This window comes from Gopherus evgoodei, chromosome 17 (assembly GCF_007399415.2).
Source record: "Gopherus evgoodei ecotype Sinaloan lineage chromosome 17, rGopEvg1_v1.p, whole genome shotgun sequence".
NCBI classification, from domain to species: Eukaryota; Metazoa; Chordata; order Testudines; family Testudinidae; genus Gopherus; species Gopherus evgoodei.
The window spans coordinates 23,141,785-23,427,474 of NC_044338.1; the positions used below are offsets into that span (position 1 = coordinate 23,141,785).

A 285,690-nucleotide genomic window follows, 5' to 3' on the forward strand; every position below is an offset into this window, starting at 1 on the left:
AAGGTACGACTAATAATGACTGAGATTGGCATTGTCCCCAGCACAGACTGCAAATATGCCTTTCATTCAAGCCAGCATGTTAATTTTAATGGGAATAGGACCAGAATGTGCTAGAGCATTACTGGCTTAAAACAGACACCACTATTGGACCTGCTCCTGCTGAGAGGTGCTTCAACTCCCCCCTGCTGCACTTTGCAGGATTAGACCCCCCTGTCTGGCTTTCAAAAACATTTGATCTCTAAGAAACATTGCCAGTGTAAATGGAACTGTTAGTTGCTCAATGATTGCTACTGTAGAGCAAGCATCTGCATGATGCTGAACTAGACCGTGGTAACACTACATTAGTGCTGACCTCCTGGGACCCTTCTAAGGAGGAATTGTGTCTTGAGGCTATCCCAGGGTATGTCTACACTGCAGTTAAAATTCTAGGGGTGGCCTGTGCCAGCTGACTCAGGCTCACACTAAGGGACTCTTTAGTTACATTTGAGCTTAGGCTACAGCATGGGCTCTAGGATCTGTGGTGGGAAGCGCCTGGACCTGAAGGTCTACGCCGCAATCAAACAGCCCCTTGGCCCAAGCCCGAGTCAGCTGCGGGTATCTAATTGCAGTGTAGATGTACCCTCCATGAGTGCAACAATGATAAAAAAAGCCATCCGTAGGTGGGTTTCTTCTGCATAGACACATTGCAGTTCTTGCCCGAGGATGGCTTTCCTGCTAGTGCTCTCCTCATTCAGAGGGGACAAAATTAAGATAACCAACTAGTTAGTAAAATTCCCTGTTCCTGAGAGGAAGAGACTCCTGTGTCCTGGATAAATTCCAGCTCCCTAGTTACAGTCTGTATCCCTTAATTCCTCCAGCATTTTCAGTAGGATACGGACATTTTCACTTGCAGTCTAAACCATTGTCTAACACTGCAGTGTGCGTTTAAACGTATTCTGTGGGAACTGCAGAAAGAACTAAGGGAGGCACAATGCGATTTGTGAGTTGGAGTTTAGCTGTGTTTTGCTCAGAGGGAGGCACAGCAATTCTAGTGTGTTATCTTTGTGTGCAAGGGGTCAGATGACGTTCACAGTGATCCCTGACTTTATAATCTGTTATATGTATATGAAGTGCTCTGAGATGGATGCTATGGGAATACAAAGAACTCACTACCAGCACTCCTGAGAAGATTTCTGATACTAGAGGGCTCTCTCGTCTAGCAAAGTCATAACAAGATCCAGTGGCTGGAATTTGAAGCTAGACAAATTCACACTGGCAATCAGGTGCAAATTTGTAATAAGAAGGGTAATTGACACTTAGAACAGTTTACCCTGGGATATGGTGGATCCTCAAAGACTCCATGAGTCTTGAAATTGACGCCAGCCCAACCAGAAGTAAAAGGCTTGATGCATGAATTGCTGGGTGATATTCTCTCACTTGTGTTATGCAGCCGGTCAGACTAGATTATGAAAACAGTCCCTTCTGGCCTTAACAACTGTGACTCTACCCTAGAGGAGCACTGCTGACTCCCAGGTCTTTGAAGGAAGGGCACTGGATTGCCCCTTGTTCACTCAGTGACTCACTAGTGACAGGCACAGCAAGTGCAGCACTGAACGTAGTTCTTTCTGTTCTGCCCAACACACTGGGTATCAGGCTAAGGGAGGATCCAGGCACTGATCTGGTTAAGTGGGAGCCAGTGGACCCAGCCCTGCCTGGGGGAGGTGGGGAGAGATAAAGCTAACGGGACTTGCTTCCAGGCAGAAGTGTAGCAAGTATGCTGGTCAGGAGCAGGTGAACTCTCCATACTATAACTGGGGCGGAAGGAAATCGCCACACCTGGCCATTAAGGGGACACACAGGACAGAGCTCCTGGGGGCAGAATGACAGGGGCTTAATGGGTTTGACAGAAGAGAGGGAGCGTGGCTGTGTGATGCAAGAGCATGGCTTTACTTTGACTTTTTGCCCTAGCACAGCTGGCTGCAAAGATTTTTATCTAAAATGAAAAAAACAACAGAATCCAAACTAAAGAACGGGCCAAACACAGCGGCACTAATATAGAGATTTTATTTCAAATGTATTGAGTCTTACAGCACATTGTTCGTCACAGCGCTACTGAACTGATTTGGAGGTTCTGGCCAGCACATTGTGACACTGACACCCACAAGAGCTGAAAGCAGTTTAGATTAACCATGTCTGAATCCACATGTCCAGGAATACGGGCCCTGACTCTCTGCTGCCTTATGGCTTGCAGTCACTTCCACCCGCAGAAGGTGAGGCCAAATGGGAATTGTGCTCACACCAGGGGCTCAGTGTCTTATGCCCACTCTCCTCTAGGGGTGGAAATAATGCAAGGTACAAGGCAGGGGAGAATCAGAAGTATGACATCTCTCTCTCTCTCTCCCCCCACCCTTGTTGTTTGCTCCCAGTATGGAACAGCAAACCAGTCTGAGCAGATACAGTCTCTTCAGATGATGCTACCTTTACTTTCATTATTGGAAACCAGGGAGGCGGAAATGTAAAAGTGCGGGAAATTAATTGGTTTTGGTACTCCTTCAACTGAAATCTGAAAACCACTGGGTTCTGCAAATAGAACTGGGAAGTCAGAACATGGTTTGAATAGCCTAGTGTTTGGTTATTTACGAGATAGGGAGGACTCATATCCCCCACCCTCCCAATGTGGAGTCTTAAGTAGGGTATCTGTGGTCTCTTAATTTGGAGAAAACCAATTTACCCAGCTATAAAAAATGCCCATGGTTCCACGCTCTTTCCATTGCACCGACCAGCATCTCTCCAGATTTCTCAGGAACCAAGGATCAAACATGGCTCACAAGGATCCAAGGAAAAAGCAGAAGCTTAATCTTGTACCTCATGTCTTCCTAAACTTGTACCCCAGTGAGCTTGCCTTAAAATGAGCTGGGATGCTTGGTGTGTAGCATATGGAAGCAACAGAGAGGCAATAACTACAGATTTCAAAAGGGTGACTCTAAAAGTTATGGCTTCTGTACAGCAGACAGGAAAGGAAGTCTAGTCCAGGAGAAACTTTTAAGTGGTGTTGGAATGACCCAGAGACTGTTTCTGTCACGTAGTGACATATGCTGCATGTGATGCCCATCACTGTATCCTTTTGGTTAAGTGCCACATTACAGTGGAAAAAAAAACCAGACTGTAGAGGCTCTGTTGGCCGGCTTTCTCCCTACCCCCAATTTGGTATCTCTGCTTCATTCTCCCTTTTTCGGGTTACATTAAGTGCACAGAAATATATAGCAGCATTTGGACTGAAACCCTCACGCACACCAAATAGCACATTCCAGGAGGTAAAATGACACACTATGGCCTACCCTCAAGATGTCAAGTTTTCAGGATAAAGAGCAACAGGAAAAGGAGGAGATGGAGGCAGCAAAGGGGAGAAGGAGCAACACAGGAACACAAGTTATGTTTCCATCCCAGGACAGAATCACGGTCATTCCTGTGTTAGCACCAGGATGTGACACTGCGAGAGACTAGAAGTAGACAGGCAGAGCAAGAAGAGAACAAACCATTCTCCCCTCTCCCCACACAGTACTGCAGGGGGACAGTCTAGTCTAGTGCATTCACCACTCTCTGCAGGACCCGGACATTGACAGAGATCTGCTTGGCCTTGCAGAGAGGCCCCATTTTGTCTTCAGAGAGAAGGAATTCCTTTTCCGCATCCAAGAGAAGGTTAACCCAGGGATTGCTAATGAGTTCAGACCCCTCATCCACAAAGCCAGCCTGCAAATCAAACTCCATGGAAAGAGAAGCAGTGGAACCTCAAGGCTGAGCCTTTCTGAAGGGACACAGAGGTACCATTCGGAATCCACCCTCTTCATTCTTGTACAATGCAAACTGCCTTTTGTAGGGTGGAAAGAAGAGTGATTCTAAACATACCTTTCTATTGCTTTGGGGTACTTGTACAGGCAGTATCTGTGAAAGCATCACTTTCCAATCCATAGGAGAAAGAGCTTGTGGTCTCCTATTTAGCCCTAGGTCTTCAGCTATAAGTACACTGGTACCAAGATGGGCCCATCTCAATTCCTCTGCTTCAGACGGATATGGGATCAAGGAGGATTGCTGAAGACAATGCATTTGAGTTTGGTATTCAAATGCTGCACCAAAGACCTTCACAATTCCACTGGAGGCAGAGCCGTCCCTCAAATCTGTGAGCAAAAAGGCTTGGCATGGACAGCGTCCTTGTCTGGCATTCAACTGGATGCTGTGGCGATGGGTTTCTTCAGGTGTTGGCTCATGAGCTCCCTAGCACGAGACACCTGGATGTGATCGTAACAGGAGTTGCAGACAAGGACTGGGTCGTAGAGCTGCTGATCAGGAATGGGCAGCTTCAGATGGCAGCAGCCAGCACAGAACACGTTCCCACAATTCCTGTTTAGAGGTAATAAAAGCAGAGAGCAGTGACACAGTGACAACTCCATAAAGAATAAGGCCATGTCTAAACTGGGGGAGTCTAGGGCCAAACACAATCAGCATGTTCTTGAAGGCGTTCAGTCCAGTCTGCACTAACGTTCAACTATGTGAGAGCTGAGATGTTAGCTGACATGTTTTTAAACACCATCTACATTTCTAGTGTATACACGGCCAGAGGGAGGGTCAGCGACCCCAGGACAACTGATAAAAAAGACAGAGGGTCAGGGACTTCAAGGGGAGGGTGCGAAAGGGTAGGTGGATAGAGAAAGAGAGGATCAGTGATCCTGTGCTGGGGGGGCCTGAGGAGACAGAAAAGGAAGAACAGAGTCTTGGTCATTTGGGGGTTGGGGAGGAGACAGAAAAGAACAATGGAGATATGCAAGAAGTGGCTGAGTTTTACCTGCAGTGATGCCTTCGCTTAGCTATCCAAAATTCACAATCACAGTTAAAGCAGTGTGAGGCCATATGGTCTGGAACCCAACGTGTGACCTGGGGAAAATAACGGCCTTCATTAGCACCTCACTCCAGAAGCCTGTAATAGGCTTGCGAAACAATATCATTGAGGAGGAGACTGAAGCATGGGTTACAGTGTGACACTGGGCCATAAAACACACTGAACCATGTGGGTTGGTCTGCAAAGCAAGGCATGGAGGCACAGCCTGGTGAACCCACACCTCGCCTAGCACCAAATGACATGGAACTGCTCCCAGGAAAGCCTGCAGCCCATCCTGCTACAGCCTACCTCGCAAGGAAAGCAGAGAGCCAATCCTACCATGCGTCGCCACCTTGCAAAACAGGAAAGGCTGCTCTGAGCCTAGATCCCATCCTGCTTTGTAGACAAAGCCAACCCTGCGACACATGTAGCTGCATATGGATGTACCTCAGTCTCCTTCTTATCGACAGGCTCCCAGCTTGCTTCAGACAGGCAGTCCTCACTGTGATCAGAGTAGAAGTCCTCGGTGTCACTGCTGTCCGATTCCTTTAGACAGGTCTGCAGAGAGAAAGCCAAAGTCACAAAAGCCATCAGCCCCTTCCAGCACAGACCCAAAGGGTAGTATCCCTTCTACCCCACTCAGAATGTCTCCTGAAGGAGCAAGTGGCACTGTCACTCCCCAGCTCAGGAAGCAAAGGGCAGGAGAATCTGGACTGGCGTCATCCCCCATGTCTTCGGAAATAAAGGAAGATTGGATGAAGGAATCTTTGGGTACTAGGAGAGTGAAGGGCAGGAGGAGATGGTGTCCAGATGAGAGAAGAAACTCTGTTCCCTCCTGGGAAGCACAGGCTGGGAGAACGTAGAACCCCTGGACTGGGAGGACGAGGGGAGGAGTGAATCATTATCCTAATGAACGTCAACCCTGCACACCAACAGGAAGTGAGGGGTAAGAGAACATGTGAGCCTGGCATCACATGCTCCCCCTGGAGTCAGGGGAGAGCAGGGACATGAAGGGCAGGATATCATGGTTCATGGCTGGGTCAGACACTGTGGGAGATGGCACTCTGTAGGCCATTACTTACGAAGTCGTCTTCATAGTCCATCTGTGGCTCAGCCGGGGGGGCACAGCAGTGACGTATATCCAGCCTAAGCTGGAGCTCTCGCACCTGCCTGCGCAGCTGCTCCACTTCCTGCTTGTAGCTGGCTTCGATCTGTCGCAGCCTGTGCTGAATCACATCTGTAGGGAAGGGGAGCCCGTCATCATCCAGGTAGAGAGGAGGCACAGGGGAAGGGCAGCTTGGTGGCACATGTTTGGAGCCAGACACCTGCTTCAGGTGGCAGGGTAGCCATGGCCGGCTAGGCTTCCCTTCAGGGCCTGCACAATGTGCACTGCAGACTGGTGGTTTCACACCTTCTCTTGGAGGCCACTGGCTACTGAGATAGAACCCTGGCGCCCGCAACTGTTTGCTGCTCAACCTCTTGTTACAGCACCCATAGGAAATCAACCGCCTGGTTACTGTCTCCCCACCAGGGAGTGAGGTCACCATCCTCTGGAAACTGTCCCAGTTGGAACCCAGGAGAGAGAACTCGCTGGTCTGGCTCTGGGAAATGGGCCTTTGCCATAGCTCCAGTGGCACCATCCCCACCCGGCCCATTTCCTCCCAGTGCCCACTTCTGCTGCTCCCACTTTTGCCAGTGTCTTTATATTGATGGGGGATGCCTGGTATGGGGCTTGGGTTGTTCTGAGGAGAGACACTTGGTGCAGGGGTGTCCTGGCTGGGAATGCCCACTGCAGGATTTAGGGTGTCTTGGTGGGGGGGTTTCACAAGATTCCAGCTTCCATCAGATTCCAGGCCAGTTGCTTTTGAAGGATTATGGGGGCATGTTTCAAGCTGCTCCACAACTCTGACACAAGTCCTGCAGACGTTCTCCTGTCCAGAATGGTTTGGAGCTGGGCTGATGCCATCTACATCCTCCACATTCACCCTCCATCCCATTTCTGTCTCTGGAAAGATATTGCTTGCTGGTGGAGGCACCCAGTCACTAAGCGGCTTGCAATGCGCTTGATGATCAGTGTGGCTGTTGAAGCTGTTGCTGGTTTGCAGGGGGTGAGTTTTCCCCTGCTCCACTGGCACCTGGTGTGTTTCTCCAACAGCCACCACGGTGCCTTCCTCAGGGTGCAGCTCGGGGCCCTCTGTGCTGGCATGTCTAGGCTCCAGGCCCATCCTGACCTCCTGGCAGTGATTGTTCAGGTTGGGATCACTAGAAGTACGGGTCAGCGGGCTGCTGGAGTCACCGGCTGAAAGCAGGTCATCCATAGATCTTGTCTTTGGTAACCTGGGACCAAGAAACAAAGCCTGAATCTCCGGAGAAGGAACTTCTACTACAAAAATCCCAGTACCTGCTGCTCTGTGCCACAGGGGCCCTAGCAGCGGGGGAAGGGAACTGCCCAGCACACAGGGCTGGGTCTCTGAATAGTGCTAGGATGCTCGGAGGTGTGACAAGAGAACAGTTAATAGGGTTGCATCATTGCATCACCTTCGAATTTAGACTTTACAGTCAACATGTTAAAAGTAGGCACTGATTCTGGGTTCCTCGCCAGCTATTTCTTGGTTTAATCACTTCACAGCTGGGACATCACCTCAGAGGCCTAACCAGCCAACAAGAACCTCTGCTAATCTCTAGTTTCCTCATCATCCTGGGGCAGGGGGAGGGGAGGGGTCTATGTAGCACCAGGCAGCCCCTGGAGCACAGGGATACAGCTGGAGGAGCTCCCCTTTAGATCCCCAAAGCCAGTCCCCTCAGGTGTTGCTCTCCATTGATCAGGAGGAGAAGGAAGTGCCCAGAGCACTGTGGTGAACTGCCTGTGTGTGAAGGTGAAGGCAGCATCAGCATTAGGCTGAGACTGCACAAGCCAGCTAGTTGGGAGAGGCATGGACAAGTGTCTCACAAACTTCATTTTTCACAAACAGTTTCCTAGAGAGAGAAACAGACACTCCTAGTGCAGCCAGCATCATCATATCCGGGCACCAGGCTCCCTTCCCCAGGCCTCACTTCTATTGCTCCCTAGGACATGCTGGTGTTTGCACCACTACCAGGTGGCCTCAGAGCAGCTACATGAAATCTCCCCTTATGGTGCTCCTAGTATGGCGGGGAGCTGTGTCCTCTCTCTTCCAGGTGTTCCCTGAGGCTACCCTGGAAAGAGGGGTGACAGGACACTCCAGGCCCTGTCTTTTCAGGACAATGGTGTTGGGTGCTTCTCATGGCAAATGTGTGTGTGTAATGTCAGCCAGAGGAAAGAGCAAGTGAGCAGGAAAGAAACCCAGGAGCACGATAGAAAGGGAACCCAGAGTGGTGCTCCTTTCTCCCTACCTGTCCAGAGATCTGCCGCAGAACTCCTGGCTTTGGGATCCTGGGGGCAGGTAGCGGTCCATTCCCTCCTCCCCTAGCGGACAGGGGGATGATGCTGGAAGGTACACTGCTGTCCACAGATGTAGTGCTCGCACATGGCACACTGGGTGCAGCACCTGCAGGAGAAATTATACTGAGGGACAGGACAAAAGGGAAACCCCTCCCCATCCAAGGCAAACCAGCCTCCCTTCCCTCCAGCCCAATTACCCTTCCCAGACAATTCTGGCTCTAGCTACAAGCCCATACAGCTGGGTTGTGGGCTGCTACTCACCTGCTCGGTGCCAGGCATGTAGAGGAGATTGTGGAAGTTCTTGTTGCCAGCTCTCAGGAGGGACCACACTGAGCAGGTGCGTTTGTAAATGTTGTGCATCTCTCGCTCACATGGGTTGTTGCCCAGGAAGGTCCCATACAGGCAGGAGTATGTGTGCTGCACCAGCTTCACCTGCACCACCAACAGAAAAGGGCAATTGACAGGGCCCTTAGAAAGCAATTCTCCCTCACACCCACGTAACACAACTCCCACCCCACCTAAAACAGCTCACCCCCAAAGCACACCACTCCAGCCCCCTGCCACAGCTCTCCTTCCATCCTGTGGGAGAATGTTACCCAAGGATCCCTTGATGTCAACTGGCAGAGGCTACAGGGGATGCATAGGGTTTTACAGGAATCCCTTGGGTTGGATATTTGCATAATAATTCACCAAAGAGTGGTATATGAGATCTCTACTGACAGCCAGCAACCTCCTGGTTCTCATAACCATTGCAAAATGTATGTGTGGATAATATTCAAAGGAGTTATGTACTATATTAAAAATTGTGTTTTTAAGGTCCTGGAGTTAAGGTTCTATACCTCGGAAACGTTCCTTTCAGGCAGGAGAAAACTGACCCTTATCTCACTGTCTGGCCATTTGTGCATTGCATGCCTATTTGCATACTGAGCCAGGTGCAGACTGAGAGATTGCAAAATCTACAAGTGAGGAAATCTTCAGGAATAAACAAACAGCTGGGGGTGTCCTGTTCATTAATAAAAATAAAGAATTAGTGTGGGATATCTTGGACAGCTAAGAAACACACTGAAGTCTTCACCAAAGAGGCAAACTGACAGCGTGCATATCTCATGAAAGGAGGGTCACAGCCAGCCTGGCTGTAAAGCTGCGGAGATTTTGGTTGAGCAACATTCGGCAAGACACCACAGTGTCTTCTTAATTAAGTCTAGGTTCTAGAATGTATGTTATGATTTTATTTTCTATGAAACCATTTGTTTCCAATACTTCTACTTGCTACTACTTGAATCTCTAGGCTTCACCACCCTCCTAGTGAAAAAGTTTTTCCTAATATCCAACCTAAACTTCCCCCATTGCAACTTGAGACCATTATTCCGTGTTCTGTCATCTGCTACCACTGAGAACAGTCTAGATCCATCCTCTTTGGAACCCCATTTCAGGTAGTTGAAAGCAGCTATCAAATCCCCCCCTTGTTCTTCTCTTCTGCAGACTAAATAATCCCAGTTCCCTCAGCCTCTCCTCAGAAGTCATGTGCTCCAGCCCCCTAATCATTTTTGTTGCCCTCCGCTGGACTCTTTCCAATTTTTCCACATCCTTCTTGTAGTGTGGGGCCCAAAACTGGATACAGCACTCCAGATGAGGCCTCACCAGTGTCAAATAGAGGAGAATGATCACATCCCTCAATCTACTGGCAATGCCCCTACTTATAAAGCCCAAAATGCCATTAGCTGCCTTGGCAACAAAGGCACACTGTTGACTCATATCCAGCTTCTTATCCACTGTAATCCTTAGGTCCTTTTCTGCGGAACTGCTGCATAGCCATTTGGTCCCTAGTCGGTAACAGTGCATGGGATTCGTCCATCCTAAACGTAGGATTCTGCACGTGTCCTTGTTGAACCTCATGAGATTTCTTTTGGCCCAATCCTCTAATTTGTCTAGGTCCCTCTGTATCCTATCCCTACCCTTTGAGTATCTACCACTCCTCCCAGTTAAGTGTCATCTGCAAACTTGCTGAGAGTGCAATCCACGCCATCCTCCAGATCATTAACGAAGATATTGAACAAAACCAGCCCCAGGACCGACCCTTGGGGCACTCCACTTGATACCGGCTGCCAACTAGACATGGAGCCGTTGATCACTACCCATTGAGCCCAATGATCTAGCCAGCTTTCTATCCACCTTATAGTCCATTCATCCAATCCATACTTGAACTTGCCAGCAAGAATACTGTGGGAGACTGTATCAAAAGCTTTGCTAAAGTCAAGGAATAACATGTCCACTGTTTTCCCCTCATCCACAGAGCCAGTTATCCCATCATAGAAGGCAATTAGGTTAGTCAGGCATGACTTGCCTTTGGTGAATCTATGCTGACTGTTCCTGATTACTTTCCTCTCTCTCTGAGTGCTTCAGAATTGATTCCATGATTTTTCCAGGGACTGAGGTGAGGCTGACTGGCCTGTAGTTCCCTGGATCCTCCTCCTTCCCTTTTCTAAAGATGGGCACTACAGTAGCCTTTTTCCAGTCATCCTCCCCCTATCGCCATGAGTTTTCAAAGATAATGGCCAATGGCTCTGCAATCACATCTGCCAACTCCTTTAGCACCCTTGGATGCAGCGCATCGGGCCCCATGGATCTGTGCTCGTCCAGCTTTTCTAAATAGTCCTGAACCACTGCTTTCTCCACAGAGGGCTGCTCACCTCCTCCCCATGCTGTGCTGCCCAGTGCAGCAGTCTGGGAGCTGACCTTGTTTGTGAAGACAGAGGCAAAAAAATCATTGAGTACATTAGCTTTTTCCATGTCCTCTGTCACTAGGTTCCCTCCCTCATTCAGTAAGGGGCCCACACTTTCCGTGACCTTCTTCTTGTTGCTAACATACCTGAAGAAACCCTTCTTGTTACTCTTGACATCTCTTGCTAGCTGCAACTCCAAGTGTGATTTGGCCTTCCTGATTTCACTCCTGCATGCCTGAGCAATATTTTTTTATACTCCTCCCTGGTCATTTGTCCAATCTTCCACTTCTTGTAAGCTCTTTTTTGTGTTTAAGATCAGCAAGGATTTCACTGTTAAGCCAAGCTGGTCACCTGCCATATTTACTATTCTTTCTACACATCGGGATGTTTTGTTCCTGCAACCTCAATAAGGTTGAAGTCACTTTCAGCACAAAATACAAAAAAAATTAAAAAGCAAATGACATTCATTAATTCATAGCTAGAGGACAAAATTTCAAGAAAGAACTTTGTTGGGTCTTTTCTTAAATTTGCAGTTATTCTTCAACACGACGTGGGACATTGGAAATCAATGAACAAAACATTAATTTTAAAACTGACATTGGGAATTAAGTGCAACTTATTCACAGAAAATATATATAGAGTGACCCTCCATTAAAATAAAAAAATGAAGCTCTTTTCATATAGCAGGCAGAAAACGAGCCCACATAAAACTCAACTATTCTTGTCTATTATGTCTATAACACAGGTACCACCCAAAGTTTGAAATATGAAGGAGTGTGTGTGTTTGGGTTGAAGAGCAGTCTGCAAATACAGATGATCAAACGTGTAACAGGATGGAAAAGATTATTTAAAAATATGATGAGGTGTTTAATAGTCTGGAATGCATTATAGGTTTAAAATTCCAAGTGATAGAGATCTACATGTGTGAGCAGGGACACAGGCACCATGTAAAGTTCCTTTAGCACTGGGAAATAAGTAAAAACTGAACTACATTGGACAATGCGAGTAAGCAAATAGGGACATCAACTGACAGCATTAACAATGGAATCACCATAATCAAACTAAATAGGGAAGGATTTGTACTGGCCTAATAGGAGTGTTCCCCACTCCAGCCTCATTGGCTGAATTCTATGCATTTTCACTCCCCTTCCCCCTCAGCCACATCATTAGAAAACCCAATCCATAATAAAACATCTTTCACTTTTACCTAAGCCCACTTTGCTTTTCCTCAGTACAACACCTCTGAGAGGCTCAGCTGTCCTTCTGCCCCAGCTCATAATCAGCAAGAAATAAAGACAAATTTGCTTGCACAGCTCTTACCAGGAAAGCTTCGTTAAATTCAAACAGGCAGGGGAACTGCTTGAGCAGCTGATGAACAGAATCTAGCCACTGAAGAAACACCGGACACTGCTCATTCTGATCTTCCACATTCTCGTGGTGCCCACAGCGATCACCAAATTTGTGACCAAAATCCAGCCAGTCTGATTCAATTAGCACCTGAAAACCCTGTTAACAAAGAAGAATGTTAACTGCAGCGCCAGGTACCCAGCAGAGCAAGGAAGCTCCCGTGAGTTTCTTGGAGGGCTAGAGAGAAGCTTGCACTTGTGCTAGGGTTAGAAGCAAAGCATAATGAAAGCTGGTGGTTACTCTGGCTTTATGTAAGGACAAGGCCTTTTCAGTAGCACTGAACTGACACTTTCAGAACCTATAATCCAAATATGAAGGAGTGGCTACTAAATCCACATAACAAATCCCTTTGAATGCCATGCAGAAAATATAGTGCGGAAGCTGCTACGCTCTGAACACAAGTGATCACTTCCCGAGTCAGAGGCTCTTGAGAGCCTGATGGATCACAATACACTGGCTACAAATCATTGAAGAATAGGTGGAAAACCCCTCACCGGCACAGCAGCTCTTGGAAATGTTGTGTGACAGACATGGCAATTTCCTACAATATCACTGGGAGGCCTTCCAGAATTAAGTTAAAATATCTTTGGGATCCATTGCCTTAAATGAATGGTCTATGTATTATTATGGACCAGGATTGTATGCAACTTCTCAGGAGGAGGAGGAAGGTAGGGAGATATGACAGATGTGAGACGTGAGGGGGTTCAAAGGGCTTTATTAAGCAATGTGCCAGACAAGAATGGACTTTTGGAACAAAAAGTGGTGAGTGGTTTTCCTGGGAAATATCTAAGGGGGAGTGAATGCAAATTCCCCACGTCTGATTATGCAAAAACCCAGCCTTTTGAAGCTATGCCCTGAGAAGTGAGCCATTGTCTGCTGAGCAATTCTGATAAGAGGCCAAGAACAAAGGACCACGCTATATAGAGGAAAGACTGAACTATTCATGGTGAGTCTGAATCTGAGACAGATGCAAACTGGTAACCACGATGAAAATCCAGTTGTGAGTTTGAAGGACTGACACCTACCAAAGCCCAGGTTGGAGTTAGGATGACTTCTGATAAGTTTTTTGGCATGCATGTAGTTTTTCTTATTGTTTTTAATATATTTTCTCTGTAATGCTTTTGCTTTAAGAATAAATATGCTTATAAAGAGCTGCACAGTAACTTATAACTGCAGCCCATGACATTGGGCATAGACTCTAGAAAAAAAGCGAAGTGCAGATGCTGTTCTTTTAGAAGGCGTGGCTTTCTAGAGATATCACAGTGTATGCAGGGAACTGAGCAGCCTGGACACCCCCGTCAGGAGGGAGACAGATGTGAGTCTCTGCCCAAGAGAGGTGACTGCTGAGGAGCCAGGTCCTAGCACAGGTTTCCTTGAAGGATCACAGAGGGGGAATATAGGTGCAGTTACCCTGCATTGTGACATTTTGCAAAGCAGCTTTACTATGAAATGAAATTCCACTCCATATCCTTTTCTCTGCTTCTGCTTGAGGCTCATCGCAGGCACAAGCAACTTCTTAACAGAAGCTGAACTAACAGAATGGCACTACTGTATGGTACCTCCATGGTCCTATAATAGGGGTCCAGAAGAATCTTTGCCAGTGCTACAATTTGCGGGGTTCTGTCCCAGCCATCTGAGCAGTGAACCAACACTGGACGCCCGTCTCGGTCAACTGCATTTGAGACCAGAACTGCTGTCTTCAACATGACGGAGAGGTGCTGCAGCCACTTGGTGCTCTCCAGGGCTGAAAGCCAGCTAGAGTGCACGTAAAAAAGAAAGAAAATGACTTGTTAGCTCTCTACTAGAGGACACGTCTATCCCAAGACTCTTTGGAGCCCTCAGCAAATACTGTACTGCTGCCTTTCCACACCAGCTCCCACAGATAGGAACCAGCTAACTCAGGAAGAACAGCACAGAATCCAGACCCCAAATCCTACTTTTTCTGGACACAAAAGCCATGAGGTCTCTACTGAAGCCCACAGAAGAGTGGAGTGTTTACAGTATCCCCAATAGTAAATACTGATCACAGGAAACAATGCTTAAGCTCTGTAAACACACCCAAGAGAAAACCTCTCTGATTCCTGAGCCAGCAACCTGGCTTGGGCAATTGGCCCGGAATGAGGAGATGAGAATTTCCAGATGGTGAGGAAGACAAAAAGGCAGGAAGTGGTAGTAGAGCACGCTGGCACTTACTTGCTCGGATCTGGCATCTGGCTGCAGACAGCGCGCAGGTACTGGAAGCTGTTCCTGATGGAGTGGATATTGGCCATGCCCATGAACACCACCTCGCAGTTTGGGTAATACTCTAAACATAGACAGACAGAAGAGGTCGGACGGGATCTGCTGCAGTCAAAGTGTCTCACTGCAGGTGCTCTGATCACAGCCCACAGAACAGGAGCTGCTGCCCTTCACTTCCACACGGCATTCCTGATCCCTGGGAGCTCTGTGTGCAGCCAGTGGGCAGCCTGTCCTAGCAGAGTGCATGGTAGGCAGGCAGGCAGCCTCGCAGTAATCTAGCAAGAGGAGGAAGGGGCAGCACGAATCTTGCCACTCCTCCCCAGGGAGATGTGTGTATTGGACACACTACACAAAGAGCCCCAGTCCAAATTGGGCATCCAAGGGGTCCAACAAGAAAGAGTCCAAGCACCGAGATGCCATGAGACAAGCTATTAAGCAGCCTGAGTGTAGTTTTATACCTTCACATTCACAGCCCCCTCCCTTTGCCCTGTTGGCAACAGCTGCGGTGTAGGATCTGGCATCCAGGATCAGCAGCTTCTGAGGAGCTCCTGCATTCTCCACACCCGAACAAGCCGTCAGCGAGGAATCTGCAGACACAGGACAGGCTGAACTTCCCCACAAACCAGACAACTCCTCCCATCTGGGCCTTGGCCTTTCACAGGTGGTGCTAGGCCAGCGCAGCCAGACGCTGACGAAACACATGTTTAAAGCCTTCCCCAGCATAGTGCAGTCAGGGCCTGAAAGGGCCTAAATAGTTAATCTGGGTGTTATTTTTAAATCCCACCCCACAACATCAACTCCCCCAGCCATCAGGAAACAGCTGCCCATCATTTGCATGCATCCCTGGGGTGGGACCAGGCTCTGGAGAGCCTTACCCAGCCCAGTTTGGGAAGCAAGCAGAAGGGAGTGAGCGTCTTACCAAAGTCTGTGTCGCTGGCCTCAGTGCCTTCGCTGGGGCCATTGTGGAGAGTTCCACTGGCTGTCTTTGCTCCAGGGTTCAAGGCACAGGCCTTAGCGATGGAGGTCACAAGATACTCGTCATCAGCGTTGCGCCAGCCCCACCAGCTGATTTCCGGCTGGCTGCAGCGTGCGATTGCAGCTCCATTGGGCTGGTGTCTGAGGAAGAGGAGAGTTTCACTTGGCATCTCATTGCCGACACACTAGGCAGCGTGCCAGCAAAAAATGCGGTTCTCGCCCTCAGAGGCAAGCGTCCTGCTCTGAGGACCCAACATTGTTCAAAGCAGATTCATTGTGCGGGGCCAATGTCTCAACTCACACATTAAGTGCACCGAGATCATGCCTACAAAAGGCAGTATGATGGCCCTGACTTCTTGAACTCCGGCCTCTGATGGCAAAGAGAAGCACAGCTCCTAAGAAGCATACAGGAGGTGAAAGACAGGAAATAGCTCATAGGTATAATGGGGTGAGAACCTGGCTGCCAAATGGCCTAAGGCCCTGGAGTTCACTCAAAGGCCTTGTCTACATTACCAAGTTTTGTCACCAAAACTGCCATTTGTTGACCCAAACGGTGAGCGTGTGCACACTGCAAGGCCACTTCCATTGGAGAGAATGCCCGGTTTTGGCAGCAAAATACATCCACCCTCATGAGAGATTTACGTCTTTTTTCCACTACATTTTTGTCAACAAAGTGCAAGTGTAGACACCACGCTTAAATTCATCACTTTAATTGGCCTCCAGGAGTTGTCCCACGATACCCGTCCTGACCGCTCTGGTCAGCAGTTTGAACTCCCCTGCCTTGCAGTCAGGTGAACAACCATCTGCCCTTCCCCCTTAGAAGCCCTGGGAAATTTTGAAATTCCATTCCCTGTTTGCTCGGTGTGGAGAGATCTCATTGCATCTTCCCAGGTGACCATGGCGGGTTATCGCAGCAAACACTCTCCCGCTTGGACCACTGCAGAGCTGTTGGATCTGCTCTGCATACGGGGAGAGGAGGCTGTGCAGTCCCAGCTGTGCTTGAGCTCGAGGCTTGTGCGAAAAGGGCTATGATTGGGACGTGCTGCAGTGCAAAGCAAAGAAAGGAGCTGAGGCAGGCGTATCATAAGGTGAGGGAGGCAAATGGTCGCTCCAGTGCTGCACCTAAGACCTGCTGGCTCTGTAAGGAGTAGACGCTATCCTCAGTGGTGACTCATCGGCAAGAACCCCATGGATACTTCGGAGGGAAGGGGGCAGCGGAAAGAGGACCTAACTCAATGGTGGAGTTAGATGCGGATGTGCAGCTCCCGGTGAGGTTGCCTGGTGGGGCAGGCAGCCAGGGATTGTTCTCCACTCCAGAGGTGTCTAGTCAGTCTCAGCAGTTGCTCTCCAGCGAGCAAGAAGCAGGAGATGAGAGTCCTGGTAAGTGGCTGTAGCTTGTGTAGTGCAGAGGTGGGTTCAGGGCACAGAAACTGGGGAGGCTGGCTGTGTTTCTGTGAGCTGGACGTTTTCCAGCGTAGCTAAGCAGTATGGTGGAACAGGGTGTTGATGCACGCTGAGATCTCACAGGAATCCTCCAGAGAGATCTCCAGGAAAGTTTCCTGGAGGTACTTGGTAATCTTCTGCTAAAGATTCCGTGGAAGAGCAGCTTTGTTCCTTCCCTCATTGTAGGAAAAACTTTCCTGCACCATTCGGCAATCACTTGTGCAGGGACCAGAGTGGCACACAGGTGAGCAGCATAGGTAGCAGGGTGGAAGCCACAAGCATGGAGTAGATGTACCCTTGTTTCCCAGCTTACCCTTAGCAGTGAGATAGTCTGCTAGAATTACGCCCACCTGTGGAAAAGTGTAGGAGAATTTTAGAATTTGTTCCTAGTATGCTGCACCACGACCCGTGCAAACAGCGTGTGCTCTTTTCCCCATGTGAAGCACTCCCTATCCTCCTGCCAACACTAACCATGCTTTGGCTGTTCACGGAAATGTGTGCCTGGCTAGGGTCAGTAAGAAAGTGATGGCAATGTTGCAAAAGGTGTGTTTAACAGAAATGTTTCAATGCCATGCGTGAATTTAACAATCCTGCTTCTGTGCATTGTCCCCTGTGCTTCACCACATATGGCCTTCAGTAACACCTCACATACCCCAGCCGAGTGTCTCCACCAGATAAGAAAGCGTCCAAGACACAGCAAAGAAGACATGTTCTGGGAGGTCCTGCAGTGCTCCAAAGCAGAAAAAAGGGAATGAAAGGAGTGCCAGGACAGAAAAGAGAATCAGGAGTTTGTTAAGGACGCTACTGAACAGATGCTTAAAGTAATGGAGGAGCAAACGCAGATGCTATAGACTGAGCAGATCAGTGCTCAACTTGCTCTGCAGCACATTCAGAACTCTTTTCCATGCCTCCCCAAACTCCACCCATACATTCCTTTCCACCTTTTGGGACTTCTCAGTTTCCCCTTCATTCTACCCCCTCAGACAACTTTCACAATGACAGCTGGACCTACACACAGCTGTAAGAGTCTGCCCTTCCCTGGTTCCTGCTTTCCTGCCAAGCATCTGTGTGTTTGTGTGTGCTGTTTCTTGTGCAATAAAAGCAAACTTTTATACTGGTAAATCATTTTTTTCTACAAGGTGAGATTGCGGGCACTGCCAATACATGCACAGGCATTTTAATCACTTTATTCCAGGAATTTAAGGCCCCAAATGTCACCATTGGCCCCTAGGAAAACTACCTGTAATGCAACATTGAAGCAGCTCAGACAGAGATATATGTAACTGGTGGTCATTGTCAAAGTGCTGCCTCAAAGTCTCCTGATTCGAATAGCCCCCCTGTGGGCTCCTCCGACAACCCTGGTATCTGGCTGCTCAAAATCAGCAGCCAAGCAGTCTGCCTCAGCACTCTGCCCCTGAGCAAACCTTTCACCCTTAGCTTCAGAGATTATGCAACTTATAGCACACGGCTATGACCACAGGAATATTATCCTCAGTGAGGTCCAACCTGCCATAAAGGCACCACCAGGGTGCCTGTAATTTGCCAAAGGCACATTCAAATGTCATCTGGTACCTACTGAGCCTGTTGTTGAATTACTCCTTACTGCTGTCCAGGTGTCTCATGTAGGGTTTCATGAGCCACGGCTATAAAGGGGTACGCAGAGTCCCCCAGGATCACTAGGGGCATTTCAACAGCCCCCACTGTAACCTTCAGGTTAGGAAAGAAAGTCCCCGCTTGCAGGTTTCTGTACAGGCTGGTGTTCCTGAAGATGCCTGCATCATAAACCTTCCCAGACCACCCCACGATGATGTCAGTGAAATGCCCACGATGATCCACAAGTACCTGCAACAGCATGGAGAAGTACCCCCTTCCTACTGATGTACTCCATTGCAAGGTGGTCTGGTGTCAAAATTGGAATGTGTGTGCCATCTATCACCCCTCCACAGTTAGGGTAACCCATTTCTGCAAAGCCGTCCACCATTTCATGCACATTTCCCAAAGTCATGGTCCTTCGTAGCAGGATGCAATTTATTGCCCTGCACACTTGCAGTCGACTTCCTCACTCCAAATTGATTCATGACTGACTGGTAGCAGTCTAGAGTTCGCAGCTTCCACATAGTGATCGCCACACGCTTCTCTACCGACAGGGCAGCTTTCATTGTGATGTCCTTGTGCCGCAGGTCTGGGGCAAGCTCCGCGTTCCAGGAAGGTGGCTTTCTGCATCCAAAAGTTCTGTAGCCACTGTTCATCATCCCACACCTGCATGACAATACAATCCCACCATTCGGTGCTTGTTTCCTGATCCCAAAAGCAACGGTCTACCCTATGCACCTGCTCTGTGAATGCCAAAAGCAATCTTATGTTGCTCCTATCCATATCATGCAGAGTGTCGGGCGCCTGTGAGTCTTCTTCAGTTAGGAACTTTACGATTAAGTGCACTGCCAGCCGTGATGTCCTCATGACAGTTAACAGAGCATAGGAGAGCAGCGCAGGATCCACCCCTTCTCACAAAGATGCTGGCGTGCACAGCCAACAATGGCTGTTGAAAAAATGCCAGAAGCCCATGGAGTGCTGGGACAGAAACAATTAGCACTGTCCCAAGATGCGCCGTGATCCACTCCGTCGTCCCACAACACCTAGCAACAGAAGGATGGTGGGATAGGTACCACAGTGCATTGCTCACATTGTTGATGATGATGCCCCCACTGTGGACACGATCTGCTGACAGAGGGAGCAAGTGTGAACACAAAATTGCGATTTTTATTTTGTCGACTTTTGGGTGTCAACATCACTTTTGTCGACACAAATTGTAATGTAGACATGGCCAAATGTTTGGTCAGTAAGATCACCACAAGGAATGACACTTTCATAACCAGGTCTCTGTGCAGGAAGCTACAGGAAAAAAGCATAGGAGTCAGTCAACTTTTATACAGTGTAAACCCTGGTCAGGCGATCCTCAGCTAGACACAATAAGGAAACATTAAGGGCTGGGAAAATACATAACAAACATCTCATTTTCAAACCTTGATACAAGCCTGCAGAGTCACAACTATGGGCTGTAAATTACCAAGTACTAAGGAGAGGCACAGAACTCTACACAAAAACTGTTAGAACAATGGCAAGGCTGCATAGCTGAACACTCAGTGAAAAAAGGCAGAAGTTCAGGTCATATCCCCACCTTAACTCTGTCCTCTGGTGCGCGTGTATGGTTATAACAGTCTCCTGGTCACATACCATTTTTCAAACAACAGATGCACCAACGTAGCATGGCTGTGCTCAGCTGCATGGTGCTGCCTTTCTTCAATGCAGGAAGCTCTGCGGGGTGCCAGGGCTCCAGGCTTTGGCTGCTGGGTGAGAGGACCCTTGGGCACAGGCGTAGTTTGACTTCTATTTGGGGGGGAGCAGGACCCATGCCAGGTCCACACTTCCAAGAAGGGAGCATCACATTGACCCTCTGTATAGTATCCGTAAGTATAGAGTGTAGCTGCACACCCCAGAACGGCAGTACTTCTGCGTAAAAGACTTATAACAGCTATACGAGTCAATAGCACTGGTGCTTCACCTGTGTAGGCTTCCATAGGGATCCCAAATTGCCTTCAAGCTCTAAACAGCACCAATGAGGAGCAAGGTGGCACACACAGCCTGATCTATAAGTGCTTCAGTAATACCAAGTTAAACCAGGCACGTGCAGAGTTCAGCTTGCTGTCCTCCCCAGGGAGTTGCCATGATGGCTCACTGGAACGTGGACATCCCACCCACCCTCTCTAATTCCTCAGCCAGAACCATGATATTGTGTACAATGGACTATGAGCGACAGGGCAGCTACTGTAGATTCTTTTTTACCTGTACACAACTACAGGAATCCTTTTCCAAGACCTGAAGGAAGCCACATTCTCCAGCTCCTTGTCAGTGATCCAGACAGGAACTAGCAGCTTCTGAGGATAACTGGTACAGAGTCTAGAAATAAAGTGACACGGTGTCAATCAGAGCCAAGCAATGAGAATATTTATGCAGAAAGAGCAGGGGAGACCTTCAGGTTTGTCTGAATTCGACTAACGAGAACACAGGCTATGGGTGATTCTTCCCATCCAGAATTAGGGGTGCCTGGGAGAAACAGCCAAAGGTGGCCCTGAAAACTGGGCTGTGTACAGGGTCTAAACCATGGAATACGGGACCCCCATACAAGAGATTGTTATCTAATTTACTATGAAAAAGAAGTATATTTGAATAGGCAAAAGCATATTTTACTCTACATAACATTATAATATCTGAATGTTGCAAATTCAGAGAGAATGTAGATGGCTAATCAATCCAATGACTCATGTAAACATGCTAAGAGAACTAACTAAATCTTGCGATTTTGGTACATCTGAATCAGACATGACTAGCAGAAGGGTGTGTGTGATGGTATAGACCCCCAGAGCTAAAAGCATGAGCTGCTACAGCTTGAGCGAGAGCCCCGTCCCTGGGGCTGTTACAGACTCTCTCCCTCTGTAGCCCAGACACACAGCGGGACCTGGAACTAACTAGTGGCTTACATGTGCACAAAACATTGCATGAAAGATTCTTTCAACACGAGGGTATAATCCTAAAAAAGGCAGTTCCAACAGCACTACTATCAGTACAGACAGAACTTAGCCCTGCAGCTGTGGCACTCTCACCTTACAGCTCACAGACATTTCAGTCAGAAAGATGATGCTTCAGCAGAGGCACAAAATATGGATTTTGCCACTGTAAATGGTAAGTGTCTGCAATCGTCGGGGACTGTCCGCACACATGCAAGGCAAATGCTACCGTCAGCTTTGTAAGGGAGTGGGGCCCTGGGCTAGAGTTTGCTGAAAGCCACAAATGCAAAATCCGGACACACAAATTCTGAAGTAAAGCAGCCTCAGAAGGGAGCAGGAGCATGTAAGCTGTCTGAGATTGTATGCCTGACTCAGAGGCAGAAGAGATGAATTTATAAACTCAGAACCAAGGAAAAGTGAGACTGTAAATGGACCCAAGTTGGTAATGAGAATTGACACACAGAATGAAAAAAACCAATTACTATAACTGTGGTTCTTTGAGATGCAATGCAGACGTGTATTCCACTTTGCCCAGTGCATCGGAGTTGGAGAATTTTGCCCAGCAGTACCCACAGAGGGGCAGCACTCATGCCTTGTAGCCATAGCCCCTCCCCTGGCTACATGAGGTGGCAGCGCCCTGGCCCCCCTCAGTTCCTTTGCACCAACCCCCAGACTATTCTCTGATGCAGAGGGGATGGAGGGTGGGTCATGGAATACAGATTTGCATCACGTCTCAGAACCAAAGTTACAGTAAGTAACTTTTTCTTCTTCAAGCAGATGAAGTCATGCATTCCACCTAACCAAACACTCCAGACCCACCCTGCTGAGACGTGCATCTGCCCTGGAAGATGCAGTTATGACATAATGATTCGTAAATGGATGGACGGATGACCACATACCAGCCTTGCAAATGCCCACTATTGAGACATCACTGAGGAATGCTTGACACTGCTTGCGCTCTTGTAGGATGAGCTCACAACCGCGGATGGAGTATACCCGAAGCTATTTTGTATGTGCTTTTGATACAGGATGTTACCGTTTACAGAGAGTCTGTGAGACCACTGGCCCCTTCACACAATCTGCATACGATACAAACAGGCAAGGCGAAGCAGGGAACTGTTTGGTCCTGCCCAGATAGAAAACTAGACATCATCTGACATAGACTCACAGAGTATCAGGGTTGAAAGGGAACAACCCCAACTAAATCATCCCAGCCAGGGCTTTGTCAAGCCTGACCTAAAAAACTCTAAGGAAGGAGATTCCACCACCTCCCTAGGGAACCCATTCCAGTGCTTCACCACCCTCCTAGTGAAATAGTGTTTCCTAATATCCAACCTAGACCTCCCCCACTGCAACTTGAGACCATTGCGCCTTGTTCTGTCATATGCCACCACTGAGAACAGTCGAGCTCCATCCTCTTTGGAATCCCCCTTCAGGTAGTTAAAGGCTATCAAATCCTGCCTCTTCTCCTTCTGCAGACTAAACAAGCCCAGTTCCCTCAGCCTCTCCTCGTAAGTCATCGTAAGCCCCCTGATAATTTTCGCTGCCCTTTGCTGGACTCTCTCCAATTTGTCCACATCCTTTTTCTGTAGTGGGGGGCCCAAAACTGGACGCAGTACTTCAGATTTGGCATCACTAGGGCCGAATGGGGGGAATAATCACTTCCCTCGATCTTCTGGCAATGCTCCTACAAATACAGCCCAATATGCCGTTAGCCTTCTTGGCAAAAAGGGAACACTGCTGACTCATATACAGCTTCTTGTCCACTGTAATCCCCAGGTCCTTTTCTGCAGAACTGCTCCTTACCCAGTTGGTCCCCAGCCTGTAGCACTACATGAGATTCTTCCGTCCTAAGTCCAGGACTCTGTACTTGTCCTTGATGAACCTTATCAGATCTATTTTGGCCCAATCTGCTAATTTGTCCAGGTCACTCTGGACCCTCTCTCTACTCTCCAGCATATCTACCTCTCCTCCCAGTTTAGTGTCATCCATGAACTTGCTGAGGGTGCAATCCATCCCAACATCCAGATCATTAATGAAGATGTTGAACAAAACTGGCCCCTGGATCAACCCCTGCGGCACTCCACTTGATACTAGCTGCCAACTAGACATGGAGCTGTTGATCACTATCCATTGAGCCCAACAATCTAGCCAGCTTTCTATCCACCTTGTAGTCCATTCATCCAATCCACACTTTTTTAACTTGCTGGCAAGAATACTGTGGGAGACCGTATCAAAAGCTTTGCTAAAGTCAAGAGATAGCATGTCCACCGCTTTCCTGATATCCACAGAGCCAGTTATCTCATCATAGAAGGCAATCAGGTTGGTCAGGCATGATTTGCCCTTGGTGAATCCCTGGTGACTGTTCCTGATCATCTTCCTCTCCGCCAAGTGCTTCAAAATGGATTCCTGAGGACCTGCTCCATGATTTTGATGGGGACTGAAGTGAGGCTGACCGGTCTATAGCTCCCAGATTCTCCTTCCTCCCTTTTTTATAGATGGGCAATATATTTGCCTTTTTCCAGTCATCCGAGACCTCCTCGATCACCATGAGTTTTCAAAGATAATGACCAATGGCTCTGCAATCACATCTGCAACTCCCTCAGCACCCCCAGATGCATTGCATCTGGCCTCATGGACTTGTGCATGTCCAGCTTTTTCTGAATAGTCCTTAACCTGTTTTTAGCATTGAGGGCTGTTCACCTTCTCCCCATACTGTGCTGCCCAGTACAGCAGTCTGGGAGCTGACCTTGTCTGTTAAGACCGAGGCAAAAAAAGCACTGAGTACTTCAGCTTTTTCCACATCATCGTTCATTAGGTTGCCTCCCCATTCAGTAAGGGTCCATACTTTCCCCGACCTCCTCCTTCTTGTTAACATACCTGTAGAAACCCTTCTTGTTACTCTTCACTTTGCTAGCTGCAGCGCCAGTCGTGCCCCAGCCATCCCGATTACATCCCTGCATGCTCGAGCAATACTTTTATACTCTGCCCTAATCAGCTGTCCAAGTTTCTACTTCTTGTAAGCTTCCTTTTTAAGTTTAAGCTCACCAAAGATTTCTCTGTTAAGCCAAGCTAGTCACCTGTCATATTTCCTATTCTTTCTGCACATCGGGATGGTTTGTTCCTGCCCCCTTAATAAGGCTTCTTTAAAATACAGCCAGCTCTCCTGGACTTCTTGCCCCCTCATATTAGCCTCCCAGGGGATCCTGCCCATCATAGACTCATAGACTCCAGGACTGGAAGGGACCTCGAGAGGTCATCGAATCCAGTCCCCTGCCCTCATGGCAGGACCAAATATTGTCTAGACCATCCCTAATAGACATTTATCTAACCTACTCTTAAATATCTCCAGAGATGGAGATTCCACAACTTCCCTAGGCAATTTATTCCAGTGTTTAACTACCCTGACAGTTAGGAACTTTTTCCTAATGTCCAACCTAAATCTCCCTTGCTGCAGTTTAAGCCCATTGCTTCTTGTTCTATCATTGGAGGCTAAGGTGAACAAGTTTTCTCCCTCCTCCTGATGACACCCTTTTAGATACCTGAAAACTGCTATTATGTCCCCTCTCAGTTTCTCTTTTCCAAACTAAACAAACCCAATTCCTTCAGCTTTCCTTCATAGGTCATTGTCTCAAGACCTTTAATCATTCTCATTGCTCTTCTCTGGACCCTCTCCAATTTCTCCACATCTTTCTTGAAATGAGATGCCCAGAATTGGACACAATACTCCAGCTGAGGCCTGACCAGTGCAGAGTAAAGCGGAAGAATGACTTCTCGTGTCTTGTTTACAACACACCTGTTAATGCATCCCAGAATCACGTTTGCTTTTTTTGCAACAGTATCACACTGTTGACTCATATTAAGCTTGTGGTCTACTATGACCCCTAGATCTCTTTCTGCCATATTCCTTCCTAGAGAGTCTCTTCCCATTCTGTATGAGTGAAACTGATTGTTCCTTCCTAAGTGGAGCACTTTGCATTTATCTTTATTGAACTTCATCCTGTTTACCTCAGACCATTTCTCCAATTTGTCCAGATAATTTTGAATTTTGACCCTGTCCTCCAAAGCAGTTGCAATCCCTCCCAGTTTGGTATCGTCCGCAAACTTAATAAGCGTACTTTCTATGCCAACATCTAAATCGTTGATGAAGATATTGAACAGAACCGGTCCCAAAACAGACCCGTGCGGAACCCCACTTGTTATACCTTTCCAGCAGGATTGGGAGCCATTAACCACTACTCTCTGAGTACGGTTATCCAGCCAATTATGCACCCACCTTATAGTAGCCCCATCTAAATTGTACTTTCCTAGTTTATCTATAAGAATATCATGCAAGACCGTATCAAATGCCTTACTAAAGTCTAGGTATATCACATCCACCGCTTCTCCCTTATCCACAAGGCTCGTTATCCTATCAAAGAATGCTATCAGATTAGTTTGACACGATTTGTTCTTTACAAATCCATGCTGGCTATTCCCTATCACCTTATCACCTTCCAAGTGTTTGCAGATGATTTCTTTAATTACCTGCTCCATTATCTTCCCTGGCACAGAAGTTAAACTAACTGGTCTGTAGTTTCCTGGGTTGTTTTTATTTCCCTTTTTATAGATGGGCACTATATTTGCCCCCTTCCAGTCTTCTGGAATCTCCCCCGTCTCCCATGATTTCCCAAAGATAATAGCTAGAGGCTCAGATACCTCTTCTATTAACTCCTTGAGTATTCTAGGATGGATTTCATCAGGCCCTGGTGACTTGCAGGCATCTAACTTTTCTAAGTGATTTTTTACTTGCTCTTTTTTTATTTTATCTTATAAACCTACCCTATTCCCGTAAGCATTCACTATACTAGATATTCCTTCAGACTTCTCAGTGAAGACCGAAACAAAGAAGTCATTAAGCATCTCTGCCATTTCCAAGTCTCCCGTTACTGTTTCCCCCTCCTCACTGAACAGTGGGCCTACCCTGTCCTTGGCCTTCCTCTTGCTTCTAATGTATTGATAAAAAGTCTTCTTGTTTCCCTTTATTCCCATAGCTAGTTTGAGCTCATTTTGTGCCTTTGCCTTTCTAATCTTGCCTCTGCATTCCTGTGTTATTTGCCTATATTCATCCTTTGTAATCTGACCTAGTTTCCATTTTTTATATGATGCCTTTTTATTTTGTAGGCCACGCAAGATCTCATGGTTAAGCCAAGGTGGTCTTTTGCCACATTTTCTATCTTTCCTAACCATCGGAATAGCTTACTTTTGGGCCCTTAATAGCGTCCCTTTGAAAAACTGCCAACTCTCCTCAGTTGTTTTTCCCCTCAGTCTTGATTCCCATGGGACCTTGCCTATCAGCTCTCTGAGCTTACCAAAATCTGCCTTCCTGAAATCCATTGTCTCTATTCTGCTGTACTCCCTTCTACCCTTCCGTAGAATTGCAAACTCTATGATTTCATGATCACTTTCACCCAAGCTTCCTTCTACTTTCAAATTCTCAACGAGTTCCTCCTTATTTGTTAAAATCAAGTCTAGAACAGCTTCGCCCCAGTAGCTTTTTCAACTTTTTGAAATAAAAAGTCTGCAATGCAGTTCAGGAACTTATTGGATAGTCTGTGCCCCGCAGTGTTATTTTCCCAACATATATCTGGATAGTTGAAGTCCCCCATCACCACCAAATTTTGGGCTTTGGATGATTTTGTTAGTTGTTTGAAAAAAGCCTCATCCACCTCTTCCACCTGATTAGGTGGCCTGTAGTAGACTCCCAGCATGACATCACCCGTGTTTTTTACCCCTTTCAGCCGAACCCAGAGACTCAACACTTCCATCTCCTATGTCCATCGCCACCTCAGTCCAAGTGTGTACATTATTAATATATAAGGCAACACCTCCTCCCTTTTTCCCCTGTCTATCCTTCCTGAGCAAACTATACCCATCCACACCAACATTCCAGTCGTGTGTATTATCCCACCAAGTTTCAGTAATGCCAACAATGTCATAGTTGTATTTATTTATTAGCACTTCCAGTTCTTCCTGCTTATTACCCATACTTCCTGCATTTGTATATAGGCATCTAAGATACTGGTTTGATCTTGCCTCCCAGCTTTGCCCTGACCCTCCTTCCTCACTGCCATTATAGCCCGTGCTCCCTCCTGTTTCCAACCCATCTCCCAGGTCTTGTCCCCCACTTACCTGTGGGGTTTGCTCACCTGTCCCCGTCGAACCTAGTTTAAAGCCCTCCTTACTAGGTTAGCCAGTCTGTGCGCAAATAAGGCCTTTCCCCTCTTCGAAAGGTGAACGCCATCTGTGCCTAGCAGTCCTTCCTCGAATAGCATCCCGTGGTCGAGGAAGCCAAAGCCCTCCTGGCGACACCATCTTCGCAGCCAGGCATTCACCTCCACGATGCATCTGTCTCTGCCCGGGCCCCTACCTTCAACTCCCTCAGTTCCCTAAGGGAGTTAAAGTCTGCTTTTCTGAAGTCCAGGGTCCGTATTCTGCTGCTCTCCTTTCTTCCTTCTGTCAGGATCCTGAACTCGACCATCTCAGGTCACTGCTGTCTAGGTTCCCACCCATTTCTACTTCCCCTGCCAATTCTTCCCTGTTTGTGAACAGCAGATTAAGAGGACCATGGCCCCTAGTTGGTTCCTCCAGTACTTGCACCAGGAATTTGTCCCCAACTCTCTCCAAAAACTTCCTGGATTATCTGTGCATTGCTGTATTGCTCTCCCAACAGATGTCAAGGTGATTGAAGTCCTCCATGAGAATCAGGGCCTGTGGTCTGGAAACTTGTTAGTTGTCTGAAGAAACCCTCGTCTACCTCATCCTCAGGGTCCAGTGGTCTATAGCAGACGCCCACCACGACATCACCCTTGTTGCTCTCACATCTAAACGTAATCCAAAGACTCTCAACAGGGTTTTCTCCAGTTTCATACTGGAGCTCTGAGCAATCATACTGCTCTCTTACATACAGTGCAACTTCTTCACCTTTCCTCCTTCCACCTGTCCTTCCTAACAGTTTATACCCATCCATAACAGTACTCCAGTCATGTGAGTTACCCCATCAAGTCTGTTATTCCAATCACCTTACAGTTCCTTGACTGTGCCAATTTTTCCTGCTTGTTTCCTAGGTTTCTTGAGTTTGTGTATAGGCACCTAAGATAACTAGCCGATTGCCCTACTTTCTCAGTGTAAATCAGGAGGCCTCCCCTGCTGCACCCTGCTCCTTGTGTTTCCTCCTGGTATCTCACTTCCCCACTTACCTCTTGGCTTAGATCTCTATCCCCCAACAAACCTAGTTTAAAGCCTTCCTCACTAGGTTAGCAAGCCTGCCTGCAAAGATGCTCTTCCCTCTCTTCGTCAGGTAGATCCCATCTCTTCCTAGCAATCCTTCTTCCTGGAACATCCCATGGTTGAAGAATCCAAAGCACTCTTTCCGAGTGCAACCACAGATTTACCTCCATCATTTGATAGTCCCTGTCTGCGCCTTTTCCTTCAACAGGGAGGATGGACGAGAACACAACTTGCACCTCAAACTCCTTTATTCTTCTTCCCAGAGCCACATAGTCTCCAGGGACCTGCTCAAGGTCATTCTTGACAGTATCGTTGGTGCCCACATGGAGAAGTAGGAAGGGGTAGCAGTCTGAGGGCTTGATCAGTCTCAGCAGACACTCTGCCACATCCTAAATTTTAGCTCCTGGCAAGCAACACACTTCTCGAGTCTCCCAATCTGGTCGGCAGATGGAGAACTCCATCTCCTTTAGGAGGGAGTCCCCTACTACCATCACCCGTCTCCTCCTCTTGGGAGTGGTGGTCCTGGAACCCCCATCCCTAGAACAGTGCATCCCATGCTTCCCTCGATGGGGGTCTCCTGATCCCTTCCCTCAGATGACTCTTCCAAACCATTCTCTGCCATAGTACCTGTGCACAGAGCTTGAAAACAGTTTCTTACCTCTATCTGCTTCGGGGGTACATGGCTTCTCCTCTTTCTTCTTCTGGAGGTCACATGCTGTCAATTTTATTTCCCGTTCTGCATTGTCCTTTCTGATTCTTCAGCATGCTCTGCCTGCAGTACCAAATGCTGACTTCTATCCAGACAGTCTTCATTTTCTCTGAAAATCTAACATCCAGCATATGGAGATGCTGCTCCTGCGGATATGAATATGGCTTTGGAAAGAACACAGTTAAGTAGTCAGCCTAGTTCAAATTAATACAGACATCACTTTAGATACAAATGTGGGGTATGGTCATAAAGTCACTTTGTCCTTGGACAACTGCATATAAGGAGGCTCTGCCATCAGAGCCTGCAACGCACAGACTCCTTGCAGATGTTGTTGATACCAGGGACTCAAAAGTGGAAAGGGATAAGATGCCAGGAGTTTGAACGGCGGTCCCATTAAAGCTACTAGGACTGTGTTAAGGTCCCACAGAGGAACTAGCTCTTGGACCGGAGATGGAGATTAATAATTTGCCATCATGTGATTGGAGAAGTCGGATATTCCTGGAATAGGGGGACGAAATGCTGATATCACCACCAAATGCACTTTCAATAAGCTAAGTGAAAGCCTGATGACTGAAGGTGCAGCAGGTACTCCAAGATGTCCTGGATAGAAGCCGCTGTTGGTTGAATTCCACAGGCCAATGACCACACTGAAAACCGCTTCCTTTTAGCTGAATAGGCCATTCCAGTAGTGTGCTTCCTACTGCTGAGTAGGACTTACTGAAAAACCACCACACACCACTTTTCCTCCTCATTTAGACACCAAGTAGCCACACCGTGAGATGTAGGGAGCTGAGTGTGGTACATAAAGTGTGACTGTGGTTCCGTGTGAGTAGGTCGGGATGGAGATTGGAAGTAGGTCGGAAGTGGTACAGGAGGTTGAACTGACAGTGCGAGAAGGTTGGAAAACCAGCACTGCCTTAGCCACACCAGGGCAATGAGAATGAGCTTGGCCCAATCCATCTTCAGCTTGAGGATGACCTGTGGGATGATTAGGGGGAAAGCATACAGGAGAACCAACTACCAGCTGAGATGGAAAGCACTGGACAGGCAGCCTGGACAGAGTAGAACAGATGACATTTCTTGTTGTCCCTTGGAGAAAACAGGTCAATCGTTGGAATGCCCCAAGCTGCAGAGATTACCCATACATTTGTCTTCAGAGACCACTCATGGTTCGGGGGGAAAATACGTGCTGAGACAATCTGTGAGCTGATTCTTGACCCTGGGCAAGTGGTCAGCTATTGGAGTGCTCCTCTTCTCGATGCAAACCTGCCACAACCTGATTGACTCTTGGCAGAGCATCCTGGAGCATGCTCCCCCTTGCCAGTTCACATAATGCATTGCAGTGGTATTGTCAGTAAGTATGTGAACCAATGAGCCCCTGATACGGTGCAGAACAGTGTGACATACATTGTAAATGACCTGAAGATCCAACACTTTGATATGCAGTGAGGACTGCTATTCCAACCACTGACCTTGAACTTTCAGCAACCCCAGATGTGCTCCCCAGTCCATTGGTGACAACAGACCTAGTTGCTAAGGGCCAGATGAAGGGAACGCCCTGACAGACACTCTCCAGAACTGTCCACCACTGCAAGGAGTCCAGAAGCAGTGGAGGGAGACGGACCAATCTGTCCAAGGAGTGAAGAGTTGGACAGCAAAGTGTGCTGAGCCACATTTGAAGGGAGTGAAAATGCAATCTTGCAAACTGGACCACACGCGTGCGAGCAGATGTGTGGCCAAAGAGCCTCAGGCACATCAGAACTGTCATGGAGGGCTGAGGCTGCAGACTGAGACAGAGGTGGTGAATTGCCTGAAAACAGTTGGTTGGCAAAAACGCTCTTAAACTCGTAGAGCCTGTTAGGGCCCTAATGAACTTGATTTTCCGAGTGGGAACAAAAACGTTCAGTGTTTAGGATGAGACCCAGATGGTCAAGCAAGCATAGCGTAGTGTCCATGTGGGAAAGGACTTTGTCTCTGGACCTGCCCATAGTAATCAGTCATCTAGGTATGGGAAGATGTTGATCCGTTTCTTCCTGAGGTATGCCATCAGCACAAGCATGCATTTGTTAAAAACCAAAGGAACAGAAGAGAGGCCATTGGGAAGCACTGTATACTGGAAATGGTGCTCTGTTGCAACAAATCAAAGGAATTCTCTGTGGCTCAGGAAAACTGCCACATGAAAGTGGGCATCCTGATCGTCCAGGGCAGCAAACCAGTTGTTCTGAGGGAAAGTGGAGAGGATAGTTGATAGAATGACCATTTGGAACCTCATGTACCTGATAATATTTGTTGAGGCTGCGAAGGTTGAGAATAGGTCTTAGTCTTCCCCTCCTCACCCTGATTTGAGCACCAGAAAGTACCGGGAATTGAAACCCTGATGCTGGTGTTCTGGTGGATCCTCCTCCACTGCTTCCAGCACCATCAGAGAGCGCACCTGCTTGAGGAGCAATATCTTGTGGGAGCGGTCCCTGAAGCTGACACACCCTGTGGCCCATATTCACCACAGTGATATGATTATGATATGATCATGATACATCTTGTATGAAATAGGTCATGTGAGGTGTCAGTGGACAAGTTATGGTTTGCTGAATAGGATCTCCTATTGGTATGTATGTATCATTTTTGTATCTGGAGTTTTGAATATTGACTATGGATCTCTATTTCAAATGTGCTTACTCCTGGGTAACTCCCTGTCACGGAGTCCCCGGGCGATGCTCTGGAACTGCTCCCCACAAAGCCAGTCTGGACTTTAGGGAGCCTCCTCTCCCTTGGAGCATTCAGCATATGCCCCTCCATGCGCTTCCCACAGCTAGCCTGCCCCGGCAGGGTCCTGGGAAAGCCAGAGGGTCCTGCACCCCCACTTCACAGTCAGACGTGACTCTTAGCCAGCCAGTAAAACAGAGGTTTATTTAGATGACAGGAACACAGTCCAAAACAGGTCTTGCCGGTACAGACAACAGGACCTCCCTTTAGTTAGGTCCATCTGGGGCCCCCAGGGAGGCCTCAGCCCCACTGGGAAGCCCAAGCCCCATCGAGGCACCCCTCTCCATTTCCCAGTCAGCTCCAAACTGAAAACTCCCCCCAGCCTTTCACTCAGCCTCCCCTGGCTCCTCCCCCAGCCGTTGTGTCCTTTGTCCAGTGTCCCGGGCAGAGGTGTCACCTGGACTCCAACCCCCCTCCTGGGTTCTCATGTTACATGCTCAGGTATGCTCCCTTCCCCAAGGCAGGCCATCCCAACTCCCCTACAACCTTCCCAGGTCAATATTCCCCACTCAGCAGTCACATAACACAGCCAGAACATTCCCACAAGTCAGTTTACATCCAGTCTAGCCAGCACATTGTGAAGGGACAACACAAGGTAATAGCCCAGCAACGAAAACAATGGGCTATGGGAAAAGCCCATCCTCACCGAATGGTCTTTCCTGTGACTGTTCTAGTCATAATATGGGTAATGGTCCGTGCCATGATTCATCAAAGCATGCAAGGGCATGTGACTAAATCATGTGATATTGGACTTCATCTTGTGCCCGTAGTTTTCCACAAACTGTACGAGGGACTATGCTGGGAACAATAAAGTTCCCTCCATGAAGAAACTATAAGAGAGGAAGTGACATCATCACTTGGCCTCATTCCCCCTACAACACAACACCTGGAAACACCTTGGGAAGAAAAAGCACTGAACTGGGGAAGGAGGGGTCCCAGGCAGGAAAGAAGGAAACCCTGCCAGTGTATGGAAGATTGGTGAACTGTTTGTACCCATCAGGGTGAAACACCGCTTAATTCAAACCCTGTCTAGTGTATAGAACTTAGATTGCGATTTTGTTTATTTCTTAGGTAACCAACTTTGATCTGTACGCTATGACTTATAATCACTTAAAATCTATCTTTCTGTAGTTAATAAATTTATTTTATATTTCTTACCTAAAACAATATGCTGCTTGAAGTGCATAGGAAATCTACTCAGTTAACAAAAATTGGTGCATGTCCTTTCCACATTGAGGGAGGGGCGGACTAGGTACTCATCTTATATTGGTCAGGCTTTTGTACCAGGGCAGGACAGTACAGTTCAGGGGTGCAAGTTTGGGGAGCTGTGGGGAATTGGCTGGAGCCAATTGTTAGTTCATGAATGGCTAAGAAGCATTCCTGTAACTGCAGCTGGGTGTGTCCCTGCCTGTGTAAATGTTTGTGTGACTGCAGGACCAGGAGAGGTTTGCAGCTTATCTCAGCCCCACAGTGTGAGAGGGGGCCAAGATTGCTATACCAGAGGGTTCAGCACTACCCCAGTTCCAGGTTGCACCCCGGGAATGCCCATCACAGACTGCAACAGTGTCTTAGCCACCAAGCAGCCTTTGGTGATAAATGACTGAAATTCCTCCCTTGAGGCTCTGGGCAGCTGATCCACAAACTCCAACACAACCATCCAATTCACAAAGTTGTATTTGGACAGCAATCCCTGCTGGTTAGCAATGTGCATCTGCAAGGCAGAGCAGGTGTAAATCTTCCTGCCCATCAAGTCCAGCAATTTAGAGTCCTCATCCTTCGGAGCGGACTTAAATCTGCCCTGCCAGGCTCTATTGTTCACTGTGGCTATGACTAGTTAGTTTGGAACCGGATGTGAGTAAAAATCTCAAATCCCTGCAACAGAACAATGTGGTGTCTCTCCATGTGCTTTCTCCAAAGTCGACGTGCTACAGAGAACCGTAGCAGGCCCTAGAAGCACATCGTTAATAGTGAGGGCAACTCTCCTGGGGAAGGCAGCTGCAGGATAGCCAACAACTTATGGGTATTCTCCTGCAGGAATTCCGCTTGAAGCAGCCACGCACTGCAAAAGGTTCTGGTACGCCTTGAAACCTTCCAGTACCGAAGGAGAGGAAGAGCCAGGCACCGCAGAATCATCCAGGGATGAAGACGAAGCAGTTAACTATGCCAGAGCTAGTATTTCTCCAGGACTGATGGATCTGGGTGGGACAACTCTGGAGACTCTGCGAGTGGAATATTCATTGTTGCCTGGGCCTGCGGGGGATCGACGGTCACAGCCACAGGCCTGCTCAGTGGTCTCGCCTTACAGCGAGATGAGGAGTGGGACCTCTGCAACTAAGGAGCAACTCACAGATCCCCTGGAGGCCACGGGTATAGAGAGGGCTCTGGTGGCCAGTAGGATCCAGGCCAGGAACCCCTGTCCTGACTGCAAGATAAGCGCCAATCCTGGTACCCATAGTGCTCCATGAATGCCCCCCCGAATGTGGATCGGGTGATAGAGAATGAGGGAGAAGATCTTGACCTGGACACTGAGAAGTCCCAGGCTTTAGGGGATAAAGGTGGAGCCAGTCCAGAGGGTGCAAGCAACCAATCTGACTCATCCATAGCTCAGAATGAAGAGGGAAATGACACCAATAGGGGGAACGATACTGCCAGCGCCAAGTACACCTCCGATGTTTCCAGTGCCGGAACTGATGTCGACCTCAAAGTCAGCCTCAGTACCAAGATGACTAATGGCTTTGAAGTGGAGGGCAATGAATGCCACCATGGTTACACTGGCGGTACTGACAGCAGGGGTGCTGAAGAAGCTCCTGGCGGCAAGGACATCTCTTGTGCCAAGCCCGACTCCACAGATTGTGAAAGGGAAGCATTAGGGTATGGTGCTGACAGACCCATAGGTTTGGGGCCTGTCCACCCAACAGGGATATAAACAGTGCAGCCCTGGCAAAGTCCTGGACCAAGAGAGAGATCGGGAAAGGGCAGAGGAGGATATGCTGCCAACACAGAAACAGTTAGTGCCAGCAATGCCCTCATTGGTACTGGAGTCAACAGACACCCCAGAGCCTGAACCAGAGTTGACGGTATAGGGTCTCTGACCTCTCTGCACGGTACCTGGGAGCACTTGATGGGACCTGCTCCATCCTACACGCCAGCATTCACACTGTGCTGGTCTGTGCTTCTTCTGGAGTAGGTAGACAAGTCCCCCAGGACCTGGAGCTATCTCGCTTGGTTTTATGCCTCAGTACACTTGACGGAGAGCAACTCCTCTGCTCTTCAGAGGCGCCAGCTCCAGGACACAAAGCAGCTGCACACTCAGAATCCAGCACAGGCCTCAGTTCAAAAGCAGGCCGACTGGCTTGTTCAAGCAGGTGCTGCTTCAGACAAAGACCTCTTGTCACTTGAGTCCGTTTCGTGAAAGATTTGCAAATAGAACACACTCCTTGCCGTGGGCTTTGCCTGAGCCCAGCAAGCACCATGTGTGGAGATCGTCGTGTGCGGGGATCGCTCCCCTACACAATGGACAACGCTTAAACCCTGGTGAGGGTATCACCAGGGAAATACTTAAACGAAATCTAACTCTAAATCTAACACACACTATACTTGGGGTATTAGTTAACCATATACAACTGGAAAAGTCACCAAGAAAGAGAGAGACTGAGGTTAAAAACCACACAGAGCTCCACCTACAGCCACAGGCAGTAAGAAAGAACGAAGTGGGGTCAGCACGTCATTGCCTCATATAGCCAGAAGAGGAGCTATGGCTGCAAGGCACGAGTGTCACTCTTCTACAGGTACTGCTAGGCAAAATGCTCTGGCTCCATGCACTGGGCACACACATACCTAAGTGGGATGCACGGCTGCATCTACTCAAAGAAGAAACTTTATTCGTTTTGTCTTGTTAAAGATGATATTTTTATATAAAAACACCAGAGTTATCAGTGAGAAGTAAATTTTGCCTATATTCAGACAACACCAATTCAGTGTGTGGGATAATTCAGAGCACAGATTATCTAGAAAACCTATAGTGAGTGGGATGATATATGCAGGTGATTGAAGGGTGTGATAGACATGGAGCTTCTATACAATAATTTTATGAATACTTTGTGACCTACTTAATGAGATAGACTGTTACAACTATATTAAGTTAGTGGAATGTTTATTATACCCCTCTATGGCTTCAAATGAATAGGGGCTCCCAGACAAGAGCAATAGCTGCCAGATAAGAACATCCCAGTACACTCTTGAAGAGGGGTGGGCAAACTTTTTGGCTTGAGAGCCACATCTGGGAACAGAAATTGTATGGTGGGCCATGAATGCTCACAAAATTGGGGTTGGGGTGCAGGTGCTGGTTGGGGGTGCGGACTCCAGGGTAGGGCCAGAAATGAGTTCAGGGTGCAGAAGTGGGCTCCGGGCTTGGGCGAGGAGTTGGATGCCAGAGTGAGGGCTCCAGCTGGGGGTGCAGGTTCTAGGGTGGGGCTGAGATGATGAGTTTGGGGTGTAGAAGGGTACTCCAGGTTGGGGTTCAGAGGACAAGAGGGGGATCAGGGCTGGGGCAGGGGGCTGAGGCATAGGGAGAGGCTCGGGGTGCGGGCTCCAGGTAGCGCTTACCTCAAGCGGCTCCCGGAAGCAGCGGCATGTCCCTTCTCCAGCTCCTATGTGGAGGTGCGGCCAGGCGGCCCTGCGCACTGCCCCATTCACTGGCGCTGCCCCTACACCTCCCACTGGCTGCGGTTCCTAGCCAATGGGAGCTTCAGGGGCAGCACTTGGGATGGGGGCAACATGCAGAGCAGAGGTCCCTGGCTGCCCCTACGCATAGGAGCCAGAGGGGGGCCATGCCACTGCTTCTGGGAGCCGGGTGGCATGGCCCTCAACCCTGCTCCCCAGCTGGAGCGCTGGAAAGGGGCCACATGGAGTGGCTCCTGACCCTGCTCCCCAGCTGGACGGCCAGAGTGGGGCCATGCAACTGCTACTGGGAGCCACGTGAAGCAGCCCCAACACTGCTCACCAGCTGGAGCACCGGAGCGGGGCAAGCCCCAGCCCCCTCTCCCCAGTGGGAGCTCGAGGGCAAGATCTGCCCGTGGGCCATAGTTTATCCACCCCTGCTCTTGAAAGACAAAGGGCAAAGTTATTAGCTTCAAGGAACCTACATCCTGTCTCCAACAATTTGCAAGCCTAGTTCTGCCAGTGCTGGGAGCTAACAGATCAAAGGCTATAAACAGTTTAGAAGTAACTTGATTCCTATAAAAGCAGTGATCAAAAGACTGAGCAGCATTTAAAGACACTCCCTGAAAGAGCAAGAGGGAACTAGTTTGTGAGTTAGCAGAACAGATTATGCCACCGAGAGCCTAGAAGGTCTTAGATAGAGCTGGGAGGGAAACAGTTTTCCCGTCCCATGAAACTTCCTGAGATTTCAAGATTTCTCCCTTTCGAAGGAGGGAGAAAGAGCCCAGAATAGCCAGTATCCTAGCAGTCAGGGCACTCACCTGGAATGCAGGAGACTCCAACCCAGGGGAGTGTCCTGACAACCAGGCCACTTGCTATTCTGGGCACTCACTCTCCCTCCCTTCCCATTCCCATAAAAGAGTTTGTTTTGATTGACTGACATTTCCCCTTTTTAACATTGTATTTATTAACAAATCCATTCTTTTATAACAAATCACATTAAACTTGCTTTACACCAGGGCTGGCACGTGAGCTAATTTTCAGTGGCACTGGCCACTGGTCGGAAGGGCTCTGCATTTTAATGTAATTTTAAATGAAGCTTCTTAAACATTTTAAAAACCTTAGTTACTTTACACACAACAATAGTTTAGCAATATATTATAGACTTCTAGAAAGGGACCTTCTAAAAATGTTAAAACGTATTACTGGCATTCAAAACCTTAAATTAGAGTGAATAAATGAAGACTTGGCACACCACTTCTGAAAGGTTGCCGGCCCCTGCTTTACACCTTAAAACAGCAATAAGCCCAGTATAAACACAAACACAGAGTTATAAACTGTCCTATGGGAAAGTCCCCACAGCTGTACTGATGAGACCTACTACCAGTCACTTTCTCCTCCTTTATGGTATTGATCACATATTGTGACTGCTGCTTTTCTATTCTGTGTCTTCCTCTTCTGCCTTGTCAGTTGACCATGTTGGTTAAAGTCTTTCATTATCTCATGTTTAGATCCAAACGTCTGTTTTTCTTACATTTAGATGCGTAACCTGTTTGTTAGTTGTCCTATCAAAACCTTTACAGAATATTTAACTTTGTTCCTATTTCCTCCTATCTGTTTTCCTTATTTTAATATCTTAATTCTAAGTTTAATTGTGACTGTTGCTGAAGGGGTTTCTCCCTCTCTCAGTATTCAAACAGGAGTTCTCAAACTCCCAGTTTGATGGCCAATGATGACCCTCTTCCAGCAAACTCCAAAAACTTCCACCATCCTTCTTAGTCCTTATCTTTTTGTCTTCTCCCCTGCAGAACTGACTTAACCAGTCAGCTTTTCTAGTACCTGAATTTCCCACACCTTTTTTATACCAGCCAATAGTTTTAAGAGAATCACGCCTCTTCTATCACCTTGCTATAGTAATTCCAGCAGCAACTACAAAAGAATGATCAGTTCTTTATGGCTTTTAGAAGACAGAGTTTTCAGGACAATTGAATACAAATACTAAGGGGGTTATATGAGAGCTGACATCCTGTTATCCCCCTTATGGAGTCTCCATTGGCTTTCCAAAAGGTCTTAATTTTGGAGCACATCCACCATACATAGAGAAATCCTCCCGTTTCATATGTTCTCCCGTTCCTCAATTTTTGTGCGTATGTCTACTTCAACTCTCCTTCTTCTCATGAAATGTAGTTACACCTCTACCCCGATATAATGCTGTCTTTGGGAGCCAAAAAATCTTACCGTATTATATCAAACTTTTTTTTGATCCACCAGAGTGTGCAGCCCCACCCCTAACATAGTGCTGCTTTACCGCATTATATCCACATTTGTGTTATATTGGGTCACGTTATATCGGGGTAGAGGTGTATTTCCTCCACGTAAGTTAGAAATAGTTTTGCAGTGGAAAGTAAGCATTTATGTTTCATGGATGTAGGGAGTACTTTTTCAAATTCTGTCAATTTTCTGCATAGGTTTTCTTTTTTGTGGGGATGGACTGAAAAATCTCTCAGTGGTAGTTACTGATATACTGCAATTTTGGGGTCTTTTGAGAGTTGCTTTATTTCTTCAAGTGATCTATTGTCTCTGAACAGTTGGCTGAATTTTGATATACCTGTAAGTTCCCAAATGTCAAAACTTTCCAGGCTGTTATCAGGGTTAAATTCTGTATTATCTACTATGGACACTGGATGTGATGGATACGAGTTCTGCTTTCTAAATAAATTATCCCAAGTTTCTACTGTTGCTGTCATAAAAAAAGAGTTGTTGTATATTGATTTTGACCTACAGGTTTTCTTTATCCAGGGGATCACGTGGAGTTTGACTGTACAACAAGAAACTTCTTGTATCTCTACCCAGTGCTTATTAGGGTTTGGTGTTATCCAGTGCCTCAAGTTTCTGATCTGACTAGCTTGGAAATTGTGCTTGATGTTTGGTAAAGCCAAGCCTCCATTTTGCCATGACCTTTGTAAAGTAGGTTGCTTAACTCTAGATTTCTTATTTTCCCAAATGAATTTATTTATCATAAATTGCCATTGACCTATAAGGCTTCCTGGAACTCAAATGGGAAGTGTTTGGAAAAGGAAGTTAATTCAGTGCAAGACATTCATTTAGCTGTTACAATTTTGACTAACATGAAATTTCATATTTTGACCAATTTCCAGATGTTTTGATTTTCTTAACGAAAGGACTTTAATTAGTATTACATAAATCTTAACGTCTTTCAGAAATGTGTATTCCCAGGCATCTTATAGAAGTCGTACCCATTTATATTTAGCTTTTCTTTCTGTAGATCTGAGCTCACACCTATATCCAGGAGTTCTGATGTGTGGTGTTTATTTTAAATTCTGACTCTTCACCAAGTTTTAAGATTTCTTTTTGCAATTCTAGCAGTGTGAGAGCTGGACTCGTAGCAAATGCGACAACGTTGTCCACATATAAGCCTAATTTGGTTCCCTTTTTTCCTACTGTAATTCCACTTATATTAGGATGATTTCTGACTGACTGAACAAATGACCCCCATTATTATGTCCAAAAGAAGCGGTGATAGTTGGCTTCCCTGGCAAATGCCTCTGGAAGGAAGCTTTTTTCCGATAGATACCTATTTGCATTTATAGTAGCATATAGGTTGGAATATAAAATAAAAATCCAACTTTGATATTTAGGGCCTAAAGAATTGACATTTTCCAACAAAAACATTTTATAGTAAAATTCCCAACCAGGTCTAGTGTTGGGGTGTCTATAAGAAGCTTAGACCTATCAAGATCCCATGGGGAAGATGGATAGACACCTGGTAAACTAGACATGCACACAGTCTGCTTATCGTTTTAAGACCTCTTTTCTTTTTAATGCTTTGGATCTAAACAAACAATACTTGGCTTTAAGGAGGCCATCTGGTCAGTGTGTACCCTGTCATTGCTCCTGGAGGGAACAGAACTGCAGATACTGAACCAGAGTCAGGCCTGTGAGGTGATCAGAGCTAGTGACAGGGCACTGCAGCCCCCAGGCCTGGTCTGAGAGCAGGAGACTTGCGATTCCACCCTAGAAGGTGATGGCCTCAGACCTGAGGGGTGTGCTCACAGAGACCAGGGTGGGCCAGAGAGTCTTTTAGAACAGTAATTGTGAAAGAAGGGAGCACCAAAGCTCTGCAAAGCAGTTCTGATTTACACAGGCACCAGTGAGGGGATGGGTGAAACAAATAGCAAATTCTAGAGAATGACACCATAGAAATTGTATTCCTGTACTAATCTAATTGAAAGGTCTTGGGAAAAGTCACAGATATTCTCACAAGGTGACAGCAGATGACAAAGTCACACCAGTAGTCCAAAAACTATGGCCCGGTCCATACCCAGGACACAAGTTGTGCACCAGGGACTGGCTAAGATGCTGGCTGACAAAATTACTGAGAAGTAAATGTGTGAGTAGAGTGCCTCACCCTGTAACTAGAGTGGATTAATAGTCTCAAAAGTTTTTGACAAACTCAATGCTAAGAAAGACTTTTGGCATTATCCTCTGAATTCAGAAAGCTGCACTGTGGTGGTTGCACATATTGTAGAGTTCCTCTGGGACTTCCAGGGGCTCCAGGCTTACCAAAAGGCCATGGATTCAGTATTGGGTCATTTACCTCAAACTGTCTGTCAGTAAAGATAGCCTCATCATCCATATACCAATGAGAAACAGCTGGAGAAAAGACGTAGGGAAGTGTGTGTTTGGTTTCAAGAAAGGGGACTTTGGCTCACTAGAAATACACGTTGTTTTCGGTGTAATGAAATACAGCTATCAGTTGCAGCAGATGGCAGTAAGCCTGGCACAAAGAAAGCAGAAGTTCTTAAAGCTCCAAGACTATTATTATTGTTGTTTATTATTTGTATTAGCAGAGCGCTCCAGAGCCCTAGCCATGAACCAGATCCTATTCTGCTACAAATACAGAACAAAAAGACAACCTTTTACATCCTGACCAGGGGTGCTGGAGCAGTGTGTACAGTGAGGGTGCTGAGAGTCATTGAATCAAACTGTAAACCCTGTATATAATGGAAACCACTTCAAGCCAGGGGGTGTGGTAGCACCCCCCACACTCCTAGTTCCAGCACCTCTGACCCTGATACCCCAATATTCACCACTGTCATATAACTAGGATTTGTCTTATAGAAAGTATGACTTGTTAGGTGTCATTCTGAGTCTTGATCTGCTAGGCAGTAACATCTTGCTGGATTGTATGTGCTAACATCATATGTGAAGTTATGAATTTTGCCTACGTATGTGTTACTGAAACATGTCCCGAAGCTGAAAACACCTACAAGCAGCCTTTCAAGGACAACAGTAAAAAGGCCAAACAATGTTAATGGCTTATTGAGGAAGTGCACACAAGCACAAGGATTACCCCAGGAACTGTGTACAACAGAAACCTCTCAGAGACAGCCCCACACAACGGGAACGGTCTGACCCAGGTCACAGCAAAAGAGCTTTCCAGCAAGTGGGGAGAAGATATAAAAGGGGGGAAATGACATTATGGGGAACCTCACTCTGTCTACAACAACATACCTGGGAACACCTGCGGGGCAAGGACTGAACTATGGGAAGTGGTGGTTCCAGTCTAGAAAGATCTTTAGTCTGCGTATGAAAACCTGGGAAAGCCCAGGCAACTTGTGCCTTAAGAGTCTGCCAGACTGTTTATCACTCAGGTGAGAATCTGCTGATTTATACCTTACCTACCCAGTGTGTTACGCGCAGTTTGCGGTTTTTGTTTATTGACTAAGTAACCTGCTTTGATCTGTTCACTATCACTTACAGTCACGTAAAATCTAGCTCGTGTACTTAATAAACTTGTTTTTGTTTTAAATCCAGCTTGTGGAATTCATAACGCAGCGGGGAGGGGATTTGCAGATCTCCCTCCACATTGAGGGAGGGGGCGAATTTCAATACGCTTACGCTGTAGAGGTCTCTGTGCAGCGCAAGATGAGACAATTTTGGGTTTGCACCCCAGAGGGGGAGTGCACTTGAGTGCTAGGCAACTCTGTAGCTGAAGCCTTCCCAGGCACACCTGATTTCAGTGTCTGTCTGCACTGGGTGTGTCCCTACCTGGGTGTGTGATGGAGGAGGCTTGGGGGCCTGGCTCAGCATAACAGGGTAAGAGAGCCCAGGCTGGAGGAACATGCGGGCTCAGTGGTACCCCAGAACATCAGGTGGCACCCCAGAAGGGGGAGCAACCCATCACACAATCCCTGCCCCCAAAAGAGGACAATCAGTATGGATGGGGAATTCTCAAACAGAAACAGCTTTGCAATATTCCAAAAGGCTTTAATAAAGAAGCAAACCTACCACCTTTTAAACTGGATACATCAGCATTTGTTGCAACTTATGCTAACTCTAAAAAAACGAGGAGTACTTGTTGCACCTTAGAGACTAACAAGGACTCCTCGTTCTTTTTGCTGATACAGACTAACACAGCTACCACACTGAAACCTATTACACTCTTGAGCTTGAAAAAGAGGAGACTAAGGGGGGATAAGATAGAGGTATATAAAATCATGAGTGACCTGGAGAAAGTGGATAAGGAAAAGTTATTTACTTATTCCCATAATACAAGAACTAGGAGTCATCAAATGAAATTAACAGGCAGCAGGTTTAAAACAAATAAAAGGAAGTTCTTCTTCACGTAGCGCACAGTCAACTTGTGGAACTCCTTGCCTGAGGATGTTGTGAAGGCTAGGACTATAACAGCATTTAAAAGGGAACTGGATAAATTCATAGACTCATAGACTTTAAAGTCAGAAGAGACCATTATGATCATCTAGTCTGACCTCCTACACAATGCAGGCCACAAAATCTCACCCACCCACTCCTGTAACAAACCCCTAACATATATCTGAGTTACTGAAGTCCTCAAATTGTGATTTGAAGACCTCAAGCTGTAGAGAATTCTCCAGCAAGTGACCCGTGCCCCATGCTGCAGAGGAAGGCGAAAAACCTTCAGGGCCTCTGCCAATCTGTCCTGGAGGAAAAATCCTTCCCGACCCCAAATATGGCAATCACTTAAACTCTGAGCATGTGGGCAAGACTCACCAGCCAGCACCCAGGAAAGAATTCTCTATAGTAACTCATATCCCATCCCATCTAATATCCCATCACAGACCACTGGGCATACTTACCTGCTGATAATCAAAGATCAATTGCCAAATTAATTGCTAAAATTAGGCTATCCCATCATAGCATCCCCTCCATAAACTTATCAAGCTTAGTCTTAAAGCCAGATATGTCTTTTGCCCCCACTACTCCCCTTGGAAGGCTTTTCCAGAACTTCACTCCTCTAATGGTTAGAAACCTTCGTCTAATTTCAAGTCTAAACTTCCTAGTGTCCAGTTTATATTCATTTGTTCTTGTGTCCACATTGGTACTAAGCTTAAATAATTCCTCTCCCTCCCTGATACTAATCCCTCTGATGTATTTATAAAGAGCAATCATATCCCCTCTCAACCTTCTTTTGGTTAGGCTAAACAAGCCAAGTTCTTTGAGTCTCCTTTCCTAAGACAGGTTTTCCATTCCTCGGATCATCCTAGTAGCCCTTCTCTATACCTGTTCCAGTTTGAATTCATCCTTCTTAAACATGGGAGACCAGAACTGCACACAGTATTCCAGATGAGGTCTCACCACTCATGGTGATTAAGTCCACAAATGGTTATTAGCCAGGATGGCTAAGGAATGGTGTCCCTAGCCTCTGTTTGTCAGAAGATGGAGATGGATAGCAGGAGAGAGATCACTTGATCATTGCCTGTTAGGTTCACTCCCTCTGGGGCACCTGGCATTGGCCACTGTTGGTAGACAGGATATTGGGCTAGATGGACCTTTGGTCTGACCCAGTACGGCTGTTCTTATGTACCCATTAGCTTAGGTGCAATGCTGCTCCAATTCCATAACCCAGGGTGAAGAGTGACATATGGCTGGTACGCTGTGGGTTATTAGCCAGGGTGAAGAAAGGGGTAGGGAGATGCCTGGCTGGTACACTGTCCTGCCAGGAAGTTATATGGAATGAGGGGTGGGGTCTGGCTGGTATGTTACTCACTTGTAATTGTTGTTGATGTCAGAAACTCTCCAGACATTCTGCAAGTCAAAGTCCATCCTCACAACTTCCATCTCAAATCGGTATTTCACGTGGTCTCCTGGAACAGCACAGGCACAGCACAGTTACTGGCAGCCGGACACAGCCAAGGGAAACCTAAACCTGGCAGCTGCAACATTACAGGACTGGATGAGCAAGAGGCCAGATGGTGTCTGAACACTGCGGGATGGCTGCTTTTCCAAATGTCACACTCACTTGCTCAGGTTAAGAGGTGACTTGATTATAGTCTATAAGTACCTACACATGGGGAACAAAGATCTGATAACGAGCTCCTCAGTCTAGCAGACAGAGGTATAACATGATCCAATGGCTGGAAGCTGAAAGTAGACAAATTCAGACTGGAAATAAGGGGTACATGTTTAGCGATGAGATAATTAACCATTGGAACAATTTATCACAAAATATCAATGTTGGGAGGGACCTCAGGAGGTCATCTAGTCCAACCCCCTGCTCAAAGCAAGACAAACCCCAACTAAATCATCCCAGCCAGGGCTTTGTCAAGCCTGACCTTAAAAACCTCTAAGGAAGGAGACTTCACCGCCTCCCTAGTAACCCATTGCAGCGCTTCACCACCCTCCTAGTGAAAAAGTTTTTCCTAATATCCAACCTAAATCTCCCCCACTGCAACCTGAGACCATTACTCCTTGTTCTGTTGTTTACCAAGGCTCATGGTGGATTCTCCATCACTGACCATTTCTCAACCAAGACTGGATGTTTTTCTAGAAGATGTGCTTAGGGAAATATTATGGGGAAGTTCTCTGGCCTGCATTATACAGGAGGTGAGACTACATCACAATGATCCCTTCTGGTTTGGAATCTATGAAAACCTGGTAAACAAAAAAGTGAGGGACTGGATGCTAATGAACCAAACTTGGCAAATCAGAAGTTAGGCCTAAATGGCAAACACAATAATGAGAGGATGGATTATTCCAACCAACAGCCCACTTTGGGGGCTAGGACATGCGGCCTGATGGAGGGATTTCTGGAGGAGGGGGAATGCCGGTCAGGACTCCACTCCACTTGTGAGACTCTGTCCTTCATCCATGGACCCCAAAAGTCTAATGATCATCATGCAGCTCAGACCTCAGAACATCAGCAGGGACACCCAGTCAACAGTGCCGCACCAGCAAAGACAGCAGCCGGAGACATGTGAGATCATGCTGTCTCCTTTTCCCTCGTGTGTTCCTTTCTGCCCAGCTATTTTTCCTCCTCTCTTGGCTTTTCATCTGATCCTGAGGTCAATTGTACCGTGCAAGATCAGCACAATGTGACAAGACAGACCATCCAGCTTCGCCCTGGCTGAGAGAGACTGTTAGAGGAGAGGGACCAGCCACACGTCAGATGGCAAGATAAGCCAGAGCTCGGTGCAATTACTGGAGTGGCTGATTAAACAACCCACAGCATCTGTCTCTGACTGACCTGACACCCGAAGTTCCGAAAACATGAACAAAAGCCGTTTTTCCCCCACCATTAGTATATTCTCTCTTCTCCCCTTTGTGTCTGTTTGTTAAAAGAAGGAAAAGTGACCAGCTCTAAGATATGAAGGATGAGCAACAAAACTCTTTCCTTGCTACCAAGAAAAGTTGTCCCACAAAATAAGAGCGCACCTGATACATAAATTTTAAAGGGATTTTGATAGGTTTTGGTTACGTTTTTATCATATAATTCAACTGCTGTTTTAAAGTGCTATACAAATTGTTTGACCTCTTTTTCTCTCATGTATTCTAACTAATAAATCTCTAAACTTCAGCATGAATTTCCTAGCACATTTGCCATGATATGAAGCAGGCTGAGGTCTCTGTATAGCAACCCCCAAATCTTATTTAATACTGTTTAATGTTGGAAGTAATAGCCCTGGTCTACATTACGAGTTCAGGTCGAATTTAGCAGCGTTAGATCGATTTAACCCTGCACCCGGTGAAGCCATTTTGTTGACTTAAAGGGCTCTTAAAATCGATTTCTGTACTCCTCCCTGACAAGGGGATTAGCGCTGAAATCGACCCTGAAGGGTGGAATTTGGGGTACTGTGGACGCAATTCGACAGTATTGGCCTCTGGAAGCTATCCCAGGATGCTCCATTGTGACTGCTCTGGACAGCATTCTCAATTCAAATACACTGGCCAGGTAAACAGGAAAAGCCCTGCGAACTTTTGAATTTCATTTCCTGGTTGGCCAGTGTGGCGAGCTGATCAGCACAGGTGACCATGCAGAGCTCATTAGCACAGATGACCGTGGAGTCCCAGAATCGCAGAAGAGCTAATGGCAGGTACTAGATCTGATTGCTGTACGGGAAGACGAATCTGTGCTATCAGAACTCCATTCCAAAAGACGAAATGCCAGAATATTTGAAAAAATCTCCAAGGGCATGAAGGACAGAGGTTAAAATAGGGACCCGCAGCAGTGCCACGTGAAGCCTACCAAAGAACCAGAGAGGCAAACCACTGCTCTGCGTCGGAGCCCCAGACATGCTGCTTCTATGATGAGCTGCATGCCATTCTAGGAGGTGCCCCTACAACTACCCCACCCCTATGCTTCTCTCCTCCCCCACCCCTCCCAGGCTACCTTGGCAGTTATCCCCCCATTTGTGTGACGAATTAATAAAGAATAGATTAATTTGAAACAATGACTATTGCCTCTGCAAGCGAGATCAAAGGGGGGAAGGGGAAGGTGGTTGGCTCACAGGGAAGTAGAGTGAACCAAGGGGGCAGGTTTTCATCAAGGAGAAACAAACAGAATTTTCACACGGTAGCCTGGCCAGTCACAAAACTGGTTTTCAAAGCTTCTCTGATGCACAGCGCACCCTGCTGTGCTCTTCTAACTGCTCTGGTGTCTGGCTGCATGTAATCAGCGGCCAGGCGATTTGCCTCAACCTCCCACCCTGCCATAAATGTCTCCCCCTTACTCTCACAGATACTGTGGAGCACACAGCAAGCAGTAATAATGATGGGAATATTGGTTTCACTGGGGTCTAACTGAGTCAGTAAACTGCGCCAGCGAGCTTTTAAATGTCCAAAGGCAAATTCTACCAGCATTATGCACTCTCTCAGCCTATAGTTGAACTGCTCCTTACTACTGTCCAGGCTCCATGAGCCATGGGAGCAAGGAGTAGGCTGGGGTAAGTGCGACTGTGCGGTGCTGCTGACTGGGAGAGCAGCCTGAGGCAGAAGCCTCCAGCTGCCATGATATTCCAGGCAGGACTGAATCTCCATTAGACAAAACTTAAAGAAGAGAATGACCTGGAGTCATTCCCATTTTTTTTCCAGGAGCCAGCCAGGAACACCCATGTCTGCCCAAGCATCCCCGACTAACCTAACCGAGGTCGGTCAGGAGGACCCACGGGACAACGATGATGGCTGGCAGCCATATTGTACCACCTGCCATCCACAAGGCAAGGCAAGGGGATGCTGCTGTGTAGCACTGTAGTACCACGTCTGCCAGCAGCACTCAGGAGACATACGGTGACAGTGAGCTGAGCAGGCTCCATGCTTGCCGTGGTATGTCGTCTGCATGGGTAACTCAGGAAAAAAGGCAAGAAACGATTTTTTGCCATTGCTTTCACGGAGGGAGGAAGGGGGGCCTGACAACATGTACCCAAAACCACCCGTGACACTGTTTTTGCCCCATCAGGCATTGGGAACTCAACCCAGAATTCAAATGGGCAGCAGAGACTGCAGGAACTGTGGGATAGTTACCCACGGTGCAACGGTGAAAACTGACACTAGCCTTGGTACCGTGGACGCAAACCTTTGACTTAACGCGCTTAGTTGGCACACACAATCGACTGTGTTAAATCGATTTCTTAAAAATTGACTTCTATTAAATCAACCTAATTTCGTAGTGTAGACATACCCTTAGGGTCATGGTAAAACCTTTCACTCTCTGGGCCCATTTGTTCCATCTAAATTAATACTGCAATTCCTCCAAGCCCCAAACTCCTCTAATTAGCCCCCTGAGGCCAGATCAAATGGAGAGGCATATTCTACAATCGAGGGCCTGGGACTGTCAGCTCAGGTGCCTCCAACAACCTAAACTCCTGGAACAGAAGGAGGCACAAGCCAGAAAGAGGGCTTTATCCCCTGCTGTTGGGTGCTGCAGGTGTCTGTCTGTGAGAGGGTAGGAATTTAGGTTTAGTCACCATGCTGTACTTGTTGCTCAGTGGCCTGAGCACTTTTGGGAGAGGAGATGCAAACAGAATTATGAATGACATACACTTTCAAGAAAGCCATGAACATGTAACAGTCCAGAGACAAGATCTACTCATCCTCCGTCAGAACCCAAGGTTGAAGTTGGGATGACCTCTGGTGAGATTTTTAGCGTGTGTGTAGGTTCTTCTATGGCTTAAATATTTTCTCTGCAATGCTTTTGTTTTAAGAATAAATGTGCTTGCTTATAAAGAGCTGGGTGGTAACTTATAACTGTGGGCAATACACAGGTCACAGCCCTACGAGAGAAAGCAAAGCACAGAGACAGTCTGGTTCACTGGGGAGGGAGGAGGGTGGGAGGGTGACTGTGTAGCCTTAAAAATCCCCCAGTCAGTAAGGAATGAGACGGGGTCTCAGCCCAAAAGAAGTGATGGCTGGGAGCCGGGAACCTGAAGTGTGTGCCCTTAATGTTTGCTGAGTGACATGCTGCTACGCAGGCGGTGAGCCCGCTCTGCATCAACTAAATCTTCCAGGGGATGGCCAGGTGCAGCACGTGGATCTCCAGGTTAAGTCTAGACACAGCAATCCATCAGAAGACAATGCCACCTCCTAGCCAGAGGAAAACAGACAAAGCACATCTGGCTATAGCTACTCTTTGTGTAGCAAAGGACTTAACAGGACCCTCCTGGGAGGTGGCTGCAGCAGAACACAAAAACACAGCATAATATGGGTGTATGGTTTCCCTCCACCTGGACACACCATGAGGGCTGCACTGAGAAAGGGGCTGGTTGGGAGCTCACCTGGGTGGCACAGATGTGCGTGCTGATCCTCCTCATCAGCACAGACCCCCAAGCACCAAGCATGGTAGGCGAATGCAAACAGGTCTTCAGGCTTTGCAGGGCGGACAATGGCTCGGCTCAGCCTCTTCAGCCATTCCTGGCACTGTTTAAAGGTGGAGAAATGGCACCTGCAGGACACACAGACTCAGTAGGGCCAGTCAGGATGGACAGACAGGGCATTCCACGGCCTGCAGTTCAACCAGGGGAGGGGAGGAGAGGAGAGGAGAAGGAGATCCAACCTCCTTGGGAGGACCAAGAGGCTCTGAGCTTCCCAGCAGAAGGCTGGGACGGGCGGATGGACTGACATACCCACCCACACACACCCACACCTGAGAGCACCCTCCAGGATAGCAGGGCTTGACTCAGCAGCACAGACTAGGGCAGGAATTCCCCAAGGCTGCTGGCCACACCTGTGGCTGGAGAAACCTTACACTGTGGCAATAGCAGGGAACTATGCAGCTACCTGACCACTTTGGAGTCCTTGCAGATGATGTGAAGTTGGAACATGTCCCGACTCTCCACACTTTCCATCATCCTCAAAGGCACCTGAAACATAAAAACGCAGAGAGTCACTTGACAGCATGGGATGTCCCACACCAGCAGGGACCCCAGCCTGACACTCATTATGCATCCCAGTCACGGCTCTCTGAGCCTCCGAGCAGCAAAGAGAATCCCACATATACATAGTTTCATGATCCACAATTTAGAGTCTCCCCCTCAATCCTCACCCTGTCCTCCTCTCTCATTGTCACGGAGGAACAGACTAGGGAGGCAGAACGACAGGGGTGCCTGGAACCACTGGATACGGCCTAGTGAGCAAAAGGGGATCACAGATGCAGAAGAGACAAGGGCAGCAGGAAAACAGGGGACTGAAGAAACTTGAGAGTAAGGTACTATGGGACGAGGCCTCACACTCCAGCAGTGTGGACCATAAGTCCTGGCACCACACCCCTGGCCTCAATAGAAGAGTAATAGCTCAGTGGTTTGAGCATTGACCTGCTAAACCCAAAATTGTGAGTTCAATCCTAGAGGAGGCCATTTAGGGAACTAGGGAAAAAATCTGTTTGGGGATTGGTCCTGCTTTGAGCAGGCGGTTGGGCTAGATACCTCCTGAGGTCCCTTCCAACCCTAATATTCTATGATTTTATGTCTAGCCTGGTCTGCGAGAACCGGTCTTAAACCCAACTGCTGGGGGGATTAGAGCCTGCAAGAAAGGAGAAAAGCAAGAGAGAAATCTGACCATCACGCACACACCAACACAAAGGTCTTCATCCCATAAAGGAGAGGGACAGCATTTCTCTGACTTGCTAATGGCACTGCAGTATGTCAGGCTGCGTGCCTCTTTAGAGATGCAGCTTCTGCATCACAGAGCATATGGCCACCTACTGGAATGACTCCAAGCCCTAATTTCATGGAGGAGGATGAGACCTGAAAGTGGTTTCTGCAGCCACAGAATACTGCAGCAGCCTAAGAATGCCAAAGGCCTCGGTTGTGAGTAACAAACCAGTGAAAGACAGAGCTGCACTTACATTGATCACAGAGTCTTTCAATTTGATATGAAGCCGGTAGTTGGAGATGGCGATCACTGCATCATTAGCATGGCCCAAATACTCCACACCTTCACCCTGCAGCACACTGAATGGGACCTGCAAGGGAGGAGAGACAATCAGAGCAGCTGTCAGATAAACACATCCAGAACTCCTTGTGCAATGGGGAGTGAGAAGAGCCAGCTCTGCTAGTGCCTTCTCCATGCTATTTACACATGAAATCAGTAGGACACAGTGATCTCAGTGGGATCTGAGTGCAGGCAGCAGGGCACAGGGAACTGCCCCCCATGAATTCACCTCCAAAAGTTCTTTGGTGTGAAACGTGGGGACTGCAGTGGAACTAGATACCTCCTGAGGTCCCTTCCAACCCTAATATTCTATGATTTATGTCTAGCCTCGCTAGACATAAACAGACATAAACAGCATCGCTACAGAACTGGGAGAGAACTGGAGGTGTGTTCACAGGCAGGTTTGCTAGACTGACCTGCAATTTGACTCAGCAATGCTTGGGCCCTTAAATTCATCTTTCCAGGTGCATCTGGTTTGTGTTCATAGAGCTTCAGGGGGAGCTATTTGTACCACCAACACTGGTGCTCCTGCCCTGTGCAGACTGGCAGCAAGGTCAGTGGGTGGGCAAGGATTGAGATTTAAAGTCACTGGCTTTCTCGCAGTAAACACACCACCAGCATAAGCAGCAGGTGGAAGGGAAGAAATCACTTGTTTGGAGGCACTTTGCATGTGTCCCAGAACAGGGAGCAAGGTGTCTGTGTAGCCCAAATTGAATCACCTCCCCAGACAGCATCGAGCCATGTAATGGTCCTGCAGTGTCATGTATATGTAACTGAAACAATTAGATGCAGCATTAGACCCGCTGGCCATGGCCCAAGCAACTGGAGGAGCCAGACAGAATCTGGCCACAATCTCTTCAGACAGGACTGTACATGAACCACACAATCACTTCTGTAGCCGCCGATAGAAATGAAAGTGCAAGACTAATGGATAGGCCATAAACTAGGACTCTCTCTCTCTTTCTTCCTCAGTCAGGAAGTGACCCAGCTATTTTAAAACCTGGAGGCCATGTACGCAGCCAGATATAATGTTCATCTTGTGCAAAAGAGGGGAGGGAAAGATCCAGAATAACCTAAAATTGGCCACGGCCGTGCTCTCACGTCTCCCTTCCTCCTTAGCGATTCAAAGCCCAAAGCTCTGTTAAGGCTAGGACATCCGATCATGGAACAGAGGCCATAACGTGATTTAGGTGAGCAAATCTCACAAAAATACCAAGTAGCCATAGTGTTCAAATCACAGCCTGTAATGTGTCCACACAAGGATTTGATTAAATTATGCCTTACAAATACTGTACCCAGCTCCAATTCCCGAGTTTTAAAACAGATATTCTGTACTGTTTCATTTCATATACTTTTGTGGCCTATATGAGTGCTGCCTAAACACCGAATTTCTGGCTCTCCAAATTTTTTTAAGTCATTAAGGATTTCTCCCCTCTCGAGTTACTTTTTAATCGCAGTTAACTCACATAATTAACGCCAAAGAATTAATCGCAATTAAAAAAATTAATCCTGATTAATCACATTGTTAAACAATAAATAATAAATAAATACTTTGCCTCAGTCTTTAATAAGGCTAATGAGGAGCTTAGGGATAATGGCAGGATGACAAATGGGAATGAGGATATGGAGGTAGATATTACCACAGCCGAGGTAGAAGCCAAATTCGAACAGCTTAATGGGCAAAATCGGAGGGCCCAGATAATCTTCATCCAAGAATATTAAAGGAACTGGCACATGAAATTGCAAATGCATTAGCAAGAATTTTTAATGAATCAGTAAACTCGGGTTGTACCGTACAACTGGAGAACTGCTAACATAGTTCCTATTTTTAAGAAAGGGAAAAAAGTGATCTGAGTAACTATAGGCCTGTTAGTTTGACATCTGTAGTATGTAAGGTCTTGGAAAAAATTTTGAAGGAGAAAGTAGTTAAGGACATTGAGTTCAATGGTAATTGGGACAAAATACAACATGGTTTTACAAAAAGTAGATCATGCCAAACCAACCTGATCTCCTTCTTTGAGAAGGTAACAGATTTTTTAGACAAAGGAAACACAGGGGATCTAATTTACCTTGATTTCAGTAAGGCATTTGACATGGTTCCATGTGGGGAATTATTAGTTACATTGGAAAAGATGGGGATCAATATGAAAATTGAAAGGTGGAAAAGGAATTGGTTAAAGGGGACACTACAACAGGTCGTACTGAAAGGTGAACTGTCAGGCTGGAAGGAGGTTACTAGTGGAGTTCCTCAGGGATCAGTTTTGGGACCAATCTTATTTAACCTTTTTATTACTGACCTTGGCACAAAAAGTGAGAATTTGCTAATAAAGTCTGCGGATGACACAAAGCTGGAAGGTATTGCTAACACAGAGAAGGACCAGGATATCATATAGGAAGATCTGGATGACCTGGTAAACTGGAGTAATGGTAACAGGATGAAATTTAATAGTGAAAAGTGCAAGGTCATGCATTTAGGGATTAATAACTAGAATTTTAGTTATAAATTGGGGACGCATCAATTGGAAGTAACAGAGGAGGAGAAGGACCTCAGAGTATTGGTTGATCACAGGATGACCATGAGCCGCCAATGTGATATGGCCGTTCAAAAAGCTAATGCAGTTTTAGGATGCAACTGGCGAGGTATTTCCAGCAAAGATAAGGAGGTGTTAGTACCGTTATATAAGGCACTGGTGAGACCTCATCTGGAATACTGTGTGCAGTTCTGGTCTCCCATGTTTAAGAAGGATGAACTCAAACTGGAACAGGTTCAGAGATGGACTACTAGGATGATCCGAGGAATGGAAAACCTGTCATATGAAAGGAGACTCAGAGATTTTGGGTTGTTTAGCCTAACCAAAAGAAGGTTGAGGGGGGATATGATTGCTCTTTATAAATATATCAGAGGGATTAATATCAGGGAGGGAGAAGAATTATGTAAGCTTAGTACCAATGTGGACACAAGAACAAATGGATACAAACTGGACACTAGGAAATTTAGACTTAAATTAGATGAAGGTTTCTAACCATTAGAGGAGTGAAGTTCTGCAACAGCCTTCCAAGGGGAGTAGTGGGGGCAAAAGACATATCTGGCTTTAAGACTAAGCTTGATAAGTTTATGGAGGGGATGCTATGATGGGATAGCCTAATTATGGCAATTAATTTAGCAATTGATCTTTGATTATCAGCAGGTAAGTATGCCCAGTGGTCTGTGATGGTATGTTAGATGGGATGGGATCTGAGTTACTATAGAGAATTCTTTCCTGGGTGCTGGCTGGTGAGTCTTGCCCACATGCTCAAGGTTTAACTGATCGCCATATTTGGGGTCGGGAAGGAATTTTCCTCCAGGACAGATTGGCAGAGGCCTTGGAGGTTTTTCGCCTTCCTCTGCAGCATGGGGCACGGGTCACTTGCTGGAGGATTCTCTGCAGCTTGAGGTCTTCAAACCACAATTTGAGGACTTCAGTAACTCAGATATAGATTAGGGGTTTGTTATAGAAGTGGATGGGTGAGATTCTGTGGCCTGCATTGTGCAGGAGGTGAGACTAGATGATCATAATGGTCCCTTCTGACCTTAAAGTCTATGTGTCTATGAGAATACCAATTAATATTTATTAAATATTTTTGGATATTTTTCTACATTTTCAAATATATTGATTTCAATTATAACAAAAATAAAGTGTACAGTGCTCACTTGATATTTTTTATTACAAATATTTGCATTGTAAAAATGGTAAACAAAAACAGTATTTTTCAATTTACCTTATATAAGTATTGTAGTGCAATTTCTTTATCGTGAAAGTGCAACTTATAAAGACAGATTTGATTTTGTTACATAACTGCGCTCAAAAACAAAACAAAGCAAAACTTTAGAGGCTACAAGTCCACTCAATCCTACTTCTTGTTCAGCCAATCACTAAGACAAACAAGTTTGTTTACATTTACGGAAGATAATGCTGACCACTTCTTATTTACATCATCACCAGAAAGTGAGAACAGACATTCGCATGGACTTTTGTAGCCAGCATTACAAGGCATTTATGTGCCAGATATGCTAAACATTCATATGCCCCTTCATGCTTTGGACACCATTCCAGAGGACATGCTTCCATGCTAATGGCACCTATTAAAAAATAATGCATCAATTAAATATGTGACTGAACTCCTTGGGAGAGAACTGTATGCCTCTGGCTCTATTTTACCCGCATTCTGCCATATATTTCATGTTATAGTTGTCTTGGATGATGGTCATTGCAGATTTGACAAAACGCAAAGAAAGAACCAATGTGAGATTTCTAAAGATAGCTGCAGCACTCAACCCAAGGCTTAAGAATCTGAAGTGTCTTCCAAAATCTAAGAAGGACAAGGTGTGGACTTTCAGAAGTCTTAAAAGAGCAACACTCGAATGCAGAAACTACAGAACCCAAACCACCAAAAAGAAAATCAACTTTCTGCTGGTTGCAGATGACTCAGATGATGAAAATGAACATGGGTCGGTCTGCACTGCTTTGGATTGTTATCAAGCAGAAACCGTCATCAGCATGGATGCATGCTACAGCAGTGCCATGAGAACACCTGTTCTCACTTTCAGGTGATATTGTGAACAAAAGCGGGCAGCATTATCTCCTGCAAATGTAAATAAACTTGTTTGTCTGAGCAACTGGCTCAACAAGAAATAGCACTGAGTGGACTTGTATGCTCTGAAGTTTTACATTGTTTTACTTTTGAATGCAGTTATTTTTTGTACATAATTCTACATTTGTAAGTTCAACTTTTATGATAGATTGCATGACAGTACTTGTCTTAGGTGAATTGAAAAATACTATTTCTTTTGTTTTTTACAGTGCAAATATTTGTAATAAAAATAAAGTGAGCACTGTACATTTTGTATTCTGTTATAATTGAAATCAAAATATTTGAAAATGTAGAAAACATCCAAAAATATTTAAATAAATGGTATTCTATTATTGCATAACAGTTTGATTAATCATGATTTATTTTTTTAATCACACGTTTAATCATGATTAATTTTTTAATTGACTGACAGCCTTAGTTATTTATAAATATTAATAAACTGAAAGGGCACCATCAACTTAAAAACCACTTTCTGCCTGAAATCTGCATACTTAAGAGTTTTATGCAATACCAATGATTTTACCTGATAGAGATTGGGGAAAACTATTCTCTTTTTGCAGTTTACCATCTGCTTTCGGCAGCACTTTCTGTCTAGTCGGTTGCTGCTTCCCATGTTCGTGTGGCTCTTTCACATGGCAAGTGAGCAGCAAGAAACTTTTTAATAATAGGTTTGTAAAGTTATAACAATTGGAAGAGGGTAATCTGGGAACAAACTGACTGTCACAATTTCTAACTCATCGTTTGAACCAACTTGATCTCAAGTTGATGGTGTCCCTTTGAATCCTACTTTAACTTAAGAGAATAGTACAAATTTGTGCATGCAAATTACTCCTTTGATGCTGAACTGTAAGGTCCGTCAGCAGAAAGCTATCGTTGCAGTGCATCCAGCTATGTGCAGTTCTGTTCAGGATTTGGTTTAGAGGACGTGCCTCTCACAGAATGGTGAAATGACAGACCAGTCGTCCCACCCATATTCTTCTGTGAACTTCCTCACGATCTGACCCCATGCCATCCCTCTCACACAGGGTGAACAGATGAGAATTTGAAAATATCGGGACAGCCGCAGGGGGAGCACCTTTTCAACTGTTACACTCAGTCGCCCGAGTCTTCGGCGGCACTTTGGCAGAGGGTACTTCAGTCGCTGACGGTCTTCGGAGGCATTTCAGCGGAGGGTAATAAACCTTGCCACCAAAGAAGGAAGTACACGCCGCCAAAATGCCGCCGAAGACTGTCAGCGACCGAGGGACCCACTGCCGAAGTGCCGCCGGGTGAGTGTAACAATTGAAAAGGCACTCCCTCTGCTGTTCACCGCGACCTAAGCAACAAGGAAAGAAAAATAAATAAAAAAAGGCGCCTGAAACAAAATATCGGGACAAATGGCGTCCCGACCGTACTTCGGTCAGGACACAGGACAAACTGCTCGATATTGGGACGTCTGGTCAACCTACTCTCACAAACCAGTATCTTCTGTTTCAACTTTCAACCCCTTATTCATTCCTCAGCTTAGGGCCTGTGAATGTAGTTCAGCACAGCACTGCCATCTGGCCAATGAATTTGGGAACAGTAGAACAGCAAATGTGAGTGTGTAGCCAGAGCCTGGCTCCCAGCACAGGAGGACGACAGCAGACATGTAAGGGAGTGGACTGCGCTGAAAGCAGCAGGAGAATCGAGCAGCTTTAGTCAGAGCATCAATCTGTGACACTGTCCTTGCTCGCATAGGTGCCTCCATGGCAGCATCTATATGTCATCCCAAAGCCTCTTCAGCAGCGTCTCTCCTTCAGCCTGTGACGTTGCACTCTATATGATTTTTATGACAATATGCTAATAAGTGTGAATATAATCTAACTTGAATATGCTTCATACAAAAGGTCTCGTGTAAGGTATCATTATGAAGCTTATAATCTACTGAATGTGGTCATCCTATTTGTATGAATGTATCACTCTTGTATCAAACTAGGAATATAAAATATAACTCTGAGGTCCGATTGTAGTTATGCAAAGTGTGAGCCATTAATGGTGGTTCAGAATCTTGATGGCTACCATCAACTAGGACAATTGACTGAAGATGGCTCTATTTACTTGCAGGCCTTCCTGAGAGTCAGGCTGGGAGGAATGAAGGCTTGGGGGGTCTCACAGGACATGTGACCACGACACTTGGAACTGGAATCCATCTTAACCCTGGTGCTTTTCCATTTAGGAGGAGGAGTGGGGACCCAGAGAGACAAAAGATTCCTGCCTTGTGCCAAAGCTATATAAGGGGGTGGAACAGAACAAAGGGGGCTGCAGTCACGAGACATCCCCGAGCTACCACCTGAGCTGGAACAAGGGCTGTACCAGGGGAAAGGACTGGGCCCAGACTAGAAAGGAATCTAGCCTTTGAAAGAACTTTATTGGACCATCTCTGAGGGTGAGATTTACTTGCATTTAGTTTCCTAATATATTAGGCTTAGACTTGCATGTTTTATTTTATTTTGCTTGGTAATTTACTTTGTTCTTTCTGTTATAACTTAAAACCACTTAAATCCTACTTTTTATATTTAATAAAATCATTTTTTGCTTATTACTGAACCCAGAGTAAGTGATTAATACCCGGAGGAGCAAACAGCTGTGCACATCGCTCTATCAGTGTTATAGAGGGTGAACAATTTATGAGTCTATCCTGTATAAGCTTTATACAGAGTAAAACGGATTTTGGCAGGGTTGGACCCCATTGGAAACTGGGTATCTGGGTGCTAGAGACAAGAGCACTTTCTAAGCCCTTTTCTGTTAAGTCTGTAGCTTTTGAGGGACATGGTTCAGACCCGGGTCTGTGTGTGCAGCAGACTGGCGTGTCTGGCTCAACAGGGCAGGGTTCTGGAGTCCCAGGCTGCCAGGGAAAATGGGCTCAGAGGTAGTCTCAGCACATCAGGTGGCAGTCCCACAGGGATCTCTGTGACCCAACCCATCACACAGCCGTTCTGATCTTCACCTCCACAGTATGACAAAGCCACAACATCACACACTGGACCAGATCTGTTGCTGGATGCTTAGTGTCACACTATGAGACAATCTGGCCCTACAACCAGCCTAAGTGGCCCAAGAGGGTCTTCCATCGGCAGAGAGTCAGCATAGATGCTGTTGCAACACTCACTCCCCTCTCGCTGACAGCACAGCAGGAGAAGGGAGCATGCCCAGGACAACTCTGCACTACATCATTCCTCAGTTACATTCCCATCCTCTTGTGGCTACGGCAGCACGGTGTAAATCAGAACATCTTGGTGTGCAGGAAGATGAGGGTCGGGCGGAGCATGCAGCAGCCACGAGTCAGCAGCCTGCAAGCTCAGGGAAGAAGCCTGTTCTCTGAAGCTAACCTCTACCACTCATGAGCCTGTGGCCTGGGATTTACACAGTGTTCTTCAGTGGATGGTTTCCTGGGTTCTTACATCCTTACCTGTAAATACTCTTCCTCCTTAACCAGTTCTTTTGGGGGGAACAAGTCCTTGGCCTGGATGTACTCCAAACTGGGAGGGCCTTCTTCACCCTGCATTCCAAACAGAACACACACTCAGGCAAGAAACGTCTGGGAGCAGTTTGAGGTGAATTGGACAAGGTGCTCCAGGGTTACGGATTTGGAAAAAACAGAGTGGTTTTTTTTCCACTTTTGAAAAGTAACTTTTTTAACCTAAAGTATCTCTCAGACATCATGGACTAATTCCCACTTTGTTATAGACATTACTGCTCAAGGAGAATACAGCACTAGATCATTTTTATTAAGTCGAGTGGAAACCTACGGAATTAGATGATAAAAGATTGATACTTTGGAAGCTCCATGAAAGCCTCTGAACATTTAACCTCCGTGAGTGGTCTTGTGGCGCTTACAAACATGAAGTCCCATGAAACAAATACCAAGGATAAGACCGTGAGAATTTCCATTATGAGCCTAGAACAAGATTTTCAGAAGTGACTAGAGATTTTCAGGACCTCCATTTCTGGTGCCCACTTGAGACTCTGTAAAGAGATCTGATTTGCAGAGGCCCTGTTAGGATACCTCAAACTGGGAACCCAAAATCACTAGCAAGTATGGAAATCTAACCCTAATTTTCACTCACTTCTAAATTGTGCAACATTGCAATTTTTTTCCTCTCTCATTTAAGGACTTGTTTGCTTTCTTAGAAGATTTTTTTAAAGTGGATATTAACTGGACAAGGTAAGACTTTGGGAGAAATGCAGTTTAGACTAACTTTCATTGAAAGATCTCTTTTAAACTAATTTTCTTCTAAAGTCTCTCAAACTGGTTTTATTCATCGGTCATGAGTGAGGTGTAGGTTTGGAGAAAACACACACACTTCACAATTATCAAAAAAACAAAAGCTTGTGACTTTAAAATAAAATATCTTTGTACTGTGCCTGAGCCGTTTGGGGAAGAAACTTGAAATCTGGCACAAGGCTAGTCTCCGTGACAGACCACGGTAGCCTAGTTATGCGGCCAAGTTATAAGGGTTTAAATATACACATCACACAGTAATTTCATACCAGACTTTTAAAATGAAGATAGCAGCATTCTCTAGTGTTGAATATAAAACTCAGAGGCAAAGTGCACATGGATTCATCCTCGTTACTCCTGGGGGAATTCTGTGCTACTACACAATGCAGAATTTTGCAGAAATTGATGTTTTTGGCACAGAATTTCCTTTCTCCCACAGAAATTGGCTGCAGTGCTGCTGGCCATGGGACCCAGCAAAGCCCAGCTCACACATAGAAGACACTGTCGGGGGAGTGGGAGAGAGCTCAAGAGTTCCTGGCAGCTTCCGTTCCCAGCATGCCCTGAGGGAAGGAGATGGTGGTGCGTGGGAAATGCCACACAAGCTTGGGACCAAGCATAAGGCAGCTTCAACTACTGGATCCCTGGGCTCTGGGAGGTCAGGCAGCAGGTGTCTGGGCTGGGGAGGGAGGGCTGCAGCTGGACTCTGGGGAGAGTGTGGGTATTTGGCTGTGGGGGACCAGCAGCTGGACTCTGGGGGGGAGGGGCTGTGGGTGTCTGGTCCCGCAGCTGAGCTCGGGGAGGGGGGATAGGGAGAAACAGGGACTGGGCTCCAGAGAAACAGGAACTGGGCTGTCATAGGGGTTTCTTTAATTCTCTACTCCTGGGGGAATATGTGTGTGTGTGTGTGTGTGTGTGTGTGTGTGTGTGTGTGTGTGTGTGTGTGTGTGTGTGTGTGTGTGTGTGTGTGTGTGTGTGTGTGTGTGTGTGTGTGTGTGTTGTTACAGACATACTTGCTGACAGGTATTTTGAAATAAATCATCAAAATAATTGAAACTGGTGTGATTATGTAGTGTTACTTTGACAAATAAAATGTGCAGATTTTTAATGTTTTGGTGCAGAATTCCCCCAGGAGTATCTCATAGAGCACAGAGTGCAGGCCCAGCACCTCACACACACACACACCATGGACGCACAGCGTGGGCCTAATACTTCTCTCATTCCCCGCAACTAGAGCGTGCCCTCCCACACACTCCACAATGCACAGAACATCGCGCTAACACTTCACACACCTCCGCCCACGGGGCACAGTGCACCAGCTAGCACCTCACACATTCATGTGTACTAGGGTGACCAGATGTCCTGATTTTATAGGAACAGTCCCGACACTTGGGGCTTTGTCTCATACAGGTGCCTATTATCCCCCACCAGATTTTTCACACTTGCTCTCTGGTCACCCTCTTATACGCACAAAGCACACACTCCCCTGCCCTCCTGCTCCGCCTGGTGCCAGAGCAGTGTGCTATCAGCTCACACACAGGCCCTGGGGTTCTCCCGAGGGCAGCCTACAGACACACCACCTGGCGTGAAGCGAACAATACTTCTAGCAATACGTGTTCTAGTTTATGTCTAGGGCCGTAGGGTCGTCAGACCTCCACCGTGGCATTCACTAAGTCCCAGAACTGCTAGCCATAAAGGTAGCAAGGAGCTCCACTAGCATCTGGGTAGCATAACAGGGAAGTGAAGCAAGCTGCAGCCCACTGCACAAGGGGCTCTACTAAGGAGCTGGCTCAGTATAGGTATGAAACCAGTTCTCAGAGCCACCTTCTTCCCGTCACTTACAGGAGATGCTTTAATCTAGCTTCAAGAAGTTGTGCAGCCTGTTTGCACAGGGATTGGGTTGAGCAGTTGTGGTGGCCCCTTCTGGCCTTGCAATGTATGGATCTGTGGGTCCCCCTGCTCATCCCCTTCCTTCTTGGGCCTTGGGGCGAATATATTGAGGGCAATGCAGGCAATCCCACTCATAGCACTGCAGCTCTGCATTAAGATAATGACTAATCCAGTGTCATGCTTCAAAGTTTCAGCCAGCCGGTTGCCTGTAGGGATCAGGAAGGCATTGTTTTCCCAATGCACAACTGGCTACACGTATCTGGGATTTTTTTTGCCTTCCTCTGAAGCATCAGTGATTCTCCACAACTGGAGATGGGACACCAGGCAGGCTGGACCAGTGCTCTGAGGTGATAGAGGGAATCCTTTCTAGCTGCCAGGCTAGTGTGTCTTGGTCACATGCTCAGAGCCCAACTGATCGCCAGACCTGGGGTTGGAAAGGAATTCCCCCTCACCTCCCATGCCAGATTAGCAGGGATCTTGGGGATTTTTTCACCTTCCTCTGCAGCACAGGGTCTGGCTCACCTTCTGGGACCAGCTGGGCACATCTCACCTAATCAGCTCCCTGTCATTGCAGGGGTTGTGGCTATCAGTAGCAACTCCGTCTCTCCTGTTCTCCGCCTGTATGCACAGTTTAATCTCTTGGGGACTGAAATGCTTTGGTCTATTTTAAGACTTTGGGCTCTATATAGAGGTCACTGCATGAAACTTCATGGCCTACTAGATGATCCACTTGCCCCCTCTGGTCTTAAAGTCTATGAAACTTCCCTTTCAGTCATTGTAGAAACACGGCATCACTCCAGGCCGGAAGCCAACTCACTGAAATTCCCTAGTGACCAGCCACATTGCAGGTGCCTGCATGTAGATAACATGGAGACTTGCACAGGCTTCTGCCCCTACTGGTCACCAGTAATGAAGAGGAGCAGCCTCCCTGGAGAGTCTCCAGGGGAACAGCAATGGCTTGGAGCAAGAGCCCTGCAAGCCAGCAGTCAGCTCCCACCCAGCTTCACTCGCTGCTAGCCAAGCAGTGAAGAAGCAGGAAAGCACAAAGGCAAAGCAGTAGCGATGTCACTCCAGGGGACAGACAGTGAGCAAGGCCTATGGCCAGGTGGCTGCAGTGTGCCATCCCCCAGAAGGGGTACCTGGACTGCCACAGCAGACATCACTATGCAGGCCACTAAGTAATGCCAGGCGAGGGATGGGAGCTGCCCCTGGAACAGAACTAAACAGAGCTTCAGCCAGCTGTGTCTCCTCATTTCCTTCCCAGCCAGCATTATGCATTGGGGCCAGGGGAGCTCAGGGCCTCTTTGCAGGGCATGTCAAAAGGGTGGGAGCTCTGGGATCCCCTCCCAATTTATCCCCTTCCCAGGCAGCATCAGGCAGCGTGGGTACTCAGGGATTCCCCCCAGGTGCCTGCTGCTGTCATACTGTAATTTTCCAGCTGCAGACAGGGGCTGGCTAGGAGTCTGCGCAGCACAGCACACTCAGTCTGGCCTCCCTGGCCAACTCACAGCTATGGGCTAGTTAGAACTGCGGCCTTGGGAAACTGCAGGCAATCGCTGCAGGACTATTAGGAGGGTCCAGGGCTTCTCCCAGGAGCACGTGGAATCAGTGGGATGGAAATCAGAGGAGGGAAGATCCTTTCCCCCAAGAAAAAGCAGCTGGGGCAGAGCGAGAGCAGCATGTCGAGCCCAGGCAGGTCCAAAGCAGGGAGGGGAGTGAGGATCTGCAGGACGCTCAACTCAAGGACAGGCTGCGCCTGGGACGGCTACCCCTTCCCTGCCTCATGACAGGCGCTGGAGAGGAAACCTGGCCTGCAACCCTGCATGCAGACACTTAGACAACAGGGAGGAGAAGAGAAGGCACTTACAAAGCAGTTGAGCATGGAGCAGGAACTGCGGCCTGGCAGACTCATGTTCATTTCCAGAGGTGATGGCTGGGCTGGGCGCACACAAGCAGCATCGCCCTTTTCTGGTCCTTTGCTGCTGCCGGCAGCGACTCTCACACAATCACACCCGATTAGTACAGCCTGCCCATCCCTTGAAAGAGGGCAGGAGCATCCCTGCTGCAAGCGACTACAGCAGGTGTGCCTGCTGGGGCTGCTGCTGCCGCCGCTGACAATGGAGGTGGGGGAGGGAGTGAGGATGGAGAGACTCCACCTACCTCCTAAGCAAGCAGAGCAGACTCTGCCATCTGAGTGCCTCCTTGACAGACTGCATGGAAAATGGAGACACCAGCAAACCGGCCAGAAGGATTCACCCCCTCCCCACGCAGGGCTGGGATTCTGCTGACACATCCCCCCTTCAAACTAAGCTGCAAGCTGAGTGAGAGGAGCCTGCTGGGAAATGCAGTCCTGGCCTGCAGCACGCCCCCAGAGGCACCTGCCACACAGCCCGCTACCCAGACAGCGTGTGCAGGAATGTGCAGGAACAATAGCAAGCAGCTTGCTTTATGCGCTCACCCTGAGCCCCTCCTCCCCTAGAAGGGACCGCAGGGCCTGGCTCCAGCTCCAAGCCTGCTGCTTTGGGATACTCAGTTCCACAGAACCACAGCAACTGGGTCCCAAACCTCCCTGAACTGCAACTCACCAGCGCTCACAGCCTTCACCACCCAGCAGATAAACTCTGCCTGGTCAGGCAGAGGGGACAAAGGGGCTGTCCTCTCTCACCCTACAGCCTACAGCTTCCTCTTGCTAGGGAGCTCACACACCCTCTATGGCCACTGCCCTGCCGAGGCACAGCACAGAGCACTTGGGGGGCACTGCCCCCTGGGCCTTATCTACACTAGGGTCAAAATGTAGCTAGCCTGGGGGCCACTGCCCTGGCGTTAGCACAGCTGGAAGTCCGAGTGCAGACAAGGCTCCTGTGGCTGCCAGCACTTTTCACACTGTATCAATCAGCCCCTATGAACAGTGTTAAACTGACTGTTTAAAATGGCTGTTGGAGCCTTGCCTACGCCAGGGCTCCTAATGCTGCCAACCCAATGCAGCTGCCCTGGGTAAGCAATAGCAACAGTGGGAAATGTTCAGAAAATATCTCCAGTGCAGACAAGCCTGCGGAACAGAAGCCTCTTCGCTCTCACAGGCCAGTGTTGTGCCCCGAGCATTGCCTCTACCATCCCCTCAAGAGCTAGGGAAAGGCAGGAATCTTCCCAAAGTCCAAATTAAAGATCCAGAGTTAGTACCTGCCAAAAGCCACACTCACAACGTTCTAAAGATAAAGTCTCAACTGGGTTTCCATCACCAGCTGCTCTCCACTGCCCACTGCTCAGACAACAGCCTGACCCTCCCAGCACCTTGTTCTGTTCAAGCATCAACAGCCCCATGCTAGAGAACATCCAGGGCTTTGGACCAGCAGGAAGTAACAGGCTGGGCCTTCAGGCCTTCTCTGTTCAAGGCAAGCATGCTTTTGGCTGCACCTTGAGCTAATGGTCAGGGACCACTCCTCTGAGGTAACTGGCATATGACGAGATGAATGACAGGGTAAAGAAACCCAGAAACAACTGAAGAAGGAATCCTCTCTGTTTAGAGAGAAAAAGTAGAAACCTAGACAACCAAGAGGTGGCGTTTGAGGGATACTGCGCGAGCCCAGGCCAGTCACAACATACTATGTCAGGCAAACTTCCAGCACAGAAGAGCCCTTTCACTGTCAGGATTAGACACTTGGGCCTAGCTGTGCTACAAACATGTCCACAGCAGTGCATCTGCTCACACTTCACAGCTGTCCATCCCCAAGGCTACGACAAGACACCTCCAGCTGGTAACACAGAGAGACTCGATGGTTTTCTGTAGCCAGACTAAAGTCTTGGATGTGTCTCCATGGGGGTGGTTTAAGGGCCATGCTACACTAGACTATAACCGGACCAAGGGACAGTTGTGTTGGGACCAGATTTGCAGACTGTTCTAACTGTAGTGCTACAGGCCCTACCCTACGGTTACTAAATGAGCCACCTGTCAAGAATTTTTAAAAAGACTGTGTCCAAAAGCTTGCACATCATTCAGTAGGTTTACATGCAGATGGTAGAGGACTAAAACTTTTAGAGAGCGAGGCAGGCATACGACTCTCTCTGAGGAAGGGTGCTTTCAGTACTTAGTGTCTAAATGAGTTTACCATGAAAGACTGAACACATCCCCAAGATTTACTCTGAGCAGCAGCACAGCTTTGGTAGTGACTGTACTCATACTAGTCAGCACCATGAACACTTGGTGCCACTGGACTTTTTTCTGTAATTTATGTCACTCAATGGGCAGTGATCAATGGCTCTGTGTCTAGTTGGCAGCCCTTATCAAGTGGAGTGCAGCAAGGGTTGTTCCTGGGGTTGGTTTTATTCAATATCTTCATTAATGATCTGGAGGATGGCGTGGACTGCACCCTTAGCAAGTTTGCAGATGACACTAAACTGGGAGCAGTGGTAGATACACTGGAGGGTAGAGATAGGATACAGAGGGACCTAGATAAATTAGAGAATTGGGCCAAAAGAAACCTGATGAGGTTCAACAAGGACAAGTGCAGAGTCCTGCATTTAGGACAGAAGAATCTCATGCACTGTTACAGACTAGGGACCGAATTGCTAGGCAGCAGTTCAGCAGAAAAGGACCTAGGGGTTACAGTGGATGAGAAGCTGGATATGAGTTGACAGTGTGCCCTTGTTGCCAAGAAGGCTAACGGAATTTTGGGCTGTATAAGTAGGGGCATTGCCAGCAGATCAAGGGACGTGATCATTCCCCTCTATTTGACATTGGTGAGGCCTCATCTGGAGTACTATGTCCAGTTTTGAACCCCACACTACAAGAAGGATGTGGAAAAATTGGAAAAAGAGTCCAGCAGAGGGTAACAAAAATTATTAGGGGGCTGAAGCACATGATTTCTGAGGAGAGGCTGAGGGAACTGGGATTGTTTAGTCTGCAGATGAGAAGAGCGAGTGGGGATTTGATAGCTGGTTCCAACTACCTGAAAGGCGGTTCCCAAAGAGGATGAATCTAGACTGTTCTCAGTGGTAGCAGATGACAGAACAAGGAGCAGTGGGGGAGGTCTAGGTTGGAGATTAGGAAAAACTTTTTCACTAGGAGGGTGGTGAAGCACTGGAATGGGTTCCCTAGGGAGGTGGTGGGATCTCCTTCCTTAGAGGTTTTTAAAGTCAGGCTTGACAGAGCCCTGGCTGGGATGATTTAGTTGGGGTTGGTCCTCCTTGAGCAAGGGGCTGGACTAGACCTCCTGAGGTCCTTTCCAACCCTGATATTCTATTATTCTAATTCTACCACTTTCTGTAGTTAGAAAAAACACAAATATTTTGACTGATGAAAGGAAAGAACAGGCCATGTCTGGTGTCCCAAAAAAGTTCTCAGGACACCAGGACATCATACGAAACCAAGACTATCCTATTAAAAGCAGGATGTATGGTCTCCAGTCCTGGGGGCACTGCATCTCTCTGGGTGTTCCCCACAACTGGCCAAAAAGGCCCACGCGTGGCAGGCTCTGGGCCACACCACCAGCCTTTAGGCTCCGTCAGGCTTTTCAATCAATACATGACATTTGCTTACTGGATGCTTTGGGTCAGGGAAGTTTTATGAAAAGCAGGTTTTTCAGGAGTTACCAAAACCAAAACAAGTCGCTCAGACAATGTCCCAGGCCTCTGCATGTTCTCTGTGGCATCTCCACAGCATGTAGGATGCCATCCAGAGTGGTGCCCCTCCTAATAATGATGTATAATAATAATAATCCTGTATGAGCATCAGAGAAAGGAACCAAGATTCTCTCCACACCCCTGCCCAAACAGTGACTATGCTGAGCATTGCCTCAGGACATGGAGAACATTCACTCATGCCATGCACTCCAGCAGGAAAAGCTTCTCTTCACGCAGAATCAATTAGTAACTTTGAGAAAATGGTGCATATTTATTCAAGCTGATTTTTTTGCCTCAATCTCATCTCTGCCCTAGTTTACAAAGCATGTTGGGTCCTTAGAGTTTGCAGCCTTGAAACCAGGCTGTTTCCCAGTAAGGGGTACAGAAAAGTATAAAATATTTATGAGTTTCTAACAAAGGTGTATTTTTACTTCTCTAGCTCCAAAATGGCTGGATTCATTTTCTTCAAGCTTGGCAAGAAATTCTCCTCTGGCCTCACAAAGTGCACCGGTTTTCACACCAGGGGAGGATGCTTGTAATGTTACAGCAGAGCACAATATAGGGTTTCTAATAGGACAATGGTTACACGCATGACTAATAGAGCCACTAGCTAATGCAGCTCCATAATCAGAGAGATTAGAGGCAGAAGACTTCTTAGATTGTTCTGTCTCTCAGGGCCAATGCAGGAGCATGCTCTTTGTATGCTCTCCAAGCACTTGATCCTGCAAGGCACTGAAATAACTGCCAATTTTGCGAAAGTACAGGCTGCAGGATTGAGCCACTATTAAACCCTGAAATGGAAGTGATAATAGACCAACCAGGGAGGCTTCCTCCAATTCCCTTGGGAGATTCTGCCATTTCTTTGATCTCATGGGTAGAAAAGTTTTCGTGACATTCTACCTAAACTGTCTCTTTCTTAATTTCATCCCATTACTCCTTGTGTTGGACTAAATAATTCTCTCTCCCTTTTCACAGACTTTAGATATTTGTAAACTTGTGTCCTACTTCCTAATGGTTGCTTGGTTAAAATAGACATAGTTAGCACTTTCAAATTCAAAGAGATTAAAACTCTCCAGCCCTTTGATCATTTCTGCTGCCCCTCTGAGCTCCCCTCACCATGTTGATACCCTTCTAGTAAAAATGAGCACAAAACTGAATATAATTGAATATAATGCTTCTGCTCCAGTCTCATTAGAACCATGCAAAGAGGGATTTGCCGTCTACCTGCTCTGAGACACGATCACTCTGCAGGTACTGTTACATTCAAACTCCTATCTGATTTACTATCCCCAATACCTCTTCAGCTGGTTTCTTTCAGCATTACTGCTTTCTAGCTTACTTCCCTCCCATTGATTTTGTATGGTTTGGATTATTTTCCCTCAGAAAGGTTTTTTCAAATCTCATTTTGTTACTTTGTGGTCACATTCCTACTTCCTCCACATCCGTTTGTATTTTTCTATCCTCATTGCTGTTTGAAATTCCTCCCAATTTAGTCTCATCTGAGGATTCATGAGCATGTTGTTTATACTAGCTCTAGATTGTTAAGGGAAGACGCTTTCATTCTTGCTATTCCGATGCGGACCTCAAAATCCAATCTGCCATCTCCTGTAATGATGCTTACCTATACTAGTATAATTTGTGTTGCTGCCAGCACTACACGGGTCCAGGCATTTTCATTATAACCCATTTTCACCTGCTCATAATCTTCTTTTCCACTGAAACTCACCATGTACAGGCACAGGACAAGTGGCGAGTTTTAAAGTTACAGATAAATCTGTTCAGCTATTTTTCAATGATGAGAGTACACACAAAAAATTTAGAGCACGAAAAGTGTGAGGACCAGTGTTTTCACTTTAACAGGTCACAGTTCTTCGGTGGGGCCCGAACCTTCAACAGGAAAAGTCACCAGGCAGACCCAAAAACAGATTTAACCTTCCACAGTTATAAGGGATGAAAATTCGATGCCTAGCCCTAGGAGATATGTAGCTGGCCATTTGAAGCGCATAACCCTCTGGGCCCACACCAATATGGCTGCCACAGCCTGGCGGGGCTGTGACAGTATCACGTTAGGCTGTGTGGGCTGGACATTGACCTGTGGAGCTCAGCACAGCCTCCTCGTGCCACAGGATTTATCTGTGAGCAGATAAGAAAATTCACTGCAGAAACCTGAGTTGATGCTACATTAAGGCTGCAAATTAAAATATGTAGAAATCAAAACATGATAAAGTTATCACAATTAAAATGCTCCTTAAACCTTAAGTGTTTTACATTGCAATGCAAAACTCTTAGCCAGGCTTCAGTTTCATGGAGACAACGTCAGACCCTTTGGGTCTTGAACCCAGGACTGTGGGGTTTCTGGGAGCCACTACACTACAATTCTCCACCTGGCAGCTCACAGGGTCCATGAAACCCAGCTGGGACACAAGCACTGACCCATACACCCTGATTGGGCCCCAGCTCCTATTTAAGCCAGTGGAGGAAAACGGAAGTTGTCCATACAACGAGGCCTCACCCTGCCTCGGACCACTGGTCTGGTGTTTACTTACTCCTGACTTCTGAGCCTCACCTCCTGGTATCGTGACTCAGCCTGACTCTTGGTGACTGATTCTTGATCCCTGTCCTCCGATTTGTCTCTCACTTCTGATCTCATGAAGTTCCAACCCAGTCTGATTCCCAGTCGTTTGTTCTTGGCCTCAGCCCACAGCCAGTGCTAATCCCTTGGCCAGGCAGCCCACACTCCGGATACAACAACTAGTTACAGAGGACCTGTGTGGCGAAGAGGACAGTGGGACTGGCACCAGGACTTTGGCAAAGACTCCATGCCCCCATTCCCATGCTGCTGGTCAAGAGTCCATAGGCCAGGTGGAGCAAGCAGTAGAGAGCCAGGGAGAGGGGAACAGGCATTGAGCCTGCTGCACAAATGAGGTATGGGACTGCAGCCGGCAGCTCAGGGCACTGGGAAGATACAGAACCTCTTTCAGTACTCAAGGGGAAGGACCAAGCCCTGGAAAGTTCTTCAGCTGTCCCATGCTCCCACCCATCAGACTAGCCTCCCCCAGGTGACCAGGCCAACAGGAAGCCCATGCTCCTGCATTTGTGCCAGTCAGAGGGCCAATGGCAAGTCATTTTTTACCCTCCTCTGAAAGCTTTTGGGGGCCCTGCTGGTTGCACTAATGGAGGAGGAAGTTTCTTTATCAGCAAGTTGCATGGGTGGAGGCTACCCTTCTGGTAAACTGCAACATTCACAAAGATTTACCATTGACGCCTGAGTTCAGACTGGGGAAGAGATTATGAAAATTGTTTTCTAAATTAGCTAAGGTTAAAGGAAAAAACTGAATTGCCTTCAGTCCTGCATGAAGGTCAAGGATGCCATGAGGCTTCAGCAGAAAACTTGGAGATTTTATTTTGGGATATGATCAGCAGCCCCCTCCCCTGTCCCCCCCCCCAAAAAAAAAAGAAAAGAAAAACCCACCATTACAGAAAGTGAAAAACCTTTTAAGAAGCCTCCCCTCTCAAACATATTGTTTAGAGTCAAATTTTCCAAAAAAAAAATCTGCCCTGGCCTAAGATGACTTGTGAAAATTGAAGTGGCTTGGTTTAATTTTGCTGATATTCAGGACAATACAGGTGAAAGTGTAAAAATCATACTTCTAATAGAAAGCTAGTGTCAATCTTATCAATGGAGAAACTAGGTTCCCCCCAAGACTGTAAAATACATTTAACAGCCACATTAGGGACCCAAATTATTGCGTAAGTGCAATGCAGCAGAGTTAGCGTTGTCCCAAAAGAGAGCTTTACATTTTTAATTTCCTGACTTTAAATTTACAGCTCCTTTTTTTTCATCCTTTCATCTGTGAGACAAGGTAGGAATTGTAACCTATGATGTAGATGGTTTGCAATGTTTCCTGTCTTCTTTCACCTTCAGGATAAGGAAATAACAGGAGTAGTAACCCTTGAATCTGAACTCCGCCAGCACACCTCCACTGCTCCTAAGTGAAGGAGCCACCGCACCACCTACTCGGGTAAGCCCTTGTGAAAGGGGTGGAGTGTCAGGGAATGAAGGTGGGTAGGTGGGGTAGCAAGAAACTGGAGGGTATAGCCCTGGGAGATGGTGCTGAGGACCCACCAGTCCGAGGTCAGCAGTGACCACTCTGGGAGAAAAGTACGTAGGCGGTTGGAGAAGGGAAGGTTGGGTGGATCCCTAGTACAAACTGGTAAGTCATCCCCAGGCATCCCATCAAAACTAGCACTTACCTGCCTGCCAGCCCTTAGAGGGCCCTGGCTGGGGCGCAGGCCAGGATTGCCTTTGTAGGTACTTTTTATAGTCCCCTGATTTTTTATAAGGGGGCTCATATCTGGAGTGGGTGGCCTCACTGGGAGCCTGCTGCGGCTTGAATTTGGTCCTGACCAGGGCCAGGACACAGAGACCAAGGGTCTTTAATGTCATGTGTGAGTCCTTAAGACCATGTAACTTCACGTCTGTTTGTTCCGCGACCAGGGCCTTGCCATCAAACGGAAGGTCCTGTAAGGAGTTCTGTGCCTCCCTGGACAACTCAGACAGCAGGAGCCACAACGCTCTCCCCATGGACACTGCAGAGGCCATAGACCGTGCAGCCACATCCAGAGTGTCCAAGGCTGCCTGAAGAGCCGCCCGGGTGGCAGCTGTGCCCTCCTCAATCAGGGCCTTGAACTCTTTCTTATCATGCTACTGGAAGGAGTCCACAGATTTGGCCATCGAGCCCCACAAATTGAAGTCATACCCACCCAGCAGGGCTTGGTGGTTTGCCACCCTCAGTTGGAAGCTCAAGGATGAATAAACCTTTATACAGAATAAATCTAGTCTCCTCGAGTCCCTATTCTTAAGAGTAGGAGCTGGTTGACCCTGATGCTTCCTATGGGTGACCGCCTTGACCACTAGAGAGTTGGGGGCGATGTGGGTATACAAATACTCGTGCCCCTTGGCGGGCACAAAATACTTTTATTCTGCCCTCTTAGAGATGGGGCGCAAGGAAGCCGGGGGTTGCCACAAGGTGTTTGAGATCTTTGCCACCCCTTCATGGAGTGGGAGAGCCACCCTGGCCGGTGCTGTAGCCGAGAGGACATTGAAGAGGGAGTCCAAGGGTTCCTCTACCTCCTCAGCTTGTAGGTTGAGGCTCGATGCCAGCCTTTACAACAGTTCCTCATGGGCTTTCGTGTCTTCCTGTGGGATGGGAGGAGGAGGAGCTGTGATTGCCTCATTTGGGGAGGATGAGGATGAGGATGGGTGTGCAGTGCTCTGCGTCCCCACCAGTGCCGCAGGTCCCACCACCTGGTCCCCTTCTAATTTATTTATTTTATTTAATTAATAAACTAGGTTCCTCCCAAGACTGTACAATACATTTAACAGCCACATTAGGAACCCAAACTATTGCGTAAGTGCAATGCAGCAGAGTTAGCATTGCTCTAAGAGAGTACGGGATTGGGGATGAACGCTCCACTGACACTTTTCTGGAAGGTTAAGAGAGGGAGGCCAATGGTCCTTCCGAGGCTCTGGCCACCGAGCAAGCCACTACTGAGGCCCATTTGTACCACAGTGCTGGCCAGGGACCCTGGTGCCACTGCCTCTGCTGTGGCACCGAAGTGGACTGCCCCGTCTGACTTGCCTGGCCCACCGACTGTCGACTTGGAAGGGAGGCCAGGCTGGCATACGATCTACTACCATCCCGGGACGGAGATGAGTGACGGTGACGTGAGCAGTGCCGAACCCGAGACTGATTCTGGCATAGAGGAGCAGGAATACCGTCTGTAGCAGCTGCTCTGCGAATGTCTCCGATGGGTGGATCTGCAATGGCAGGGTGCCTGCTATCAATGCCTGGGGCTGCGGGAGGGGTGCTGTGGTGGGGACCTTGAATGTGACGAAGAGCAGGAGCAGGCGTCGACATCCATATCGCGAGGGGCTATGATAGCTTCTCTGAGATAACAACCTCCGGTACTGTCTCTCCTGGTCTTGGAGGGGCACGCTCTCATAGTGAGGTCTACATTCCCTCAAGGTGGAGCGGTGCCTGGAACCCCTGCTGCCCGGCACCCAGCTAGGCAACCTGGTGGGGGTCGACAGTGACAGGTGCGGCCTGTGCATGGGATGGTCACTGTGCAGAAAACGGCGTCAGGAAACTTCCCTCAACTGTGAGTGGTACTGTCCAGGCAGTGACTGCAGGGGTCCAAGCAGTGGCTTGCCTCTGGATCAGGGAGCTGCTGATGTTGGTGTGACTAGTACTGGTAGAGACATAACATCTTGAGCTGTCTGCAGGGCCTCTGGCGTGGAGGACACCTGAATGTGGCCATTGGCGTCCAGGGAGGTCAGCTCAGAGTGGGCTGGGCTATTCCGCTCAGCTTGAGTCGGAGGCCGCAAGGCCGATGGGGATTGAGAGCTGCCCAACGTGGGTCTAGTCTCTCCCTCAGCCTTGCTCCAATGCGTTGGTGGAGAAGACCTGATTTCTTGCAATTGTGGAATCTTCGCCCTGCAATTTTTGCAGATTTTTCTAAAAAGATTTTTAAAGAAGGAGTAGAACTATCTGGTGTTATTCAGAACTCACTGCCACAGGTTTTGCTAACAAAGTTCATAAGCTAGTAGGTCTGCAGTTACTTGGGTTTTACTTCTAACAAAGTCTACCTGTAAAGCTCAATCACGTTGCTAGAAAGGCTATTCAGCTTCCGATTAACAAACTCTGCTGGATTCGTCACCAGAGTCAATCAGTTGTAGTGCCCTGGAGCCTTACGGCTTGTGGCGTTTACCAGCACAACTTGTCAACTGCATTTTAAACAGCAACTCGCTACTGCATTAATTAGCTATGGATGCACACATATCCATGGTTCCAGGAACATCTTACATGTTACTGACAACATTCCCTATGATGTGGGCAAAAAAACATAGGTTCAAATGTTAACTCAGATTTTAAAAAAGTTTTTTGAAATATCAAAAAGTTCAGTAATTTTGTAACTCCTCAAAATAATGGTGTCCAATTTTCTTATGCAGGAAAAGTATCTGATACTTTGAAAATGACTGAGGGGATTTGGTGCAAACCTTCTTAAAATAAACCAAAGCAAAATAAATTAGACAATCTGGTTTTTGATAGAGACCAAACATTTCAGCATAAAAGCTACAGGTCTTGGAAAACAAAAGGTCCGTCTAGCCCAGTATCCCGTCTTCCAACAGTGGCCAATGCCAGGTGCTTCAGAAAGAATGAACAGAACAGGCACTCAACGAGTGATCCATCCCATCGTCCATTCCCAGCTTCTGGTAAACAGAGGCTAGATACACCCAGAGCACAGAGATGAATCCCTGATCATCTTAGTTAATAGTCATTGATGGACTTATCCTCCAGGAACTTATCTAATTCTATTATTACTTTTGGTCTTCACAACATCCCCAGCAATGAATTCCACAGGTTGACTGTGAGTTGTGTGAAGAAATACTTCCTTTTGTTTGCTTTAAACCTGCTGCCTATTAGTTTCATTGGCTGACCTCTGGTTCTTATGTGAAGGGGTAGATAACACTTCCGTATTCACTTTCTCCACACCACTCACGATTTTATAGACCTCTATCATATCCCCATTCAGTGATATCTTTTCCAAGCTTCCAAGTCCCAATTTCATTAATTTCACCATGTATGGAAACTGTTCCATACTCCTAATCATTTTTGTTGAACTTTTGTGTAACTTTTCCAATATCTTTTTTCAGATAGGGTGACCAAAACTGCACACAGTATTCAAGGTATGGGCATATTATGGATTTAGACCAGTGTTTCTCAAACTTTTGTACTGGTGACCCCTTTCACACAGCAAACCTATGAGCATGACCTCCCCCCTTATAAATTAAAAACACTTTTTTGTATTTAACACCATTATAAATGCTGGAGGCAAAGCGGGGTTTGGGGTGGAGGCTGACAGCTCATGACCCCCCCCCCCCCACGTAATAACCCTTGTGACCCTGAGAGATCCCAACCCTCAATTTGAGAACCCCTGATCTAGAGTAATATTTTCAAAAGCAACATTGGAGTCTCATTGAAAGTCAATGGGACTTAGACTCCTTAGCGTCAAAGTCACTTTTGAAAACATTATCCCTACTAAACAATTCCTTACCTAGATAAGGGCCAGACTGACCAGCCTTATTCATATTTTTGAGCAGTTACTCAGACAAGCAAACCCATTAACTTCAGTGGGGCAACTCATGCCCTAAACGGCTGGAATTAAAACTACATATTTCTTTTCATGAAGATTTTAACTAGACTGGACACCAACCGCCATGGTACCCAGAGGACACTTCCTCCAGCTCCATGCATTGCTACTCGATGCATCGTTTACTTCCATGAGTCAGTTTTCAACACAGGTGATGATGCAAATTTCCAAGCAAATGAACCAGTGAGGTTTCCAAGAGGTGCTGTACCATATACTCTCCTAAAATCAATCTTACCATCTGCCTTTGAATAATTATTTTTGTTATTGACCAAAAATGGATCCAGTTAATCTGGAATGATATTTTCCTTTAAAATCAATATGCTGTCTCTCACACAGAGGATGGCTGCTTAGTCCATGGCAAGAAACCTCCCAGACCATGCTGACAGACTTAGGCTAGCAGGGCTCACGTTAGCTCTCTAAAAGTAGCTGTACAGACAGTGCTTTGTGCTGCAGCTTGGGCTCAGAAAGCCACCTCTCTCCCTAGCTACAAAGCCCAAGCTCCAGCCGAGCCACGACTTCAATAACATGAGGGGGAAAGGAGTCCAGGAGAGCTGGTGTATTTTAAAGAAGCCCTATTGAGGCTGCAGGAACAAACCATCCCGATGTATAGGAAGAATAGTAAATAGGGCAGGCGACCAGCTTGGCTTAACAGTGAAATCCTTGATGATCTTAAACACAAAAAAGAAGCTTACAAGAAGTGGAAGACTGGACAAATGACCTGGGAGGAGTATCAAAATATTGCTCAGGCATGCAGAAGCGAAATCAGGAAGGCCAAATCACACTTGGAGTTGCAGCTAGCAAGAGATGTTAAGAGTAACAAGAAGGGCTTCTTCAGGTATGTTAGTAACAAGAAGAAAGTCAATGAAAGTGTGGACCCTTTACTGAATGAGGGAGGCAACCTAGTTACAGAGGATGTGGAAAAAGCTAATGTGCTCAATGATTTTTTCACCCATGTCATCACAAACAAGATCAGCTCCCAGACTGCTGCACTGGGCAGCACGGTATGGAGAGGTGACGACCTGCCCTCTGTGGAGAAAGAAGTGGTTCAGGACTATTTAGAAAAGCTGGCCGAGCACAAGTCCATGGGGCCGGATGCGCTGCCTCTGAGGGTGCTAAAGGAGTTGGCGAATGTGATTGCAGAGCCATTGGCCTTTGAAAACTCATGGCGAATGGGGTTGGTCACGGATGACTGGAAAAAGGCTAATGTAGTGCCCATATTTAAAAAAGGGAAGGAGGAGGATCCAGGGAACTACAGGCCAGTCAGCCTCATCTCATTCCCTGGAAAAATCATGGAGCAGGTCCTCAAGGAATCAATTCTGAAGCACTTTGAGGAGAGGAAAGTGATCAGGAACAGTCAACACGGATTCACCAAGGGCAAGTCATGCCTGACTAACCTAATTGCCTTCTATGAGGAGAAAACTGGCTCTGTGGATGAGGGGAAAGCAGTGGACATGTTATTCCTTGACTTTAGCAAAGCTTTTGATATGGTCTCCCACAGTATTCTTGCTGGCAAGTTAAAGAAGTATGGGCTGGATGAATGGACTATAAGGTGGACAGAAAGCTGTCTAGATCGTCTGGCTCAACGGGTAGTGATCAACGGCTCCATGTCTAGTTGGCAGATGGTATCAAGTGGAGTGCCCCAAGGGTCGGTCCTGGGGCCGGTTTTGTTCAATATCTTCATTAATGATCTGGAGGGTGGCGTGGACTGCATCCTCAGCAAGTTTGCAGATGACACTAAACTGGGAGGAGTGGTAGATATGCTGGAGGGTAGGGATAGGATACAGAGGGACCTAAAAAAATTAGAGGACTGGGCCAAAAGAAACCTGATGAGGTTCAACAAGGACAAGTGCAGACTCCTGCACTGAGGACGGAAGAATCCCATTCACTGTTACAGACTAGGGACCGAATGGTTAGGAAGCAGTTCTGCAGAAAAGGACCTAGGGGTTACAGTGGACGAGAAGCTGGATATGAGTCAACAGTGTGCCCTTGTTGCCAAGAAGGCTAACGGCATTTTGGGGCTGTATAAGTAGGAGCACTGCCAGTAGATCGAGGGATGTGATTATTCCCCTCTATTCGACATTGGTGAGGCCTCATCTGGAGTACTGTGTCCAGTTTTGGGCCCCACACTACAAGAAGGATGTGGAAAAATTGGAAAGAGTTCAGCGGAGGGCAACAAAAATGATTAGGTGGCTGGAGCACATGACTTATGAGGAGAGCTGAGGGAACTGAGATTGTTTAGTCTGCAGAAGAGAAGAAATGAGGGGGGATTTGATAGCTGCTTTCAACTACCTGAAAGAGGGTTCCAAAGAGGATGGATCTAGACTGTTCTCAGTGGTACCTGATGACAGAACAAGGAGTAATGGTCTCAAGTTGCAGTGGGGGAGGTTTACGTTGGATATTAGGAAAAACTTTTTCACTCAGAGTGGTGAAACACTGGAATGAGTTACCTAGGGAAGTGGTGGAATCTCCTTCCTTAGAGGTTTTTAAGGTCAGGCTTGACAAAGCCCTGGCTGGGATGATTAAGTCGAGGATTGATCCTGCTTTGAACAGGGGGTTGGACTAGATGACCTCCTGAAGTCCCTTACAACCCCAATATTCTATGATTCAAAGCACCGTCTACACATCTAATTTTAGGGTACTAGTGTAAGTCCCTTATCCCAAGTCTTTCAACCGAGGCTAGGAGGCTCGCTGTTGCCGGCTGTGTAGACATACCCACAGAGCTCTCAGACACAGACTCCCTACAGACACTTCTGCTCTGATACATGTCCAGCCTCTCTCACAGATGGAGGTGCACACACATACACATCCCTCTTTTTGCACATAAGGCCCGGTCTACACTACGCGTTTATATCGATTTTAGCAACATTAAACCGATTTAACGCTGCACCTGTCCACACAACGAGGCCCTTTATATCGATATAAAGGGCTCTTTAAACAGGTTTCTGTACTCCTCCCCGACGAGAGGAGTAGTGCTGAAATCGGTATTACCATATCGGATTAGGGTTAGTGTGGCCGCAAATCGACGGTATTGGCCTCCGGGCAGAATCCCACAGTGCAGCACTGTGACCGCTCTGGACAGCAATCTGAACTCGGATGCAGTGGCCAGGTAGACAGGAAAAGCCCCGCGAACTTTTGAATTTCATTTCCTGTTTGGCCAGCGTGGAGCGCTCACCAGCACAGGTAGCAATGCAGTCTCCTGAGAATTGAAAAAGAGCTCCAGCATGGACCGCACGGGAGGTACTGGATCTGATCGCTATATGGGGAGAGGATTCTGTGCTAACAGAACTCTGTTCCAAAAGACGAAATGAAAAAAACATTTGAAAAAATTTCCAAGGCTATGATGGAGAAAGGCCACACCAGGGACTCAGTGCTGTGCAGAGTGAAAGTTAAGGAGCTCAGACAAACCTACCAGAAAACCAAAGAAGCAAACGGAAGGTCCGGGGCAGGGCCAAAAACATGCCGCTTCTATGCTGAGCTGCATGCAATTCTAGGGGGGTCCGCCACCACTACCCCACCTCTGTCCGTAGATTCTGAGGTGGGGGTGGTAATCTTAGCCATGGCTGAGGATTCTGTGGATGGGGAAGATGAGAAGGCGGAAGAAGAGGACGAGCTTGCAGAAAGCACACAACGCTCCGTTCTCCCCAACAGCCAGGAGCTTTTTCTCACCCAGACAGGATTACCCTCCCAAGCCAGTAGCCCAGACAATGAAGCCATGGAAGTGACCTCTGGTGAGTGTACCTTTGTAAATATAAAACATGGTTTAAAAGCATGCGTTTTTTAATGACTGATTTGCCCTGAGGACTTGGGATGCATTCGCGGCCAGTACAGTTATTGGAAAAAAGTTTGTTAACATGTCTGGGGATGGAGCGGAAATCCTCCAGGGACATCTCCATGAAGCTCTCCTGGAGGTACTCCAAAAGCCTTTGCAGAAGGTTTCTGGGCAAGGCAGCCTTATTCCGTCCACCATGGTAGAACACTTGACCACGCCATGCATGTAGAAAGTAATCTGGTATCATTGCATGACAAAGTCTAGCTGCGAATGGTCCCGGTGATTGCTGGCATTCAAGCAACATCCGTTCTTTATCTCACTGTGTTATCCTCAGGAGAATGATATCGTTCATGGTAACCTGGTTGAAATTCAGGAATTTAATTAAGGGGACAGAGATGGCCATTCCTACTGGCCTGTCTGCCTGTTGCTTAAAAGAAATCCTTCCTTGCAGGTAGCCAAGCGGGGGGGGGGGAGGAGGGTCATGGCGCTGAGCTTTTTCGTGTTTGGCTAGCAGGGATCTTCCCTGCTACCAGCCACACGGGGGGGGGGGGGGGGGAGGTAGGGGGGTGATTAGCAGTGATCTTCCATGATACCAGCCATGCGGTGGGGGGAGGGGTAAAGCGATCATCCCAGAGAATTGGATGGGGGGGTGGTTTCTGCTGCTGCATGTTAACAGGAAAGAAGCAGCACTGAACAGGCTTTGCTTGGTATTTGGGAAAGGAGGGCACCATGTATATGGAGGCTGCAGAAGCTGAAAGACAATGGCTTACCATGGCCGCATGCAAGCTGAATTCTGCTGTCTGGACCTGCATCTGTGAGATCGCTAACACCAGAGCCGCAGGCACTCAATATTAAGATGCAAAATGCGACCTTGTAGTGAAATCACATGTGCTATGTAAGGTGAATAGTGTTGTTCACTGTGAAAGAGTATAACCATTGTTCTGTAAAATCTATCTTTTTAAATATTTCTCTCCCTTTTTTCCCCTCCCTCATGCAGCTGCAAATTTTTCAAGCCTCCCTACTCCATCCCAAAGGCTATCTCAGATAAGGCGGAGGAAAAAAAAGACGCGAGATGAAATGTTCTCGGAAATCATGGAAGTGACCCGCAATGAAAGAGCTCATCTGAATGAGTGGAAGGACGTGGTATCAAATTACAGGAAAGATGCCAGTGAACATGAGGACAGGAGGGACCAAAATGAGGAGAGGAGAGACAGGAGATGAGAGGTGGCGGCAGGAAGATCAGAGGTGTAGCCAGGAAGATCAGCGGTGGCGGGATGCAACGCTGGGGCTGCTGCGTGATCAAACTGACATCCTCCGATGTCTGATGGAGCTTCAGGAACAGCAGAAGGGTCACAGAGTGCCGCTGCAGCCCCTGTGTAACCACCCTCACCATGTTCCATATCTTCCTCACCCAGACGTGTAAGAACGCGTGGGGGAACGCTTTGTGCACCCGCCCACTCCACCACCGTAGACAGCCCAACCAAAAGGCTGTCATTACTTTGAAATATTTTTAGTGGCCTTTTCCTTCTCTCCTATCCTCCTCCCAAACCACACTCGGGATATCTTGTCAGTTCTCTCCCTCTTCTTATAATGACTTTTTAATAAAGAATACATGATTTTTAAATGATAGTGACTTTATTTCCTTAAGCAAGCTGTCATCGAAGGGGGAGGGTGAGTTGCTTACAGGGAATGAGTCAATCAAGGGGGGGCATTCATCAAGGGGAAACAACCAACAGTCACACTGTACCCTGGCCCGTGATGAAACTCGTTTTCAAAGCTTCTTTGATGCGCACCTCTTCGTGGTGTGCTCTTCTAATCGCCCTGGTGTCTGGCTGCGCGTAATCAGCGGCCAGGTGAGTTGCCTCAGCCTCCCACCCCGCCATAAAGGTCTCCCCCTTACTCTCACAGAGATTGTGAAGCACACAGCAAGCAGCAATAACAATGGAGACATTGGTTTGGCTGAGGTCTGAGCGAGTCAGTAATGTGCGCCAGCGCGCCTTTAAACGGCCAAATGTACATTCTACCACCATTCTGCACTTGCTCAGCCTGTAGTTGAACAGCTTCTGACTACTGTCCAGGCTGCCTGTGTATAGCTTCGTGAGCCATGGCATCAAGGGGTAGGCTGGGTCACTCAGGATAACTACAGGCATTTCAACATCCCCAACTGTTATTTTCTGGTCTGGGAAGTAATTCCCTTGCTGCAGCCGTTTAAACAGAGTAGTGTTCCCGAAGACGCAAGTGTCATGAACCTTCCCAGCCATCCCACGTGGATGTTGGTGAAACGTCCCTTATGTTCCACCAGTGCTTGCAGCACCATTGAAAAGTACCCCTTGCGGTTTACATACTGGGTGCCCTGGTGCTCCAGTGCCAAGATAGGGATATGGGTTCTATCTATCGCCCTCCCACAGTTAGGGAATCCCATTGCAGCAAAGCCATCCACTATGACCTGCACATTTCCCAGAGTCACAACCTTTCGTAGCAGCAGCTTAATGATTGCTTTGGCTACTTGCATCACAGCAGCTCCCACAGTAGATTTTCCCACTCCAAACTGATTCCCAACTGACCGGTAGCTGTCTGGCGTTGCAAGCTTCCAGACGGCTATTGCCACTCGCTTCTCAACTGTGAAGGCTGCTCTCATCTTGGTATTATGGCATTTCAGGGCAAGGAAAGCAAGTCACAAAGCTCCATGAAAATGCCCTTACGCATGCGAAAGTTTCGCAGCCACTGCGAATCGTTCCAAACCTGCAAAACTATGCGGTTCCACCAGTCTGTGCTTGTTTCCCGGGCCCAAAATCGGCGTTCGATGGCTAGAACCTGCCCCACTACCAGCAGGATCTCCAAAGTGCAGGGGCCCGTGGTTTGAGAGAATTCTGTATCCATGTTCTCATCACTCTCGTGGCCACTCTGCTGTAGCCGCCTCCTCCTCACCTGGCTTTGCAGGTCCCGGTTCAGCATAGACTGCAGGAGAATGCGCGAGGTGTTTACAACGTCCACGATTGCGGTCTTGATCTGAGCAGGGTCCATGCTTGCTGTGCTATGGCGTTTGCACAGTTCACCCAGGAAAAAAGCTGCGAAACGGTTGTCTGCTGCTTTCACAGAGGGAGGGCTGAGGCTGTACCCAGAACCACCCGCGACAATGTTTTTTGCCCCATCAGGCACTGGGATCTCAACCCAGAATTCCAAGGGGCGGAGGAAACTGTGGGAACTATGGGATAGCTACGGAATAGCTACCCACAATGCAACGCTCTGGAAATTGAGGCTTGCCTCGGTACATGGACGCACATCGCCGAATTAATATGCTTAGTGTGGCCGTGTGCACTCGACTTTATACAATCTGCTTTACAAAACTGGTTTATGTAAAATCGGAATAATCCCGTAGTGTAGACATACCCAAAGCTTCCCTATAGTCTGGGTTTAGAGTTTAGATGTTCATTTTTCATTTTTTTTTTCTTTTTGAACTGAAAAATATAATCAACTCCCCTTTTATTTGTTAGGGCTAACATCCTTTTTCTACCTGGAATCATATGGCCAGGGAAGTCCTCCCACCATGATATCATCTCAGATGAGGAGGAAACCAACTTTTACCTTTTCTGCAGTCACATCATCACTCCTCAAAGCAACATAGTAACCTAAGCATCCACTCCCAGGTCTGTAATAAGAGCCAAGGGGCCTCTTGCATAATTCTTGGATCTCAGGGCCCTCCAGTGTTGAAGGTTGGAAAATTCTAGTGCCCAGAGGCCTGGGCTAGCACACAACTGCTGCCAGACAACACTATCTTCTCACTTAGGTGCCATCAAGCAATGGCACACACTTGTTCTGATCCCTTTCTTCTACTTAATTCATTCTCCATTCCCCAGCAGTTTGGTTCCTACTTCAGACGCTATTGCCACAGCTTGGAACATCTCAGATGCAGCCACATTGGCTGTGTCTAAGATGCAGAAGGTAGGTGCGTGGACTCTGAGTTTCCAATTACTACAGGGAGAGAGGGTAAAGTTCTGAAGAAAGTAGAGAGAGATGAACAAAAGACAGAGAGACGAGCGAAAGTACTCACCATCATTACAAGGCTTGGGTCCAGATCTCACAATTCAAATCCAGACGGTTTTCTCCCTCTCTCTATCTTCCTCCAGACTCACCTATAGCAAAAAGAAAAGAAACCAGTATAGAGGCTGTAGGCAGACGGTAACGGTACTGCAGGGTGCACACAATGCATGCCCAGAAAAGGATTAGCATATGTAAGGTTACCAAGAGCACACAACCTATACACCTGTCACCATTAACCTCGCTATTTGGCTTCATCTTCATCTCCGCAGGGCCACCACTAACTGAAGTGCCTTCTGTCAGGGCAACCAGTCTCTCACCGTGACACCCATCTCAAGGGCGAACTGCTTCTCCTGGGAACGAATGTTCTCTCCCCAATACACTGGGCAGAAGATCTCTGTCCATGCCCCCATGGAGAGATGGGCAGGGAAGGTCCCTACCTAATCCCTTTCTCTTCACTGAGGCCTGGTCCACACTATGCAGTTAAATCGATTTAAACAGCGTTAAATCGATTTAACGCTGTACCGTCCACACTACAATGCACTTTAAATCGATTTTAAGGGCTCTTAAAATCGATTTCTGTACTCCTCCCCAACGAGAGGAGTAACGCTAAAATCAATATTACTATATCGATTTAAAGTTAGTGTGGACGCAAATCGACATTATTGGCCTCATTCTTTTACAGTAGCTACCCACAGTGCACCGCTCCAGAAATCGACGCTAGCCTAGGACCATGGATGCACACCGCCGAATTAATGTGCCCTAGTGTGGACGCATAAAATCGACTTTATAATATCAGTATTATAAAACTGGTTTTAGTTAATTCGAAATTATGCTGTAGTGTAGACGTACCCTGAGGGCTGCTCCAACTTCTGGGCAGCCAGCAGGAAAGAGCAGCAGCCTTGGTTAGACAGGTTTATGAGCAGAAAATAACCAAAATAACACTGAAATGTCCCGGCACAAACATCTTAAACACCCAGGCCATGATTTTCAAGAGCAATATGTGATTTTAGGGGTGCCAAACTTGAGACACCATAGAAGGGGTCTGAACTGTGGAAAGTGCCAAGCACCTGCATCTGAACACCAGGCCTCCCGGAGGTGTCTCGTTAGGCAAGCAAAGTCCCCAGTCACTCAAAAGACTTGGCCTCTGTAACTCCATGAACAGCAACAACACTGAGGCCAGTGCCCAGTGACTGAGGCATTATCACTGAGACGCTTCGGCTCTGGCTTTCCAAAACCTTGAAGGGAGAGACAACATTATCCAGATAAATGGAAAGTCACTGGATCTGGAAAGGATGTTTTACTCTTTGAAGACTGGTTCAAGATCAGAAACCTGAACTGAGCATGCAAGGTGACATGAGCATGCACGAGCTAGTACTCAAGGGATATGTCATCTCTGGTTGCCCGAGATGCCCAGAGGGAAGGCTCCAGACTTGACAGAGCCTTTGCAGTGCAAGAGAAGTCATGAGAACAGTCCCAGCATAAAAACAGAGGGTCAAGCCTGCCTAGTCAGCCAGGAGACTCAGAGTGAAGAAGTGGAAGCTACTCCCAGCTGGCAGGTAGAACATAGTAAACAGTCCGTCAGGTATCACGTGGAGAAATAAAAGCAAGCCAGAAGGAGGGGGCATCCTAGAGGGAAAATGAAATGATGATGGGGGTGGGAGGAGAACAGGACGACTCCAGTAGTCTTCCTGGTCCTCCCTAGGGAATGTGATTTCTTGGCCAGCACATGAGAACGAGGACTAGCTGGGCAAGGAGATTGGGAGCGGCAGAGGAGGAGAGACAGATCTGATAAGGAGACAGAGCATGCAGGGAGAACTGGGAATGGCTGGACAAAGAGACTGGGAAAAGGGGCAGGGCAGGAAAAAGACTGGGAGGAAAGGGAACATGGGCAGGGGGATGACAGATCAGACAAAGAGCGGGTAGGGAGGAGGGGAGAATCCAGAGGGGAAAAATAGGGCGTGATCGAGTAGTTGAAAGGCTGTATTATACAAAGGAGTCAATTCAAGTCACACAGGCAGCCTTTATTAACTTGTGAGCCTTGACTTCACAACTTTAAAATGCTCTTTTAACAGAGTTTTCTCGTGTGTAATATGGAATGAAAAGAGCATACGACATCATTTGAAGTTAGAAGACTTTTAGGAAAAGGCAACTGGATCTGGTAAGACAATAGGACTAACACTCATGGAGAAGTGACAGAGCAGTTGTCACAATTTTCGGGTAACTGACCAACACCTCCTGCTGTCTAACCACCACTAACCCACTCCACACAAACAGGAGTCCCCTCAATACTACATTAAGCTAAACAGTTTGAGTTTAAGGGTAGGGGAAGGCCCTGGCTCCCACTCTCAAAGTCCTTCTTAGCATATTCCCAGATGCACCAAGCCTCTCCTGCTGTTGGTATATCATAGCATGCTGTCCCCTTGTATGCATGGGGAATCAGTGAGTGGCCCTTTGGAAGGCTAGTTCTCTGTAGCTCTCCTGGGGTTCCTCTTGGGAGCTGTAGCGCTAGCCTGTTTGCCAGAAGCTGGGAATGGGCAATGGGATGGATCACTTGCTGATTACATGTTCTGTTCATTCCCTCTAGGGCACCTGGCACTGTCCGAAGAATAATGGGCTAGATGGATCTGTGGTCTGACCCAGTACGGCCATTCTTAGGTCTGCTCTCCCGCAGGGCTGCCCACCAACTACCTGGAATTTCCTGCTTTTCAACCCTTATTCCACCCCAAGATGACTCGCAGGGCTGAAGGGGCAGGGGCAGCCCTGCCCACAGCAGCTTTAGGTCACCAGAGCAGGTTTATATACCTGTCACCCCTGCTCCAGTCCTGAGGGAGAGGGTGTGAATCAGAGTAACCCATCATGGGGGAAAAAACTGGCACTATGCTAAGCTTTTCCAGCTCAGTGGTTGAGCTGGAACTTATAGGGTGGCAGTGACACATGCCAATGCATTATTCGAGGGTTGGTCTTCCTCAGTGCCTTCAACTAGAGCGCTACGTGGTAAGTAGTGAACTAAAAGGCATTTCCCAATGGGCAGTAATGTTAGGAATCCACGGCCTGTCTCACAATCAAGATGAGCTGGTACAATTGGACTTTCCACCCAGTCTGGATGCCTTGATTGACCTTGCATAAAGGCTGACAAATGCCTAATGGAATGCTGCCAGGAAAGGTTGGTTTCCCAACTCCCCCTAGTCCTGCCATCTCTGGCCCACCAACCCTCAGTGTCTTCCCCACAGCCTGACCCCCTGCAGCTTGACCTCTCTGATGCAAAGAGAAAGCTGCATTGGGGCTATGCCTATTACTGTGGAAGACCAGGACATTCCAGGCTGGGCTGCTCGCTAAGGTCCAATCTACACTGTCATCAGGGAATGGCAAACATCAGCCCCTGATGGGGGGTCCGGGCTGGGGTGGTGCTCTCCACCTCTACTCGGTACCCAGCATCAGCACCTGTCTGCTGGCAACAACCGAGCAGGTCCCGACATCTCCATCTCCCTTTGCAAGTCCAACAGTCCTCCATCTCAGAGCCCTCCATCTGGAGGTACTGGTGGATTCAGGTACCTCAGACAATTTCATGAATCAGGACTTTGCACAAGTACATCAGATCCCCATCCAATGCAAGGACTCTCTGGTCTTGGTGGAGTCTATTGACAGTTTGCACCTTTCAGCAAGACTAGTTATCCACCAGATCGCACCAATGCTTAATTTGTAATGCAAGAGGTGCTGGGGCTCAAACAGTTTTTTTTTACATTCATAACTGATGCAGCAAGCCTAGAATTGCTAGGCAAATTAAGCACTGGATTGCAGGATCACCAAGAGACTCTCCAGTATAGATTTATCTGAGCACCACACTTTCCAGTAGTTCTCAGCATGCTCTGGACTCACTACCTCTGCATTTGTTCCTACTGGGAACCAGGAAGTGGGGGGCAGAGCCTGCCCACTGCTAAATGACTCTCCCCTGAGCCTAAGGGGAGGATCCACAGGGCCTGGAAACCAAATAATTCCTGGGACAACTAATGAGATAACAGGGATGGGACTGAGGTCAAAGGGTAAAACAAAGGGAACCTGACGGGGACACCGAGCAGAGAACCCTGGACAGTGCCTACTGCTCCTCGAAGGCGTCAAGGGAGCCAGCGGATGCCGCCCAGAGGAACTCTGCCCAGATGCGGGAATGGACAGAGGATCGGAAAGCCCCAGTCACAGGAGACCTCATCGGCTAATCTCCTCTCCCTGGTTTTACAGATGGCCATTTTAGACAGGCCCAGGAGGAGATGGACCAGGAGGTCCCATGATTTTGTGGGGCCATAGATGGAGAGTGCATAAATAAAAAGGTGAGGGCAAAAGTACAACCAAAATCTTAACAAAATATTTGTGAGGAGACGGTATAGGGGCTGCAGTCTGGCAAACTCCAACTAAATGTGCACCAGGGTTTCCCTCATGCAGCAAAAGGGGCAGGTGTCCGGGACAGGGGTAAACCGCGCCAAGTACACGCAAGCTGATTTTCAGTGGCACTCACATTGCCTGAGTCCTGTCCACTGGTCCAGGGGGCTCTGCATTTTAATTTAATTTTAAATGAAGCTTCTTAAACATTTTAAAAACTTTATTTACTTTCCATACAACAATAGTTCAGTTATATATTATAAACTTATATAAAGAGACCTTCTAACAACATTAAAATGTATTACTGGCAATCAAAACCTTAAATTAGAGTGAATAAATGAAGACTCAGCACACCACTTCTGAAAGGTTGCCGGCCCCTGGTATACTTAGCTTGAGAAAGAGAAGGTTATGGGGTGATTTGATCAGTCTATAAATACCTACATGGGGAACAAATATTTGATTCTGGGCTCTTCAGTCTAGCAGCGACAGGTCTAATACACTCCAATAATGGAAACTGAAGCTAGACAAATTCAGACTGGAGATAAGATGTAAATTTTTAACAGTGAGGAGAATTAACCATTGGAACTACACTGGAACCTGGTGGAGTCTCCATCACTGGCAATTTTTAAATCAAGATTGGATTTTTATTTTTTATTTTTTTTAAAGAAATGTTCTAGCCCAAAGGGAAGGGTTGAGGACATTTTCTGGCCTGTGTTATGCAGGGGTCAGACTAGATGATTACAATGGTTCTTTTTGGCCTTGGAATTTATAAATCTATTAATCCAGTGATCCCCAACCTTTTCGTCTGGTGGGCGCCAGACGAAGGACCATGGTGGCGGTGCGGCATTTCGGCGGCGACGCCTCTTGATGATGTTGCTTGTCAGCGTCGCCGCCGAAATGCCGCAGAAATTCGGTTGCTTGTCGGCGGATGCTCCACCACCGGCCAGGACGCGGGCGCATTTAGATGCCCCTGCGGGCACCATGGCAGCCGCGGGCACTGCATTGGGGACCCCTGTATTAATCTAATTCCCAGGGTAAGCCAGACACATGACTGTTGCACACCGGGTGGCATCAAGGATGGACTCCTTGTTCAGCTTTGCTTTTTTAGAATCATAGAAGATTAGGGTTGGAAGAGACCTTCGGAGGTCTTTTTGACTAACTCCTACTGTTCTAGTCATTATAAGCTGCCTTGGGAATAGAGTCTGCTGCTTATTGCATGCTCTGTAACAGTGCCAAGCTTGCTGTCCGTGCAGTACAAATTACAGCACAGTCATAGCTTGGCAGTAACTGTGTCCTCTCAATCACAAGTAAGTCAAAGAGCTAAGGTTCTTGCACAGACTTGAAGGAGACTCCTGCTCACTTCTACAGAGCAAGAAGGAAGCTCCAGCCACAGGCCACTCACGCAGTCAGACAGTACACACTGCCATATGCTGCTATAGATTCTGAATATGCAATACAACCCCTTGGTGCCATTGCTCTTTGCTCTCCCATCACCACTAGGCCCTCAACTAGGGAATTACCCCATTTAACTCACTACCCGATCAGAAGCCGTGGAAACGCCAGAGGATAACAGGAGGTCAAAACAGAGAACAGATTTAGTGTTACCAGCTTTGCAGGATTCTAACCTTTCTGGTTAAGATTTGAATTGAGCTGGAATAGTCAAGAGCAGGGGTGGGCAAACTTTTTGGCCCAAGGGCCACATCTGGGTGGGAAAATTGCATGCAGGGCCATGAATATAGGGCTGAGGCAGGGGGTTGGGGTGCGGGAGGGAGTGCAGGGTGTGTGAAGGGGTGCAGTGTGCAGGAAGGGGCTCAGGGCAGGGGGTTGGGATACAGGAGGGGTGCGGCAGGGGGCTCAGGGCAGGGGATTGGAGTGCGGCAGGCTTAGGGGGCTCAGGGCAGGGGGTTGGGAGCGCAGGCTCTGGCTTACCTCAAGCGGCTCTGGAGTGGCAGTGGTGTACAGCGGAGCTAAGGCATGCAGGCTTCTGGGGTATGGGGTGGGGCAGGCAGCTCCACCATGTGCTGCCCTCGCCTGTGGGTACCAAACCCATAGCTCCCATTGGCCGGGAATGGGGAACAGCGGCCAATGGGAGCTGCAGAGGGCAGTGCCTGCAGGAGAGGGCAGCGCCTGCAGGAGAGGGCAGCACACGGAGCCCTCTGCGCTTCCCCCAAGGGGCCGCAGGGACGGATTGCCGGTCACTTCTGGGAGTGGTGCAGCGCCAGGGCAGGCAAGGAGTCTGCCTTAGCCCTGCTGTGCCACAGGGCTGGCAATCCCGCTGGCCAGATTCAAAGCCCTGATGGGCTGAATCCAGTCCGTGGGCCGTAGTTTGCCCTCCCCTGGTCCAGAGCCACAGAAACCAAGGACAGAGGCTGGATATGAGAGAAGCAGGGAAAAGGCCCTCACATCAGGCCCACCCAACAGCCAAAACTTTCATCCTCTGGTGAAAAAAGAGGCCTAACCATTCAGACTGCCAGCTCCCTGAATGAGGAACTGCATAGATCTGGTACAGCACTAAGCTATCATCATCATCTGCACCTCAACAAGGAGACATGAAAGTGCCCAGGACATTAAAAAGAGGTATCATGGATTTAGGTCTACTTGGTTTCTGGAATCAAGTATCAGAGGGGTAGCTGTGTTAGTCTGGATCTGTAAAAGCAGCAAAGAATCCTGTGGCACCTTATCTACTAACAGACGTATTGGAGCATGAGCTTTCGTGGGTGAATACTCACTTTGTCAGATGCATGTGATTTCTGGAGGAAGAACAATACCCCTCACAAAGAACTTGCTTTCTCAACCAGGCCCTCCTGATACTGAATGTCTAGACAATCCCAGGTCTCCAGAGAGAACTCTACCCATGAAACATTTCTAACGCTGCACTAACTGGCACCAATATCAACTTTTCAGCCTTACAGAAACTAAGCGGCAAATCCTCTTGCACTGTAATGATTTACTTACACAATAGCTTTGAGTGTAAACGCTCATGATTTATTATGAGTCTTGCAATATTTGGTGTTTTAATACAAACCCTGGCTCTTGACTTCCTGTGATGATGTGAGAATCTCAGGTTTCATTAAGTAGTTTTGGTCCTTGTGGTTGCAGTAAAAAAAAAAGGAAGCCTAAAAATGTGACCTGAGTGCACCCTAAAGGATCAGAAACCAGAAGGCAAAGAAAAAACAACTAAAAAAATAGTTTTTAAAAATGTTATGATTTTTAGGGCCTGACTCATGAATTTTGGCTGGCAATACTGTGTAAAGCAGCCATACTGGATTCTTGGAAAAAATGTCTGTAAAACAAAAAGGGTGGTGCAGTATCAGACCAGATTTTACACGATTCTGTTAAGACAATGTTGCATGGAAAGTTAATCCAACTTGTCTGAAAGAAAACACACAAACACAAAAACTGGAAAGAAAAATAACGTCTCTACAATTGGTTCTGTGCTATAGCGTTCCTAAAACATTACAGGTTTGGCTAACCTCAGAGAAGCACAGACTGAAAGCTGTTTGGGGCAGGGACCATCTTTTTGTTGTGTTTGTCGCAGGGGTGCTGGAACACTTTGTATAGTAGGGGTGCTGGGAGCCACTGAACCTAATCCTGCATTTGATGGAAACCACTTCAAGCCAGGGGAGGTGGTAGCACACCCAGTACCCTAGTCTCAGCGCCTATGTTTCTAGAGTGCCTAGCACAACAGGGCCCTAATCAATGACTGGAGCTCTGGTGCTACCACAATTACAAAGGAATCTGAAATGAACAAACAAATTTGCTCAAAAATTTTTAAGAGCAATTTTTCTCTTGCAGCAATGAAGTGAGCAGATTGTTAGTTAATTGTGTAAACATGCATAAAATGTGCAATTAATGCATGGCAGAAAAGTACCCAAAGACCCTCCAGAAGAGTTTTTACATATGATGGGTGGATGTGTATGTATTTTATATATACAAATAGTTTTTTAAAAGGAGGTTTTAACTTCTTAACTTTGTGTTAGTCTGACATGCCAAGTCCTGAAAAATATAACAGCTTTTGTGGCCAAAGTTAATATACCCAGATGTACTGATGAGGAAAGAGGTTCTGGAGTCACCTATTCCATTCTCTGAAATGCTGACACTGAAATCAAACAACCACCATTAATCCAGAGAGTAAGTCACAAATTTTTATAAAATCTTTGTGCCCTGGCTTCCCTTATTACTATGGCAGTTCTAAGGAGGAGACTACATTGCTTTTGGGGGGCTTATTCCTTCACCGTCTCACTTCCCTGGTCCTTTTTGCATGAGCAGAGAGCAACAATACCCGAAGTCGCAAACAATTTGATGTTTGTTGGGGTGAACTTTTAGCAAGCATGATTCCAGTTTTCTTTCTTAGGGTGCCCCTTCCCAGCGCTGACACCACAGAGCCTTCCCTGTGTCCCTGTTCCCATTCCCCCCCCTTAGCAAAACATGATCCCAATTCCCCCACTCCCATTCCCCCCTTACTTCCTGATTGACTGCAGACTATATAGTAAAACTTGAGTTTTGCTTAGCTTTATTTTAACCAACCATTTTACTGAAATTTAACTAACCAATTTTAACATACTGTAACATGGTTATTTAACCAATTATATCCCACCACCTTAATTGGTTTACACGTAACAAAATTACATTATACAGCAGACAGAAACAATTACAAAACCAGACAGATTATACAGACAAAAAAAATAAGGAAGTGGAGACTACAGCGATAGAACAATACAGAAATGAGGATTTTACATTTCAGTTATTGATGAATAAGTTTTTGCCAGACACGATGCTGTTAAACTACGTTTTCTTTTACATCTTCTAGGCTCTTTCCTTTCTCTGGAGGTGATAGGAATATAATCCTGTCCTGATATTTCTAACAGCCCAATAGCACCTTATTTCAATGTGACTAGTTTGAAATGTAAGGATGTGACCATACACTTCCCAGTTTATGGCTGGCCTCTGCTGCTTAGCCAAAGGCCTCACCCTAAGAACCAGGCCTCAAACTGTCACAGTAAGAGAAGGCCACTACACAGACAAACAGTAATTTTCTCTTTCTTTTATATCCCTATAACTAACTAAGTAATAAAAATACACCTAAATTCTTAAAGTATAGGCCTTTGCAAACAGGCCTAAATATCTACATCCTAACAATTGCTCCGTGACACTACAGCGGTACAGTCACACCAGGGTTAGCCAAGTTGACACAGCTGACAGATCCAATGGCCACGCCTGGCAGGCATATGGAAATTGGTTTTGGGATCAACCTCTCTGGATAGGAACAGGCACAATGTGGTAAATCACAAGCCTTGGTACTGTTCTCTTTCTCTGTGACTTCACAAAAGGCACATTTTTCAGGGTGTCACACTGTTGCCATTGCTGTCTATGCTAGCCACTGACCCAGACTTGTACTGGACAACAGCCACATTAGAGTCTGAATTTATCCTAGTGTTCTTGTCTAACCCTAATCAATTCTTGAAGAAAGCTCTGGGTATAAGGGGAATCTGTCAAGACTTTCAGGTCACCCTCATTTCTGTATCTGAACCCTCCAAGCCAGTTTTGACTACCATCTGTTTGGAACGATTTCCATTGCTGTCTCCATACACAGGTTTGATTTCATTGATAAACTCACTAATAATTTTATCTGAGCAAGGAAGGGGATTCAGATGAGCTTAAATTTGTTACCTAAATGTTTTGAACGTTGCAGATTTTCTTTGCCAGATCTAAAAGTGTACTATCATGCTGCCCCTTAAAAAACAGGATATTGCTAAGGCAATGTTACATTAGAGGTCAATACAAACTGTTTCTGAAAGAACACACACTCAGACAGAAAAAGTAAAAAGAAAAAATAAGGTCTCTACAAGTGACTCATGTGCCCTATAGTGATCCCAAAACATGACTAGGTTTGGCTAACCTATGAAGGGCACAGGTTGTAAGCTAAAGACAGCAGGGACCATTTTTGTGTTCTGTGTTTTACAGGGCCTTAGAAATCAGCCTGTTGTGGAGTGGAAACAGAATGAATTTGGTAGGTGCAGATCAGCAATCATAAGTCTGTATCAAGTGCCTGCTCCCTATCCACACCAGTGGTGCGACATGGGTTTCACCAGGATGGATGTGTGCCAAAGTTAATGCTATAGGTAATCCATCCTCTTCATACTCATCTGGTCCAATTCACATGTTGTCCTTTTTAACTTGGGTGATGGGAAACAGAGGTGGAGTTTAAAAATATTATACACATTTTTTTAATATTTTTGGCTGTTGTTGTAATAAAGATAAAATCCACATCTCTCCTAGAGCTAACACACCAATGGAACATGCCAGATCTTCCTTTGTTGTCAGATGAGGAGCTTCCTTACTCTGCCTGAAGTTGAAGTTGCAAGTTTGAGAGAGTTCTTTCTTTCTGAGCAAACCCTCTTTAAGAAACGAACCACAGAATAGTGCAATTTCTCCATCTTCTTTGTTTGATAAAGAAAACTTTATGATTATACGGGGAAAGGAACTGTCACACCTTCTCCAGTCAGATGCAATGATCTCCAGTGCTGAAATCCCAGCACTTCTATAGTTAATGGACGTTTTATCAACTTCAACAGGACAAGGATTTCTCCTTAAGTTTTTTATACAGTTTGTTTCATTTTAACACATTCCTTAAGGCTTAACATAAAAGACAATGACACCAGGTACTAGTACTAGTGAAAATAAGTAAGATGCAAGTTACGTCTCTGACAAATTTTAGAGTCACTTCATTCAATAGGACACCCTGTTTCACAAACTTTTACGTCAGCACTGATCACTTGTTCTGTGTTACACTGGGGGGAAAAGATAATTGTCTTTTTAGTACTAAGTACTTTGGTGTCTTGTATGTTGGGGTATTGGAACTCTGAGGAACGTAACAGATAATCAGATGCTAATTCAGATTTTGGGCCAGTTGCTCAATCAATTCTTTGTAAGAGAGGGTAAAAATCTCCACTCTCCTTTGTTGTCCGAATGGATTCAACAGGCCTGGAACCTCGCATCTCTGTACAAGACTAGACAGACACACTCTGGAAAGGGATACAAACACAGCATGCACTGTGCTTCTGCAGAGTCCTTTAGCAAAAAGGTGAAGACAATGACATTTAATCCTCTATTCTCCCTTCTGCTTATTTTATTTCCATTTTTCTTCACTTCCTCCTGTCTCTCTCATTATGTCTCTTCCTCTTCTCTAAATTCTGTTAGATTTAACAAATATAAAATTCTGATCTAATTTAACAGACAAAAATCTTCTGCTGTATTTCACATCTGACTTAGCAATGCAGGCCAGAACCCTGTGTAGTGTATTTGTAATGGGACTGACTTTGGAATCTATGGATTGAATCATTTTATAATATTAAAAAAATATATTTTAAAAATTAACCACCCTCCAAACAGCTCCTAACATTCACCCTCCTTGCCCAGGAAACAGCCATGCACAGGATCACGCTCCAATGCTTTGCTCCTTCTGTATTCAGGGGCCCCTATGATTACAGGCTAGAGCAGTGGTTATCATACTGGGATATACAAGCTCCTCAGGGGTACGCGAGAAAAATCTAGTAATGGCAGACAACACATTTCATTTAGTAAGACTTGGCAATCTAACCATAGGTATATTATGACCCTATTTCAGATGGGGGTACACAGTAGACTACATTATTTGGAAAGGGGTACGTAGCCTAAAGAGTTTGAAAACCATTGGGTTAGAGCAAGAAGAGGATCATGCTGGGTAGCATTTCGGGGGCAGGCAGGTGGGGAGGAAGCTTCCAATCCTTAAGCAGGGAGCAAAGTTGGCATCCCTATAACATATACCTTCTATTTTTAAAGGAAGATGAGGAACTGGAGAAAGAGGATGAAGGGGGCGGGAGAAACAGGAAACAGCGGGTGAGCAAATTGCTCACACTCTCAGTTCCCTGTTTTACTGGTGCCAACAGTCGGCCCAGAGGAGAGGGAAAGAGTGATGGAAGCAGCAGCCTGAGGACACCAGCAAGGCAACCAGACCCCTAATGGCAAAAGGTAGGGGACAGAGGTCATTTGCATGCTGGCACATGTCTGTCTTTGGAAGCTAGTGCCTCTGGGTCCCTGTGTTCGGGTTGTGCTGCATTCTGGATAACATGGTGGTCCCCTCAGCGTCCGCCTGCCAATTTCTCTTCACATTCCTCCAGTCGCCCTTGTAACATGCACAGTCCCCTGTACGGTGGGAGCCTCTGTCTCTCTGGGCAGTGAGACTGCCCGCTATTGTCAATGAGACAACAATTCTCCCAAGGGACGACTGGGACAAGTACCAGCTCTTCAGACAAAGGAGCAGCTGTAAATTCATCTCAGCGCACAACCCCTCAGCATTTATTCATTCATCCCAAATGACTGCAGGAAAACTCGGAGTGCTTGCTCCCATTCCAAACACCAGATCCCTGCACTCACAAACACACTCTGCACTCTCTCCCCTCAGCCACACAATCAGCACTCCTCCCTCCCGTAACACAACCCTACAACCTGCTGACCAGCCTTCCTCTCTCTTTACAGCAGAGAGTCAGCAACACCACTCCTTCTCAGGAGCTCACCCCCAACATCCAGCTGGTCACAAGGTTACCCGCATCGTCCATCAAGATATATGGAATACATCAACCAATCCAGCTTGAATTCCCACCTGCGTCCCCCCAATGTACATCATCTGCCTCCAGGCACGCTCACCCCAAAGCTGGACACTGCAAACATCAGTTCAAATTAGTCACCAAGGCCCAGGTGCTCACCAAGAATGAAGGTGCCACAAATGGCTGGTCCAACTTCACCTGTAGGGCTGGAGCTTGCTGGAGTGAAGCTGTCACAGTGAGCAACTGCTGCTTCAGGAACTCTGCTTCCGCCTTGCCCTAAGGAATCGCCAGGGCTCACAATGGACAGAGGCTCTCTTGGGACATGCAGCTTGGGCACTGCCAGGACACAGGAAAACACCGGGGCTTTCCACTAGACCCAATCCAGAATTTCAGCCTCCAACTCCTACGCATCTCCTATCAGAGCAAAGCAGTCAGAACTGCTGCATTATCACTTCCCTTGTCAGAGGGATCCCATCCAGAAGAAAACACCTCCAATGGCCTGAGGGGAAGTTTCTCTCTGGCCAGACTCTTAAATGACACCCATTGCAGCGATGGTGCATAACAAGGTGCAAAACCCCCAATAAACAGGGACTTCACAGCTTACCAGACACTTCTGCTTTCAGGGCCAAGGGACTTTCCCTTCCCATGGGCGCAACGAGCTACTTTAGAGCTTGTCTACACTCACCATGTTGCAGGTCCACCTGAGTTATTTTGCATTACAGTGCCTGGCTTCCACACAGTGTTTTTGTTGGGAACCATCTGGTGTTTTAACCCCACTTTGGAAGCAGGTTCACTGAGCTGTGAGATGAGTTTACCCGCAGCAGAGTAGATGTGGGCGCATCTTCATCCTGAACCCACTGACGCACATTTGCCAAGTCCTCTTACTGCTATGCCTTGCTGCTTGGCTGGCTACTGGAGTTATCCTGTCTGTTTGCCTCTGTGCCCTGTACTGCTCCGGAGCTATCCTGATCAAATGTGACCTCCCTATCCCACTGAAATGCTGGCAGGCAGACTGGTTCTGACTTGAGAGTCCAGCTTTTGTGGAGTTCACGCACTTCTGTCATCCTTTTGACTACTGAGCAGCAGCCTTGTTCTTCACCCTGGCACCATACTGAGACCCAGGACTTAACTGATCTCTAGGAAGAGAGGCGTGGTCAGGCACATCCAAATGGCAGTCACTTAGCTCGGGGTACAAGCAGCTATCATGACAAATGCAGGCTAGGCGGCATGTCCAGGACAGCCTCTAGTACCACAGTAAGGCAAAGGCACTCTGACTGGAGTACAGACCTGGTAACTACTATAGGAAATCTGGGAGAGCCAGAACATCCTGCTCGTACTATGAGGAGCTGGACTGTGTGTTTGAATGATGTGATTGTCAGCTACCAGAGCATGTTGTGGCTCCCTGATTGACCCTCCAAACTAGGATCTTGTCAACTCTGTTTCTGCTGCCCCAGGGATCACAATCAAAGAGATCCAGAACCCTCCAATCACAGCCAGAGAATCGACCCAAACCACGTGCAGAGACCTGAACTGCGGCAGGGACCAAGTCCAGTAAATATGAAATGACATGTTACATCAGAACTGAATGGGGCAAGGGGTAAGCAACTTAGTTCTTGGCACCATGAGGGCACTACCATATTGGTCTACTTTCTCTCTGCCCCCTGGGCTTTTAACACTGCCTCACACCCCTACTACCCAAACTGACAGCCACGTCAGACACTGCAAATTCTATTCCTTTACTTCTATAAATATGCAAACATAAAAACACCACTTACGCTTGCTGTATACTGCCGAACTCTCCCTTACTGAGGCACTTGCTAGTCTTCACCCACCCAACTGAGCCCACCATGCCCACGCAAAATGGCAGCACTGCATGGACTACGCTGAAGAAAGGCACTTTTATTGCAGCAGAAAATACAGAGAAATATAAAAATCATGTTTCTGACTCCCAGTTTCACTACTGCCCTCAGCTCGGCGCAATCATGAGTTGTGTGTTAAACCACTCAAATCATGCTACAGGCATTTCCCAAAAGAAAACTATTTTAAAGCACCGAAAGGAATTCATCCCTCTGCGTTACTGCAGAATTCTGTTCATTTGGCAGTGCACTTTCTGCTGATCTGCGAGTGTTAAAAAGGAGAATTTACTGCACAAACAGTGCTCTAATTCAGCAGAGAGATGGGCAGTGGTGAGCACAGTGGTTCCCTTACGCTCCTGCATCAGCTCTGGGGGAACCATCCTGACAAAGAGCAGCAGGACACAACTTCCCCATTGGACCAATGCCTTCTTGAACAGAAGGGACACACCTAGGGTGACCAGATGCCCCGATTTTATAGGGACAGTCCCGATTTTGGGGTCCTTTTCTTATGTAGGCTCCTATTACCCCCTACCCCCATCATGATTTTTCACACTTGCTGTCTGGTCACCCTAGACACACCTCAAGCTAATATCTTCCAAAGCAATGGCAGCTTGCAGAGGTGCACATGCAATTACGAGCTTGCAATTGCTGCACCCTCTTTAGGTAGCCACCAGCCATGCTGACAAATGCCAAAAAACACACTCACTCTTACAAGTGACTCCCAGATCTGCGGTCTGAGCAAAATGCATCCCCCACTCTGTGCCCCTGAGCAGCTGCATCGTTTTGTAATGGTCTCCAACTGTCCCAATCCATTAGCAAGGTCCTACCCCTTGCTCTCAAAAAGGTTGTGCAAAACACAGCACAGGGTGGATAAAAGTCAATTGGGGGGAGGAGACAGATTTTTATTTAATTATTTAAAATTGGATTTTTTTTATTCTGCTCTTTAAGTTATAATAGCTTATCTTTAGAAAGAAAAATGTATTTAAAAAAACAAACAATTTAAACAAAATAAAGTCTAATTTAAATAAAAAAATCCTTTGTTTAAGAAATCATGTAGCTATAAATGTGAAACATTTTGAGAACAGAAGTTTACATTTACAGGTGTTTTAATAAAAAAATACTTTTACATGCTGTTGTGTGTTTAATTAAATGCTAGTTGCCATCTTAATGCAGCTCGACACAAGTCGAGAGCAAAACATTAATTATCTAGTAAATAAGTAATATTATTCACCACTTATTAATCGTACATTTTTAGTATGTTAAAAAGGATCTGAAAATATTAAGCTACATAATTGCTTAAACGTAAAATTTTTATAGTGTTCCCCCCAAGACACCAAAAGATGTACCAAAACTAGCGTAAAGGCCTTATTTAGTTGTAAATCAATATGTTTTAATGGTTACATCATGAACCAATGAGAACGTACCTCCAAATGAAAAAACTGATTAAAATTGGTGACTTACTGATTTCAAATCAACCCAGCCTGACACAGCAAGCTTCTATCGTAAGAGAAAGATGCTCCTCATCAGCCTCAGTCCCAGGATCCTTCATCTACCTTTCAATCTTCCCAATGCATATTCCACATTCATTCTACATCTATTCAGGAAATGGTTAAACAGTTCCTTTCTTCCCTCCAAGTGTCCAGTAAAAGGCTTCATAAGCCAGGGTAGCAGAGGGTAACCTGAATGACTGGTGGGTGGTGATACCAACAATGTCCATCAATACCATTGGTGCAAAAGTTCCATTTGTGATTGTAAAAAAACAGTCTAGGCTTTATAAAGATCCTAGCATCATAAACCTTTCCCAGACTACCCCTCATAAATACGGTGTGATGGGCTGGATCACAGAAACTCCCTTGGGGCTTCCACCTGATGTGCCAAGACTACTTCTGCCCCTGCTTTCCCTGCCAGCTTGGGACTTCAGCACCCTGTCCTGCTGAGCCAGACACACCTAGGGCCTGAATTACTTGCCCCATAGCTGCAGTCTTAACCTGAAAGCTGCTTACAGAAGTGTTCTTATTTTTAACACTCAGATGCCCAACTCCCAGTGGGGTCTAAACCCAAATAAATCCGTTTTACCCTGTGTAAAGCTTACACAGGGTAAACTCAAATTGTTCGCCCTCTGTAACACTGAGAGATATGCACAGCTGTTTACCTCCTCCCTCCCCCCCAGGTATTAATACATACGCCGGGTTAATTAATAAGTAAAAAGCGATTTTATTAAATACAGAACGTAGAATTTAAGTAATTCCAAGTACTAACAGACAGAACAAAGTGAATTACCAAGTAAAATAAAACACACAAATTGAGTCTAATACAGTAATACGACTGAGTACAGATAAAAACTTCACCAGCAAGCTTCCTTTTACAGACTAGTCTTCTAGTCTGGGTCCAGCAATCACTCACACCACCTGTGGTTACTGTTCTTTGTTCCAGTTTCTTTTAGATATCCTTGGGGTGCAGAGGCTCTCTTTAGTCAGCTGAAGACCCTATGGAGGGGTCTCCCATGGGCTTAAATAGACTCTCTCTTGTGGGTGGAGACCCCCTCCTCTCTCCTATGCAAAGTCCAGCTCCAAGATGGAGTTCTGGAGTCACCTGGGCAAGTCACACATCCATGCATAACTCACAGTTTTTACAGGCAGAAGCTATTGCCCCCATGGTATCTTGAATGTCTCTAGGAAGACTTCTTAAATGGATTGGAGCATTCCAAGATGCATTGTTCCTTAAATGCTTCTTAACTGGACACTTAACTTTGCAAATTCCTCACATGACCCCACACTAACCAGAGCCGGCTCCAGGCACCAGCCAAGCAAGCTCATTCTAAGGGGCGGCTTCTGGCCAACCCTAGGGCAGCACAGCCCCCCCCCTTTTTTTTTTATTTGCTGCTCTGGCCGCCCTGTAGGGGGCAGTGATGCGGAGGAGGGGAGCACCTTGCTGGGAGCCGGCTGCACGCTCCGTCTGCCCCAGCCAGTGCCAGGTCTGCAGCAAGCCCGGCAGCCTGCGTCCTTCCCTCCCCGCCGACCGGAGCGGTGCAGAGCCCTCCCAGCAGGTAGCGCAGCAGGAGGGGCTGAGTGGTGAGCGCCCTGGCTGAAGAAAGCCCTGGCCGCTCCCCTTCTCTCTCTCGCCCCACTCCCTCCTCTCTCCCACCTGTTAGCCAGGGTGCGCACTCCACTGCCCAGGGCATGTCTGCAGCGCAGGGAGTCCCACTAGCCAAAAGCTTGCACCCTGGCTCTGGCTGCTCCGCAGGTTGTTGGGTTTTTGGTTTTGGGGGGTTTCTTTGGCTTGGGATGGCAAAAAAGCCAGAGCTGGCCCTGATACTAACACCACGTTCTTGTAAAACCTGGTATAAGGCAGGTCAGTGTCTTGGGCCTGAAGCTCATGCTGTGAGGTAAAAATCATTGGCATCAGGTCAGTGACCTTCCATATAAGAAATGTAACTTTCCGAAACCAAACCATTCAGATGGAAAGTACACATTTCACTCCTTGGTTTTGGTATCAAACATTAGTATTATACCGTCCAGCTGAGACCAAGAAGTAGTACTAGAAAGGCTATAACAAGTAATCTAAGTAGCCTCAGACAGACATCAAAATGTATTACTATTTATAAGCCAATCATCTGATCCTCCTAACAGAAATCCTATCCCTTTAGACTCTCCTGCAGAGGACTTGGGAGGGGAGGAAGGGGGATGTGTCTCTAGATATATGTTCTTTATTAACTCAGTAGAAGCCAAATGCAATCTTGCAAAAGATAACGTACTTCAGCCACCAATGGACACTCACAATAGCTCTCCCGCATATGGGGGAAAACTGAGTATTAGTTTAGTAGCTGGGGACGTTAAGTTGGAAAGCATAGGAAATAGGAAAGTCTGTCAACATACCAAAGGCTAGATTGTGCATTTGCTCCTAGCTCCGAATATGAAGCAGTGCATTGCAGTGCTGTTTCAAGAGCAGCCCTGAGAAAGAACTGTAAAGGAATAGGTGATATCAGAGGGGAACAAATGAAAAACTTGTGTAGATTTGTTTCTTGTTTGGTAATAGGGTGGGCTTCTTTCTGAAGGGGTAATGAGCATCTTTATTTATTAGGTTAATATATTAGTGGAAAAGTAATAATACATAAAACAAATATTAAGCACTACCTTTTGAGACTTCGATTCTTCTGTCGTTGTAGACGTCTCTAAGCTTATTCTATGAAGGCTGACATTTTCCTGCAAACAGAAGTAAAAATCTCAGTGAAAAACTATGCATTGAAACCTAGAGAAGCATTTTCAACAAATGCAATACCCATCCCTTTGACTTAGCTTCTTCCCTCAATAACTACGAGCAGGGAAGGGAGAGAAGATTTTTGAAGACTTTTTTGTAATTATTTGTTACTTTTTAATTACCTGAGAGGCACTCAGATACTACCAAGATGAGCATCACATATGACTAGATAGAATAAAGATTTCATTTCCACTTGGTACTGTAATTTTTTCTAGTTAAAAGTAATTGTGTGTTAACTTTCAATTCTTTATTTTCATGAAAGGAAATGTCCATGAATTTCTAATGAAGACAAACTGTACACTCCCCTGAGAAACGGTGCCTCTGAGCTCTGGCATCTTTTTTCTGTATCTTCAGCCCAGTACTTGCAAATGCTTTGGAAGATAGGATTAAAATTCAAAATGATCTGGACAAACTGGAGAAATGGTCTGAAGTAAACAGGATGAAATTCAATAAGGACAAATGCAAAGTACTTCACTGAGGAAGGAATAATCAGTTGCACACATACAAAATGGGAAATGACTGCCTAGGAAGGAGTACTGTGGAAAGGGATCTGGGGGTCATAGTGGATTACAAGCTAAATATGAGTCAACAGTGTAACGCTGTTGCAAAAAAAGCAAACATCATTCTGGGATGTATTAGCAGAAGTATTGTAAGCAAGGCACTAGAAGTAATTTTTCCACTCTACTCTGCACTGATTAGGCCTCAACTGGAATATTGTGCCCAGTTCTGGCCACCAAATTTCAGGAAAGATGTCGACAAATTGGAGAAAGTCCAGAGAAGAGTGGGTGCATAACTGGCTGGATAACTGTACTCAGAGAGTAGTTATTAATGGTTCCCAATCTGGCTGGACAGGTATAAAAGACGGTTACTCACCTTTGTAACTGTTGTTCTTCGAGATGTGTTGCTCACATCCATTCCAGTTAGGTGTGCGCGCCGCGCGTGCACGTTCGTCGGAAACTTTTTTACCCTAGCAACTCCAGTGGGCCGGCAGGTCGCCCCCTAGAGTGGCGCCACCATGGCGCTCCATATATACCCCCGCCGGCCCGCCCGCTCCTCAGTTCCTTCTTGCCGGTTACTCCGACAGTGGGGAAGGAGGGCGGGTGTGGAATGGATGTGAGCAACACATCTCGAAGAACAACAGTTACAAAGGTGAGTAACCGTCTTTTCTTCTTCGAGTGATTGCTCACATCCATTCCAGTTAGGTGACTCCCAAGCCATACCTAGGCGGTGGGGTCGGAGTGAGAAGTCGCGGCCCGGAGCACTGCAGTTCCGAAGGCCGCATCCTCCCTCGACTGCTGGACCAGGGCGTAGTGGGAAGCAAAGGTGTGGACCGATGACCAGGTCGCTGCCCGACAGATTTCCTGGATGGGCACACGGGCTAGGAAAGCCAGCGACGACGCCTGCGCCCTGGTAGAATGCGCAGTCACACGGCCCGCAGGGACATGGGCCAAGTCATAACAAGTCCTGATACAGGACGTAACCCAAGAGGATATCCTCTGGGAGGAGATAGGAAGACCTTTCATACGATCTGCTACCGCCACGAAAAGTTGGGGGGATTTTCGGAAGGGCTTAGTCCTCTCTATGTAGAACGCGAGAGCCCTACGGACATCCAGCGAGTGGAGCTGCTGCTCCCTGCCTGAGGAGTGAGGTTTTGGGAAAAAAACCGGAAGGAAAATCTCTTGGTTGATATGAAAGGCTGAGACCACCTTGGGCAGAAAAGCAGGGTGTGGCCTCAGCTGCACCTTATCCTTGTGGAAGACCGTATATGGAGGGTCTACCACCAGAGCTCGGAGCTCCGACACCCGTCTAGCTGAGGTGATAGCCACTAGAAAGGCAGTTTTCCAAGAGAGGTAGAGCAGGGAGCAAGTAGCTAACGGCTCAAAGGGGGGTCCCATGAGCCGGGACAACACCAGGTTAAGATCCCAGGTTGGGGCAGGGGGACGGACGTTAGGGAATAAACGTTCCAGCCCTTTAAGGAATCTCGACACCGTCGGGTGAGAAAAAACGGAGCGACCGTCCACACCCGGGTGAAAGGTGGAGATAGCTGCTAGGTGGACTCGCAATGACGATAAAGCCAGACCTTGCCCTTTGAGGGACAAAACGTAGTCTAATATTTCGGAAACCGAAACTTCCATAGGGCGGAGATTTCTCTCTACGCACCAACAGGAGAAGCGCTTCCATTTCGCTGAATATGTGGCTCTTGTGGACGGTTTCCTGCTGCTCAAGAGCACCTCTCTCACGGGCGTAGAGCAGCGCAGCTCTGAGCCAGTCAGCCACGCAGGAGCCAGGCCGCTAGGTGCAGCGACTGCAGGTCTGGGTGACAGAGGGTCCCGTGGTCCTGGGTAATCAGGTCCGGATGAAGGGGCAGGGGAACTGGGTCGGCTATGGCCAAGTCCAGCAGCATGGTGTACCAGTGCTGCCTGGGCCACGCCGGGGCCACCATGATCACGAGCGCCCTGTCCCTGCGCACCTTCAGGAGGACCTTGTGGACCAGAGGGAACGGGGGAAATGCATAGTACAGGTGGGTCGACCACTGGATGAGGAAGGCATCCGCTATCGACCCTGGCTCCCTGCCCTGAAAGGAGCAGAACGCTGGGCACTTCCTGTTCCCCTTGGACGCGAAGAGGTCCACCCGGGGATAACCCCACCTCCGGAAAATGGAGAGAGCGACATCCGGGCGAAGGGACCACTCGTGTGACAGGAAGGATCTGCTCAATCAATCTGCCAGAGTGTTCCGTACTCCAGGGAGGAAGGAAGCCCTGAGGTGAATGGAGTGGGCTACGCAAAAGTCCCAGAGACGTATCGCCTCGTGGCACAGGGAGGAGGACCTGGTGCCGCCCTGCTTGTTGATATAGTACATCGTCGTCGTGTTGTCCGTAAACACGGCGACACAACGACCCTGAAGCTGATGACAAAACGCTTGACAAGCAAGGCGGACCGCTCTCAACTCCCGTATGTTGATGTGGAGCCCCACCTCCTCCTGGGACCACAGGCCCTGTGTCCGCAGGGTCCCTAGGTGGGCCCCCCAGCCCAGATCTGAGGCATCCGTTGTCAGGGATACCGATGGCTGAGAGGGGTGAAAGGGAAGACCCGCACATAATACGGACTGGTCCAACCACCAGCCGAGAGAATCTAAGACCTTCTGGGGAATTGTGACTAACATGTCTAAAGGTTGCCTTTGCGGCCTGTAACGGCTGATAAGCCACAGCTGGAGAGGCCTCATGTGGAGCCGAGCGTAGCCGGTCACAAAAGTGCACGCCGCCATGTGGCCTAACAGGGTTAGACATGTCCTCACTGACGTCAACGGGGCTGACCGCAAACGTTGAACGATCGCCGCCATGGTCTGGAACCGTTGCAGAGGTAGCGAGGCCCTGCCCACAGTGGCATCCAAGACCGCCCCGATAAATTCCACCTTCTGCGTGGGCCTCAGAGTGGACTTGTCTGTGTTTATCAAGAGGCCCAGACTTGCAAATATGGCGGTGATCAGGCGGACATGGCTGCTGACCTGTTGTTCCGACGTGCCCCGAATCAACCAGTCGTCCAGATAAGGGAACACGTGGATACGGTTGCGCCGAAGATGCGCCACGACAACTGCCATGCATTTTGTAAACACCCTCGGGGCCGTGGACAGGCCGAATGGGAGGACTGCAAACTGATAATGAAGAGCCCCCACAACGAAGCGGAGAAAGCGTCTGTGGCGCGGCCAAATGGCAATGTGGAAATACGCGTCCTGCATGTCGAGGGCGGCGTACCAGTCTCCCGGATCCAGGGATGGAATAATGGTCCCCAGGGATACCATGCGGAACTTCAACTTCACGAGGTATTTGTTGAGTTCTCGCAGGTCGAGGATAGGCCTGAGGCCCCCCTTGGCCTTGGGGATCAGAAAGTAGCGGGAATAAAACCCCTTGCCTTTCTCGTTCTCCGGAACCGCCTCTATAGCTCCTTTGCTGAGGAGCGTCTGCACCTCCTGTCGAAGGAATTGCTCGTGAGAGGGGTCCCTGAAGAGGGACGAGGAAGGAGGGCGGGAAGGAGGAAACGAAACAAACTGCAGGCGGTATCCCGTCTGCACCAGGCTTAAGACCCAGCGGTCCGATGTTATTTGGGACCACGCCGGGAGGAAAAACGAAAGGCAGCTTGAAAACGGGGGGAAAGGATCCATAAGGGAAACTGTTACCGCGCCCTCGGGCGCACCTTCAAAATGAAGGCTTAGGACCAGGCGGGGGTTTCGAGGAGCCTTGGTTTTGCCCCCCTTGGTTCCCAGACTGCCTGCGCCTGCCGTTCCTGCCGCGGCGCCTGTAAAGGTCCTGCCGCTGGCGGAACTGGGAAAACGGCCTACGGTGCTGCTGTTGTTGCGGCCTAAAGGGTCTACGCTGTGTCACGGGGGTGTGCATCCCGAGGGACCGCGCAATGACCCGGTTGTCCTTTAGACTCTTAAGTCTGGGGTCTGTCTTATCGGAAAACAGGCCCTGGCCTTCGAAAGGAAGGTCCTGTATCGTGTGCTGGAGCTCCGGCGGAAGGCCGGAAACCTGCAGCCAGGAGATGCGACGCATCGTAACTCCTGACGCGAGGGTACGGGCAGCCGAGTCCGCAGCGTCCAAGGAGGCTTGTAAGGCCGTGCGCGCGACCTTCTTGCCTTCGTCCAGGATGGCCGTAAACTCTTGGCGAGCATCCTGTGGCAGCAGCTCCTTAAATTTGTCCACTGCCACCCAGGAGTTAAAGGCGTATCTGCTCAGCAGGGCCTGCTGGTTAGAGACCCTGAGCTGCAGCGCCCCAGCCGAATACACCTTACGGCCAAGGAGGTCCATCCGCCTGGCTTCTCTGGATTTGGGGGCCGGAGCCTCCTGGCCGTGACGCTCCCTATCGTTCACCGATTGCACTACCAGTGAACCGGGAGTCGGGTGAACATGTAAATATTCGTACCCCTTAGAAGGGGCCATGTACTTCCTCTCGACTCCTTTCGCTGTCGGAGGGATGGAGGCCGGGGACTGCCAGATAGTATTGGCATTGGCCTGGATGGTCCGTATGAACGGCAGGGCGACCCTGGTGGGAGCATCGGAAGAGAGGATGGTGACAATTGGGTCCTCTATCTCCGAGACCTCCTCTGCCTGCAGACTCAGGTTTTGAGCCAAACGCCTGAGGAGGTCCTGGTGCGCCCTGAGATCCAGCGGGGGGGGACTGTTGGAGGAGGTACCCGCCACCGCCTCATCCGGGGAGGAGGATGAGGAGACCCCAGGCACGATAGTGTCCAACTGAGGGTCATCCTCAGCCCTCGCCTCTGCCTCCGGAGCCACAGCGGAGTCCTGCTGTTTGGACCCTTCCTCCCCTTCCGGGGAGGGAGGGGGGCGAGACAAGGAGGCTTCAGGGGCCCTACGCTCCGCAGTCGCCGGTCTGGCAGGGAGCTGCTGGGGGCCCTGGGCCTGATGGTATGCCCAGGGTGTCCAGAATCCCCACTGTTGTGGGCCTTGGTCTTGCAGCGGCGGATCCCCGAACAGCGCCGCCTGCCGGTCGGTGCCGAGCGCATACCCACTGTCCGTCTGAGAAGATACGGACGGCTGTCTCGAGGGCCACGGCGGGGCCGACCCCGGATGGTATGGGTCCGCGCGGGCCGGCACGGAGGATCGTCTCGGTGCCGGGGACCGGTGCCGGGAGTCATATCGGTGCCGGGACCGGGACCGGGATCTATCACGGTGCCGGGATCCTGATCGGTACCGGGTGCCGCTTCGGTAGCGGGACCTGCCCCCAGCTCGGTGCCGGGAGGTCGACCGGGACCTGCCCCCAGCTCGGTGCCGGGAGGTCGACCGGGACCTACCACCAGCTCGGCGCCGGGAGGTCGACCGAGACCGGGACCTGCCACCAGCTCGGTGCCGGGAGGTCGACCGGTGCGGCGAGTAGCGTCGGGACCTGCTCCTGGAGTCGCGGTGCCGGTGACGCCGACTGGAGCCTGACCGCGACCGTCTCGATGCCGACCGTTGCCGCGAGTGCGACCGGTATCGCTGAGGGGAGCGGTGCCGGGACTGCGAGCGGCGTCGGGATCTGGAGCGCCCAAGACGTCGGGACCTGGATGGCGAACGACTGTCTCTGGGCGGCGCCGACAGCATGGGCTTGCCTCTGGACACAACCCGCACCGGAGGTACCGGGGGTGGCAGCCGAGTGGGCTCAGTCAGGGCAATAAGGTCCCGAGCCGAGGCGAAGGTCTCCGGAGTGGATGGGACCACTATCTCAACCCCAGATCTCATGGGGGAGCTCGGCGGCACCGGACTCAACGGACCCGCCGGGCCCGGAGTCAACGGTGCTGACGGTGCCGGCGGCGCCGCGGCCGATGTCGAGGCCGGGCGCTCAAGCCGGGTCTGCCTGGCCGGAGTATCAGACTTCGACGGCCTAGGCTCTGATTCCGGTGCCGGAGAAGGTCGGTGCCGGGGAGTCTTCTCGGTGCCGGAGCGATCCGGTGCCGGTGCCGAAACCACGGTCTGCGAAGTCGACGGGTCAAGTGCCGCCTCCATTAGGAGAGTTCGGAGCCTCTGATCCCTCTCCTTTTTTGTCCTCGGCTTAAAAGCCTTACAGATGCGGCACTTGTCAGATCTGTGCGATTCCCCGAGGCACTTCAGGCACGCTTCGTGGGGATCGCTGGTAGGCATGGGCTTCTTGCAGGCCGCACACTGCTTGAAGCCTGGCGAAACAGGCATGAGCCTGGCGCCGGGTGCCGGGAAGGGCTAAGCCCCCGGCAAAGAACTACTTAACAACTATTTACTAAACTATCTACTTAACAATACTAATTAACAACTATATGGAACTAGAGATAAGCGATAGACAAGCGATAGAAACTAGGAGAGCTAGGGACGTGGAGGACAGCTATGCCGCGCTCCACAGTTCCAACGACCGACACGGCGGTAAGAAGGAACTGAGGAGCGGGCGGGCCGGCGGGGGTATATATGGAGCGCCATGGTGGCGCCACTCTAGGGGGCGACCTGCCGGCCCACTGGAGTTGCTAGGGTAAAAAAGTTTCCGATGAACGTGCACGCGCGGCGCGCACACCTAACTGGAATGGATGTGAGCAATCACTCGAAGAAGAACAAGTGGGATTCCGCAGGGGTCTGTTTTGGGACCGGCTCTGTTCAATATCTTCATCAACAATTGGCATACAAAGTACGCTTATTAAGTTTGCAGATGATACCAAACTGAAAGGGATTGCAACTGCTTTGGGGGATAGGGTCAGAATTCAAAATTATGTGGAAAAATTGGAGAAAAGGTCTGAGGTAAACAGGATGAAGTTTAATAAAGACAAATGCAAAGTGCTCCACTTAGAAAGGAACAATCAGTTTCACACAATCAGAATGGGAAGAGACTGTCTAGGAAGGAGTACGGCAGAAAGAGATCTAGGGGTTATAGTGGACCACAAGCTAAGTATGAGTCAACAGTGTGATGCTGTTGCAAAAAAAGCAAACGTGATTCTGGGATGTATTAACAGGTTTGTTGTGAGCAAGTCATGAGAAGTCATTCTTCCACTCTACTCTGCTCTGGTTAGGCCTCAACTGGAATATTGTCCCCAGTTCTGGGCACTACATTTCAGGAAAGATGTGGAGAAATTGGAGAGGGTCCAGAGAAGAGCAATAAGAATGATTAAAGGTCTAGAGAACATGACCTATGAAGGAAGGCTGAAAGAATTGGGTTTGTTTAGCTTGGAAAAGAGAAGACTGAGAGGGGACATGATAGCAGTTTTCAGATATCTAAAAGGATGTCGTAAGGAGGAGGGAGAAAACTTGTTCATCTTCGCCTCCAAGCATAGAACATAGAAGCAATGGTCTTAAACTGCAGCAAGGGAGATTTAGGTTGGACATTAGGAAAAAGTTCCTAACTGTCAGGGTGGTTAAACACTGGAATAAACTGCCTAGGGAGGTTGTGGAATCTCTATCTCTGGAGATATTTAAGAGTAGGTTAGATAAATGTCTATCTGGGATGGTCCAGACAGTATTTGGTCCTGCCATGAGGACAGGGGACTGGACTCGATGACCTCTTGAGGTCCCTTCCAGTCCTAGAGAGTCTAAACGAAAATGATTAAAAGGTCTAGAAAACATGACCTATGAGGGAAGATTGAAAAAACTGGGTTTGTTTAGTCTGGAGAAGAGAACAGTGAGGGGGGATTTGATAGCAGCATTCAACTACTTGAAGGGGGGATCCAAAGAGGATGGAGCTCGGCTGTTCTCAGCCGTGGCAGATGACACAACAAGGAGCAATGGTCTCCAGTTGCAGTGGAAGAGGTCTAGGTTGGATATTAGGAAACACTATTTCACTAGGAGGGTGGTTAAGCACTGGAACAAATTGCCTAGGGAGGTTGTGAAATCTCCATCACTGGGGATTTTTAAAAGCAGGTTGGACAAACACCTGTCAGGTATGGTCTAGATAACACTTAGTCCTGCTCTGAGTGCAGGGGACTGGTCTAGGTGACCTCTCGAGGTCCCTTCCAGTTCTATGATTCTACTCAGACCAGGTCACTCCCATGTAGGGCATTGGAATATAAAGTTGAGGTCAGGATGGTTTTGCCTTAAGGGGGAGAGACCAGAGGCACTCTCAGGAAGAAGCTATCCCAAAAGAACACTCATTGTGCTCATAATAATGGAGACAGAGTTATAACCTACATGATCACACAGTGCATGGAATACACACATAATGGTTCTGGATGCAAGCCCAGTGAATCACAAAACATTTTGTTTGGAGTCCCTGAACACAGCCATACCAATCCACCCTCCACAAAAGCCAAGGATAAGGAGCCATTTCTGAAGAGCCACACATGTAGTAACCTTCCCCCTGGCACTACCAGCTGCTACAGCAGTGATGCAGCACCACAGAATGCTGTCTTGGGGAGCGAGACAGACAATAAGAGGGCAGCTTGAGCTGGGGAGCGGGCTCAGGATCTACCCAAAGGGGCAGTTGGGAAAAAAAGCTGTTAGAAAAGGAGAAGAATCTCAATGGTGAGCTAGCAGATGAACAGGAGGACCCTGGGTAGGAGGTGAGGTGATAAGAGAAGAACAGGACAATAAAAGTAGGAGACTGGAAAGTAAGAAAGAGGAAAGAAAGAAAATGGGAATGGTTTCAGGTCAGGAGAAACAGGTACTACTGGAGAAGGGAAGTAGAGGGAAATAAAATCTACAGCAGGGGTTGGCAACCTTTCAGAAGGGTGTGCCAAGTCTTCATTTATTCACTCTAATTAAAGGTTTTGCATGCCAGTAATACATTTTAACATTTTTAGAAGGTCTCCTTCTATAAGTCTGTAATATATAACTAAACTATTGCTGTATGTAAAGTAAATAAAGTTTTTAAAATGTTTAAGAAGCTTCATTTAAAATTAAATTAAAATGCAGAGCCCCCCAGACTGGTGGCCAGGACCCGGGCCGTGTGAGTGCAACTGAAAATCAGCTGGTGTGCCACAGGTTGCCTACCCCTGATCTACTGACTTACTAGAGACAGAGCATCAGGGGGAAAAACTGAAAGAAAATATCATTGGTGAAAAAGGGAATTGATCAAAAAGCTGCATCAGATGAAAACAGACCCTGAAAACAGTAAATGAAAAGCCCACCCAGAAAGGACCTAAAGTGAGTGAGCAGAGAGAGAATGACTGTTTAAACATCTGCCGAAGGAACACAGTTCAAAGGTGCCTAACGGACAAGTGAGGGCCCACAAAGCAAAGAAACCCCGCTTGTGGATAAACTCGGTAGAAAGAGGTACAGCCACAGGCACATCAAATCCAAGGAGCACTTCAAGCCAAAGAGAGGCAAAGAATAGGACAGCAAGAGTGGAGCTGGACTTAGAGTGAAAGCGAGGAAGAGTTTCTTCTCTGAAGTGACAGTCTATGGCAAACAACAATGTGTTGGTACTAACTGTACAGCAAGTCCAAGCACTCAAAAGGTTAACAAGTTGGTAACCTCTCGTTGACTATCGTAAGTAGGAAGTCTTTGCTAATGTTCTATATTATCTATGCTCCTGGTACAAGTTTGGGGTTTTCCCTTAGAAAGTTATAAACATTTCAAATTATCCCTTTTGTTGTGGTTTGCCTCTCCGCATAGTTAACATAGCCTAGCCGAGCCGGGTCACCACACAAACACTTATCAGTTCTACAAAATCCACCGGGGGGGGGGGGGGGGAGAGACAAAACAGGCAGAGTGTTTTGGGGGACAAAGGCAACAATGTAAGTTGGTGTCCCTTTGACCTCTGAGGTCTGAACACCATCCTGACAGACTCCTCTAAGGTGCTGGGTGGAGCTGCTGCTCCTAACATATTGCTCAAATTCCTGCCTCCGAGATGGGCCAGAAACTTCGGTTTGCTGGAGGGCTTCGCTACACATGCTGACAAAAAGACCTCCTCCCAGCTAAGGTACGAAGCTGCAGCAAAACATGAGATTTGGAAGATGTGGCTAAATAACTCCAGCAGTGGGGTGACAACACTCTGGAAACTTACTTACTCATCCTGCCCTCCTCAGAACATTACATACATGTTCACTTTTATCAGTGAAAGCTACAGTGCCCATTGCTGCAAACGAACACTGATTTACAAACCCTTTCAATCAGAGGTGTCAGACTAGTGCCTGTACAAGTTAGTTCTTGGAAAGCTCCCCATCTTTACACTAGCCTCCTTACTCTCTCCCAGGAACGCCCCGAAAGCTATGTCAACAATGAGAAGACTAGTAATTAAGCAGATTTCAAATCAGAATGACAAAAAAGCACCCTTACCACTTAGGACTTCACATGCCTCCATATAAACCAAGCAAATACATCATAAGGTAGTAAATCAGGAAGCCACAGCAACTCAAAACACCCAACAGCCATTCATAAACACCTGAAGTACAGCACCTCTTCACTTAACATTGTAGTTATGTTCCTGAAAAATGAAACTAAGTGAAACAATGCTGAGTGAATCCAATTTCCCCCTAAGAATTAATGTAAATGGTTCCAGGGAATTTTTTTTTTTGCCAGACAAAAGGCATTAGATACTTTTTAAACAATTTCAAACAAGTCATTTAATACCACACTGTGGGGGAGTAGAGTGTACGTGCTGTGTGTTTACACACATACTGTACGTACAATACTGTACTATAGTTGGGAGGTGCCCCTGCCTTACCCTACACAGGCCCAGCCCACTGGCACTGGAGATGAGGCAGGCAAGGAGGCTGAAGGTGCTGTAGGCTGGGAGAAGCACATTGCGCAGCAGCGGCAGCTTCCTCTACTCTGCAAGCATCAGGCGAGAGGGGGAGGGAGTTCAACCCTCAGCCTGCCCACTTTCCCCCTTCCCCGAACCATCCTTGACCTGCCTCTTCTCCCCCCCACCTCTTCCCCCTTTACTTCCCACGCTGTATCCTCGCTCCTCCCCAGTATCCCCCACCTCTAAAGGCCGCAAGCCAACTGATTGCCCAGGGCAGGAGGCAGGGGGAGCCTGCACGACTGAGTCCTTGCTCCTCCCCGCTTCCTCCTGCCTGGGGCAATCAGCTGGCTTGTGGTGTTTAGGGGGCAGGAGGGAGGAGTGAGGACTTGGAGCACAGGCTCCCCTTCCCTCCCCCCCTAGCCTCCTGCCCAGGGCAATCAGCTGTTCGGGAGGCAAGGGACGGAGGGGGAGCCTTTGCACCGAGTCCTCACTCCCCCCCCCAAACGCCGCAAGCCAGCTGATTGCCACGGGCAAGGGGTGGGAGTGGAGGGGGAAGGCACTGATCCACGGGGTCTGCCAGCGGACAGGAGAGGCTGGGGCAGGGGGGCATAGGTAGGCTGCCAGCTGTGGAGAAAGCAAGCAGCCAAACAATGTAAGAGTAGAGCATTGCACAACTTTAAATGAGCATGTTCCCTAATTGATCAGCAACGTAACAACAAAACAATGTTAACTGGGACGACTGAAAGTGAGGAGTTACGGTATCAGATAAACCGGCAAACAAGTTGTCTCCAAACCAAATCCCCAGCCTCAGAGGTTAGCCCCAAGCTGCTCCAAACCATCCCTCCACATTGGGGAGTTTGTGGCCAGGTGTCCCCAGCAGCCACATACTTCTAGTCAAGAGGGACAATGACCTGTTTTCTCAGATACTTTGTCAATTAGACAGATGGACTCGGGCCATTGACAGCATAGGGAATCCACTAACACCTCGACAAACCTATGAGGTCAACGGATGTCACGGCCAGAATCATCTACTGAATGCGTGCAGTAATGAGTGCAGCAAGCGCACATCATGGACCTCCCCAGAGAGGCAGTAGCAAGTGGCTTCCAAGAGGGGCTTGCACACAAGAGACAGTAACCAGCCAGTACACTGAAAGCAACTTCCCAAGAGAGGTAGGAAGAGGAGGGATGTTTTAACCATTGTTATTACTTTAGGAAGGAAGGGAAGGAAGAAAAGACCAATGTCCCTACGATCATAGAATCATAGATTATTAGGGTTGGAAGGGACCTCAGGAGATCATCTAGTCCAACCCCCTGCTCAAAGCAGGGCAAATCCCCAAATGGCCCCCTCAAGGATTGAACTCACAACCCTGGGTTTAGCAAGCCAATGCTCAAACTACTGAGCTATCCCGATAAGATTCTTCAAACACCACAGGAGTATGTAAAGAGAGAGCCACAGTGTCAATGTCAACCAGGCCTTTACAACAACTGTACAATGGCCAACATGCTGCTTCCCTTAAACTGGGCTGACTACTTCAGATTGATCAAACCTGTCAATGTCAAAGAACAGGATCCCAAGGGGTCTGAAAGGCTGTCAATCAATATCAGTCACAGTCCAGGTCTTAATTTCACTTTAGAGATCCTACCCAACTGAAATGGAGAAGTTATCTTATTAGCATGACAAACTCTACAGATGGTGGTGCCCAAATACTACATATAACAGTGGCCAAAATTACTGAACCCCCGAGCTTAACACTATGATCTTTGAGAGCTGCAAGACATACACAACCTGCCCTGAGGAGCATACCTGCTGGGGTATGGAGCTTCTGCCTTTATGCCCCCCCCCTTTCCTGCAGGGCAGAGGCCCCAAGCTCCCCCCTGCCCAGTCCTGTAGGCAGAGAATGGGTGGGGTGCTTTGGGGGCTCCAAGAGCTGCACTTTTAAACTGTAAAAGAGTCGCATGTGGCTCACAAGCCACACCTGATATATAAGAATGACGCCCAGACTGGGTCAGATCAAAGGTCCATCTAGCCCAGTGTCCTGTCTTCTGATAGGGGCCAATGCCAGGCGCTCCAGAGGGAATGAACAGAACAGGGAATCATCCAGTGATCCATCCCCAGTCGCCCACTCCCAGCTTCTGGCAAAGAGAGGGCAGGAACACCACCCTTGCCCATTGTGGCAAATAGCCATTGATGGACCGTGAACTTATCTAGTTCTTTTTTGAACCTTGTTATAGTCTTGGCCTTCACAACATCCTCTGGCAAAGAGTTCCACAGGTTGACTGTGTGTTGTGTGAAGAAATACTTCCTTTTGTTTGTTTTATATCTGCTGCCTATTAATTTCATGTTGTGACCCCTAGTTCTTGTGTTATAAATAAATAACACTTCCCTATTCACTTTCTCCACATCAGTTATGATTTTATAGACCTTTATCATAACCCCCTTAGTCATCTCTTTTCCAAGCTGAAAAGTCCCAGTCTTATTAATCTCTCCTCATATGGAAGCTGTTCCATACCCCCAACCATTTGTTGCCCTTTCATGTACCTTTTCCAATTCCAATATATCTTTTTTGAGCTGGGGCGACCAGTATTCATGCAGTATTCAAGATGTGGGCATACCATGGATTTATATAAAGGCAATATGATATTTTCTGTCTTATTATCTATCCCTTTCATAACTACTTCCGACATTCTGTTAGCATTTTTAACTGCCGCTGCACACTGAGTGGATGTTTTTAGAGAACTATCCACAGTGACTCCAAGATCTCTTTCTTGAGTGGTAACAGATAAATTAGACCCCACAATTTTATATGTATACTTGGGATTACGTTTTCCAATGTACATTACTTTGCATTTATCAACATTGAATGTCATCTGCCATTTTGTTGCTCAGTCACTCAGTTTTGTGAGATCCTTTTGTGGCTCTTGGCAGTCTCATTTGGACTTAATTATCTTGAGTAGTTTTGTATCATCTGAAAATTTTGCCGCCTCACTGTTTACCCGTTTTTCCACATCATTTATGAACATGTTGAACAGCACTGGTCCCACTACAGACCCCTAGGGGACACTTCTATTTCCCTCTCTCTGTTCTAAAAACTGACCATTTATTCCTACCCTTTGTTTCCTATCTTTTAACCAGTTACTGATCCATGAGAGGACCTTCCCTCTTATCCCATGACTGCTTACTTTGCTTAAGAGCCTTTGGTGAAGGACCTTGTCAAAGGCTTTCTGAAAGTCTAAAGTACACTCTATCCACTGGATCTCCCTTCTCCACATGCCTGTTGATCCCCTCAAAGAATTCTAGTAGATTGGTGAGTCGTGATTTCCTTTTACAAAAACCATGTTGACTCTTCCCCAACAAATTGTGCTCATCTAAGGCCATGTCTACATCTAAAATTTTGCAGCGCTGGTTGTTACAGCTGTATTAGTACAGCTGTATAGGGCCAGCGCTGCAGAGTGGCCACACTTACAGCAACCAGCGCTGCAAGTGGTGTTAGATGTGGCCACACTGCAGCGCTGTTGGGCGGCTTCAAGGGGGGTTCCGGGAACGCGAGAGCAAACCGGGAAAGGAGACCAGCTTCGCCGCGGTTTGCTCTCGCGTTCCCGGAGCCACCCAGCAAACCGCAGGGAAGGAGACCTGCTTGCTCGGGGTTCCGGGAACGAGAGAGCAAACCGGGAAAGGAGACCAGCTTCGCCGCAGTTTGCTCTCGCGTTCCCGGAGCCACCCAGCAAACCGCAGGGAAGGAGACCTGCTTGCTCGGGGTTCCGGCAACGAGAGAGCAAACCGGGAAAGGAGACCAGCTTCGCCGCGCTTTGCTCTCGCGTTCCCGGAGCCACCCAGCAAACCGCAGGGAAGGAGACCTGCTTGCTCGGGGTTCCGGGAACGAGAGAGCAAACCGGGAAAGGAGACCAGCTTCGCCGCGGTTTGCTCTCGCGTTCCCGGAGTCACCCAGCAAACCGCAGGGAAGGAGACCTGCTTGCTCGGGGTTCCGGCAACGAGAGAGCAAACCGGGAAAGGAGACAAGCTTCGCCGCGGTTTGCTCTCGCGTTCCCGGAGCCACCCAGCAAACCGCAGGGAAGGAGACCTGCTTGCTCGGGGTTCTGGGAACGAGAGAGCAAACCGGGAAAGGAGACCAGCTTGATTACCAGAGGCTTCCTCCTTCCACGGAGGTCAAGAAAAGCGCTGGTAAGTGTCTACATTGGATTACCAGCGCTGGATCCTCTACACCCGAGACAAAACGGGAGTACGGCCAGCGCTGCAAACAGGGAGTTGCAGAGCTGGTGGTGCCCTGCAGATGTGTACACCTCCTAAGTTGCAGCGCTGTAACTCCCTCACCAGCGCTGCAACTTTCTGATGTAGACAAGCCCTAAGTGTCTGACAATTCTGTTCTTTGGTATTGAAATTAGGTTTACTGGCCTGTAATTGCCGGAATCGTCTCTGGAGCCTTTTAAAAATTGGCATCACATTAGCTATCCTCCAGTCATCTGGTACTGAAGCTGATTTAAATGACTGGTTACAGACTACAGTTAGTAGTTCTGCAATTTCACATCTGAGTTCCTTCAGAACTCTTGGGTGCATCCCACCTGGTCCTGGTGATTTATTACTGTTTAGTTTATCAATTTGTTTCAAAACCTCCTCTAATGGCCTCAATCTGGGACTGTTCCTCAGATTTGTCACCTAAAAAGAATGGCTCAGATTGGGGAATCTCCTTCACATTGTCAGCCATGAAGACCGATGCAAAGAATTCATTTAGGTTCTCACAATGGCCTTATTGTCCTTGAGTGCTCCATTAGCATCTCAATCATCCAGTGGCCCCACTGGCTGTTTAGCGGACTTACTGCTTCTGATGTACTTTTTTTAAAAAATTGCTATTACTCTTTGAGTCTTTGGCTAGCTGTTCTTCAAATGCTTTTTTGGCCTTCCTAATTATATATATTTACACTTCACTTGCCAGAGTTTATGCTCTTTTCTACTTTCCTCACTATGATTTAACTTCCACTTTTTGCAGGATGCCTTTTTGCCTCTAACTGCTTCTTTTATTTAGTTGTTTAGCCACAGTGGCACTTTTTCGGTCATCTATGTTTTTTAATTTGGGGTACACATTTAATTTGAGCCTCTATCATGGTGTCTTTTAAAAGTTTCCATGCAGTTTGCAGGGATTTCACTTTTGGCGCTGTACCTTTTATTTTCTCTTTAACTACGTTCCTCATTTTGTGTAGTTCCCTTTCTAAACTTAAATGCTACCATGCTGGACTGTTTTGGTGTTTTCCCCACCAGAGGGATGTTAAATTTTATTATGTTATGGTCACTATTACCAAGCAGTTCAGCTATATTCATCTCTTGGACCAGATCCTGTGCTCCATTCAAGATGTCAAGAAACTTTGTCTCTGCATCCTGTCCTGAGGTGACATGTACCCAGTCAATATGGGGATAGCTGAAATCCCCCACTATTATGGAGTTTGTTTTATTTTTATAGCCTTTCTGAGCATTCCACATTCACTATCGCCATCCCGGTCAGGTGGTCAGTAGTATATCCCTACTGCTGTATTCTTATTATTCAAGCATCAAATTACTATCCATATAGATTCTGTGGTACAGTTTGGTTCATTTAAGATTTTTATTTCATTTTGACTCTATGCTTTCTTTCACATGGAGTGCCACTCCCCCACCAGCACGACCTCTTCTGCCCTTCAGATATATTTTGTACCCTGGTATTATTGTGTCCCATTGATTATTCTCATTCCACCAAGTTTCTGTGATGCCTATTTTAACAATATCCTCATTTAATACAAGGCACTCTAGTTTACCCATATTATTTAGACTTCTAGCATTTGTATATAAGCACTTAAAAACTATCACTTTTTAGCTGCCTGCCATTATGTGGAAGGAAGGGATACAGCCCCTCAATACACTTTCCAATCTATCACTTTTTGGCCCTGGACTACAGCAATCAATGGAAGCATTGCAGGATATGGCAATCAGGAAACAAGCTGTTACTTTTCAAACATCACATGCTTTCTGAGCTAATGGCACAAAAATATCAGGGCAGAGCAGTGAATAGGCACTGGGATACAGAAAATTAGAAACACACTAAACTAGTCAGGAGGCCCAGGTATGTCTAATGTGTCAGGGAGTTCTGGACTGGCAGGAAAAGCCCTAGAAGTCCTGCAGACCTATTCCACCAAAATAGACCACTGAATAGTTCAAAACCAACAGTCCACAGACAGAAATGTCAGTTTCAGGGGCAACTGTACCTTTGAACTTTCCTCCCCCCAATGTTCCTTGAGGGCATCCACTTAAGGTTTTAGGGTTCAAGCCACCACCTCTCTTGGGGTGAAGACCTGCATCTCTCCCTCTTCAAATCAGGGGGTTAGACTACAATCCCTGTCCAACTCACTGTGATTTCCCAGCAGGTCTGACCTGGGTAAAGCATCTGTGGTTAACTCTTTCTTCAGGGGCTACAACAGTGTATGCTAATTTCCAACCAGCCTTCACAAAGCAAACTGTATTTCTTCTTAGGAGAAAAGCATTACAGACAAAAAAAAAAAAAAAAAAGCCATAAAACACAAGTTCCTACATACATAACAGCTTACCAGAGTCACCCATCAGTCTTACTGGGCCCCAGCAGGCCAAAATCTTTCCAGCCCTTCCACCAGGGTTGAGGCCCCCCTTAGACAGAGGGTCTGTCTGTTTGCTGGATCAGAAAGACGCCTATGAGTCAGTTTAAAAACAGCCTTTTTATATCAAAAGCCCTTTCTTTGGCTGTTAGTCTTTGGCAAACCCAGTGTATGCAACTGTCCCCAGGTGAAGCAAGGGGATAACCACTCAGTATTTCTTCTTAATCACCCCACACTGTTCTCAGATCCTGGCAGAGTGGTCGCAACTCTCCACCACTACAGTTCCATATAAGCCCTGGCCCACAGTGCTACATAAACCATTCATATAAGAGATATTGCATGTGGTTGCAGTATCCATCACAAATAATGCTCCTGAAATGGAAATGTCACTGTGTGGGTTGGAAGTGCATGACTTTAACTGTTGTGACAACTGGGACTATAAATTGTGAGCTCAACTGTAAAAAGGAGTGAAAGTCATGAAGTGTCACTATAACTTACAATAACAAATGTTGATAGGAAAAGTTGCAAAAGGGAGACACATTGAACTGGTCCAAACAAAAAGACCGTCTGATATAATTCAAGGACTGTGTTAAGCTCATGCTGGGTAAACAAGAGGAGCTTTTCCACCCATCGTTCCCTTTCGGGGTCCTCAAAGAAGGGAACTTTAGAAGAAAAACTGGCTATTGTAGCAAGCTTTACCATTACGGCTGCCACCCTCAGCATCTCCTGAGACCCCAGGCCTTTGTCATCTTGATCCTGAGAGATGTCCTGACCAAACTGGGCCAGAGAGAAGGATTCAGATGATATTGTCACTTTCTACCAACTCCAGCTGACTCCCAACCACCTGGAATATGAAACTTTGTCACAACCCCCCCCTTGCCTTGGTGTCTTCTTTACCTTCACCACCTGATTTCTCCTCTTTCCTTGTCTCTCCTTTTCCCTTCTGTCTAATAAGAGTCTGGCTTAGCCAGCCAAGCCTGCTGTAAACCTGTGACTAGAAAGAAGCAGCTAAAAGCAATGCCCTAAAACAAGGGTTCTCAAAGTGGGGGTCAGGACCCCACAGGGGGCTGTGAGGTTATAATATTGGGGGGTCACGAGCTGTCAGCATCCACATCAAACCCTGCTTTGCCTCCACAATTTATAATGGTGTTAAATATATTTTTTAAAAGTGTTTTTAATTTATTGGGGGGTGGGGGTCGCACTCAGAGGCTTGCTATGTGAAAGTAGTCACTGGTACAAAAGTTTGAGAACCACTGCCCTAAAAAGCTCGATGCTGCTATGAGTCTGTCAGGTCTTGGGCTGGCTGATAAGACTGTGCGCTATGCCTGTGTTTTTCCAGCAGTGAGGGTACAAGTGGAACTCAGAGACAGAAACTGTATTTTTTGTCCGCGCTGTTCATTTCTCTCCCCATTTTGTGTGTCTGTCATGTTCTTTCTTCTTAGGAAATGGGATTGAACAACAACAGTAACGACAACTGCTCCAGCCATCTTCGAATCCATCTAAGGGTACATCTACACAGAAATGTAAGCCTAGGGATAGTGGGACTCAAGTTAGCTGATCCATGTCAGGGAACTCTGGGTTTGAGCATCTACACTGTATTTTGACCCCAGGTTAAGGATTTTCTGACCCACACTCAAGCGTAGGGCTCTGGCATCCACACTGCAGTGCACAGACACAAATGAAAGTAACCTTATCCCATAGTGGCTAGCACCCCCCCCACACATACACTGCATGTTGAAACACTAACCCTATGAATGTGTTACACTGTGGGAAAACTCTGCTGCCCACTCCTAACTCTGAGAGTGCTATTGACGGGACTCAGGAGCAGGTAACTGCATAAACAGCTCATTTGGTGGCTGTCTCAGTAGAATGACTGCAATTTTAGAAAGCTTCATGCTGAACTACCATCTAACCTGATAACAGGGCGCTCCACCTTTAGGCTGAGTCAGATTGGCAGGAAAATGCCTATGTGCACATGTCTGAGGATAATTAGGACATCAAAGGGCTGTCAAACTATTAAAATGAAAATTTGCAATTCTTAATTTTTAAAATGGGACATTCAGTGATGGTGTTGTTGTTTGGTTGTTTTTTATTTATTTTTGTCTGTTTGTTTTAAAGTTTGACATAAAATATAGGTTTCAGAGGAAAAAAAAAACACACACACACACACACACACAGCCTGCGGAGAGGTGAAGGGCATCCCCAGGGCTTGGACCCCTGGGAGGCTGTGGGTAAGTTTTGGCGCTGGCTCCCACTTACCGCCCTCACACTGCCTGGGCACCCCTACACATGTAGCCAGAGGGGGCTGCGGGAAAGCACCTTGGAGCAAGACACAGAGAGCAGAGCAGGGACCAAGCAGCTGACTTCCACCAAAATCTGGTTGTGCTCTTGTGACCAAGAAGTAGCTCTTTTTGCAAAAAGCATCTTCTGATTGGTCTCCACTGAAAACCCCACAGACTCTCCGATTGCGTGCATGCAGACTGGTGTCCAACAGACAACGGGTTAATGCTGATCATCTGAGCTGCTACGGTTTGCAAAGGGAGGTGTGGCTTCTGTTTGCAAGAGTGTAATAGACTGCACCACAGATTTTTGGCATAGAGAGGACTAAGGAAGTTGCCCCAAGGAACAATGGGATACATTTAAAGGACTTCTGGGATTGAGACAAGAGAGGGCTAAGACTCATGCAGAGGAAAGCAATAAGATTTGGATTCCAGGTCCCAGCTTAACATGGGCTCATACCCTTCAGGGTCCTGGGACCTTTGGGTCAAGCCCTAGATTAACACAATTGGTATGTGGACGCAAGGGCGGTTAGGCTTGTCACCTAGGCCATGCTTACATTGTTGTGTAGACATACCCTAAGCGATTAAAAGAGCTAGGTTATAAAAACTGGGAGAAACACAGACACTCCACTTCCTACTGGCTGAGCCTCGGGACAGGAAGGCAGGACATGGGCCCCGGGGAGCAGATGACTAAGCTGAAATCTCTTTATGAAAGCCACAGCTGTACAAACATTCTTTGTCACCTTCTGGCTGAGGTAATTTCCTATCATTTTTAATACACTGACCACTCTTATTTCAAGTGGCCCAAGTGATGGAGTTGTAAACCACACACCTCCTAGGTGTGGTGTTCTGTGCCAATCTAGTGGCACCAAGACCACTTAGAGAGAGATTAATGAGTCTGCTATACAGCTTTTGCTAAGAGCTTTATGGCTTTTAGCTCATGCGTTTAGCTCCAGAGGTCCGAGGTTCAATCCCACCCACCGACCACCGGGATCCGTCAGCGTTACAGAGGTACCACCATTTTCCGAGAGAGACTAGTACCACACAAGCGATACATTTCCTGGACACTACTGTGCTAATAAGCAATGGACACATAAATACCACCCTATACCTGAAACCTACTGACCGCTATACTTACCTATATGCCTCCAGCTTCCATCCAGGACACACCACACGATCCATTGTCTACAGCCAAGCTCTAAGATACAACCGCATTTGCTCCAATCCCTTGGACAGAGACAAGCACCTACAAGATCTCTATCAAGCAGTCTTAAAACTACAATACCCACCTACTGAAGTGAAAAAACAGATTGACAGAGCCAGACGAGTACCCAGAAGTCACCTCCTATGAGACAGGCCCAACAAAAAAAAATAAATAACAGACCACCACTAGCTGTCACCTTCAGCCCCCAACTAAAACCTCTCCAGCACATCAAAGATCTACAACCTATCCTGAAAGATGATCCTTCACTCTCACGGATCTTGGGGGACAGACTTGTCCTCGCTTACAGACAACCCCCCAACCTGAAGCAAATACTCACCAACAACCACACATCACTGAACAAAAACACTAACCCAGGAACCTACCTTTGCAACAAAGCCCGATGCCAACTCTGTCCACATATCTATTCAAGTGACATCATCATAAGACCTAATCACATCAGCCATACCATCAGGGGCTCATTCACCTGCACATCTACCAATGTGATATATGCCATCGTGTGCCAGCAATGCCCCTCTGCCATGTACATTGGCCAAACCGGACAGTCTCTATGCAAAAGAATTAATGGACACAAGTCTGACATCAGGAATCATAACACTCAAAAACCAGTAGGAGAACACTTTAACCTGTCTGGTCATTCAATGACAGACCTGCGGGTGGCAATTTTGCAACAGAAAAGCTTCAAAAACAGACTCCAACAAGAAACTGCTGAGCTCGAATTGATATGCAAACTAGATACAATCACCTTAGGTTTAAACAGGGACTGGGAATGGCTGAGCCATTACAAACATTGACTCTATCTCCTCTTGTAAGTATTCTCACACTTCTTATCAAACTGTCTGTACTGGGCTATCTTGATTAACACTTCAAAAGTTTTTTTTTATTTTTTTCCTTACTTAATTGGCCTCTTAAAAGTTGGGAGGGCAACTCCTACCTTTTCATGCTCTCTGTATGTGTATATATATTGCCTCAATATATGTTCCATTCCATGCATCTGAAGAAGTGGGCTCTAGCCCACGAAAGCTTATGCTCAAATAAATTTGAAGTCTCTAAGGTGCCACAAGTACTCCTGTTCTTTTTGCGGATAGACTAAACAGCTGCTACTCTGAAATCTAGTACCACACAGTGGCAGATTTTCCCTGGCTTAGTTTTGTCCTGGTACTCCTAGTTAGAAACCCATCTATCATCCTAAATTCCTCTCCAGCCTTGCTTGTCACCCACTTGAAACAGTAGTAGGTTTATGGCCCCTCTGTTCAAGCTATATATAAAAAGCAGGTTGCATTAATACTTTTCCTCTACTTTTCCCACCCATTGCAAGCTTAAATGAACTCAAACTTACCATAGCTGCTCATGCATATATGTTCCATCTAAATAAATCTCACACCTGCAGTTCTGCAAATAAGTGCAACATGATCAGAGGAACTCCAGCAATTATGGCTGCTCGGCAATCAACATATAGAAAACAGTACTTAACTTTTGATGACACTTCAACTAAACCAGAAACCTCTCCCCTTCCCAGAAAGTCTGAGAGAGGAACAGAAACTAAAACCAAATAAAAACATCATCCACTGCTACATGAGATTGTTCCCAAGTCTCAGCAACATAAACCTCTTGGCCAACAGAGCAAACAATCAATCTCACCTAGAAACAATGCTGTAAGCCAGGGGTAGGCAACCTATGACACGAGTGCCAAAGGTGGCAAACAAGCTGATTTTCAGTGGCTCTCACACTGCCCAGGTCCTGGCCACCGGTTTGGGGGGCTCTGCATTTTAATTTAAATTTTAAATGAAGCTTCTTAAACATTTTTAAAATCTTATTTACTTTACATACAGCAACAGTTTAGTTATATATTACAGACTTATAGAAAGAGAACTTCTAAAAACGTTAGAATGTATTACTGGCATGCGAAACCTTAACTTAGGCTACGTCTACACCAGCATAAAATCGAAATAACTAAAACCGGTTTTATAAAACCGATATTATAAAATCGATTTTATGCGTCCACACTAGGGCACATTAATTTGGTGGTGTGCGTCCATGGTCCGAGGCTAGCATCGATTTCTGGAGCAGTGCACTGTGGGTAGCTACTGTAAAATGATGAGACCAATAACTTCGCTTTCCGTCCACACTAACCCTAAATCGATATAGTAATATCGATTTTAGCGTTACTCCTCTCGTTGGGGAGGAGTACAGACATCGATTTTAAAAGCCCTTAAAATCGATTTAAAGTGTGTTGTAGTGTGGACGGGTACAGCGTTAAATCGATTTAACTGTGTAGTGTGGACCAGGCCTGAGGCGAATAAAGGAAGACTCGGCACAGCACCGCTGAAAGGTTGCCGACCCCTGCTGTAAGCACTAGACAGAAGTCTAGAAGAACAGATCCAAAACAGGTTAGACTTGCAAGACCTACACAGAATGGCCGATATTTTACCACAGTGATACGTGGCCAGACTCTTTGCCGAGACAGAAGTAGCAAGCACGTTAAACTGGAACTGGAAGCTGGGAGATAATGCTAGAAAGATCAAGCATGCGGCCGAGGTGACTGGGCAGAAGCTGAAGCTGGGGGAGGAGAGCCCTTCTCACTTCAATCTCTGAAAGATGAGAAACAGCAAGACAGACGGAAGCTGACATTATGAGAAGGGGCAGAAGCCTTCCCTTGGCAGGGGACTCCAAACCCCACCTGTGAGCGGCCTTGGCAAGACAAGGAGAAAGCACTGGCCCCTCCGCCACGGGCTCCGAGCCGCCAAGGCCCCGAGCATCCCCCGCCCTCCTGCGGACCAGGCCCCAGTAACTCCTCTCAAAGGCAGTAAAACAGCCCGCGGGGGGCGAGCCCAGCGCGGGGGGGGGGCGGCCAGGGGCAGCGGGATGGCCCGGGGGGCGCTCGCTTCACGCAAGGGCGGGCGGGGCGGGCGGCCCGTGGGGCGAAGGGTGAAGCCCGGGGGGGGGGTATCGGGGACGCGCCCCGGGGCACGCGCACGGCTCCGTCCAACGGGCCTACAGGCGGAGCGCGCCCCGGGGCACGTGCCCAGGCTCGCCCCCGGAGAGGCTGTGGGCGGAGGCGCGCGAGGTCCCGGGCGGCGGGACCCGGCCGGGGGGCCTGCACCCAGCGCGGGGGTCTCACCTCGGTCCGTCTCCGCCACTCCCGCCCTGCCGCGTACACCTCCACGCAAAGACCCTGCCGCTGCAACCAATCAGCGCCCGCCCCGCCGCGGGCCAATCAGCGAACGGAATCCCCTCCCGCCCCGCGGCACCGCCCAGCCTGGGCCCCCGGAGCTCGAACACACCCCCGCCCTGCCAGCCTATCGGGGGCGCGCGAGGGGCGGGACCACGCCGGGAACGTCCAGTGACAAATCACAGCGCGTCGCCGGCGAGCCAATGGGCAGAGTGGGCAGGACCACCGGCTCCTCCCCGGCACCCCAGGGGGCGAACCCGCGATTATTGGTGGCTCAGAGAGGCGGGTCCCCACGTCACAGGAATTGGACAGGGGCATTGCCGGGGTTCCGGGGCCTGGCGAGCTGAGAGGGCGGGGAGGGTCCCCGTGTCACTCAGAGCCCTGGCCCCGCCCCTTGCGGGAGGGGCTGTGCCGGCTGGCGCAGGGCGGGGGAAGGGGATTGTCCAATAGCAGACGGGGAGCGGAGTGCGGGAGCCAATGACTAGCCCCGGCCTCTCCCGGCAGGGGGCGCTGTGGGGCAAGAGTGTTGGCTGGACGTAGCGCTTCTGGGGAGCAGGGGGCGGGAGCGCTGGGAGAGGGGGTGGGAGCGCTGGCCGGGGGGCGGGACCAGGGGCAGGAGCGCTGGCCGGGGGGCGGGAGCACTGGGAGAGGGGAAGGAGCGCTGGCCGGGGGGCGGGAGCACTGGGAGAGGGGTGGGAGCGCTGGCCGGGGGGCGGGACCAGGGGCAGGAGCGCTGGGAGAGGGGGTGGGAGCGCTGGCCAGGAGGTGGGAGCTCTGGGAGAGGGGAGTGGGAGCGCTGGCCGGGGGGCGGGACCAGGGGCAGGAGCGCTAGCCGGGGGGCGGGAGCACTGGGAGAGGGGGTGGGAGCACTGGACGGGGGGCAGGACCGGGGGCGGGAGCGCTGGGAGAGGAGGTGGGAGCGCTGGGAGAGGGGGTGGGAGCGCTGGCCAGGAGGTGGGAGCTCTGGGAGAGGGGAGTGGGAGCGCTGGCCGGGGGGCGGGACCAGGGGCAGGAGCGCTAGCCGGGGGGCGGGAGCACTGGGAGAGGGGGTGGGAGCACTGGACGGGGGGCAGGACCGGGGGCGGGAGCGCTGGGAGAGGGGGTGGGAGTGCTGGCCAGGGGGCGGGAGCGCTGGCCGGGGGGCGGCACTGGGGGCGGGAGCACTGGGAGAGGGGGTGGGAGCACTGGACGGGGGGCAGGACCGGGGGCGGGAGCACTGGGAGAGGGGGTGGGAGTGCTGGCCAGGGGGCGGGAGCGCTGGCCTGGAGGCGGTGCGGCTGGGAGCAGTGCCTGGGGAACTCCCTGCAGGGTTACTCTCAGGAACGCTTTGCTCCAGGGGTTTGGGCTGGGGGTGGAGCACAGTCCACGCCCTTGTCCCAGCTCTCTCAAGCAGGCGGTGAAGGGGGCCTACTGAGCAGGCCATGCAGGGCCCAGAGGACATGCAGAGAGACGCCTACAGGCTGACCTGCTGCTTTGATTTGTTTGCGGCTTGGGCGAGGTGAGGCTAAAAGGACTTGCCCGGAAGGCGGAGCTGTAGCCTGCGGAAAGCGGCCTGGTGTATGTGCAGAGGACAGGCTGGATAGGACGAGTAGCCCTTTCCAATGGGACAAGGCAGTGCACGCCCCCACTGCAGCGGTTCTGCTGAGAAAAGAAGCTTGAGTAATGGGTTCCCAGAGGTAATAGAGCAGGACAGCTTCCCAAATCAGGTGCTGTGGCCATGGGACGTGGCCTCACCAAGGTCTGATTCAGCTGGCAGTGCACCCCTGTATGGCAAACTCAGAGGAACAAGCTGGGTGAGCTAATCGCTCTTATTGAACTAACTTCTGTTTGTGAGAGAGACAAGCTATTGAGCCACACAGAGCTCTTCCTCAGGCTTCGGAAAAGTCCTCCCAGTGTCACAGCTTAATGCAAAGTGGAACAGATAGTTTAGCCTAAGTGGTTAGCACATATTGTAAGAAACCACTCAAGGTGAAGTGGCCCATTCACATCTCTCCAGTCGTAGGACAAAAAGAGGGAGTTAGTGGTTTACAGATTATAATAATAAACCATAAATCCAGTGTCTCTGTTCGGTCCATGATTTTCAGTGTCTAGCAGAGTGATGAATTTAAGCTCCCTCACTCATCTTTGGAAAGTGTTGTGCAGGTTTCTTTTGAGGATGAGGACTGATGGGTCAGACGTAGAGTGATCACTTTGTGAAAAGTGTTTACCCACAGGTGACAGGGTGTTTTTGTCTTTTATCATTTTCCTGAGAGTTCATTTGAGAGCGCAGTGATTGTCTGGTTTCACTCACAAAGCTGTTATTGGGGCATTGAGTGCACTGGATGAAGTACACCACATGTTGTGATAGTGTTGTGTAGGAACGTGGATCTTGAAAGGTGTGGTGTGAGGGGTACTGATTATTGTGAAAGTGGAGCTATGTCTGCACTTTTCACATCTGTTGTTCTGGGGCAGCTTTGAGTTGGAGTGTCCTGGTCTGTGGGGAATTTGCTTCTGATGATGAGAGTGAGGGATTGTGGAAGGCCAGAAGTGGGGGTTCAGGAAAGATTTCTTTCAAAATGGGGTCCTCACTAAGTATGGACTGTAGCTGTTTGATGATACCACCCCATACTGGAACCCATGCAGGGTAAGTGACAACTATGGTTGTGCGGTCAGAAGTTGAGTTTTCCTCCCCTGTATTGAAGCAGGTTCTCTCAGGGTATTTGGGTGCCCTGTTCTATGATGTGGCCTACTTCTCTGGTGGAGTGTCCTTGTTTGGTGAAGTCGCTTTTAAGTGTGTTAAGGTATATATCCTGGACTTGATCCTCGAAGCATATTCCGTGGTATCGGAGTGCCTGGCTGTAGATAACAGATTTCTCGGTGTGTTTGGGGTGGTTACTGGATCTGTGAAGGTAGGTATGGCGATCTGTGGGTCTTTTGTATATGGTCTAGCAAGCTGCCAACAGGCTAATTCACTCGCATGCTAGAAATCAAAGGAGTGTCAAAAGGCCAATTCACTTGTGTGGGGGCATAATTCAAAGGAAATGCGATAGTAAATTGTCTTCACTTATCTCTAAGTTTATTCACTATTATTAAGGCTACAATCCTATCATGTAGGTCACAGATTCCTTGACTTCCTGGGGCCCCTGTGACTTCTGGGGCAGGGTTGGAGCAGCTGCCAGCGCCGGGGCCACCAGAACAGTTGACCGACACCAGCCTCGGGGTCGCCAGAACATCTGACCAGCAGCCAGGCCCAAGGCCTGCTGGAGCAGCAGCTGGGCTTGGGTTAGCCCCCCCTGAGGCTGGAGAAGCAGCTGGGCTTGGGGCAGCCCCCCCCCCAAGGCTGGAGCAGCAGCGGCCAGTCCCTCCCGCAGGAGCAATGGCATGGTGGGAGCAGGGATGGTGAGTTGTATGGGCCTGTGGTGCTCATGCTCCAGGAATACTCAGAAAATGGGGGCCCGGCTCCACCAATGTTCAGGGCTGGGTCTCTTCCCCTGGCCCTGCCTGCTGCCCCCAGCGCACCTCCCAAGAGCGTTTCCTAGCCCTATTTGCCACCCTTGGGTGATTTAAAAGAGCCCGGGGGGCCCTGCCACCACCACCGGCAGTGCAGCTGGCTAAAGTGCCTTCCTGCCCACCCTCACACTCTCACTCTGCATGGCGCGCCACTCCCAGAAGCAGCAGTTCCTGCGGCCCTGGGGAGGATGTGTCTCCACGTGCTGGCCCCGCCCTGAGTGCTGACTCTGGCATTGGAACTGCGGCCAATGGGAGCTGCATGGGCAGCGCCTGCAGGCAGCAGCATGTGGAGATCCCCCCACCCCCCTACCTAGGAACCACTGCCAGAGGGGTGTGTGGGTCACTTTCAGTAGGTGCCCAAGGTAAGCATTGCACCCAGAACCCCCCAACAAGCCCCTGTGCATGCAGATCTGCCCCCCACACCCAGATCCCCCACTGAGCTGCCTGCACCCAAATTGCCCTACACAGAAACCTCTTAACCCACATGTGGATCCCCCCACACTGAGCCCCTCCACACTTGGATCCTGCCTTGCTGAGCCTGCCTGCCAACACCTGGTGCACCTGACACAGAGGGGCGGGACCCTGAGGTGTTTCTGGGGCAAGTTGGGTCCTTGCGCCCTGTCAGGGTTGGGTGCAGCCTCACCACTGAGTCTGTGTCGGGGAGCGGGTTGGAGCAGCACAGTGATCTCCTACCTCTGTGCAGCCAGGGGCTTGTGCTCCCCAAGGCCACGCTGGAGCTTCCACGTTGATTTGACAAATAAAGTCTGCACAATTGTGCAGAATTTGTATATTTTTTTGAGTAGACGTGTTAATTTTTTGGTGCAAAATTCCCTCAGGAGTAATTGGTGTCTGTCCTTTGTAGCTCTAGTGCCAAACGTTATGTCAGAGAGATCAGGTGGCCACAATCAATACTTTAGAGCAGATTCTCTGCTCTGTTCCCCTCCCTTCTCACTTCTGATGTGGAGCAAAGGGAAGGAAGCCACCCCCAACCCCTGCTGGGAATGCCACTGGTGTGGGAGAAGCCCCCAGCACTGGGGTATAGCTTTATAGCCAGCTCTCCTACCGCTGGTGGAAAGGGTTGCCCTCAGGTGAGAAGGACGTGGCTGCACTCTGGCTGTCCCCAGTTGGTGTATGGTCCCTTGGGGACTGTTGCCAGGTGGCATAAGTTAGAGCAGCATCTCCCAGACTGTTCTGTACCAGGACTGGGGCAGAGACTGCAAGAGCTGGAACTTGTTCTTGGTTCTTGACTTTCCCTCACCTGGACTGTCCCTGTAGGAGAGCGGAGCCATCCTTCACCAGGCACTGCTCTAGCCTCAGGCAGAGTCAGCTGAGTTCCTCCCCTGCCACTAGCAGTGGGTTATTGTTAGATATCACAATGTTTCTCCCACCACAGCCCAGCAGGGAAGCCGGTGATGGAGCACGCAGCGCTCCCTTCTCCCTTTCCTCTGTGGTGCAGACAAGAGACAGCAGCTTCTCAGAGCTTGGCCAGCTCACACATGAGCTGCACTGGGGGCTGCAGTGGAAGTGGTGGGAGGCTGCTGGGGAAGACAGCAATGCAGTTGATTCAGGCTATGTCTACACTACTGCCTATGTCGGCAAAACTTATGTCACTCGGGTGTGAACAGTCCACCCCGTGAGTAAGCAAGCACTAGTGTGCACAGCGCTAGGTCGGTGGGAGAGCTTCTGCCACTGACACTGCATCTGCTGCTCAGGTGGTATTTTACGCCAATGGGAGAGCTTTCTTCTGTTGGCACAGAGCGTCTTCACCAGACATGCTGCATGTATAGACATGCACTTAGACGCTTTGTAGTGAGGCTAAGTGGCCTCCCTCCGACCACGAGGGGGAGGGAGCATTAGATGCCCCTTGGAGGGTGGATCCTAGACCACCCCGCCCCCTTGCCAGAAGTACAGGGGCGGGGCCGGAAGTATAAAAGGCCGGCCCGGCAGCTCAGTTGAGGGAGAGTCTGCAACGGAGGAGGACGCTCGGCCTGTTCTCCAGAGGCCCCGAGAGGAACCTGCGCCTGGCTGTTCCCGATTCCCCGGTGTGGACGAGGACTGGCCCAGAGTACCAGCTGCCGTTTCCCCCAAAGAGCCGGAAGAGGCCTGGAGGCCGCAGGAAGTAGCCCAGGGGCAGCCCCAGAGCAGCCGGCTGCGGAGCCCAGCATGGCTCAGTCGGCGTGTTGCAGCTGGATCCCCGCCGACACAGGGGCAGCCAATCCTGCCCCTGCCAGTGCCCTGGGCTGGGACGCGATGCAGTAGGGTGGGCCTGCATCCCCCTGCCACCGCACTCCTGGTGCAAGGAGGCTCTAGCCCGGAATAGGAGCTCCTTCACCACTCACCTTAGAGACTGTGTGTTTGCTGGCTGCCTGAGCTCCAATGCGGCTAAAGCCAGCCCCTGAAAGACTATTTGCTTGGTAGCAGCCTGAGCTCTGCCCAGGCCCAGCCAGCTCTGACAGACTGTAGGTGAGGCCTGACTATTTGAGGTGACCCAGTCCAGGTTAAAGCCCGATATTAACTATTAGCCTGACTTACAGACTCTGGTCCTGACCCCATAGGACTAGCCTAAGCAGCCTCCCTCTGACAGGGAGGGGAGGGAGCATTACATGCTTCCATTTAAAAATTAAGGGTGTGGCTCAGCTCGTAATCAAATACATAATATCTACTTTGCACCCTCCAGGGCCTCAGGTTGGACATTTTTGGCCTACAGCAAAGATGACAGCAGAGAGATGTAATGGGCCAAGTGTTTTCTTCTTGTAACTCCTTTGACACCATCCCCCATTGGCTTAGTGGCCTGATCATGGTCTGGAAATCCCCAGGCTCCCTGGAACTGCAGGTTCGATCTCTGCAGGATCACCTCACGTCTTCACACTTCTGCGGTAGAGATTCAGTCCGAGCAATTGACTGTGTATTGGCTAGTCAGCTGCCCCCATAGTCCCTACACCTGGATCCCTTAGCGCTTTCCATAAGGGTTTGTCTAGTGCACTTAGCCAGCGTTTGCCCTTCTGCGGTGTTGTATGACAATGTCTGCCTTTCAGTGGTGTGCAGACAGATGTCCAGCACTTGGGAATGGAGACTCTAGAGAACTGTAGCATTTGTGAAGATCAGGTAGGTTAGGGATGGACCAAGCCTATTGGTCATGATGTGTCTCAGCTCTTGGGCTTGTAGCGTATCCCCAGCACCTTAAATCACTCAGCCAGTGGGGATTTAGCAGCATCATTCCATAGCTAATACAGCTCACTGTGGAGGAGGGACTTTCTCCCTCATGTTCCGTGTCAATCACCTTTTGTTTAATTGTTCTAATTTGAAATGCAAAGTGTCATAATAAGAAACAAATCATGTTATTGGGGAAATCATTTATCAAAAGGGTGTCCAGGTTTTGCCAGAATGGTGAAACATCTTGTGAGGAAAGAAAGATGAAAATGGAAAAAGTTGATCACCTTAAGTACATACAGGCTTAGCATAAAAGCATTGATTTCATGGCTTTAGAAACAATGATAAATGGGCTAAATGCTGGCTGTAAGCACACTTTAAAAAATTGGTACTAGGAAAACAGAACCCTATTTCAGAACCAACCTCCTTTTCTCTAGCCAGGGAAGATGAAAATGCTTTTCCAGGGTTTAACAGCAGAATATTTAGTGACTGTCAGCAACTTCTGCTCAGGGAGGAGGAGCAAACTGAGGCAGGAAATCCTATAGTAATAAAATCAGAGCAGAGCACTAATAGCTTTTTCGTCCTGTCTATGTGGCTTTTGGAATGTCTGGAAGAATATGAACTCCAGCATGATTAAAGAAAGCATGTTCCTTTTCCTTCAAGACAAGTTGCAAGGAAATGCAAATGGAGCCAAGGTGACAAGCACCCAGCTGTGGGATGCAACCAGCCTGCTTGATGGCTTTAAAACACGGGAGAAGGCATTCACATTCTGCAGAACTGACTGCCACTGAAATGCAAAAGTGAGTCTCTAGCCTTTCTGTGCCTGCTAAAATCTTCCAAATGTGAACTAAGTGTAAGTGAAGTAGCAGGAGCTTCTCAAGTCTGGGACCCTGGTTCTGAGAGAGATGACCTTCCCTGCCCCTATTCCCTGCCACTGCATGGACACTCTTTAAAAGCACCATAATAGAGGCTCAAACTAAATGTACCCCCACCCTCCAAAAATGCCACCATAGCTTAACAGCAGAATAAAATAAGTGGTTAGAGGCATCCTTCAAAAACTGGAAGTCAAATCCTACTGAAAAATAAATAGAAAGGAGCATAAGTTCTGGCAAGTCAGGGGAAAAGTATGCTAAGGCAGGCCAAGAAAGAAATCAAAGAGCAACTAGCTAAAGACACAAACACTAACAGCAACATTTCTTTTAAGTATACCCACCAACCAGTCAGTGGGGCCACTGGATCATCGAGGTACTAAACGAGCACTGGAGGAAGACAAGGCTATTGCAGAGAAGCTAAATAAATTCTTTGCATTAGTTTTCACTGTAGAGGACATGGGGAGATCCCCACACACGAGACATTCTTTTTAGGTAACACATCTGAGGAACTGTCCCAGCTTGAGATGTCAATAAAAGAGGCTCTGTCACAAGTTGATAAACAGTAATAAGTCACCAGGACCAGGAGGTATCACCAAAGTGTTCTGAAGGAACTCAGATATAAAATTGCAGAACTACTAATGGTGGTATTTAACCTATTGCTTAAATCAGCCTCTCTATCAGATGACTGGAATGTAGCTAATGCAACACTGATTTTTTAAAAAAGGCTCCAGAGGCAGTCCTGGCAATCAGAGGCCAGTAAGCCTAATTTCCGTACCAGGCAAATTGGTTGACAGTACAGTAAAGAAGAGAATTCTCTGACACCTAGATAAACACGGTATGTTGGGGAAGAGTTAAAACGGCTTTTGTAAAGGGAAATCATGCCTCACCAATCTATTAGAATTCTTTGAGGTCAACAAACATGGACAAGGATGATCCAGTGGATAGAATGTACTTGGACTTTCAGAAAGCCTTTGACAAGGTCACTCACCAAAAGCTCTTCAACAAACTAATCAGTCATGGGATAAGAAGGATCAGTAACTGGTTAAACAACAGGAGACAAAGAGTAGGAATAAATGGTTAGTTTTCACAATGGAAAGAGGTAAATAACAGGTGCACCCATGATTTGTACTTGGATATGCTTCTCAACATATTCATAAATGATCCAGAAAAGGCAGTGAGGTGGCAAAATGTGCAGACAATACTAAATTACTCAGGATAAGTAAGTCCAAAGTAAATTGGGTGATTGGGCAACAAAATGGCAGATGAAATTCAGTGTTGATAAATGCAAAGTAATGCACACTGGAAAAAATAATCCCAACTATACATACAATATGATGGGGTCTAAATGAGCTGTTACCACTCAAGAAATAGATCTTGGAGTCACTGTGGATAGTTCTCTGAAAACATCTGCTCAATATGCAGTGGCAGTCAAAAAAGCTAACTAAATTAACCATTAGGAGAGGGATAGATAAAGAGAAAATATCCGAATGCTACTATGTAAATCCATGGTATGCCCACACCTGGAATACTGGGTGCAGTTTTGGTCATCCTATCTCAAAAAAGATATAATTGGAAAAGGTGCAGCAAAGAGCAACAAAAATGAGTAGAGGGTAGGGAACAGCTTCCATAGAACAGGAGATTAAAAAGACTGGGACTGTTAATTTTAGAAAAGAGATATCTAAGGGGGTTATAATAGAAGTCTATAAAATCATGAATGTATGGAGAATGTGAATAGGGAAGTGTTATTTAGCCCTTGACATAACACAAGGAGTAGGGGTCACCCAATGAAATTAATAGGCAGCACATTAAAGACATACAAAAGGAAGTATTTCTTCATACAATGCACAGTCAACCTGTGGAACTCTTTCCCATCGGATGTTGTGAAGACCAAAAGCATCCCTGGATTCAAAAAATAATTAGGTAAGTTCCTAGAGGATAAACGATGAATGGCTATTAACCAAGATGATCAGGGACGCAACCTCATGTACTGGCTATCCTTAAACCAACAGCTTCCAGAAGCTGGGATTGTTCGAGGGGGTAGGAGAAGCAGGAGTTGCTCCAGGGAAGGAAATGTAGAGCGGAGAAAGGTTAAAGATAATGGTGGTCCTGAGAGTAAGCCTGTTTCCTAGTGAGTGTTGCTGAATGTGACAGGGTTCTGAATCAACCCTTATTAATAAATGGGATTGATTATGCTGTGGATCAAGCAGTATGGAGTCCTAAACTTAGCCCATGGGCCATCATGACACTGGAATTGTTCCTTTCCACAGAATGAGCCTGACCCACTGAAATACAGCAATTGGTGCAGACAAAGGGGGAGAGGTTTGTGGGAATCATTCCTGGTATTGTCCAGTGCCAAGCATTCAAAAGTCCTGCATCAGGCATGCCAAATTCCTGAGACTGGCTGCAATATCCTGGGGTTCTCTTCACTGGTCTCCTGGGGTCTGAGCTTTTGGGGGGTCACATTGAGATTTCTTCTGTACCCAGGAGAGCTAGAAACTTCCATCTTGTTTTCAAATGGAGCCTGAGATCCTAGGGTTGGGGGTTTGAGAAGCAGCTCAGTGATCGCGAGACTAACAGCATCTGAAGGGAGGGTCAGAGGATGCAGACGCAAAGCATAAGGAGTAAAAGGCACTTCCCCTTCTGCTCGCAAAGGCAAAGGCAAAGGCAGCGCATGAATGTTAGGCCCTTTGGCAGAACGTTGTGAAAGACCCATTTTCAATGTACAAAGGAATTCTGTGGGCAAGACGCCTGCAGACACTATTATACCTCGGTCCTCAGATTCAGACACAGTCGCTGCCTTCCCCATCTCTTCCCTTTTTTTCTGCTACCTTAGTCCTACACTTAGCAGGCACTGAGTTGAGTCTGATTAGTAAATATGGAGTGTTCCTTGCGGCCCCTCGATGGCAGGAAAGAGGGATGGTGATGACCTTTAGGTGTTGCTGCAGAAGTGGGTTCAGACAGCTGGGGATTTCGCTGCTTCTAAAGCCATAGCACCAAGCGGGGGCTGCGATGGAGCCTGCGTGGCAGAGGCTGATGTCCTTGCACCACTTCATGGTCCCTGAGGGGCTGGTGTTTCCAGGAGAAATACTCCGCATGGAGCCCCAGGTGCTCCTAGCTCTGCTTTGGGAATACAATCAGAGCAGTCTTGGAGGTACCAAGGCCTTGATTTCTAGGAGGGCTGAGCACCCACAGCTGGACTTGGAACAATTTACCAAGAGTCCTGGTGGATTGTTCATCACTGGCAATTTTTCAGCCAAGAAGGGATGTTTTTCTCAAAGCTCTGCTCTAGGAATTATGTTCAGGCAGGTCTCTGGCCTGTGCTCTACAGGAGGTCACACTAGAAGGTCACAGTGGTCCCTTTTTTTCTGGAATGTATGAAATTGAACTGGAGCTAACAGGAACTACTGGTTCTCGGCGTCTCTGGAAATGAGGGCACAAAGAGGTGCTCACAAGCACAGAAAAGTATTTTTATACTGGCCCTGAGATGGGTTCTGATGTCTCTAAAACCCCCCAAACCACCGCTCCCGTCCCTACACTCAGGGTCGGCTCCAGGCACCAGCATTCCAAGCAGGTGCTTGGGGCAGCAATCTGCAAGGGGTGGCAGTCCGTGTATTTTTGCCCCCAAGGAGCATGCCGAATTGCCGCCGCGGACAGCGGGGGCAGTCCGTGTGCCCTTAGGGCGGCACGCGCATTTCCGCCACAGCAGCGGCAATTTGGCGGCAGCTTCTATGTTCAGCTTTCCACGGCAGCAAAGCGTCTGTCTTCCAGTTGAAGACAGAAGCTGCCGCGGAAACGCACGTGCTGCCCTAACGGCACATAGACTGCCCCTGCCATCCATGGTGGCAATTCAGCACGCTGCTTGGGGCAGCAAAAACAGTAGAGCCGGCCCTGCCTACACATCACTTTTCAAGAACATGGTGAACCAGCTATAAAAGTAACCACAGGGAAACCAGAGAGAGTGTGCCCAGAAATCAGCGCAATCACAGAGAGGGGCAAGGACACCTCTGGTCCCAGGAGTCACTTACTCTCTCGCCCAGCCATAGGAGTAGCCCTGAAAGCAACTAAGCGAAATTCTCCTTTCATCACTTCACCCCATTGCTCCTGGTTCTACCCCCCATGGATCATGCCAAAGAACTCTGCTCCCTTCCTGATGGTCTTGCCTTGCAGCGGTGTGGACGGGTGTCTCTCGCTCATCACTAAGGACGGACAGCGCTGCTCTAGAGGGGAAAGGGATCAGCTCTCAGCACTGGGGCCAAGGACAGAAGTAATGGGCTTAGGTTTTAATAGAGAAATGTGGGTTAAGCACTAACCCAAATTTCATGGGCCACTTGCAGCCTCGGCACGCGAAGTCTGGAGCTGACACCGGGCAGAATGTGGCCCTGTACTTATCGAGACTGAGAACAAGGTCGCGAATGGCTCAGTGAGGTTGGGAAATCCCCACGCAGCTATTCAAGGCTCAGCCTGGCTGCCATCTAGTGGGGATGACTTGGAGTGAGCTCAGTTAATCCCAGCCTCACTCACTGTCAGGGGAACAGACACAGGCTCCTTCCATTCCAGGGGGTCTGAATCGCTGATAGCAGGAAGAGGCGGCTGCTGCCACACTCCATGTTCCCCTCAGAGTTCAGCAGATGAGCTTTCCCAGAGTTAGCCTGGGTGATCAGCACCCAGGTGAGAGCACTGGGTTAGTCTAACCTGGCCGTGAGCAGCCACGTTGCAAAGCCCCACCCGAGTTACTGCGTCCGCACTGGTGCTGCACTCCCCTTCAAGTCGCTAGCGCGTTTGGGGCAAAGCCCGTGGTTCTTTGCGCTGCTGTAAGGTGAGATGCTGCATGACTCTTTCTCAGCGTGTTTGTGGGACACGCCTGTCCTGGGCACCTGGGAGGGACTGTGGGAAGGCAGAGGTGCACAGTCAGCACTCGAGTGATTTAGCTGCATCCTCACGGCAAAGTGGGCAGGCTCCCAGCCCATGAAAGCAGCGCCACGCTCAAACCCACCCTCAGCTGGGGCAGCTAGCCCGGGTGGAAAGCCCAGATGAGAGGGTTTTGTATGCGGAGAGGAGGGGACAGGAGCCTTGGCTAACTACAGTGAAGACGCCCCTGCTGTTGATATCTCTAAAGGGAGACTCCAGCTATTTACCAAGAAGGATGTGGCTGAGACTCACTTGTCTGACTGTCCTGGGGACTCAAAGTCCGGCTACCGGAGGGAATGATCAGAGTGTGAACTGGATCTCAGGGATAGGGTCCTCTGGGATGTCAGTGCTGTAGGAGCTAGATAGCTGGGGAGTTCTGCTGTCCCCCACTAGGAAGAGTCATTTTATAGAGATGTGGCAGCAGGACCTTCAGGCTGATGCTACCGTTGTCCTGTCACAAAGTGGAGGCACTTCCACAGGGGAAGGGGCTGGTGAGAAGTTGAAGGCACTTCTGGCAGTTCAGAGGAAAGCTACGGGTGGAACGTGTGCAGGCAGCAGGAGGAGAGACCTTGAGCCTTGTGCCAATGTTGAATGTGCAGACGCTGTCCTTCAGGAAGGTGCTGACGCTGACTGCGGCAGGGCCCCCATGGGACATGCTCTGTCTTATCTGGAGAGGAGAGAGAAGAGCGACTGTTCACCAGTGCAGCTTGGCAGCACAGGCCACACAGTGGCTCTTCCTCCCCAGGAGGGACGTTGCATTCGCTAAGGATGCCATGTGTGGGGGAGTCTCGTTCCTGAGCCTGAGCTCCTTTGGGTGAGCCTGGGGAACTCCCTTAACTCTTAGGGGTATTATACCCTTGAAGGCAGCAGTAGCAGAGTAGAGCACAAGGCTGGTCCCTGCTGAGTGTAAATGCAGCTCTCTGAACATCCTGTTACTTCCTTCCTCAGCAAAGATGGTCCCTGCAAGAGACACACTGGCTCTTCCACCAGCGATTCTGCATCCCAGTGGTTCTCATCAATATCCCTTCCCCTGCCTCCCAGTCTGATCCAGTAAATGGGCCATTGCCTCTGGTCTCCAGGGTCAGGAGTTTGTGGGGAGGGGTGGGAAGAGGCTGAATTTGGGGAGCTTAGGAGGTTTTTGTGCACATCTGTCTGCTTTGCACATTGCACGGGTTTTACAACCAGTTTACACATGTGCCCGGAACTCTGGGTGCCCTTCATCGCAGTGATCTGCCTTTTGCGACTCCCTCCAATGAGTCAGTGCCTTGCTGGTGATGCTGTGCCCAGAACAGAGTGTGCAAAGAGTCAACTTGTGCTTGCTCTGTCACTTGCTGTCCCTGTATTTAATGCAAATCGCTGGCTTATTGTACTACAACTCCAGGCTACCAAAGCCCCAATCTCCCACTCAACAGCACTGCTTCCTGGCTGGGGGGTTGGTCTGGGTGGTTTTTCACCAAAGGAATTTTCTGTAATTCTCCTAATGAATCTCATTTTGTTATTTCCTGCCCACGTTTCTACACCCGGGGATTGGCCATGTGCCTGTTAATGATCTCAATTTACTCCCCTCTCTTCCGTCACAATGGCACATATTTGATGGAAGCAGATCTAACACTTCTTCCCACGTGATACATTGCTGCTGATTGTTTCCTTTCTTTCCTGAGCCTCCTGCTGGTTTTCCACCACAAGGAGTGTCTCACAGAATATCTGTTGGAAGGGACCTCAGGAGGTATCTAATCCAACCCCCTGCTCAAAGCAGGGCCAATCCCCACATTTTTGCCCCAGATCCTTCAGTAGCCCCCTCAAGGATTGAACTCACAACCCTGGATTTATAAGGCTAATGCTCAAACCCCTGAGCTATCCCTCCCCTCTCATCCAGCCCAGTTGGAGAGCATTTCAGCTAAGAGTATAATAAACTCCCACTTTACTATCCAGCTATTGTAGCTGCTGCACTCCCATTCGCCACTTCCTGTATGGGTCAGTCTCAGAGAAGCTATTGTTTGTCTGAGATGGTTTGCCCCTCTGCCCCATGCTGCTTCCTGCTCAGAGTTCCATTGCCCTGGAGAGGATTACAGCGTTGTCTATTTATTACATTGCTTCACTAGGGATTGAAATGACACTCCTCAGATGCCGAGGTTCCCTCTCCTCTTTCTTCTTTCCTCTTCCTTCCTGGAGAGGTGTAACTGTTCAGGGCAGAACTGTGCTTGGCTACTGTCTTGTGGCTTCCCCTGTGTCTCCCTAGAATTAAAAGTCCCTTTCTGTGCTACGGGTCACTCATTTCTTCAAGCACAAACCTGCTCTAAGAAGAGAAGATTAGCCACAGAAAGTTTTGGCTACTAGAACTTGTCTATCCAGGCCCTTCAAACAGCCAGCATCTATGGAGAGAAGATTTTAGTTCGGTTCAGAGGATGGGGAGATCTAACTTGCCTGAACTCTAACGTAAGGGGAGAAGCTGCCTTTGAAGTGGAATCTCAATCTGCCAGACCCTGGGCAATCTGGAATCGAGAATGGAAGGTGAATTTACAAGCTACATCTGGAACAAGAGCCCTGTCCCTTAAAAACATGTGCAGTTACTGGTCATAGTAGAAATGTTTGTTGAGAGACTCCAGAACAGGATACTTACTGTGGGTTGGTTCTAATGACCTGGGAACAGGTAGAACTTTTTTATCATGGTAGTTCGTTCCTTGGTGGGCATCTGATCAGGAAAATCTTGAAAGGAGAACTGGACCTGAGATGGGGAGGAGAGGTGAGATCAGTCACAATTCCAGGGGACCGGCAGCACTTTTAACACAAAACAATCTGCTACTAGAAAGCCCGGAGCTTGAATAACATGGGGGAGAATAGGCAGAATCAAGAGCAGACGTTCCCCTGGGAATCGGCATGATGATAACGACAGCCAGGCTGCACTTCTACCTGCGTGTTTGAGCTACCTCTGATACAAACACCTCACATGCTATGCATGTCGCAGTACATGCTGCTGTCAGGCAGGCAGGCATTCCCAGGCTGCTCCTGTTGGGCCCAAGCACAAGGAACGCTGCTGTGGTCACCAAAACCATTTCTGAACGAACTCTCCAGGGCAGTGGCTCTGAGAGTTGGATGGCAGGTGGAGCTGGAAGGTTTCATGGCAGCTGGTGAGCGAGAGGAAGGAAAAGGGGCTGGAGGGGGGAAGGGCAAGCTCAGGAGGGGGGAGGGAACAGTGTGGAGGAACCAGGGTACCAGGTGGGAGAAGAAATGGACAAAAATCTGCATCCACCAGCTGGCTTGGAGAGAAGATGGGGAGAGGGTCAGGGCTTGATGCAGGAATTATTGGGTGAAGTTCCCTGGCCTGCGTTATGCAGGAGGTCAGACTAGATCATTGCAATGGTCCCTTCTGGCCTAAAACACTGTGATTTGTGTGAGTGAGACTGATGCAGAGAATGTCCCTGCGGTCACTTCCTAGCAGAGCTGCCAGGGTCTGTACTCACCAGCCGTGCAGCGGGAGTAAGTAAATTGTTCATTTTGAAAATGTACATTACTGGGCCATCTCTGGAACAACGGCTTGAGTGGGGATGGATGGAGGGAAGTTTCACAGCAGAACACCACTCCCGGGGCTGGACCCAGGCCCACAAAGGGATTTAGGCACCTGCAGCCCAATTTTTAGGCACCATTGTGGCCCACAAAACACCTGCTCAGCAGTAAGGGCATAAACTCACTTGGCACCTACATGTCTACTGGAAAAGTCTCCTAGACGCCTATATTCCTGCCGCTGGCCGTGTTCCGAACACCCATCTCCCACCCAACTCTCAGCACAATCCTCAAGCCAGGTAGAGATAGACGTTCCCCGACCTAGCTTGCCTGTGGGGGACAATCTAGTAGGTGTGCTCTGAGCACACCTAACGCCATACAAAACAGCTGGGGGAGGGGGAGAGGAGAGGAAAATGTGTCCTTTCACCCCCTGGTTAAGGCATTTAGCTGGGATGTGGGAGACCCCCGTTTGATTCCCTGCTCTGCCTGATGAGGAGATGGGATTAGAAGAGGGTGAGCACTCTGACCACTGGACCATAGGGTCACTCACACCCTCTCCTCAGCCCAGTTAATTATTTAGCCATGGTGGAATGGCTGCAACAGGAGCAACGAGGGAGCACCACAACAGACTATCCAAGAGCCCAGTGGTTAGTGCCCTCTCCTGAGATGGGAGACCCCTTCTCCTATCAAGCTTGAGACTTGAAGCAGGGTCTCTCTCATCCCAGAGGAGACCTGACCACTGGACTAAGGTTGTGAGGGAGGATACGATTTCAGCACGAATTCTGTGACTTTAACAAACTTCTTTGGTTTCAGTTCCAGCCACTGCCATAGGGGCTTGAATCCCCCCCTGCCCTACTGGGTTGTCAGTGTCCCCCCCACAGGGCTTGAGCTTCACTTCCCTAGGTGGTCAGACCCCACTGTTATTTTTAATAAAAGTCAGGGACAGGTCATGGGCTTCTGTGAATTTTTGTTCATTGCCCATGACCTGTCTGTGACTTTTACTAAAAATACCCGTGACATAATCTTAGCCTTAGTTATGAGGAAGGACGCCCCCACCTGTGGCTATTTGGGGTGGAGCTGGGGCGCACCACCATTCTTCCTACAATAAACAGCTCATACAGGGGTTCCTAGCTGTGGTTCAAGGAGAGACAGGCACCTCCCTGCAGCCTGGGCTTAGCTGCCTAACGCTCTGCGAGGGGTGGGGCTTAGTACACCTCCCTCTCATTGGCATCTCTCAATGGCCAGCTTAGGTGGCTCCCCACCTATCAGGCTGGCTTTTGGGGATCCCATCCTTCGGCACCTGTCTCTCCCCATGCACTGCACAGGGGGGCTGGGGCCTAGCTCACAGTGTGTGGAAGCCACTAGGTGGTAGGTTGCTTCCAATTTGGCATTGCAAGGCCTGTCCCTTTGTGGGTCCAGCCAGGTCATTGCCTCTCCTCTCAGATTGCCCTGAAGATGTGCGCTGTGATCTCTGCTAAGATTCCCCCGGTCAAACAGACACGGAGCATGATTTTAATATACTGTGCACTGTGGATGCCTGTAGGGGAATGATTTGCATGAGCAGCCAGAGCTCCTCATGGGGCTGAGGACAGTTTCCTGCTGCGGTGCTGCTGATCGTTAGCAGTGGGGCCATTCCCAGTCACCCAGCAGGAAGGACAGATACCTGTCGGAAGATTTCCTCCAAGGGCAAGCGGCAGGCATTAGTTCGGAGCTGCTTTATCAGACGAGTGATGAAGACGGAGCCAGTTTCTGGAGATCTCCAGGACAAAGTGTCTGTGGAGACAAAAGGCTGTTATACACCGTGGAGCAGGGCTGCTTCTCCCTTTAGACTACAACAGACACTGGAGACGGGGGGGCTGGGGCTGGGGCTGGCAAAGGGATTTCACCCTTCACAGAGCAGCTGGGAGTTCTCAGTGAGCCTGAAGTTAAGGGAAGAGAAGAGGAATGACTAGGAGGGCAAAGCTGAGCGGTTCTGGCCCAGTCGCTGCGGGGTGGGGAGAGGAACAGGCGGGTCAGGCTGGTAAGACTGTTCATTGGCAATGGAGGGCTGTGAGGGATTGCCACAGACACAGCGCTGTGCCAAGCAGACCCCTTCTTAGCTCAGGCCAGAAGGGGCCTGTACCAGGGTGGCTTGCCCATGGCCAAGCCAGCCCTGATGACAAGGATGAGCCACGCCTGGGGGGAATCCCAGGGTAAAAGGCAGCCAGAAGCTGCAGGTTAAGTGAGTGAGCCTGCAGGGAGCCGGGCAGGGAGGGACGGACAGATCCCCAGGGAGGAGGGGGATGTGCCCAGCTACAGCCAGGGAGAAGGGGGCCTCAGGCGGTGGTTTGTTTGGAAAGCCTTTGTGTTAGATTCTGGGAGGGGGAGTCTTAACTGCAGCCGGGAGCCAGTGTGCACCAGAGGCTCAAAAACAGGATCCTTTGGGTTTGAATTACTCTGTGAACTGTGACTTCTCCACTGGCTGCAGAAGAGATGGGACAGCCACAGAGGCAGGAGACTGGAGAGCAGCCTGGGGCCAAGAGAAGGCGCTTGGGAGGCAGTAGGTGGCACAGCTACAGGGCCATTATGATGATCTGAGCCAGCGGTTTCCAAACCTTGTCCCCCCAAAGGCTCCTTTGGCAGTTCACTAAGTGTCCTGGACTGCTTTCACTCCCAGCCCAGCAGGATGCCCTGCCAGTGCGACCTCCCACGTTTTGATTTCAAAATGGCCTCCTCCATGCAGCGCAAGTGCCGGAACATTGTTCCAGTATATTCGGGCCCTGGCTCAAGAGACGGACTCCCATGTAACCCACGGTGGACCCCACCTGGGGAACCGCTGATCTCCTGTACAACACAGGCCAGAGAACAAATAGAAAGGGCAAAAGCAGAGCAGATCTGGGTCTCCCGTTATCCCCGAGAGGGACCAGCACCTGCAGGGCTTTCTGGAAAGCTTGCCGACCGGAGGGCTTCCCATTCCAGGTCTCTGGGTCACAGCTCTCCTGCAGGAAATCCAGGTCTGTGGGCCCTGACACCACTGCAGTACAACACCCTGCTACCCCCACTCTGTCGAGCCAGGCTCTGCTCAGTCCCCTCTGCAGAGCTAGATACGCAGCACTGGCCGGGGGGCCAAGAGGCTACTGGAGACTGAGTGCAGCTCCTGGCTCTAGGTGCTGTCAAGAATGAGCCTCTGGACTTCCTGGCACACGGGCTGGCCTGGGCTGACTCCAGGCAGTCAGGTGAGCGGCTTGTGCTCCAGCACCTAAACTTGGCTTTTAAACGAGACCTCCAGCCAGTGTCCCTCCAATTCTTTACATCCATGTGCAGAATGAACTTTGTTCTGTGAATCAATGTGGAGGTGATGTGTGGCGGGGGTGGGGCCGAGGGGTTTGGACTGTGGGAGGGGGCTCAGGGTTGGGTTGTGGGGGGGGGTAAGGGCTCTGGCTGGGGGTGTGGGCTCTGGGGTGGTGCTGGGGATGAGGGGTTTGGGGAGCAGGCTGCCCCGGGCTGCTGCAGGGAGAGAGGACTCTCCCCAGCCCTCTCTCCCGTGGCAGGGCTGGGGCTGGGAGAAAGCGTCTCTCCCCACCGCAGCAGATCCGGGGCTGGGGGAGAGCGTCTCTCCCCACCACAGCAGGGCTGGGGCTGGGGCCAGGAGAGAGGTGCCTCTCCTCGCTGCAGCCCTGAGCGCCTGTGCAGCCCTTGATAGGTGCTGTGCAACGTGCAGCTTAGAGAGAACTTATACCCCCGAAGGGAGATGCTGCCAGGCCACGCATGGAGAGAGCTGTGTGAACCGTCAGCTTGCAGACAAGAGCTGCGGCCAGTGAGATTGGCCAGGGAGTGAAGGGAGACGAGCCAAGGGCAGAGTCCCCGGGAACCCCCCCCCCCGAGAGTGGCAGGGGGCAGCCCCACCCAAAGGGCTCGTGTTCAGAGGGGTATGAGAGGACAGTGTCTCAGCACCCAGTGACTGGCTGGGAGGTCGAGGCTAGGGTAGGGGCCCTAAGGATTGGCCAGGAGGAGGCCATTGGAGGCCATGGTGGGAGCAGATCAGCAGAGCAGGGAGAGCGGATCAGAGTTGGGAGGGTCCCCAGGCAGAGCTGGATACATGGGCTCAGCCCATTTAGAGCCAATGCTCTCTGTGCATGTCCCAGCACAGCCCCCCCGCCCCAGCCCCGGGCCTGCGGCTGGCAGCCAGTTACTTGGCGTTGTAGCATGCAAACAGATGAAATCGCTCTCCACGTGGATTCGGCGACTTGCATCATCTTCTAATCCTTCAGGGGGCCGCGGAGCGAGGCTGGAGCAGTCTCCAGGGAGCTCTGCAGAGTCACTCACCCACACCTGTCCGCGGTTCTCTGGGAAACATGGGCACCAGTTACGGCCAAGAGCAGGCCATGTTTTCCCTTTCCCACACCCCCATGCCAGTGGGTGCCCTTCCCCTGGTGGCAGGCCACCCGCCCTGTCCCAGAGCAGACTCACCCCCACGGCAGGCCTGAATGATGATCACTTTGGGTTTTCCCAGCAGTGCCTGGCAGTTCTGGTTGTTGAAGGTGCTGTAGATGGTGTCAATAGGAAGGATGTCTGTGGACTCATCTTGGTAGTTTGTCCCGCACAGGCCAGCCCTCACGCCATGAGACATGAGCACGAGGAAGGTGCTATCCGAGGTCTGGTGCTCGTTCCGAGCGGCAAACTGCTTCAGGGTCTCTGCCATGGCCTGAAAGCAACGTGGGGACTGCAGTGTCAGTGAACAGCAGCCAGAAGAATGACAGCTACTCCTGAGGGCACCGTGGGGGCTGGGGGAAGACCTCCAGCGGCAGCAGCCAGTGCCCTCTTGGATGGAGGATTCCCATGGAGAGAGTGTTCCCATCCCGGAGAGGGCTTGAGGAGGGATCCGACGTCCCCCTACTGGCAGCTCCTAGGAGGAACCAGCCCCAAGACCCCTGCCAAGGGGGGCCTGAGCCAGGAATGAACCAAGCAAAGGTCACAGCATCTTCCCAGGGGCCTGGGACAGTCACTGGCCGCTTGGGGAGGTTCTGTACCTGGGTGTTTAAGTTGCAGTGGGTTTCCACTTTGTATCCCAGCCCTTCTAGAAGCTTCTTCATCCCTTTCACATCCACGTCAGCCCCATCCCTCCTACGGAGACGCTCAAACTCAACATTACAGATGATGAGGGCCAGGCGGGTTCGCGTCGCCTTGTCCCGGATGGAATAGATCTGTAAGAAAGGAAAACTCATGCTGGGCTGGCCACGATGCAGCCCTCACTTCAGGGGCCTAGTGCACGTGGCAGAATGGCGCCAAGACCCATAGGGAGGATACCACTCCTCAAATTACCAAGGAGCCCCTTCTGCTCCATGCCCCTCAGCATCCCTACAAGGAGACTGTCACGTGGTTCCTGGGCAGTAGGGTCTCTGTGGAGGAAGAGGCTCCCCCCAAGTACTCTCTCATGGAGGCTGTTGTTGTGGGGGAAAGGGTCTATGTCATCCTAGTGGATCAGGGCCACCCGGGGGAGGGGGCAAGTGGGGCAATAGGCCCCGGGCCCCACAGGGGCCCCCACGAGGGTTTTTCGGGGCCCCTGGAGTGGGGTCCTTCACTTGCTCCGGGGGCCCCGGAAAACTCTCATGGGGCCTGGGCCCCTGGAGCTTCTTCCACTCTGGGTCTTCGGTGGCGGGGGGTCCTTCCACCCTGGGACCTGCTCCGAAGTTCCAGGTCTTCGGCAGGAATTCGACAGCAAGGGGCCCAGGCCCCCTGAATCCTCTGGGCAGCCCTGTGGTGGATGCAGCCAGACTTAGCTCCAGTCCCTGTATGATACTGTTCACACAGCCAGAAACATAGGTGGGGCCACTACAGCCAAACAGCCAGGCACAGCTGGGCCAGAGGCTGAGTGGGGAGAGCTAGGATCCAGCCCAATCCCCATGTCTGCACAGCCAGGCAGTGGAGAATGGGGTGGTCTCTGACTCGAGCTCGTGTCAGCTGGTGAAGCGTTACTGCAGTGCTAGTGTGTGCGATGGTTTCTAACGGGGTCTGCTCGTGAAAACAAGTCCGTGAGGCTGCGCAGAACCCCAGGAAAGCACTACCTCGGGCCAGAGCTCCTGCCTTCAGAGCGTTTTTAAGGGGCCGTTGAAGCATGAGGATGATCTCGGTCTTGGGTGTATAAAGTAAACCTGCCTGTGATTAGTCATGTGGGGCTGGCTGGGCATTGTCCTCCACAGAGGAGCCTACCGCGCCCTCATGACCGGCACGGAGAAGCTTAGCTTCCTCTTGGAGACTGTTCCCCAACTGCTCGGGTGACCTAGGGAGAGCTCAGAAAGATCTTGCTGCTTCCAAGCCTTCCCTCACCCTCCCTGACACCACACAGCTGATCCGGCACTGGGGGCTGCGACCAAGGGATTGGATCAGCTGCCCCGAGCCATCATGCTGCTGTCAGTGCTTCAAAGGTATCTGGCAGGAAAGGGCAACTTGCAGTCTCCATGCAGCTAAAATCAAACCCTGTCAAACCACCGAGACCAGCCACTTCTCCTCTGGCTCCACACTGTACAGACAAAGGTGTAGGGCTTGGGGGGGGCAAAATTGTCAGGATGGTGGCGTCCACCTGTCCTGCACCCCGGTCCCTGGGGCCCCGTTGCAGCGATGCTGGAGGTAGAATCTGGCTGTAGCCAGCAGGCTGTGTCTGAGCTCTGGGGTCTCTGCCGCATACACCCAATGGGAGAAGCCCAAAGGGAGCAGCACAGAGCACCTCCTTTGCTTCCTCCTTCTGGATCCGCTGGATGAATTCTCGGGGGCAGGGCTGGATCCATTCCTGAGATGGTGCTTGCTGGGTTTCTGCAGCAGACCCTGGGATCATAAACCCCGCGTTAGCTGAGAGGAGGCAGTTAGTCGCTGGGAGCCACACGTGCTGTCCTGAAATTCCCCCCCAGGGAAAGACAGAGGGAGAAACGCAGAACAGAGAGCAGTAAAGCAAGGTGGCTACCCCTCCACACTGGCTAGTGCGATGGGGTGGGTTGGTGAGGGTACAACCACAGCCTGCTGGGGGGCTCTAGTCTCCCCCGTTCAGTGGAGACAGCCTGAGTTGTCCCTCTCCATCGCCCCTCAACTGCCACTGTGCACCTGGGAGTGACAGGTCATGGAATGTGGTGGCTGGACTCAGGGCACCCCCCCCCCATTGTGTCACGGGTACCCTGCTCTGGCAGCATCTCTGCACTCTGGGCAGCATGTGGGGCCAAGCTCAGCTGCTGCCCAGCCCTCGCCCCAAGGGGAGATCCCAGCATGAGGAACCCCATCCCCAGCAGGACACTCATGGGGCTGTGCTAGCACCTCTGCTGCTCCGGGCAGGAAGCTGCTCAGTCCTTTACTGATGCCCAGCAGGGAGGTGTGGGTCAGCATGGCTCTCTAGCTGCCCTGTTGGGAATCAGGTCTGGGGAATCCCAGTGCAAACAAAGCCTGCGTTTGGAAAGAGCAGGCACATCCGTGGCATTGGCTCTGCCATTGCTGTGGCTAGTGGGAAACACGGGCCTGGGCAGCAGCACCCAGGGCTTTGCAGCTAGTTTAATAGCCAGCATGTGCATGTCACACACCCTGGAAGGGGAGAGAGCCCTGCACGGAGTGGGGCTCCCAAAGGCCAGTGCCCATGGGAGAACCCCTGCACAGCCCAGCCGGGTGTCCCGTGCGTGCAGCCCCCCAGAGATTGGAGAACCAGCCCATGTGGCACCACTCACCCGACGGGGCGCTGAACCCCAGCTCTGTGGCCAGGTGGACATCTCTGACACAGAGGCGCTCGATGAATATTTCGCTGGCTTTGGCACCCTTTTTCCTCACTCCATCAATCAGACACCTGGCTTGGTCACTCTTCTTACTGCAGCTCTCCTTCACCTCCTCCACTTCCTCGTCGTTCAGCACCCGTCTCTCCAGCAGGTCGTCCAGGAGGGTGCTGATCACGGCCTTGTTCACGCTCTCCACAAACCTGATCCGCACGTCGCTTAACTTCCGATCTGTAAGAGCAGCCACGTGAGCCCCTGGGGCCTCCCCTCAGGCCCTGCCAGCCCTTGGAGTATTTGTACCTGGCCATGGTGGCGCTAGGCCCCATGTGCATGTACCGGGGTGCACCAGGCAGCTCCTTCCCAGGGAGGTTGCACTAGTGGAGCTCCCACAGAGACCAGCTGATACAGCTATGGCCCACCCCACAGCCCTCCATGTGCACCCCACACATTCCTTCACACAGAACCCCCCATCTCGCCACTCACTGCACCAGACTCCAGCACCTGCCCAAGCACACACCCACACTGGGCTGGCTCGCTAACCTGGGACATTTTTATGAGGCTGCCATTTCGTTTTCCAGACTCGCAGCCTTCATTAAGGTGAGTCCCTCGCTGTTCCCGGCGTGACAAGCCCCTGCAGTGAGCCCGGACTGCGGCTGCACTGCTCAGCCAGGGGAGACCTGTCCCAGGCACTCGGTGCGGGGTTAGCTCACACCTCCAATGGCAACGTCCTTAACTGTTTCACGTGACAGTAAAAGGTCCGGTTGAACCTCACTGACACTGCTGGTGGTCGTGACAGCCGCTTTCAGTCAGGGTAAAGAAGCAATTAAGCTCCCTTGTGGAACCAGAGAGCTGACACAAAGGGAGCGTCTGCCCATGGCAGCCCATCAGGAAGCCAGCTACAGTGGTGGAGAGATTTCACTAACTGCGGGTTGGGATGGGTGCGTGTCTGACGCACCAGGAGCAGCAAGGAAGCACCAGACAGAGCCACGTTCCTGCGGGTCGTGCGACCCGGAGAAAAGCGAAGAGCTCCAGGAGCTGCAAGGCCGGAGCCTGGTGACCCAGAATGCCCAGCTGCCCGGCTCCGCACGGAGTGGGCAGGAAGTGGCAGAGCTAGAAGGGCTGATGAGTAACCTTAGCTCCGCCCCTCCCCAGAGAGACACTCTCTGGCTTCTCTTTCGCAATGTGGACATTGCTCCCTTTGCCTTACAGCCTGCCCGCTGGGGGGAGGGGAACATCACAGGGAACTTCGGGCTGGCCTACACCAAAAACTCACATCGGGCCGAGTTACGTCTCCCAGGCGCAGAATAATCCACCCCGAGAGCGAGAGCCGCAGGGCAGGTCTACACTGAAAAGGCTGCATCCCCGTAGCGCTTAAGTGAAGACGCTCCTACACCGGTGAGAAAGCTTCTCCCATTGGCTTGATTAATCCACCTCCGCACTGGACAAGCTCTCACTGACACAGCGCTAGGTCGGTGTAACTACGGCGCTCAGGGGCGTGGATTTTTCACACCCCCAAGCGATGCAGTTATACCAGTCTAAGTCTGTAGTGTAGCTCTGCGGTATGCCTGCATCTAGACAACCCACCCCCCTGGTGTAGGCAGCGCTAGGGCAGTGGAAGAATTCGGCCATCGACTTAGCTGCCTCCTCTTGGGGAGGTGGATAAACAACAGTGATGGGAGAACCCCCCTCCTCGCTGCAGGGCGTGGCCCCTCAGCTGCGTTTGAAGTGCAGACATCCCCAAAGGCCTGGACTACACTAAGAAATTCGGTCAGTTGAACTACTTTGCTCAGGAGTGAGAAAAATCCACTCCCCTGAGCAACGCAGTTAAAGCGACCTAACCCCTGGTGTACACAGGGCCAGCATCTCTTGGGAGGTGGCTGCACGTGCCAATGGGCGAACCTCTCCTAGCAGGGTAGGTGGGACTTCACTGAACAGCTACAGCAGCAACCCTTCGGCGTTCCAGCCACAAACAAGCCTCAAGTGTGTAAACTAGTGCTGAAAGCTCGTCTCCCTGGTTGTCCACGGTCCAGGGCTTGCCCTTGGGGTCTAGGGGAAGCAGGGAGGGCACCAGAGCAGCTCTTGGCTGGAGCAGCGTTGCCAAGGCCAACGCTGATGGGACTAGGCCTAACTCCCACCCAGACCAGCAGGAGAGCCAGCTCCAACTAGACCCCCTACACCCAGATCGAAGCACCCAAGTGCGAATGGCCCGGAGGGGCTCAGACTGCAACAGTCAGGCCATTTCGGGGCCTAAATACCCAAGGGAACACGTTGGCCTTAACCTGTGCCCACGTTCCCCCTTCTGTCAATGGGGCTGGTGAATAGCCTATCACGGGGAGGGCGGCGGGTGGAGGAAGCGCTAACAGTCCCCAGATGGCATGTTGAGCCCCTAGCAGCCAGGGCGCTCGTGGCCCCCGACACCCAGCTTCTTTGGACAAGTGCTCTTTGCCCAACCTTTCCATTGCAGGCAGCCGGGCCTGGCCCCAGCTCACACAAGTGGGCTCTGCACCTGGGGCAGGGGGCTCCCTGCGCGTGCAGGTCCAGCTACATCCGAAAGGATCCTTGGCCTGGCCGTCCCGGATCCCCTGCCATTGACTGCCCGGGTGGGGCAGCTCTGTGTGGGGCACGGGGAGTGGGGAATGCTCTGGCTGCCCAGGCTGCTGGCCAGCTCTCCCCAGCCCAGGAAGGATTCAATGCCTTGGGGCCTCCCTCAGGGTGTGGTTTATTCCTTCAAACAAATCCCTCCCAAAGTAACACAAAACAGCCCTGCCTGCCCCCTCCAGGGCCATTCCCAACCCCTGCCTCTCCCCCACCCCCCACCCACAGCTCCGCTCCAGCTGAGCTCCCTCCGCCCTCCACAGAACCCCTCTGGCCCCTTCCCGGCTGGGGCTGAGAACTGAACAGGGCTGGGAGCTGGCCCCATGCCCTTAAAGGGGCAAAACGGGCAGGGATTGGGAGGTGGGAGGGGTGCTGGCCCCATCAAGGGGGAGCGAGCAGGTATTGGGGGTGGTGGGAGGGGGTTTGGCCCCATCCAGGGGGAGCAGGCAGGGATTGGAGGGTGGGAGGGGGGCTGGTCCCATCCAGGGGAAGCGGGCAGGGATTGGGAGTGGTGGGAGGGAGGCTGGCCCCATCCAGGGAGAGCGGGCAGGGATTGGGGGGTGGGAGGGGGCTGGCCCCATCCACGGGGAGTTGGCAGGGATTGGGGGTGGGAGAGGGGCTGGTCCCATCCAAGGGGAGCGGGAAGGGATTGGGGGGTCAGAGGGGGGCTGGCCCCATCCAAGGGGAGTGGGCAGGGATTGGGGGGTCAGAGGGGGGCTGGCCCCATCCAGGGGGAGCAGGCAGGGATTGGGGAGTTAGAGGGGGGCTGGCCCCATCCAGGGGGAGCGGGAAGGGATTGGGGAGTTAGAGGGGGGCTGGCCCCATCCAGGGGGAGCGGGCAGGGATTGGGGGGTCAGAGGGGGGCTGGCCCCATCCAAGGGGAGTGGGCAGGGATTGGGGGGTCGGAGGGGGGCTGGCCCCATCCAGGGGGGAAGGAAGGAGTGGAAGAGCACAGCACCAGCCACACCCCGGAGGAGCAGGCAGGAGTCTTAACTGAAGCCCTGAGGCCTGGCCTCGTGTCTGGCAGGAGCGGAGGCTGCCCATGCCTGCAGCTGCCCGGCCCCAGGCAGAGTGTGCACTAGAGCCCGAGGAGGGGGACAGAACAGAGCCCAGCCTCCCTCCTGCCTCTGCCTGGGGCTGCCCAGACCCCTTCACTCACCAGCCATCGCCCCAGGCCGAGGCACCACTCACAGGAGCTCTGAGTAGCAGAAAGTGAAAGCGATGCCTGGTCCCCTCCTCTTCCTGCCGCTCCCAAAGCTCAGGCTGGTGCAAGGAGAGCGGGCCCCGCACACAGGCAGAGTGGGGATGGCCAGGAGTCAGGGCTCCAGACAGAGCCCAGGGCCCAGCCCCACTCTGAGCCCAGTGTAGGCAGCTGGTTGAGGGGGGCATTGCTCCTCCAAGGGTGCAGGGTTCTCCCCAGCCCTGGCCCAAGTGACAGTGTACCCTGGGGGAGCCCCCCCCCCCCCGCCTGGCTCCCTGCCCATGGGCTCAGAGGGTACAAGGGGGGCCACGGACCATGCAGCACCACGGCCGACCCTCTCTGTGGAGCAAAGTTGCTTTTAAAGAGACGGGAGAGGGAAGGATTCCAGGCTCACCCCTCCCCAACTCCTAACCCCCATGCACTCCCTGGCTCCCACCTCCTCTTCCCAGCTGTCTGCTTTCATGGGGTGCAGCCCTCGCCCTAGGGAGGCTGGTGAGCTGGGCTAGCTGGAGAACAGTGTGGCAGCTGAGGCCTGGCACCCACGGGGGATTTCTGAACCAGGCCCCTGATCAGCATTCAGCTTCCAGACCCAGGGCAGGGAGCTGGGCTGTGCAGTGCGTGCAGCAAAGGCACAATTCTCCGCGATAATCCCCGCTTCCTTTCACAGCAATGAGCACCGGGAACAGAGGGCCCAGGGACTAAATGACACCTGCCAACCCCTGTGCTTTCATTGCAAGTCTCATAATATTTGGTGTTTTCCTTAAGTCCCAACTTCTGGAGTCCCCTCAATGCATCAACATCCTGGCTGCCCGCTGCACCAAACTGCATTTCTAGCCCTGCTGGCTGCAGAGAAACGCTGGACGATGGGCCCTTGGAGCACCCAGGCGGCCAGAGAATGGAACTCACGCTGGCTGATGTGAGTCCTGTGAGGTCTAGGCCAGTCTGAGAGGCCTGGGGTCCGACCCCCAGCTGGTGACAGCAACAGTGAAATGAATATTGCTGCAGATGCAAGACCCTGGCTCTGCCTAGGCACCAGGAAACCCAGCGTCATTACCAGGCGGCTACTGCCACCTGCTGGTTGGCCGGGGGAGGTCAGGCCAAAGAAGAAAACAAAGCTTGGGGCTCCTTCAGGGGCAGTCTTGCCACACAGCCGGTGGCAGGTTTGCTGTCATTCTCATAGCCTCACTGACTGGGCCCTGGTTACGTGTCTGCTTTGCCATCTCCTCCCTGCCCCAGGCTGGAGCACGGCCCACGCTTGCACTGGAGAACAAACAAGTCAGCCACATCCAAGGGAAATTCCTCCCTAACTCCCTCTTGGGGCACTGAAAGGGAGGTCCTATAGCCCTGGAAAACCATCCCCCCTTCAGTCCCTGTAGGCCCTGCCTCCACTGAAGGACTTTGCTGGCACAGTTGCAGTGCCATTGCCATGCTGCTCTAGTCCCCATGGCGTAGACGTGGCCCTAGTCTCACCCTTTCAGCAGGTTTTCCAGACTTCAGATCATTCCTATGGCTCTTCTATGACCCATCCTAATTCGTCAGCACCTTTTCTGAAGTGTGGACACCACAGCTGGTCTCACCAATGCCTCATACTTCGCAGCTCCAACTCGGGATGCCCCTTGTACCTCCAAGGATTGCATTAGCCCTCTTAGCCACAGTATCACTCTGGGAGCGCAGGTTCCTTAAGGGACACTTCTCCTTTCCTGCTGCTCAGAGACCCCCTTTCTACTTAGCTCAGGGGGCTGCATAAAGCCCCTGTGACTGGACAGCCTGACACTGCTGCTCCCTGGAAACTGAAGCTTTCACTCCCATAAGCATGGGGCAATAACTAGCAGCAGAGAAGGAAAAGGCAACTGGACCTCCAGGATACCAGCAAGCACTGCTGCACTGTCCCTCAGCACTCACTGACACCAAGGGCTGTTTCTATCTTCCACTGCTCAGGGAGAAACTTGCCCTCCTACTGTGCCTGCCTACAGCTGGGGGGCTGAGATCTGAGTCTGGAGCAGTTTGGATTGGGACAGGGACCCCCGGGGAGCTGGGCATTCCCTAGGGGACCTTCCAAGCCAGGCAGGAAAGGAACAGTCAGACTGTGCTTCTGCCCTGGAGGATGCACACTGGACTGTTAACATTGATCTTCAATAACCCCCGGAGAAGTTCCAGGAGATGGGAAGAAAGACTAATATTCAAAAAGGGTGAACAGAATGACCCGGGTAATTATAGACCCATCAGCCCGACATCAATCCCGGGCAAGAAAATGGAATGGCTGCTGTGGGACTCGACAAATGAAGAATTAAAGGAGGGTAATGTAATCAATGCTAATCAACAGGGGCCTATGGAAAACAGATCCTGCCAAGTTAACTGGGTATCTGTTTTGGTAAGATTACAAATTTGGTTGATCAAGGTGACAAGTGTTGCTGCAATAGACTTCTATAAGGCGTTTGACGTGGTATCACCTAACAATTTGATTAATAAACTAGAACAATATAAAATTAATATGACACACATTAAATGGATTAAAAGCTGGCTACCTGATGGGTTTAAAATGTACAAGAAGAATCATCATTAAGCAAGTGTTTCTAGTGGGGTCCTGTAGGAATCAGTTCTTGGCCCTATGCAATTTAACATTTTTGTCGGTGATCTAGATGAAAACATAAAAACCTCACGATAAACTTTACAGATGACACAAAGACTGGGGAGTGGTAAATAACTAGAGCCCTGCGTGGATACAAAATTTGTATCCGCATCTGATATTCAATCTGCAAAGATGATTCGCAGATGCAGATATCTGGACATAGAGCAAATATCTGCAGATTTAGAGAGTTCTATAAATAACGAAGAGGACAAGTCACGGACACAGCGCGATCTGGATTGCTTAGTAAATTATGCAACGCAGAACAAAGAATTCAATAGAAGTTGGGATCCTTTGTGGATCTGGGCCAAATAACCTAGCAGACAAAGGTATAATAGGATTCAATGGCTGGAGGCTGAAGGTAGAGAAATTCAGATTGGAGATGAGCTACACATTTCTAACAGTGAGGATAATTAACCATTGGAACAATTTACCAAAGTAATTTAAAAATCAATATTGGCTGTTTTTTTCTAAAAGATCTGCAGTATTCAACCAGGAATTATTCCAGGGAAGCTCTCTGGCCAGTGGTATGCAGGTCAGACTAAATGTTAAAATAGTTCCTTCTGGTTTAGAATCTATAATCTATCCTAATGAGGCATTTGCCGCTCCTGCCGTGAGCAAGCTCTACTCCAGCAACTTGGAACCAAAGAATCAATAGTTCTGGAACCTGGGAAACAGCAAGGTCAGTGCACCCCTCGTTCCAGGCTGCGCTCACCCCAGTCCAACCCAGGAGACTGCGTCCAGGAGCACAAGGAATAGGAACACAGGAATTGCCAGACTGTCCACTTAGTCCGTACCCTCTGTTGGACAGTGGCCATCATCAGAGGCTTCAAGGGCAGGTGCAGGAACCCCGCAGAATCCCTCTGGGATAATCTGTCCACGTAAAGATCTTATCCTAATCCCTAATGATCAGAGACCAATCAAACCTTGAAGCAGGAGGGTTTAATCTCCCTTCCAAAACTCTTCTTTTAACATTAATTGTTGAGTCTGGAAGTTCTTGTTATCCAGATAAATGCCCAGTCTCTATTTGAGTCTTGATAAAGTCAGGGCCTTAATGATGTCCAGTGGCAGTGAGTTCCACAGTTGTATGTGTTGGATGAAATGGTATTTGCTTTGATCTGAGCTGTTTCCTGACTTTTAATGTCATTGATGTCCCCTGGTTCTTGTGTTGTGAGATTAGGAGATTCTCTGGACTCTCATTCTGCTAAGGCTCAGAGAAGAACATGTTGCTGCCCCACTCCCCTTGTCTTGCCTCTGAGAGAAGGCCTGTAGGTTTTGATGCCTCCCTGCTGATTTGGCTTTATTTTAATACTGTACAGAGTCCCAGGAAGTTATACAGAAAGGCAGTGCAAGAGTAGGCAGCGCTCTGGTTCCAGCCTCTGATGGAGGATGGGAACCTCCAGCAAGGTTGGAGTTGCACGCTGGAATCTGGACAGATTGGACTCTGATCCCCCACCCTAGAGCTCAGCGTCTCTGAGAAATGGCCCAGTCAAGGGTCTGTGTGTGCTGGGGAAGGGGGCTGGGAATGGGAACAACCTTAAGACCCCAAAGAAAGGATTCAAATAAGAGGGAAGAACAGGACCAGGAAGCACATGGGCCACTGCCCCAACATGCTGGGGATACACATGGAAGGGCATGATGGCCTGAGGGGAGCCTCAACTCCAGATCTGCCCTGGCCCGCTAGAATGAGCACTGAGGCCAAATCATTTCCAGCTGCCTGGGGTGGAGAGAGATCCTGGCCCTGGCAGTGCAGCCCCGCCTCTCTCTCTGCTCCAGCCTGTCACACAGACGCATGGGTCAGGTGCTGAGCCTTCCGTCCCAGAGGCCCTGCTTGTGGACAGGGGCCACACCTCAGCAGTGATCTGTCCCCAAGAGGATCCCCATGTCCTTCATGTGGTGATCCCAGAGTAGGCATCCCTGGGAATCGTGCTCTGTCGGTCTGCACAGGAAGGAGCTCTATGGCAGCAGCAGGAAGTTGCAGATGGCCGTGATGAACTCTTGGGACTTATCTGCATGGACCCAGTGGCCAGCACCGGGGATATACTGGATCTCTGCCTCGGGAAAGAGCCGCTCGATCTCTGGGTAGTCCTCAGAGCTGCAGGGGGAAAGAACGTGCCGGAGAACTGGCGCATGCGGCTTACGCTGGGATCCCCAACATGGTCGGCGCGGTGCTCATGCTGGGATCCCCCCCAACACAATCAGCCCAGGGCTCATGCTGGGATCCCCCCTCCAACACAATCAGCCCAGGGCTCATGCTGGGATCCATCCCCAAACACGATCAGCCAGTGGCTCATGCTGGGATCCCACTGCCTCAGCACAGTCAGCCCAGGGCTGACGCTGGGATCCCCCCCAACACGATCAGCCCAGGGCTCACACTGGGATCCACCCCCCACAACACAATCAGACCACGGCTCATGCTGGGATCCTACCCCCACCCAGCAAAGTCAGCCCAGGGCTCACGCTGGGATCCATCCCCAAACAGGATCAGCCCGTGGCTCACGCTGGGATCCCACCCCCTCAGCACAGTCAGCCCAGAGCTCACGCTGGGATCCCCCCCACCCCCCAACACAATCAGCCCAGGGCTCACGCTGGGACCACCCCCAACACAATCAGCCCAAGGCTCATACTGAGACCCCCTCCCCCAACACAATCAGCCCAGGGCTCACGCTAGGATCCATCCCCAAACACGATCAGCCAGTGGCTCATGCTGGATCCCACCCTCTCAGCACAGTCAGCCCAGGGCTCAGGCTGGGATCCCCTCACACACACACCCCTCCAGCTCAGGGAGCCCAGGGCTCACTCCACCCCTCAGTACCTGCGGCAGCAGAGTGAGAGGGTACAAGCTGTGGGTCTCAGAGCCACAAGAATCCCAGAACTCACCTGACATAGGGGGAGTCAGATCCTGCTAGGAAGAGCGTGGGTCCTGGGTAAGGGGTGTGGAACACAGGGAAGCCCATGATATTGGCAATGTGGTGGGAAATGGCCTCCAGGTTCACCCGCCACATGTAACGGCCCTCGGCCTCCACAAGGTTGGTGAGCAGGAACTGCCTTACTGCTGACACCTGTGGTGAAGGTAAAGTATGTCCATCTGTCACAGCGCACACACACATGCCAGCCAGGGATGCCCCAGGACACTCCATCACACACCCACAGTAGCAGACCTGGCACGCCACGTGGCATGTGTCTGCTCCAGCACCCCCACCACCACGACAGATGCGCTGGCCACAGTGCCAAGCCCCAGTGCGGGCCCTGCTGAGGATCAGACGGGCATCAGGGCCAGGACTAAGGGCATGGGGATGGAAGAGCACCTGCTGGGGCTGGTGGCTCTGGGGCAGTGTGCTCCCACTCTGGGAGAGGGGAGGGCTCCCCGTGGGCTACCTTACCTGGATGGCTGGACGCAACTGATCCTCTGCCAGCCGGCGTGCTGTGGAGCGGGGGATTCCATTTGGGATGCTGACTCTCCTCATGGCAGAGATGTAGGCCAGGAAATCTGTCACAGCCACGCTCTCTGTGGGACTAATGTCTACAGACACCAAGCGCTCCACGAGATCTGGCTGGGGACACAAGCAAGTGTAGGGATCTCACCCTGCTCAGGGCCACAAGGACACGGAGGAATGGTCAGTGGGCCCCACAAACAGATGCATCCCCAAGAAAGGCTAGCTCTGAGGAGGAGCTTCTACCCAAAGGCCTTCCACCCTCGACCTGCCTGCTACTCCCCAGCGAAGATCCCAGAGCACACAATAGACAGGGTGTTCGTATCCAGTTTTTGTTTCCGTGGCAGGGAGCTGTCAGCTAGCCCTGAAATGCAGCCACCTCTAGGATGCAACATGACAGAATAACTCTGACTGTGAGAATGCAAATTAATTCCCCAGATGAAATGGCAGGGAGTCACAGGAGACAGAATCCAGCAACCTGACTTATGACTGTGGGTGTTGGAAAATGTGAGGGAATCTTTTAAGCCCACAGGCAATGAAGTCCTCATTGGAGAGAGAGCAGCTGTAGGTGCACTGCAGACCTAGCACTATGCTGGGAGGTTGCTTCTATGAAGATGCAGAGAGAAGAGCTCCTGGTACCGAACTGCCATTCCATTTCCTGCAGCACCGTGTGCTACCTGGGGTCTGCCATGAGAAGTAGTCAGATGGCTCCCACTCAGTTTAGGTGTGAGAAGATCCCAGCTCCCCCTGAATGGATCCCTCCTTAAGGCAGGATCCATTAGCTCCATGCAAGCAGCACTCTGAGGCAGTCATACAGAGGGAGCCTGCCCCATTGCGCTGTGCTGACTGTGAGCTGAGTGTACAGGCCAGCCAGTGCCAGAGGCCCAGCGAAAGGAACAAACTCCACTTGCCTTCGCTCAGCCCTGCCAGGACAGCACAGGCTGGGCTCTTATTCTTCACAGAACAGCAACTATGACACCCCCGGTGTGCCCTCCTGCACCCCAGGCAAGGGTGTTTGTGCTCCTTGCCATGCCCTATGGCAGAGGAATCCATGTGGTGTGGGATGGGCAAACAGCAGCAATTGCCCCAAACTCTGCATCCTGCTGGCTGTTTCCTGGCAGCCGCACATGCACGTACCCGCTGCAGCGCCAGTGTCATAGCGGTTTTGCCGCCCATGCTGTGGCCAACCAAGACACACTTGGGGATGTGCAGCTGGCGTAGGAGGCGCTGCACGTCCAGGCTCATGGCCTCGTAGCTCATGGTGGGGCTGTGCGGGCTCTCGCCATGGTTCCGCGCGTCCACTGTCAGCACCTGGCGAGGAAGAGAAGCTGCTGCAAGCTGGGCAGGGCGGGCCCAGCACTCAGGCTCTTGGCTGCTCCCCGGCCCTGCCCCTGGTGCTCACCTTGCGGCCACTCCGCTGCACCAGGGCCCGGGCGATGGCGCGGAAGTTGCCCTTGCTGCCCAGCAGGCCGTGCAGGAAGACGAGTGGGGGCTGCGGCGCAGGCCCGTCGAACACTACGTAGGAGAGGGGCAGTGACCTGCAAAACATGGGCACTGAACTGGGCTGGGGGCAGGACACTGCTGGGCTGGAGGCAGAACATAGGCCGGGAGCAGGATCCGGGCTGGGGGCAGAAGGCGAGCTGGGCAGGCTGCACCAGGGACACAGGATTGCCATACATCCGGGTTTCCCCAGACATGACCTCTCTTTTTTGGTAGTCTGCCCCGAGCCTGGGCAGATTTCTCAGAGAAGAAGTATCTGGGGCTTTTCCTCGCGGACCCGTTGTTGCAGCTCAGAGTCGTCTCCATGCCCCGAGCGGTCCCTCTCCTGCACCGCAGCTGCCGGATCCTGCCTGCCCCGGCCCGCCAGGTAACCGGAGCCACCACGTGCCTCTCCGCTGGGCAGCCCGGCCACAGGGGACAGAGCCAGGCCCCGGCTGCCCCCCAGCAGAGGGAGGTGCTGGTGCCGCATCCCCGGCCTGCGCAGCAGCCCCGCCCCCGTGACAGGGCCCCACGCTGCCCGCACCTGGGGAGTGAGGCCCCGGGCCCCCCCCGCCTGGGGACTCGACACGTGGGACGCTGCGGGGCGGGCACGTGGCGGGCGGCGCGGACCACTTACGTCACCGGAGTGCGCCCGGCCGCGGCGCGGTTCGGCACCCGGGGCCCTGCCGGCGGCTGCGGGGCCCGGAGGAGGCAGAGCCGGGGGCGGCCGAACCAGCGGAGCATCCTGGGGCCAGGCGGCGCGCGGCGGTCACCAAGGTGACCGGCCGCGCGACGCCGCCTCACGTAGGGGTGGAGCCAGCGGGACTCCCTGGGGGCGGGGCTGCCCCGGGCACCGCCCCTCACGCTGAGGCCGGAGCGTCCCCCTGCCCGGCCCCGCCCACTGCTCCCTGCGGGAGGGGTCATGACCCTGGCTGCCGCGCGCCGGCCCCCGGGGGGCGGGGCCAGAGCGGCCCCTAGGGGAGCGCTGCGAGCGCGCGCTCCCGGCCGGTATCGGTCACGTGCGGCGGGTTTCGCTGGGCCAGGGCGCGGCCGCACAAGGCTCCTTTTGTTCTGCTGAGTGCGCAGCGCCGCGGGGCAGGGCAGCCCCCCCCCGTGGGGCCCGGGACCGGGGGGGTCAGGGCAGCCCCCCCCCGTGGGGCCCGGGACCGGGGGGTCAGGGCAGCCCCCCCCCGTGGGGTCCGGGACAGGGTTAGGGCGGCCCCCCTTCCCCCCGTGGAGTCCGGAACTAGGGGGGGGGTTAGGGCAGCCCCCTTCCCCCCGTGGGACCTGGGATCGTGGGAGGTTTGGGCAGCCCCCCCTTTGCCCCCCATGGGAACCAGGACAGGATTAGGACAGCCCCCTTCCCCCCCGTGGGGACTGGGACGGGGGGGGGGGTTAGGGCAGCACCCCCCTGTGGGGCCCTGGACTGGGGGGTTAGGGCAGCCCCCCTCCCCCCTGTGGGGCCCAGGATCGGGGGGGGGTTGGGCAGCCCCCCCTTTGCCGCCCTGTGGGGACCGGGACAGGCTTAGGGCAGCCCCCCTTCCCCCCTGTGGGGTCTGGAACGGGGTGGGGGTTAGGTCAGTGCCCCCCTGTGGAGCCTAGGTCCGGGGGGCGGTTAGGGTAACCCCCCCCATGGTGATCTGGACTGGATTACGGCAGACCCTCCTTCCCCCTTCGGGCCCTGGACCAGGGGAGGTTAGGGCAGCCCCTTTTGCCCCCCCATGGGACCCGGGACCAGGGGGGGTTAGGGCAGCCCCCCTTTGCTCCCCCATGGGGCCTGGGACTGTGGGGGGGGTTATGGCAATCTCCACCCCCCCCGGGGAACAGGATTAGGGCACCCCCCCGTGGGGCCTGGAATGGGGGGGTTTAGGGCAGCCCCCCTCCCCTCGTGGGGCCTGGGGGTGGGGGTTAGGGCAGGCATCCCTGCCCCATCCCTGCAGGGGCCCACATTCTCATGTTTCTCTGGGTATGGCTACACTTGCACTTCAAAGTGCTGCTGCGGCAACGCTTTGAAGTTTCGAGTGTGGTCACAGCGCTCTCTCCCAGCGCTGCACGTACTCCACATCCTCTACGGGTGTAGCTTGCAGCGCTGGTAGCCGCGCTCCCTGCGCTGCGGCACTGATTACATTGAGGCTTTACAGCGCTGTATCTTGCAGTGCTCAGGGGGTGTTTTTTTCACACCCCTGAGCGCGAAAGTTGTAGCACTGTAAAGCGCCAGTGTAGCCATGGCCTCTGTGAATTATTGGGCAGCATTCCTCAAGCTAGCCTGCCTCTGCCCTGCTCCTCTCCATGTGTAGGGGAAACAGCCGCCCCGCACCAGCCCCCATCTGCTGGCTTGCCCTGTCCTCCTCTCCCTCCCTGCCCTGCACAGATCAGGAGTCTCCTTCTCCAGCCCTGCGGTGGCAGGTGCCTGCCCCAGCTAGGGATTCTCCCCCCCTTCTCCTGCATTGTCCTGTGGAGTTGGCAGCTTGTGGATGGCATGGAGCTTTGGATTTGTGTGCAATAGTTCCTGGTATTGCAAATTAGATACCATTAGCTCTGGCTTGACTAGAGACTGGGAATGGCTGAGTCATTACACTACTTGAATCCTTTTCCATATAACTATCCTTACACCTCTTGTCAACTGTCTGTAATTGACCATTATTGATTATCACTATAAAAGGTTTTTTCCTGCTGATAACAGGTCATCTTAATTAATTAGCCTCTTAAAGCTTGTATGGCATCTTCTCTGTATGTGTGTGTATATATAAATATATATACTCTTCTTATATGTTCCATTCTATGCTCCGATAAAGTGGGCTCTAGCCCACGAGAGCTTATGCTACAATAAATGTGTTAGTCTCTAAGGTGCAACAAGTACTCCTGTTCTTTTTGCGGATACAGACTAACGTGGCTGCTACTCTGAAAATAGTTCCTGCTGGTGCTCATTGAGCGGGTCTTGGGTGCTGTGCCACCTCTTCTGCCCACCATCTCACCTGGTGTGGGCCTGGCCCTCTGAGGGGACTGGAGCCTGTGTTAATCATCTCCTAGGGTTTGATGATCAGAGCAGAGAGTGAGAAACCAGGTAAACAGGTAGAGCCTGGCAGGGTTTATGGGGCTATCAAGCCATAAAACCAGCTGGGACAAGGCCTCAGATCCTTCTGATAAGCCAGGGAACAGGGCTGGGCCGGCTGTGCGCATATGACCACTTGGGTGCTCAGTGCCACTCTAGACTAGCTCTGTGACCTTTGCCCAGGTACCCAGCGCATAGCTGGGGCTCTTGGCTCAGGGGATCTCCAGGATGGGCAATGGAGGAACAAATCGTCTAATTTCAAGGAGGAATTTGATCTGTGGATTTCTAGTGTTGCCCGGCATTGGGCTTAGGCAGGCCTCTCCTCTGGTATTGAACTGGGCTGTCCTGTCCAGCCTTTGTGGGGTTTGTTTCCCATCCAGTATGAGACAGAGCCAGATGTGGGTTTGTCCTGTATTGGGCAAACGCCCTTTTGAAGAGCGTGCTGTTCTGCCCCTGCTAGGTGCATGCAAGGTCATGGTGGGGAGGGGGCGAGGTCATGCCAGCAGGGGTATCTCCACGCCATACCCAGAAGTAGTCATGTCCGGAATCCAGGAATGCATGAGAGGCCACCCTATCTGGAACGGGGGCAGGCTGCCAGTAACACAGTAGATGCTGCTGCTGGGCTCACAAGTATGTGAGGCCTCTGTATGGCAGCTGCCCATGGGAAGGCCAGATGAGCCATTTCAGTCTAAGTCTGTCTGCCCCTCCCCAAATTCAAATGTCCTTCTGGGCTAAGTTGTCTCCTGCCCAGACTGGCTCCATGAGGTTGTTCTGAGTAGTTACAGCAACAATAGCTGAGCACTGGGGGTAGGGGAGTTGTTGCTGTTGGCTGGAGGAGATTCCGGCCTTTTTGGTTGTCAGAAGTCTGTTTGTGCTCAGCTGGCCTGACATGGGATTGTGTGAGAGTGCAGGGGACGGGGAGGAAGGAACTGGGTCTGCAAAGAAAATGATGAATGGCTGGAGGTGACCAGGATGCAGCCCAGTGGTGGGGTCACGGCTCTCAGCATCCAGGCCTGAGACGAGATGCACCAACTGCATCAAAAGCACGTGTGCCTGTGCCTGCATGTCTGGGTGTGTGCGGTGAGCTGCTGTACACAGCAGTGGAAGGGGTGTCGGGTTTGTGTGCACATGCTCACGTCTGAGGAAGGACACAGACTAATGGCTTGTCTGCACATTTTTGTGTAGACAAATCAGTGCAGCGCAGCCCCTTTTTGTGGCCACACTTCTCCTGGTATTAAGTTGCTTAGACTGGGAGAACTTATCCAACCCAAGCAATGATGCTGTAACTGCAGACACCTAGGAGGTAATAACAATTTATCTACATTGATTTTTCTACCATTGTACTTGTCTGTGCAAAGCTGTGCTTTGACCAGCCCTGAGAGCGATCTCTGTCCCTCCACAGCACCAGGGCTTTGCTCTGTGATACACGCTGAGGCCTGCTTTCTGTCGAGCCGTCCTCCTCTCAGTGCTGATCACTGATGCCTCATCTTGTGCGGGAGCTGTGCTGGTCTCTCAGGGCTCGGCTCTGCTTAGGCAAAACGACTGCAAGCAGAATGTGCTCAGCACTACACAGCAGTGTACGTAGTGTCCAGACAGCTTTCTGTCTAGCTGGGGGCCAGCGTTCGATTCCTTGTTTGCTTCCTGTGAATTTTTTCGGGGTTACCTGAGGTGTCCGGGGTGAATCACTACCACTTGCTCACAGGTGGGGGGAGTCCTGTCTGTGCCCACCATGGGAAACTCTTCCAATCCACCGGCTGCTAGCACCACAGGCAGTTACATGAGCCCCCCTCTTTTCTGTAGGAACATAAGAACGGCCATACTGGGTGAGACTAAGGGTCCATCTAGCCCAGGATCCTGTCATCCAACAGTGGTGATCCATCCTCTGTTGTCCAGTGTCTGGCTTAGTGTCACCCAGAGCATGGGGTTGCATCCATGACCATCTTGACTAATAGCCATTGATTCACTGTCCGCATGAACTTACCTAAATATTCTTTGAAACCAGTTATACTTTTGGCCTTCATAACATGCTCTGGCAGTGAATTCCACAGATTGACTGTGTCTTGTGTGAAGAACTCCCTTTTGTTTGTTTCAAACCTGCTGCCTATTAATTTCGTCGGGTGACCCCTGGTTCCTGTGTTCTGTGATGGGGTAAATAACACTTCCTTATTCACTTTCTCTGCTCTGTTGATGATTTTATAGACCTCTATAGTATCACTTCTCAGTTATCTCTTTTCCAAGCTGAACGGTCCCAGGCTTACTAATCTCTTCTTGCATGGAAGCTGTTCCAAACCCCTAATTTTGGTTGCCCTTCTCTGTACCTTTTTCCCATTCTAATGTATCTTTTTTGAGATGGGTGACCACAACTGTATACAATATTCAAAGTATGAGCATGCCATGGATTTATATAGTGCCATTATGATATTTTCTGTCATATTATCTAAAACTTTCCTAATGGTTTCTAACATTGTTAGCTTTTTTTGACAGCTACTGCATACTGAGTGGATGTTTTCAGGCAACTATCCCCAGTGACTCCAAGATTCTTTTTCTTGGGCGATAACAAGTAGTTTAGATCTCATCATTTTTTATATAGTGATTATGTTTTCCAATGTGCATTACTTTGCATTTATCAACATTTGAATTTCATTTGCCATTTTCTTGCCCACTCACCCAGTTTAGTGATACCCCTTTGCAGTCCGCTGTAGACTTTATAATCTTGAGTAATTTAACATCCTCTGCACATTTTCCACCTCACTGTTCACTCCCTTTTCCAGAATCATTTACGAACACGTTGAACAGCACTGATTCCAGTACAGACCCCTGGGTGACCCCACTATTTACTTCCCTCCACTGTGAAAACTGACTTTATTTCCACCCTTTGTTTCCTATCTTTGAACCAGTTACTGATCCATTGCAGGACCCTCTTATCCCAGGACAGCTTACTTTGCTTAAGAACCTTTGGTCAAGGACCCTGTCAAAGGCTTTCTGAAAGTCCAAGCACGCTATAATCACTGGATCACCCCGTCCACATGATTGTTGACACCTTCAAAAAATTCTGATAGGTTGGTGGCGCATGATTTCCCTTTACAAAAGCTATGTTGAATCTCCGTCAACGTGATGTGTTATTCTATGTTTCTGATCATTCCAATGGTACCAATTTGCCTAGTACTGAAGTTAGGCTTACCGGCCTGTAATTGCCAGGATCACATCTGGAGCCTTTTTAAACAATTGGCGTTACATTAGCTATCCTCCAGTCATCTGGTACTGAGGCTGATTTAAGCAATAGGTTACATACCACAGTTAGTAGCTCTGCAATTTCATATTCAGTTTCTTCAGAACTCTTGGGTGATACCGTCTGGTCCTGATGACTTCTTATTGCGTAATTTTTCAGTTTGTTCTAAAACTTCCTCTAATGACACCTCAAGCTGGGACACTTCCTCACATTTGTCACGTAAGAAGAATGGCTCTCATGTGGGAATCTCCCTCACATCCTCTGCAGTGAAGACCAATTCAAGGAATTAATTTAGTTTCTCTCCAACAGCCTAGCCTTCCTCAAGTGCTCCTTTAGCATTTTGGTCATCCAGTGGCCCCACTGACTGTTTGGCAGGCTTCTGATGTACTTACAAATGTTTTTGCTGTTACTTTTTAAGTCTTTTGCTAGTTTTTCTTCAAATTCTTTTGGGCCTGCCTAATTATACTTTTACACTTGACTTGCCAGAATTTATGCTCCTTTCTATTTTCCTCACTAGGATTTGACTTCCAGTGTTTATAGGATGCCTTTTTGTCCCTAATCCCCTCACTTACTTCATTGTTTAGCCATGGTGGCAGGAGTTTTTTTTCTCATCCTCTTACTGATTTTTTAAATTTGGGGGTACACATATAGTTTGAGCCTCTATTATGGTGTTTTTAAAAGTTTCCATGCAACTTGCAGTCATTTCACCCTTGTGACTGTTCCTTTTAATTTCCATTGAACTAGCCGCCTCAGTTTTGTGTATTCTCTTACACGCAAGCAGTTTACGCACCTCACTTTGTGCTATTCGAGTGTTCAGTCCCTTGTGTTTTGGGCACCCTTAATATGCACCCATCTGCTGCCTCTGTGGAAGCAGTGCACCCAGTTCACTGATTTCACCTCAGTTCAGCACTGTCCTTAGCACATGACACTTGTACAGCTCTATAATAAAACCAAATTGAAGTTTAATTAACAGAACTTCAAATAGAGGTTCAAAATCAAGGGTTTGGAAACCTAAGGTTCCAATTAAAATACAACACTATCTACATCCTATGCTTATTAACAAGTGACTTTCCTGTCTAACAAGGTATTTCTCACCCAATGGTCAGTCCTTGCAGTGGTTGTCCAGTTCAGAGAACTGGGATCCAACTTTCATGAGGCACCTTTGCTAACTTTCTCCTTGGCATAACAACTTGTGCTATTTCCTTTGCTCTTCTGCGGTTACAGGCTATTTGTGCTGTCTCCACAGATATTCACCATTCCCAGTGGTGATCGAGCTAGCCCTGAGACCCTGCCTTGCCCCAAGTGCCAAGTCTCACTTCAACAGTTGTGCAGCCTAACTGTAGAATATCAGGGTTGGAAGGGACCTCAGGAGGTCATCTAGTCCAACCCCCTGCTCAAAGCACGTCCATCCCCAACTAAATCCCCCCGCAACTGAACTCTCAACCCTGGGTTTAGCAGGCCAATGCTCAAACCACTGAGCTATCCCTCGCCCCTACATTTGGCATCTGCTAAACTATTTTCCATACTACTATTGTGCAATAACCATGGCAACCAGCTAGTTCTTAGCTTTTGGCAGAGACCCTGCATGACCCCCTTTGATGACCGGTTGAGAAGTTGGTCGGACACAGGGGTAATAGATCTGCCTGGCATGTCTGAGTAACACCTCCGTTTTGGGGTCTGTGAGGTTTACTCAGGGTTTGTGATGTGCATGGAGGAGCATGCACACATTATAGTATGTTGAACAGGAGATGCTCCTGGGCCCTCCCTTTGCAGAACAGACACCAAGTGGAGTCCATCTTCTTCCCCAAGTCCACCTCGGGTGGAACAGGATTCTGGTGCCCAGTGCTGCACCTTGGGTCTCTGCACCTCCCCTCATTGGGCCTAGCTCTCTTGCCCTGGAGAGAGGCACTCATGTCTGTGTCCCTAGCCCTCTGTGAGGGTCACCCCCCCACCAGAATCTCTGCCCCCAAATGGGGCATTAGGTGCCTATGTTCTTTTGTGGATCTGGGCCTGGACCCCTAGCCTGGGGCTGAGGGTTCCACTGGGCAGCAGGCTGCCATGTTGCAGTGCTGAGCCAAGCAGTGCCTGTGCTCCTTTGAGGATCTGGGCCTCAGAAATTTAGGTGCCACTGAGTTCCTCAAACCCTAGCCCTGGAGGCACCTGAAATCCCTCAATGGCTAAATTTTCACTGTAAAAATCCCCTGGTTCTGTTTCTGCTGCTGGGCACGTGCATGCCTCCCGCTAGGCCTCCGGACACCTAGCTCATGCTTAAGCCCTAGCAGAATCCTCAAAGCAGGTGAAGATAGGTGTTCATTCACCTGTCTATCTCGCCTGCCCGCGTGGGGCCTTTATAACCGTTAGCCCAGTGGGCTGTGGGAGACCCAAGTGTAATTCTCCCCTTGCCTGATGCGGAGAAAGGAGACCCCTGGGGCTCCCACCTCCCAGGAGGGGGCACCAATCACTGGACTTTGGGCTAGTCCAATGTAGGGTTCTCGGAATCTCTCCTGCTGAAGCTGTTCTACTTTGGATAAACGCTTAACTAGCCATTGGGCCAGAGAGCAGTAGTGTGTCTACAGTGCATTCAGAGATGTGATTGCAACATGTGTAGACGTACCCTAGCTGGCCTTGGGCAAAGCTAGCTCCAGGAAGCCATGGTGCCTAGAAAATCACAGTGATCCACAAAGCCTGGGTTTGGCCCATAGGCCCAGACAGTGCATGGGGAGAAAGAGGCACCTGAGAATGGGATCCACAGAAGCCAGCACATTAGGAAAGGAGCTGCCTAAGCTGTCCAATAGCAGATGCTGATGAGATGGATGTGTCCTAAACCCTGCTCTGCTTAGGGAGTTGGGAGGCCCTAGCTCTGCTGGCAGTGCACAGCGATGAACCCCTTTCCTGGAGCTGGTGCCTCAGCTGATTTTCACAAGAGGGATAGGAGGGGCTGCTGCCCCCTCCCTTGTAGCTTGTGACCCCATGGCTAGAGCACTCCCCCGGGATGTGGGAGACTCAAGTTCTCAAGTCCCCTCTCTGCCTGATGGGGAGAAGCAAAACGAATAGAGATTTCCCACCTCTCAGCAGCATGCTTTAACCCGGGGTAGGCAACCTATGGCATGCGAACTGATTTTCAGTGGCACTTAAACTGCCTGGGTCCAGGGGGCTCTGCATTTTAATTTAATTTTAAATGAAGCTTCTTAAACATTTTAAAAACCTATTTACTTTACATACAACAATAGTTTAGTTATATATTACAGACTTATAGAAAGAGACCTTCTAAAAACGTTAACATTTATTACTGGCAGGCAAAACCTTAAATTAGAGTGAAAAAATGAAGACTTGGCACACCACTTCTGAAAGGTTGCCGACCCCTGCTCTAACCACAGGGCTCTGGGGCAGTCTGACATGGGCCTGCCTCAGTCTCTGCTGGTGAAGCTGTTCCACTGTGGATAAATTACTGACTAGTCATTGGGCCAGTGAGCGAGAGAAGAACTCTGTAGCCTGGTGGTTTGGGCAGCTTCCTAGGAGGCAGGAGACCCAGGCTCCCCCCGCTGCTCCAGTGATTATTTATCCAAAGTGGAAAAACTCCAACAGGAGAGAGTGCTGGAACCCCGCATCCCAGTATGCCAGCCTGGGGGTTAGCGCACTCTCCTGAGGGGTAGAAGACCCAGGTTCCCCATCAGGCAGGCAGAGAATTGATACCCTAGAGTGCTCTAAGCCAGGAGTGGCCAACCTGTGGTTCTGGAGCCACATGCGGCTCTTCAGAAGTTAATATGCGGCTCCTTGTATAGGCACCAACTTCGTGGCTGGAGCTACAGGCGCCAACTTTCCAATGTGCCAGGGGCAGAGCCGGATTAACCTTTTGTGGGCCCGGCGCCAAACATATTTGTGGGCCCCCATGGAGTCAATGGAGCATGGTGAGGGGAGGTCAGTCCCCAGAGCGAGGGGCCAGCCAGAGGCAATGGGGCGTGGTGGGGGAGGTCAATCCCCGGAGTGAGGGGCCAGCCAGGGGCAATGGGGCGTGGTGCAGGGAGGTCAGTCCCCAGAGTAAGGGGCCAGCCAGGGGCAATGGGGCGTGGTGCAGGGAGGTCAGTCCCCAGAGCGAGGGGCCAGCCAGGGGCAATGGAGCGTGGTGGGGGGAGGTCAATCCCCAGAGCGAGGGGCCAGCCTGGGGCAATGGAGCGTGGTGGGGGGAGGTCAGTCCCCAGAGCGAGGGGCCAGCCAGGGGCAATGGGACGTGGTGGGGGGAGGTCAGTCCCCGGAGCGAGGGGCCAGCCAGGGGCAATGGAGCGTGGTGTGGGGAGGTCAGTCCCCAGAGCGAGGGGCCAGCCAGGGGCAATGGAGTGCAGGGCGGGGCGGTCAGTCCCTGCAGCGAGGGGCCAGCTGGGGGCAATGGGGCGCGGGCGGGGAGGTCAGTCCCCAGAGCGAGGGGCCAGCCAGGGGCAATGGAGCATGGTGGGGGGAGGTCAGTCCCCAGAGCGAGGGGCCAGCCAGAGGCAATGGGGTGTGGTGTGGGGAGGTCAGTCCCCAGAGCGAGGGGCCAGCCAGGGGCAATGGAGCGTGGTGGGGGGAGGTCAGTCCCCAGAGCGAGGGGCCAGCCAGGGGCAATGGAGCATGGTGTGGGGAGTCAGTCCCCAGAGCGAGGGGCCAGCCAGGGGCAATGGAGCGTGGTGGGGGGAGGTCAGTCCCCAGAGCGAGGGGCCAGCCAGAGGCAATGGGGCATGGTGGGGGGAGGTCAGTCCCCAGAGCGAGGGGCCAGCCTGGGGCAATGGGGCGTGGTGGGGGGAGGTCAGTCCCCAGAGCGAGGGGCCAGCCAGAGGCAATGGGGCGTGGTGGGGGGAGATCAGTCCCCAGAGCGAGGGGCCAGCCAGGGGCAATGGGGCGTGGTGGGGGGAGGTCAGTCCCCAGAGCGAGGGGCCAGCCTGGGGCAATGGGGCGTGGTGGGGGGAGATCAGTCCCCAGAGCGAGGGGCCAGCCAGGGGCAATGGGGCGTGGTGGGGGGAGGTCAATCCCCAGAGCGAGGGGCCAGCCTGGGGCAATGGGGCGTGGTGCGGGGAGGTCAGTCCCCAGAGCGAGGGGCCAGCCTGGGGCAATGGGGCATGGTGGGGGGAGGTCAGTCCCCAGAGCGAGGGGCGAGCCAGAGGCAATGGGGCATGACAGGGGCGGCCATGCTCCGCCCAATGCGAGGACACTATTTACAAACCAGCAGTTGCCAGACACACAGTGGCTGCCCGGCCCTGTGCTGCCAGTCTGCCTCTTCCCTTCGGGGGTGGGCCTGTGCTGCGCCACAGAGCTCCCCCCCCCCAACACCCCCTGACTCCATGTGGCCAGAACCCCGCTGGACCCGCTATGCCCTGGCTGAGACCGACTATGCCCTGGCTGGGACTGGCCAGGTTTTTGCACCAGTCCCAGGTGGCTCGGCTCAGCTCTGGGGAGACAGGTGGGGCCCCTCAGGTGGCGGGAAGCAGAGTCTGCCCAGAGTCGAGGTGCACTGGGGTCCAGCCAGGGGGCTGAGAGGAGCAGGGGCGGAGGGAGGGGTTAGGGGGCAGAGAGGAGCAGGGGCGGAGGGGTTAGGGGGCAGAGAGGAGCCCTTGGCCAGGCGGGGGGCAGGCCGAGAGGAGCTAGTGGTGGGTGGGGGGAGCCAGTGGGGTCTTGGGGCACAGTGCAAGAGGAGCAGACCGGGGCCCCTTCTGAGCATGGGCCCAGCTCCATGGAGCCACTGGAGCCACTGTAAACCCGGCACTGGCCAGGGAGTGCTCACTGCTCAACCCCTGGCTCTGCCACAGGCCCTGCCCCCACTCCACTCCTTCCCGCCCCCTCCCCTGAGCCTGCCGTGCCCTGGACCTTGCCCCCTCACCTCAAGCCTCCCACATGCCACAAAACAGCTGATCGGGAGGTGCAGGGAGGGAGGGGGAGGCTCTGATCGGCAGGAGGTGCTGGGAGGCAGGATGGGGAGCTGATGGGGTGGGGGGCTGCTGATGTATTACTGTGGCTCTTTGGCAATGTACATTGGTAAATTCTGGCTCCTTCTCAGGCTCAGGTTGGCCACCCCTGCTCTAAGCACTGGGCTAAACATACTGGGGAAGGCAGCTCCTGTTCCTCCAGCTGGATTTTGAATCGGTCCTGACCAGAGCCGTGCTTGCTGGATTAAAGCTAGTTCATTTCTGCCTCTGATTGCAGTGTAGCATACCTACCAGATCAGGCCTTGCAGGCAAGATGGGCATCAGTGCTCCTGCCTGTCTTCTCTGGTGAGGGTCCTGATGCCTAGAGGGAGGCAGCAGTGTGCATACCCAGAGGCAGAAATACAGGCATTGAGGCAGCTTTCCTCTGAAAATGGAGGTGCCGCATGACTTTAGGTGCCTACGGACGGTTAGGGGCAGCCGAGTGGAGGTTTGTGGTTCGCAGTAGTGCCTAAAAATAGGATCTATATCTGGGGTTTAGGTGCCTAAGTCATCTAGCTAGCATGACTGAAAACAGCAGTGATGATCCGGTGGTGCAGGCCTCAGGGCTGAACAAACCCACCTGGAACTCTAGTTACGTGCTCCTGTTCCTAGAAGGCACCAGTTGCTGGGCTGCCATGTCTACATTGCTATCTGTAGCCAGGCAAGCTAGATGAAAGCTAGCATAGACATGCCTACCGGGTGCACTCACACAGCTGATTGCAATGTGGACATACCCTAAGGGTGTAAAGAGATTTAATTTGCAACAATTTCACCAGGAAGTCTGGGAATACCCAGGTAAATTCCATCCCTAACCCCACCTGTCTTTCACCTTTGCTGACATGCCTCTTAATGGTGCAAGGCCTCTTGACTCTTTGGTGCACATGGTTTACAATAATCTGCACTTTTGCTGTACTCATGTACTCTCCCTTCCAGCCTGTGTCAAGCCCTGGGGGCCTCTGTCTCCTCTTGCAAGGATGTATGTGGTGCTGAGTCTCCATGGTGTGTTTGGCTGGATGGGTCTCTGGTGTTAGCTCTCTCATACTGCAAGGGTGTGTGTGGTCAGGAGGGACACCAGCCCCCAGTGAGGTGGGGTCTGAGGGCAGGGTCTTGTATGCCCCATATGGGAGTTAATATTTATGGTGTCCAGGGCCCAGGCTGAGCCATGAGATCAGGAGATGAGCAAGTGGGGTCCATGCTTTAGACACAAGTGTCCTGAGTTTTCTCTGGGAGAGGACAAGCCCTGTGGCCCTCAGTGGAAAGTTAAAAAGGGCAGTGGCAGAGTTGTGGCTGGAGAGCTAGTGGGTCTGGGTCTGCCCCTGCCACGCCACCTGAATTGTCTCTTTTGTGTTCACTGCAAGGGCCAGGGCGGTGCTGGGCCCACAATTGCAGCCGCCAGGGTATGGAATGGCCCTGAGGGGTCAGGCGAAGAACACCGCCTCTCCTAGGCCCAGGACCCAGCTGGTTACTAACCCCACCTGGTCAGTGTGCAGCTCAAGCCAGCAAGTCACGTACCAGGTCAGTTTGTCCTAAACAACGAGCATTTTTGTTGCTGATTATCTAGGAGAACGAGCCCGTCAGGCGGGCAGACTTACCAGGTACTGTGGAGAGCAGAGTCAGGTGGGTGCCAGATCTGTTAGAGTGTGGTGGGCAGCAGGGCTAGTCTCTGTCCGATCCCCAGAGAGTGCACGGCTCTGGACTGCTCCCCTGCCCCGCGAAGGACTCCCTCATGGCCTTGCAAAGGAGGGTCACTTCCTGGGTGGGACATCTACTTGGTAACACAGAGTGAAGGACATAGCCAGTCAGGGCCTGATCTCCGCACCTGGCGAAATAGTCTCTGCGGCTCCTGAGGTGTGAGGAGGTGGCAGGTGTGGGATGGAGGCGAGTCTCCATGAGCAGCTCCATTCGGAAAGCTGCATTGCAGTAGGGCCACTTCCCCAGCTACAAGAGCTCTGGTAGATTACAGAGCGGGACAAGCTGGATGTCCTCATGGAGGAAAGGGGGTGGGGAGCAGGAACCCCTAATCCTAGCCACTGTACTGGGCACTGCCACCCCTTGCGACATAGGAGCCAAGGCTGGGCCTTTGCAGAGCTCCATGCTCCCCTCACAGGCCAGGGGAGCTCACCCTTGGCGTTTGTGTGTTTGCCTGTCTAGTGAAGTGTGGAGGGCAGGAGGGTGTGGCCTGTCCATCTCACGCACACTGTTCTGCTGGCAACAGGCTAATGCAAATAACAGCTTGCTCAATCCTGCCCTTCCCCCATACAGGGAAGAGACCTGTCCCCACCTAGGCAAGCCAAGAAATACACTTTGAACTATACTTGGCAGGGAAAGTAAACAGAGCAGAACCTGAGCTGCTGCTCCAATGTCTGTTAACCCATCAGCTCATGGCAGCAAGAGTGTCTGGGCATCTCCTCAAGGCATGGGGACATGGGGAAAGAACCCCCTCATTGCAATGGGATCCCACTCTGTCACTCATTGGGATGGTGGGACCTGGGGAAAGGTAAACCCCTGGGCCTGCTGTTCAGCCCCAGCCTGGGGAGGTAGTGGAGGGAGCTTGCAGCATGAACCCATGGGAGAGGAAAGGGCTTACTGAAAAGTGACCTGACAAGTCTCTTTCACCTGAGCTCTCCGCTTCACCCTTGCCCTTCCAGACAGAAGCTCGAGCCAGGGCTGCAGCCTGCAGCCAGAGGAGGGAAAGCTGATTTCTAGCACATTGCTTCATACGCCGGAGAAGGACATGCCACTCAGCTGTTACTGGAACTGGACAATTTTATTGAAAAATGTAACTCGATACAAAGCAGTGGAAGCATGACTGTCTAAGCATGTAACAGGGCACAGCCTGTCCAGCGCGGGCAGGTGGGTGCTCAGAGAGACGATCACCCTGCACATCCCCGCCCCAGTGTCTGCTGGCCTGCTTTCCCACCATGGCAAGGGAGGGCTGTTCATTCCCTGCATTCCCACAGAAGCCACCTCAGGGCCCCCAGAAGCATCAACTGTTCCATGAGGCCAAGAGATCAGCTACTGTTCCATGGCCTAGGATAAGTCCCAGCAGCTCAGGCGGGTGTTAGGAGGCAGCATGTCCCAGCAATAGCTTCCTTCACAAATCAAATCATGGTGAAAAATCTCTCCTAGATACAATAAAACCACTTGTATTTACACAGCCATCAAACCCGCAGATGGGCGCACCCAGCTCAGTATTGACCCAGAGCGCTTCACTGGCAGAAGGGTCTCCCCATCCCCCAGCCCCACTCCCTGCCCAGGACCCTCCCCACACCTCTGCCAGATTTCAGCCCACATTGCCATGCACCACCCCCATTCTCCAGCCTTGGCTTAGACTACAAAGATACGGCTTGTTTAGCCCTCTCCTTGGTGAGTAGGTGAGCGCCTGGCACCTGCCCTGCATGTTCCCCACCTCTCCCACAGGCCAGCGCAGAGCAGTGGGGCGTAAGTCAGAGATGACTCGCAAGAGAGCTCAGAGCCCTTTGGGGGCAGGGCATGGAGCCCACTGCCCTCCTCTGCTCTCTCTGCCCTCTCCCAACTCTGCTCTGAACGATGTGTCTCCCCTCTGCTCTATCCCTCGCAGAAAGGACAGCCGTGCCTCAGAGAAAACTCCTGGGAGGTAGGGAAAAGGAGGGGGTCCTAACACCCAGGACATAGCCAGTGCCAGCTGGGAGAGGCTGCTGGCACATTCAGCACAAATACCTCTTCACCCTAAGTTACCCTTCTGCTCCTCCCTGCCCTGGGGCCTGACTCTCAGGCAGAGTGTTTGCCAGGGTGCCAGCTGGAGGAATCTGTTGGGTTGAAGGAGGAACGGAGCCCAGTGGGGTTTCTCCAGCCAGTGGGGATGAGGGTGTCTCAGAGCTGGGGTGTAATAGATCAAAGACAAAGTATCTACAAATAGAAATGAGAGTCTTATCAGGGTCTTGCTTCCCCTCGCCAGCAGCCCTGAAGGAGATGGAGCAGTTCCTCCTCCACCCAGCCCTTGGAATGACAATCAGTCTGGTGAGCAGCCAGCCAACCATTGTCCTTGGGGCAGCAAGGAGTGGCCATGTTCCCCAGGGGTCCTAAGGGCTACAAAGAGCAGCGGGGGAGGCAGTGAAGTCAGGAGCAGTCTGATGAATGGATCAGGGCAGGCAGGAGGGGTGCTGCGATGCCTTCCTCACACGTAGTTCCTCTTGTCGTAGCTGGGCCCGGTGGATCGGGGAGCAGAGTAAGCCACCTTGCCTACAATGTATTTCTCATCCTTGGGGGGGCAAGAGCAGCAGAGCAGAGCCCCCCCAAACAGCTGCAGTGCTGCAGCTGCCCAGCCTATGTAGAGGGAGGCTCCCAGTTCCCGCTTCTGTGACTCTAACACCACAGGATTGTAGAAGTCGCGGATGATGGTGTTGGCTGACCAGCACACAGGGATGAGGGTCATGATCCCAGACAGCAAGAAGATCACCCCAGACACAATGGTGATCTTGGCCTTGGTGGTCTCATCTTCCACGCACCTGGTGCACTGCGCTCCGATGAGGGCAACCATGAGCCCCAGGATGGCCAGCACAATGGCGATCACCACCAGGGCGCGAGCAGCCTGCAGGTCCTGGGGCAGTGCCAGCATGGAGTCGTAGACCTTGCACTGCATCTGGCCCGTGCTCTGCACCACACAGTTCATCCACAGCCCCTCCCAGATGATCTGGGCTGTCACGATGTTGTTCCCGATGAAGGCCGTCACCCTCCACATGGGCAGTGCACAGCACAGGATGGCGCCCACCCAGCCCACCACCGACAGGGCCACCCCACCGATCTCCAGCCCCATCGACATGTTGCCACGCCCTAGGTACTTTCAAGGCAATGGCAGAAAGAGAGCGGGACTCCTTAGCTGGCAGCACCTGCGGGCACCTGTCGCTGTCTGTGTAAGCTCCAGAGGATCCGCTCACTCCTGAGTGCACCTGTGTCGGTGGCTGCCTTATATGAGTGAGTGGAGCCAGGGCTGGGCTGCATTACCTCAGTGCTGCTCACTCACGCAGGGGTGGGGTTTCACCATCGGACTCTTTCCCTTTCGCTGACTCCTCTGCCACCACCTCAGCCCCACTCCCCCTTTGTTTATGGAGATGGCATTGATGAGAGAGGAGAATGGGGGAGGAGGCAGGAGGTGGAGCCAGAACCCTTCCCCGCTGGGCCCTGAGTTCCAGCCTGCTGTTTTCATGGCCATCCCTGGTGACAGATGCTCGCTGGGCTGGTGCCAGGCAGACACAGTGCTAGGGATTAGGAGAAAGACTGGAGTGGATTCCTGTGCTCCCTGGAAAGGGCCACCTGGGGGTGTCACCTCAGACTCCAGGGAGGACGCAGCAGACCCTGTAAAGGGCAGGAATAGGACACTCTGGTTTTAGTAGCTGCTCCTGTTCCAGGGTCAGAGTGGAGGCCATGAACTCAATGCTGTGTCCAGACTGGTGAGGCCCACGGACGCATGCCCGAGCGTCCACTCCTCAGGCTCCAGGTGGCGACATGCAGCGGGAAAGCCACCGGCACCAAACCATCAGCCTGCACACCTGCCAGCGCCGACTGTCACAGACACACGCAATCAGTATCCAGGCAGCAAAGCCCTGCCTCAAGGAGCCAGCCCTGGTGCAGTGGCCTCCTCCTGCTCTGTTGGTGTGGGCAGTGGTCCCAAAGGCCTGGGAGAACACACCAGCCCCATCCCACCGGGCTGAGCAAAGTCATGGATCTCCTTGCCTCTGGACAAGGGAGGAATTCTCTATTCTCTACCCCATCCACTTTCCCCTTCTCCTCCGGACTGGAAAATGTGAAAGGAAAAAAAAGCGAGATTGGGAGGGCGGGCTGGGGTGAGCGGATTTTAGGTGGGAAAGACCTGCTGGGCTGGAGACAGATGGAGATTATTTCCCTGTTCTTCCCCTTTGGAAATCTCTCCATCCTCCCTCAGGCACAGCTAGGGGAGCTGCTCTCCACAAAGGGGACCAGTCTTCTATCCTACAGCCCAGGCTGAGTCCTTAATGTGCCTGTTTCTCCAAACATACCAACCAATTAACACCCCTGCCCCCCCCCCGCACTAATACCTGCTGCCTCCCTGCTGCCCCAGCCAATGTGTATAACCGACCACGAGCTCCTCTCTCGAGGGCGTGGGGGGGCACTGGCGAGGATTCTGGCCATGAGCCCTGTCCTTCACTTGCGTGGGGGCTAGCATTCAGATGTGCCAGTTCAAAGCTTCTTTCTCCACAGGACAATGGATCTCAAACCAGGATCACTCTGCAGCACAGGGCAGGACTGCCTGTTAACCAGGAGCATGAGAGAGAGCGGGGTGAACTGCACAAGAGCTGGAAACACAAAAGACAACCTGGCTGCATGTTAGCATGTAAACGGGAAGGCTACGTGGGCGGGATGCCCCCACAGCAGGTAAAAGCACAGGATGACTCAGAGTCGGCCAGGCTCATGGGTTAGCAGTAGGAGGATGGGGCAAATGCCTGTCAATTGGTTCAGGGTGGGGATCTAGCAGCAGCTCTTTTGCTATGAGTAACCTCATCCCACCACGGCAACCTCACTTCTGAAGTGCTAACACATCACTGGATTCTCAGCAGAGCTGGAGCCAGGCACTTTAATGTGGACTAACTCAAGTTGACCTGCAACAAATGTCAAGTGGATGCCAGTCCTCAGCATTTACAGCATTGAGACAGGCCCTTATGACTGCTCCTGTCTAAGCCACCCATGTTTCAAAGCCCTTGTCATAATGGACACAGCTGTCAGCTCTGGATCATAGAATCATAGAATCTCAGGGTTGGAAGGAACCTCAGGAGATTATCGAGTTCCACCCCCTGCTCAAAGCAGGACCAACCCCAACTAAATCATCCCAGCCAGGGCTTTGTCAAACCTGACCTTAAAAACCTCTAAGGAAGGAGATTCCACCACCTCTTTAGGGAACCCATTCCAGTGTTCACCACCCTCCTAGTGAAATAGTGTTTCCTAATATCCAACCTAAACTTCCCCACTGCAACTTGAGACCATTACTCCTTGTTCTGTCATCTGCTACCACTGAGAACAGTCTAGATTCATCCTCTTTGGAACCCCCTTTCAGGTAGTTGAAAGCAGCTATCAAATCCCCCCTCATTCTTCTCTTCTGCAGACTAAACAATCCCAGTTCCCTCAGCCCCTCCTCATAAGTCATGTGCTCCAGCCCCCTAATCATTTTTGTTGCCCTCTGCTGGACTCTCTCCAATTTTTCCACATCCTTCTTGTAGTGTGGGGCCCAAAACTGGACACAGTACTCCAGATGAGGCCTCACCAATGTCGAACAGAGGGGAACGAACACGTCCCCCGATCTGCTGGCAATGCCCCTACTTATACAGCCCAAAATGCTGTTAGCCTTCTTGGCAACAAGGGCATGCTGTTGACTCATATCCAGAGTCTCATCCACTGTAACCCCTAGGTCCTTTTCTGCAGAACTGCTGCATAGCCACTCAAGGAATAACACATCCACTGCTTTCCGTTCATCCACAGAACCAGTTATCTCATCACAGAAGGCAATTAGGTTAGTCAGGCATGACTTGGCCTTGGTGAATCCACAAAGAGTGCTAAGCATTGCCACGCTGAATTGTAGGTGCCTTGAAAATCCCTGGAACACACTGCCATCCACTCAGCCTGCATCCCCCGCCCAGGCTTCCTGTATAACACATGGAGAGAGAGGGACAAAAGCCACAAAAGCATGCTAGGTGGGGATAGCCAATGGGGGAGGTGTATCCTAAGCCACAGCCCTTTCTCAGAGGTGGTGCCTAAGTCCAGGCTACAGTGACCAAATGTCCTGATTTTATAGGGACAGTCCTGATTTTAGGGACTTTTTCTTATATAGGCACCTATTAACCCCCATCCCGTGTCCTGATTTTTTTACACTTGCTATCTGGTCACTCTAGTCTGGGCTGCAGGGAGGTTACTGGTCCCTGAACAGGGATGTGCAGCCCAAGGGGTTCCTTATGAGAATGAGACAGGAACCTGCCTCACTCCCCACAAAACAGCCAGAGGAGGAGGTGGTGCCACTGCCACCTTACAGCTTTTGGCCCAGGGGTCAGTGCACTGGCCTGTGATGTGGGTGACTCAGGTTCAATACCCCCTCTGCTAGAAGGGGGAAAGGGATTTGAACAGGAGTCTCAGGGGATGGGGATTGGAAGAACTGAAAAACACATGAACAAACACCTTAGGTTTGAATGAAATAAGATGGCTCAATTAAGTGTACTCACATTTAAAAAAAAAAAAGTTCAGAAATGCTGCAGAAACTGGAAAAGGTTTAAACAAGAATTTGATTAATTTTTGAGGACACTGGGAACTGCTCATTAGGAAGATGAACAAAAGATTGTCATCTTTTGGAGTATTGCAGGTACTGAAGCAATTTCGTTACATAATTCATTTCAGCTTAACGTTAGGGAACAAGCTAGCCATGAGTTTTTCTTTAAAAAAATGCTGTTTACCAGAAAGAAATGAAACATTTGAAAGATTTCAGTTCCACTAGAGAAATCAAATGGAGGAAGAGACTTCTGAATAATTTTAACAGATGTAAAGATAAGAAGTCGGACATGTAATTTCCAGGGTCAATCTGAGTCAATGATAGGAAATCAAATTGTGATGCCCATCAAAATATCAGTGTTAAAAAAAAGACTGTTAGAAGAGCCAGATCTAAATCTGGAAAAAGCAGTGAGAATTTGCCAAACTGATAAACTTAATCAACACTGATTGCACCTTTTAGAAAGAAAACAGACTGATGTGAATATAGACTTAATAAGGAAAAGGAAAGAACAAGACTATGGAGAAAAACTGAGTGAAAGTCTTAAAGGTAAAACATCTGAACATATGAAAAAATGTTCTAGATGTGGAAGGAAGCACCAATGTAAACAATGTCCAGCATATGGTCAAACCTGTCATATATGCAAGAAACAGAATCATTCTTCAAACGTTTGTAAATGGAGAAGTCTGGAAAAACTCAGAAGAAATACATTTCATTCAAAATTCCCAAATAAGGAATACAGAGCTGATATTACATATGCAGAAAGTTTGTTTCTGGTTATTTTGAAACAGAGTCACTCTGTAACTACAAGGAAGATTGGACAGTTACTCTGTCTATTGATGGAATATTTATTTCATATGTAATAGATAGAGGTGCACAAGCTAATGTAATGTCAGAAGAAGTTATAAAATATCTAAAAGTAAAACTTGTAGTTAGAAATACATATTAATTTACAATCTTATAGTACTAAAAAATTCCTGCTATGGGTATTTGTGAATTACAGGTCATAGTTAAAGATAATTTAGAAAACATAAGATTTGTAGTAGTTAAGTTTCTACTTCAGGTTTAGAAACATATCTAGCACTAAATCTATTTGGTAAAATTCAGACTGTTCAGGGTTCTGAAACACTGGAACTAGAACATCAATTTACAGAGTTATTCCCTGGCATTGGTGACTTGGATACAATGTATAAAATAGAGTTAAATGAAACAAAGAAACCAGTTATACAGGCAACTAGAAAAATATTATTCACTTGAAGAGACAGGGTACAAAAGGAAGAGGAAATGATAGTTAATTTAGATATAATTAAAACAGTGGGAGAGCCCACTGAATGGGTGAATCCATTAGTAACAGAAAAAAAATGGATTCTTACCTTTATGCTTAGACCCAAAAGCCTTAAATGAGTATGTTAAAAGGAAACATTTAAAATACTTACCAGAGAAGAAATATTTGGACAAATGTCAGGAGCTGTCACAGAGTGCAGGGGAGTCCAGTCCTGCACCCCTCTTCCTGGTACTCACAGTGACTCTCAGCCAGCCAGTAAAACAGAAGGTTTATTGGACAACAGGATTGCAGGTTACAGCAGAGCCTGGAGGCCCAGCCAGGACCCCCCAGTCGAGTCCTTCTCGGGGTTCACGGCGCTTGGATCCCAGCATAGGATTCCCTGAATTCCCATCACCCAGCCCAAAACTGAAACTGAACTGCCCCTCCTCCAGCCAGCCAATTCCTTTGTCCAGCTTCCTGGGCTCAGGTGCTAACCCCCTCCCCGCTACCTGGCTCAGGTTACAGGCTTAAAAATCCTGTCCCTCACCTGAAGACATCCCCAGCTCTCCCATCCCCCATGCAGACAGTCCCTACTCCATCACATCTCTCCCCCCTTCGAGACTGAACTGAGCGGGGTCACTCTGCCCAGTGACCTGGGGAAGTTCAGGGCCCACTCTCCAGGACAATGCGTCCGCTATCAGGTTGGCACTTCCCTTCGCATGGACCACGTCCATGTCATAGTCCTGCAGGAGCAGGCTCCACCTCAGGAGCTTGGCATTGGCTCCTTTCATCTGGTGCAGCCAGGTCAGGGGAGAGTGGTCGGTGTACATGGTTGTTGCCGGCAGATAACTGCCTGAGGCCAAGCAACAGCGGGGGGGGGTCCGTCGCCTGGTGTGCCGCGCCAATAAACACACCAGGGTGGAGAAGCAAACCAAGTTTATTTGAGATCTCAAAGCGGTGCAGGGAGATTGACTCAAATCAAGCACACCTAAAACAAGCAGTCTGTTCCTTTATATCCATGAGAACTTTTCTCACTGACTAGCAATCCCCCGTTTCCCCTCCCTCCTCCTCCTTCCTCCCCCTGTAGCAATTCCGTAAGCGCAGGTGCATTAAGTAATCTTGGCCGCAGCAGCTCATTAGTAAGTTTTCCTTCTGCAAGTTATCTTGTCCTTCTGCTAAAGGTGCACAAGCTTCATTATTTCTGCTTTAGACCAGTTAGAACTGTTGCAACTGATAACGGCTGTTACACCTGGCCTTTTAGGTCGATTAAAGTTCAGACATGGAGGGACTCTTGTCTGCTGAGGCCTAAAACCAGGAAGGCTCCATACTCTTGTGGCCTTCCACCCTCCCGAGTTATGTAGGGTTATGCTTAGTGACACCAACATGGTGAAGTGTCAGCCAAAGAGATATGGCTCCAGTTTCTTAAGGGCCCACACCATGGCCAGGCATTCCTTCTCGATGGCCGTGTAGTTCTGCTCCCGGGGTAGCAACTCAGGTACACGATGGGGTGTCTCTCCCCCTTTTCATCCTCCTGCATTAACACTGCCCTCAGTCCCGTGTCTGAGGCATCAGTGAACACCATAAAGGGCTTATCACAGTCTGGGTTTTCCAGAACTGGGCCACTAACCAGAGCCTCCTTCAGTGCCCGGAGAGCCTGCTGGCACTGCTCGGTCCAGACCACCTTGTCTGGCTTCCCCTTCTTGCACATCTCAGTGAGGGGGCTGGCCATGGCGCTAAAGTGGGGCACGAACCTTCGATAGTACCCCGCCATCCCAATAAAGGCCTGGACCTGCTTTCTGGTTTGGGGACCGGGCCAGTCTCTGATCACCTCCACCTTGGCTGGTTCCAGCTTTAGGCAGCCGCTCCCCACCCGATGGCCCAGGTAAGATACTTCAGCCATCCTCACCTTGCACTTCTCAGCCTTTCCGGTTAACCCAGCCTTTCGGAGTCAGTTCAGCACTTGTTTAACCTGGAACACGTGGTTCTCCCAGGTCTGGCTAAAGACACAGATGTTGTCAATATACACAATGGCAAAACTCTACATCCCCATCAGTAGCTGGTCCACCAGGTGCTGGAAGGTGGCCGGTGCTCCCTTGAGGCTGAAAGGCAGGGTGAGAAACTCGTAGAGCCCCAGAGGGGTGATAAAGGCTGATTTCAGCCTGGCATCTGCGTCCAGTGGCACCTGCCAGTAGCCCTTTGTAAGATCCATAGTGGTGAGGTACCGAGCACCTCCAGCTTGTCTAGGAGCTCGTCAGGCCTGGGCATAGGGTAGGCATCAGATACGGTGATGGCATTGAGCTTTCGATAGTCCACAGAGAACCGGATCGACCCATCCCTTCTGGGGACCAGCACCACAGGCGAGGCCCAAGGGCTGGAAGACGGCTGGATCACCCCCAAAGCCAGCATGTCCCTGACCTCTCTTTCTAGGTCCTGGGCAGTTTTCCCGGTGACCCGAAAAGGGGAGCATCTTATAGGGGGATGTGATCCGGTCTCCACCTGGTGGACAGTCAAATTAGTGCGTTCAGGCTGGTTGGAAAACAACTATCGGTACAGATGCAGCACCCCTCTGATCTCAGCGTGCTGGGCCAAGGTCAGCTGATCAGAGAGGGGAATCGCCTCCAGGGGGGAACCAGCTTTTGTCCCAGAGAATAGATCCACTAAAGGGTCATTTCTCTGATCCTCCCAATGTCTACACAGGCCAACACCACATTCCCCCTGTCATAGTATGGCTTCATCATATTCACATGGTACACCCGGCGGTGATGAGCTCGGTTTGACAGCTCCACCACATAGTTTACCTCATTTAGTTGCTTGACAACCTTGAAAGGCCTTTCCCAGGCAGCCTGGAGTTTGTTTTTCCTCATGGGGATGAGAACCATCACCTGATCCCCGGTGGCGAAGGCACAGGCCCGCGCCGTGCGGTCATACCAGACCTTCTGCTTCCTCTGGGCTTGGGCTAGATTCTCCCTGGCCAGGCCCATGAGCTTGGCAAGTCTTTCCCGGAAGGTCAGGACATACTCCACCACCAACTCTCCATCGGGAGTCGCCTTCCCCTCCCGTTCGTCTCTCATCAGATCCAGGGGCCCCCTTACCCGCCTTCCATATAACAATTCGAAAGGCAAAAACCCAGTAGACTCCTGGGGTACCTCCCTGTACACGAACAGCAGGTGAGGTAAGTAGTTGTCCCAGTCCTGCGGGTGCTGGTTCATAAATGTTTTTAGCATCATCTTTAGCATCCCATTGAATCTTTCCACTAGCCCGTTGAACTGGGGATGATACGCTGAGACCCAGTTGTGCTGGACCCCACATTTCTCCCACAAGCACCGGAGCAGGGTCGACATGAAGTTGGACTCCTGGTCCATTAAGACTTCCTTGGGGAACCCCACCCGGCTGAAAATAGTCAGCAGCGCATCTGCCATGGTGTCTGCTTCGATAGAGGACAAGGCCACCACCTCGGGGTAGCGAGTGGCAAAATCTACCACCACCAGGATGTATTTCTTCCCCGACCGGGTCGCCCTGCTGAGAGGTCCCACTATGTCCATGGCCACCTTCTGGAAAGGTTCTTCTATGATGGGTAAAGTCCTCAAAGCCACTTTCCGCTTGTCCCGGGTCTTCCCCACCCTCTGGCAGGGGTCACAGGATTGGGAGTACTGTTGGACCTGGGTTATGACCCCAGGCCAGTAAAAGTTCTGTAGCAGCCTCTGCCTGGTGCGCCGGATTCCCTGGTGCCCTGCGAGAGGGATGTCATGGGCCAGGTACAGTAGCTTGTGGTGAAACTTGTGGGGAACCACCAGCTGTCTCCTGATCCCCCATGACTCTACTTCCCCTGGGGGAGCCCATTCTCGGTACAGGAACCCCTTCTCCCACAGGAACCTCTCCTTGCAACCTCTCCTCATGGACTGTACCGCACTGAGGTCGGCCAGGTCCCTTGGCCTCCACAAGGAGGGATCTTTCTGCAACTCGGCCTGGAACTCAGCAGCTGGGACAGGGACGGGGACCTGCTCTCTCTCATCGGCTGGGTCTGAGGCCGCAGCCTCTCTGAGCCGTGTCCCTGGGCGTTCCCTCCCCACCAGGTTAGGGTCCGGCGCCTTTGGCAGAGTACTTTCCCCGTTGTCAGGGAGCAGTGCCCTGTGCTGACTCTGACTACGGGTCATGACCAGAGCACCTTGGGCGTTACTTGGCCAGACCTCCAGGTCCCCCCCCCATTAACACTTCTGTGGGCAAATATGGGTGTACCCCCACGTCCTTGGGGCCCTCCTTGGCCCCCCACTTCAGGTGTACGCTCACCACGGGCACCTTGAATGGGGTCCCGCCCACGCCCATCAGGGTAAGGTAGGTGTTGGGCACCATCCGATCTGAGGCCACCACCTCGGGCTGGGCCAGCGTCACCTCTGTGCCCGTGTCCCAGTACCCAGTGACCTTCCTCCCATCTACCTCCAGGGAAACCAGGCACTCTCTCTGGAGGGGCAGCCCCACGCTCACCCTATAAACCAAAAACTCGGATCCTGGAGCATCCAGCCCCCCAGAGGAGCTGACCTGGGGCCCTCCTCCCTCCTTTGCAGGTGGTACGCGGCCAGCCCCCCTTTCCTGCGAACGCTGCCCCTCATCCGGCTGGGTCTCTACCAAGTTAACACGGTGTGGGGTCAGTCTGCTCAGTCTGTCCTTGAGTCTGGGGCACTGGGACCATATGTGGCCCCTCTGGCCACACTGATAGCAGCTCATGTCCCGTTGGTCCCCTTGAACCGATCGGTTGTCCCTGACGCTGGGCGTTCCCCTTGGGAGGGGGTTCTCCCTATTCCCCCTTTGGGAGGTCCCAGGATGACTCTCTCTCTGCGTCGCGGTGGGCCTGTTCCTTTGAGACTCCCCCCTGCCACTCCCCGACCGGCTCTTCACAAACTCATCAGCCAGCTGCCCTGCATGTCGCGGGTTCTCTGGCTTTTGGTCCCTCAACCACAGCCTCAGGTCGGATGGGCACTGCTCATACAGTTGCTCCAGTACCAGTAGTTTAACCAGGTCCCCCTTCATCTGGGCCCCATCTGCCCACTTGCTGGCGTATCCCTCCATGCGGACGACTAGCTGCAGATATGAGAACTCAGGGGGTTTGTCCTGACTCCAGAACCTTTCCCGGTACATCTCAGGAGTCAGCCCAAATTTGCGCAGCAGGGCCTGCTTGAATAGTTCGTAGTTTCCTTTCTCCTCCTCTCCCAGCTGGCGGTACAATGCCACGGCCTTGGGGTCCAGTAAGGGGGTGAGAACCCGGAGCCTGTCTGCTGGAGCTACCTGGTGCAGCTCGCAGGCCATCTCAAAGGCCTCCAGGAAGTCATCCATGTCCTCCCCCTCCTTACGCTGGGCCAGGATGCACTTATCAAAGCTCCGCACAGTCCTGGGACCCCCCTCACCCATCGCAGCTGGGGGCCCGCTGCCCCTCAGCCTCACCAGCTCCAGCTCATGATGACACTGTTGCGCTTTCTCCTCCAGTTCATGCTGTCTTTGTCTCTCCTCATGTTCCCTCTGTCTCGCTTCACGTTCCCTCTGTCTCTCTTTCTCCTCCTGGTCATGTTCTCTCTGTCTCTCATGATCCTCCAGCTCTCTCAGTTTAGCTCTCTCTCCCATACCAACCACTTGCGCTCCACGGATGCTGAGCGCCGCCGGGACGATCCCCTGCTGGGGGGGGGTGAGCTTCGCCGGGAGGATCCCCTGCTGGCCGGGGGGGTCACGGTGCCCTCGGTAGCCACTGGGCTCCTCCCCGCCCTTCCCCTAGGCCTAGGAAGGGGGGGTCTCAGGAAGCCCTCGTCCGCCGGCTGACCACTCCCAGCTGGGACAGACACTGGTGCCTGCGCTGCATCTGCCAGGCTGCTTCCCTCAGAGACAGGGATCAGTTCATTCAAGTGATCTCCCTCCTCCAGCTGGGCAATCAGCTGGTCTTTGGTGAGCCTCCCTCTGCGCAGCCCCCTCTGCTTGCACAGCTCCACCAGGTCGCACTTGCGCCGCTGTGCATACATCTTCCTGCTGACCACTCACAGGCCTGGGTGCTCGCCGCTCCCCACGGTTTCCAGGGAGATCCCCTAGTGCACCAGCCCTTCTCGAGATCACCACCTCTCTGCCAGAGTCAAGCTGCAGACTCCTCCGCCCCTGGGACCACTCGCTGCAATCCCCCGGGGGACCCTGTTACTGCAAAGTCCTTCTCACTGGGCACATGCTCCCAGGGGTTAATCACCCCTGAAGTCGTCCCTTCGTTTTACTGCTCCCCAGTCACTTACTGCAGGAAGCGCTGTCCACGGGGTGCGGTATATCCCACCGCTCCCACCAGTTTTCACGGAGTGTGGGGGAGTCCGGTCCTGCACCCCTCTTCCTGGGACTCACAGTGACTCTCAGCCAGCCAGTAAAACAGAAGGTTTATTGGACAACAGGAATGCAGGTTACAGCAGGACCCCCCAATCGAGTCCTTTTCGGGGTTCAGGGTGCTTGGATCCCAGCATAGGATCCCCTGAATTCTCATCACCCAGCCTAAAACCGAAACTGAACTGCCCCTCCTCCAGCCGGCTGATTCCTTTTTCCAGCTTCCCGGGCCAAGGTGCTAACCTCCTCCCCCCTACCTGGCTCAGGTTACAGGCTTAAAAATCCTGTCTCTCACCTAAAAAAAAATCCTGTCCCTCACCTAAAGACATCCCCAGCTCTCCCATCCCCCACACAGACAGACCCTACTCCATCACAGGAGCAAAATACTTTTCTTCCTTCAATGCTTTGAATGGATTTTGGCAAATAGCGTTAGAGCAGGAAAGTCAATTGCTATGTACATTTAACACAGCTACTGGTTTAAAAGATTACCTTTTGGATTATGCTCAGTTCCAGGGGCATTTCACAGAGCAATACAAAAGAGTTTTGAAGCTATAGAGGGCAGCACATGTACACAGATGCTCTAATAATATGGGGAAGAACTTTTAACAGCATGATACAAGATTAACTCAAGCAATATCTGGAGCAAAAGAAGCAGGACTGAAACTTCAATGTAAATGTAGAGTGCAAGAATGAATGTTTCTAGGAAAAAAGCTGCCCAGTCAGGGATTACAGACTAATCCACGCTAAATACAAGCCACTGATAATATTGCTTACCCAGAAGAGAAGGAGTTGGTCATTACGGGATTTTGGGGGTATGGCTAATTTGGTAGGAAAACACATACCTAACCTAGCAGAAAAAACATCAAATACAAGGGCTTTACTTTGTAAAACTAATCAGTGGAAATGGGACACACAACATCAACAGTAATTTAGGCAGTTTAAGCAACTTAATAAAAACAGCTCCAGTATTCAAATGATTTGATAGTAGCAGACTTACAAAATTGCCTTCAGATGCATCCAAACAAGGCCTAGGAGCAGTTCTGTTGCAGAAGTGTGGTGATCTATGGAAACTAGTTGCTTATGCATCCAGCGCAATGTCAAACCGGAATGTCAGTTAGAGAAAGAGGCTCAGACAGAGGAGGAGGTTTGGCATTGGTTTTTGCATACCAAAAATGTCACATATGGTAGATCAGTACGGGCAGAAACAGATCATAAACCATCAGTTCATATTTTAAAAAGGAACATGACAGACAGATCTCCTCAGATACAAAGATTATATTTTCAATTGTATTTATATTATTTAAAATTAGAAAGTCAGCCAGGCAAATTATTAATTCTTGCTGATACTCTTTCTAAAGCTTATGATGTAACCAACGTAATGGAAGAAAGAGATGTGGTACATATAGTTGTACTTAAAATATTTCCTATGTCAGAAAGTGTATGAGAAGAAATTGAACAAGCAACTACACTGGATGACTATAAAGGTTTATTACATCTATTGAAAAAGGATACAATAAAAAGATACCAGAGCCATATTATCAAATTATTCACAATTTATCAGTAATTGAAGACATTTTGTTTAAGAGTAATAGAGAGTAATTTCCTTAGGGCTAACAACAGAGATATTGAAACACATACATGAGGGACATTTAGGCACAGAAAAACGTAAACACTGCACAAGAGAGGTTTTGTATTGGCCACAAATGAACCCAAACATAAAGGATTACATAAAAGAATGTGACGTGTCCAAATGTAGAAATGCTCAGTCTAAACCACCTATGGCATTTCTTCAGGAAAACTTAAGACCTTGATCATAGGTTTAGATCTATTTTAATATAAAGGACGTGCATGTGGGATAATTCTTGATTGTTTTTCACATTTTCCTGAAATATCTATATTAGAAAACACATGAGCCAAACGGTCATGAATAAAACTAAATCAATTTTTGCAAGGCATGGCATTGCCGATATGATAATGACTGATAATGGACCTCAGTTTCACAGTCAAGAATTTACAAGTTTTGTCATAGCATATTATCACATTTCAAACATATTACATAGAATCATAGAAGATTAGGGTTGGAAGAGACCTCAGGAGGTCATCTAGTGCAACTCCCTGCTCAAAGCGGGACCAACCCCAACTAAATCATCCCAGCCAGGGCTTTGTCAAGCCAGGCCTTAAAAACCTCTAAGGAAGGAGATTTCACCACCTCCCCAGGAAACCCATTCCAGTGCTTCACCACTCTCTTAGTGAAATAGTTTTTCCTAATATCCAATCTGAACCTCCCCACTGCAACTTGAGACCATTGCTCCTTGTTCTGTCATCTGCCACCACTGATAACAGTCTAGCTCCATCATCTTTGGAATCCCCTTTCAGGTAGTTGAAAGCAGCCATCAAATCCCACCTCACTCTTCTCTTTTGCAGACTAAATAAGCCCAGTTCCCTCAGCCTCTTCTCGTACGTCATGTGCTCCAACCCCCTAATCATTTCCGTTGCCCTTTGCTGGACTCTCTCCAGTTTGTCCACATCCCTTCCATAGTGTGGGGACCAAAACTGGACACAATACTCCAGGTATGGCCTCACAAGTGCCAAATAGAGGGGAATAATCACTTCCCTCGATCTGCTGGCAATGCCTCTACTAATACAGCCCAATATGCCGTTGGCCTTCTTGGCAACAAGGGCACACTGCTGACTCATATTCAGCTTCTCATCCACTGTAACCCCTAGGTCCTTTTCTGCAGAACTGCTGCTTAGCCAGTTGGTCCCCAGCCTGTAGCAGTGAATGGGATTCTTCTTTCCTAAGTGCAGGACTTTGCACTTGTCCTTGTTGAACGTCATCAGATTTGTTTTGGCCCAATCCTCTAATTTGTCAATCCTCCAGCATAAGTACCTCTCCATCCAGTTTAGTGTCATCTGTGAACTTGCTGAGGGTGCAATTCACACCATCATCCAAATAATTAATAAAGACATTGAACAGAACCAGCCCTAGGACCGACCGCTGGAGCAGAGCGCTTGATATCGGCTGCCAACTAGACATCAAGCCAGTGACCACTACTTGTTGAGTCCGACAATCTATCCAGCTTTCTATCCATCTTATAGTCCATTCATCCAATCCATATTTCTTTAACTTGTTGGCAAGAATAATGTGGGAGACTGTATCAAAATCTTTGCTAAAGTCAAGATATACCATGTCCACTGTTTTCCCCATATCCACAGAGCCAGTTATCTCATCATAGAAGGCAAACAAGTTGGTCAGGCATGACTTGTCCTTGGTGAATCCATGTTGACTGTTCCTGATCATCTTCCTCTCCTCCAAGTTCTTCAAAATGGATTCCTTGCAATCCTTGGATGCACAAATAAGGGACCAATAGTCCTTCTAGCCCAGTATCCTGTCTCCTGACAGTGGCCAATGCCAGATGCTTCAATGGGAATTAACAGAATAGAACTGTTATCAAATGATCTATCCTGTCATCCAGTTCTAGCATCTAGCAGTCAGTGGTTTAGGGCCACCCAGAATAGGGGGTGGTGTCCCTGATCATCTTGGCTAATAGCAGTTGATGGACCTGTCCTCCAGGAACTTATGTAATTATTTTGTGAACCTCGTTATACTTTTCATTTTCATAACATCGCCAGGCAATGACTTGCACAGGTTAACTGTGCGTTGTGTGAAGAAATACTTCTTATTGTTTGTTTTAAAGCAGCTGCCTATTAATTTCACTGGGACCCCGGGTTTTCTCCACATCATGATTTTATAGACTTCTATCATATCCTAAGTTCCCTCTAAGCTGCACAGCCGGCTGGCTGCCAAGCAGGCTATCAAGTGCTGTGCACTTCAGGTGTTCCTCCCTGCCACTGCTGCGCTGCTCCTGCCTTCTGCCTTGGAGCCCTGGCCAGCTTCTCCCGGGAGCCTCTTGCTTGCCGTTCAGATCCAGGGAGATGTTGTTTTAGTTTTTTGACTGGTCGATGCATTTCATAATTTTTATTTCTCTCTTACGCTTACATTTAATACTTTGAGTAGTGAATTCTAAAATGCCTAACCTGTCCTGCTGGAGTAATTATCACCTATGGTAACTTTTAAAAAAAATATATCTAGGTTTTTTTGTTTCTACTGGTGGTGCAGATTCACACATTACCTTGATATGGTACACATAACAAAATTCATTCCACACATGGATGGAAAAAATTAGAGGGTACACTGATCATATCCCCAGTTTGCCGTCTCTTTTCCAAGCTGAACAGTTCCAGTCTTTTAAATGTCTCCTCATACAGAAGCTGTTCCATACCCTTAACCATTTGTGTTGCTCTTCTCTCTACCTTCCCATTTCTAATATAGCTTTTTTTGAGATGAGGGCAGCCAGAACCGCATGTGGTATTTAAGGGTATCTCAAGTAGGAGCAGAGAGGTGAATTTACCTCTGTATTTGAAACTGGTGCCAAAACTGCTGGAATCCTTGCGGTGTTTAGATGCTGCTTGTGATTATTAGAACTGGGAGCACTGGCTGCTAGGAGTCTGAAAGTACGGGAAACAGGAAGGAGGGGGGAGGAGTTGAGGAGGCTGAGTGAGAGTTACAGAGGGTGCAGCTGGAGCTTGGTACAGAGGTTTCCACTGTAAAAATAAAGTCTTAGTGAAGTTTGTTAGTACCTTGCCTGCTTGATACAATATTCTGGCAACAAGGATGGGATCTTCTGCCTCTGAACCCACCTGCACCCTTTCTGCAAAGCCCAGCAAGCCTTCAATTGCTTTTACTGTCTGGATCCATCTGTTTGAGACTTACCTGTTTGCAATCAGTGCTACAGCGATTTCTGAAGTAAGAAAGCATGCTCTGCTAATCCACTGCCTTGGAGCAGAAGGGCAGCGTATATTTTACACTTTTCCCCTTGCAAATGATAAATATGAGACTGCACTCACTGCATTAAAGAACTCTTGTGCCAAAAGTGAATGTAGTAGCTAATCACTACAGATTTCACCAGTGTGAGCAGAAACCAGGGCAGACTATAATGCAGTATGAAGAACATGAGTACTTGTGGCACCTTAGAGACTAACAAATTTATTTCAGCATAAGTTAAACCGATTTGCTGCACCCGTCCACACAACGAGGCCCTTTATATTGATATAAAGGGCTCTTTAAACCAGTTTCTGTACTCCTCCCCAACGAGGAGCTAAAATCGGTATTACCATATCGGATTAGGGTTACTGTGGCTGCAAATCGACGGTATTGGCCTCCGGGCAGTATCCCACAGTGCACCACTGTGACTGCTCTGGACAGCAATCTGAACTCGGAGGCAGTGGCCAGGTAGACAGGAAAAGCCCCACGAACTTTTGAATTGCATTTCCTGTTTGCCCAGCGTGGAGCTCTGATCAGCACGGGTGGTGATGCAGTCCCAAATCCAAAAAGACCTCCAGCATGGACAGTATGGGAGATACTGGATCTGATCGCTGTATGGGGAGACAAATCTGTTCTATCAGAGCTCCGTTACAGACGACGAAATGCCAAAGCATTTGAAAAAAATCTCCAGGCTATGATACAGTGTCCACAGCACAGTGCTGTGTGACAAGCGTAACGGAAAGCCAAAGAATCAAATGGACGCTCACGGAGGAAGGGAGGAGGGACTGAGGACTCCAGCTATCCCACAGTCCCCGCAGTCTCCGAAAAGCATTTGCATTCTTGGCTGAGCTCCCAATGCCTGTAGGGTCAAACACATTGTCCAGGGTGGTTCAGGGTATATCTCATCAATTTACTCCCCTCCCTCCTGTGAAAGAAAAGGGAAAAAAATCGTTTATTGACTTTTTTCAATGTCACTGTATGTCTACTGCATGCTGCTGGTAGATGTGGTGCTGGGGCACTGAACAGCAGCATCCTCTGCCCTCCCTTCCCCAGTGGCAGACGGTACAGTGCAGTAGGACTGGTAGCCGTCCTTGTCATCATCCCTTGAATGCTCCTGGCTGGCTTCAGGTGAGGTCAGCCAGGGGCGCCTGGGTAAAAATAGGAATGACTCCCGGTTATTCCCGGCAGATGGTACAGAACAGCTGGTAACTGTCCTCATCATAGCAACTGGGGGCTGAACTCCATCAGCCCCCCCTCCCGTTTCATGTCTAAAGAAAAGATTCTGTACTGCTTGGACTATCATAGCAGCGGGATGCTGGCCTCCTCTCCCCCCCACCGTTTAATGTCCTGCCTGGACTATCATAGCAGCTGGAGGCTGCCTCCCCCTCATTTTATCTCACTAAAAAGTCAGTGTTTCTTATTCCTGCATTCTTTATTTCTTCATCACACAAATGGGGGGACACTGCAATGGTAGCCCAGGAGGGTTAGGGGAGCAGGGAAGCAACGGGTGGGGTTATTGCAGGGGCACCTCGTAGAATGGCATGCAGCTCATCATTTCTGTGGGATCTGACACGGAGCAGCTGTGCTCTCTGGTACACTGGTTTTCTAGTACACTTGCCCCATGATCTAGGCAGGACTGACTCTATTTTTAGATACAACATAAAGGAGGGAATGACCTGGGGAGTCATTCCCATTTTTGTCTTTGCGCTCCCGGCCGACCTCAGCTACAGCCAGCCAGGAGCACCCATGACAGCAGCAGACAGTACAGAACAACTGATAACCGTCATCTCATTGCCAATTTACAATGGCACAGCAGACAGTTCAGAACAACAGGTAGCTGTCTCTGCTATCTTGCAAAGGCAAATGAATGCTGCTGTGTAGCGCTGCAGTACCGCCCCTGTCAGCGGCATCCAGTACACATACGGTGACAGTGACAAAAGGCAAACGGGCTCCATGGTTGCCATGCTATGGCTTCTGCCAGGGCAATCCAGGGAAAAAGAGCGTGAAATGATTATCTGCCGTTGCTTTCACGGAGAAAGGAATGAGTGACGACATTTACCCAGAATCACCCACGACACTGTTTTTGCACCATCATGCATTGGGATCTCAACCCAGAATTCCAATGGGCGGGGGAGACTGCGGGAACTATGGGATAGCTACCCACAGTGCAACGCTCCGGAAATTGATGCTAGCTTCGGTACATGGATGCACACCGCCAAATTATTGTGCTTTGTGTGGCTGCATGCACTCAACTTTATACAATCTGTTTTACAAAACCGGTTTATGTAAAATTGGAATAATCCTGTAGTGTAGACGTACCCACAGACAGGAGATATTTATACACACAGAGAACATGAAAAGGTGGAAGTACGCAAACCAACAGGAAGAGTCCAATCAACTGAGATGAGCTATCGTCAGCAGGAGAAAAAAAAAACCTTTGAAGTGATAATTGAGATGACCCATAGAAGGTGTGAGGAGAACTTAACATAGGGAAATAGATTCAATTAGTGTGATGACCCAACCATTCCCAGTCTCTGTTTAAACCTAAGTTAATTGTATCTAATTTGCATATTAATTCGAGTTCAGCAGTCTCTCTTTGGAGTCTGTTTTTGAAGTTTTATTGTTGCAAAACTGCCACCTTCAAGTCTGTCACTGAGTGGTTAGAGAGGTTGAAGTGTTCTCCCACTGGTTTTGGAATGTTATGATTCCTGATGTCAGATTTGTGTCCATTTATTCTTTTGCGTAAAGACTGTCCGGTTTGGCCAATGTACATGGCAGAGGGGCACTGCTGGTACATGATGGCATATATCACGTCGGTAGATGTGCAGTATATTGCTTCCCTGAGGAGTCTGACTGTAACTAGTGACTTTGGGTATATGGCAGAAGAGATGATTAGAGACCAGCTCACTGAGAAAACAACCATGCTTCATGTAAGAGAATGCTTACTTCTAGAACCACAACTTACACTAGAAAAAGCAATAACCATTGCTACTCAGACTGAGTCACCTACAGCTGAAGGCGAAGCCAAAATAATAAGCAAAGATACAGGAGGCACATCCAGGCTGTGACTCCTTTGCAGCAAAGTTCACTATTGCTGCAGACAAACAATTGCAAGAGGAAAACTAATAAAAAGCCACTAAATCAGCAAATGCAAAATACAGTAAAAGCATGCTTTCGCTGGGGATCCCCACAGCACCTTGCAAGCTACACAGGATGTCCAGCAAAAGTAGCTCAGTGCAATCATTGCAAAAAGATTGTGCACTTTGCTAAAGTATGTCGCAGTAGCCATTTCAATCAACAGGTGCATGCAGTTACGATACCAGATGTTACTGTGCTGAGTGTGGACAAAATCACTACTGCAGATCTTCTGGAACAGATGAAGGGCACTGTAAACGTTTCCGCCATACCCTCAGGCAAATCACATTCTATTCAGCTAATGATGGACACTGGCTCAGCAGTATCTATACTACCTGATTCCTTCTATTTGCTTTACTTTAAAGATGTGCCTCTTACTGAACCCAAACTTCAGCTGGTGTGCTAGATGAAAAACCATATTCCAGTACATGGCTGCCTGCCAGCAGTAGTAACTTTTGGTGATTGCTGTGTAACTGCAGAGTGCTACATTGTCCACAAGGCACTCCTATCCTTGGCAGAGATTTATTGGTTGCTTTAAATCTCAGGGTAGTTAATGGACGAATTGATCTTCCTCAGCAAAGCACTCTTGCGGTACACACACCAGTTTCAGCTGGGACCCAACACCTGGTTGAGGAGAAACTCGGTTGTGCTTATGGGTTTCTGCGGAAAGTTAAAATGCAGAATAATGTGATGCCTGTACGATAGAAATTACGGTGCTCACCATTTTCCGTCAGGGAAGCTGTTTCAGAGGAACTTAGAAAACTTGTTCTTGGAATGCGTTTCACCTATAGTAGTGACGCAGAAGAAGGGTGGAGGCATTCACCTTTGTGTGGACTTAAGGGAGCCAAATAAAGCTATTGTGATTGACAGTCATCCTCTTCCTCACATAGGAGAAGTATTTGCAGAACTCTGTGGAGCAAAGATGTTTTCTACTCTTGATTTGCAGAGCGAATACCACCAGGTTATGTTGCATGAAGACAGCAGAGACCTCACAGCATTTATTACACATGAGGGACTATTTTGTTTTAAACATGTTCCATACGGTCTCGCATTAGCCCCAAGTGCCTTCCAAAAATGATGTCATTGATTCTGAAGAATCAAGATAGAGTTCAGTGCTATTTGGATGATATTATCATGTTTGGAAATACTACTAAGGAGCATGACAATAACCTGCAGTCTGTACTAAACTGCATCAGCAAAGCAGGCCTCAAGCTCAATAAGGTCCAAATGCAAAATTAGACAAACTGAACTCTTCTTTCTGGGACATACAATTTCACAGGCTGGACTAAAACCTGATCCAGATCATATCCTGGCAATTTCAAATGCTCCTCCTCCAACAGATTTGCAAACCTTACGTTCCTTCCTGGGTCTTACCTCCTGGTACGCAAAATTCATTCCCAATTATGCTTCTGTCATTGAACCATTATGAGAATTACTACGGAGAAGTTCAACCTTAGTATGGACAATGGATGCACAAGCTAGTTTCGAAACGGTGAAAGACTTGATTGTATATAGTCCAGTACTTGCACTATTCAGTCCCACATTCTCCACAATTGTAACTATTGATGCTTTTGATTGTGGACTTGGGGCTGTTCTCATACAACTTCATGAGGACAACCCAGAGAGAACTGTTGCATTTGCTTCAAGGACACTGAGTAATGCTGAGAGAAAATATTCTACAGTCGAAAAAGAAGCACTTGCTTGTGTCTGAGCTACTGAAAAAGGGAGAACTTACTTGTGGGGCTGCACGTTCAAGCTGCACACAGACCACAGCCCTTTGATGATGTTGCTCACCACGAAAGGACTGGGAAGAGCAGGATATCATATTGCTAGATGGTCTGCAAGACTACTCTCTTTCAATTATGAACTGGAATATAAGCCTGGAAACAAAATGTGGTAGCTGATTGCCTTTCTCATAAGAACATAAGAATGGCCGTACCGGGTCAGACCAAAGGTCCATCTAGCCCAGTATCTGTCTACCGATAGTGGCCACCTGCCTTTGCCTTCACCAGATGGTCCACCGGAGGATGAGGATGTAATAGTTGCGCTTATTACAAGCACTCTTACTGCAGTTACAAGAGAACAATTTCAAGCCGCTTGTTCAGCATGTCCAATTTAACAAAAACTATGGGAATTTCTGACAAAGAGAGGGCCCAGTAACCCTAAAAACCTTGACCCAGTTTTGCTGCCTTATTTTAGAGTTTGGGATGAACTTTCTTTGCTCGATGGCTGTGTGCTACGAGGTACACACCAGCTACTTGTGCCAGAAGAATTACAGTCAAAACTCATATATCTGGCACACGATACCCATCAAGGAATTGTCAGAACCAAACAATGACTATGGGATCTGTATTGGTGGCCAGGGATGGACTCTCAAACTGAAGCACTCATAAAATCCTGTGTCACTTGCCAAATGCATGATAAGACAGCAGTGACACGTATCCCTCTATTACAGCCTGTTCCTCTTCCTGAATCTGCATGGGAAAAAGTGGCGATTGACATTGTAGGACCCTTTGATACTGCTCCAATTGACTGTCGCTATGCCATCACTTTAATAGATTATTTCAGTAAATGGCCTGAGGTAATGTTTACATTGCAAATCTCTTCTGCTACAGTAATTAAGTTCCTCTCTTCAGTTTTTAGCCGGGAAGGTAACCCCAAAGAACTGGTTTCTGATAATGGTAGTCAATTTACTTCCCTGGAGTTTGAAACCTTTCTAGCAGAGAGGAACATTTTACACAGTAGGTCATCCCTATATTACCCTCAAGCCAATGGGGAAATTGAACGGTTTAACAGAAGTTTGAAAGAGAATTTGCAAACAACTAAATTGGAAGGTTGATTGTGGATACCTTTCACTACTGATTTCTTGCAAGCATACCGGGCTACATGACATGCCACAACGCAAAGATCACCCGCAGAGTTATTGCATGGGAAACAGATGAATATTAAACTGAACATTGCTGGATTGTTAAAGGCACGACCGGATGCCCCAAATGAGGATGATGTAAGAAAAACAATTGAACAGAACCAAGCAAAGTCTAAGGCTTTCACAGACAAACGTTGGGGTGCTAAGGAACCAAAGTTTGATTGTGATTCCTTCATTAGAATACGAAAACCTGGAATCTTATGCAAAGGGGACCATAAATTCACAGCTCCTCTTAAAATCATAGAGAAGAAGAGATCTTACATCTATTGACTTCTTGATGGGTGGGTATGGAATGCTTCTTATCTTGCACCTGCCTATGCACCAAGAAGAGATTATGCCAACGCCCAGTCTGCATTGGGTGATTTCACCGTAGAACCAACACAACAAGACATTGCACTGGAACCTGGGCTTGAGAGATGGCCTGTCAGATCCAGACGACTACCTGCCTGGACTAGAGACTGTGTTATGTAGTATCTACAGTGTTTTCAGTGTAATATTTCTGCCAACAGTGTAGTGTCTTGTTTCCTATTTGTCCCTGTGGTCAGAACAATGTTTATCTCAATTGGGAAAGTTTCTTAAGAGAGGAGGGAATGTGGTGTTTAGGTGCTGCTTGTGATGATTAGAACTGGGAGCACTGGCTGTAGGGAGTCAGAAAGGACAGGAAACAGGAAGGTGGAGGGAGGAGTTGAGGCGAAGTGAGAGTTACAGAGGGTGCAGCAGCAGCTTGGTAAAGAGGTTTCCACTGTAAAAATAAAGTCCGGTTGAAGCTTCTTAGTACCTTGCCTGCTTGATACAACAATCCTGTGTCCAGTGCTGGTGCCCACATATAGTGATACACTCAAGGAGCTCAGTCTATTTAAAGAAGAGAAGATTAGGGGCTGACTTGATTATAGTCTATAAATGATCTACACGGGGAAATATTGAATAATGGGCTCTAGCAGAGAAAGGTTTAACACGATCCAATGGCTGGCAGTTTAAGCTAGATAAATCCAGGTTTGCAGGATGCATCAAGCCCACTGGCAGAGGGTCCAGCAGGCGGGGAAAATCTTGGAGCAGAAAATCTTGGACAGAAGCAAGGAAGAGGCTGACAGAGTCAACACCCATACTCCATCCAGATCAAATATATCACTGCAATGAGGATGAGGGCCAGATCTACAGGTAGATCAAGAGAGGATACAGCTGGAGAGAGACAGACTGTATCTGGAAACCCAGTGCCAGCAGCAGCACAAGAGAGCAGAGAAGAAACAGCGGCAGCATGAGGAGAGAGAGGACAGGGAACCTCAATATCAGCTCAAGATGGAGAGACTGTGTCAGCAAAACCATAATCCAGGGAGAAGTGACAGATATGGCAAGTTCATGCAATATCCTTGAAGACATTATTGTTTGTGTATTACTGTGGGACAGGAGTGTAGGTAACCTCTTTAGGGTTACAGCTGTGACAGATGTGAGACCTGGGAATTCTAACAATTATATTGAAAAAGTGCCAGACGAGTGTGGTCTTTCAGGACAGTAAGTGTGAAATGGATTTCCTGGGGAATCGTTAGGGACAGGTTACTGCAACTCCAGTTATGAAAAAACCCAGCCCTCTGACGCTATGCCCTGGGGAAAGGCTCAAGCCAGAGCTGTTAGGGCTTACAGTTTCTCAGCAGACCACCAAGTGGGCAGCCAGAGCTCTGGGCAGCCGTGTCAACTTTGTTTTGATAAGTCAAAATGGAATGTCATTTTGATTTTTCGAAATGGAAGTTTCAGTCCCCCTCCCTACCCAAGTTCCACCGGGAAATTCTGAAGCTGGGAGTTTTCTTTCCTATGCAGAATATATATTTTTTTAATTTAAGAATTTCATGCAGAACAGGAATTCCAGCCCAAACTCCAGCCTCTGCTTCTCCCAGCTGGAAGCTCTGTAGGACAGGCAGCCTGGGGAGCCCACAGCTATTTTAGTTCCCGTCTGTACTCACAGGAGGTGCTGTGGGGAGGGGGCAGGAGCACTGGCTGTGGGGGGAGCTCCCAGCTACTCCAGTCCCAGCCTCTCCCAGCAGGAGGCGCTGTACTGAATGGTGTAGAAGCACTGTTTTTTGCACAGAAGTGGAGTTTATTTAATATCTGGAGTTCTTTATCACATCTTACATTTAACATGCCGTCCAAAACTAAGGCCATTTATTTAAGATTACAGCCCTATCACCTTACATACACACAGATTGTTTCTTATCTGCCACCAGCCCAGTGTGCAGCTGACTCCCTTTGCATCGCTGTGCAAAGTGCAGGCATGCTTCAAGGGGGCATGCTCCTCCCAGAAAGCACTGGGACAAAGAAGAGGGGCAAAGAGCCTTCCATGACTGAGATCAACAACCTGTCCTGAATGACAACTAGCCCCACTACTCTCTCTGTGCCTGCAGGCTCCTTCCTGGCAGCCCTGCAGTGAGTCAGTGCATGCTTGCTGTGCAGACCGCAGGGCAATGGGATTTATAGCTGCTCTTCTCCAGGAGAGAAATAGGTTTCCATTCTGGTCCCCTTGTTTTTATTTTGACCTTGAGTTTAACAGATGCAGATAATCTGCGTAATCTCAGCCAGAGGCACTGTCCGGAGAGCCCCACAGCTGTAACTTTGTGGCAGGAATACAAATGTCTGAAAGGCCAAAACTATGGCTATGTCTACACTACACAGCTTTTGGCAACACGGCTGTGTTGACACAGACGTGCTGCTAAAAGTTGCGCAGTAGAGCCGCTGTTTGTCAGCTCTCTTGCCGACAAAAAATTTCTACATCCAATGAGCAGCATTTGCGTTGTCAGCAGGAGAGCACTCCTGCCGACAATGCACTGTTCACATTGGCACTTGTCACGGCAAAATTTTTGTCTTTCGGGGGGGGGTAGGGGTTAACACCTCTGAAAGCCAAAAGTTTTGTCGTTCAATTGCCAGTGTGGACATAGCCTATAACAGGGTTCAAAAAAGAACTAGATACATTCATGGAGGATCGGTCCATCAATGGCTATTAGCCAGGATGGTCAGGGATGGTGCTCCAGCCTCTGTTTGTCCAGTTCTGGGGGTTGGCCAATCTCAAACCCGGGGGTGGGTCACTGTTGGTTGTCCAGTTCTAGGTGCCACATTTCAGGAAAGATGTGGAGAAATTGGAGAAAGTCCAGAAAAGAACAATAAAAATGATTAAAGGTCTAGAAAACATGACCTATGAGGGAAGATTAAAAAAATTGGGTTTGTCAGTCTGGAGAAGAGACGACTGAGGGGGGACATGTTTTCAAGTACGTAAAAGGTTGTTACAAGGAGGAAGGAGAAAATATGTTCTCATTGTTCTCTTGTTCAGTTGTTCTCTGAGGACAGGACAAGAAGCAATGGGCTTAAATTGCAGCAACGGTGATTTAGGTTAGACACTAGGAAAAACTTTCTGTCAGGCTGGTTAAGCACTGGAATAAATTACCTAGGGAGGTTGTGCAATCTCCATCATTGGAGGTTTTTAAGAGCAGGTTGGACAAACACCTGTCAGGGATGGTCTAGATAATACTTAGTCCTGCCATGAGTGCAGGGAACTGGACTAGATGACCTCTCAGAGTCCCTTCCAGTCCTATGATTCTATGTTTGTAATGGCAGAGTCATTTATCTGTCAATATAGCTCGTAAAAGGAGAAGCAAGGCGGATGATTTTATGGTTTCACAGTAGTGAAGGTACGGGAGTCCCGCATGAGCAGCCAGGGAGTGATGTGTTTTGTGGGAATTAAAGATTGTCTTTTCAACCTGCAATTCTCATACACGCACACTGGCAGAGGACTGCAGGGCAGTTAAGGAGTCGAAAAACAGACTGAAAAGAATGATTTTTGAGGTCTTGAGGCTGACAGCCATGTGCCCATGTATCCCACAGGGGCTGTAGAGGAAAGGTGGCTCAGGCCACTGGAATCAAATTCTGTCTGATATAGAACCCCAGAAAGTTCCCATCTGACGAAGTGGGTATTCACCCATGAAAGCTCATGCTCCAAAACGTCTGTTAGTCTATAAGGTGCCACAGGATTCTTTGCTGCAACCCCAGAAAGGTGGGGCTGGAAGGGACCCGGGACATTCCTGGCAGCTGCTTGGCCTGTTTTTAAAAACCTCCAATGAGGGCAATCCCAGGACCCTGCCTGGAAGCCTGTTCCAGAGCTTGACTCCCTTATGGGGCGGGGGGGGGGGGGCAGTGTGGCCAATTTTGATTGGGTGTATTCCTGGGGGTTCATTACATGACATAAACTTCAATGAAAGATTAATCTTAATTCCTGGAGACGCCAGGCCAATCAGCAGGGGGGCACTGGGAGCCCAGCGCGGGGGAATGGCTGGAGCCTGCGCCTCTTGTCGGTCGAGCTCTTCAGGGCTCTGCGGGGAGGCTTGAGGCTCGTGGCCCAGCCCAGCTCTCGGAGGGACTTCCCGGCAGGGCCACAGAAACTGCTGGGAAGGAAGCGGCTGTCCGGCTGCGGGTGATTCACCAGCCCTGGGAGTCCCGGTATCGGGACCTGTGTCCCTGTGAGTCAGGGCCACGCACGGGAGCAGGTATCGGCTCCGCAACCCAGAGCCCGGCCCACATCACGCACACCACCCCCCCCCAACAGCTCCTCTGCCCCCACTCACTGCCCGGCCCGCACCCCCCAGCTCCCCCACGAGCTCTCCCCCCGCACTGCCAGGCTCGCTCCTCCGCACCCCGCAACAGGTCCTCCGCCCCCCCCCCCAGGGCGCACTGCCCGGCCCGCTCCTCTGCCCCCCCTCGCTCTGCCTGGCCCGCTCCTCCTCACCCCCATCAGGTCCTCCACCCCCCCAAAAGCTCCTTCGGCCCCCCCCCCCCCCAGCTCCCGCCCGCACTGCCCGGCCCGCACCCCCTAGCTCCCCCACGAGCTCTCCCCCCGCACTGCCCGACCCCATAACAGCCCCTCCTCCCAACAGCCCCTCTGCCCCCCCCTCACTGCCTAGCTCCCCCACGAGCTCTACCCCCGCACTGCCCGCCCCTCTGCCCCCGCCTAGCTCCTCCGCCCTGCCTGCCTCCCCGGCGCCGCAACCCCCCCGTCTGGCCAGTTCCCGCAGCCCCGCTCACGGGGGCCGGTCGGGGTCGCTCTGCTCGGCGGCCCCTCCCCGCCTCTCCTGGGCGCCCAATCCCGGCCGCGGAGGCCGCTCCCCCCGCTCCCCTCCCAGCCGCACCTGTGGCCGGGAGCCGCTAGCCCGCAGCCGCCGCCCGGAGCGCTCCGCGGACCCGGGTCCCGGTGAGTGACCGGAGCCCGGCCAGCTGGGGTGCCCGCCTGGGGCCTCGGTGCCCTATGGGGGGATATGGAGGGGCTGGCTGTCCCATCTGGGACCTTGGTGCCCCATGTGGGGATGGGGATAGGGAGCGGCTGGCTGTCCCATCTGGGACCTTGGTGCCCCATGTGGGGATGGGGATAGGGAGCGGCTGGCTGTCCCATCTGGGACCTTGGTGCCCCATGTGGGGATGGGGATATGGAGGGGCTGGCTGTCCCATCTGGGACCTTGGTGCCCCATGTGGGGATAGGGAGGGGCTGGCTGTCCCATCTGGGACCTTGGTGCCCCATATGGGGATAGGGAGGGGCTGGCTGTCCTGCCTGGGACCTCGGTGCCCCATGGGGGGATGGGGAGTAGTTGTCTGTCCCATCTGGGACCTCGTTGCCCCATAGGGGGGATATGGAGTGGCTGGCTGTCCCACCTGGGACCTCGGTGCCCCATAGGGAGGCTAGGGAGTGGCTGGCTGTCCCACCTGGGACCTCAGTGCCCCATGTGGGGATGGGGATAGGGAGGGGCTGGCTGTCCCTCCTGGGACCTTGGTGCCCCATGGGGGGATAAGAAGGGGCTGGCTCTCCAGTCTGGGACTCCCCCTCACATGGCTGTTGCAGTCCCTTGTCCCAAACTCCTGAACTGCTCTTTGCCACGTTGTTGGCTCTGTCCTGTTTGGGGTTGTGTTGCTTAGCTGCACAGCTGGCCCTGTCACCGGCAGTCCTGGGCGAGCAGGGACACAGCTTGTTTTCCAGCTGTTGTTATATGCAGTCAACGATAGTATTTATCTGGTGCTATCCGATGGACCCCCTCTGCCCAGGGCCCTGTGATGGGTAGTGGGAAGCTGTGTCAAACCCACCCATGGGAAGGACAGAGAAGCCTAAAAGTCACTGGGCAAAGGTGTTCAAAATGAGTGTCTACGTAGGCATCCACATCTCTGCATGACCCCCCGATATGCGTGGTTTGACCCAGCTCCGCTCCAAGACTGTCCCTTGACATGAGTGGGAATCACACCAGTTCCTTGAACTCACTTTCATCTCCTGTCTCTCTAGGATTTTATACTATGCACATTGTCATGGGAACCGAGTGCCTGGGGCTGAGGATAGGGATCAGCCCCATGGAGGGTGGGAAGGCAAATTAATGCATGACTGGAAAGCACCCAGAGATCCTGGGATGGAAGGTGTCGGCATTAATTCATTAGTATAATTGTTATATGGGGAAAGAGGAACAATGAGTCAGTTAGGGCCTGAAGGGAAAGGAGGAGAATGACATAATGGAGGCAGAGGGCTAGATTCACAAAGGGATTTAGGCACATAACTGCCACTTTAGGCACCAAAGTCTAAAATTCAGATCCTCAGACAGCTGATCAGCTGATGTCTAGGTCTCTCTCAGTACAGCCCCTTAGATCTCTGCCGGAGGCTGTCCGCTCAGGTCCTAGATCCTCAAGCCAGGTGTTCCCCTGCTTATCATGCCTGCCTGGCCCAATCACATGGGCTGCCTGCCAGGCCCCCTGTGAAACAACCAAAGGGGAGATGGCCATGCCCCCATAGACTCAAGTGATCAGTGGGTAGAGCATTCACACAGGACATGGGGAGCCCAGTGCAAGTAAACTCAGGGGTCCCCACCCCAAGCACTGAGCTACAGAGTCATGCTCACCTCAGTCTCTTTTTGATCCAGTGAATCTGTAAGTATTTTAAACACAGCGAAACAGCTCCAGCTGGACAGAATGAGAGGTTACTCTGCCTGGCAGTTTAGGCACTCCCAGGGTAGATAGGCGAGCTGCTCCCAATCAGGTTGAGTGGGGATTTGAACTTGCGTCTCCTGTATTCTGGGTAAATGCTGTGACACGGGGAGAGTGGAAGGGGGAATGCTGCCTCCTCCTTAGTTTTTCCTGAAAAAAGGCTGACCTGGTTCAGCCCTAGACTCACAGCTGCCTAACTCCCCAGCATTTCCTGCTGGCTCACTTAGCTTTTGTGAATCCCTTTCTTAGTGGCTCACTTTCCCCAGGCAGAGTATAGGGAGCCTGGGAGCCTACCTCGGGTTTTCAAATTCCAGTGGGTACAGAGGGCCTAGACATCAAGTGCTGCAATGCGGAGCGGAATCTCCATGTGAATCTAGCCCAGAATCTCCAAGGAACGGTTTGGGAGCTGCCACCATGAATGTGGCTGAGAGAGAAGGCCTGCCTTTCTGACTCCCCGTGTGCCATGGGGAAGGGTGGGCTGGGCCAGGCTTCACGTTAGCAGGAGGTTCCGCAGCAACAGCCCCCTGGCATGGTGCTGGAGGCAGAGGTTAGACTGGAGAAAGGTCAGACCAGTCAGACTACAGTCACCTCCTGGGGTGGGGTCTGTTCCCATGCACCCTCCCCGTTCCCCAAAGGGCAAAGCACTGGGATAAATAGCCTGGGCAGAATCTGCTCCCGACTTCACATGGACCCAGGCAACAGGGGCTCAGGAGTCACGATCACAATGTTTGCGAGCAGCAGAGCAGTGCCACGTGACTCCCATCCCATGGAAGCTGCACCATGGCAAGGCTTGAGCAGGGCTGAGCTCCTCTCACTGTGGTGTAAAGGAGAGGGAAGGAGGTCTGAGGATCACCCCCGCCACCCAAGCTGCTAGAATGTTTTCCCCCTAACTATAGGCCCCTCAGTCTGACGTCCAGCCCAGGCAAAATAATGGATTGATTGATACGGGACTTGGTTCACAGAGAATTAAAGTAAGGTAATATAGTTCATGTCAATCAGCACAGGCTTATGGAAAATAATACATAGTGATATACCTAACTCATAGAGCTGAAAGGGACCTTGAAAGGTCATCAAGTCCAGTCTTCTGCCTTTACTAGCAGAACCAAGTACTGTTTCTGAGAGGTTTTTGTTTTGTTTTGTTTTTGCCCCACATCTCTAAATGGTCCCTTCAGGGGTTGAACTCACAACCCTGGGTTTAGCAGACCAATGCTCAAACCACTGAGCTGACCCTCCTTCTTTTGTCAGAATCATTTGATATCTTCTCTTGTTGAGATTACAAGTTTGGTTGCTAAAGGGAATTGTGTTGATGTAATAGACTGAGACGTCTGTATGGCATTTGACACAGTACTGCATGCCATTTTGAGTATTAAATTAGAACAATATAAAATTAACATGACACACATTAAATAGATTTAAAGCTGCCTAACTGTTGGTTGAAAAAAGTAATTGTAAATGGGGAATCGCCATTGAGCAGGTGTGCTTCTAGCGGGAGTCCACAGGGACCGGTTCTTGGCCCTAGGCTATTAAACATTTTTATCAATGACCTGGAAGAGAACAGAAAGTCATCACTGATGAAGTTTGCAGATGACACGATTGGGGGGAGTGGTCAGTAATGAAGAGGTCAGTGATACAGAGAGATCAGGATCGGTTGGTAAACTGGGTGCAAGCAAACAAATGTAAAGGTACCCATGGAGGAACAAAGAATGCAGGCCATACCTACAGGATGGGGGCTGTGTGACGAAGTGGGAACGTTCATAATGTTTTCTCTGAATACTGTGTAGGTCCCTCAGTTTCCCCTATGCAGTTCTTAAGTATCTAGGTGGTGGGATAAGGGCGTGTGATTGTTGCAGAGCCTGAGAGGGCAAGTGTGATGGTGTCTGCACAGAAAATGGCCGACACCCTGTCTCCTAGCAACTGATGGCCTGGGCCCCTCCTCTGCAAAGGTGCCAGCTGAAGATGTTGGAGAACAAAGAGATCAGGTGACCTCCTGGCCCAAGAAAGAGACAAAGGCCACAGGAGGGTCTGGGGGGGTGTTCAGTTCAGAGCTGGCTGGGAAGATGGGGGGAGAGCCCCAGGGCTGGGGTCTAAGCTCCCTGTCCCCCAAGATGGATCTGACTGAGAGGTCCTGTTGTCTGTACCTACAAGCCCTGCTTGGGACTGTGTTCCTGTCGTCTAATAAACATTTTGTTTTACTGGCTGGCTGAGAGTCATGGTCAATTGCAGTAAGTAGGAGGTGCAGAGCCCTGACTCCCCCACCCTCCGTGACAGGCTGTATTGTGGGAGCAGCGACTCTGAAAAGCATGTGGGGGTCGTGGTGGATAATCTACTGAACATGAGCTTGCAGTGTGATGCTGTGGCCAAAAGGGCTAATGCAGGGGAATCTTGATTAGGAGTCGAGAGGTTATTTTACCTCTGTATCTGGCAGTGGTGCGACCACTGCTGGAATCCTTTGTCCAGTTCTTGTGCCCACAATGCAGGAAGAATGTTGCTACATTGGAAAGGGTCCAGGAAGAACCACAAGAATTATTAAAGGATTTGAAAATGTGCCTCTGGGCAGGGGCTGTAAACACTTCCTGTCTGATTGTGTTTCAGGAGCTGGGCTGCTAGATCCTCTCCCATCCAGAACACACAGATGCTCTGTTGTTGAGTATCTCATGAGGGCCCTTCTTCAACAGCAGGTAAATCAGCTCTTGGCATCAATGGCAGCTCCTGTCTTGGCGAGGAGAGCAGGCGGGGTAGGATGCAAAAAACAACAGACTGCCTGTCTGCCATCTTGCACTAGGGTGTGTGTACGTGAGCCAGGGACCCCTCCCCGGAGCTCTGCAATTTGTGCTGTGCAACAGCAGGAGGCCAGTGCCTGCTTCCCCAGAGGGCCCCTTGAGCTGCCTCTGTAGGGGAAGGTTTGCTGAACTGAGAGGGGTGTTGGGAAGGAAACTTTCCCTGCTGTTCAGAACTCTCCTGGGGACCCTGCACAAGGGCTACATTGCAAAGCAAGGGAGGCTCAGGCCTCTGACTGCTAGATGCAGAAGGACAGTACCGAGGGCGTTCCTGTAGCACTAGCATGCTCCAGGCCAAGGGCCCACGCCAACCACAGTGCTCCATGCCAGAGGCCGATACGGCTGGAGCACACCACGCCAGTGGCCCTCTCCATTACTGAGAGACAGAAAGCGCGGGCATATGTAATGCACATTGGTGACACGCTTTAACTTGCCAGTTCCTTCTCCAGATTTCTCACTGTTCTTTGGATCTGTATTCCTTAGCTAAAGTACAAACTGGAGAATGTATATAACTCTTTGAGGATTATTTGCTTTAAAAGGTGTGGTGGCTAATAAGAAATTACAAAAAGCAGAAGTCAGATGGTTGGCTGATAATATTTACAATGTCAAAATGGAATTTAACTTGAAAAATTACAATTGTCAAGAGACAATGAATCAGTTAAGGTCTTATCATAACCTTGTTACAAAGATAACATTTGTCCTAGTTCTGTACTAGTCTGGTGCAAGTGAGTGTGGTTCCAGCACAGAATTATGGATCCTTAATTACAGCTCCGTATTTACTTCCCATCAAGATTATATCCCAGTGGAATTATGGAACTGCTCTTGTCAGTTTCACCTAACAATTTTATGGCAGGATTTAGAATTTTAGACAAATGACTTCGTTATCAAAGAATGTTAGTTTTCAGTTCAGAATGACCTTGCCCATGACTCAGAGCAATACTTTGCCACTTACCCATGCACAAGACTGTCATACACTAAGCCCAAACTGTAATATGCATGTCATAATTATGAAGCTGTTCTAATTTCTCTGGAATTTCACCAGTGCTGCAGGTTCTTATGCCACTTTAACCAAAGGTTCAAATAATGGTCAAATCATTTTTATTGGGTTTTTTTTTTTTGTAATTTTTCTTGTTTGTTTCTTCATAAAAAGATGAATTACTCACAGCAATAGTGGGAAAATCTTTAGTTTATAAGCCAATTCAAAGTGTCTTCTTCTTTTTGTCTAATTCTCTTGAAAGCTGTGTAATTTTTAGGTTGACGTCTTTAAAACACTCAGGATTTGACACAGTAACTTTTGCTGTAATGAAGCCCAGCTTTCAATTACATCATTATTAGGCTGAGCTAGAGTGATGAGTTTCTCTTGTCCTAGCACTCTCAACTGACATAATGACTCAGCATGACTTGTAAATGACTAAGACTAAACTTGTTAGTGAAATACAAGTGCACATACATTTGAGACATTCAGAGGGTTTTAATAAAGGTACATACTTTCTGAGAAGCAGTTAGCCTAACATGACCAAGTCGTCACATGAATAAAAGTTGTTCTGCTACTTATCAGTTGGAACTGGTATGAATGTGGGTTCTCCAGCTTAGCTTCACTGTTGCAATGACCGGTTCTTGAGTTAGATCAGAGTTCATTCAGGTGAGTCACTCAAGGCGTTAGGATAGTTGGAGTCTTACTCTTTTCTGAATTTTGCAGAGGTCTCCCCAGATAGGACTTTAAAAGACAGAGGGGCCACATTCAGAAAGGAACTTATGGCATTGCAACACGGAATTCTTAGGTATCCCGCTGCCTAGTGGGATTCTGAGCCCTGATTTAAGCTAACGGCTCCATGATACTGTGTGTGGGGAGAGCCAGGTATGTAAGACGGGTTCTCAGAAGCTTGCAGAGTGGGGAGCTGCCTAAGACGGCTAATAGGAAATGCTGAGGAGAGGGGCAGGGCTTAGCTCTCAGATTCATAAAGGTACTTAGGTACCTAGCTCCCATTGATCCCGGGCTGTCAGGCCAGAGGCCTATTTTTTTATTAGGATTCCCAGTCTGGCAGTCCCTCCTTTGCCTGATTTTGAGCAAGGCCATGAATGCAGCTCTCCCAGGCAAGTGCCCCAACTGCCAGGCTCTTGACTATTCTGGCACGTGTCTCTGTTAATCTGACTTGTTGAAGCTGTTCCATTTCCTATAACTATTGAAATATTCATTGACCCAGAGCGAGTGTGTGAGTGATTCTGTAGCCCAGTGCACTCACTTGGGATGTGGGAGAGTCAGGTTCAAGTCCCTGCTCCAAATCAGGAAGAGGAGGGATTTAAACAGGGTGTGCCCTAAATTGCTGGGCTACTGGCTGTCCTGGGAGTGCGTGCACACATGTGAGCCTGAAGAACGACCAGTTTGCCTGCCCCTGGCAGTTTTGTGCAGGGCCTGATCCTGTAGGCATGGTCTGAGAACACCTAGCAGATTGAGTTCTGCTGTGGAGGCGGGTGAGGAATATTTCATCTGAGCAGCCAGTTGATGTGTCAGCATGAGCAAGGGCTCAAAGCAGCGTGTTAGCTGTGGGGTGGCATCAGTATTTAGGCATCTTTGCCCATGTCCACCAACAGATAGTGAGTGAGGTGTGGTGAGGTTAGGCAGTAGGTCAGTGGAGGTTTTGAGGATGCCAGTGGCATCTGAATGTTGGATTGAGCCCCTAGTGGGGCAGTTAGGCGCCAAAGTATCCTTAGTTGTTACCCAACAGAGGGCACACTTGCTGGCCAGGTGACGACAGTCCCGTTAACAGTCTCTCTTGTCCAGATGTTTCAACTTCAGGTAGTGACATATTGAACAAAACTTCGTTTTCATTCATGCCTCTGGGGAAAGCTTGAAATGTCAAACCAGAAGATGAGTTTTGTCCCCTCTCTTCATTCTCCTTTATGGCTTCTTGCCACTTTGTCTCTGGATAATTCCAGTTTCTTTGTGCAAAATATTTTGTGCCATATCAGTTTGTATAGTACATGTTGGGCCATCCGCTGAATACCCACTGGCTCATCTCCAGTCAGTAACTTGCTTCCGCAGGTTACCTTCCCTGGGCCCCTCTGTGGTGAGCTCCTTTGGCCAACTCTTCATGGCTCCAGCCTACTTCCGCAAGTTACCTCCCCTGGGCCCCTCTGTGGTGAGCTCCTTTGGCCAACTCTTCATGGCTCCAGCCTACTTCCGCAAGGTACCTTCCCTGGGCCCCTCTGTGGTGAGCTCCTTTGGCCAACTCTTCATGGCTCCAGCCTACTTCCGCAAGTTACCTCCCCTGGGCCCCTCTGTGGAGAGCTCCTTTGGCCAACTCTTCATGGCTCCAGCCTACTTCCGCAAGGTACCTTCCCTGGGCCCCTCTGTGGTGAGCTCCTTTGGCCAACTCTTCATGGCTCCAGCCTACTTCCGCAAGTTACCTCCCCTGGGCCCCTCTGTGGTGAGCTCCTTTGGCCAACTCTTCATGGCTCCAGCCTACTTCCGCAAGTTACCTCCCCTGGGCCCCTCTGTGGTGAGCTCCTTTGGCCAACTCTTCATGGCTCCAGCCTACTTCCGCAAGGTACCTTCCCTGGGCCCTGTAGTGAGCTCCTTTGGCCAGCTCTATGCAATTGCATGCTCTTTCCATTAGCACTCTTTGCTGTCTGCAGACATGTCCATTTTGAAGTCAGTATTTCTGGAAAGTCTCCTCACACTCCTGGATGGCTCTGTCCTGCAGCAATGTCAAGTCATTTGACTCATTTGCTTGGTCATCACCAGCAGGAGAGAGCAATTAATGAAATAGCACAAAACAGCTGTATGCATCTCTGTACCAGTCCTGGATTAGTCCCTGAACCTCAGTAATAAGGTTAGTAGGAGCCCCACATGCAATAGACTCTCAGTGCAACTGCCAGTCATACAGCTTCAGCATGACACGGGGCTGTGTCAGCTCCTTTAATGCAAAATCAATGCCTTGTGAGATGTAGTTTTGTTAAAATTAGTTCTCTTTTTTGTAGATGGCTGGTGTGTGTGCCAGGGTCTGCGCAGGCCCTTTCTTCAGGGCACCCTTTATGGGTTGCGCTGACAGGTAACCCCCAAACAAAGCAGCACAGCACAGATCCAATCACTACCTTTACCTAGGCCCAGCAGCTTCTTTGCCTGACTCTCCTGCTCCTGGGCACTCTTCCCCTGGCCTTGCAGCCCATCTGCTGGGGCCGTGGGAGCCCCAGGACCCAGCCTGCTTCCTGCAGCTCCCCTTCTCACACTGAGCCCTTCAGGGCCTAGATCCACACAGGTATTGTCGTGCCTGACAGTTAGGTGTCCTACCGCCTAGCAGCATTCCCAGCTGGGAGTTAGGTACCAGGCCCGGATCCCCAGTAGGACTGGAGCGTTGCAAAACTCAGCATTTCGGCATTTAGAAGATCACAGGAACAAACCACTGTGCCCCACTGTGATGCAGTAGGGGCTGTCTGCATGGGGGATGGGAGAGCAGGAGAGGACTTTAGGGGATGGACAATACCTGAGCCTGTAACCTCAGCTAGGCAAGAGGGGTGTGAGGTCAACACTTTTGCCCGGGAAGCTAGACAAAGGAAGGGGCCGGCAGGAGGGCGTTTAGTTTTCAGTTTGGTTTTGGGGCTGGGGGGGGGGGAGGGCTGGAATTCAGGGTATCCTAAGCTGGGATCCAAGCATCCTGAAACTCCAGAAGGACTCAATTGAGGGGTCCTGACTGTGCCTGCAAGCTCTGCTGTAACCTACGTTCCTGTTGTCCAATAAACCTTCTATTTTACTGGCTGGCTGAGAGTCACTGTGGGTCCCAGGAAGAGGGGTGCCGGACCAGACTCCCCCACACTCCGTGACACCCACAAAGCCTGGGTTAGGCACCTCAGAATGCAAGTCACCAAAGCCAGCACGCTGGACGAGGAACTGCCAGTGTTAGCCAATGGGAGATGGTGATGAGATGGATGTTTCCTAAGCCCCGCTCCTACCTCGGAGTTTGGTACCATACTCCAGGCTGCAGGGAGGCGCCTATCTCTACTTGTGATCCACAGCTGAGAACCCCTCCTTTGGAGTCTGGTAGCGTAGGTGTCTATGGGTATGTCAAGGCTGTAATAAAACACCCATGGCACCGAGTCTCAGCTGACTTGGGGTCACAGGGCTTGGGTTGCAGAGCTAAAAATTGCAGTGCAGACATTTGGACCCAGGCTGGAGCCTGGGCTCCGAGACTCTTCCCCCCGCCAGGGCTTCAGAACCTGGTCTCCAGCCAGAGCCAACACCTCTCTACTGCTATTTTATAGCCCCAGAGCCCAAGCCCTGCGGGCCCAAGTCAGCTGCGGTCATGCCATGGGGCTTTTATTGCAGTGTTGACGTTCACGCAGTCATTCCTTGTCAGAATGAGTTAGGCACCTGCCTCAAGAAAGAGCCACCTGCCTAGTAACTTTTCACCCAGTGAATAGAGCACTCAGCTAGGATGTGGGAGACCCAGGTTCAAGTCCCCTTTTGCAAGAGAGGAGAAAGGATTTGAACAGGACTCCCAGGAGTGGGTGCTAACCACAGGGCTATGGGCTAGTCTGCTGGTGAAGCTGCTCCAGTTTGGATAAATAATTCAAGAGTCATTGGAGCAGAAGGACTGGACCTGGGCCTCCCACAGAGGCTGCCTGGCCTACAGGCTCAGTCTCTCTCTATGACAGTATTTATCCAAAGTGGAACAGCTCCCACAGAAGAGATTGAGGGGCCCTTTTCCTTCAGTCAAAGCACCCTGTAGGCCAGTGATTACTGCATTCCTTTTGGGAGGTGAGAGACCCCTGTTCAAATCCTTCCCGCTCCCCCTAGCAGAGGGGGGATTGAACCTGAGTCTCTCACATCCTAGGTGAGGGCTCTAACCACTAGGCTAAAGCTTATAAGGTAGGCACCCGCTAGAGTCTGCATGGGACCTGATTTGGCAGGCAGCCTCTGAGCATGGATGTGGGATGAGCTCCATGGATGCGACGTATGGAGGAGCGCCTCTCTTCTCCTGCTCTGTGGATCGCGCTGGGGCTTGGGCAGGAGAGCAATGTCCAAACAGTGTACGGGTCTAGAGGCAGACACGTCGGCGCTTAGGGATTTGGCATTTGTGGATCTAGGTCCTGGGGCTTTCAGGTGCTTAAAGCGTTAGGCAGCTTCTTAGCCAGGGTTTTGAGGATCCAAAAATTGGGTTTAGGCACCTAAAGTGTCAGTTGGGCACCTAATTCCCGTTGTGGGTCCAATTGTGGGTGCCTAGCTTGGGGCTGCAAATTCCACTGGGTGGCAGGGCACCGAGGAGTTAGGCACCACCACACCTTCGTTCCTGGCCTATTATACCGTAGAATAACGTATCCCAGTGGTGCTGGGGGGGCTGCCGCTCCCCTGGCATGAAATAGTAATAACAAACACCAAACACATGGTTTCCGTTATCAGCACCCCCACTATAAAAATTGTTCCAGCCTCCCCGGTGTATCCAAGATATAGTTTGATCTATTATAGCTCTAGTACAAATGAGTTGGTCCTGCTCTGAGCAGGGGGGTTGGACTAGATGCGCTCCTGAGGTCTCTTCCAACCCTGATATTCTATGATTCTATAAGCATAAAGCATCTAAAATAGAAGAGGAGGTAAAAGAGGAAATTACTTCACAACCTTGCAAGAGTTTGTGGTTCAGCCTGGCTAGTCAGCTGTTATTCATGCTGCATCCTCAGTGTGACACAAACAGCACCTGCTGTTTGACATGTTCAAAGGCTTAGGCCTGAGTTAGGATTCTTGCCTGTGTGGCTGTCTATAGCATCATTGTTATTAACAAGCTCCATCATTTTTTCATCACTATGCCCAAAAATCATAACTGTGAAGATGGCAGGTCAGATCCGTCATATTTTTGCTACTAGAGAGGCGCTGTGCTGGAGGGTTGTGGGGAAGCGGGGGACATACTCGTGCATGTGGTGGTTGTGTGTGTCCCAGAATTAGAAGGTTTTGGGAGGAGATTATTAAAGAGATTCATCTTATGACAAAATGCTTCCTAGAGATCCCCTGAACTGCTGACTTAATGATCCAGTAAAGGAGCTATATTTTGAACGGAACGACAAATTAATTTCTTTTTTATTGTTAGCTGCAAGATTTTTGTAGCTCTTAGGAGCCTCCGCTGCTCCTGTTTTGTTGTCTTGTTTTATAATGAAAATAAGATCACAGTTTTTTTAAATATGGAGCTAAAAAATGTGTAACCCACACACCTCCTGGGTGTGGTGCTCTGTCCTCTCTAGTGGCGCTGAGAGAGAGATTAATGAGTCTGCTTCAGCCTTAGCTAAGGCCCCTGGTGGCTTTTAGCTTATGTGGTAGAGGCTCATGTAATAAGCTCCAGAGGTTCCAGGTCTGGTCCTGACTAGTGGGGTCTGTCAATGTTACAAATTCAGACCTTTTATTTTAACTGGGAACACACATTTTTTTCTGATTCAGGACCAGGAGCTAGGACAAAGCTGGGGTTCAGGGTCAGTGCCGGTTTTACTCCCTGAGAGAGAGGTAAAATAAATAAAATAAAATAAAATATACCTATCTCACAGAGCTGGAAGGGATTTTAAAAGATCATTGAGTCCAGCCCCCTGCCTTCACTAGCAGGACCAAGTGCTGATTTTGCCCCAGATCCCTAAGCGGACCCCTCAAGGATTGACCTCACAACCCTGGGCTTAGCAGGCCAATGCTCAAACCACTGAGCTACCCCCTGCCCTGTTTGGAGAGTGGCAGTTAAGCACCCGAGTCCACCTTGAGACTCCCACCCCTAGCATAAAATAGTGAGTTTGTGGTCTAGGGGCAGGAACTAGGACTCACCAAACAGCCATTACATGGGAACAAGGTTTAACAATGCTGAGCAGGGCAGGATTCAGGCTCTGTACTCATTAGCAGTGTCCTGAGGCCATCAGTTCCCCCATGAGCACTTATCTTCATGAATGAGACTGTTTTCAGGAAAAGTAAGTTCTGACCTGTTTGGATCTCACACAGGCCCCATCTCCCCTTTCCAGACAAACAAGTAAAATCTCCCACACGCTGCCATCCTTCTCAAACAGTCTACAATGAAGTGTCCCACCCTATTCTTAAAGTACAGCTCCCATTAACCACAATACAAAACACTAACAATGCAACAGCAAAATGTGTATTAAGATAACATCCAAATTCACTTCTAAGTAAAGAAGTGTTACACTAATCCAACAATTTCTGCAGGTTTCTTTGTGCATATTTTTTCAGCACTATATGGGATATCCAGAGTTTGAACATCTAACTTTCAGTTCTACAACCCAGCTTCTACCTCACTTAGAGAAGCACCTGATGGGCCAGAAGAGTGTGCTGTTAGCATGTATGTGAGCCAGGGGGTGCCCACAGTGGTCTCCTGGCTATAGTGAGTGTAGCCGCCTGCATGGAACTTGTCTGCGTGCACATGGCTAGAGTGCCAGTTGCAGCAGCTCTCTAAATAGTTCTCTTAAGAAAGAGCGAGGTTAGTTTTACAAGCATGGCGTCCTCCCATGTTATTACCAAGCAGGCAGTACGCGGCCCAGACAACATAGTCAATTGCAGCACTGCCTTTGTCTGGGTCATCTGGCTGACTGACCCCTAACTGTCTGTATGTACAAGCAGAAGCCTTTATTGCTTGAGCTGTCTTAGCGTGGAAGCAGTTGCATTCATAAACCTCTTTATGTCATCTAGTCACTAGGGGTTGACACAGAGCCAGACTGGATTAATATGGGTTACAGAAACTGCTGTACTGCTATAGACCTTCTGAGTGGCAAAATGAATGTGCTTGCTTCATCTGTTGTGTTAGAGGCCTGGGTTCTGTTCCAAGCTGTATCTGATGTGACCTTTTCTCAGGTACCGTATCTGTTAAACACATAGGTGATAGTTGTCCCCAAGACACAGTGCGATGCCTAATAAGGGTAGCGAAGTGTCCAGCAATATTAACAGCCATCAGTAAATGACTAGAACTCATACTCTCTGGGCTTATATTATTGTGAATTTTCCACTTGGCTACTAAAGAGGGTGATATGCCTTTGCTCTGCTTATAAGAGTTCCTCTTGATAGTCTGTGCCTGCTGCTCCTGAGTCCCTAAATGCATGTCAGTCATCTGTATCCAGGTGGTGACGTAAGGGGAGCATCAGGAGAACTGTGGCTGTGGAAGGATCACAGTGGAGGTGACAATAATCATGGTGATTTAACTGTTGGGCTTTTGTTTGGTTGTCTAGATAAGTCTCTGGTCTCCATGCTGTCACACTGCCCTAGCCTTGGGCCTTGAGGAGAAGCTGGAGCACACAGTTTGTTCCTTGGGGTCTCCTCCCACACTGCAGGATCCCCATTCCTCACAAGGATACTCTTCTGTTTTCCTGCAGCATCTGTGATCCCCATTGCTCGCTAGGCTGAATTCAGGGAGCTGGGGGCACTGGGTCCTTTTGTTCTGCCATTCCCAGACAGTCCCTCCTGGATGGTGAGATGCAGGGGCATGGGGGAGGTTCTTCTCAGTGGGTAGGCTCTGATTTCTGGATGAGATACTTGGCATGAGTGGCCACTGGCTGCATGCCTGGGCTGGTGTCGTGCTGGTCTCTGGGAAGGACCAAGGGTTCAGGACTCTGCTCCTGGCGTTCTCCCAGGAATTGCCCATTTTTCACTCTCTGGGTCTGGGCAGTGGTCATGGCTGCCTCGAAACCACAGCGATGGGTGTGCAGAAATGCCTAGATAGCTAGAGGGGTTTGTCTGGGGATGGATAGAGATTTACGGGCAAGAGAGACCATTTCTCCATTGTCTTCTATCCTCCCAAGTACCTGTGACTTCTCCATTGCCAGCTGGTGGCTCTGCAGGGCTGTGAAGCTTGGGCCCAGCTGTCTCTTCTGCAGTGGATTTCCCTTCGGAAGCAACGTAAGATCCCGTTTGTGTCCCAGCCCAAGCTAAGGCTGTGAGTCAGCAGGAACTAGCTGTGCTCCCAATGAGCGCACCCCATGACATGGACCCATTGTTACCTGGGGTGGCGTGGGGAAGAAGATCTGTCTTGGGCTCCCCAACACCCCTCCTGGGCCAGGCCTGTGACCTCCTGCGCCTTTGCCCTGAAGGGTTTCTCAGCCAGGTGTACGGACCCAAGAGATTGCTACAGCCCAGCTATCAGCCCCAGCCACCCCAGGGCAAAAGGCCAGTCTGCACCACTCCCTGCCCCAGTCTGTCTGTTCCTCCCCCAGCCTCTCTCTGGGCAGGGATGCTGAGAATTGGCCTCCCAGCAGCATTCTGGGCTGAGTCAGTGATTGGGACGGCAGGGTGGTGTGATGGCTGCAGGCACCTGTGTGACACTGCTGTGCTGGGGAGGAGGGAGAAAGGGAGGGATGCTGTGTGATGACAGTCCACAGAAAGCTCTTGTGTGCAGTGCTTGTTCACAGGGATCTGCCCAGCCCTTCCTCTCTGGCAATCCTGCAGCAGCCAGCAGCTCAGACCGGTTTGGGGCTCTCAGTGATTGGCGGGGCCAGACACACTGGGGACACTACATCCCTGAGGCCTGATTCATATCTGGATGCTGTCAACAACCAGCCTTGGTACAAAGGAGGACAGCAGCTTGTGCTCTGCCTGCTGGGACTGGGCGGGACCAGGTGACAGGCTCCCAGCAGTACACACCACAGTGGGCTGTGCTGAAGAGGGGCTGCCCAGTGGGGAGGGGCATAGAAGGTAATCAGTGACAGCTGTGGAGAGCGCAACCCTATAACAGCAGTGACCCCATTCTACAAGGGGCGGAAAATGAGGCATGACATGGCCAAAATCACACAGTGGATCAGTGGCAGAGGTGGGAACAGAGCCCAGACTCCTGTTCCAGCACTTAGACCAGGAGTTCTCAAACTGGGGGTTGGGACCCCTCAGGGGGTCGCAAGTTTATTGCATGGGGGGGGGGTCACAAGCTGTCAGCCTCTACCCCAAACCCTGCTTTGCCTCCAGCATTTATAATGGTGTTAAATATATAAAAAAAATTTTTAAAATGTATAATGGGGGACGCACGCAGAGGATTGCTGTGTGAAAGGGGTCATCAGTACTAAAGTTTGAGAACCACTGACTTAGACCCTCTCTGCAAGCTTCCTCCCCTCCACCTGCAGAGCCTGCTTCCCCCCCCCCCCCCGGATTACCTGGGGGGCTTTTTCCAGATGGAATTTAAGCAAAGATGGGTAAAATCCTAATTTAGGACAAATGGAGGGAGGTGTAAGGTCGCCTAGCTGTGTGCCCCTGGGAGCAGACTCCATGGCAGGGCGTGAGAGCTGGTCTCTCAGTAATCTGTCCTGGAGCACCACTGCTGTGGTGAGAATGCAGAGCCCAGGAATCCTGGGGAACCAGTTTTACACATTTTGTCTGTGCAAAGTAGATGGAGCAAGGGGGATGAAACTCCACCCACTGCAAAGGCATATAACTTCTCCAAATGGTCCAGCCGTGGAGCATTGCACCTTTGCTTCCAGGGACGCCAGTCAGCTCTGTCTGGGCTCGTGCGAGACAGAGAGCAGGGAGTGATGGCTTCGATGGGGCTGCAGGTGCTGGGCATTGCCCTCTCTGTCATTGGCTGGCTGGGCACCATCCTGTGCTGTGGGCTCCCCATGTGGAGGGTGACAGCCTTCATCGGGAACAACATTGTGGTGGCTCAGATCATCTGGGAGGGGCTGTGGATGAACTGCGTGGTGCAGAGCACGGGCCAGATGCAGTGCAAGGTCTACGACTCCATGCTGGCGCTGCCCCAGGACCTGCAGGCGGCGCGCGCCCTGGTGGTGATCGCCATCGTGTTGGCCGTGCTCGGCCTCCTCCTGGCCATCATTGGAGGGAAATGCACCAACTGTGTGGAGGACGCTTCTGCCAAAGCCAAAGTCATGATTGTCTCTGGGATCATCTTCATCATTGCTGGCATCATGATCCTCATCCCTGTCTCCTGGTCAGCCAACAACATCATCCGGGATTTCTACAACCCTATGGTCACCGAGGCGCAGAAGAGAGAGCTGGGGGCCTCCCTGTACATCGGCTGGGCTGCATCTGCCCTCCTGCTCATCGGGGGGGCCCTGCTCTGCTGCAGCTGCCCCCCCCGGAATGAGAAACCCTACTCTGCCAAGTACACGGCTACTCGCTCGGTGCCGGCCAGCAACTATGTCTAGGGACTGCACATGCTCCATGCCTCCACCACCCCAGGGGCCACCCGTCCCACTCCAGCAAGACAATCAAGGAGCTGCCATCCTGTCCAGATCCAGCCCACTGCTCTGCTTGTACCTTGTGCCTCTGCCTGAGCCCAGCTCTGCCCCTGTGGCCCTGGACTTGATGGCTGAACACAGACAGAAGCTGGCAAGGAGCTTCCCTGAGGAGAAGACTGTGACCTTTCCATGGGCAGGGGCCTTGGCGGAGCGGCTCGGCCTCCTGAAAGCAGAAGCCCCACGGTGCCAGGGCTGGCTGGCTGCTCAGACACGCCCTCAGCACATCCCTGGCTGACAGGTGCAGCCGGTGAGTGGCTGCCCGGGCCCCAGTGCTAAGAATCTGCCACTGCAACTTGTTTGTGCCAGTGCACAGAGAGCTCCTGGATTCCCCAAGGTCACCTGAGCGAAGCCAGCCCGGGCTTGGACCTGGCTGCCAGTCAGGGCTCTGCTGGGATCTCCCCACGGCACGGCTCGCTCCGGCGTTGTCAGCCAGCCCCCTCGCAGCTCTGGCACCACCTGTGCCCACTCAGGAGGAGGGGGAGGGGGAGGGGTGCACTGGGGGAAATGGGCGGGGGCGGGGGGGGAGGGTAGTAAGAGAGGTTGCAGTTGCTTCTCTGTTTCCCTTGAGATTTCAGCTGGTTCTTTAATCCGAGTTTAAATGGAGAATAGATAGAAACCGTCCCTGACTACTCTGGCAGCGCCATGCTTCAGGGGGACAGAGATGATGCTGGGGCGGGGCAGGGCAGGTCCTCCCTGGGAGCAGTGAGGAAGGAAAGCCGCAGCGAGGCCCAGGCCTTGCCATTCCTCCCCTGCAGTGCCTGAGGGAAGGGTGGGGGCCGCTAGGCCTCCTTCCAGTACCAGAACTCAGGTCTCCAGCAGGTGCTGGCGTTTCGGACGGGCCCTTGCACAGGGGTCAAAGCAGGAGCTTTCACTCTGAGACTAGCTCATTAGAGTGAAACTGCAACAGGGCCCCTTTGTGTGTCCATGTGTCTGTCAGTGTCTCAGGCTGGGCATGCGTCATGTCTCCGTGGCTGCATTTCTGTCTGTGTCTCTGGGTGTGTCTCTGGGTTTCTGTGTGTGCCTGTCGACTGGCAGTGTTGTCGTTCAGTGCGTGTCTCTGTCTCACTCTCTAGGGAATCTGTCTTGCTCTTGGTGGCTCTGGTCAGGTCTACACTAGAAACTTCTGCTGGTAGCGCAGTGTCACGTAGGGGTGTGATTTGTACCACATTTCTGTGTTGACAGAAACTGCAGAGTAGGCGCAGGAATACCAGCAAAAACGTCCTTTGCTGGCATAAGTGATTTCTCTCAGGGAGCCTTGCTAAGCTGTATTGGCTGCAGCACTCTTGCTGGACAAGCTGCAGCTCCCTTGGGAGGTTTGCCCCCATGGCTGTACCGATAGAGCCATACTGGCCAACACTCCGAGTGGAGACAGGGCTCTGGCCTGCTCTTAGTATCCATCAGACAGTGCTTGGTTCTGATGGCCCATCCTGAGGGGCTGGGCTGCTGAGCAGGCAGCTGTTTCCCACCGGCCCACCCCTGCTGTGTGTTTCTGCTTTGACCCATTCTCAGGCCAGTATTTGTTTAGCTGCACCTGTGATTTCTGTGTCAGCGGCACCCGCAGGAGGGGCAGGGCTGGGGACTGGATGTCAGTGGCCCAGCTGGGCAAACCGGTTTGGGAGGTGGGAGCAGAGCCAGGCAGGTTGAGCAAGAGCAGAAAGGAAAGGTGCTTCCTCTGGTGGCGCACACCCTCCCTGGGAGCCGGCTGCCGCCCATGTCTCACTCCGGCTGAGTCTGGAACAGGTCAGCTGCACCCTGACCACTGCAACAGGAACAGCCTGGAGGCTGTCCAGATTAGTCAGCTGGCTACAGCTCTCGTGGGCTGCCATCCCTGGGGAGGGGCAAAGCCACTGCAACAGGCACCCAACGAGGCACCGGGCACATCCTGTGGCCTGACGTTGGCTCCCAATTATACAGACTAGACCAGGCAGCTCCAGGGCTCGCCTCTGGGAAGGGTCCCCCCCCGTAGGTGTGGCTGATTTGCTTCCCCAGTGGAGACCCATAGGTTGCCCCCGAGAGCTGGAGCATGGGGCAGAGCTCTACTGATGACAAGCAGAGTGGCTGGCTCTGGGGCTGGGAGTGCCAGGAGGAGGATGGGTGGTGCAAGCAGGGGCACTGGGATGCCAGGAGAGTGCTGGAAGGGGGTTGTGCCCCAGAGTGACATGGGAGCCCCCTTCCACAGACGGGGGCCAGGCTGTGATCTTCCTGCCGATGTGAAATGTTAATAAATGAGTGTGATTTTCTACATTAAACTGCAGCTGCTCCAAGCCCTGCTGTGCTGTGTCTCGTTTCCCCATCCAATAAATGTGGGCTGAGCCTGTGGCCCACACCTTGCGGCAGCTCGTTCACAGACGCTGTAGGCAGCTATGGGGCATGGGGCAGGGCATGGATCGGGGGGTTCCAGCATCAGGAGTGCAGGCCTGGTACAGTAGCAACACTTGTCTTGAACTACCTGCCCGGGCCAGTGCTCCCCATACATCCCACATCCCCCCCAGAGACACACCCATGGCTTGTGCTCCCCACAAACCCCATGTCTCCCCATTCAGAGCTCCGGCCCGGCCCTGGCCTGTGCTCCCCACACACCCCACATCCCTTCTCCGGAGCCCCGCCCCCAGCCTGTGCTCCCCACACACCCTACATCCCCCTATCCAGAGCCCCATCCAACTCCCAGCCTGTGCTCACACACACCCCACATCCCTGCTCCGGAGCCCCACCCCTGGCCTGTGCTCCACACACACCCCACATCCCTCCTCCGGAGCCCCGCCCCCAGCCTGTGCTCCCCACACACCCTACATCCCCCCCTCCAGAGCCCCATCCCCGGCCTGTGCTCCCCACACACCCTACATCCCCCCCTCCAGAGCCCCATCCAACTCCCAACCTGTGCTCCACACACAACCCACATCCTTCCTCCGGAGCCCCACCCCCGGCCTGTGCTCCACACACACTCCACATCCCCCCCTCTAGAGCCCCACCCCGGCCTATGCTCCTCACACATCCTACATCCCCCTCTCCAGAGCCCCACCCCCGGTCTGTGCTCCCCACACATCCTACATCCCCCCCTCTGGAGCCCCAGTCCCGGCCTGTGCTCTCCACACACCTTACATCCCCCCCTCCAGATGCCCATCCAATTCCCAGCCTGTGCTCCCCACACACCCCACATCCCTCCTCCGGAGCCCCAGCCCCGGTCTGTGCTCCCCACACACCCTACATCCCCCCCTCCAGAGCCCCATCCAACTCCCAGCCTGTGCTCCCCACACAACCCACATACCTCCTCCGGAGCCCCAGCCCCGCCCCACACACCCCACATCCCCCCCTCCAGAGCCCCAGCCCCAGCCTGTGCTCCCCACACACCCTACATCCCCCCATCCAGAGCCCCATCCAACTCCCAGCCTGTGCTCACACACACCCCACATCCCTCCTCCGGAGCCCCACCCCTGGCCTGTGCTCCACACACAGTCCACATCCCTCCTCTGGAGCCCGAGCCCCAGCCTGTACTCTCCACACACGCCAGGTCCCTTCTTCCAGAGCCCCACCCAACTCCCAGACTTTGCTCCACACACACCCCACGACCCCCCCTCCAGAGCCGCACCCCGCTCCTAGCCTGTTCTTCCCACACACTCTGCCACCTCCCCAGTTGCTGGGCCTGGGCCTGATTGCTATTTGGGACAGTTTATCAGAGACTGTGGTGGATTCATAGAATCATAGAATATCAGGGTGGGAAGGGACCTCAGGAGGTCTTCCAGTACAACCCCCTGCTCAAAGCAGGACCAACCCCAACTAAATCATCCCGGCCAGGGCTTTGTCAAGCCTGACCTTAAAAACCTCTAAGGAAGGAGATTCCACCACCTCCCTAGGGAACCCATTCCTGTGCTTCACCACCCTCATATTGAAATAGCTTTTCTTAAAATTCATCCTAGACCTCCCCCACTGCAACTTGAGACCATTGCTCCTTGTTCTGTCATCTGCCACCACTGAGAACAGCCGAGCTCCATCCTCTTTGGAACCCCACTTCAGGTAGCTGAAGGCTGCTATCAAATCCCGCCTCACTCTTCTCTTCTGCAGACTAAACAAGCCCAGTTCCCTCAGCCTCGCCTCATAAGTCATGTGCCCCAGCCCCCTGATCATTTTCATTGCCCTCCACTGGCCTTTCTCCAGTTTGTCCACATCCCTTCTGTAGTGGGGGAGGCGGGGGGCAAAACCGGACACAATACTCCAGATGTGGCTTCACCAGTGCCAAATAGAAGGGAATAATCACTTCCCTCGATCTGCTGGCAATGCTCCTACTAATACAGTCCAATATGCTGTTGGCCTTCTTGGCAACAAGAGCACACTGCTGACTCATATCCAGCTTCTCATCCACTGTAATCCCCAGGTGTAATCAAAGGTACTGCCCGTTTTTCAGTGAAGACAGGCTGTATTTCTCAAAGCTCTGCTCTGGGAATGACTGTGAGGCACGTCTCTGGCCTGTGTTATATAGCAGGCCAGGCTAGATTGTCGCAGTGACCCTTTTGGCCTGGGAACGCAGGAGTCTGGAATGGGCAGTGGGACTCTGCTAAGGAAGACTGGGGCACAGGGCTTGCTGGGTGAGGCAGCAGGCAAGCTACTGGGGAAATAAAGGATCGTCCCCTTGGGGGTGGCAGAGGTCAGGCTAGGGCCACCCTTGAGGTCTCAGTGCTCTGAGAGTATGTCTGCACTGCAGATGGGCGTGAAGCTCCCAGCCCACACCACTAGCTCGAGCTAGTGAATTAAAAAGAACGGTGTGGTCTTTGCAGCGCTGGCAGCAGCTCCGGCTAGCCACCAGTCCAAGCTGGCCTGAGCCCTGGGTCTGAGCTCTGGGCACTGGCCTGAGTCGCCGCCCATGCACGCTGAGCTAGTGCGAGTCTGTCTGCCCAGCTGGGAATCATAGCACCTAGTTGCAGTGAGGTCTGCTATGCCAGCCCCGTCCTTAGGTCCATTGTGGCCCCGACACCTCTACTGACAGGCCTTCCTCCTCACCCCGGGTCTAGGTGAGTAACGAGCTGAGGGAGCTTGTGTCAGGGGGACACATGGCCCTGAGGAGAGCTGCTTCTGCATTCGCTGCTGGCTGTGGGGGCAGCAAGGTTGTCTCCTCACTGGTGCTGTCCCCATGCCACGCCCTCGGGGCTCGCTGACGCCTGGCTTAGGAGAGGATAAGGGTGCCACACACTGGAGTATGATCTTTATTTCTTGGCCTCAGCCACCTGCCATGGTCAGGGCTACAAAGGTTATATCCCGGTCACCTTGTTATCAGTTATACCTCAAATAATATGGCCATTGATTAGTCCATCTGTTAATTGTTTCATTTCACAAGATTTAGCTTTATTACATAGGCCTGCAGATTTGCCAGCCCTGTGAGCTCCAAAATAACAAAGCCAGGCCCCTCAAATCATGAGAGTTTTACAAAATTGTAAGTTGGGGTCTCTGTTTACCTGCTGGACTTGGGGGAGCCTGTTTTCCAGCTTTTCTCTGCAACCAGGGGACTAGAAAATCACTTTTTAAAAATGAAAGCTGAAGTTCTCCCATAATCACAGAACTCCAGGATCTGGGGCTTCAGTAACAACATCAAACATCACAAGACTCACCATAAAATCACAAGAGATGGCAACACTCGTGCATCTGTGACGTGCTCCAGGGGCCCATGTGGCAGCCAGCCTCTAGTGAAGAGACTGTGCCTTTCCTGAGTGACGTTCTGGCCTGGGGCACTGCTGAATGGCTTTGTTGAGAGGTTTGCAGTCCTCTCACACTCCCACTGGGGCTTACTGTAGATCTCCAGCACCTCTGCACCTGCCACATGCAGCAGGGAGAAGGATTTCACCCTCCCTGGCTTCTCTGTAATTCTACTTGCTGCAGCTGCCTCCTCCAGTTCTCTCCTAAGTTCCCTTCCCGTCTGAGCGAGGCAGGTTCATAGATTAATAGATTTCAAGGCCAGATGGGATCATTGTGATCATCTAGTCTGGCCTCTTGTATACACAGGTGAAAGTAAGCCGGTATGCCATACCGGGTCAGCCTGGCTTCCCCAGGGGACAATTTAAAGGGCCTGGGGCTCCAGCAGGAGCTCTCCCATGATGTAAGTGTGAATGACATTCCTTGTCCCTAGATGTATCCATTTACATTCAGCCGTATTAAAATGCGCATTGTTGGCTTGGGCCAAGCTTACCATGTGATCCAGATCGCTCTGTGTCAGAAACCTGTCCTCTTCATTATTTACCATGCCCTCCATCATTGTGTCATCTACAAACTTTATCCATGATGATTTTATGTTTTCTTCGAGGTCGTTAATAAAAATGTTAAATAGCCTAGGGCCAAGAAAGATCCCTGCAGGATTCCACTAGAAACACATGGTGCAATGATGATTCCCCATTTACAATTACACTTAGAGACTCATTATTTAGCCAGCTGTTAATTAATTTCATGTGTGCCATTTTAGTTTTGCATCTTTGTAGTTTTTTAATGAAAATGTCATGCGGTACCAAGTCAAATGCCTTTCAGACGTCTAACTCTATTATATCAACATTATTACCGTCATCATCTAAACTTGTAATCTCATCAAAGAAGATATTTAGTTAGTGTGACAGGAACTATTTGCCATAAACCTGGGGATACACAGAGGTCTTCTGGGGGTCCATCAACTCATCTAGGTATTTGCCTAGTTTTACAACAGGTTACGCAAAAACCACTAGCAAAGTTGGTACAAACTAAAATTTCATACAATCTATGACTTGTTTATCCTGCCCTATATGCTATACGCTGAAATGTAAGTACAATATTGATATTCCAATTGATTTATCTTATAACTCTATGGTAAAAATGAGTAGGTATGCAATTTTTCAGTCAAGTGTGCTGTGACACTTTTGTATTTTTATGTCTGATTTAGTAAGCAAGTAGTTTTTAAGTGAGGTGAAATTTGGGGTACGCAAAACAAATCAGACTCCTGCAAGGGGTACAGTAGTCTGGAAATGTTGAGAGCTACTGCCATAAACCCATGTTAATTAGCATTAATTACATTACTCTCTTTTACATTACTCTAATCAAATCCCATATCGCCTGCTCCATTATCTTGCCTGGGATGGATGTAAGCCTAATAGGCCTATACCCAGGTTATCATTTACCCTTTTTAAATATTAGTACAACGTTAGCTTTCTTTCAGTTTTCTGGAACTTATCCAGTGTTCTAAGACTTATTGAAAATCAACATTAGTGGTCAAGCAAGCTCCTCAGCCAGCTCTTTCAAAACTCCTGAATGCAAGTTATCTGGACCTGTTGATTTAAAAATGTCCAGCTTTAGTGGCTTCTGTTTAAAATCCTCCTAAGATACTAGTGAAATGGAAAGAGTATTATCATGTGATATGACTACATCATCAGTTTTCTTCCCAAATACAGAACAGATATATTTATTGAACACGTCTGTCTTTATGGCATAATTTTACAGGGCTGCCCAGAGGGGACGGGGGGGGGGGGGGGGGCAAGTGGGGCAATTTGCCCCAGACCCTGGGTCCTGCAGAGGCCCCCACAAGAATATAGTATGCTATAGTATTGCAACTTTTTTTTATGGAAGGGGCCCCCAAAATTGCACTGCCCCAGGCCCCCTGAATCCTCTGGGCGGCCCTGTAATTTTTGATAATTCTACCATTTCCCTCTAGCAATGGACCAGTGCCATTGTCAGGATTCTTTTTGTTCCTAATATACTTAAATAAACCTCCTTTATAGAATTACAGAATATCAGGGTTGGACGAGACCTCAGGAGGTCATTTAGTCCAGCCCCCTGCTCAAAGCAGGGCCAATCCCCAACTAAATCATCCCAGCCAGGGCTGTGTCAAGCCGGGCCTTAAAAACCTCTAAGGATGGAGATTCCCCCACCTCCCTAGGTAACCCATTCCAGTGCTTCACCACTCTCCTAGTGAAATAGTTTTTCCTAATATCCAATCTAAACCTCCCCCACTGCAACTTGAGACCATTGCTCCTTGTTCTGCCATCTGCCACCACTGAGAACAGTCTAGATCCATCCTCTTTGGAACCCCCCTTCAGGTAGCTATAAAATCCCCTCCTCACTCTGCTCTTCTACAGACTAAATAAGCCCAGTTCCCTCAGCCTCTTCTCAGAAGTCATGTGCCCCAGCCCCCTGATCACTTTCTTTGCCTTTACTGGACTCTCTCCAATTTTCACACATCCTTTCTGTAGTGGAGGCCCCAAAATTGGATGCAGTACTCCAGATGTGGCCTCACCAGTGCCGAATAGATGGGAATAATCACTTCCCTCGATCTGCTAGCAATGCTCCTACTAATGCAGCCCAATATGCTGTTGGCCTTCTTGGCAACAAGGGCACACTGCCGACTCGTATCCAGCTTCTCATCCACTGTAATCCCCAGGTCGTTTTCCGCAGAACTGCCGCTTGGTCAGGCGGTCCCCAGCCTGCAGCAGTGCATGGGATTCTTCTGTCCTAAGTGCAGGACTCTGCACTTGTCCTTGTTGAACCTCATCAGATTTCTTTTGGCCCAATCCTCCAATTTGTCTAGGTCATTCTTGATCCTATCCCTACCCTCCAGTGTATCTACCTCTCCCCACAGCTTACTGTCATCTGTGAACTTGCTGAGGGTGCAATCTATCTCATCATCCAGATCATTAATAAAGATGTTGAACAAAACCAGCCCCAAAACCAACTCCATCTTTTGTCCTTAATGCTAACACCTTTTGTTCCATCCTGACCCCAAGTGAGAAGGGCATGACACACCCACAGCAGCCCTGGGAAGAGATGACCCCAGCATCTGATATGGGTCAGGGTGATGAACAGATAATACTTGTAAGTTGTCAGTTTCCAGTGACTCCAGGGGTTCCTGTTACAAAGGAGGGGCTCTGATGGGTTCCCATGGTTAGCAGGGATTTCTGCAAGGTCAGGGGGATGGGAGCCCACCCAGGAGCACCAAATGGGAGGAAGGGGGCCAACAGGCCATGGCCCTCCCACTTTTCACCACAGGCCCAGCCCCGTGCCAGGCCGGAAGCTGGAGCCCAGCCCAGGTAAGAGCAGCCCTGGGAGCCTGGGCAGCTGAAGACCCTCCACCTGCCCAGGGTGGGGGAGGGGCCCAAACGCAGCCCCAGCCCATGTCCCCACCCTCCAGGCTCCCTGTGCAGGGCAGATGGAGGGTCCATGGCCTGGCTGTGGCTCTTCAGCCCTCAAGGCCCTGCCCCCCAGCCAGGCTGGAAAGCAGAGCCAGGTCGGGTAACAGCTGTGCGGGCAGCTGTGGGGAGCCACGGACTCTACATGTTGCAGGGCAGGGACACAGGTAGGGGCTGCTCTCAGGCCCCACCACCCTGGGCAGGTGGATGGGCCCAGACTCCCCAGCCCAGCTCTGGCTTCTGGCTTGGCCAGGGGGCAGGGCGTCAGGGGAAGAGGAGGAGCAGAGGTGGGGCCATGCAGGAGGCATGGCTATATGGCCCCCCCACTTTTAGGAGGAATCTGTTGCCCCGGAGCCCATCCCAGAGAGAAAGAAGAGGAAGGAGCCGAAAGAAAACGGAGGAGAGAGGAATGGGGAGCAGGGAAGTGAGACTAAAACCAAAGACAATGGAACAAATGACACAAATAGCAGTGTTGTTCCTTTGGAGCAGTAACAGGGCGTGTCCACTCTGCAGGGCTTTGTGACACTACCTAGTGATCCACAGCTGTGTCTGGTAACCAAACACTCATGGATTCATATGCTGGTGTGTTTACTTCGTTTCATTCTGTAATGAGAACCACACTTAGCCAGTCAGCGAGTAGCTTCATAGTTACCAGCAATTGCTGAGCATTCAACAGTCCCTGCAAAACAACCCTCTGCATTGCTGTGGTTAATGACACCTTCCAGCCTGACACATGACCAGCCAACCACAGCAGGACAAGCTACAGCTCAACAGGCACCCCGACCAAAAGATCAGCCTTCTACAAGCCACTCAGAGCTGGTATCCCTTCTTTATTACAGCAGTGAGAATGCTTCAGCTGGCCAGCACTTTGCTGAAACTGGTGCAAACCCTGCAGGAAGCACGTAACTAGGAGAATATGTTAGAATCCTGGAATTACTTTCAGAACAGTGAAGTGATGTCTAGCACTAGGGTCTCCTAACTCTTTCTGATATAAAACCATATTTTCAGTTGCTTATAATTTTGTCAAACTTTAACTATTTGGTCTGATTTAGAAGTTGGTCTAATAAAAGATATTACTTCAGCCACCTTGTCCTGGGACCAACACAGCTGCAATGGTAGTACAAGAATTAAAGTTGTCCATGCAACCTTAATTGGGCCCCCTTGGGCATATGCATGCCTATACAGTCTTTAATGATATGATTGCATACTAGTTTTCCAGAGGACCCCTACCTCATTCACTGCACTGGATGGAGAGTGCTCTGGGATGAATCAAGGTGGGGCAGTAAAGGAGTCTCTTATCTGTATGTAACCCTTCTGCCCCTCTGAGTTGGCAGTAACAAGGGGCGGGTTCAGTAGCCAGGGGTTCCATTTCAATAACACAATGCAAAACCGGCTCGAGCCCCCACCCAGTGACCTGGGACAATTACATACCAGGCACCCCGGGCGCCTCTAGGAGGCAATACTTCTCTCGCAAGCAAGGAGTCTGAGTGTAGCAAAATCCTTTTAATAAAGGAGGGAAACAATGCGGCATCATGTTGGGGAAACACCACAAACAGGATTCATAACACAAATCATGAGCAAAAGATCTCTGTCCCTGGTCAGTGCCGCCTCAGAGTTCAAAAGTTCATCTGCAGAGTTTTACCCCTCCAGCCTGGATGGAATTGGGGGGGGGCACACAGGGAGTTAAGGGGCACCTTATGGGGTCCGAGGGTCCCACCTCTCCGTGGAGGCCTTCTGCAGCCTTCACCACGAATGGCTCTGCTCCTCCAGCCGCTCCACTCCATTCCTCCAGCCGTCCCCACAAACTGCTCCGCTCTACTCCACTCACTGTCCTGTGGGCTGCTCCAACCATCCCACATGCTACTCCGCTCCACCAGCCATCCCGTGAACCACTCCAGCTGTCCCCACAAACTGCTCAGCTCCACTCCGCTCCGCTCGCCACTCCAACCGTCCTGCAAACTGCTCTGTCAGCCACTTAGCAATATATCTTCAAGCTCCCCCACCAGTTAATACAGCACTCAGTGATCTCAGCTGAGTAGTTTTAGCTCTCTTAGTGATTTCAGCTTGTAGTAAAGGAGCCCCACTGCTGGCATACCATCAGCCCAAAGTGAATTCAGCTCAGCAGCCTCTAGCTAGACTCCTAATGGAATCAAAATTAGCTCTACTATTCAACAGTGGAGAAAGAAGGGGAGTATAATTGATGCACCAGGCCCTCAAAGAAGACCCATGCCATCAAGTGACATACCTATCCCCAACCTCTCTCAATTCACTGGGTTTTGGAACCCATGTCCCTTGTCTAGTGAGTGCTACTTAGTTGATAGTGAGACCCTCTGTCATAAAACAGTTTCCTAGTCCCTCATTCACATAGTCAGGGTAACAACACTTTATTCCTCCTGCCCCAATAACAGAGAAATGGGGATCCCACAGCTGTCAAAGTGACCATTTTAGGCTGCCATGGGCTATGCTAGGCAGGGCGGGTGTGCCTATGCAAACAAGATCAGCCCCTGAAATTCTTTTCCACACTCACCATAATTCACCACCAGATGTCAGTGTAGAGCTCATCCTGACTCTGCTTACATATAGAACCTCATTTGTTGCAGAAATTGGAAGGTGTGTAGTGCCTGGATTTTGTTCTTGGCTCTGGGAGGGGAATGTTGTCTAGTGGTTAGAGAGCAATAACCAAGCACATGGACCTGGCACATTACTTCTGAGAGATAATGTGGCTAAGTGGATGAGACTTGAGTCTGCCCTACTAGGGACTTGTGTTCTATCCCAGGAGTCTTAGGAATAAGGGAGTGCAGGTCACAGAAGTATCACCACCAGTCAGAAAACGAGGCGAGACTTAGAATCATAGAGTATCAGGGTTGGAAGGGACCTCAGGAGGTCATCTAGGCCAACCCCCTGCTCAAAGCAGGACCAATCCCCAATTAAATCATTTAGAGTGACCAGATAGCAAGTGTGAAAAATTGGGACGGGGTGGTAATAGGAGCCCATATGAAAAAAAAGCTCCAAATATCGGAACTGTCCCTATGAAATCGGGACATCTGGTCACCCTAAAATCATCCCAGCCAGGGCTTTGTCAAGCCTGACCATAAAAAAGGAAGGAGAGTCCACCACCTCCATAAGTAACCCATTCCAATGCTTCACCACCTTCCTAGTGAAAACGTTTTTCCTAATATCTAACCTAAACCTCCACCACAACTTGAGACCATTGCTCCTTGTTCTGTCTTGAACTCCTGACTCTCCCTAAGGGAGAACACCATTGCTCCTAGGTCTTGAACACCTCCCCCTAGGCTAAGAGGTATTGGAATTGGGGGCAGAGGCTGGTTAGTGCGGGCCACTCACTGAGGCTGGGGAGTATGGCCTGGGGAGCTGGAATATTCAGAAAATCATGAGCACGCATACACATATGTACATATATGTGCACAAATATATATGTACATATACACATGTACATGCAGATACACATGCACACACACAGTCCATCTTCATGAAGAATAGTCACCGAAAAAGCTCAACCTGAACAGGTAAAGTTTGGCATCAGGGGGTATAATGGACAGGGTTGGGCGAAGGTAACCATGGGTATCACGGCTGCTCTGCCTATGGGAAGCCAGCTTTGTCTCCTAGAACTTGGTCTGTGGTGCAGACGCCCAACATAAGACCCCAAGTGCCACTTCTTCTCACATCGTAGCGATGGGAAACCGAGGCACAGCATGGTCAGAGTGACTTGCCCAAGGTGACCCAGGGAGTCTGTGGCAGAGCTAAGTCTTCTGAGTCTGACCAGCTAATCTGGGGCCTTGCTCCAGCTCCCCGTGCTGTTGCAGCCCCTGGTTTCACCTCCTACAAATTACCGGCATTCGGTTTGGAGAGTGTGTGTGTGCAGTGCAGCATCTCTAATCCACTCTTCCCATTATCTCCAAAGGTGAGAGCGTGACTTGCCTGTAAGCCATGACGGTGATGCCTGTGCAGATGGGGGGCCTGGCCCTGTCAGTCCTGGGCTGGCTGGGCACCATCCTGACCTGTGCGCTGCCCATGTGGAAGGTGACGGCCTTCATTGGCTCCAACATCATCGTGGCCCAGGTGTTCTGGGAGGGGCTGTGGATGAACTGTGTGTACGAGAGCACAGGCCAAATGCAGTGCAAGGTCTACGACTCGCTGCTGGACCTCTCCTCAGACCTCCAGGCAGCCCGAGCCCTAGTTGTGGTCTCCATTGTGGTGTCCTTCCTTGCCCTCCTTATTGCCATCTTTGGGGCTGAGTGCACCAGGTGCGTCGATGACAAGGGAGCCAAGGCCAAGATCTCCATCACCGCTGGGGCTGTTTTCATTCTGGCCGGGATTGGGCTGCTCATCCCTGTGTCCTGGTCAGCCAACACCATCATCAGCAACTTCTACAACCCCATGGTTCCAGAGGCTTTAAAGAGGGAGTTGGGGGCTTCCCTCTATGTGGGCTGGGCCTCAAGTGCCCTCTTGGTGTTTGGGGGGGCCACCCTGTGCTGCTCCTGCCCCCCCAGCCAAGATGCACCGTACCCCATGAAGTACAAAGCAGTGAAGCACTCCAGCCTGGGGAGCTATGCCCTTAAGAACTATGTGTGAGGAGCCCTGCCTTGCCCTCCCTGGAGACCCCCCTCTTGCCCCATCCCAGCCCACGTACTTGCAGGGGCCCCTTCACAGCCATCCAAACAGATGTTGGCTTCAAGCCGAAGTGTGTGAAATTTGCAGGGGTTCCCCTCCGTGTCTGGTCCTGCCCCACATGTATCCTTCCACCTCCATCTCACCCCACCTGTCCCACTTCCTCACACGTTTCCCTGCCTGCATCCCACCCTACCCATCCCACCTCCCGATGTGTATCCCCCCTGCATCCCACCCCACCTCCCCATGCATTTCCCTGCCTGCAGCCTATCCTACCCCACCATGTGTATCCCCTCCTGTATCCCACCTCCTGGGGTATCTCCCCCGCCTGCATCCCACTCAACCTGTCTCACCTCCCCATGTTCCCCCCCACTGCATCCCATCCATCCCACCTACTCATGTGTATCCCCCTCCACATCCCACCCCACACGTCCCACACATATTCCCTCCTTGCCCATGTCCCACCCCACTTGTCACCTCCCTACACGTATCCCCTCCTTGCTGGTGTCCTGCCCCATGCATCCCCCCTCCCTGCCCATGCCTTCTCCCCACCCACATCCCACTTGACATGTGTGCTCTCTCCCTGTCTATTCTGTTCTGTGTAGGCTCTTACACCACACGTACTCCCATCGTTTCTAAGTGCTAGTCGGCCCACAAAGGCTGGTGGACCTGATCATCAGCCTGGGCCAATCAGGCACGTCCAGGTCAGCCTGTAGCCCTTTCCTCAGGGCTCTCTTTATTCTTCGTTCTCAGCTGTGACTGTGGGGCCCCCCAGGCTCTATAGCTGAAGGGGCTGGATCTTCCCTAGCCTGGAGCAGGGGGCCCGGGGTTTCCTGCACTCTCACACCCTCCTGCTGCAGCCACAAGAGACCACACTCCAAACCCTCTCCTAGAGCTGGGCTCCTCTATATCCCCTGGCTGGGAATCATCAGCCCAGTCACTCAGTGCTGCCCAGAAGGGCCATACTGGCCAGTTCCAGACAGGGGAGGTCAGTGCAGGCCAGCTTTGGCCTGGGCCAGATCTCAGAGAAGCAGCTCCTGGGGACACAGGCAGCGGTTCCAGGCCCTTTGTTACTGGTATAACCAGCTGTGGAACAGGCAGCATTGAAGGACAGCCCCAGGAGGCTGGAGCCCCTGAGCCAGCCACAACACCCCACAACTCCTGTCCCTGCCACAAACCCCCTGCAGCCCCTGCCCAGCCATGACCTCACCACAGCCGCTGCCCAGACACGACCCCCGCCCCAGGCCCCTGACCCAGCTACACCTCCACAGCCTTTGCTCAGTCCATGACCCCCCACAGCTCCTGACCCAGCCATGATCCCCCCACAACCCCTGACCCAGCCATTATCCCTTCACAGCCCATGCCCAGCCATGACCCCCTGACAGACACTAGTCAATCCAAGATGTTCCCAGAGCCCCTGCCCAGTTTACAGCCCCCCGCCACAGCCCATGGCCAATCCATGATCCCACATAGCCCCTGCCCAGTCACGACCCCCCCGTGACTTTATTGACATAAACTGTGACCATATAAGTCATTGTTGCAATCACTGTTATATATTTGCAGCAAATATTGTACAAAGGTATCGAGTGAGGCGTCTATGAAAAGGTTATGATTTGCTGGTTATGATTATGCTCTCTGCATCATTTTTGTATTTAAAGTTATAAGTATTGGCTCTATCCTGTCTGTATTTCAAATTTGTGCTGTGCTTCTGGGTGACACTCCAGACAATTTGGCGTCAGCTCTGCCTTGCCTGCTTGACGGCCCATTAAGGACCATCAGCTATACAACTGACCCATGAAGAGAAGGCAGATACACCTTGTGACTCAGCAAGGCATGCAGGCACCTGCCTATGGACAGAACTCTAAGGTTTTTCCATGCCATTTGCTGGGTGGCTTGTGGTTGGAACAAAGAAAGCACAAGCCACATGGCAAAAGGACTATAAAAGGCAGCAGCAGCATCTCCATTGTCTTCAATCCTGCTTCTCACTTCTGGAAGACCCTTGCTACAAACTGAAGCTCTGAACAAAGGACTGAATGACCCATCCAAGCTGTGGATGTTCCAGAGACTTGATTTGAGCCTGCAGTTTATTCCACCACTGCTACAAGTCTGAACCAAGAACTTTGCCATTATGTGTGTAATTGATTCCATTTAAACAATTTTAACTCTCATCTATATTCTTATTTTATGAATAAATCTTTAGATTTTGGATTCTAAAGAGTTGGCAACAGCGTGATTTGTGGGTAAGATCTGACTTGTATATTGACCTGGGTCTGGGACTTGGTCCTTTGGGATCGAGAGAACCTTTTTCCTTTCACTGAGGTGTTGGTTTTCATAACCATTTGTCCCCATAATGAGTGGCACTGGTGGTGATATTGGGAAACAAGTGTCTAAGGGAATTGCTTGTGTGACATGTGGTTAGCCAGTGGGGTGAGTCCAAAGTCCTCTCTGGCTGGCTGGTTTGGTGCCTTAGTGGTAAAGGAAACCCAGCCTTGGGCTGTAACTGCCCTGCTCTAAGAAATTTGTACTGAATTTATGCTATCAGTTGTGTCCCCCCAGAGGCAGCATCATTACACTCCCACAGCCCCTGCCCAATCCACACACCCAACATCCCCTGTTCCAGCCATGACCCTGCTACAGGCCCTGCACAATCCACAGGCTCCCACAGCCCCTGCCCAATCCACACACCCAACATCCCCTGTTCCAGCCATGATCCTGCTACAGGCTCTGCACAATCCACAGCCTCCCACAGCCCCTGACCCAGCCATGATCCCCTCACAATCCCATCCCACAACCCCCCACAGCCCCTGACCCAGTCATGATTCTCCTGCAGCCGTTGGCCAGTCCACGACCCCCACCAACGCCCCTGCCCAGCCATAATTCCCCCACAGCCCCTGCCCAGCCACAGCCCCTGCCCAGCCACAGCCCCCCACAGCCGCCGCCCATGGCCCCTATCCAGCCATGATTCCCCCATAGCCCCTGCCCAGCCACAACCTCCCCCACAGCCCCTGCCCAGACACAGCCCCCCATAGCCCCCCACAGCCCCTGCCCAGCCACAACCTCCCTCACAGCCCTCGCCCAGCCACTTTCCCCCACGGCCCCCCATGGCCCCCCACAGCCCCTGCTCAGCCATGACTCCCCCCTCAGCCACTGCCCAGCCACAACCCCCCCACAGCTCCTGCTACAACCGTGACCCCTCCACAGCCCCAGACCCAGACATGACCCCCTGCAGCCCTTGGCTAGTCCACGAACCCCACCAGAGCCTCCACCCAGCCATGTTCCCCTGCAGCCCCCCACAGCCCCTGCCCAGCCATGACTCCCCCCTCAGCCCTTGCCCAGCCACAACCCCCTTACAGCTCCTGACGCAACCACAACCCCTCCACACCCCTGTCCAATTGAACCCACCATGGCCCCTGCCCAGTCACAATCTCCCCCACATGTGCTGCTCAGGGCCTTACCTGAGGCACCAAACAAGGGGCAGGCAGGGTGATAATGACGATTGGGGGAAGAAGGACTGGCCCTGTCACAGCTCAACGCTAGCTCCTGACTGGTGGCTCAGCAGGACTAACAGCATTTGTCTGCGTAGGCAGATCATACAGACAGTAAGGGGTCTGTCTGGCCAGGTGTTAAGTTCCCTGCTCTGGGAGACCATCCACCCCTTAGCTAGTGGGGCTAGGAGGAAACTTCCCTCCTGAAGGGGGTCAAAGACCTTCCCTTGGAGCACCTGACACAGTCCACATGGGAGCAGACCCACGTTAGCAATTCCTGCATTGTTAATGTTGGGGAAATTGTAGTTACCTCCTGAGACACAAGTCCAGTGGCACAGGCCAAGTCAAGGTTAGGCAGCAGCCGGTGCTCCAGGACACCACATCCTGCCAGAACAGAGAGGGGTTGTGGGGACAGGAGATGAACTAAGTGGCCCATGAGAGTCGGGGCAGGTAGGGGGTTCAGGAGATGGATGAGCCCAGGGCCAGTGGAGCAGGTGTGGGATGGGTGACAGGAGGTAATGAAGCAGGGCCAGGATGTACGGATGGGAGATGACAGAATGGTGGTGTGATGGGAACAGGAGGGAAGCTAGAAAGATGGCAGAGTTCTCTTTCTATTGCTTTCTGTCCAGGTTCTTGTACCACCCTCCTCACCACTGTACCAGTGTCGTCCCTCGCTAGGTGTGGCAGGAAATGGACTAACAAATACATCCATCAGTAAGGACAGTAAGGCAGCGTCCCCTGCGCCTTGCAGCTGCAGGGATTGGGTGTCACTGGCCAGGTGGCAGCACAGGGAGCCCTCCAAAAACCCTGCTGTCATGGGAGTGAGTTTGCAGGGGCAGGACTGTGGCCTGGCTGCAGAGGGCTCCCTGCCTGGCTGTGAAGCCAGAGAACTGATCCCTGCAGGTGCAAGGTGAGGGGAAAAATGTGGGCCTGGCAAGGCAGAGACCTCTGGCCAGGACTGTGAGGATGATGAGACCCCTGCCATGGAGGAGGATACCAATGTGATATGGCTGTGAAAAAAGCTAATGCAGTCTTGGGATGCATCAGGCGAGGTATTTCCAGTAGAGATAAGGAGGTGTTAGTACCCTTATACAAGACATTGGTGAAACCTCATCTGGAATGCTGAGTGCAGTTGTGGTCTCCCACATTTAAGAAGGATGAATTCAAACTGGAACAGGTACAGAGATGGGCTCCTAGGATGATCTGAGGAATGAAAAACCTGTCTTATGAAAGGAGACTCAAAGAGCTTGGCTTGTTTAGCCTAACCAAAAGAAGGCTGAGGGGAGATATGATCGCCCTCTATAAATATATCAGAGGGATTCATACCAGGGAGGGAGAGGAATTATTTAAGCTCCGTACCAATGTGAACACAAGAACAAATGGATATAAACTGGCCATCAGGAATTTTAGACTTGAAATTAGACAAAGGTTTCTAACCATTAGAGGAGTGAAGTTCTGGAACAACCTTCCAAGGGGAGTAGTGGGGGCAAAAGACATATCTGGCTTTAAGACTAAGCTTGATAAGTTTATGGAAGGGATGGTATGATGGGATAGCCTAATTCTGGCAATTAATTGATCTTTGACTATTAGTGGTAAATATGCCCAATGGCCTGTGATGGGATGTTAGATAGGTTGGGATCTGAGTTACTACAGAGAATTCGTTCCTGGGTGTCTGGCTGGTGAGTCTTGCCCACATGCTCAGGTTTAGCTGATTGCCATATGTGGGGTCGGGAAGGAATTTCCCTCCAGGGTAGATTGGCAGAGGCTCTGGGTTTTTCTTGCCTTCCTCTGCAGCATGGGGCACCGGTCACTTGCTGGAGGACTCTCCGCACCTTGAAGTCTTTAAATGCCAAGTTGAGGACTTCAACAGCTCAGACATAGGACAGGGGTTTGTTACAGGAGTGGGTGGGTGAGATTCTGTGGCCTGCATTGTGCAGGAGGTGAGACTAGATGATCATAATGGTCCCTTCTGACCTTAAAGTCTATGAGTCAAACCCCTATCCCACAGCCAGCCTGTACCCCCACTCTTCCCCACTCCCCTTCTACCCAGGGGCACTGGAGCAATGTGTAGAGTGGGGGTGCTGAGAGCCACTGAACTAAACTGTAAACCTGGATATAATGGAAACCACTTCAAGCCAGGTGGTGTGGTAGTACCCGTCGCATCTCTAGTTCCAACACCTATGACTGGGTCCCGGCACTGGCCGCAGCCCCTGTGAGGCCTCAGAATGGGATGGGCCCAGCCTGGGTCTCCTGGCCCCGATCACTGTCTCCTGCACTCCCACCTTGCCTCTGCGGCCGGCTGGTTTTGGGGGCCAAAGCATGGCCAGCAGGGCATGGCCAGCACCCCAGGCACTCCAGGGGAGGGGCAGAAAAAAAGCTCGTCACTGGCCCAGGGGCTCTGCCCCACTGCACACCCCAGCCTATGAGGAGGAAGAACCATGCCAGCCCCTCTGCAGGGCTCGGCCGGGGAGTCCTAGGCAGGGGTGGCTCTAGATATTTTGCTGCCCCAAGCACGGCAGGCAGGCTGCCTTCAGCGGCTTGCCTGCAGGAAGTCCCCAGTTCCGCGGATTCGACGGCACGCCTGCGGGAGGTCTGCCGAAGCTGCAGGACCAGCAGACCCTCCGCAGGCGTGCCGCCGAAGGCAACCTACTTGCCGCCTGCGTGGCGACCGGCAGAGCGTCCCCTATGGCTTGCTGCCTCAGGCACGCGCTTGGCGTGCTGGTGCCTGGAGCCACCTCAGGTCAGAGGGCTGCGGGCTGTCTGTGTGGCTGCCATGCATTTTGCTCCTTACACAGCGAACATGCAGAGAAAGAGCCACCCAGGGTCCAAATAGCCATTGCATTAAATCTACCCAACGCGGAAGGCTGGCTGCCTGGGCACCACTGCTCTGCTGGAACCCATGAGCACCATGGGCTGGCTCAGAGGCTAGTTAAAGGGCCATTGCCCTACAGTTACCATCACACTGGGGGGCTTGTTAACATAGGCCTTATCTACACACACAGTTGCACCATTCTCTCCTGGGAGAGCCGTAGCCTGGCCACCGTTACAGCAGTGTAAGGGTGTGGATATGACATCGCTTATTGCCATGGGGAGAGGGGGGGAGGAGTTCTCCTGGGGAAAGCATTCTCCTTTAGCCTGGTATAGTAACGCTTGCACTAGCAGTTGTCCTGGTGTAACTACTGATGTAAAAGAATCACACCCCTGAGCGACTTAGCTCTCCCAGTACAAACACTGGGTAGCCCAGGCCTTACATGCAGCCAGAGTTTAAGGCCAGAAGGGACGACCATCATCCAGTCTGACCAGGTGTACGTCATAGGCCACCAGCACCACCCAGCACCTGGACACATACCCCAAGGACTGAAATGAGAACAAAGTATCACAGCCCTGGGGAGCCCAGACTATGATGTGACACAGGCAGAGACCAGCAGGGACCCAGGGGCACCAGTGTCCGAGGCCCCTGCAGTGCTAGGGAAATGATTGAGATCTACCCAAATAATCCTGGTAAGTGACCCAAACCCACAGGCTGTAGCGGGAGGTGAGCTTGCAGTCAGCCACCACATGGACTGGGGCTAAAGTTCCTACTTCCATCATTTATTTGGTTTGTCATCTATTATAAAGCAGCACGTGTACAGGAATGACACAGAGAATGCCTGTGGACTCTGCCATCTCTGGCATAGGTACCAAGTCTGTGGGTGCTCCAGGGCTGGAGAACCCACAGAGAAAAAATGGTGGGTGCTAAGCACCCACCAGTAGCCCCCCATCAGCCCTCCCTCCCTCCCCCAGCACCTCCCACCTGCCGGTGGGCCCCACCAATCAGCACCTTTCCCTCCGTGATCAGCTGTTTCATGGCGTGCTGGAGGTTCTGTGGGGGAAGGGGGAGGCGAGAGGATGCAGTGAACTCCCGGGCATAACGGGGATGGGAAGTGGTGGGGCCTGGGGCAGGGACTTGGGGGAAGGGGTGGAGTGGGAGTGGGAGTGGAAAGTTGGAGCCTGTGATCTCTGCTGTCTATGAGGCTTCCAGATTATCCTCTGGTTCCAGGGCAGCTGCACAGTTTGTAATCCCCTTACACCAAAGGGACGGACTTGGAGCTGTTGTGCAATAGTTTATGAATCATAGAATCTTCGAAATGTCAGGCTGGAAGGGACCTCGAGAGGTCACCAAGTCCAGCCCCCTGAGCTGAGGCAGGACCAAGTAAACCTAGACTCAGAGATGAAAGGGGGCCAGTATGGCCCGTACACAGCTGACGTTAAAGCGCTGCCCCTTTTGCCCCCCCAGGGCTGCCGATGGGAGGGTGTGCAAAAGGGGCAGCTGCCCTAGGGCCTGGTGATTTAAAAGGGCCTGTGGCTTCAGGCTGCCTCCGCCACTACCACAGCAGCGGCTGGAGTCCTAGGCGCTTTAAATCGCCGCTGAAGCCCCGGCCGGCACAAACTGGGTAGCATGGAAGGGCTGGCTGAGGGAGGCTGACCCCCAGCCCTGCCCCTTCCACCAGCAGCCCTGTCCCTTCAGGAGGCCTAGAGCTGGGACCCTGTACCGGTAAGTCTTTTATCTTACTTTCATCCCTGCCTAGACCAGCCCTGACAGGTGTTTGTCCAGCCTGTTCTTAAAAACTTTCAGTGCTGGGGATTCCACAACCTCCCTTGGAAGCCTTTTTCCACAGCTCAATTCCCTGAGAGTTAGAAAGTTTTCCTAATATCAAACCTAAATATCCCTTGCTGTAATAAACCCAGTAATTTTTGTCCTACCTTCAGTGGATATGGAGGACAATTGATCACCATCCTCTTTAGAACAGCCCTTCACATATTTGAAGACTCTTATCAGGTTCCCACCTCAGTTTGTTTTTCTCAAGACTAAAAATGCAGTGTTTTAACCTTTCTTCATTGCTCAGCTTTTCTAAACCTTTTATCATTTTTGTTGCTCTCCTCTGGACTCTCCAATTTGTTCACATCTTTCTTAAGTGTGGTACCCAGAACTGAACACAGACTCCAGCTGTGGCCTCACCAGTGCCAAGTAGAGAGGGATAATTACTTTCTCTGTCTTACGTACAACACGCCTGTTAACACACCCCAGAATGATATTAGCCTTTTTCCAATAGCATCACGTTGGCTCATATTCAATTTGTGATCCACTAGAACCCCCAGATCCTTTTCAGCAGTACTACCACCTAGCCAGTTATTTCCCATTCTGTAATTGCACATTTGATCGATCCTTCCTAAGGATTTGCACTTGTCTTTACTGAATTAAATCTTGTTGATTTCAGACAAGTTCTCCAGTATGTCAAGATCATTTTGAATTCTGATCCTCTCCTCCAAAGCATTTGCAACCCCTCCTAGCTTGGTGTCATCCACAAATTTTGTAAGCCTACTCTCCATTCTGTTATCCAAGTTATGGAAGAAAATGTTGAATAGTACTGGACAGACCCCGGTGGGACCCCACTAGATATGTCCCCCCGTTTGACAATGAACCATTGATAACTACTCTTTGAGTTGGTCTTTCAACCACTTGTGCACCCACCGTAGAGTAATACTGTACGTTGGGCTGGTTACTGGGGAGTTTAACATGTGGCTATATTGGATTATCTCAGTAGGGGATGTCTGGGAAACAGGCCGGAAGAAAAAGCCATCTCTCCGCCAACAGTGAAGAGTTAAGAGACAATGCCAGGATCAATACTTTGGTTTAAGAAGGCCATTTTGTCTCTGCACCATGGTCACAGACTTCCAAAGGGAAGAACTGCAGCTGGCCAAACTCAGGTCTGCAGGGCAACCACAGCTGATACGGAGGCTGGTCTAGTGAGACAGTTGCCAAATTGCTCCCCAGGAGAGATAAAGGCAAGAGGCTGACACCTGGAGATGCACCAGAGAAGGGTCAGAGGTGCTGCTAGCCCAGTAACCATGATGTAGCTGCTTTACGGAGTTCAGCTACAGTGCTCGGCTGTCTGTCTGTCTACATAGCTTGGGGCAGTGAGTTTCCCAGCCCAGGTTGACTGACTCAGGCTCAGAACTCATGCTAAAACAGCCGTGCAGACAGTGAGTGGAAAATGCAGCTCTGGCTGAAACATAGGCTCTGAAGACTAAGAAGGAGGGTGGGCTTTGGAGCCAGAGCTCCAGCCCCAGCCACAACTTCAAAGCGCTGTCTGCACAGCTATTTTTAGGGTGCTTGCATGAGCCCTGCTAGCTCATGTCTGTTGGCCCCAGTTGGGAGGCTTGCTGCCGTGGTCTGGGCAGACGAGCCCCCAAGGCTCCTTAGCGCCCGGGGTAAAATCCTGGCTCCATTGACCTCAGTGGGAGTTTGCCCCTGGGCTTCTGAGTCTTTGGCTAATGAAGCTAAAACTATCCAGGGAGCGCTGATGGGGAGCCTGGGGCTGTGTGGTGGGGTTCAAAGAGCAGGGGAGCTGGAGCTGGATGGACCTGGGTCACAGGAACAGTGCGAACCTGAGGAGAAACAAATTCTTATCACTGTTTAACAGGCAGCTAGGAGGCCTCCCAGCTCTCCTGGCACCCATCCTTCAGACATGCTGCTACCTCATCCATATGGCAACTATTGTCTGGCTCTGCATTATCCCCATGGCAACAAATCTGGGGCTCTGGCATCACCATAACAACCATGGCCATGGTAACTGGCTTGTGCCTTGCAGGGTGGGCCTCATGTCACAGTGTGTGCTCAGTGTGAGCTCAGCACCAGGGGCTCCCAGTGCTGGAAGGAGCTGGAGGGCAGGAGGCCTCACTATGGGCACACACAGGGCCATGGCTGGCGTCACTGATGTCTTGATGGAGCTGGTGAGAACTGTCACCCTGGTGGCTGACCAGAGAGCCTGGGGAAGAAACCAACTCAGCCCCAAGGAAACCCTCACCCTGGATCTGGGCACATTTCTCCGGTGCACCCATCAATCCCCTGACCTACTGCACTGGCTCCAGGGCACTGGATGCACCATGGAGGTGGGGCTGTTTCTGCCTTGGTCCCAGGGTCGAGGTGCCCCCTGGGGGCGGGGCCATCTCTCCTTAGTCCCGGGACAGTGGTGCCCCCTGGGGGCGGGGCTGTCTCTCCCTCGGTCCCAGGGCAGCGGGTGCCCCGTGGGGCTGGGGCCATCTCTCCTGAGTCCTGGGGCAGTGGGTGCCCCTGGGGGTGGGGCCATCTCTCCTTAGTCCCAGGACAGTGGTTCCCCCTGGGGGTGAGGCCATCTCTCCCTCGTTCCCAGGGCTGTGGGTGCCCCCTGGGGGCGGGGCCGTCTCTCCCTCGGTCCCAGGGCAGTGGGTGCCCCCTGGGGGCGGGGCCGTCTCTCCCTTGTTCCCAGGGCAGTGGGTGCCCCCTGGGGGCAGGGCCGTCTCTCGCTTGTTCCCAGGGCAGTGGGTGCCCTCTGGGGGCAGGGCCGTCTCTCCCTTGTTCCCAGGGCAGTGGGTGCCCCCTGGGGGCAGGGCCATCTCTCCCTTGTTCCTGGGGCAGTGGGTGCCCCCTGGGGGTGGGGCCATCTCTCCCTTGTTCCCGGGGCTGTGGGTGCCCCCTGGGGGCAGGGCAGTCTCTCCTTAGTCCCGGGGCCGTGGGTGCCCCCTGGGGGTGGGGCCATCTCTCCCTTGTTCCCGGGGCAGTGGGTGCCCCCTGGGGGCAGGGCGGTCTCTCCTTAGTCCCGGGGCAGTGGGTGCCCCCTGGGGCCGGGGCCGTCTCTCCCTTGTTCCCGGGGCAGTGGATGCCCCCTGGGGCCAGGGCCATCTCTCCCTTGTTCCCGGGGCTGTGGGTGCCCCCTGGGGGCAGGGCAGTCTCTCCTTAGTCCCGGGGCCGTGGGTGCCCCCTGGGGGCAGGGCCGTCTCTCCCTCGTTCCCAGGGCAGTGGGTGCCCCCTGGGGGCGGGGCCGTCTCTCCCTCGGTCCCAGGGCAGTGGGTGCCCCCTGGGGGCGGGGCCGTCTCTCCCTTGTTCCCAGGGCAGTGGGTGCCCCCTGGGGGCAGGGCCGTCTCTCGCTTGTTCCCAGGGCAGTGGGTGCCCTCTGGGGGCAGGGCCGTCTCTCCCTTGTTCCCGGGGCTGTGGGTGCCCCCTGGGGGCAGGGCAGTCTCTCCTTAGTCCCGGGGCCGTGGGTGCCCCCTGGGGCCGGGGCCGTCTCTCCCTTGTTCCCGGGGCAGTGGATGCCCCCTGGGGCCAGGGCCGTCTCTCCCTTGTTCCCGGGGCTGTGGGTGCCCCCTGGGGGCAGGGCCGTCTCTCCCTTGTTCCTGGGGCAGTGGTGCCCCCTGGGGGTGGATCCATGTCTCCCCTGGGTTCTGGGCCAGTGTGTGCCCCTGCTGGTGCTATGCTCCTCACTCTCACTTTTCCCCACAGCCTTATGTGAATCATGTTTGTTTCTACAAATGGCTGCTCTGGAAGCTCGTCCCTTCCAGTCGCTGGGCTGCCCAGCTGCCCGAGGTGGCTGATATGCATGTTGCCTGTTCTGAGCTACAGATTGCCCCAGGCCAGGCCTCTGAGCAGGAGCCAGAGGCCTCTTTGCCCTCGAGGTACAAGGCTCTTGTGCTAGGTTTACTAAACCCCGTCTGCTTTTGGCTGCTGTCTCTGCGTGTGAGCCTGCTCGGCTGGTACTTCTGCCTCTGGAAGGTGCAGGAGGACGTGGTCAGCTACGTCCGTCTCTCGCTGGAGTTCTGCACCAACATGTTCTTCTGCTGGGCCCAGCACCTGCTGGTGGGCTACATGCTGCTGCTGCTGTTCATATGGAAGGCTTACCAGAGAGTCCAGCAGTATGTCCAGACGCAGCTGCAGTGGAGCTGGGTGAGAAGTGGGGGGAGAGGGCTGCCGGGACACAGGGTGTCCCACTCACACAGGAATCCCCGGTCTGGGGTCTCTGCCACACCCCTGGCATTGGAAGACATGGTGCGAGCGCCTGCCTCCCTGCGTCGGGGCTGTGGGGCGGAGAGCAAGCTCCTGCTGGAGCCGGTGTAGGGGAGGAGGGAGAACGTGCCCCCCTAAAAGGGATCAAAGTTAAATTTCTGTGCACGCCCCTGGTCTGCCTGCCGTCTCCCTTCCCAGACCCAGCCTGCCTCTGTGGCAGCCTCCGCAAAGTCCCCCTCACTGTGCGGATTGGCCCTGGCTAGCCCCACACCTGCCTGACCAGCGTTTCTGAACTGCCCCTCGCTGGGTCCCTGCCTCCCTGCCATGCTGGCCACTTGAGCAAGCCAGGTTGCTGGAGCTATGTAGCCTGCCCTGGTGTCTCCGAACACCATGCGGTGCCTGTGGTGCTGGCACTGACTCTGCCGTCTGTGCTGGCCACTCATCTCCCTGCCCTGCCTTTGTCTCTGCCAGAGGGCACTCGAGAGGCAGTTTTTTACCAAGCTGCTGCTGCTGCTGCTGACCTGCTACTGGCGCCTGGAGAGTCTGGTGGCCCCAATAGCCTGGGGCCCTGCCTACTGCATCACCAGGCTCACCAGCCTCGTGTCCTGGCTCCTGCAAGCTGCCTTTGAACATACCATCAGTGTCGCTAGCCAGGCAGAGGAGGAGGGCATGGAGTTGATGATGATGAAGACTGAGAGGGGAGGAAGGCCTCACGCTGCCCTAGCACCAAAGGATTCACATTTCCTTGGGAAGGAGGCCAAAGTCGAAGTGTCTTCTCATGGCCTTTAATAAACGCTGCTGGCAAAGCTGCTTGTCCCTCAGACGTGGGGTTGGGGAGAGGGAGTGGGAATATGCAGAGAGCCCATTGTCTAGCCGTGGCCAGAGCGCCCCCTCCTGGCAGAGACCCTACCTGAAGAGCTGGGGTTCTCCAGGTTGAGTGTACACCCCCCAATGGCTGTGTCAGTGTCCCCAGAGAAATGTTTATGGGGTGAGCAGGGCACAAGCAACTGTTTGCGCTTGCCCCCTCAGGGTGCCTCCAGCACAGCAGCCTGGGCCTTAGGTGGGTGGCTGGGAGCAGGCACCTAACTTGGGCAGACTCTCCAGCCACTCAGCTTTGCCAGCTGGGCAGGCCCAGCCTCTGCCTCGCAGGCGCTGCATGTTTGGATGCACTGGCTGAGGTGCCTGGCCTGCATGTGTCACTGCATGGTGCCCCCAGCTTCATCGATTTTCGAACCAGAAGGGACCACGTGGTCATCCTGTGTCTGGCTTGGATAGGCCAGAGACTCCCCCCTAGTGAGTCCTGCATGGAGCCCAGCAACTTCTGGCTGACCTAGAGCGACTCCAATCCCAATTGAAAGACTCCCCCTGCTTATCACCCAGAAAGCTGTGCCTTGCTCAGCTCTGGCTTGGTAGCTGGGGAAGCGTGTGCTGCCTTGCTGCTGAGGAAGGGGTAGCAAAGCAGGCAGGCTTTTAAGGGAAGGGACAAGTTCTGGGTTTGTGCAGCACCCAGAACAATGGATTGGGCTGATCCTAGCTGGGAGCTCTGGGTGCTGCCCATCACACAGAGAGCACAGAGGAGGGAGAGGCTCTGGTCCGGCCCTCAGGAGAGCTCAGTTCCATTCTTGTCTCTGCCATTGATACCCTGTGTGACCTCAGGTGAGTCACCTGACCTTCCTGTGCCCAAAGGCTGGCTCATCAGACATGAGATAAAGGGAACCAGCTGGCTGTGCCCAAAGACAGCTGGGATTCCCCCCGGGTCCCGCCTCTGAGGTTGGGGCAGCCAAGGACCTTGAGCATGGAGATCCAAGGGCAGGAATGGAGAAGATGCTGCCCACTCTGTCTTTGTGATGTTGTCTGGGTTTGCTGGCTTGTGCCCATGGTTCCTGCAGGGCTGTGTGCCCAGGGTCCAGCCGTTGGCTCTCCCAGGTGAGCCATCGCCAGAACATGCACCTCTTCCACAGAGCAGTACTTGCTTTGCGCCTCTAGAGGGCACCTTCTACCCACAAGTCACTGCCTCTTGCTTGGCAAATCCACTGCAAGCTGGAGCTGCTCTGTACATGGGGAGAATGGACTTTGTGACACTGCTCCTGGCACTGCCCTGGAGGCATGCATGAGGCCCCGAGTGCCTCAACCAGTTGGACCAGGCCCCAGCCTGTGCCCAGCACCCCCAAAAGGAACACGCAGAGCCCTGGATACATTTGTAAGCACTATGATAAAACTATAACTGGGCTCAGAAAAGAATTAGACAACTTCCTGGAGGATAGGTCCATTAGTGGCTGTTAGCCAGGATGGGCAGGGATATAACCCCACGTGTTGGGTGTCCCTAAACCTCTGACTGCTAGAAGCTGGGACTAGATGACAGGACTATTTAGAAAAGCTGGACAAGCAGAAGTCCCTGGGGCCGGATGCGCTGCATCCAAGGGTGCTAAAGGAGTTGGTAACTGTGATTGCAGATCCATTGGCCATTATCTTTGAAAACTCATGGCAACTGGGGGAGGTCCTGGATGATTGGCAAAAGGCTAATGTAGTGCCCATCTTTAGAAAAGGGAAGAAGGAGGATCTGGGGAACTACAGGCCAGTCAGCCTCACTTCAGTCCCTGGAAAAATCATGGAGCCGGTCCTCAAGGAATCAATTTTGAAGCACTTCGAGGAGAGGAAAGTGATCAGGAGCAGTCAGCATGGATTCACCAAGGGCAAGTCATGCCTGACTAATCTAATTGCCTTCTATGAGGAGATAACTGGGTCTGTAGATGAGGGGAAAGCAGTGGACATGTTATTCCTTGACTTTAGCAAAGCTTTTGATGTGGTCTCCCACAGTATTCTTGCCAGCAAGTTAAAGAAGTATGGGCTGGATGAATGGATTATAAGGTGGATAGAAAGCTGGCTAGATCGTCGGGCTCAACGGGTAGTGATCAATGGCTACATGTCTAGTTGGCAGCCGATATCAAGTGGAGTGCCCCAAGGGTCGGTCCTGGGGCCGGTTTTGTTCAATATCTTCATTAATGATCTGGAGGATGGCGTGGATTGCACCTTCCGCAAGTTTGCAGATGACACAAAACTGGGAAGAGTGGCAGATACGCTGGAGGGTAGGGATAGGAAACAGAGGGGCCTAGACAAATTAGAGGATTGGGCCAAAAGATCTGATGGCGTTCAACAAGGACAAGTGCAGAGTCCTGCACATAGGATGGAAGAATCCCATGCACTGCTACAGACTAGGGACTGAGTGTCTAGGCAGCAGTTCTGCAGAAAAGGACCTAGGGGTTATGGTGGACAAGAAACTGGATATGAGTCAACAGTGTGCCCTTGTTGCCAATAAGGCTAACAGCATTTTGGGCTGTATAACTAGGGGCATTGCCAGCAGATTGAGGGACGTGCTCATTCCCCTCTATTTGGCATTGGTGAGGCCTCATTTGGAGTACCGTACAAGAAAGCTAGGGAAAAATTGGAAAGAGTCCAGCGGAGGGCAACAAAAATGATTAGGGGGCTGGAACACATGACTTATGAGGAGAGGCTGAGGGAACTGGAATGAGGGGGGATTTGATAGCTGCTTTCAACTACCTGAAATGGGGTTCCAAAGAGGATGGATCTAGACTGTTCTCAGTGGTGGCAGATGACAGAACAAGGAGTAAATGTCTCAAGTTGCAGTGGGGCAGGTTTAGGTTGGATATTAGGAAAAACTTTTTCACTAGGAGGGTGGTGAAGCACTGGAATGGGTTCCCTAAGGAGGTGGTGGAATCTCCTTCCTTAGAGGTTTTTAAGGTCAGGCTTGACAAATCCCTGGCTGGGATGATTTAATTGGGGATTGGTCCTGCTTTCAGCAGGAGGTTGGACTAGATGACCTCCTGAGGTCCCTTCCAACCCTGATATTCTATGATTCTATGACAGGATGGATCACTCGATAATTGCCATGTTCTGTTTATTCCATCTGAAGCTCCTGGCATCGGTCATTGTCAGAATACAGAATACTGGGTTGGATGGACCATTGGTCTGACCCACTATGGCTGTTCTTATGTTGTTATGCCTCATAGCCCTGTGCTCTCCCTGGGTGGGGGCCTCACTGCATCCTGTGAGCACCATGCCCCACGGTCCTGTGCTCTCCCTGGACAGTGCTGTTATCCTGTTGGTGCCCTGAAAAGAGCTGGATAGGTGGGGCGGCTCAGGCTGGAACTTGGGCTGTCAAATCTCAAAGCTCAAGCTCCAGCCCAAGCCACAGCATCACAGCAGTGTCTGCCCAGCTATTCACAAGGGGGTGCTCACTCCCAGCTGCAGTGCAGACATCCCCAGAGAGGCTCAGTTCACACAGGGAGCGTGGGTAGGAGCAGGAATGGACTCCGACCTCCCATGGCATTGGGAGCTGTTCTTTGGCTTGGTGCTGCTATCACACCAGCTGTGTCCCTATCTGTCTGTCTGTTCTCAGATACACCTCTCTCTTGCTGAGGAGTGTGGGAGTGTTTGGGACAGAGGCTATGCTTGGCTGTGCTTTGTTCTCTTTTTTGGGGTAACGGGGGTTTGGGTTTGGGTTGTTGAGTGTTTAGTTTCAGGGGTTCTTTTGTCTTGGCAGGTTTTTGTCTGCCCCATTTGGGCTGGGCTGGCTTGCACGAAGGCCAGTACTGCACTTTGTTGTGGATTTGCAGGGTTTAACCTGTGGCCATGGGTTGGAATTTTGCATCCAGATTCTGCCTCAGGGGAGGAGCGTATTCTAGCTGTGGGGAAGGAGTTGGGGTTTATAAATGTGAGGTGCCTTGCGCGTGTTGTGTTGCTTGTCACACTTAGCCTTGTTGAGCTTGTGGTGGTGGAAGGGATGGTTATGTGGCGTGGTTTTGTCCCTCTTGTGCCCCACTCAACATCTGTTGTTAAAGTCATGATCTCTACTGTCCAGACGAGCAGCTGGCCAGAGACTGGCGAGCTGTGGTAAAGGCACTAGCCATGGCTTTTCATGGGGCAGGTTTTATGACATTAAACTGTGCTTCCAAAGCGCTCAACGTTTCCCTGAGACCTACGGTGGGGGGGGGGTGACTTTGGCCAGTGAGGGCATGGCCTGCTTTCCTTGTGGGCGTCTGACACATTTGGTCAATGAGGCTGCCTCTGGGAATGTGGGGCTTTCTGTGAGTGAAGCACATGTGGGGTGGCAAGACTGGGTCCCAGCAGGCTCCAGATGTCTCTGCTCTGGTGGGTTAGCGCCCCCTTTGCATGCTGGTAGATCGCATTACTGGTTCTGTGGCTCCTGACTCAGTGGTCTCACGGCCTGGACCTGGCTGTGGAATGGAGGCTGAGCCTGTTGCTATGGAATCTGCAGCATTGGCTGTGGATTCTGGCTTGCTGGCAAAGCCCAGAGTACAAATTGGCTGTTGAAGGCAGAGGGGGACCTATTCTGAGGGTGCTGGCTGGTGCAGTCGGGGAGCACAAGGCTGCTGAACATGGTTCTTTAGTTGGAGGCATCAGGCATCAGTGTTTCCCCCTCAGTCCCAGCAGCCCCCTCCCTCCGGGCTCTCTGAGGTTCCCCCCCTCAAGGATGGCAGTGACTCTGAGAACAGGTCAGGCGATGATGCATTCACAGATCCTTCGGGTCCTGAACTCTCTGAAGAGGGATCACCCTGGATGCGATCGGCAGATTTCTGGGTGAGCCTAAAGGGAAAGATGTGGTAGAGGAGGCAGCTTGGTTTTCCCATCTGTTTTGTACTTTGAAACTTGTCTCTGTGGCTGAGTCTGACAACAGAAGCAGTATAGACTGAAAAAACTGACGACTAAAGTATGTCTCTGTGACCAATTGTACTGTTGCGATTAGTGGATATTGGGAATTTTGGTGGTTTTGTTGAGATTTTGGGTGTTCCCCACTCCTGTTTCTGTCACAGGTCTGATACATGATTTTGTATGAGACGGGGTGCAGGGACATTTAAAAGTGTCTGCCTCTTTTTGAGTACCTGCCCCAGAAAAGGGTGGGTAATGCATTTCTGCAAGACACACACACACATTCAGGCAACCAAAGTGGTTGGCTTGCTGATTGGAGAGAAACGTTTTTCTGAGTCATGGTTCCTCTGCAAGTGCAGGGGTTGCCAGTCTGTTTGCGGACAAGGTGAAGCCTGATTCAGAGATTGTGCAGGACGTTATTCCAGGCTCTTTAGTGACAGTTCAAACTACTTTTGAGCAATATCCTCTTTGTTTTGATTACTCTCTGTGCTCCTACTGTTAGGAAAACCAGGCTCTTAGTCTTCCTGTGAATGTGGCTCTTAGTCAGCCTGTGACAAATGCTACAAGGGCCCGACAGAGTCAGGTGATCTTGTCACCTGATACTAAAACATTACTTGGGACTTCTTGGAACTTTCCACTGTAAGGGAAGGGTGGTCAAACTAGGACGCAAAGGACTCTTGCCTTATGCAAATCCTATTTCAGGGTGGAGAGTGAGGTAATCCAGGTAGTGAGTTCTCCTCGGCTACCCCACCCAAGATGACTGCTGGAAACAACTAAGACTGAACTGGGGGAAGTCCCTTAAACTGAGTCTTCCCAGAGGTGATTTGCAGATGGGTATGGCCCCGTCTGTGTGTGTGTTAGAGGAGCCTGGCTCAGCAAGACAGTTAACGGGGGCCCATGCTGGCAGAACGGGTAGACTCAGTGGTGTCTCAGCACATTAGGTGACTTCCCAAGGGGTCCAACCTGTCACAGTGGTGTAGTTGGCAGGATGGTGTGCACAGCTTATTGTTCTGAAACACTGGTAGTGATTTTAAGTGAGTTTTAAGTGTGGTGGCTAGAGAACAGAGAAAGTGGTTGCTGAGCCAGGCTCTTGAAACCTCCTCCACCACTCAGATGTCCACCTCCCTTGAAGTACAGACCCAAAGATATATTATGAAATTCACCTCTTCCCTCAATGTGGAAGAGGGATGTGCACGCTTCTCGCCCCTCACAGTTAGAAATTGCATAAACTGGGTTATATGATAAACTAGAAATAAATGTATTAACTATAACAGATGTATTTTAAGTAGTTAAGGAGGTATCAGACAGAACAAGGCAGTTGTTGGACTAGATGACCTCCTGAGGTCTCTTCCAACCCTGATATTCTATGATTTTATGAGATTACTAAGAAAATAAAACAGAGCACGCAAACTAAGCTTAATACACTAAAGAAACTGGTGACAAGTAAATTTTCACCCTAAATGTGGTTCTAATAATCTTCTTCACAGGCCAGACACTCTTCCAGCCTGGGCCTAGTTCTTTCCCTCAGTTCAGTCTTAGGCTATGTCTAGGCTGCGGGAGCGCTTTGAAGTGTGAGTGTGGTCACGCACGAGCGCTGGAGGAGAGCTCTCCCAGCACTCCTGGTACTCCACCTCCATGGAGCTCCCAGCGCTTGGAGCTGTCCACACTAGCACTTTAAGTGCTCAGACTTGCTGCGCTCAAGGGGGTGATTTTTCATGCCCCTGAGCCAGCAAGTTAGACAGCTATAAAATGTAAATGTAGACAAGCCCCTAGTTCCAGCAGTCATCATGGGTGGGGTAGCAGGGGAGAACTGATGACCAGGATTACCTCACTCCTCACCCTTAAATTGTTTCCTAGTTTGACCCCCCTTCCCTTACAGTGGAAGGTTCCAAGAAGTCCCGGTAATGTTTTAGTATCAGGTGACAAGACCACCTGACTCTGCAGGGCCCTTGTAGTCATTCTTCACAGGCTGACCCACACATTCACAGGAAGACTAGGCTCTTTTACAGTCCATTGTCCTTGTTGATGGGCCATCCGCCCTGTCTGGCTTTTCCATTGTTGTACCTGATCAGTGAGTGTCACCCAAAGTAGCATAGTTGAAATACAGCTACATAGTCAATATTCCTAATTTCAGATACAGAAATGATGCATTCATACAAATAGGAGAATCGCATTCAGTAAATCATAACCTTTCCAATGCTATCTCACATGAGCCATCTTGCGTAAAGTATATCTCAGTTATGTCATGTTTATATCTTAAGTATATTTTCATAAAGAATATGGAATGACACGTCACAGGATCTTAGTTCAGGCGCAAGCTTGGCAGGAAGTTACAAAGGTCTCTATCACAGGGCACGTTCAGGGCCACCAGAAAAATGGGATGTTAATTGTTGGGTTTTATATCATCCAAAGTGTCCTGCCAAGGTGGAGTCATGGCATAGTGGAAGAACTGCCATTCTTGCAGGTCCGGGGGAACATAAATGAAGTCCCTCATGAATGTGAGCACCTCTCGAGTGTCATATGGTTCCAGGTTGATAATGGCTAATCCATTGGGTGGAATTCTGGAGACAGAGGCAGAATGGATGAGGATGAGAGGTGAGGGATAGCTCAGTGGCTTGAGCATTGGCCTGCTAAACCTAGGCTCATGAGATCAGTCCTTGAGGGGGCCATTTGGGAATTGGTTTTGCTTTGAGCAGGGGGTTGGACTAGATGATCTCTTGAGGTCCCTTCCAACCCTAATAACCTATGATTCTATGAGGAGGTCCTGGCAGCTAGTTACATTAAGGAAATTATGGGACTTGACAATGTGGGCTGGTTCTGGACTGGGGTCTTGTGGGTCAAAGCCATATCTTCTGGATAAGCCTAGGCCTTGCTGTTTCTGATTACAGGTCAAAGTAAAGTTGAACTGGGATAAGAATATTGTGCATTGGAGTTGTTGGTTCAGGGTTTTGGCCCTGCACAGGTACTCCAGGCTCTTGTGATCAGTACATTCTTGGACTGGATGACAGGCCTCTTCCAAGTAGTGTTGTCATTCTTTGAAGTTGGTCTTCAATTGCCAGGAACTCCTTATGCAATATCTCATTTTTTTTGCTCAGCACATGTAATTTTCCTTGAGTAGTAGGCAATGGGTGTAGTATTTGGTCGAGTCTATGCCTTTGGGAAAGGACTGCCCCAGCCGTTGTAATAGATGCATTGGCTTCCGCAATGAACGCTTGTGTCATGTCAGGATGGGCCAGTACTGGAGTGGTGGTGAAGGCAAGTTTTAACTGCTTAAATGTGTGCTGGCCTCGGGCAACCAATGGAATTAGGTGTTTTTCCAGCATCGGACCATGAGGGGCTCAGCTTGTTTTGAAAAATTCGAGATAAACCTCTGGTAGATATTTGTGAAGCCTAAAAGACGTTGTAGGTCATGTGCATTGCAGGGTGCTGCCCAGTTGTGGACAGACTGGACCTTGCATGGTCTGTTGTGATGACCTCTGGGAACAAGATGAAACCCAGGAGCTTGGTTGAGGTCTGATTGAATGTGCTTCTATTATTTAGTGTAGAGACTGTATTTTCATAGTCTGTCCAGGACTGTGAGTTGGTCCAGATTGTTTGAAAAGATCAATATATCATAGTATAGTATCAATATATCACTAAAAGCAGCAAAGAATCCTGTGGCACCTTATAGACTAATATATCACTGTGACCTGGTTCAGTAGGTCTCATAGCACTAATGAAGCATTAATGAAGTGCTGGAATGTCGCTGGAGCATTAGTCAGTCCGAATGGCATGACTAAATATGCAACGTGGCCAGGTCCAAAAGGTAATCTTCCATTTGTCTCCCTCAGATACGGATGAGACTGTAAGCTCCCTAGAGACCCAGTTTTGTGACAATGTGGACTGCCCCCATATGGTCCAACAACACTGGGATCGGGGTAGTGGGTAATAGTTCTGGATTGCTATCTGAGTTAAGGGTTAGTAATCGGCACATAAATGGAGGCTGCCATCCTTTTTTAGGAAAAGTACTGCAGCATGGGTTCGTGAGTCAACTTGCAGATGAACCGCAGGGCCAAGTTATCTTGGAGAGATTCTCACAACGCCCCCAGTTCAGGCTCTGACATTGTCCGGATCCACCCAAATGGCTGAAGTTCTGTGGGGCAGTTGTAGTCCCAGTGTGGAGGGAGGCTTTCTGCATTCTTCTTCTCCAAGACATCAGTGTAATCATGGTACTTTGGGGGGAAGTTCCATAGTTTGCCCAGTGGGTGTTTCAGTGCTGGTGACTGAACCTACTTGGGCCTTCTTGGATCGGGATGCAACGTTCGCTGGTCCCTGGCCATGCTGTCAGCAGAATTCTAATGGAACCTTCTGCCCTTGCAGTAAATGAGGGGGTCAGCCGGGAGATGCCAAGGATCAGGGGAAAATGCGAGGAATGGATCATACCAATTTGTATTATTTCTCTGTGTCCTTGAAAAAAGCCTCCAGGGCAGCAGTCTCCTCCACAACTGGACTGAAGAAAGCGAGGAGCCAGCAATGATTTCAACTGTACGGGACAATGGCCTTGTGTAGAAGGGAATCTGCAGGGCCTGAGCTGTAGCTGCATCCACGAAATTGTCCACTGCTCCTGAATCAATGAGGGCCTATTGGAGGAGAATCCGCCAGGGGCCCCCTGGGATGTTCAGCTGCCTAGGCACCTGTAAATGAGAAGCCTCTAGATGGGGCTCAGGGTCTGTCGCAGTGAGAACTAGGATACAGAGAAGTTCTTTTCTCTTAAGGCTCAGCCGGTTCTCCCCACTGCAAGCTTGGGTCAGTTTGTTTCCCCCAGCTCTTTGGTGTTCCTACTGGGCAAGTTGAGATGGCGTGGTCAGTTTCCTGGAGTAGAAGCATGGTTTTTGCTGATGGCACCATTCCTTTTCTTTGGGTGTGAGTCCCTAATGAGCAAAATCAGTTTGCATTGGCTCAGTGGGCAGTACAGATGCTGAGGTCATAGTACATGTGTAGCGGGGCTGTAGGGAACCTTCTTTCTCCTCGTTTCATTCTCACAGCCACTTGTCTATTTGGATGGTAAGATTCACCAGGGCATGTAGGCCCACAGGGATCTCTGCATGGACCAGTTCGCCCATGTTTGATTTCTTCCTGCGAGCCCTGTTGGAACTGGTATAGCTGTGCTGCTTCATTCCACTTTCCTCTGGGAGGTGACGGAAATCTGCTTCATAGGAGGCCACAGGCCTGCCCCTGCTGGTGTCCCCTCAGGGCAGCCTCAGCTGTTCGACCTCACTGCGGATCATCAGAGATGGCTGACCGATTGGAGAGAGGCAGCCCAGTCTGACAGCACTGGGCTATGACCTTCCAGCAAAGGGGAGGCACAGCCTAACGCATCTCCTGCCAGTAGGCTGATTATCAGGGCCACCTTGGCCAGGTCAGGGGCATAGATTTGGGGACACATCACAAACAGAAAGTGGCACTGGTTCATGGAGCATCAGGACTGCTGGCAGTTCCTGTCGAACTATTCAGGCAAGCATATCACAGGCCCTATTCTGGGCAAGGCGCTACAGGCTGTGTTTGCAGCACGGTGTTCTTGGTGCTGAGCTGCCTCATTTGCTCCTGCAGCCCCCGGCTGTCTGAGGTCAGCTGCACAACTTGGGCCTGCAACACCTGATTATCCCTTCAGGTGAGTCCAGTGGTTTTGGGGGCTGTGTTGGTGCTGTTGGGTGCATCCTTCTTGTACGAGGCTTGGTCTCTCAGGGTTATTGGGGCCAAACCAGCTGTCATGGGTGGCCAGACCTAGTCATCGGAGCCAGAGTCACAAGACAGGTGTCGGCTGGGTCAGGAGCACGGGAGGTCAGAACCACTAGCTGGGAGCCAGAGGGCCAAGTCAGAGGCAGGAGACAAACTGGAGATCAGAATCATGAGTCAGATGTCATGAGTCACACCAGATCGGGATGCCAGGAAATCAAGCCTATGCTTCAGGATCAGGAAGCCCAAGTCACATAAGCCAGAGCAGGATAAAGCCCATTGGTTGTACAGCTTCCTGTTCCTACTGCTGGCTTAATTAGGGCTAGTGGGCCAATCAGCCGCTCTGGGACTCTGCTTGTCATACCTTGGGGCGGAGCCTCAAACTGTGCCAAGGCTATCCCAGGTAAGCCATTGACAGCAGGCTGCCATTTGGAGTGTGGCTGCTCCCATGAACCCTGCAAACCCAACTTTGAGACCTGTGGGTCATTGCATCACCCCCTTCCCAATGGGCACCCTCTGGGTGATGTAGGGCCAGGTTTCTTGGGATGGCTCCTATGGAAGGCCTGAACAAGGGTGGGAGCATGAGCATTTGCATTCTTCTGGGCATAGCCTTCCCAGTCAATCAGGTACCACAGTTTTCCCTGCTTGATTTTAGAGTTGAGGACTTTGTGAACAACATACTCCTCTTGACCTGCTTGCACCAAGCGGCGGTGATGGGGCTTTTTGGGGAACTATGTTCTCAGTGTATGGCTGGAGAAGTGAACTATGGAATACAGTTAAAGCAGATTAACACATACACACACGCACACACAAATGAGTTACAATCCTAAATTTCAAAAGGTAATAGAAGCCTGTATGATAAGCAAGCTCTGGCTGTCCTTTAGGGCTAACCCAGGCTAAGCAGCTGGTTATCCCTTGCTTATGCCTAGAAATCTTGCCCTCAGAGTGCAAGTAGCAAGGAGATTCCTTCTTGAAAGGGATTTTATTTGCTTCAGCCCGTCAGCTTTGAGCTGAAAACTCAGCTGATGGGAAGAATGAACTTGCAAGACTCATTTTCATGGGGTGGGGGAGAGTAAACAACAAAGTGTGTCTCCCTGAACTGGAAATTACACTTCCAGGTCCAGTGTAGACATAACCAAAGATAATAAAAAGGAGTTTAAGCCTATCAAGAATAAAAGGTATCTTAAAAATGGCATGGGGCCATTACTAGATGGACATGGTAGAATTGTCAATAACGTAGAAAAGGTGGCAGTAAATATTTCTGTTTTGTATTTGGAGAAAAACAGATGACGTATTCATATCATATGGTGATTAAAAAAAACCAGTTTCCACTCCAACAGTAACTCAGGATAATGTTAAACAGCAGCTACTGAAGTTAGACTTTTAAAAATAAGCAGGTCCAGGTAACTTGCATACAAGAGTTTTAAAAGAGTTGGCTGAGGACCTCTCTGGGCTATTAATGTTCATTCACTGGGGAAGTTCCAGAGGACTGGAAGAAAGCTAATGTTGTGCTCATATTGAAAACAGGTTAAGGGGATGGCCCAGGTAATTATAGGTCTGTCAGTCTGATGGTGATTCCAGGCAACATAGTAGAATGGCTAATAGATAATTAAAGAAGGGTAATGTAATTAATGACAATCAACATAGGTTTATGGAAGATACCATATATACTTGTTCATAAGCCAAATATTTTGGTAAAAAGGTGATGCATCAAAGAGCTGTGGTCGGCTTATAAACGGGTCTACACCAAAAATTTGATGATTTTTAACTCTATGGCAGAGGAATCGGCAGCCTTCGGCATGCGGCGTGGGCCGAGAGATGTGCTGGCTGCCACTTCCTGCCATCCCCATTGGCCTGGAGCGGTGAACTATGCCCAGTGGGACCCGTGACTGGCCAAACTGCAGACGCGACAGGTAAACAAACTGGCCCAGCCTGCCAGGGTGCTTACCCAGGTGAGCTGCATGCCAAAGGTTGCCGATCCCTGCTCTATGGAATCATTGAATTAAATATCTAATACATTGTTATTTTGTATACCTGGAGCGTCTGCAGGCATGGAGCCCCTCAGCTCCCTGTGGCTGCGGTTCGCCGTTCCCTCAGCTCCCATTGGCTGGGAAAGGCAAACCGCAGCCACAGGGAACTGGGGCTCCATGCCTGCAGACGCTCCAGGTAAACAAAATGTCCCGACCCACCAGTGCCTTACTCTGACCGGCTGGAAGCCAAAATTTTCCAACCCCTGAAATATAGGGTCAGCATATGAAAGGGTCAGACAGTTTTTTGCTATTTTTACTTATCCATCTTGTGAGGTCGGCTTATAAACGAACAGACTAATGAACGAGTATATACGGTAGATCCTTTTGAACTAATTTTGGTATTTTTTATGAGATTAGAAGTTTAGTTGATAAGGGTAATAGTGTTGATGCAATATATTCAGACTTTTGTAAGGCATTTGACTTGGTACCACTGGACATTTTGATTAAAAAAATGAGAAAGGTACAAATTTAGCAAATCACATTTAATTTAATTAAAAATTGGCTAACTGAAAGATCTCAAAATGTAATTGTAAAAGGGGAAATGTAAGCAAGCAGGTGTGTTGTTAGTGGGGTCCTACAGGGATTATTTTTTGGCCCTATACTAAATATTTTTATCAATGACCTGGAAGAAAACATAAAATCGTCACTGATAATGTTGCAGCCAACACAAAGATTGGGTGAGTGGCAAATAATGAAGAGGACAGGTCACTGATTCAGTATTATCTTGATCACTTGGTAAGCTGAGCTTAAGTAAAAAATATGGATTTTACTACAGCCAAATGTAAAGTCACATATCTAGGCATAAAGAATGGAGGCCATACTTACAGGATGGGGAGGACTCTGAAAAAGTCTTTGGGGTCATGGCAGATACTCAGCTGAACATGAGGGCCCAGTACAATGCTGTGGCCAAAAGGGCTAATGCAGTCCTTGGATGTAGAAACAGGGGAATCTTAAGCAAACCTAGGGAGGGTCTAGTACCTCTGTGTTTGGCACTGGTGCAGCTGCTGCTGGAATACTGTGACCAGTCTTAGTGTCCACAATTCAAGACAAATGTTGATAAAGCAGAGGGTTCAGAGAAGAGCCATGAGAATGATTAAAGGATTAGAAAACCTGCCTGGTAGCAATAGATTCAAGGAGTTCAATCTATTTTGCTTAACAAAGAAAAGGTTAAGAGTGACTTGATCACAGTCTATAAGTACCTACAGGGCAAGCTAATATTTAATAACAGGCTCTTCAACCTAGCAGAGAAAGGTGTAACACAATCCAATGGCTGGAAGGTGAAGCTAGACAAACCCAGACTGGAACTAAGGCATGCATTTGTAATGAAAAGGAAGGGAGAGAATTGTAAAGCAAGGAGAATTGTAAAGAGAGGAGAGCAGCAGAATACGGACCCTGGACTTCAGAAAAACAGACTTTGATTCCCTCAGGGAACTGATGGGCAGGATCCCCTGGGAGAACAACATGAGGGGGAAAGAAGTCCAGGAGAGCTGGCTGTATTTTAAAGAATCCTTATTGAGGTTGCAGGAACAAACCATCCCGATGTGTAGAAAGAATAGTAAATATGCCAGGCTATTGCTCAGGCATGCAGGAGTGAAATCAGGAAGGCCAAATCACACTTGGAGTTGCAGCTAGCAAGGGATGTTAAGAGTAACAAGAAGGGTTTCTTCAGGTGTGTTAGCAACAAGAAGAAAGTCAAGGAAACTGTGGGCCCCTTACTGAATGAGGGAGGCAACCTAGTGACAGAGGATGTGGAGAAAGCTAATGTACTGAATGCTTTTTTTTGCCTTGGTCTTCACGAACAAGGTCAGCTCTCAGACTACTGCACTGGGCAGCACAGCATGGAGAGGAGGTGACCAGCCCTCTGTGGAGAAAGTGTTTCGGGACTATTTAGAAAAGCTGGACGAGCACAAGACCATGGGCCCAGATGTGCTATATCCAGGGGTGCTAAAGGAGTTGGCAGATGTGATTGCAGAGCCATTGGCCATTATCTTTGAAAACTCATGGCGATCCACGGAGGTGCCCATCTTTAAAAAAGGGAAGAAGGAGGATCCAGGGAACTACAGGCCAGTTGGCCTCACCTCAGGCCCTGGAAAAACCATGGAGCAGGTCCTCAAGGAATCAATTTTGAAGCACTTTGAGGAGAGGAAAGTGATCAGGAACAGTCAGCATGGATTCACCAAGGGCAAGTCATGCCTGACTAACCTAATTGCCTTCTATGCTGAAATAACTGGGTCTGTGGATGAGGGGAAAGCAGTGGACATGTTATTCCTTGACTTTAGCAAAGCTTTTTATATGGACTCCCACAGTATTCTTGCTGGCAAGTTAATGAAGTATGGGCTGGATGAATGGACTATAAGGTGGATAGAAAGCTGGCTAGATCGTCAGGCTCAACTGGTAGTGATCAATGGCTCCATGTCTAGTTGGCAGCCGGTATCAAGCAGAGTGCCCCAAGGGCCGGTCCTGGGGCTGGTTTTGTTCAATATCTTCATTAATGATCTGGAGGATGGCATGGATTGCACCCACAGCAAGTTTGCAGATGACACTAAACTGGGAGGAGTGGCAGATATGCTGGAGGGTAGGGATAGGATACAGAGGGACCTAGACAAATTAGAGGATTGAGCCAAAAGAAATCTGATGAGGTTCAACAAGGACAAGTGCAGAGTCCTGCACGTAGGATGGAAGAATCCCATGCCTGCTACAGACTAGGGACTGAGTGTCTAGGCAGCAGTTCTGCAGAAAAGGACCTAGGGGTTGAAGTGGACTAGAAGCTGGATATGAGTCGACAGTGTGCCCTTGTTGCCACAAAGGCTAACTGCATTTTGGGTTGTATAAGTAGGGGCATTGCCAGCAGATTGAGGGACTTGATCATTCCCCTCTATTCGGCACTGGTGAGGTCTTATCTGGAGTACTGTACAAGAAGGCCGTGGAAAAATTGGAAAGAGTCCAACGGAGGGCAACAAAATTGATTAGGGGGCTAGAGCACATGACTTATGAGGAGAGGCTGAGGGAACTGGGATTGTTTAGTCTGCAGAAGAGAAGAATGAGCGGGGATTTGATAGCTGCTTTCAACTACCTGAAGGAGGTTCCAAAGAGGATGGATCTTGACTGTTCTCAGTGGTAGCAGATGACAGAACAAGGAGCAATGGTCTCAAGTTGCAGTGGGGGAGGTTTAGGTTGGATATTAGGAAAAACGTTTTTACTAGGAGGATGGTGAAGCACTGGAATGAGTTACCTAATGAGGTGGTAGAATCTCCTTCCTTAGAGGTTTTTAAGGTGAGGCTTGACAAAGCCCTGGCTGGGATGATTTGGTTGGGTTGGTCTTGCTTTGAGCAGGGAGTTGGACTAGATACCTCCTGAGGTCCCTTCCATCCCTGATATTCTATGATTTTATGATTGAATAGAGAGAGTAACTAGCCATTGGAACAACTTACCAAGTGTCATGGTGGATTCTCCATCCCTGGCAATTTTAAAATCAAGATGGGATGTTTTTCAGAAGATCTGCTCTAGTTCAAACAGGAATTAACTCAGGGAAGTTCTCTGGCCTGTGCTATACAGGTCAGAATACCTGTTTCCAGTGGTCCCTTCTGGTCTTACAATCTGTGAATATATGAGCATTTCTGTGCCCCACTTGCTGGCTCTGGGCTTCCCTTGGCCTGGGAAACCAAATCCCACCAGCATCATCTCTGCGCCTGGGCTGATCCACTGGAATTATCTCTGGAAAGATTCTGCAGCAGGGCCTAGTCTCCAGATAGATAGTGCACTGTTATGGTGTCCACAGAGGGGGAGGAACTCGGGCATAGTCTCTGGGAAACACCAGAGGAGGGAGAAAGTAGCGTAAGCTGTGCCTGGGGCTTCAACAATAGCACTGGTGGGCCCGGGGTGGAGGAAGAGGGCCAGAGGCCTGAGGGGACTGGACTTGTTGGTTATGATGTCAGACCCGGACTCTGACTCAGCTGGAAATGGAATTCCCAGGGTCTTGTCCGTCTGCTGCCAGCAGCCCTTTGAGTCCAAACTCCACCAAAAATATGAGTGGGTACAAGAGCTGCAAGCCTGGGTCACACCTGTGTGTGCACAAAGCACTAGTGCTCAGCTTACACGCCCAGTGCTGAGTGCAGCTGGAGCTAACCCTGCCCCCAGCACTAGTGGTGATTCACACTCAGAATCCAGCCCCCAGGAACTGGATTCACACTAAGGATCCAGCTCCCCACTGGCACTGGATTCAGACTTAGGATGGCCCCCGAAGCACGGGATTCACACTTAGGATCGAAACCCCAGGCACTGGATTCACAGTCAGGATCCGGCCCCAGGCACTGGATTCACATTCAGGATCCAGCCCCAGGCACTGGATTCACATTCAGGATCCATCTCCCCCGCTCTTGGCATGAGATTCCCACTCAGGATCCAGCCCCCAGGCAGTGGTGCTGAATCACTGTTCAGAGTCCAGCTTTGCTTGTGCTGGGGAAACCTTCCCCTTCTTGGCACTGCACCCTGTTGGAGGCAGCTTTGCAGCTGGGCCTTAAACCGTGACTTTAATGGCCTGTTTCACACTTTTAACATTGTGTCCACAGTTAATTTAAGCCCATGCTCCTCTTACAAGATAAACAGGCTGGGGAGCATGCTGGCCAGCTCCCTCTATCGGCTAGCTCCATCGCCAGCCAGCCCTGGCTCTGTTCCAGCCTGACATTCCTGCACTTGGCCCTGTCAGCTGCAGCTGGGCCGCCTGCTCAGAGAGACTCAACATTTGCAGATCAATTCTCAGATCTGTTGGTGCTTTTCTAAACATCGTGTTCCCGGGACTGGCTCACTCGGCACAGCTGCGCACAGCTGTACAAACATCTCAGCTCCACACCCAGCATCACCGCCACTCCAGGCTGGCTCAGCTACCACCGGCCCCTCAGAACCAGCCCTGCGTGAGGTCTAGCCCCCACTACACCACCCCGGCCAGTCTGTACTGAGGGACCCAGCCAGGAGGGCACAGAACTGGGGTCTATGCCCCCCCCACTCAACCCCAGTTATGGCCAGGATGGAGGACACAGAACCAGGGTCCGGTGCTCCTCTGCCCCAGTCTAAGCTTTTCTGGGGAGCTGGCATGGGGCACCAGCATGTCAGGAAAGGTGAAAAGTCACCGACCAGAGAGCAACACCACCAACGTGGCCACATGTCAGCAGTGTGTTCGCCCCACCTTCCCCGTGTCACCAAAACACTCATCCCACCTGCCCTGGGTCACCAAAATGCTGCCTCACCCTGACCCGTGTCACCAAAATGCTCATCCCAGCTGCCCCGTGTCACCAAACGCAGCCTCATCTGCCCCGTGTCACCAAAATGCTCGCCCCACCTGCCCCGTGTCACCAAAATGCTACCTCACCCTGCCCCGTGTCACCAAAATGCTCGCCCCACCTGCCCCGTGTCACCAAAAGGCTGCCTCACCCTGCCCCGTATCACCAAAATGCTGCCCCGCCTGCCCCGTGTCACCACAATGCACATCCCATCTGCCCTGTATCACCAAAAAGCTCACCTCACCCTGCCCTATGTTACTAAAACGCTTGCCCCACCTGCACTGTGTCACCAAAATGTTCACCCCACCCTGCCCCGTGTCAGCAGCATGTTTGTCCCACGTGCCCCATGTCACCAAAATGCTCATCCCACCTGCCCCGCATCACCAAAACACTCACCACACCCTGCTTTGTGTCATCAAAACAGTCACCACGCCCAGCTCCATGTCACCAAAACACTCTCCCCCTCCCAGCCCTGTGTCATCATAATGCTTGCCCCACATGCCCAGTGTCACCAAAATGGTCACCCCACCTGCCCCGTGTCACCAAAACATTTGCCCCAGCCTTTCCCTTGTCAGAAAAATGCTCGCCCCACCTTCCTTTTTTCATGAGCACACTCTCCCCACCCTCCTGAGTAACACCAAAACATTCTCCCCAGCGTGCCCTGTGTCAGCAGCATGTTCACCGAATTTGCCCCGTGTCACCAAAACGCTCACCCTACTCTGCCCCGTGTCACCAAAACGCTTGCCCCACCAACTCTGTGTCACCAAAACGCTTGCCATACCCTGACCCATCTCACCAAAATATTTCTCCCATGTGATGTTCTGTATCTCGAGGGAGTCACCCCCTTCCTTTGGGCAGTTTGGGACTGCGATGAGGTAATGCTCACCTGACTCTGAAGGGGGGGGGCAAAGTCAAGAGTGAAGAAAGAACACGATAAAAGGGAGAGACATTTGCCATGCTCTTCCTCTCTCTTCCATCTCCATCCACAGACATCATCACCAAGCGACTGATGCGCTGATCAAAGGGGAAAGCCTGGCTGAGGGAACCAGCCAGTCTGTGGTGAGAAGCATCTAAGTTTGTAAGGGCACTGGAAGTGTTCAGATCAGCTCTGAATGCATTTTGCTTTTATTTCATTTGACAAAATCTGACTTCTTGTGTTTTGACTTTTAATCACTTAAAATCTATCTTTGTAGTTAATAAATCTGTTTGTTTGTTCTACCTGAAGCAGTGTGTTTGGTTTGAAGTGTGTCAGGGGCTCCCCTTGGGATAACAAGCCTGGTACATATCAATTTCTTTGTTAAATTGATGAAATTATATGAGCTTGCAGAGTCCAGCGGCCATAACTGGACACTGCAAGAGGGAGGTTCCTAGGGCTGTGTCTGGGACCGGAGATATTGGCTAGTGTCATTCACTTGCAAGTAGCTGGGAGCAGCTTACATGCCAGAGGCTGTGCGTGAACAGCCCAGGAGTGGGGTTCTCACAGCAGAGCAGGGTCAGGCTGGCTCCCAGAGTCAAGGATTTGAGTGGCCTAGCAGATCACTGTCCAGATAACACCAGAGGGGAACGTCACACCCCACTTGCTCTGTCTCACCAAAACGCTTGCCCCGCCCAGTCCCGTGTAACCAAACGGTCACCCGACCCTGTCCCGTGTCACCACAATGCACGACTCATCTGCCCTGTGTCACCAAAAAGCTTCCCTCATCCAGTCCTGTGTTACCAAAATGCTTGCCCCACTGGGCCCTGTGTCACCAAAACGCTCACCCCAACCAGTCCCGTGTAACCAAAATGGTCACCCCACCTTGCCCCATGTCACCAAAACACTCACCCCACCCTGCACCGTGTCACCAACACATTCGCCCCACCCTGCCCCGTGTTATGAACACACTTGCCCCACCCAGCCCCGTGTCACCAAAACGTTTGCCTCACCCTGCTTGTGCCACCAAAATGCTCAGGCCACCCAGCCCCATGTCAGCAAAACACTCACCTCACCAGCTCTGTGTCACCAAAATGTGCATGTGCAACGGGTCATGTGCATGTGCATGTGCAACGGGTCATGAATACGCTTGCCTCACGTGCCCCGTCTCACCAAAATGCTCACCCTACCCAGCCCCGGGGCACCAAAATGCTCACCCCACCCTGCCCATTGTCACCAAAACACTTGCCCCACCCAGCTCCGTGTCACCAAAACATTCCCCCCCCAGCCTGCCTGTGTCAGCAGCATGTTTGCCAAACATGCCCCATGTCACCAAAACGCTCACCCCACTCTGCCCCATGTTGCCAAAATGCTTGCTCCACCAGCTGTGTCACCAAATCACTCGCCCCACCTGCCCTGTTTCACCAAAATGCTCACTGCACCCTGCCCCATGTCACCAAAAGACTCGCCCCACCTACCCCGTGTCACCAAACCGCTCACCTGACCGTGCCCCGTGTCACCACAGTGCATGACCCATCTGCCCCATGTCACCAAAAAGCTCACCTCACCCTGTCCCGTGTTACCAAAACACTGACCCCACCCTGCCCTGTGTCACCAAAATGCTTGCCCTACCCAGCTGTGGGTCACAAACACACTTGCCCCACCCAGCTCCATGTTGTCACAGAGTCACCGGGCGATGATCGGGAACTACTCCACAGGAAGCCAGTCAGGACTCTGGGGAGCCTCCTCTCTCTGAGCGCACTGTCTCCAGGGCAGGAAGCTTAAGCAGCTTCCACCTTCCTGGGTCTGACCTCAGAGCATTCAGCATCCCCTTCCACACCGTGCGCTTCCCACAGCGAGTCCGCACAGGCGGGGCTCCTGGGGAAGCCAGAGGGCCCTGCACCCCAACTCCGCATTGGTGCAATACACAGGGAAACTGAGGCACACAGCATTCATGCAAAACACTAAGACTCACATACAACATAACAAGGGAAAATTCCCACTTCGTCACACGTCACCAAAATGCTTGCCCCACCCTGGCGCACAATGGGGCTATTCAGGTAAACACTGAATGAAGCCAAAACACAATATTTTGGTTTTATTTCCATGTGGAAAATGTCGAGTTTGCAGATGCACCATTTCCCCTCGGAAAATCCCAACCAGCTCAACACCTTGCCGGGTGCTTCGAACAGCTTTTGTGGAGCCCAGCTCCCGTCCTGCATAGGAGCACCTCGACAGCCCCATCCCTCTCCCGCGTGTGGCCTGGCCCGGACAGGGCAGTGGGGCAGAAGTGTTGATACTGCAACACCTCGGCCTCCCTATGGTGACCCCCAAAATGCCCCTTCTCCATACATCCTAACCATCTTCGGACACATGGGCACCCCAGCTGTCCCCCTGTGACCCCTCCCATCACCCAAAGACTTCATCACACTGCCCCCTATTCCTTAGTCTCACCCCATCACCCCATCTCCCCACAGTGACCCCCAGGCACCTCATCACACTGCCCCCTATTCCTTAGCCTCACCCCATAACCCCACCACCCCACAGTGACCCCCCAGGCACCTCATCACACTGCCCCCTATTCCTTAGCCTCACCCCACCTCCCCACAGTGACCCCCCAGGCACCTCATCACACTGCCCCCTATTCCTTAGCCTCACCCCATCACCCCACCTCCCCACAGTGACTCCCAGGCACCTCATCATACTGCCCCCTATTCCTTATCCTCACCCCATCACCCCACCTCCCCACAGTGACCCCCCAGGCACCTCATCAGACTGCCCTCTATTCCTTAGCCTCACCCCATCACCCCACCTCCCGACAGCGACCCCCAGGCACCTCATCACACTGCCCCCTATTCCTTAGCCTCACCCCATCACCCCACCTCCCCACAGTGACCCCCAGGCACCTCATCATACTACCCCCTATTCCTTAGCCTCACCCCATCACCCCACCTCCCCACAGTGACCCCTAGGCACCTCATTACAAGGTCCCCTATTCTTTAGCCTCACCATATCACCCCACCTCCCCACAGTGACCCCCAGGCACCTCATCACACTGCCCCCTATTCCTTAGTATCCTCCCTTCACCCCATCTCCCTACAGTGACCCCCCAGGCACCTCATCAGACTTCCCTCTATTCCTTAGCCTCACCCCATCACCCCACCTCCCGACAGTGACCCTCCAGGCACCTCATCACACTGGCCCCCCACACCTTAGTATCCTCTCTTCACCCCACCTCCCCACAGTGACCCCCCAGGCACCTCATCACATTGCCCCCTATTCCTTAGCCTCACCCCACCTCCCAACAGTGACCCCCAGGCACCTCATCACATTGCCCCCTATTCCTTAGCCTCACCCCATCACCCCACCTCCCCACAGTGACCCCCCAGGCACCTCATCACATTGCCCCCTATTCCTTAGCCTCACCCCACCTCCCCACAGTGACCCCCAGGCACCTCATCACACTGCCCTCTATTCCTTATCCTCGCCCCATCACCCCACCTCCCCACAGTGACCCCCAGACACCTCATTACAGTGGGCCCCACACCTTAGTATCCTCCCTTCACCTCATTTCCCCACAGGCACCTCATCACACTCCCCCCCCCACAGCCCCCTCTCATCACCCCACCTCCCCACAGTGACCCCCCAGGCACCTCATCACACTGGCCCCCACACCTTAGTATCCTTCCTTCACCCCATTTCCCCACAGGCACCTCATCACACTTCCCCCCACAGCCCCGTCCCATCACCCCACCTTCCCATGGTGACCCCCAGACAACTCAGCACACTGGCCCCCATACCTTAGCCTCACCCCATCACCCCACCTCCCCACAGTGACCCTCCAGGCACCTCGTCACACTGGCCCCCACACCTTAGTATCCTCCCTTCACCTCATTTCCCCCCAGACACCTCATCACACTGGCCCCCGCACCTCAGCCCCCTCCCATCATCCCAGCCTCCCCACAGTGACCCCCAACAGCCTATCACCCCCCCTTGCAGCAGCCCCCTCTGCTGAGGGGGGTGGAATGGCCACTCCTCAGGCGATGGTGCTGTTCCTGTTTAAAGCTGAATTTGGCACCTGCTCTGATACCCCCAAAATGTCAACTCAGTGTTAACACGAGTAGATGAGGTCGGGGCAGGGTGGAGATTGTGGGGAAACGAGGGTTCCTGAGGTGCGGTACCTGGAAAATGAATCTGCTCATAGAGATTAAGGCCGGAAGGGACCATTAAATCACCCGCCTGACCTCCTGTAGTGCACAGACTGTTGAATTTACCCAGGTACCCCTGTACTGAGTCCAGTAACTTGTGTTTGGCTAAAGCAGCTCCTAGAACGGCACCAGTCTGGGTTCAAACACCCTGAAGAGATGGAGAATCCTCCTCTTCCCTTTGGGGTTTGGCTCATCACCCTCAGAAATGTGTGTCTGGCTTCAGCTCCCAGCACCAGTTCTTGTTTGGCCTGTCTCCGCCGGATTCAAGAGCCCCTTGTGCCTGCCCAGGAAGGTCTTTACGCACACTTGGCATCAGGTCACCTCTCACTCTTCTTTCTGATCCGCTAAACTGATGGAGCGCTGCCCAGCTCTCAGCCTCGGCCATTTTCTCCAGCCGCGGAATAATTTTTGTGGCTTTTTTCTACATCCTCCAACTCTTCAGCATTCTTTTGCAAATGTCGCCCCCAGAAGTAGGTACTGTGTTCCAGTGCTGGGCTCCCCAGTGCCGTGCACAAAGGTAAGATCACCTCCCTATTCACTACTCCCCCGTGTACACATCCCAGGATCATATTAGCCTTCTTCCGCACAGCATCGGACTGGGAGCTCGTGCTGGGTAGCTTCGCCACTATGAGCCCTAAATCCTTTTCAGAGTCCCTGCTTTGCAGGATACAGCACCTCATTCTCTGGGGATTGCCTGCATTCTTTGTTCCCAGATTTATAACTTTGCATTTGGGTGTATTTAAATGTGTTTTGTTTCCGTGGGTCCAGCATACCAAACAGTCTCACTGCCCCGGCCTCACACCAACCTTTGCGCCACTGCAAATTTTATCAGCAGTGATTTGATGTTTATTTCCAGATTACTGATGAAAATGTTGACTAGCATTGAGCTGAGTGCTGATCCCTGCGGACCCCCCCGGGAACATCCCCCTTCAGTAGATCCCCCACTGATTTCCTGTTGAGATCTGTCAGTTAGCCAGTTCTCAATCCATGCAATGAGTGCTCTATTCGGTATTGTATGGGCTAATTTTTAAATCAGAATGTCTTGTGGTGCTTACTCCAGTACCTTACAAAAGTCTGTCTGTTACATGTATGCAGTTACCAAACTCCTAATGTCACCACAGAAGGAAAGCAGCTTGGTTTGACAAGGCCTATTTTCCATTCATGCTCTTAGCTGTATAACTTTGCATTTGGCTGTATTGAAACACACTCTATTTGAATGGGCCCAGTCAGGCCCAGCTGCTGACTGGTGTTAATTATATTCCCCTCCTTTAGTAGGTGGGTCTGCAGCATGGCTTTGCTAACGTGGCCAAGAGGAATACTGGGAGTTTCCTTGTGGACTTGCCCACCCCTGTTTGTCCATTACTACATGTTACTGTCAGGGGGCTAATATTTTTGGGGGAGGGCGAAGGGTTTGCATCAACTACAGCGAAGGAAGTGGAGGCAGGTCAGAGCCCCCGTGGCTGGGGGGAGTATGTGCTGCGGCCATGCTGAGTGGTGCAGGTTGCTTGTGTTCCTTGCAGGGTAGCTCTAGACAAGGGCCTTCTCCTGCTCAACAGCTCCAGGGGCTCCTGCGGGTGAGACCCCTCCTGAGACTGGGTTCATAGCAGACTCTCTCGCCCATGGCATCCCTGCTCCCCACACCACGGCAGTAACGCCTCCTGTCCTGGGGAACAGCGATTCCCCTGCCCCAGGCAGTGCCAGCTTGAAGGGCCCCCCAGCACTCAGCAGGTGGGGAAACTGTGTAAAGGGGTGGCCAGCACTTCCACGCCTGCCCCAACCCCAAAAGCCCTGCTCTAGCCGAGCGCCCAGCTCAGGGCTGGTCACGCCTGTTGGTGCAAGCAGCAGCTGGCACGCTGGCAAGGGAGGCTGAGAGCAGCACCCATTTAAAGCGATGGGCTGTTCTTTTTAGTCCGGTGCACCAGGGGTCAGTGGTGGGAGGCCAGTGAGAGCAGGCCCGTGTGTCTCCTTCTCCCAGGTTTGGCGCTGAAGGGGCTGGTAATACTAGAGGCTCAATATCAAGCTATTCCGATGCTTGGAAAGAAAAGAAGAGCCACAGGAGGCCAATGTGGCTGCATGAGAAGCTTTGTAGCTATCTAAAACCAAAAGGGATCCATACAGGAGATGGAAGGAGGGGCACAGCCCCAAGGAAGCATACACGGGAATAGTGTGATTGTGTAGGGACAAAATCAGGAGAGCCAAGGCAAAGCTGGCAAAGGATGTTGGAGACAACAAGAAGGGGATCTACAAATATGTCAGAGAAAAGAGGAAGATCAGGGAAGCTGAGGAGCCACTGCTCAGTGAGGAAGGTGAGCTGGGAGTGGAAGATGATAGGCAGGAAGAGCTGCTCAATGCCGACTTCACTTCAGTCTTCACACACAAAATAACACGTGACCGGATGACTAGTGAAGTTACCATAGACAATGCAGGGGAAGGGAGCAGACCGGGATAAGTAAGGAACATGTCACAGATCTTCTGACTAATTTGAATGAACTCAGATCAGTAGGACCAGATGCTATTCACCCCAGGCTGCTGAAGAAATCTAGAGAAACTGGCAATAATATCTGCAAACTCATGGATGACAGGAGAGGTCTTGGAAGCCTGGAGAAGGGCTAATGTGGTGCCCATCTTTCAAAAGGGGGGAAAGGAGGAGCTGGGGAACTACAGACCAGTCAGCCTGACCTCCATACCTGGGAAGCTATTAGAGCAATGTATAAAACATTTAATTTGTGAATTCCTGGTGGCAGTGAAGGGGTGATCACTAGCAGGCAGCATGGATTTACCAAGAACAAATCATATCAAACCAGTTTGATTTCCCTCTTTGACAGAGTAAGTGGTTTGGTGGAAAAAACCCCAAACCTCCGAAGAGGAGCCGAAGTGCTGAAGGAAAAAACAAACAAACAAACTTCAGAGAGCACAAGTGCTGCCTCCACAAATTTGCCTCCCTAGGCCTAGGCGATAATACGCCACTGATTAAGTGGATACATAATACAGTAACTCCTCACTTAAAAGTCGTCCCAGTTAATGTTGTTTAGTTGCTGATCAATTAAAAACATGCTCATTTAAAGTTGTGCAATGCTGATGTGACGAACTGGGAAAGTTCTTAATGTTTTCTCTGAATACTGGGTTGGTGCCTCAGTGTCCCCATGGCAGTTCTTAAGTATCTGGCAGAGCAAAGGGCCAGTGCACCTAAATGCCTGACACTCTGTCTCCTAGCAACTGATGGCCTGGGCCCCTCCTCTGCAAAGGTGCCAGCTGAAGGTGTTGGAGACAAAGGGATCAGGTGACCTCCTGGCCCGGGAAAGGGGCTGAGGAGAGAGGAGGGGCTGGGAGGGGTTGTTGGTCTGGAGCTGGCTGGGGTCAAGGGTGGAGGGCAGACCTGGGGGTCTGGCTCACTGCCCCCCAGAATGGACCCAGCTGAGGGGTCCGGTTCGCTATATCTACAAGCTCTGTTTTAGACCCTGTTCCTGTCATCGAATAAACCTCTGTTTTGCTGGCTGGCTGAGAGTCACGTCTCTGTGGGTGCAGAACCCGGTGGCTTCCCCAGGACCCCGCTGGGGTGGACTCGCTGTGGGAAGCGCACGGAGGGGCAGAGGATGCTGAATGCTCCAAGGAGAGACCCAGGAGGTGAAGCTGTGTGAGCTTCTTGCCCTGAACAAGTCTGCTCCAAGGGAGAGGAGGTTCCCCAAAGTCCTGACTGGCTTGGTGGGGAGCAGTTCCAGAGCATCGCCCAGTGACTCCGTGACAACTGGTGGCAGCGGTGGGACGTACTGCATCCGTGAATGGCACTGCTTGCAGTAAGTGACTGGGGAGCAGTAAAACAAAGGAGGGATAATGAGGACCAGGCGTGCTGAAGGCTCAGAGTGGGACGGTTTCAGGGGGTGGTTAACCTCTGGGAGTGTGTGACCAGCGAGAAGGACTGTTGGAATAACAGGGTCCCCCTGAGGACTGCAGCGAGCAGTCTCAGGGGCGGAGGAGCTTGCCGCTCGACCCTGGGAGAGAGAAGGATTTTGCAGTAGCAGGGTTCCCCTGGGGATTGCAGGAGCAGTCCCAGGGGCGGAGGAGTCTGCAGCTCGACCCTGGCAAAGAGGTGGTGATCACGAGAAGGGCTGGCACACCAGGGGTTCTTCCTGGAAACCATGGGGGAGCCAAGAGCACACAGGCCTGTGAGTCCAGAGCCACTTGGGAACGGTGAAGTGATGGCCTATCACCATCTCCTTGAGAAGGACATTGTGATCCTGTGAACAAAGAGAGGGTTACGCGTGGGGAAATTCACCAAGGCACAGTTAATCGTGCAGTTGAAGGAGAAGCACCGCTCTGAGGAGCAGATTCCTGGCCCAGATGGGGCTACAAGAGGATGTGAGAGCAGCTGGAGCATCAGCCAGGCATCCCCGGGAGTCTGGTCCCCAGTCAGACGAGGGTCTTCACGATTGGGTTCCCCATCAGGAGCTTGGAGACGGATGGGATGGGAGCAGAGCCCGAGAGAGCGAGAGGTCTGTGAGAGAAAGCAAGAGCCCGAGGAAAAGCTGCAGGAGAAGCAGCAGCAGCATGGACTGGTGATGGTGGAGCAGAGAGATATAGGGGGCTGCCCAGGGGTCAGTGGGGAAACACGCCTGCAGGGGCGAGACCCTGGGACAGAGAGAACTGTGGTGGTGCAGCCCCAGATGCTGAGGGACTGTGGGACCTGGGTGAAGTTCCCTGGGGTGAGGCCCCTCGCCCTGCCTATGGCCCAGATCCCTGTGCAGACCCAGAAGGGGTCGGGCTGGCTGGTAGTTGAGGTTCTCCAGGATATCGGCTGGGAGGCCCTGTTGGGGGGTGACTGTCTCCCCATGGGACAGGATCCAGGCCCCGCTCCTGTAACGGCCGAGGGTTTGAATTCAAATCCAGGGAACCAATTGGCTAGGATGGAAATGGTCAGTGAAAATGCAAATGACCTGGCTGGCAGGGAGGAGGGGCTGCTGGGCTCAGGATACCTGCCTACCTGTAACCAGCCCCCTGGGGCTGAGTGGGAGGGAGAGATGCTCCCCACCCCCCTGCACACCGGAGAGGGGGCTCACGCTGGCTCTGATGCTGGGACCAGAGCAGAGAGCTCGCTGCCTGCCTCCACTGGGACAGCAAGTGCAGTGCTGAGCACGGGGGGAGCTGAGATCCCAGCTGAGTGGGGGGACACCCAGGCAGGGCAGGTCGGCTGCCAAACAGGTTTGCCTGGTCCAGACGTGCTGCTGGGAAGTGATTGCACAGCAGGGAGGGAGCTACCAGGGACAGGGCTCAGGGGGGCTGTGACCCCAGGCCCAGCCAGCGAGAGGGAGCAGGTCCCACTCCCTGCCCCAGCAGCTGAATCCCAGACCGAGCTGCAGAGGGATCCCTCCTTGGAGAAGCTAAGGGAACTTGCTGGCCACAGCGCTGCAAACCTCCTTGGGGAAGGCTGCAGGGACAGAGTCCTGCAGGAGGAGGGATTCCTGTACCGGGAATGGGCTCCCCAAGGGGAAGTAGAACTGGGGGGAATTGGGAGGCAGCTGGTGGTGCTCCAAGAATCCACAGGGTTCTTCCCATTTGAGCTGCTGGATGGGAGGAGAGTGAGGGGACCCCTGGACCTGAAGAGGGAGGATTGGATGGAGAAGGGGGAAGACCCCCGGGGGGATCTCTTCCCTGAGGTGGGAGCCAATCTCCCCATCAGGTGTTCCCCATTCAGAGTCATTGGGAAAGCAACCCAGATCCTGGAGAGAGAGGTCAAGGATCTGCTGGCTTTAGATGGGATCCAGCCGTTTTACAGCCCATGGGCCTCACCCGTGGGGCTGATCCCCAAGGGAGACAGGATGATCTGGTTTTGTGGGGGCTATCGGAAGCTTAAAGCCATCACAGTGTCCGATGCCGACCCCATGACTAGGCCTGGGGAGATTCTAGACAAGCTGAGAGGGATGGAGAACTTGGCCCTGGCAGACACTGATAACATGTGCATCTTTAGCCAGACCTGGGAGGAACAGGTGTCCCAGGTGAAGAGGGGGCTGGGCTGCCTCAAGGAGGTGGGACTGTCGGTAAAAGCTGAAAAGTGCAAGGGGGGACGGCAGAGGTGTTGTGTCTGGGCCACAAAGTGGGAAGCGGCTGCCCAAGCCCAGAGCTGGCAAAGGCCAAGATGGGGGCTCTTAACCAAGGGAGCCCGAATTGCAGCCCAGAGTGCTGGGAGAAGACCCCGTCCCAGCTTGAAGCCCAGGGGTACTGGGGTGGCAAAGGGTGTGGGCTGCATACACCTTCCCACATGCGGCCTGCAAGTGCCATCAAGCACACCCGACCTAAGGGAGGGCGTGAGACTGGACTGTCCTGGTGTAACTCACACCAAGGAATGGGAGAGATGCTGGGGCATCCATGGGAAAGTTGGTGGGTTCGAACTTCCCCAGGTCACTGGCTGGAGTGACCTCGCTCAGTTCGGTCTCGAAGGGGGGAGAGATGTGACGAACTGGGAAAGTTCTTAATGTTTTCTCTGAATACTGTGTTGGTGCCTCAGTGTCCCCATGGCAGTTCTTAAGTATCTGGCAGAGCAAAGGGCCAGTGCACCTAAATGCCTGACACTCTGTCTCCTAGCAACTGATGGCCTGGGCCCCTCCTCTGCAAAGGTGCCAGCTGAAGGTGTTGGAGACAAAGGGATCAGGTGACCTCCTGGCCCGGGAAAGGAGCTGAGGAGAGAGGAGGGGCTGGGAGGGGTTGTTAGTCTGGAGCTGGCTGGGGTCAAGGATGGAGGGCAGACCTGGGGGTCTGGCTCACTGCCCCCCAGAATGGACCCAGCCGAGGGGTCCGGTTCGCTATATCTACAAGCTCTGTTTTAGACCCTGTTCCTGTCATCAAATAAACCTCTGTTTTACTGGCTGGCTGAGAGTCACGTCTGACTGCAAAGTGGGGGTGCAGAACCCGGTGGCTTCCCCAGGACCCCGCTGCGGTGGACTCGCTGTGGGAAGCGCACGGAGGGGCAGAGGATGCTGAATGCTCCAAGGAGAGACCCAGGAGGTGAAGCTGTGTGAGCTTCTTGCCCTGAACAAGTCTGCTCCAAGGGAGAGGAGGTTCCCCAAAGTCCTGACTGGCTTGGTGGGGAGCAGTTCCAGAGCATCACCCGGTGACTCCGTGACAGCTCCCTTCTAACGTCGTTTGGCAGCCGCCTGCTTTGTCCACTGCTTGCAGGAAGCACAGCCCGTTGCAGCTACCTGGTGAGGGCTTGGAACCAGGGTGGACCAGCAGCCCCCCATCAGCTCCCCCTATCAGCTCCCTGCTCTCCCTAAGTTCCCTGTGCTGCAGCTGCCCAGCAGGCTATCAATTGCTGGCAGTCAGGGGCAGCCAGCTGTATGTTTTTTGTTGCCCCAAGCACAGCAGTCAGGCGGCCTTCGTCAGCTTGCCTGTGGGCGGTCTGCTGGTCACACGGATTCAGTGGCATTTCTGCGGGTGATCTGCTGGTCCTGTACCTTTGGTGTGCCCGCCGCCGAATAGCTGCCAAAGCCACTGGACTGGTGCCCTCACAGTGACCAGCATGCTTCCCCCTGCTGCTTCCAGCCCCAGGAACACGCTTACTGCGCTGGTGCCTGGAGCCACCCCTGTCTGCAGTTCAGCTGTCCCTCCCTGCACTGCTTGCTGTGAGGCAGGGTGGGGAAAGAGAGGGACTAATGTCAGGGTGTTCCCTTATCCCCTGCTCCTGCAGCCCACTTACCCCATCTCCGCAGAGCAGAGATGGAGGGGACACTGACAGGTCTCAGGACGGAGGGAGCTTGCTGGCAGGAGCTGCTGTCTCAACTTGTGGATGTACTTAGAGTGCGGTCAGCGTACTTAAAGGGGCAATGCACATCTCTCTCTCATGCACACAGGGTGTGTGTCTCTGTCTGCCATGCTGTCTCCCCTCCCTGCATTTGTGCCGCCTTGTAGAGTGTGAGGCTACATTAACAACAATGTGTTGAGGGCTCGGTGGATTGCTAGTTAATCATTTAGCAGTAAGGAAATATCCCACTCTCTGACTTCACCACCTCAACCAAGCTTCACAATCATCATCGCTGTGTACAGTATTAAATTGTTAGAAACTTATACTGTGTGTGCGTATATATATATATGTGTGTAAAAGACTATAGATATATATATTCGTTAGTCTGGTGAAAAAAATTTCCCTGGGACCTAACCCCATAATTCTTCGGGAAATTGAATTTGCTTAACATCGTTTCGCTTAAAGTCGCATTTTTCAGGAACAGAACTACAACGTTAAGTGAGGAGTTACTGTTTTAAACAACCGCAAACACAGAGTCGCTATTACAAGAATGATGTCGATTGGAGGGAGGTCTCATGTAGGGTAACACTGGGATCTGTTCTGGGTCCAGTGTTGTTTAACATATCTATTAATTACCTGGATCAAGGACTAGAGAGCATCCTGATCAAATTTGCAGATAACACAAATCTAGGGAGGGTTGCCAGCACTTTGGGATTCAGAGGGATTCTGGTAAGTTGCAGAACTGGGCTAGACATATGAAATTCAGCAAAGACAAATGTAAGGTGCTACACTTAGGGAAGAAAAGCCAAATGCACAAATACAGAATGGGGGGTAATTGGCTTGGCTGTAGCATTGCTGAGAAAAGGCTCTGAGTCAGCAATGTGATGCTGTTGCAAAAAAAGCAAATGCAATTGTAGGTTGCAGTAACAGAACCATAGCATGCAAGTACCATTGTATGGGGCGCTAGTCCTCAGCTGGAGTACTGTGTCTAATTTTGGTCACCAGTGAATAGAAAGGATGTGTATAAACTGGAAAGGATCCAGAGGCAAGCGACAAAGATGATCAAAGGGATGGAATGCAAGGCATATGAGCAAAGGCTGAAGGAACTGGCTATGTTTAGTTTGGAAAAGAGGAGATTGAGGGGGGCTATGATAGTGATCTTCAAATACTTGAAAGGCTGCCATAAAAAAGACGGAAAAAAGTTGTCATCTCTTGCCACAGAGGCAGGACAAGAGCTAATGGGTTCAAACTACAGCACAGCAGATTTAGATTATATCTCAGGAAAAACTGCCGAGCTGTAAGAGCAGTAGGACAGTGGAACAGGGGCCTAGCGAGGTTGTAGAAGTTCCTTCACTGGAGGTTTTCAAAGGGACACTGGAGCCGTCTGTCTGGGATGGTTTAGACACAACAAATCCTGTGTCTCGGCAGGTGTTAGACTAGGTGACCCTTGTGGTCCCTTTTAACCCTATAGCTCTACGAGTCTAGGTTTGGAGTCGCTGTGCTAGAAGAACTTGGTACCTTTGGAGACTGGAAGAATGCTAATGTGCCAGTATTCAAATGGGCAGGCAGGTGGCCTGGGTCGCTGTAGGCTGGTTAGCCTAACACTGATCTGGGCACAATAACGAAAAAGCTGATACGGGATTATGTTAAGAAAGACTTTGAAGTCATGTTTCCTCTTGAGTGCTGCACTGCCCCCAGGGGAGGAGGTAGGAACTACTCTGCAAGGTCTAGAACCGATTATGATTTAGCACCAGGGACATTTACACCCTTCCTTTTTGCCACCCTAGTACAGACTCCTAGTGCTTGGTGCCCCTACAGTCCTTGCCTCTGAGCTGGTGGCACACACAATGCGCCAGGGATCAGAAAGGGCTCAGTGTCCTTCACACAGGTCTCTGGTTGCCCCTGGTACACAGTCTGCACAGATCACTGAGGTGACTTCCCCAGCCACCCTCATGGCTGCTAGTTTTAGAATGGCTGAGGAGCGGGAAAGATGCAATTTCCCTTGTCCTGGTTTGTACCATCTGGTTTCCAGTTTCTGAATTTGCCCTGGCGGTGGTCTAGAAAACAGAATCCCACTGTGTGACCCAGCTGACCAATCAAAAGTTAGAGAGTACACTGCAAAACAACCCCCTTTTCCCACCCTAGGCATGCAAGTGACAGCGCTCCAGGGTGTGCTGCGAGCATTCCCGGAAAGACACTTACAAACACAAAGAGTTTTGAAAAAATCAAAATGCTTTTGCAAAAAAGGCAAATTTTACAAGGACTGTTTGTGTCTGGAGAGAGTCCGCCCAGCTGGTCTGTTTACTAGCATTCCTCGTGTGCGGGTGCCCTGGTGGGCAGAGGTTAACGACACCATCTGAGTGCAGATGCCTTTATCTCCTCTATGGGGGGCATCTCTCACAACTGCTCAACCACATCCACTGTTACTCCTGCCTCTGCTAAAGATATAGAATGAAACAAAGAACAAAGGTGGAACCTACCCCCCTCAGTGCAGCAGTAGGCTCCCCTCTGGTGGGGCCTGGGCCACAGGTAGAGGGCACGAGCCTGCTACAGCCTCAGGTAGCAAATCTGGCACCTTCAGCCCTGGTGGCAGGTGCTTCAGCTGTTCGATCCCAACTCCCAGGTCTGTCCCTGCTTCCAGGGACCCACTGCGGGGATTATGGCGTCAGGCCTCCAGGGTTCTGTTTCTCAGAGCCTGGGAAGAAATGACAGCTGTCCCATCCAGCACCCCCCAAGTTGGACTGGTCCTCCTGCCACCTCTACTGAGAAATGTAGGGTTACCATACATTGGGGTTTTCCTGGGCACGACCTCTTTTAAGATCCTCCACCCTCCCTCCAGGTGGATTCTTCAAATAAGAGGAAATATCCGGAGTTTCTCCTCGTGGTGCCGATGTTTCAGCTTAGGAAGAGCCGTCTCTGCACCCTGACTGTTCCATCCCCTGCAGCTGCAGCTGTTGGATCCTGCCTGCCCCGCCCGGCTGCCAGATAAATAGAGCCTCCAAGGGCCTCTCAGCTGGGCCCTGCCCCACCATGGGGCTTTGGAGCCTGCCCAGGAGGGGTGATAGAGCCAGGGGAGGGGGAGAGATCCCCTAGGGAGGCTCTGACTGACAGGCTGGTGCTGTGTCCTACACCTGCCTGCCTCCTGCTGCCAGGACAGAGAGTGCAACACAGCCCCCCATCTCAAGTGTGAGACCACAGGTACCCTGCCAGCACCCTCTAACCCCCCCTGAAATACCCCCTCAGTACCCCCTGAAACAGCTCCCTCTCTCCCCATCCTCTATTTGGGAACTTGAAATATGGTAACCCTAGAAACCATGGATCTGCGGTGACTTCAGGGTGCAGGCCCTGGACCTCCTCCTTTGCAGAGGAGCAGGAGCGCTCCTGGGTTCGAGCATTGGCTCACTGGGCAGGAACTGGCTGCTCCAGGGGGATCCGAGCTGAGCCCCGTCTTTGAGGGGCACTGAGATGGGTGGGGAGGGCTCAGTGGCCAATGTTCACTGCTAAGAGCCGTTGCCAAGCCTTGTGGAACAACCAGGTCCCCTGCAGCTGTGGGGACCCAAGTGAGGTCCTGAAACGCAAGGGGCCTTCCAGGCAGAAGCTGGGAGCCTGGCTCCTGCGCCTTCTGCTACCCAGCTCTATGCGGGGCCTGGGGGAGAGGAGCTTGGGGAGGGCGGTTTCCCTACCTTGGTTATGAGCTTCCTGCCTCTCCCTGGGACTGGCTCATTCTCAGTGCACTGAGTCAGTGAGGAAAGTGCCCTGCTTTCCTTTCCCTGGTGAAATGCAGCGTCTGCCAGCAGTGGTGGTGCCAGGGTCACTTCATTAAGGATGCAGCTCAGGAGCTAATTAATCATGGGGCCTCAGAGGAAGGGTTGAGCTATTGCTAGATGCAGCATTAGCATCTGCCTCTCCTGATGCCCTAGCTCACTCTGGACATGGGCAGTTCCCAGGCCCCCAAGGGAGGGACAGGCTGTTCCACGAACCCATGTCTCTTAATGCTCCCGTGCCTCTGCGGAGTCGAGTCCATGTGGACCTTTGTGGTTTCCTTGCTGTGCGTGTCTCCATGCGCAACATGTGCAGACAGCCTGTTGCAACGAATCTCGTTACTGTTAACAATGGCTCTGTTTCCAGCTGTTGGTGCCTTGCAAACCAGGGACCCAGAGAAACTGGCATGCCGTGCTGTGTGCCTCGAAGGATTTCATTGCCCCAAGAAGACACTTATGGGGCAGAACTACCACACGCAGGGCCGGTGCAACCGTTTAGGCAAACTAGGTGGCTGCCTAGTGGTTGGGGGCGTCTAAAAGTCCCCTCAGGCGAGGAGGTGGAGTGGACGTGAGCTGGGTGGAGGGGCGCGCGGGCAGGGCACGCGCGGAGGGCTACCCGCAGTAACGGGGGAGGGGGACGCACAGGGGAACAGATCCCCGCCCCAGATCACCTCCGCTCTGCCTCCTCCGCTGAGCACACAGCCCAGCTCTAAGTCTCCTCCAGTCAGCGCTGCAAGCCTGGGCGGGGAGGAGAATTAGAGCGGCGCCGGCGTGGAGGAGGTGGAGCCGAGGTGAGCTGGGG

At 50.6% G+C, this 285,690-nt stretch overlaps 6 protein-coding genes across 17 annotated transcripts; 2 read left to right on the top strand and 4 right to left on the bottom strand.

The window, feature by feature from the left end:
• Nucleotides 1–2,027: 2,027 nt before the first annotated feature.
• On the bottom strand, nt 2,028–127,649 carry MTMR4 (myotubularin related protein 4). Of its 7 annotated transcripts, XM_030536537.1 has the most exons (22): nt 127,569–127,617; nt 125,787–125,839; nt 103,081–103,149; nt 102,823–102,908; nt 84,146–84,227; nt 59,793–59,882; nt 51,645–51,761; nt 50,579–50,661; nt 50,077–50,243; nt 45,078–45,174; nt 20,903–21,016; nt 15,561–15,757; nt 15,100–15,228; nt 14,597–14,708; nt 13,963–14,158; nt 12,317–12,502; nt 8,535–8,705; nt 8,225–8,379; nt 5,935–7,189; nt 5,300–5,410; nt 4,820–4,908; nt 2,028–4,377 (listed from the first exon to the last, which is right to left on the bottom strand). In XM_030536537.1, the coding sequence occupies exons 5-22, from the start codon at nt 84,149–84,151 to the stop codon at nt 4,200–4,202; spliced, it is 3,453 nt and encodes a 1,150-aa protein (XP_030392397.1). In that variant the 5' UTR covers nt 84,152–84,227; nt 102,823–102,908; nt 103,081–103,149; nt 125,787–125,839; nt 127,569–127,617; the 3' UTR covers nt 2,028–4,199. The 7 variants fall into 7 exon arrangements, with proteins under 7 accessions (XP_030392397.1, XP_030392393.1, XP_030392398.1 ...); XM_030536533.1 differs by lacking the exon at nt 102,823–102,908; XM_030536538.1 differs by lacking the exons at nt 125,787–125,839; nt 127,569–127,617 and adding an exon at nt 115,882–115,899.
• A 9,326-nt stretch (nt 127,650–136,975) lies between these two features.
• LOC115636440 (caspase-1-like) lies at nt 136,976–157,341 on the bottom strand. 4 transcript variants are annotated; one of them, XM_030536542.1, is made up of 9 exons: nt 155,966–157,341; nt 151,222–151,494; nt 150,243–150,340; nt 148,549–148,722; nt 147,989–148,223; nt 147,712–147,864; nt 145,203–145,312; nt 142,659–142,763; nt 136,976–138,550 (listed from the first exon to the last, which is right to left on the bottom strand). In XM_030536542.1, the coding sequence occupies exons 1-8, from the start codon at nt 156,108–156,110 to the stop codon at nt 142,671–142,673; spliced, it is 1,281 nt and encodes a 426-aa protein (XP_030392402.1). In that variant the 5' UTR covers nt 156,111–157,341; the 3' UTR covers nt 136,976–138,550; nt 142,659–142,670. The 4 variants fall into 4 exon arrangements, with proteins under 4 accessions (XP_030392402.1, XP_030392400.1, XP_030392403.1 ...); XM_030536540.1 differs by having other exon boundaries at nt 136,976–140,705; nt 155,966–157,340; XM_030536543.1 differs by lacking the exon at nt 155,966–157,341 and adding an exon at nt 155,018–155,938 and having other exon boundaries at nt 136,976–140,705.
• Nucleotides 157,342–158,612: 1,271 nt separating this feature from the next.
• On the bottom strand, nt 158,613–163,087 carry ABHD11 (abhydrolase domain containing 11). Of its 3 annotated transcripts, none has more exons than XM_030536544.1 (5): nt 162,522–163,087; nt 162,257–162,430; nt 161,069–161,235; nt 160,566–160,747; nt 158,613–159,780 (listed from the first exon to the last, which is right to left on the bottom strand). In XM_030536544.1, exons 1-5 carry the CDS (start codon nt 162,814–162,816, stop codon nt 159,642–159,644), a joined length of 957 nt encoding a protein of 318 aa, XP_030392404.1. In that variant the 5' UTR covers nt 162,817–163,087; the 3' UTR covers nt 158,613–159,641. The 3 variants fall into 3 exon arrangements, with proteins under 3 accessions (XP_030392404.1, XP_030392407.1, XP_030392406.1); XM_030536547.1 differs by having other exon boundaries at nt 161,069–161,239; nt 162,522–162,670; XM_030536546.1 differs by lacking the exon at nt 162,257–162,430 and having other exon boundaries at nt 162,522–163,086.
• Nucleotides 163,088–178,089: 15,002 nt separating this feature from the next.
• CLDN3 (claudin 3) lies at nt 178,090–180,561 on the bottom strand. Its single transcript, XM_030536549.1, has one exon. It carries the CDS (start codon nt 179,611–179,613, stop codon nt 178,969–178,971), a length of 645 nt encoding a protein of 214 aa, XP_030392409.1. The 5' UTR covers nt 179,614–180,561; the 3' UTR covers nt 178,090–178,968.
• A 26,160-nt stretch (nt 180,562–206,721) lies between these two features.
• LOC115636443 (claudin-4-like) lies at nt 206,722–238,896 on the top strand. The gene is made up of 3 exons (XM_030536548.1): nt 206,722–206,788; nt 211,144–211,229; nt 236,574–238,896. Exon 3 carries the CDS (start codon nt 236,600–236,602, stop codon nt 237,242–237,244), a length of 645 nt encoding a protein of 214 aa, XP_030392408.1. The 5' UTR covers nt 206,722–206,788; nt 211,144–211,229; nt 236,574–236,599; the 3' UTR covers nt 237,245–238,896.
• CLDN4 (claudin 4) lies at nt 222,748–223,993 on the top strand. Its single transcript, XM_030536550.1, has one exon. The coding sequence runs from the start codon at nt 222,804–222,806 to the stop codon at nt 223,431–223,433; it is 630 nt and encodes a 209-aa protein (XP_030392410.1). The 5' UTR covers nt 222,748–222,803; the 3' UTR covers nt 223,434–223,993.
• Nucleotides 238,897–285,690: the final 46,794 nt, after the last annotated feature.

What these genes read in the sequence shown, in the direction of transcription:
- MTMR4 (XM_030536532.1), bottom strand. Translation starts at nt 64,410, where the DNA reads ATGAACATGAGTCTGCCAGGCCGCAGTTCCTGCTCCATGCTCAACTGC. An exon ending in AAGGACTCCAAAGTGGTCAG is followed by an intron (nt 50,244 to 50,578) that starts GTAGCTGCATAG and finishes TGTGTCCTGCAG; the next exon opens with GTGCCATTTCTCCACCTTTA. An exon ending in CAGATGCCAGATCCGAGCAA is followed by an intron (nt 14,159 to 14,596) that starts GTAAGTGCCAGC and finishes CGTGCACTCTAG; the next exon opens with CTGGCTTTCAGCCCTGGAGA.
- ABHD11 (XM_030536544.1), bottom strand. Translation starts at nt 162,816, where the DNA reads ATGTCTGGGGAAACCCGGATGTATGGCAATCCTGTGTCCCTGGTGCAG. An exon ending in TGCAGCGGAGTGGCCGCAAG is followed by an intron (nt 162,431 to 162,521) that starts GTGAGCACCAGG and finishes CTTCCTCGCCAG; the next exon opens with GTGCTGACAGTGGACGCGCG. An exon ending in AGTTGCGTCCAGCCATCCAG is followed by an intron (nt 160,748 to 161,068) that starts GTAAGGTAGCCC and finishes CCTTCACCACAG; the next exon opens with GTGTCAGCAGTAAGGCAGTT.
- LOC115636443 (XM_030536548.1), top strand. Translation starts at nt 236,600, where the DNA reads ATGACGGTGATGCCTGTGCAGATGGGGGGCCTGGCCCTGTCAGTCCTG.
- CLDN3 (XM_030536549.1), bottom strand. Translation starts at nt 179,613, where the DNA reads ATGTCGATGGGGCTGGAGATCGGTGGGGTGGCCCTGTCGGTGGTGGGC.
- CLDN4 (XM_030536550.1), top strand. Translation starts at nt 222,804, where the DNA reads ATGGCTTCGATGGGGCTGCAGGTGCTGGGCATTGCCCTCTCTGTCATT.
- LOC115636440 (XM_030536542.1), bottom strand. Translation starts at nt 156,110, where the DNA reads ATGACGCTGGGTTTCCTGGTGCCTAGGCAGAGCCAGGGTCTTGCATCT. An exon ending in CAGGACTCACATCAGCCAGC is followed by an intron (nt 151,495 to 155,965) that starts GTGAGTTCCATT and finishes CTGCTCTTACAG; the next exon opens with ATCGGAAGTTAAGCGACGTG. An exon ending in CATTCAGGCCTGCCGTGGGG is followed by an intron (nt 147,865 to 147,988) that starts GTGAGTCTGCTC and finishes CATGTTTCCCAG; the next exon opens with AGAACCGCGGACAGGTGTGG.